We start from the raw sequence: 288358 nt of genomic DNA, 5'->3' as shown, positions 1-288358 counted from the left end.
TTTAGACTCCACGTGTAAGTGATATCATATATTTGTCTTTCTCTTTCTAACTTACTTAATATGATAATCTCTAGTTGCATCCATATTGCTGCAAATGGCATTATTTCATTTTTTATGGTTGAATAGTATTCCATTGTATATATGTACCACATTTTCTTTATCCATTCATCTGTCAATGGACATTTAGGTTGTTTCCATGTCTTGGCTATTGTAAATGTTGCTGCAGTAAACGTTGGAGTGCATGTATCTTTTCGAATTAGAGTTTTGTCCAGATATATGCACAGGAGTGGGATTGCATGATCATATGGCAACTCTATTTTTAGTTTTCCTTTTTTTTTTTTGAAGGATATTTATTTTACTTTTTTTTTTTTTAAGGAATTCCTTTGTTTTTATTTATTTATTTATTTATTTATTTATTTATTTTTGGCTGTGTTGGGTCTTCATTTCTGTGCAAGAGCTTTCTCTAGTTGCGGCAAGCGGGGGCCACTCTTCATCGCGGTGCGCGGGCCTCTCACTATCACGGCCTCTCTTGTTGCGGAGCACAGGCTCCAGACGCGCAGGCTCAGTAGTTGTGGCTCACGGGCCTAGTTGCTCCGCGGCATGTGGGATCTTCCCAGACCAGGGCTCGAACCCGTGTCCCCTGCATTGGCAGGCAGATTTTCAACCACTGTGCCACCAGGGAAGCCCTATTTTTAGTTTTCTGAGGAACCTCCATACTGTTGTCCATAGTGGCTGCACCAATTTATATTCCCACCAACAGTGTAGGAGGGTTCCCTTTTCTCCACACCCTCTCCAGCATTTATTGTTTATAGATTTTTTGATGATGGCCATTCTAACTGGTGTGAGGTGATACCTCATTGTAGTTTTGATTTGCATTTCTCTAATTATTAGCAATGTTGAACATCTTTTCATGTGCCTGTTGGCCATCCGTATGTCTTCTTTGGAGAAATGTCTGTTTAGGTCTTCTGCCCATTTTTTTATTGGGTCGTTTTTTTTTTTGTGGAGTTCTATGAGCTGTTTGTATATTTTGGAAATTAAGCCCTTGTCAGTTGTATCATTTGCAAATATTTTATCCCAGTCCATAGGTTGTCTTTTCATTTTGTTTATTGTTTCCTTTGCTATACAAAAGCTTGTAAGTTTGATTAGGTCCCATTTGTTTATTTTTGCTTTTATTTCCATTGCCTTGGGAGACTTACCTAAGAAAACATTGGCACAATTTATGTCAGAGAATGTTTTGCCTATATTCTCTTCTAGGAGTTTTATGGTGTCATACCTTATATTTAAGTCTTTAAGCCAATTTGAGTTTATTTTTGTGTATGGTGTGAGGGTGTGTTCTGATTTCATTGATTTACATGCTGCTATCCAGCTTTCCTAACACCACTTGCTGAAAAGATTGTCTTTTCTCTATTGTATATTCTTGCCTCCTTTGTCAAAGATTAATTGACCTAGGTGTGTGCAGGAAAGCCTTATTGTGTTCAGGTCCCAGAACTGATGTTAATATTTTACTCTCAGGTTGTTTAGCCAGGCATAAAATTCTAAACTGAGAGTGATTTTTCCCTCAGCAATTTGTAAATATTGCTCCATTGTCACCTAGTATCTGTAGTTGCCAGTGGGAAGTCAGCTGCCTGCCTAATGGCCATTCCTTTAAGAATATGATTTTTCTCTCTAATAGATTTTAATATTTTTTATGCATTTTAAATTTCATTATGACACATCTAAGCATGCATTTATTTTTATGTATCCTTCTTAGAACATGGATTATGTTTTTAATCTGAGGATTTGTGTCTTCAACACAAAATGCTTAGCCAGTGTCTCTTCAACTATTCTTCTCCACTCTTTATTCTAATTTTTTTGGAGCTTCTACTAGACCTAAGTTTTACCTCCTCAATCTATCCTCCATTTCTTCAAACTGCTTTTTTCACAGATTTCTCAGTTCTACTTTTTGGCCTTACTAATTATCTCTTTGATTGTGTCCTCTCTAAAGATTATGCAATCTTATTTCCAGAATTTCTAATAGGTTGTATCTAGATCTGCCTGTTATTGTTTCATTTCTGCATGTTTGTTCCATAGTTTCTTATTCTACATTATAGATGTTTTCCTTTCTTTATCTTGTTGGTGAAAGTCCATAAATATCTTACCATAAAAATTTTTTCAGATTGTTCAATTATTTTTACTTCATCTGGAAAAGAATGATTTATTAATAGATTATAAATTATCAATATTTTGGTTGCTGTCTTTTCTTAGCATTTTTTCTTCATGAATTATGGAATTTAGATTTTCAGGTTTATCCTAAGTAGGAAGAAGCTTTGTCAATTATTTAGGGGATTCTTCCTCCATCTACCCTCTATCCTTCCTTTCCTTTCTGGTGGTTTTTCATTTACCCCCACCCAACCCTGGTAAGCTCCCAAGCTAGAGCTAGATCTGACACTGTTACATCAGATATCTTGCCCCATAGGGATAGGCTAATGGGACAGGTATGGGCTAAGGTGGCAGGAATTGTGACATTAGAGCTCTAGTCACTGAGGCAGAAGTCTTCTTGGCTAACATCCTGGCTTCAAAACTGTGTCTGTATCTTACTTTTTTGGATGTTCATGTGGTGGTAGGCAAATGGTTTTTTTTTTTAAGCTTCCTTTCATGGAATGGTACCCCATCCCATACCCTAACTTTAAAGAGTGATCCCAGATCTGATCCCCACTTGCTTGACACATTAATACCCTGTCACCCCATGGAAGCTGAACTCTAGTTGCCTCTACCTTTTTACGGTGCCAGAGTCCAGCATACCCTCAGTAACAGCCTCACTTATTGCTTTGCATTTCTGTTCTCTTTCTGATCGAAAGAAATATTTATTTTGTTCTTTAGAGTGTTACTGTCCTTTACATTTTTATTATTATTGTTTTACAACTGTTACTCCCAGAAGAAGGAGGTGGCTCAAAGATCAAAACTTTGTCTTGAACAGAACCAGTATAGCTCTCATTACCCAATATAAAAAGTATTCTACTTCTTTAGAAACATTTTTTTCTTGATGATACATTTAGTAAGGTGATGGGAAAATACTTTAGAGGTTGTTGCTCATAGTCGACATGTATTTACCATTCTTGCATAAAACCAGATAGCATATTACTTAAATGTTATCCAGTGATGACATTTCTAATGGAATTAGAGCTGTAGTCCAAACAAATTTTTAACTTGGTTTAAGGTTAAAACGTAGAGACTGAATGGTTAGCTCCAAATATCTCTCAAATATCACTCTTCTCAGTTAAGCTTTTTGACAGGGCTGAATATCAGTCAGGCCAAGATTGAGCTCTTTAGAGGAAGTGAAGACATTGCGTTGATTGAAAAGAGATCCATATGCTTTAGGCATATGTTTTAGACTGTCAGGTGGCAAGGCTGACATTCTGCTATGAAAATTCAGGAGCCTGACTTGTATTCTCACCCCAGCAGAAGGCCTTCCCACCCCCCATAGTAAGCCATAGCAGTGCCTGTGAAAAAGCTAAACTTTTTATTTATTTAAAAAGAGCTTCAGGGCTTCCCTGGTGGCACAGTGGTTAAGAATCTGCCTGCCAATGCAGGGGACACAGGTTCGATCCCTGATCCGGGAAGATCCCACATGCTGTGGAGCAACTAAGCCTGTGCGCCACAACTACTGAGCCTGTGTTCTAGAGCCCGCAAGCCACAACTACTGAGCCCACGTGCCACAACTACTGAAGCCCTTGCACCCTAGAGCCCCGCGCCACAACCAATGAGCCCATGCACTTCAACTACTGAAGTCCACACGCTCTAGGGCCTGCGTGCTGCAACTACTGAGGCCCGCATGCCTAGGGCCTGTGCTCTGCAACAAGAGAAGCCACTGTAATGAGAAGCCTGAGCACCATGACAAAGAGTAGCACCCCCTCGCCGCAACTAGAGAAAGCCCCCGCGCACAGCAACGAAGACCAAACACAGCCAAAAATAATATAAATAAATAAATAAATAATAAAAATAAAAAATAAAAAGAGCTTCAAATTTTCTCAGAGTCTTAATAGAAACCTCATTTGAGGTCTTCCATAGCACAGGAGGAATTTTCTAAAACCCAGAAGGAAAATATAGATAAGAGAAGACCTTACTTCAAAGGGAGTATTGGAAGGAAGAGACACATGTGGCCCTGACTGTTCTCTTTACTCAGAGGTGAATGTATATTCAACAAGCAACCTCCATATGCTCATCTCACATCAGTTCCTATCAGAGGATAGGAAGATGATGGTCATTTGGTTCTTTTCTTAAAGGATTAAGTCATAACAAGACTAGAAGCAAAGGGAGAAGCCAGTAAATGACTAGTCATTGTGAGACATAAAAAGACTAAACTAAGGAAGTAAGAATGTAGAGGAGATAAGGAATTTTTAAAATGTATTTAAGAGACAGAATCCTGATAGACTGTAGAGTAAGGATACGGGAAGATTGTATATCTCCAGGATGACTCTCACGTCTTTTGCTTGTTTGATGGGGGTGATTGATGAGACCAGTCATCAGCACAAAGAATATGGGAGGAAGAGAAGGGAAAGAAGCAATAATGCAAGTGGTTCAATTTTTAAATAGATTGGACTTTAAGTGTTTGGGGGACATGCAGCTGGAGGAATTCAGTGGGCAGTGAATACCTGGTGGATTTCAGGGCAGAAACTATAAATTTTGGAGTCATCAGCATATAGGAATATAGAGTGAAAAGAAAACGAACTCTAGAGGGGAGAGCAGGAGAGAGTTATCACTTCTCATTCCATCAAAAAATTCTCAAACAGTTGAGATAAGTGAATAAAAAGCACAGAATTGGCATTTTTAATATCATGAAACCATAAGACACCACCTATCTTTCTTTATGTTTGTTGTATCTTGGAATTGGCTCAGCACATCTTAAGTTCTGACAAAATAACCATGAGAACTGAAAAGAAGGATTTGGAACTAGATTCATTCCTTGAAATACACAACTGCTAGCAGGAAGCTCAGCCTGAGAGAGAAATCATGAAATCACACAGAGATTTCAGTCCATGATCTCAGAAGACAATGCAAATCCAAATAAGTAGTGTCTTCCATATATGGCTCCTTTGTAGAGGGTCATCAAGAGGTAGCACGGCCCTAGCAATCAGGCAAAAGTAGGAGAACAGTACTCTAGTGTTCAGATGACAGTTAGGAGAAGGCTCAGACAAAGTCCCAGGAATAGGGAGACTCCGGAAACATGGCAGAAGATCCTTTATCAAAAATATGGTACCCAGAGCTTGGGGGCTAGATCTCAGAGAAGAGACATTAAAACACCTGATAAACTACCTCCTCAGTAGTTCTCAAATTAGTGACCTCCCTTCATTGTCACTGTTGCTGCTTCAGTTCAGGCCACCATCACCTCTTGCCCTAATTACTGGAATAGCCTCTTACCTGCTCTTTCTGCCTCCAGTTTTGCTTTCTCACCCTGATTTCATTCTTGTCATTGCAACTAGAGTAACCTTTTTAAAAGTATAAATCTGATCATATCACCCACCTTCCATTTTAAAACCATTCCCTATAACCCTGTTTCTCTCAGGATAAATTCTGAATCCTTAACATGACTTAACAAGTCTTTTCATGAATTGGTCCCCACTTATTTCTCCAGTCCTGTTTCTCACCACATGCTCCTTAATATTCTGTGGTCCAGGCATACGAAATAATGAGCAGTTCTCTAAACTTTTTCTCTCCTCCAGGCCTTTGCAAAGTGCTGTTTCCCCTCCATGGAACACTTTTCCTGTTTCTTCATCTGGGTATGCCTGATCTTTTTGAATATAAGTCAAAATATTACTTCTGCGTAAATCAGAGTCAGTTAAGCACCTTAGCAGCATGCTCCCAGAGCATCACATATTTTCTCTATCACATCATTCTGCCATGCTGTAATTCTCTCAGTCTAGCTCCTCTAAGACACTTCAAGTTCCAAGAGAGTAAGAACTAGTCTTCTTCCCCATTCCATCCTTAACACTCAGCCTGGTTTCTTGAAAATGGTCAGTAACTATTTGTTGATTGAATATTTCATTTTCCTACAACTACAGAGTAACAGGTGTGGTTGGAAATGTATCCTCCCATTACAGCTGGTTTGGTACAGTGACAGTAGTCCTATAACATAGTTAAAAGCCTAAGCTGAGAGAGAAAAGGGCTGCCATAGCCTTGGTATCTTCAGATCTAGCTCTTTATATGCCTCAGGAAAAAATACATTTGTATCTGCCTACAGAGGACTTATCTTGTCTGAGGGACCTCTCTTTTTTGGTTCGTATTGTGTGGGGCTGACTCCACACTCAAACTCCAGTGTGGGCCTTTGACCCCAGTGTGGTCAATTAGAATATGCTATTCCCTATACATAGTACTTTTGCTCCATTGATGGTCACATGATCATAGATGGGCCAGTGGGAGCTTTCCAAGGGACTTTTGCTGGAGCAAAAATGAAGTCTTCTAGAGAGAGTGTAAATTTGCACAGAGAAGGTTAAAATTGTGATCTACCTAAATATACAATAAATAATGTTAAATAAATTAATAATGTAACCATTTAAAATAATAATATCTCTGATTTAGCGTTCAGTGAATAAAGTTACAGCACATTTTTGTATGAAAATGTTGTGTTACGCAGATATGTATACATAATTCAAATTATGTTTATGTAGATATATGATATATCGATGGATAGACAGTAAGACAGATGATAGGTAGCAAAACTATTAACATGATTGTGTTAATACTATTGCTGATTCATGCAAAAAGTACAAATAACAGGGTTGCCGTAGATAAGACTGAAAAGCACAGCTTTAAGAAAAATTATCCCTATATTTTCAGAGTGTGGTTGTTAAGTGGAGTTCATGACACAAGACCATACCTTAGCAAGGAAGAATATGATTTTCCACTGAAGGGAATGATGGTTCCACTGGGCAGAAGTTACTCTCCAGGCAGAAAATATGGCAGACCTAATGACTAGATAAAGAGTTGGCAAACTTCATCTGTAAATATTCAGATCATAAATATGTTTGGCTTTGCAGGCCATACTGCCTCTGTCACAACCTTTCCATTTTTCCACTGCAGTGTGAAAGCAGTTATAAACAATATGTAAATAAAGGAATGTGGCTGTATTCCAGGACAGTTTTATTTACAAAAACAGACAGACAATGGATTTGGCCCCTGAGTCATAGTTTGCTGTTGCCTGGACTATAGCAACAAAAAGCTTCCTATCTTGGGGGCTTCCCTGGTGGCGCAGTGGTTGAGAGTCTGCCTGCCAATGCAGGGGACACGGGTTCGAGCCCTGGTCTGGGAAGATCCCACATGCCACGGAGCAACTGCGCCCGTGAGCCACAATTACTGAGCCTGCGCGTCTGGAGCCTGTGCTCCGCAACGAGAGGCCGCGATAGTGAGAGGCCCCCGCACTGCGATGAAGAGTGGCCCCCACTTGCCACAACTAGAGAAAGCCCTCGCACAGAAACGAAGACCCAACACAGCCAAAAATAAATAAATAAATAAATAAATGAATCACAAGAAAAAAAATTTAAAAAAACCTAAAGGGCTTTGAAAAAACCAAATTATTAAAAAAAAAAAAAAAGCTTCCTATCTTTCTGTGGGGCCAGCTGGACTGCAATACTACACGTGGAGACACTCAGAGAAGTTCCGCTGCTGAGAGTAAGCTGCCCTGGTACAAGGGAGGCTGGGAGAGAGGAGGAAGCACAAGTCTTTGCTTTCCATGAGCATCTGTGCTGGCGCTAGTTACATCAGCTGCAGCTGTAGATGCAGAGGTGCAGACGATGATAGCTGGAGGAGAGGTCCACCCCAGGACCACCCTCCAACCTCAGCAGGGTATGCCAGACTTCCCATACAAGCAGAGGACAAACTACTTGAGCCTTTGCACCCAACAGTAGCTATGCTGACATGACCAGTGGGGATGAGCAAAGATAGCAGGGGAGACTGAGTGATGGCAAGGCATCAAGGTAGCGGTGGGGTCATGGAAGGTGGGAATGAACACAGATGGGCTTTGAATTGCAGTGAGCCAAGAGGGAAGCAGAGCAGGGAAAACAGTGTAGAGACAAGATGAGAAGCCCAAGAGACCTATTCCGTTCCCACACAAACACTCAGAAATAGCCGGATGATATTTTGAGTGGGGCAATTTTCAAGCCATAACAATTTGTAGAGCAAAAGGACTTGCAACTGTATCTGTTGTTACAGGCTGATGAGGCCAGAGACTTAGGGTTTATATACATACTAGCCCAAAGCTCCTAAGAATTCAGGAGTCCTTTGAAAGGAATTTGAGTGTTATTCATTTCAACATCTTTATTCATTTGAAAAATAGTAGTATGTAAAAGTGCAGAACATGTTATTTATTCAGACTAGGTTTGGTGTGCAAATGGGTTTATGTATTTACAGTAATCCCACTCCCTTCCCCGACCCTGCCACCAGTGGCTCAAAGTTGGTACCAGTTGCTGTAACAAAAGTCCTAAGAAGAGATAGTGCTGATGCTATTTAGTAGGGAATCTGCTGGTGGAGGTAGGCAGATCCAGCTGAAGAACTGGAAACTAGCCCTCAGTGCCCTTCCTGATCCATCCCCTGCTACATATTTAGCCTCACCTCACACCAGTGTCCATGTTGCTTTCCTTGCTCTAGCCTTGCTTTTGGTTCTCAGGAAGCGCCATCTTCCTCCTTCCTCAGGGCTTTGCAAGCGCTATTCCTTCTGCTTGGAACACTCTTCCTTACACTCCCACCTTCACCTAATATACTCCTAGACATCTTCCAGACTAGGAAGTGCTGTTTTAGGTTCCAGTGGCATTACAACATAGTGAGATACTCCTGAGCTGTAGGGGGAACTTGTTTCTGGTCTTGGACCAAATTCTATTGAGCTGTGTACTTTGGGTGACTTTATCTTCTTTGAAAATTAATTTACTTATTAGGAAAACAGAGCTAAAAATATCAACTGTACCTCACCCAAAGAGTAGTCAGAGAATTACATGAGATAGCAGTGAGGAATTGTATTGAATAGTACAAGGCACTATATTTGGAACCTCCATGAGGGCCTTTCTATTACTCAGCCCAAAGCTCCCTCTCAGCCTTTCTTCACATTCTCTTTACCAGAGGGGCCAGAGAGTCAACGAATTTCCTCTCCTGTGATAACTGCCACCACCCACTCCATCCTTGGAATTACGTTGCTCCAGGGCTAGTTGCTCTCCCTACTCACAATCATATTTGATGACCCCAAACACACAAGTTGTTTGACTGCTAATTATCTCCAGGAAATAAATATAGTCAATTTGGCATTGTTAGTCACAGAGCTCTGGAGGCATTTTATACTTCTTCATCCATGTCTCATTTCAGAGTAACTGAAACTCCCTTGAACCTCTGTCTTCTAGCTTTCTTCTCAAGATGAATCTCAACAAAACTTCCTTCTCCTTTGACCCTGATGAGAGCAAAACCCCTAAGATCTTTTCCTCCAAGATACACCTCTTCCTTGAGTGAGAATGTCATCCAAGAAGAAGGGTCATCTCCTTGTCTTAGGTACAGTTTGCAACCTGGAAGTCTCCAGCTTGGGTGATCCCACGGAGCCTTGGCTCACATGGGAATGGTCTGAAAGAAGAGAGAAAATGCACAGCCATGTGCTGCCACTCCTCATACCAATAACCACACTCACCTCGCTAAATGAGCATAGCGCTCTTTCCAGCTGATCCCAGTCAGGTCCCAGAGTTCTACCCAGGCTAGTCCTTTAGACAGACATCATCAATCAAGAGCTGGCAAGTGAGATAAAGCCAATTAGTTGTAAACACCTTTGAGGCAGAACCTTTCTCCCAAAGTTCATTCTTAAAGTCTTGGAGCAACCTTGTACATAAAGCCTCCTGTTTTACCAGAATTGGAAAGTGCTTCAGCTCTGTAATTTGTGCTTATTCTGGCTCCCTGCAATGGTGTTCAGTTCAGGTTGGTAGATTGCTCTAAGGAAAAATTATTAAATGGAGCAGTTCTCTTTGGGTTGACAATTTATAGCCTGGGATGATCCTTATGAGGTGATTTGGTCCTTTCTCCAAAGCAGTTTTGTATCAATACTTTCTTTTCTACAACTGCTGTAGGTGCCAGGAACAGAGGCTTTTGCAGCCACCCTTGAGGACCTACACAAATCCTTTCTCATCTTTTTCCTCTTTGGCAGAATCAGATTCCACTTGGGTATTTATAGGGTTTCATTTGCTCTGATTAGGCAGTGTCTCCATTCTGATTGGTTGGTGCCAGGCTGTATCTGATGCTGAGTATTTTGAATAGCACTCTTGTTTTTCATGCTCCATAGAAAGGGCCCAGGGAAGGGACTCCTCCTCACCCACCAGGAATGAATTGCAGTTTGTATAAGCCAATCCAAGTAACATCATTCTGCTTGCCAGTGACTGATTTAGGTATTAGCAGGTAGCCCCATCCTGGCCAATAAAAGGAGAGTAAGCCTAATGGGGAAGTTTCTGGGAAAAATGTCTCCAGTCTTAAGAAGAGCTGTCCAACGAGCTTCACAATAAAGTTGGCAGATTGAATACATGTATTCACCACTGGTTCCTTCCAAAGCCCCACTAAAAAGACAGTAAAGAAATTTCCTTTAAAGGGTAAATCTGTAAGAACAAGAAAATAGGAGAAAGAAGACCCACAATATTATAAATGCTAAAAATTTTAAAGTAGGAACCTATTGCAGACCTAAGAAAGTTGAATTCTAAGCCATCAGTGGAGAAAGTTGAGAAAAAAAAATCAATTTCACAAGAACGCTCAAAAATATCAGAAAATGGAAATTCTGGTCACAGGATAAGGGCCAGGCTAAAAACAAAAGAATTTTTAAAAATCTGTTAAAGAAAAAAAAAGACATCTACAAATCCCCTCTGTGCATCTATAAATTACCTCTCCCTACACTGAAGAGTCATTTTCCAGGAGGGGACAGAGGACCTCTTGCTTAGGAACACCAAGCAAAGTTGAGGATAGGGGTGTACCAAGGAGACTAAGTGAAATTCTACATACTCATTGTTAAGAGCCTCAGGACTCTTCCACAAACAGGGCTCCCAAAATGCTGGTAGCCAGGATTAAAACCTCCAGGCAGGAGACTGGAGGATTCTTCTCTGGGTTATCTTTCTAGCCAAGAGAAAAAAATTAAAGATCATGTTATCAAGGATTCCTCCAGTAAATCTTCCCAGCCAGATCACATAGCACTGAAGCTCGCAGTTAACAAGACCCAGTCATGTGCAAAAAATTTCAACTAGCTTTTTAGTGGCCCACTCTTAAGTAAGCTTAGACTGTAAAGGATCATCAGAGGAAGTCTCTAACATGAAGAACAGAGTCCAAGACAAATATGGAAAAACAGTTTGGAAGAGACAGCTATGATACAGGGAGAAAAAAACTTCAAGGAAAGAACAAGATGCTATTTCTTAATTTTTTTACAAAAGAGATGAGGGAGAGATTCAAAGAACAGAAAATACCTCTTGAAAATTAAAAATAAGAGAGAGAAAATTTTTCAATAAAAGGACTAGATGTTAAAGCTGAGGAAACCTTCCTAAAAATAGAGCAAAAGGTGAAATAAGGTGGATGAGGGGGGCAATAGTAGAGGACAAAATGTACAACACCCAAATAATAGAATTCTAGAAAAGAAAAAGAAAAACAATAGGGGAAGATTAAATGAAAGAATAATTTTTTAAAAATTCCAGTACTGGAGGTTGTAAGTTTCCAGATTGAAGGGTCCTACTAGGTGCCAAAGAATAAAAATAGGTCCACGCTAAGGCATTAAGGCACATCATCATGAAATTTCAAAACACTGAGGACAAAGAGAGTCTATTATAGAGGTGGAGGAATATCATAATACATATTAAAGAACAAGAATCAAAATGACATTGGACTTCTCTACAGTAACATGGGAAACTGGGAGGTTGTAGAGCCTTCAAAACTCTCAGTGAAAATTACTTCCAAAGTATAATCTATACCCAGCCAAACTATCAATCAAACATTAGGATACAATAAAGATATTTTCAACTGTTCAAGGTCTCAAAAAATATATTTCCCATGTACCCTGTCTCAGAAAGCTACTAGAGGATTTATTCCACCAAGGGAATAAAGCAAGAAAATTGAAGACAAGAAATCTGAGAAGGAGGGCATTCAACACAACAAACAGACCCAGGGAACTCCAGGATAATGGTGGAGACAGGGACCTCAGGATGGCAGCTGAGCAGGAAACCTAGGGAGAAATCAGTCCACATTGGTGCAGGTTAGGAGGTTCTGGGGACTATATCTCTGAGAAAATAAGGTTGATAAATGATGCTATTAAAGGTATCTGGCATGCATGATGGAACAAGCCTTAGCCAAAAGCCAAGATGTTGAGTTTAGCAAATAGCAAAGACAGAATGAACTGTGTCTCTGATGACATCACAGAACCATCCCTAAAATCATCCTGTCTCCAGATGTCGTGTAATGTGAGATAATAAATAGCTCCTAGTTTAAATCACTTTCAGCTGGGTTTTCTATTTCTTGTGGCCAAAGTCATCCAATTGATACAGAACTCAAGTTCCTTCAGAAGAAAAGGGATAGGGTGCTTGACACATAGTCTGGAAAACCATCGTGAATTAGGAAGCTCTCTAATTAGTCACATGAACATTCTTACTAGCTTTCTCTCCTGCATCTATTCAGTCTCCTTTCTGCAGCCATCATTTCCTCTGCTTCCTCATCGTCTGCTTTTTATTTTTTATTTTTTTAAGTAGATGGCTGGTCACAACTCTCTTCTATTTAATGGCTTCTTTTCTATTTCAGCTGCCATTGTTAAAATGCATATTTTCTACTATTTTCTTTTTCTTTTATATTGGAGTATAGTTGATTTACAATGTTGTGTTAGTTTTAGGTGTACAGCAAAGTGATTCAGTTATACATATACATATATCAATTCTTTTTCAGATTCTTTTCCCATATAGGTTATTACAGAATATTGAGTAGAGTTCCCTGTGCTGTACAGTAGGTCCGTTTTGATTATCTGTTTTATATATAGTAGTGTGTATATGTTAATCCCAAACTCCTAATTTATTCCTCCCCCACCCACCTTTCCCCTTTGGTTACCATAAATTTGTTTTTGAAGTCTGTGAGTCTGTTTCTGTTTTGTAAGTATGTTCATTTGTATCATTTTTTGAGATTACACAAGTGATATCATATGATATTTATATTTCTCTGTCTGACTTCACTTAGTATGATAATCTCTTGGTCCATCCATGTTGCTGCAAATGGCATTATTTCATTCTTTTTTATGGCTGAGTAATATTCCATTGTATATATGTACCACATCTTCTTTACCCATTCCTCTGTTGATGGACATTTAGGCTGATTCTATGTCTTGGCTATTGTAAATAGTGCTGCAATGAACATTGGGGTACATGCATCTTTTCAAATTATGGTTTTCTCTGGATATATGCCCAGGAGTGGGACTGCTGGATCATAATGGTGTTCTATTTTTAGTTTTTTAAGGCACCTCTATACTGTTCTCCATAGTGGCTGTACCAATTTAGATTCCCACCAATAGTGTAGGAGGGTTCCCTTTTCTCCACACCCTCTCCAGCATTTAGGGTTTGTAGACTTTTTGAGGATGGCCATTCTGACTGGTGTGAGGTGATACCTCATTGTAGTTTTGATTTGTATTTCTCTAATAAATAGCAATATTGAGCATTTTTCATGTGCTTTTTGGCCATCTGTATGTCTTCTTTGGAGAAATGTCTATTTAGATCTTCTGCCCGTGTTTCGATTTTTTTTTTTTTTTTTTATGTTGAGTTGCATGAGCTGTTTGTATATTTTGGAGATTTATCCCTTGTTGCTTCATTTGCAAATATTCTAGTAATTTGAGAAAGTAAATAGGATAGGTTCAGCCCATATTTTAATGTCAGGCCACATGATGTCTCAGACCAGCTTTCTGATTGGTTTTCCTTGGTTACAATTCCCATCTCTGGTCCAATCAGTTGGTGTTCCTGGGGGAAAGGAAAATAGTACCAGGGTCATGGTGACATAAAACTAGCCACCTAGATGCACCCACCACCTCAACAGAGATTACTGAGAGAAGGAAGGAGACATTTCTTCTTAGAATGGGCTGTGGAATAGACTAACTTAATTAATCTCAGATAACTGAGGTTAATTAACCTCAGTTAATTAATTAATTTAATTAATTTTTCATGGTTTTTTTGAAGCATGAAAAAAAGAGAGAATACATAAATTCCTTCCATGCTACCTCACAGGAAAGTCATTTTAAAGCTTAAACTACAACTTCCTGCTACAATCAGTTTCTCATGGCCTCATTGGAAATGAGATACAGCAGCTTCCCACCACTTCTATAATATCCATTCTGGAAATATTATACCCCTTGGGTAGTTTCATCTCCAGGCAAAAGAAATCCCATTTCCTTACATTGTCATTTTAAGGACTAAGGGGGAAAAAAATCTCATTCATCACATTTATAAAACTTATTTCCACAAAATGAATGTGTAGATCAGTTTTTGTTCAGAAATAATGAAGGCATTACATAAATGTCAAAGGCTATATCTTAAGTTATGTCATTTTTATTCATAGACTATGTACTGATACAATTTAAATATGCAAAATCTTTTGTCCTTGCATGGGTCATAAAATACATGGGCCATTTCCTGTAGGAGCCAGAAAAATTCATGATGGGTGATAGAATAATATATATAGATCTACATATAGACATATAGTACATTATAGAGAGATATACCTAGTTAAAACTCATGTGCCTTTAAGTACGTATAAACTTGATGATAGCTTAGTGTATGTGTATCTATTTCTAGATAATGCTAACATATCTTGTGCATATACAGGGAGATTAGAGTGTGTATATATATGTACATTTGTTGAGAGAGGACAAGAAAGAAAGCAACATGTTTTTAAAGACAGGTATTAATATGTTCTAAAAACATGTTAGTGTTATATCTTTAATACATATTTTAATATGCCTTTAACCCTGTGGCAGCCCAGCAAAAACATAAAATCGGCCTAGCAATGGGGTCATGGCAGATTCATTAAGGCTTATTCAGGTGTAGGGACTTTCTCACTAGTAGCCTATATATGTCCAGTCTATGGGCAGTAAAAGCACCTGTGTACTGAGGATTTACCAAATGCTAGGAATGGTGCTAAGGGCTTTTAATCTCATTTAATTTAACAAAGAACAGAGGAAGCTGGTCTATATCCAAATGTGGTAAACTCTTCCCTTATGTTCTCATAGTTGGTCCATACTCCGCATCTGAGCTACCATCACCCCAGGCAGACCTCACACCTGAGCTTGGCAATTACTTTGCCTGCTCCCCTCTATCCTTTCCCCGGCCACTTTCTCCTTTTGTACAGTGAATACTCTATGAGATCTCCTCCCATCAGCCCTTGAATTTGGGGGGACAGACACTGTCTTCTTCCCACTTTCTGTATGGGAGAAAGAAATCACTTGGAGAACATGGGCTTAGCAAAGTCTGAATTCCACTGTTCCCACTCTGGGCATTCTTGGCTAAATTGGTGCGAACTTCGTCATCTGTGAGATTACATGATTAGGTAGATGATCTCCGAGACTCATCTTCAACAGTCAAGTTCTGCCCTCTCCAAAGCTCACCCAGTCTCCACTCGTGGAGTGGCAGTGGCTGTGGGGAGGTTAGGCTTGGGAAGTCATCATTGACTCCTCAAGGTATCACCAGAGGCCCACCCCTTCTAGATACACCCTTTCCTTCGAGAGAGGGGTCGTTTGGGCTTTCTGGTTCCATCAGTTTGGGAATAAGCTTATCTCAACATACACAAAACAACTAAGAAGGCTATACAAAGGAGTGAGAATATTTTCTTCTTTTTTCCTTTTAGCCTACAAAGTTACTAAGGTCAACCACTCTTCGTTTCCTTTTCTCACACAGGACAATGATATGTCCTCAGATAGTGCAGCCTTGAACTCACCCTTGGCTTCTTAGCTGACCTGAAGTCCAGTTGGTTTGGGAGAAGGGAGTCTGCTCACTTTTATGATTGTTTGCATCAATTGCCCAGTCAATTAACATTATTGTGTTCTCCCAATCTGATGTTGAAGGACATTTTATAGGTTAATGCTATACCACGTCCAGTTCTCCCACAGGACACCTCACTTTCGTGTTTTGAAGCAGAAGTATACAAATTTGCCAGCCCTCCTCCTTATCTATTCCACCCATTTCTTTTTTTTTTTTTTAATAGTGAATACAGAGAGATGTCAGAGGAGCTAGTTAGAGTAGCAAGTATTAAATTTATTTATTTATTTATTTTTGGCTGTGTTGGGTCTTCGTTTCTGTGCGAGGGCTTTCTCTAGCTGTGGCAAGCGGACGCCACTCTTCATCGCGGTGCGCGGGCCTCTCACTATCGCGGCCTCTCTCTTGTTGCGGAGCACAGGCTCCAGACGCGCAGGCTCAGTAGTTGTGGCTCACGGGCCTAGTTGCTCCGCGGCATGTGGGATCTTCCCAGACCAGGACTGGAACCTGTATCCCCTGCATTAGCAGGCAGACTCTCAACCACTAGCGCCACCAGGGAAGCCCCCTCTTCCACTCATTTCTTAACTACAGAGGTAGATTTAACTTCCAGGGGTGGGAGGTTGAAAGGAGGAAGAAACCTCGTGCAAAGCTCATAGCAGCTGTTCCTAATTATAAATCATTAAGGAAGAAAGCAGCCTATTCAGAACAACTGCAAAAACCAATCACGGAGCATAAACTCCCATCTTCCTCCGTCTTTGCCAAATTAAGCCAGTTGTTCCAGACTCTCCTTCCTAAATCAAAGTCATACATTGTATAAGGACCTGCCTATGGTGGCCTTCAGAGAAAATTCAAAGTTGTTTCTGTAAGGTTATTTTACCTATGGAATCTATCCACATAGGTAATATGTACAAAATGAAAGTGTCAATTACTTTAAACATGAAGTGAGTGGCTCCACAGAGTAATGTTTTAATATAGCTCTCCTCTAGTTTTCTATAGCTGTGTTTATTTTAATAACATTTTTCTCATCATAAAAATAATCTTAATATTTTTTTCATTATAAAAATAATCTGGGCTTCCCTGGTGGCGCAGTGGTTGAGAATCTGCCTGCCAATGCAGGGGACATGGGTTCGAGCCCTGGTCTGGGAAGATCCCACATGCCGCGGAGCAACTAAGCCCGTGAGCCACAACTACTGAGCCTGCGCGTCTGGAGCCTGTGCTCCGCAACAAGAGAGGCCACGATAGTGAGAGGCCCGCGCACCGCGATGAAGAGTGGTCCCCGCTCGCCCCAACTAGAGAAAGCCCTCGCACAGAAACGAAGACCCAACACAGCCAAAAATAAATAAATAACTAAATAAATTTATAAAATAAATAAATAAATAAATAAATAAAAATAAAAATAATCTATGCATGATATAGAAAACATAGAAAATAACATTAGGCCTAGGACAGAATATAAAAATCATCTCATTTTCCATCCTATCATCTTATAAATGTTACTATTTTAGAATATATTCCTCCACTCTTTTTCTCCTATTCATACAGATTTTTTTTACAAAGTACATCTCACCGTACAAATTATCATATAACATCTTTCTTTCTCTTAATGGAATCGCAGGCATGTTGTATGCGTTAAGTATTTCTCTTACAACATTATTTGTAATGGCTGCAAAGTAGTCCCTTAAATGGTTGTACCATAATTAAAAAAAAAAAAAAACTCCTGTTGTTGCACATTTAGATTGTTTCCAATTTTTACTATTGAAAACATTGTTTCAGTGACTCATGGTTGATAAATTTTTGCATGCATTTCCTTCTGCTCTATTCCTCAGGATTGATACACTGGGTCAGAGTTTGCAAAACTTTAATATTCTAAAAGTTATTCACAGAAGAGTCATTACACCAAGAATTTTGCTGTAAGAGCTAGAAAGATTGTGCCAATTCAGTTTTTTAGAATCTTAGATTCTTTGAGTAAATTAAAGGAAATTACTTCTGGAGAGTCTAATTTAAATGTTCTGGAGTGGAGCCCAGGCCAGGCACATATATATATTTTTTAAGTGATAGAGCTGATTTTACAGTCCAGCTAGGGTTGAGGACCACTGGGGCTCAATCCAGTTAATGAGCTCCTGATCTACCCCGGAATTTTACAGGGAAGAGATAACTGTGTGCTGACACACAATATTTTATAATCCCATATAAAAATTTTTTTAAAAAAAAGCCTGGAACAGAAACTTTTTTGAGCGATGCAACTATGAGTCCTTATAAATGAGTTTTATAGACTATCTTTCATCTGTGTGCATCCGTATGTAAGCACACATACATTAAACATCTAAGTTACAGCAATGATTGATGAAAAGAATATAAATTGCTCTCCCCTCCCCATCACCTCCTTACTTTGGAGTCCAAGAGTAAATCTACAACAAACAAATGAGGTGAGCACTTTCACCTCTATTTTGTCATCTAAATTTTCAAAGAATTTTTTTAAAGGAATGGATGAATAAAAAGCACTGGAGGGCTTCCCTGGTGGCGCAGTGGTTGAGAATCTGCCTGCCAATGCAGGGGACGCGGGTTCGAGCCCTGGTCTGGGAAGATCCCACATGCCGCGGAGCGACTAGGCCCGTGAGCCACAATTACTGAGCCTGCGCGTCTGGAGCCTGTGCTCCGCAACGAGAGAGGCCGCGACAGTGAGAGGCCTGCGCACCGCGATGAAGAGTGGCCCCCGCTCGCCGCAACTAGAGAAAGCCCTCGCACAGAAACGAAGACCCAACACAGCCATAAATAAATAAATAAATTTTTAAAAAATTAATTATAAAAAAAAAAAAAAAGCACTGGAAGCGTGGCATCCAACGCCTTAAATTCTCAGGGGCAGGAAAATGAGATCCGACTACTTCCTCTTTCTAAACTTTCTTAATCTCTTAGAACATTATAATCCTCTCATCATCCTAAAGAAATTTGAGTAGAGTCACCCTGCTCTCTGCTTGCAGGCCCCTTTGACAGCAGTAAATGACACCCAGTCTCCCCCTTCCCACTGACCCAGTCTGCTGGGGACATTGATGTCACCTGACAAATAATGCCTGTACCCAACCCCCAGCCCCCGAGTAGAGTGTGCCTTTCCATTTATATCTTTAGTATTCTCTCATCATTTATCCCATTTGAGCTCAGGCCTTTGTATTCAACTCTAAATATCTCTACAATTCCCGGTGAGAGGCCTAGCCATGCCAGTTTAAGCCACATAAAGATCAATTTACAAAAGACAGGAACTATTTGTGTCCAAAAATGTTGGCTTGTATTGTCTTTGGCCATTTCCTACTGAATAGAGCTACACTCCTGATTAATAATAAAAGTGAAACCTAACATTTATCAAGTAGATCATTTAAGAAACCTGGTGCTATAGGAAGGCCATCCTATGTGTTCTTTTCAGTATTCCCACATTACCTATTTTACAGTGGAGGAAACTGAGGCTTAGAGAGGTCAAGACACTTATTTAAAGTTACAAAACAGGTAGGTAACAGATGAACTTAAGCTGAGATCCGCCATTTAACTTGAACACCAGCATGCTTATTCACTACACTTCTGAACATAGTCTCTCATTGATGGTTATCAAGGTATCTTCTAGCAAAACTCTAGCCAAATTGTTCCTCCAAAACACTATTTGGAATTATGTTAAGGGAACAGTCTCTCTCATTAGAGTAAACCACAGAAACTTTCATTGTTTTAACAAAGAATTCTAGAAGGATAGTGTCCAGTTAGGGGGAGAATCAAATATCTGTTCATGTGTACCTATCAATCACAATATTTTTCTGCCAAATGTCTTGTTTTGCTTTCAAAAAGCAGTCTGTATCCTTGTACAGGCATACCTCCTCCTACTGCATTTTGCTTTATTGCACTTAACAGATATTGCATTTTTTACAAATGGAAGGTTTATGGTAACCTTGCATTTTTCAGATGATGGTGAGCATTTTTTTAGCAAAAAAGTATTTTTTAATTAAGGTATGTAAATTTTTTAGACATAACGCTGTTGCACACTTAGTAGACTACAGTATAGTATAAACATAACTTTTATATGCACCAGGAATCCAAAAAATTCATGTACTTGCTTTATTGTGATATTCACTTTATTGCAGTGATCTGGAAACAGAACCTGCAGTATCTCTGAGGTGTGCCTGGACCTCTTCTTTCTGTTTATACCAAGTCTACAAATCCATCAAGACCACACCCATACCCTGTACAGTTGAATTTGTTGCCTATTTACTCCAGGAACAGTAATTCCCCTTTTCCCATAAATTTCTGGTTCACCCAACTATACAAATCCATTCAGAAAGGGACCAAACATAGGCTATGAGTATCTACTCTATGTGTACTATGCTTGTTGTAGAGAAGAGCTTTATGTAAGGGGAAAGATATAGGAACTAGCAAAATATGATATAGTGGGAGAGGAGGGAAGCAGATTAAGCACAATCTTGGCCAAGTTACTTCATTTCTGAGTCTCAGTTTCTTCATCTTCCAAATGAAGAGGTTAGGTTAAATAAACTCAGTTCTAATTTCTGGTACATCTTTATATGTCTTTCATTGTCTGCAACACTGTCAGTGCTCAATTAGCAGTGTTGAATTGACTTACTAATTTTGAGTCTTTCAAAAAAAAAGATTATGTCTAAACCCTAAACACATATAATTATTACTTGGCTTCAAGTTTTGCCAGAAATGCAAAGCTTCACTGAAATTCTCATTTAGCTTGGCTTGGCGATTTGAGATGAGAGTAATCTTCACAACAAAACCTTATTCAAGAATTCAAATTCAGCCAAGCCAAAACTTTACGAAGATGCTTTCTTACCTTTCATTCACTCCTAAAGCTATGTCTCTCTGGCTCCTACCCTAAAAGTGCTTTTACAACATTACAGTGATCTCCTAGTTGTCAAACACAATGGTGACTTTTCAAACCTCATCCAACTCAACTTCTCCATGCCATTGGAGAGTGCTGACTCTTTTTTTTTTCATGTATAAATATAAAGATTTTATGTGGTTTTTTAAAAATTGAAGTATAGTTGATTTACAATGTTTCAGGTGTACAGCAAAGTGATTCAGTTGTATACATATTCTTTTTCAGATTCTTTTCCATTATAAGTTACTACAAGATATTGAATATAGTTCCCTGTGCTATATAGTAGGTCCTTGTTTATTTTATATATAGTAATGTGTATATGTTAATCCCAAATTCCTAATTTATCCCTCCTCCCCCCTTTCCCCTTTGGTAACTGTACATTTGTTTTCAAAGTCTGTGAGTCTATTTCTGTTTTGTAAATAAGTTCATTTGTATCATTGTTTTCGATTCCACATATAAGTGATATCATATGATATTTATCTTTCTCTGATTTACTTCACTTAATATGATAATCTCTAGATCCATCCATGTTGCTGCAAATGGCATTATTCCATTCTTTCCTATGGCTGAGTAATATTCCATTGTGTGTATACACACATACACACCCCCCCACACACACACCACATCTTCTTTATCCACTCGTCTGTCAATGGACATTTAGGTTGTTTCCATGTCTTGGCTATTGTAAATAGTGCTGCTATGAACACTGGAGTGCCTGTATCCTTTTGAATAAGGGTTTTTGTCTTTTCTGGATATATGCCCAGGAGTGAGATTGCTGGATCATATAGTAACTCTATTTTTAGTTTTTTAAGGAACCTCCATAATTTTTTCCATGGTGGCTGTACCAATTTTACATTCCCACCAACAATGTAGGACGGTTTCCTTTGAAGATTGCTGACTCTTCTTTTCTTACTCAACTCTCTTGACCTGCATGAGCCTTTCTTTACTCTGATGCCTTATTTCTCCTCCTACTCCCATTTCAATCTCCTTTATGAGTTTTTTCTCTCATTTTCCCTCAGATATTAATGTCCCTGGGTTCCATGCTTAGTCCTTATCTCACTTCATGAATTCACCCTGGGTGGTCTCACCCACATGGCAAACTTCCTAAATGTTTCTTCCTAAATGGAATTTCCCATCCTCACCTCTCTGCTGAGTTTCAGGTATGTACATGACAAATACCTCCACCAGAAACATCCCACAAATACCTTAAGGCCAACATATACAGAACTAAATCATTATATTCCATCCCAAAGCTATTCCAGCTTCATTAATATGTATATGAATATAAACTGATCGACACTCTCTCTGTAGGGGATAAATGAATATAAACAATTCAGGGAATAAATGCAACCAAATTTTAAAGTCCAAATCCTTTAGTCCTTCAGCACCAAAAATTTCTTATGTAACTATTTTATTTTATTTTATTTTAAAATTAATATACAATGTAACTGACTTTTAAAAATACAGTTCTATGAATTTTAACATATGGATAGATCCATGTAACTATCTCCACAGTAAAAGAACAGACAGAACAGTTCCCTATCCTGGCTGCCCCCCACCCAAAATTCCCTATATTATCCCTTTGTAGTCATACCTTCTCTTTACTCCTTATTCCTACAAGTAACTGATCTTTTTTCTGTCACTGCAGTCCTGTCTTTTAGAGAATAGCATAGGAATGGAATTATACGTTATACAACTTCTTGAAACTGGCTTCTTTCAATAGGTATAATGCTTTTTTAGATTCATCCAAATTGTTCTGTGTACAAATACAATTTGTATTTGTATTTGCACAATATTCCTTTTGTTGATGAATAGTATTCCATTATATGGATATAGCGCAGTTTATTTATACATTCACCTACTGAAGGACTTTTGGGTGTTTTCAATTCTTAGCAATTATGAATAGAGCTGCTATAAATGTTCATGTTCAGGTTTTGATGTGAAGATAAGTTTTCATTTCCCTAGGGCAAATACCTATGAATGGGATTGCTGGGTCATATGGTAAATATATGTTTAACTTTATAAGAAATTTCCAAACTGCTATCCAGAGTAGCTATATCATTTTGATACTGGGAATGTCTGTGAGTTCCAGTTTCTCCACATCCTCACCAGCACTTATCAGTATTTTTTATGTTAGCTATTCTAATAGATGTGCCATAGTATCTCACTGTGGTTTTAATCTTCATTTCTCAAATGGCAAATAAATATTTTTATGTGCTTGTTTGCCATCTTTTTGCCCAAATTGTTTGGGATATTTTAGTTCCTTTGTTTTTCCATACAAATTTTAGAATGAGTTTTTATATACTTTCAAAAACTCCTGTTGGAATTTTTATTTGAATTGAGTTAAATCTACAGATAAATTTGAGAATAGTTAAATCTTTACTCTGTTGAGTCTTCTAATTCATGAACACAGTATTCTTTTTTTAATTGAGTGGTTTGTTTTCTTATGGTTGAGTTATGAGAGTTCTTTTTAGATTCTAGACACAAGTCTTTTGTTGGATATGTGATTGCAAATATTTTCTCCCAGTCTATAGCGTGTCTTTTCATTCTCAAAATAGTGCCTTTGAAGCAAAAGTTTTTCATTTTGCTCAAATCTAATTCATCTGTCTTTTACAGATTGTGCTCTTGGTATCACATCTAAGAATTCTTTGTCTAACCCCAAGTCACAAAGTTTTTCTCCTTTTTTTTCTTTAAAATTTCATATTTCTATGTTTTACATGTAGATCTATGACCCATGTGAGTTAATTTTTGTACAGAGTTTGAAGTGAAGATCAAGGTTCATTTTTTGCATATGGCTATCCATTTGTTTCAGCACCATTTGTTGAAAGGCCATCCTTCCTCCATTGAACTACTTTCACAACTTTGTGAAAAATCACATGGGCATATTTGTGTTCTCTATTTTGTTTCATTGATCTATGTGTCTGTCATTTTGCCAATGTCACACTGAATTGATTTCTGTGGCTTTATAGTAAATCTTAAAATCTGACAGTGTGATTTCTCCAACTTAATTACAATTTTTCAAAATCATTTTAGTTATTATAGTTCCTTTGCCTTTCCATATACCTTTCAGGATCAGCTTATCTGCATCTATAAAAATAATGCTGAGATTTGGCTAGAATTGCACTTAAATCTATACGTCAATTTGGGGAGAGTTACATCTTTGCTATGCCTATTCTTTCAATCCATAAAGTAGTATATCTCACCATTAATTTAGATCTTCTTTAATTTATTTTGTCAGGGTTTTGTAGTATTGCTCATACAAACCCTGTTCATGTTTTGTTAGATTTATATCTAAGTATTTAAATTTTTGGAGCTAATGTAATTTTTTTTTTTTCTGCACCATGCAGCATGCGGGATCTTAGTTCCCCAACCAGGGATTGAACCCATGCCCCCTGCAGTGGAAGTGTGGAGTCAACCACTGGACTGCCAGGGAAGCCCCTCGAGCTAATGTAATTTTTAAAATTTTGTTAATTGCTACTATAAAGAAATACATTTGATTCTTGTGTGTTGACTTTGTATCCTGCAATCTAATTAAATTCACTTACTAGTTTAGGAGTTCTTTTGTGGATTCCTTGGAATTTCCTAAATGGACAATCATATCATCTAAAAATATGCTTGCCTTTATTTCTTTTTCTTACCTTATACTGGCTAGGACATCCAATACAATGTTGAGTGTTGAACGTGGATATCCTTCCATTGTTCATATGATTAGGGGAAAAGCATTCAGTCTTTCACCGTTAAGTATGATGTTAGCTAGGTGTTTTTGTAGACACCTTTTATCAGGTTAAGAAACTTTCCTTCTATTCCTAGTCTGCTCAGAGTCTTTCTTATGAATGGATGTTGAATTTTGTCAAATACTGTTTCTGCATATGATATGATCATGTGATTTTTCTTTTTTAGATTGTTTACAATCTGAATGGTGGATTACACTGACTAATTGTTTAATATTGAACCAGTCTCACATTCCCAGTTTTAATCTCCACTTGGTAATAGTGGATTATTATTTTTATATATCGAAAGATTTAATTTCTTAATATTGTATTTTACTGAGTATTATTGCATTTATAGTCATGAGGCATATTTGGCCTGTAGTAGTGTTCTTTTTGTTTTGTTGTAGTGCTGTCTTTGTCTAGGTTTGGTATCTGGGTAATGCTGGCCTATAAATTGCGTTGGGAGTGTTCTCTCCTCTTCTAATTTCTGGAAGAGATTGTATAGCATTGGCTGTAATTCTTCTTTAAATATTTGGTAGAATTTGCCAGTGCAACCATCTGTGCCTGAAGATTGCTTTTTTTTTTGAAACTTTTAACTACAAAGTCAATTTCTTTAACTGTTATAGAATTATTTGACTTATCTATTACATCTTGAGTGAGTTTTGGTAGTGTATTGTTATCAAGGAATTGTTCTATTTCATCTAAGTTTTCAAATTTGTGTCAATAGAGTTGTTTTTAGTATTCCCTTAATATCTTTTTAATGTCTGTGGGATCTGTAGTGATAACCCCTCTTTCATTCCTGATATTGGCAATTTGTGTCGTATCTCTTTTTTTCTTTGTTAGTCTAGCTAAAGGCTTATCAATGTCATTAATCTCAAAGAATCAGCCTTTGTTTTTTTATTGTTTTTCTCTATTGTTTTCTGTTGTCAATTTCACTGATCTCTGTTCTTACCTTTATTATTTCCTTCTTTCTGCTTTCTTTGGGTTTAGTTTATTCCTGTTTTTCTAGTTTTGTTTTTTTTAATGGAAACCTAGGTTATTGATTTGAGACTTTTCTTCTTTTCTTAGACAAGCATTTAATGGTATTTATTTTTTAAATTTCTGTGGAAAATTCTGTGTTGTAGAAAAATACTCAGACCTGGTCTTAGGGTACATCAGATTTAATTTGAATGCAGACAAGATATTGGTAAATTAATGAATCCATCACCTCATTTGAGAGAGGAACAAAGTGATTCAAATGTGAAAACTCTAGATGGTCTAGTGCAGAGTTAATCACAGAGTTATAATAGGCAAGAGTTGTTGAGCAACGAACAGACAAAGCTATCTCTGCAGCAGAGTGGGGGCCTCTTCTGCAAGGCTCTTGATCTTTTTTACTAAAAGAAACTCTGATAACCCCATGTATTTTCTTCAGTCATACATGCTCCTACCTTTATGTCTCTTCTACTAGGAAACACCAATATGCATTGTGGAAGTGTCCATGGTATGTTGTTTGTAATATACTCAATTGCTCCTTTTGTGATTCACTCAGTAACTATTAATAAATATTTCTGGTGTGTTTGAGGCTACAAAGGATTTACTTTAAGCTTCATATTTTAATAAACTTAAAGCAGTTCCCTTAGGCGGGAAACACAATATATACAAATGAAATCTACATTAAGCAGTAATAGTTATCATTTATTTAAAACATACTATGTGCCAGACATTGTATGTGCTGGGTACATATATTTAATTTCTACCACCATCCTGTAAGGTATACATAATCAGGAGGGTAGTGTCATAGAAAAAATATAGGTGTGAGAGTTAGAAACCAAGTTTGACAGACTTGTGGTTGCCAAGGGGGAGGGGAGGAGGGAGAGGGATGGACTGGGAGTTTGGGGTTGGTAGATGCAAACTATTACATTTAGAATGGATGAACAACAAGGTCCTACTGTATAGCACAGGGAACTGTATCCAATCTCCTGGGATAAAACATCATGGAAAAGAATATGAAAAAGAATGTCTCTATGTGTATAACTGAGTCACTGTTGTACAGCAGAGATTGGCACAGCATTGTAAATCAACTAGACTTCAATTTAAAAAAATACCAAACATAAGTAAATAAAAAAAGAAAGAAAGAAAGAAACCAAGTTTGAATCTCTGCTCTCTCGCTTAACATGACTTAAGCCAGTTATATGAACTCTCTGAACTTCAGTTTTTCTAACTGACAAATGGGGATAAAGTTGTTGTGAGGATTAAAAGTGATAACACTTATATGAAAATGTCCTAGTTGGGTAGGGAAAATAGGGATTTTGAAGTCGAAAATACTTTAAACCCCAAAGTACTGCATGTTAGCTATGAGACCTTCAGCATATTACTTATCCTTTCTGTTTTGATCTCATATATAATATTGAGCTTATTAGATAGATAGATAGATAGATAGATAGATAGATAGATAGATAGATAGATAGATAGACAGATAGATACAGACAGACAGAAAGACATAGCATCTTCCCCTTCACCATAAATCCTCTCCTTTAGGTGTCTTCCTCTCAATTACTGGCAACTCCACCAATCCATCCTCTCAGCTGTTCAGATCAAACAACCTGGAGTAATTTTTAATTCTCCTCATGACACAATCAATCTGAGAGCAAATCCCATTAGCTCAACCTTCAAAATTTATCTAGACTTCGTCCTCCTCTACTACCCCCTCCTCCATCACCCTGCTCTGAGCCACCTGTCCCATTGTCATAACTTCCTAACTCGTTTTCTCACTTCCACTCTTACCTTCCCATCCACTATTCTCATCACGGCAGCCAGAATGACACTTTTAAACATCAGTCAGATCCAATTCCCCAGTGGCTTCCCATGTCAGTCAGAGGAAACGATGGTCTTTCCAATGGCATTAAAGGTCCCTCCAAAGCTCGCCCACCCCTACCACCCATCTTACCTCATTCAGCCACCCGTATGTTCTCTCCTCCTATGTTCTCACCTGCACCTGTACCACACCCAGTCCACTAGCCTCCATGCCATTCTGGGAACATTCCAGGTTCTCTCCCACCTGAGGGACCTTATAATTTCTATTCCTTCCACTTGGAATGTTCTTCACCACATAGCCTGAAGCCTCCCTACCTCAGCTCCTTTAAGTCTGCTCAAACATCATCTTCTTACCAAAGCCTTCCTTGTTCACTCATTTAAAATTTCAGTAGACTCTCCACCCAGTGCTCTCTATTCCCTTAGCCTACCTTGTTTTTCTCTATAACATTTATCACCGTCTAACAGTGTTATATTGTGCTTATTTACTTTTTTGTTATTATTGTCTCTTCCCCCAAAACACACACACACACAAATGGGAGCTTCACGAAAGCAAGTATTTTTGGCTGTTTTGTTCATCGTTGTATCCCCAAACCTAGAATAGTATCTAGCACATAGTATTCTCTCTCCCCCTCTTGCTGCTCTCCTCTTGTGATTTCTCCTCTCCTCGTCTACTCTTCTCTCCTCTTCCCTCCCTTTACCTCCTGTCCCCCTCCTCTCTTCCCCTTTCTCTCTGAAATATATATGTAGACATATCATGGCAAAATTTCTGTACTCATGGAATGTTAGAGAAAGTGATATACAAAGCAAATCTTAAGTTTCCTTGGCTTGTTAGAAAACAACCCCCCTTCAATGGGAAAGAATACAGAATTAATCCTACATTTAACATATGTGTACTAGCACCCTACAATGTGTCAGGTACTACTTTATTTAAGAGAAATAAGAAATAATCTGTGTCTTCAACTCACTGTCTAATTTGAGAAAAAAGCGAGTAAATATGTAAGAAATAAGAGAAAGGTACTCACACACAAAATATTTTACCTACTGAGGAGGGAATTGTGGGACGTTTAAAAATACATTTGACGTGGTCAAGATAAAGCTGGTAATAACAAACAATTAGAGAGAAGACTAATAGCACAGTGTGAATTTGGTGCAGAAGTTTCCCCATCTGATGAACCTAGGGGGTTGACCAAGATGATTCAAGAGTTCCTTTGACAATGAGTCATCCATAATTTCATGATTGCTTTTGCCTGTTTGCGATTATGAAATGATCCTCACGCTATCATTCCTAATATTAGAAGATTCTGTTCTAACCAGTACAAATTGTTAGGCCAGGGAGTGGGTGTTTATGGTATGGGTTTATTTGTTCTCCAGTGGGCCAGGGTTACAGTGAACTCAGCATTTACTGGATAATAAACACATACTAGAACCTTCCCTAATTTGTTAAATGGGACTAAACAAGAGGTGTTTGGGGGCACATTCAGGGGAACTCAAAGAGCTAGATGGAGGAATGCGGAAGGTGACTAGTAATAGCTACAGTGTTCCTGTATTATGAAAACAAAATTGTCCTTCTGAGTAAGCATTTAGCAAACTGGCAAATTCATAACTCCAGTGGGCAGAGGGCTGAACATGCCAATGGCAACAGTGAAAAGAAGCCTTGAGGACATCCCTCCAGTTTCCAAACCTTCTTTTATTAGTGGAAACTTTTGGAGTGCTGCTCCATGCGCTAGAGGTCTAACTCTGTGTAAGGTCGAGGGTGGGACCTTCAGACACAAAGGGAACATCTGGGGGGGAAAAACCACATCTTCTTTAAGAGAGCTCTTTGGGAAATGGTAGGAATAGCCAATAAGTGGATGGTACTTTGTGATTTCATATGCATTGTCTCATCTACTCTCATAGTATCTCTGTGAGGTAAGTACTATCATTTTCCTCATTTGATAAAATAGAAAACTGAGAAAAGAGAGATGAAGTGACTTTCCCAAAAGGCAGACACAGGACTTGAAGGCTGGTCTTTTCACTCTCAATTCTACACCCGTCTTTCCCTACTTGCTGTGATGAAATTCAGGAAAAAAGAGCTTGGAGAATTCTGGTCTAGAGTACTGTTTCCCAGGCTTGGTTGCCCATTGAAATCACTTGGGAATATTTACAAACCCTGATGCCTGGGTGCCAACACTAGAAATTCTGATTTAATTGATCTGGGGTACAATCTGGACAAGGGGATTTTTTTTTAAGACCTCCAGGTGATTCTAAAGTTTATTCAGAATTGAGAATAACTACAGGGAAATTATTTTAAATTACAGATACTCTGAGCTCCAGGTCTTTTGAGTTAGATTCCCATAGGTGAGTTGGGGTAATTGTATTATTTTATAATCTTCCCAGGCTGTTCTAGTGAGTAGCCAGATCTGAGGACCACTGGTTTACCATATAATCTTTAAAGCTGCTCAAGGTGAGTACTACCTGGAGATCCAGGTACTAGTCCTACCTCTGTTCTTGTTCTTGTTCTCATGGGAAACTGATTCATCTTCACAATGTCTCTGTTGTTTCTTCGTCCTAAAATAAGGCTACTGATATTTGTTCCATCAATCTCTTTGAAATGTTCAAAGGAAAAGTGATGAATGCCCAAGTGTTTTAAAAGTTATGACACATCCTACATTTGTAAGGTATTATTATTATTGCTCTCCACTGGTATTCTTGGTTTTTATCTCTAAAATTGACTGCCTTCTGAACAGGCCACCTCCATAGGAGAAGGATTCTAGGCTTTACTTCCTACTCTCTCTTTTGCCCTCTTTACAATCCATGAGGAGGCAGCCTATGACTAAGAAGAAGGGTCACTGCAGATTCTCTTTCCCATCAGAGGAAATAATACATTGAGGAACCTTGCCCCGGTGAGGGGAAATGGAAAGAGATGAGAACTGTGTAGCCCCAAGAGCAAGCGTTTGTTGTTAAATATACAAATACAAACAAAGGACTGAAATGTTAGCCAATATGACTTCCCAGCACTCAAATTCAATTCAGAAATGAGACTGCCCATTACCAATAATATCCTATCCGATCGGAAGCATGCAGCTTCTTCACTGGGGCTATGCCAGGGCTTTGTGCATCTAACTCTATAATGGGGATATTAGGAGTGACCTGGCAGTGGGGAGGAGATACTTAAAGAAACATTGCACATTATACAGATGCTTTCTCAGTTCAGACGCAACTCCTTCCAATAGGTCACTACTCTTCAAATTTTCAGAAGGATGACATAAGGGGATGACCTTTAAGAGGTTTTAACCCTTTCAACCCTAAAGAAGACTGCAAATCACTAATGCCTGGGATCCAGTCCCAGAGATTCTGACTTAAGTGTTTTCAGGTGGCATCATGTAGTTTTTAAGCCTCCAGGAAGATTGCAGTGGGTAGTCAGTGCTGAGACCCCAAGGAGAGAGAGTTGACAGAGTAAGAGGGGCCAAGTCTGTATCCCCAGTCCCTTACTTTCCCTTGGGGGTTCTTCTGTGTGGGCAGAAAAAAAAACTCATAAAATTTGAGTTCGCAAAAGCAATATTTCTGAGTAAATACTTTTCTGTAATATGTTGTTATGAACACCTATGTCATCTAAATTTATAAATTAAATACTGTAAGTAGACATGTTATTATTTTACTCATCTCCCAATTTTACATATGTATGCTCCCCCAAATCTTTTTAAAAACATTTTCATGGGGAAAATGAGGAAATCACTCATGATCAGGCGTAAATAGAAGAAGGGTTGATTCCTACAGTATTTTTAGAGCTTTAAATGTCTCATATGCATTGTGACTTCCTAATGTGGGAAAGGAATATAACATGGTATATCTCCCATTCTTACTTGACCATGGAAACTTAAGCCACATAAGACAGGAAGTCTGCAGAATGCATACTGGGAAACTCTGCTCTTGCCCAAAAGAATCCAACCCACCTCAAATATACCTTTAGCAGCTTCCTTTGATCTCTAAGCACAATGCCTCCATGTGTGCGTGCCATCTTACTGCTCATCATAATGAAGCTATCTCCTGTTGAGCTAGTACATTTCATCCAGGAGAAACTTTTCATTTTGTTCCTTTCTGTCATTTACTGGAATACCATCCTTACTGAGTGATTGACATAACAAATGAGCTCACCATTCAGATGTGATCCTAATCCCTATGACAGAGAATGCTCTGGCCGTTTTCAAGCTCATCAGTATAATAATTCCTTAACTATACAACATCCAAACCACCACAAAATCATACACCAAGTAATGGAGAGTCAAGTAGCACCTCTTATCTGCTAAGTGATGTGTGAGTATACAATGATGGGTAATAATATGAATTGTAATTACAATGAATTGAGCATTCCTTGGGCTATGGTATTGATTAAAAAATTAATAATAACTATGAGTGATATTAATGATCATATTTGGAGTATTTATTATGTGGTGGCCTCTGTACTAAGGACTCAACGTTTAATTCTCACTATAATGATCCCCACAAGATTGGTACTGTTATCTCCATTTTACAACTAGCAAAACTGCGTGTGCAACTGACAAGGGGTTAATATCCAAAATACAAAAAGCTCATGCAGCTCAATATCAAAAAAACAAACAACCCAATCAAAAAATGGGCCGGAGATCTAAATAGACATTTCTCGGGCTTCCCTGGTGGCGCAGTGGTTGAGAATCTGCCTGTTAATGCAGGGGACACGGGTTCGAGCCCTGGTCTGGGAAGATCCCACATGCCGTGGAGCAACTGGGCCCGTGAGCCACAACTGCTGAGCCTGCGCGTCTGGAGCCTGTGCCCTACAACGGGAGGGGCCGTGATAGTGAGAGGCCCGCGCACCGCCATGAAGAGTGGCCCCCGCACCATGATGAAGAGTGGCCCCCACTTGCCGCAACTAGAGAAAGCCCTCGCACGAAAACGAAGACCCAACACAGCTAAAAATAAATAAATAAATAAATAAATAAATAAATAAATAAATAGAGTAGCTATTAATTTAAAAAAATAATAATAATAAAATAAATAAATAGACATTTCTCCAAAAAAGATATACAGATGGCCAAGAGGCACATGAAAAGGTGCTCAACATCACTAGTTATCAGAGAAATGAAAATCAAAACTACAACGAGGTATCATCTCACACCAGTCAGAATGGCCATCATCAAAAAATCTACACACAATAAATGATGAAGAGGGTGCAGAGAAAAGGGAACCCTCCTACACTGTTGGTGGGAATGTAAATTGGTACAGCCACTATGGAGAGTAGTATAGAGGTGCCTTAAAAAACTAAAAATAGAACACCATATGATCCAGCAATCCCACTCCTGGGCATATATCCAGAGAAAACCATAATTCGAAAAGATACATGTACTCCAATATTCATTTCAGCACTATTTACAATAGCCAGGACATGGTAGCAACCTAAATGTCCATCAACAGAGGAATGGATAAAGAAGATGTGGTACATATAAACAATAGAATATTACTCAGCCATAAAAAAGAACGAAATAATGCCATTTGCAGCGACATGGATAGACCTAGAGATAATCATACTGAGTGAAGTAAGTCAGACAGAGAAAGACAAATATCATATGATAATGCTTATATGTGGAATCTAAAAAATAAATGGTACAAATGAACCTATTTACAAAACAGAAATAGAGTCACAGATGTAGAAAACAAAGTTATGATTACCAAGGGGAAAAAGGGGGTAGAGGGATAAACTGGGAGATTGGGATTGACATATACACATTACCATATATATAAAATAGATAACTGATAAGAGCCTACTGTATAGCACAGGGGACTCTACTCAATACTCTGTAATGACCTATATGGGAATAGAATCTAAAAAAGAGTAGATATATGTATATGTATAACTGACTCACTTTGCTGTACAGCAGAAACTAACACAACATTGTAAATCAACTATACTCCAATAAAAATTAATTTTAAAAAACCTGGGGGTGAAAGTCAACATAACCTACCCAAAATCACATAACTACTAAGTAGCTAAGTCCAACTACTTAACCCTCTATGACACTGCATTTCTCAATCTGTGGCTTTCCAGAGATTATCCCAAGCTGTTTGAGGACAAAGGCAGTCTAGCACCATATTCCAGAGTTATACCTCTAACTCTAAGTGACTGGCTTTTATACGGTAGCTACAGCTGGTGGCAGACAGAAGGAAATAAAATGAATTAGTAAAAGGCCTATCTAATACTAACCCAGAACTTTAAAAAACCCAACAATGTACTAGAAATGGTTTCTATAAACATTTTTCATTTTCCTATTACTATTTTTTAAATTGAAGTATAGTTGATTTACAATGTTTCATGTGTACAGCAAAGTGATTCATACATGTGTATGTCTATATACACACACACACATATATTCTTTTTCAGATTCTTTTGCATTATAGATTATTACAAGATTTTGAATACAGTTCCCTGTGCTATACAGTAGGTCCTTGTTGTTTTCTATTATTTTTTTGAGGTACTTGTTCTATTGTATTTGACAACTCTTCTATGAAGAAAATCCTGGGAATTGTTCCCCAGGGAGGAACTATTGATATAGCAGGAAAATACTACTGACCTAGGTTTGAATCTGGGCCTCCACATGACTTTGAGTGAGATACTTAACCACTTCTTGTGGAAAAACTGGGGATAATTATATCTTCCTTGCAGAGTTATTATGAGATATAAATCAGATAATGTCATTTGGAAAGCCACGCACATAGTATTTGTGCAACAAATTATAGTTTTCTTCAGGAAAAACAAGGAAAACAATAGGAAAAACAACAACAGTTGAAAAGGTGGCAGGCCGTCTGCTCTTCTGCTCTTTAGCTTCTTGGTGCTGATATCATTTGCAAGTTTCCACTAGGGGGTGATCATACTGTGCTCCAAGTGGTTATTTTAAGTAGCTCAGATTTGGCTGAAAAAGGTAACACTAACTCTAAGGGCTTACCTTGGGCAAAGATGATATAACCTTCCCACCTGTGAAGAGGCAGACACATGCACTGATGGAGCTTCAGTGATGAAAGCTGCAGACTGCGGGATGGTCTCTGTACTTCCTCAGTGCACTTTCATCAGTGTGCATTCTGGCAGTTTCCCAGCCACCAGGAAAACTTTGTACCCAGAGAATCTTTTAATTCAAAGAACAATGATAAGTACATTTGCGCACTCTGTGAAAAGTATATAATGCAATCTGAGGTATTTGATGTAAGTCATAATTAAAATGCCTAAATCTTCATAAAATGATACATGCAGGACCACGAATATTTCATCTTTATATTTGATGAAAAATTATTAATAAATTATTTATATGGGCATTTTTGCAGATTTATATTTAACTTTTAGACTATAACTACTACTTTGTAGATGGAGGGGATACTTTCTTTTAAAATCAAAGACAGTGGGGTCTGTCAAGGTGGGGAGATGTGACTATAATTTTGGAAAGATGATAAATGTTTCAAAAATGTAAATGCTGTAGACCAGAACATCTAGGGACGAAAATATTTCATAGGTAGATAAATCTTGATGATGCAACTTACTAGCCTGGGTGTACTTGTCAATAAAATGAAAATAATTTTATATAATTTGTGGAGTTGATGTGAGGATTAAATAAAATGACCTGTGTAAAGAGCCTAGCATGAGACCCCACATGGAGTAGACACTGATAAATATTACTTCCTTTTGCTTTTTCCTGTGTCAAGATGGGCTTCACCTAGCAGATGTTATTTGGCAGAGTGGTTTAAATATTCTTTGGGGACAGAGAAAGCAGCTTTTAGCAGCTAGCTTTAAGCCCTCAGAAACCTAGAGTGAACGCTAACCAAATATAAATTAAAAGGCAGTGTGAAAATTGTAAACATAGACTTATTCAGTTATTTTTTATAAAGCTTGTAGAAAACATTTAAAATGTGTAAACGGAAAACAAAGGAGGTGAGCAGCTGTCACAGCTGAGACGACAGTTCCACGGCTTTGGAGAGTTTACACTCATCTTCGCGCCTCAGTTTATCCGTCTTCCTCAAGGGGATAAAATAGAGAAAACAAAGAATATGCTACAAGGGCTTAGAATGCTTCCCCTCAAAGCTCATTATTATGACATAAAAGCAGCTATTTGTAAAGCATTGCTTAGAATCCTGTTGTTATATAATTAGAACAAATCACATTCTGTTGTTCTCCATTTATTGAAAATCAAGAGGAAATCCAATTCTGAGTGGTTGATTGATTCCCAAAGGACTTGTGATGCCGCCTTTTATTTCACAGCCCTGGCAGCCACATTCAACCTATGCCCCAGTGAAAAGAATATAAATAACATGCGTAGGAAATGAATGAACTATCCAAGCAGAAATTTTTCTTATATGCTTTCTTTCCAGTCCTTTTCTTGGGGCTTTGAAATGGTCCTCAACTTACCAGGACCAACAGAACTTCCACCTTTGAAACACAAGGCAGGCTACACCATGTAGCTAGTGTACGCAAGCAACATTTGCCACCTCAAAATGTCTCTTTGGGGACTTCCCTGGTGGCACAGTGATTAGGGATCTGCCTGCCGGTGCAGCGGACATGGGTACGATCCCTGGTCCGGGATGATCCCACATGCCGTGGAACAACTAAGCCCATGCGCCACAGCTACTGAGCCTGCACTCTAGAGCCCGCGAGCCACAACTACTGAGGCCGCGTGCCACAACTACTGAAGCCCGTGCACCTAGAGCCTGTGCTCCCCAACAAGAGAAGCCACTGCAATGAGAAGCCCGCGCACCACAAGGAAGAGTAGCCCCCGCTCGCCTCAACTAGAGAAAGCCCACGCGCGGCAAAGAAGACCCAATGCAGCCATAAATAAATAAATAAATTTATAAAAAGAAAAAACTTTAAAAAAAGATGTCTCTTTGGCATGTGGATTATTTCAAACTGAAAACAATCAAGACCCAAAAGGCTCAAGAAGAAACTTTGACTTTTCCCCTAACTGCCTAAAGAATGTAGATAGAGGACCTGTCCCAGGCAGGGAGCTATCACCATAGATCAGTATAGTATGTACTAGATATATAGACAGAAAGGAACCCAGGAAAGTCTGCTTGTTAAAATCCCTCTCCGTGTCCCATCATCTCTGCCTATCCCAGCAAACATTTGTTTACCAAACATCTGCTTTTCCATCTCCATGTCAATTGCCTTCCTCCCCTTTGAAGTCCCAAACCACTAACCTCAACATGCTCCTTTGTCTTTAGCTGAATATGGTATTTAAGGTGAGAGCTTCAGCCATTTTGGTGAGTTACTCGTTCTCCTGGGTCTCTCCCCGTGTATACATGTTATTAAACTTTTATCTGATTTTCTCCTGTTAATCTGTTTCATGTCAATTTAATTCTTAGACCAGTCAGAAGAACCTAGAAGGGTAGGGGAAAATGTCTTCCTCCCCAACACTAAACAGTAAGCAAACGATAACAAAAAACAGTAAGCAAACGATAATACATTTGTAGAAATAAAGCACTTTCATAGCCATTATCTCATTTGATCCTCAATAACTCTGTGTCATGTGGCAAGGCAGTTATTTCTTATTATCCCCATTATACTTATGAGGAAACTGAGGCTCAGGTTGTAAAGCAAGAAAGTGTGAATGGGGTGCAGTGGGAAAGGGGAAATGTTGACCCCCTCTCAAAGGAGGGAGGTGATGGGCAAGAATGATATTAGAATGACCTCAGTTCTCTATGGGGATGGGGCAGTATATAAGAAATGCAAGTTTTTAGCAAAGCAGGGAGTGACTAATATGGCAGCAGTGACATCCCCGTGTACGCCATCCTCCATGGGTTCCTGTGAGCCTGGGATGTTTTGCAGTTACTTACAAGAATGCAAGCAATGTGATTCATTCAGGCACCATTTAAACTTTAAGTTCAGCTCAGAAGTAAAGACAAAGGAGAATATGCCACCAACCCAGCTGGTTTTAGTAAATATAAAGGCGGATTACCCAAAGCTTAAAAAAACCTTAAATGGACTGCCTTTCTTACCCCACCCTTACGGAGTGTTGGCTAGAAGAACTTACCTATTGTGTTAGGTAGCATGAGAGAAGGGGAAAAACAGAGTAGGGCAACCCAAAGTCAAAATCAACAATCTTTGTGAATCTGAGCCATCGACTCTTTGCCTAAAGGGCATGAGGGAGGAACCAAGTTTCCACCCTCTTAATGCAGAAATGAGAGTAATGGTTGAGAGAAAAAGGAAAATCTTTTCCTTCCTCCCTCCCCAGAAAAAGCGTGATTAAATAACAGCACAATGGTGCCATTCCAAACCCCAATATCCTAATTAGAAAACAAAAATGACACGCTTTTAAAAAGAATTTTATACACATTTCAGATCCAAAACAATAACAAAGTGGGGTGTCTCCAAACCTGGATCTAATGTGATTACACACGGTAATTAACAATGAATTTGTAACCAGCCCTGTTGGCTCTGTTCAGATGCCAAGGATGGGAGTCCAGTGGATCATCAGTTGTGGGTGTAGATCCCTAATCTAAAGGCACTGAAACTTCTGGGTGATGAGAGATGGATTCCAAATAGCTGCAGAGACTTAAAGGAAAAGAACAAGGCTTTTGAGACTGAAAACCAGCCAGACACCTGGGTTTCTATCTTGGTGCCAAATGTCATCCCTCCTGTCTGCAGACATCTATAGGACAGAATCAAACTCAAGCCCAGTACATTCAGCAAAGCAGACTCAGTCCAGCATTCAACCCTCTGCCAGGCTGATATTAGGCCTGAGGACATCTGTCCCAGCCAGGAAAGGAGGAGTGCCAGAAAGCTTGCATTCAGCCTGTCGTCCTGCGTTTGCTGGGACTTGCAGCATCAGTGTCAACAGAGAAAATGTTGATGCTGGATGGCAGATTCCTCTAGGCTTGATTTTGAACAAGGCCAAACAGAAAGCCCTCCTTAATGAAGGATTTGGATGACGGATTATGGTCCCGTGGTGATCAAACCATTTCAGCCATTCCCATACAGAGGAATCACATCACCATCCAGGGAAGCAGGCCAGCCCTAGGCCAAATTAAAGACGAGGCCAGATCTGTCCTTGGCATGCTCAAAGTCAGTGTCTCTACCCACCTCCCTTCTTTCGACATGCTCCCCCTTCCCTGCCTTCTCCCTGCCCCGCACCCCAGCAAGGCCCAAACCCTCCCTACTGCCTCTCGCTCTCCAAGGATCCCTCTCAGTAAATCAGTTATCTGAAAGGAGGCATTGCCCCACCGTGACAACATTTACTGAGCTTCCATTAAGGGACAGACAAAATGCCATATATAAGAAAGATAAAGATGTGAAAAACTTGCTCTTGATCCTTGATGAGTAGAGCCTTATAATTCACTCAGCAACATGCATTGAGTCCCCTACTGTGGGTAGGACATAGCGCTGGGCATAACCAAGGATAGAGAGGTGAGGAATATGCGTTTTCTACCGCGAGAAATCCCTTGAACTCATGAAAAGACTTAGCACACAAAAAAAGAAAAGACCTAGCACAAGACACGTAGAGCAATGCCATGGGAAGAGCCATAAAGTCTTGGTCAGTTACTGGAAAAGCTTCTAACCGCTCTCCCTGCTTCTACCTTTGTCCCCTATAATAAGAATAACAATAATAACCAATGTAATATAATATAAATCCATTCACCACTTAGGAGCCAGAGTTTTCATGGTAAAATGTAAATCAGATCATGCCACTTCTAGCTTAAAACCTCCCAGAAGCTTCCCAGCGCACATAAAACAGAATCCCAGCTCCTTCGCCACAACTGAAAAGGTGCTGGATGGCTGCCCACCCCCCATCTTTCCATTGTACTCACTTCAGACACATTGGCTATTTTTCTCTTTCTCAGACATTCCTGCCTCAGGACTTCTGTTTTTGTAGTGCCCTCTGCCTGAAATGCTTTTCCTCCAGATTTTTGCTTGGCTGGCCTCACTTCATCGTTCCAGACTCAGTTCAAATGCCCCTTATTCAGAGATGCTCTCACTGATAAGCCCATCTAGGAGGACCCCCAGAGTCACTCAACAGCTATTCTCTTTTCTTCATGACAAACATCACTATCTGAAACTATCTTCTTCTTTTTTTTATTTGTCTGATAGAAAACTCACACTTAGCAAAACCAACATTGAGCCTTCTCCAAACCTGCTCAACTTCAGTTTTCCCCACCTTGCTTAAAGGCATCTCTGGGGCTTCCCTGGTGGCGCAGTGGTTAAGAATCCACCTTCCAATGCAGGGGATACGGGTTCGAGCCCTGGTCCAGGAGGATCCCACATGCCGCGGAGCAACTAAGCCCATGTGCCACAACTACTGAGCCTGCGTGCCTAGAGCCCGTGCTCTGCAACAAGAGAAGCCACCACAATGAGAAGCCCGTGCACCGCAACAAAGAGTAGCCTCCACTTGCTGCAACTAGAGAAAGCCCGTGCACAGCAGCAAAGACCCAACGCAGCCATAAACAAACAAACAAATAAATAAATAAAGCCACCTCTGTTCTTCCAAACCCATGCACAGCAGTGAAGACCCAACGCAGCCATAAATAAACAAATTAATTAATTAATTAAAAAGGCATCTCTGTTCTTCCAATTCTTCCAGTGGCTCAGATCAAAAACCCCAGAGTCACCCTAAACTCCTTTCTTTCTGTACCATCCATCCAGAAGTCCTATTTGTTCTACCTTCAATATAACCACTTTTTATATTTCCTATAATATAACTTCCCTAGTGTCTCTCTCTTTTTCGCCTGCATTAGCCTCTTACCTGGTCTCTCTGCTTCCTCCTGGCTCCCGCTTAGTCTATTTTTAACACAGCAGCCGGAGTGATCTTCTAAAAAGAAGTTATTTCCCTCCTCCAAACTTTCCAGTAACTCCTCATCTTCCTCAGTAAAAGCCAATATTCAGCATTGAGAGCCATGTTGTCCAATACAGTAGCCATGGTGGCTACTGAGCCCTTAAAATGTGGCTCATCCAGGGGATAGCAGTGCGGGGAGAGATAAATTAGGAGTTTGGGATCAACATATACACACTACTATATATAAAACAGGTAAACAACAAGGTCAATACCTTGTAATGACCTTGTAACTCAGTACCTTGTAACAACCTATAATGGAAAAGAATCTGAAAAAGAACACACACGCGCGTGCACACACACTCACACACATATATATAACTGAATCACTTTGCTGTATACTTGAAACTAACACAACATTATAAATTAACCGTATTTCAATCAAAAAAAAAAAAACTAAGTCCATAAAAAAATGTGGCTCGTCCAAATTGAGATATGCTCTAGGTGTAGAATGCACACTGGATTTCAAAGGCTTAGTATGAAAATAAGAATGGAAAACATCTCATTAATAATTTAAGATTGATTACATATTGATATGTTAAAATATTGGCTATATTTAGCTAAATAAAGTATATTATTAAAAATAATCTAACCTGTTTCTTTTTAAAATTAGGCTATAGAAAATTCAAAATTACATCTAAAACTCATTTGTAGCTCACATTCTATTTCTATTGGACAGTGCTGGTATGGTTAGTATGTAGTTATAAGCCTGGATGAGATCATCTAGGCAGTGAGAGTAGACAAAGAACGGAAAAAGTCTAAGGATGGAATTCTGGGGACCCTGCAAAATTAAGAGTCCAGGGAGATAAAGATGAACCATTAAAGACGACTGAAAGGTGTCCAATGAGGTCAGAGAAGACTCAAGACTCAGCCAAAATTAAAAATAAATAAATACATTTATTAAAAAAAGAGAGAGAGAAAGTGAGGGAAATAGAAATGGAGACTGCAAGTATGGGCAATTCTTTGAAGGAGTTTTGCTATAAAGGGGATAAGAGAAATGGGCAGGTGGCTGGAGGGAAACATGGGATCAAGGGAGACTATTTTCATATGAGAAATACAGCATGTTTATATACTGATGGAAATAAATTGATAATGAAGAAGAGGGAGCCTCTCCAACATTTCTAGAGAAAAATTACCAGAGTATTCTCCTTGAGTAGATGTGGGGTCCTGGAACCTGGTGTACAAAGGGAGGGGCGTGCCTTAAATCGGAACATGGACAGTTGCTCAGGGTAACCGAATGGAAGATGGAACATGGGCATAGATGCAACTAGGTTGGTAGAAGTGCTGGAAGCAGCATATGGAAGGTCGCTTCTGATTGTTTCCATTTTCTCAGTGAAAAAGAAATTATGGTTGTTAGCTGAGAATGATGAAGAAAGAGAAAGTGTTGAAAGTTTGAAGAGAGGTTTGAAATCTTGTTTATGAAGTAAGAGTGAATAGACTAGGGAAATGAATTAGAATTGCTGGGCCCACTTGAGTTTAGTGGTTCATGAGTTTAAAGTGAGACCATGGGTAAAATTGGGCGTTTTCCTCCATCCAAGTTCAGCAACCAGAAAACAAGTGCAGACTAGGAAGAGAGTTGCAAATGACCAGGATTGGAGTTTTGCCAAAGAAGGACAAAGAAATAAGAGAGGTGCCAGGGACTTAGGTGTGTAATGTGAGTGATTATTAGGATAGAATATAAAATCTATCTATAGATAGATTGGATGAAGAGGTAAGTTAGGACATGTGGGAAATGGGGACAGTGAAAAGATGGTAGGACATATGAATTATCTGGTCAAAGTATTTTCAAGTCAGGGTGGAAGGGACAGAGAACTGGAAGGATATGAGGTGGGGGTCCTAGAGTGGAATGCTTGAGATTAAGATTAAGATATGGGAGGTAGCAGTTACTGATAAGGACAAGGTCGAGGGTAGGGGATGAATGGCCCATTCTGGGGGGGATGAGTGGTTGAGATTGAGAGAGAAGGAGATCATTAGAGGAGAAGAGGTCATGGAAGTCGGAGACCAGAGTATTGAAATGATCATCTACATGGAGATTGAAATTGCTAAGAACTATCGCAGGCATATTATTGGAACAAGTGAGGGTGTGTTCCAAGCTTAAATCTTCAAGGAATGTGGGGAGTGTCCCCTGGTCAGCAGATGACAGCAGTAATGAGGGGTAGCTGGTAATGATGCCACAAGCTTCACACCAAAGTTCTTTAAGAGAGAAGAGAACTTGATCTTGTAGAAGCAATGAAAACCAAAGAGACATCTCCCCCACCTCTAGGTCCAGAATTCTATTCCAAATTCACATTCCAAATACAGGTTTTTGATGCCAGAAGCATTATGCTCTAATCCAAAAGGAGGGCATGTGACTAGAGGCTTCATACTTTAACTCAAAGGAAATACTTATTAGTTGTTGAGACCAGAGACCTTGCATACCATCAGTGTGGGAAAGATGTTTTGGAAAAGGCGTCTTTAAACCATACCTGGGCACTGTCCCATATGTGCAGCTGTTCCTATATAGAACCTTCTTCACATCAACAACAACAAATATACATAAAAATCAGCAAACGGATAAATGTTTACTAATGATTAGAAAAATAAAATTTTATCTGCTACTCTGAATGAGGGATGTTCAGCTCAAGCTCATTGAGAACCAGCAAGATGACTCAGTGGCTAAGATCTGTTGAAATGCTCTTAATGATTTTTACAATTGTTTCCTTAAAAATGGGATCTTAATAAGCAGGTCGATGTTAAATTAATAACATGGGAGCATTCGAAAAAGCATATTGAAACATGATTTTAGCCCATTCACTCAGGCTTAACGCCATACTCTGGGGGTTTTTTCTTCCTAATAGAATATCATCCATGGGAAGGAAATATTTAAGTTGGAAGATGAGGTTTAAAACAGAAAATTAATGAGAAGGAAAAGTATAGCTTTAACAACAGCCATGCAAAGGCAAGGTAGGCCCAGCACTACGATCTTTCTGCCACTCACTGGCCTCACCCACGCTTCACGCATTGAATGATCACTGAGCATGGGTAACATGCCAGATACTTTGCTACCTGCTGGAGAGTCAGAGAAGAATGAAATACCATTCTTACCCGCCTAGTGAACCTAAGCATTCACTATCTGATTGGAGAAAACAAACAATTTAGTAAACACAATACAATACTGGTAACTTGTATAAAGTGCAGTATAGAGAATGGACCATTAGAAGTAAGCTTAAAGGGTGAGCGGAAATTTATTAGACGGAGAAGAAAAGCAAGCCAGACAGAAAGAAGGGCAGGTAAGCATGGACTATTTGGGGAGCATGAACAGCAGGACTGTAGAACCCAAAAGGAAGGAATGGGAGACAAAACTGCTTATTACAGAAGCATCCAAATCCTTTGCCCCATTTCTAGCCATCATTGCCCCATTCTCACCATCCTGCTCTTCCAACCCCCATTCAATCCAAATATAGTCACCTTCCATGGGAAATCCAAATACAACAAGCATGTTGTGATTTTTGTAAATATTACTCAGCTTTAGAGGCCATGAGGAAGGATCTCACAGCATAAAATTCAGCAGTGCACCTCTCCCTTATCCTTTTGCCCCTCCTCATCTCACGACTCATCCCATATCACCTCACACCATCTCACCCTGGTCTAATTACGCAGAATCTCTCCTTTCTTCTTGAAGTTTTGGTACTTTCGAAGAATCAGAGCTTAACAACAGACAACACTCAAACAAAGGTTACTCTCTCAAAGGAATTTTCTTACTATCTGCTATGAGAGTCTAAGCTTCTCCCTCTGATTATACTTCTAAAATAACAGTTCTAATTGTAGTTCTTCAGCTTTTAAAATCCTCTAATGGCTCACTCTAGCCCAAAGAAGAAACCCAAGCATTCAGGAGCCTCCACAATCCACCTCAGCCTAAATTTTCTTTTCTTTTCTTTTTTTTTTTTGGCCGCGTGGCTTGTGGGGTCTAAGTTCCCCGACCAGGGATCAAACCTGTGCCCCATGCAGTGGAAGCATGAAGTCCTAACCACTGGACCACCAGGGAAGTCCCCACCTCAGCCTAAATGTTAACCCTCATTTTCTTCCACACACTCCCCAAGCCCAGGTAGGCACCTACACCCCACTGAAGCCCTCCTCATTTCCTAAACAAGGCATACATTTTTTTTCCTGCATGGCTTTGCTCATAAAACCCTCTCTCTGGCATTCCCATTCCCCACTTACCCACTTGTCAACATCCTCATCATTCCTGAACAAATGTTTCCTTCTTGCTAAAGCTGAGTTTCTCAATCTCACACCATTCACATTTTGTGCTGGATAATTCTTTATTGAGGGGGCTGTCCTGCACATTGTAAGATGCTAAAGCAGCATCCCAGCCTCTACCCACTAGATGCCAGTAGCAATCCTCACCCCATCCCACCATCTGCAGTCGTGACAATTAAAAATATCTCCAGACACTGTCAAACGTTCTCTGGGCTCCAAAATCGCCCCTGACTGAGAACCCCTGCTCTTTAAAATTTTCTCTAGTTACCCCCCGTGAGAAAGCACTTCACCCCACTCTTTACTACACAACAGTACTCAATTAAAACCCCTGCAACAAAAGCAGTAAGAACAGAAATAATATTTAGCACATCCCTCTTTTGTTTCTGGGGTTGCTTAGATGTCTGTCCCCTTATCCCCTTCCACTGGATTTGTGAGCTCTTTGAGAGCAAGATATCTTCCGGGTATCTGTAGGACCCAGCATGGTGATTTACTAGAGTGGGTAATCGGGACATATTTGCAGAATTGATGTGATAAGGCTATAGTCTCTGTCTTCTGACTAGCCATTTGATGACCACATTAGTTGAAAGATTAAGAAGCTAATTATTCTAATGCTGTTTTGCAAAGTTCTGTCCATGCCTGCTAAGTTATAAGAAGCATTAAGAACAATGGATTCTGGAGAGTTTGGGTTTTGTTTTTTTTTTTTTTAATCTTCATATTTTGGAATGGTTTGTGGTTGAATAAATGTTAATTTTTCAGATTCAATTTACCTTAACATAGTAATGTGGTTCATTTCAATGAATATTTTAGTTTGAGTCCATTTACAGACTGAATGCTTTTTCAAAGTTTAAATGTAAATATACAGTAGTGGGCCAAACTGTAAAACATAGCACTTTGGTAAGTGCTGGTAGAAAGCATTCTGGATTGGTTCATTTGTACAGATTTCATTGTCCAAATTGCTTGCAAGTTCCTTGAGGGGAGGAACACATCTGGCATTTCTCCTCTTTCCCATAGCACTTGCTAAGTAAATTCTTTTGAATTAATTGATTGAAACTTTCTAATGGGAGAAAATAAATCTATTGCCCTAGAATGCTCCAGGAATGAAGTTTAGAGTTAAGTTTTAGAAGTTGTGGTATGGTATGGCAAATATTCTAGAGGCTTATCCCAGCATTCTTTTTCCTCTTTTTCCCAAGGGACAGAGTTGAGATTTTGTAAATGGGCCCTTTGTCATTCAAAATAAAATACTTGCCCCAAATTACCTATCTCTGAATTTCTTTTACTTACTTTAGATGCATGGATATTTCGAAGTTTTGTGTTTATATGCATCTGCACCTAATATTAACTAATACATAAATATTTAATTGTAATTCAACAATATTTTTGAATAAGTGCTATGCACTAGGTCAGTAGGTCTCAGCAAAGAGAGCACATTACAAAAACCATCATAGTTTTCCGAAAATACAAATGTTCCTGTCATACTTGAGACTTTCTGAATCAAAATTTATATGATGGGCCTCTGGCATGAAAAAAATATGTATATATATATACACACATGTACATACTCATACACACTGTTATATGTATCAACAAATTAGATAAATTAGATGGCATGAATATATATATTAGTTATATATAATATATAGTGAGTTTATATGTATTTGTATAGTTTTTCATAGTATTCCCTTATACTCCTTTTTATTTCTGTAAGGTTGGCAGTAATGTCCCCTCTTTTATTCCTGATTTTAGTAATTTGAATCTTCTGTCATTTTTTCCTGATCAGTCTAGCTAAAGGTCTGTCAACTTTGTTGATCTTCACAAGGAACCAAATTTTGATTTCATTGATTTTTTTCATGTATGTATATATTAGAAATATATATATCCTACTTATGTATATATATACTACTTATATATACTACTATATATATTCTACTTCTTGTCTAATCTTTACTTTTTCTTTCCTTCTACTTATTTTGGCTTTAGTTTGCTCTTGTTTCTTGAGTTTCTTAAGATAAAAGTTTAGGTTATTGATTTCAAGTCTTTCCTCTTTTTTAACATAGGCTTTTATAGCTATAAATTTCCCTCTGAGTACTGCTTTAGCTGCACAATAAATGTATTGTTTTTAAAGCCCTGAAGAGAATTCTGATGTGCATACTTAGTGAGAATATGCTGTATTTCTTTGCCACCATAGATTTTTGTTTGTTTGTTTTCCATTTCCCAGCATGGTTGCTGACCTTTTGAATCCACAAAGCTTTTCTTATAAAGCAAAGTGCCTTGGGTTTGGTTTGGTTGAATTTGCTTGCAGCTCAAAGATTTTTTTCACAGCCTTATCTAAAAAGCAAGGGCATGTTTGTTTTACTTGGTCTTTTCTGGGAAGTGAAGACTTAGGTTATATGGGCCCTTTTTAAAAAGCCCTTTCAGTTGGAATTTTACTTGTCTGCTTGTATTTCAACTAAGTGTGTTTTTGGCAGCCCTGACACAATGTTTATGTCATTTAAGCAGAGGTCAGCTAATAGTGAAAGCTTCCTGTGCTACATAAACCCTCTCCCCTGGCCTCTGTACTTTGTTATTTGCCTTGCTTTGTCCATGATTTGGCAGCATTATCACCCACTCCACGTGACAAGTGACATCATTGCTATAATGAGAATTCCAAGCAGCACCACTGGATCAAAGCCCATCTGTGTGCTTGCTCCCACACTTGACAAAACAAATTCCAAATTCATTCAGCATGCCAGTGCCATTTAGTCACTGTGACATATCCCAAATTTTGGACTCTGTGCAAAAACCAATCTGTGCCCACAGAATTAATCACGGAACACATTTTATGACGTTTGACAACAACTTAAAAGGTTCTCATCTTTGGCAGGTGGCTCTGCCAATCTGCAAGTATGTGCACGACAAATTCTGAACAATATATTGTATAGCTGAAAATACATCGCGCAGGATGAACACCCTGGAGAGAACCAGAGTGAGTCCAAACAATTCTGAAGTCTGTCTCAGTGACACATAAGCCAGACTGCTGTCTTGTGAAGGAGGGATGATGGCCTTAGGTACACATAGAAAGCCAAAGAAAAGGCAACAGCTCGTGTGCCAGTAAATGCTGAGAACATTGGCACAATTGCCTGTGTTGGCAGGACCAAGAGTTTGAGATGGCTAATTTAAGCGACAAGATCCTGGCAAACAGATTTATTTAGGGGAAGGGTGCGTCAGGAAGATGCCAGAAAAATACATCAATCTGTGCCTTTACATGTAGTGTAGAGTGATGATGAAACAACTGACATTAAAAAAGTAAACCCTTACACTTTAACATAACCTGCAACTCATTCTAACAAGTAGGGTTTACCTTAGATTTCTGGTATTCTGAGATGGGGTTTTGTGTTCTGAGCTGAGATCTGTGACCAAGAAAAATTCCCCTCAAAAGGTGTTCTTGTAGAGATTTCCCCATATTGTGTTGTTTAGTTGATTAGACCAAGTGTTTTCACATACTGTTTAATTTATTTAAAATGCAGGCTACTTCACATTTGACAAGATCATTCACTTCAAATAAAGAAAGCCATTTATCAAAACTTTTACTTTTCTGAGGAGTATATTATAGAAACTCGGTTGGAAAAAGAAAGAAAACTGAGACTTTAATTGTACTAATAGAAGCCTGAATAGGTCCCTTTGCGTAAGAGTAATGTTTTACTCTGTAATAAGATATAACTCTTTTAAATATCTATTCTATATAGTAGTGTCTATTTGTATATGGTTCAACAGGCAATGAAACAGTAAAACATTCCACCTGGAGTGTCTGACTTCCTCATATTACTTTCCACTTTCCTAGCTTCCCTAGACAGCCTTCTACCCCCAATTTTCCCCACCCACTCCAGTTTTCTCTTAATTGATGCTGTCTTAGTACATTCTATTTGCAATGTCTTGAGTTAAGAAAGTTTTCATACCTGCATCCTACTTAGGACTTTCATTTCTTATACAAAGATGACATTTGCATAATTTAGCTTTCTCTGGGATTTGTCTAGACTCAGGCTTCCTATTCTAATTTGAGTGTTCCTCTCCATCTCCGAAGCAGGAAGTAATGCGAGGAAGCAACAGGTGAAGAGGAGTTCTTCCACAGGAAGAGCAATTCTCGATTAAGAAGCTGAGTGATTTAATAACCTGGCAGAGGCATAAAAGCAAAAGCAGGTCTGCCTCATTTGTGCTCACAATTGCCTCCTTTGAGATGCGGGACAGCAATCAGTCTTCTCTTCCCGTAAAGTGAAGGAGCTGGAACTCTCTAGATCTCTCCTAACTCTAATTCTCAAAGATACATGAATTAGGAAGGGACATTTTAGGAGATCTCTCCTTACAAATTAACTGATTCTTTCATTTACTTTGTACGTTGAATATAAATGGGTTCTTAATTAATTGAATCATATTTTCCCTGCTCAGAAGTAGCTCCTAATACTTTTTCTTCCTTACCTATGCTTCAAATAATTAATGATTTGTAATGTTCTGAGTCCCATTCCTTAGAATATGACTTTTCATTCTTTTTATTCCCTCTGTAAACTTTGAGGATCTTCTAATTATCCCTGGAATTGTGAAATTTCATGATTATTATGTGTATTAAAAAATTACCAAGGATAGGGAAAGAATCACTCAAAAGGAACAAAGCAAACAATCCACCATCCCAGTTCATAAGAATAGTTCCTATCCCTGCCAATCAGAGTAGAACCACATAATTCATGGGGCATGAGGTAAAGAACTTAGAAGGGTATTTCCTCAGTGGTGGGACACAATTAGCCCTTCACAAAAGACTGAACTGGTTCCACTTAACAGAGCTTAAAATCAAGCCTCAAAAAACAAAATTATTTTCAAGTGTTCTGTCTGCATTTCAAAACAAATCTCAAAAAATATTTATAGGAATACAAAAATATCCAGCACCCAAAAAAGTAAATTTCACAATGCTTAGCCTTATTTAGTTAGTTAGTTAGTTACCAATCATGCAAGAAGCAGGAAACTATGAGCCATAATGAAGAGAAAAATCAATCAATAGAAGCAGTGCCAGAAATAGCACAGATGATAGACTTAGTAGACAAAGACACTAAAATTGTCATTATAATCTTATTCTATATGTCCAGGAAGCTAGAGGAAAGATTGAGCATGTTAAGTGAGAACACGGAAAATGTAGGAACACCCCCCAACACACCCCTAAATCAAACTGCTAGAGATAAAAACAATATCTGAGATGAAAAATGAACTAGATGGGATTAAGAGAATATTAGAGATTGAAAAAAGGAAACAGAGAGAAGCTTGAAAAACCAAAACGAACAGAGCATCAGTGAGCTGTAGACGATGTCAGGCAGAGGAATATACGTGTAAGTGGAGTTATCAAAGGAGAGGAGCTGGAGGATGGAGGAAAAGAAAATACTTGAAGAAACAGCTGGAACGTCTGCGTTTGTCTTTCTCCACGTGGTATTATTCTCAGTGCCTAGCAAGGTGCCTGGAAGACATTAAGCGTTTAATAAACATTTCTTGAATATCTGTGGCAACAAATGACAACAATGAATAAGAGATAAGTACATGAATGCTTTTGCAGGATATAAGGGCCATTAGGGACCAAAGAAGGGGAAGAGAATGGAGAAAGGGAAGCTTAGTAGAAGTGGCATGTCTTCTGCAGTCCTGGAAGATGGGTTCAGTTTGAGGATGTATACAGCTTGGAGAACCAGAGGAAATGCGGAAGGGCATTCCACGTAATAATGACATAAGTGAAGACTTGGAAGCAAGAAGAAACATGGTTTTGAATATTCTGCCTCTATTGGAGTGGTTATTGCATTGGAGGGATAATGAGAAATGAGGTTAGATAGATGAGTTAGGCTCAGAGTATGCAAGACTTTAGAAACAGGAAACAAGAGTTCAGAAGCCATTGAAAGTTTTTGTACAGAAACCTTTGATGATGGGATCAGGGTTCAAGGGGGAAAAAGGAGTATAATGGTGGCATTCGGATGGATTGGAAGAAAACATTATAGTTGAATGGAAAGGGTGGATCGGGGGCAACCAGGAGGTTGTTAAAACAATCCTGTCATGAAGTGTTGAAAAGTTGTTTGTCAGCATAGACTAGCGCTCGAATAAATGTTAGTAGAATCTGAATACTGGGCAAATTAATATTTCACTTAAACTAAGGTCTAAAACTTTTCTTGGTTCATGAAAATTTCAAAAGTGGCCCTAAGAGTCTATAATGTATTAAGAATATTATTTGCTTCCCAATATTTCATTTACATAAGATTTTGGATCAGCTTTTTAAAATTGTTGCTTTGGGGTGCACCAAAGTGCCTTGTTCTCTCGCTCACCCGGGTATGTTTCATGCTTTTTGCACTTTCCATCCTTATTCTCAAACAGATTTCCAGGGAAGATTCGTGCCTTGGATTGTTAAATTAATTAATGCAATGCAGCCACAAATGGAGACTTTATAGTTCATTTACACACCTGTCATCGAATCTCATTGTTTAAGAATGTAAAGAACTCCGAGACAGGACTCTTTGACGGACGGAGGGGGAAACTGAGGCCGAAAGAGGATAAGTGAGCAGTGCAGGCTCACAGAGCCACGAACGGTCAAGGTGGAACAAGAATCCAGACTCTAGCACGTGGAGCCAAGAGTTCCCAAGCGAGTGGGATAAGGCTTGAATCCCAAGGCAGGGGGTAAGAGTCGGGAAAGGGACTCTTTTCAATCGTAGTTGGCCGGGGGATTTGAGAACTTTACGACCGCTGCAGGTGCAGCAAAACGCCGAACTCGGAAGCCCGGCACACAGACACCCTCTACTCTAGAGACGGCCACGACCCTCCGATCCACCGCGCCCGCTCTCGCGATACTGGCCGGCCCCTGTTCCGGGCTCCCGGCTCCCGCTAGGCCCCGCCCCTCCACCTCAGCCCCTGTGTCGTCATTTCCTGTGGGTCTGCAAGCAAAGGGAGAAGATGGCGGCGCTGGGGGAGCCTGTGCGACTGGAGAGGGGTGAGTGGGGCCGAGGCAGGGACCGACGTGGGCGGAGGGGGTGGGGGAGTGCCTTATCCCCGGGGGGCGTGGGGCAGCCAAGCTCCGAGACCCGGAACCAGGTTGTCCCTCGCGCTGGCGCCGGTGGCCGCCGACGTTGCTGCGCCCGGCGCCGGGGAGGGCGCTTGCTGCTCTTGACTGATCCTCAGACCCGTCCTGTGTTCACACGGGCCGTTGGGGAGCACAGCACAGTTCACCACCACCTGTCTGCATTCGCGGACACACGCTGCACACGCGCTCCCTGGGTGGGCACGGCAGACGCAGCGTTCAGAGACGTGTCAAGCTGAGCAAACATCACACGCCCAGTTCGGACAGGCTACACGCACTGCCGGTGTTGGTGCGTGCACAACCCAGTGTCCCCGCCTTCACCCACACAGCCCGGACACACAGCGCGTTCCCACCGAACCCCCCTTATTTGTGCACAAAACGCATCATTACTTCCACTACAACCTTACTTGTATTCGTATTGGGGGTATTTCCTGGCTGTGGTGCCCCTCCCGGGTACGGAGAAGGTGCTTTAAAAACAATCCTATTGATGCGGTCTTGGGAAGAAGGTTACATAACTCGGCGGAGTAGTGATAGATTGTAAAATACTTGAAAGTGCAGCCTTATTCCTTCTTTACAAATCCCACGATTGCTAACTGGCTGGTGGCTTGCTTTTTAGAGCAGGCTGTCAAGGAAAATAAAACCCGTTCTGCTGAGTAATTAGAAACGGAAAAGCCAGTGGAGGTACAAGGCTATGAGCCTTAAAGGGTCCTGTTGCAGATTTTCAGCATTCCACTCTTCCCCAAATGCTTTATTTCAAATAATTTCAAGCATACTTTTGACACACCAGTATTAGAAGTCATCGGTAAGAGTCAAAAAGTACAAACTAAACATTTGGAGTACTAGTAGTAAACAAAGTATAGGATGGAGACTGAAAACATCTTGCAAATATTAGCATTTGCATTTACAGTCTGAATATTAACTTCTGCTCTAAGAAAGGAATACATTTTTAGAATTGTATGTGGAGTCTTTCCTAGTGCCTTCACACAAACCAGTGCACGCTTAACATTGTTTATTCCTTATGGTGTTCACTATTTGTAAGTCTCTTTACAAGTTATGTTGTTTTTCTCCAGCCCACCAGACCATTAATTAAAGTATCATTTTTGACAGAGGAGTAGCTACTCTGGGAAGACTTGCTAAGTTAGGCCTAAGACTGTGACATCTTCTCCCTGAGCACAATGATAGTGTGCTTTGTAGACGGGAACAAATTTGTTTGGTGTTAACAGGAGTAGGTGTTTTTCTTTGAAAGCCAGTTGTAGGATTCTATCATGTTGGCGGTCTTTTGTATTTTTAAGTGCAGTACAAAATATGAAACTTCACCTCTGGCATTTAGCTTTGGTAGTCATGGCTTTGTTTTCTCCTCGTTCAGAGTTCATTTTAGTTCCACAGTAGAATGCTCAGAACCTTAGTAGGATGAACTGCTAGTTGATGCCATTCAGCAGAATAAGAAAGTTAGATTACATCAACTGTGATTCTTAATATTTAGCATTCTGTTTAACAGACTCTATTAAGAAACTCTTCCAGGAATCCTATAGTACAAAAATAGTGCATATGATCAAGATCCTGAATGCCTTCAAAGTCGTCAAAACAAGATTCAGTGGAACCCATTTGAGCACATATTGGGTACAGTGTTGCTTCAGTAAAGAGTATTTTACTTCAGTTTTTTGTTAGTTGGAAATTTTTATAGAGCTTACGTATTGTAATTTTTTAAGTCAGAATATTTGATGAACCAGCACTCCTCATTCACCAGCCATTCTGGTGGTGGGAGATCAGAATGGGAAAAGTCTTTTTCCATTCCATTGGATTAACATCAGTTTAAGCTTTTATTACCTGAAATTGAAGAATCTACTTCTTTCTTCACTACAATTTATTCCTAGGTTTCCAGATGCAAACACAAAGAAGGCCATACTAATTCTATAAAGAAAAAAGTTCCAGTCCTTTAGTATAATATAAAATTCAGAACTTCTTCCACTTAAGACAAAAGGAGGCAAGGAATTTAGAATAATAGGTACTCTAGCCCCCTGGGTACAAAAAAAGTTAAAAACAAAAATCCAATGAGAGATAGACAGTGTTGGAACATGACTGAATCTTGTAAAATTTCTTAATTCATAAAATACTTACCCTCACACTTCCCAACGAGAACTGCCTAACATGCTTAATGTCTTTGTATAGATGTGTAGAATCCCTTGTTTCTTATGATTAATTGGTGCTGATGTAACATAACATTTATGCTCGCTATATGCCAGACCCTTACCGTGTGTTTTTTGTTTTAGCCTTCAAGTCATTCTTATAAAGGAGATACTGCTATTTCCATTTTACAGTGGAAAACAGACACGGGGAGGTTAAGTAACTTGCCCAAGATCACACAGCTGTTACTGAGAGCAGATTCACAGTGTTTTAATTAAGACAAGCTCAGTCAAATACATGTTTACAAAATACAAAACAGTTTAGAGTAATAGGTGCTCTAGCCCCCTGTGGTACAAAAGAAGTTAAAAACAAAAATCCAACGAGAGATAGACAGTGTTGGAACATGACTGAATCTTGTAAAATTTCTTAATTCATAAAATACTTACCCTCACACTTCTCAATGAGAATTGCCTAACATGCATAATGTATTTGTATAGATGTGTAGAATCCCATACACTGTGTATCCCAAATACACTGTGTTAATGATCCTAAGTTGAAAACAGACCAGTTAATTTTACTCACTTCATCATTGTTTTAAATGTGTTCCTGCCAGTAACTGCACCTATTATTGAAGAGTTTTCCTATCTACATATATATTACATTTCCTTTTGGGAAATAAACAGTGATTTCACTAGCACGCAGTGTTTTATGCTGTTCAGTGCTTTGGTTACTAATGATGGTAGGTAAATTTTTATTGACTAAATAGCTTCTGATAATACTGTCAGCTTTTCTGAAGCAGTACAGTGTTCATGTGTCTATGACATTTGAGCTCCAGTCCTTTCCTATGACATTTAGTACTTTATATTTGATTTTCCTGTGTCTCTCAAAGATGCTGTTTTCCAGATTTTATGCTTGTGCAACATCAGTATTTCTTCCTAATCTACAGTAAAATTTAACATTCTTCTCAGACTTTACATTCCCATCCTCCATACATGAACACACACACAAACACACCACACACAAGTTCATACTCATGCCTTTTTTCTCTGTGTTATACATGTTTCTTGTTAGTTGTTAAGGAATGAATCCTAAATGTTGTGCTGTTACACAAGCATTTAGAGAGTATTCTGGGACTTCCCTGGCGGTCCAGTGGTTAAGACTCCATACTTCCACTGCAGGGGGCACGGGTTCGGTTCCTGGTCGGGGAACTGAGAGCCTGCATGCTGTATGGCATGGCCAAAAAACAAAGAAAGAAAGAAAGAATAGAGAATATTCTGAGAAAATTATTTATTAGTGTGTGTTTGTTTAACTATAGATATTTGTAGAGCAATTGAATTGTTGGAAAAACTGCAAAGGAGTGGAGAGGTACCACCGCAGAAACTGCAAGCTTTACAAAGAGTCCTTCAAAGTGAATTCTGCAATGCTGTAAGAGAGGTGAGTAAATGGGATTAAAATTTACTAAAAATTTGAGTTAATTAGGGTATGGTAATATTCTGAAATTTGGGTTCAGAGTTTCTTAAAAAAGTGAACTTTAGAACCTGCGTCTCTTGTTTTTGGAATTTCTAATGGAAAAACATTTTACAAAGATGCATAACTTTGTCTAAAATTTTAACACATTCAGTAACTTCACAAAGAACTCAAACGTATATTCTGAGATTTAAAATCGTAATAATAACTTTGGGTTTTGCAGGTATATGAACATGTCTACGAGACTGTGGACATCAGTAGCAGTCCTGAAGTGAGAGCTAATGCGACTGCAAAGGTACATTTTTTCATTTACTAGAAGGGAGAGGATTCTTCATAAATTAAAGGTTTAAAATGTGCAATTATTAGATTCATAATAGGCTTATTTTGAAAACTAACAGTATCTTTCAAGGTACACTAAACTTCTCGATTCCTGAGAAACAGGACTTTTTAAATTGGTTTTACAAAAGATATTTTATGCAGTTTAGATGATGCATTAAAAATATACTTGCACACAAATAATACATATATACATAGTTGCTATATGTTATGTATATATCATTATGTAAATATTCATCAAAATTCTGAGGTATGAATTATTAGCCTCACTTTATTGGTGGGGAAGCATCAGATTAGGTTACTTACCTCAAACCACACAAATAGTAAATGGTAGATCTGGGGTATGCCCCCCAAGTTGCCCTTCACTTTCTCCTTAACCTTAACTCTGCAAATAGGAGGTTACCTCTTCAGAGCTGCAGGTGGTAGGTTTTATGTGCTTTTCTGTGCCAGTATTTTCCTCAAATAATTCAAGCATTGACCTCAGTGTCCATGATATGTGGTTAGAATAAGTCAATATCGGCAGTAGGTGACTTAAACTAGAACTAGTCATTAACAGGTAACTTTTCATTGATAGTTACTGGTTCACAAAAGGCAGTATTGGATTCTCTGTTGAGTACAAACACTTAAACATGTGGATATTATTTGACAGAGTAGGAAAAAACGATTAAAACTTGGGTTTAATTCCTGACTTTCACAGCTTCCTGAATATCTGAGCCTTAGTTCCATTATCTGTAAAATGAGGCCTCTTTCAGAGCTTAGAATATGGTGGTATTCAACAAATCTTGATTTTCTTTCCCTCTTCCTTCCCATGTTTGCTCACGTACCCTGATCCAACACACAAAAAAATAGTACCAGATTACTTAATTATCTTTAAAAGCAAAATGAAACCCAGAATCTCAACTCTGTGTTAGAATTAGTCTAGATTAGTCTAAATTTGAAAGTTTTAAAGATGTGGCTCTGTTTCACAATTCACATTGACTCTGTGTACCCCTCTTTTTTTCAATATTGAGTTATTTCTTGATAAGTTAGTATCCAGTGCAAATCGTACAGCCGCCAGAATGACTGCATACAAGGACAGCTGCCCCTGTACAGGTTGAGTAGGTGGGCTGCGCCCTGCCCAGAAGCCCCTGGAGGAGCCCGGCTTCCCAGCCCCGGAGCGCAGGGCTGCTGGCATGCGAGGGGAGGGGCTCTCCTCTTTAGTGCGCCCATTGTTCATCTTCCTAGCAAGCCTGCTGGCCAAGCGCTGCACAGAAGTTCTGGGCACTGGAAGGCCTAGGAGTGGCCTCAACGACCTTAACACTTGCTGCATAATCCCAGGGTAGGCTTTTCACTCATCCTCCTTAAAACACCATCTGCTTAGCTTACCTTCACTGTCAGTGCATTTGTGGGCATTCAGACATCAAAAATATTTACTTCAAAAGTGGTTTTTAAAAAGGGACAAAAGAATGAAGTGAACAAATGTCCTGTTTTTTTTAAATACGTAAAATTTTCTTTCAGGCTACTGTTGCTGCATTTGCTGCCAGCGAAGGACATTCTCATCCTCGAGTTGTTGAGCTACCAAAAACAGAAGAAGGCCTTGGATTCAATATTATGGGAGGCAAAGAGCAAAACTCTCCAATCTATATATCTCGAATAATTCCAGGTGGAATTGCTGATAGACATGGGGGCCTCAAGCGAGGAGATCAACTCCTTTCTGTTAATGGAGTGGTAGGGATGCATTTTATTTCTACTTGTAGCAATGTGTTGTGACCACTTGGGGGTGTACTTGAGTTATAGAAACAGAAGATGTAGGGAAAAACCAAAGAAGCTTTGTAGTTTAGAAATCCCTTGGGGGAATCTTAGGCACTACTGTTTAGTAGAGTGATACTTTTTGAAGCACTTTGTGTGTGTTTTGCTTCTTTCCAATGTAAATTAGCAATGCTTAGTGTGATTTTTATGAAGTAACTAAGCTCCTTAGTAGTTAAGGCAATACATTAAATTGAAAGTCTATCCTCAATTTAGTCTTATAGAATGGCAATTGCCTGATTTACTTCTGACCTAGTGAAATAATAGAGCATGTAGATTGATATGCTAATTATCTGGAACCTAAAAAACCAGTTCCTAAACTACAAACAGAATATGATTTAGCAGAGGATTTTACACTTATTAAAATGATAAAGCAGGATTATTTCATAGGTTTATAGTTTGAAATATAACATTAAAAATTTTTTACTTGTGTATATTTTAAACATTTTTCATTTTGAGTTACTTACAAAACCTAGATATTAACTGTGTTTGTGTCTGTGTGGTTTTTCTTTTCCTAGAGCGTTGAAGGAGAACATCATGAAAAAGCTGTAGAACTGCTGAAAGCAGCTCAAGGAAAGGTTAAATTAGTAGTACGGTACACACCCAAGGTCTTGGAAGAAATGGAGTCACGCTTTGAAAAAATGAGATCAGCAAAACGCAGGCAACAGACCTAAAACTTTACACTCCATTTTGCTTTTAGGTAGAGAAGTTTTACTTGTGACCTACTGATGGCCGCAATGCCAATGATTGTAAAAAAAAAAAAAAAACTTCCCGTGAAATCCTCCTTGCCATTTTATAAATGCCTATTTTAACATCATTTACGGTTCCAGAGATGCATACACTTTTTTCTGACAAGAAAAAGTAAAAAGGTGATGAGGGCAATTCTGTCCTGCTGTTTTTACAGGCCTTTTTCAACAAATGCAGATTTTGTCATAAAGTTGTTATAGATTTTTAAAAATGCTTTTTTAATATTAAAATGTACTTTTACATTCTTAACCTTTTTTTAGGGAAAAAAAGTTTTCTTTATTTGGCTGCTTATTTAAAAATAACAGTTCTCCATTCTTTTCTTTGCTTTTTTTTTCCACCTGTAACATTTCTTTATGGTTTTCCAAGAAATTAAACATAACAGTCTCAGCTACAGCAGTTTATTACACTGTCAATGTTAACATCACTGCTGCGTTTTGTATTTGGAACACACACATAATATATATTATCAATGGTAAATTATAACTCAGCACAGTGGAAGTTTTTTACTTTTATTTAAACATAATATATAATGAATATTCATTTATACTGATTTATAAAAGTTTTTAACACTGATACAATCATTGCTAAAATATGTATTCTTTCATAATATTTGAGCAGTGAGGCAAGAGAATGTAATTTGATTGTTAGCATTACTGATTACATCATTCTATTTATAGTCAACAATATATCATAAATTACAAATGCAAAAAGAGGTTTAGGTTTCATCTTTTGCAAATTTTTTAATGCTATTCATTTTTATTTAAATATATTTCTTATATTTTCATCCTTCCATTTGTAGAGATGAGCCAGTTAGTTTGTGGTGGGAAATAGCAAAGAAGAAAAAGTAATACCTTTAACCTCACTAGGCTCAAGAGTTACACACTCCTAAGTAGCTCAATTTAAAGACTTGATATTAAATAGGAAAAAGATAGAAGGATATATTTAAGATATATAGAAATCATGAGGTGATACATTCATAAGAATCTGCAGACGCTTTGTCAAAATGAGTAAGAACTCATTCACTATTTAGTTGGATTTAGAGATGTGATCTTTATGATTCAGCTATAATGATGGGAATTCTGAGATACTTTGATTTGTCCACTGGATGTCACTGTTTTACTGAAAGGCAGCTATTAGTGGATGACTGTGACCGAGGTCTTTTTAAAGGCAGAAATTAAAGAGGTAAGGTTCATTTTCAGACACAACTTACAGGAACATTTGTCAGGCTTTTAAAAATTTTAAGTGACAGGTGCTAGAAAGAAAATAATGGATTGAAATACATAGGGAATTTAGAATAATTATCAACCCTGTGTAAAGAGTGGGCATTTTGTGACATTCCTTCAGGAAGAATAGAAATGTGTATGTTTTTCTGCATGTTTGTGAGCACTGTGAGTCTTAAAAGATTATTCCAGTTTCCGATGATTTTCAGAATAAAAGTCAGCATTGTTATTTATCTTTTAGGTATTGAACACTGGATTGCATGGTTGAATGTGTCTTTAGTCCACTACAAAATGTGCTTGTTATTGATAGGATCATGTTATTAAATTGTATATTTCCAAAATTAATTGATGTTTTAAAAATGTTGAGACCAAAGTAGTGTAGAAGAGTTACGGACTTAATTTAATTGTAAAATTATTAGAGGTATTTGCTGTAGAGCTTTATATATTAAAGAGAGGTATCGGTGCATATAAAAACAGTAATATTATTGTTATGCTTGTATTCTTGCATTACAGGGTAACTAAACCCTGAAGAAATCTTAGTATTACTACAGCTGCAGTAGCTTTTAAGGGTGTGTCAACATTTCATTATAAATTATAGCTTCCTGGTTCAGTATCTCAGCTGTTTCAGAACTTTCAGCCAAGTTAAACCTTTTTTGGTGTTGAAACTTAGTAAGTTGAGTAAGCTATTTTTTGTTTCTTCTACAGTAATCCACAATCTGTTCTTTGTGTGGGTTGGCACTTATTTGTAATTCTTAAAATATGGATAGCTTAAAAGAGCCAAATACAGTAGTTGTGCTTGCTCCCGTTGAGCATGAGTAGCAGTAGTTTATTTTCTTTAATGCAGTTTTCATAGTGTATCCCAGAATTTTAAATCCTGACCATAGAAAAATGCAGTCATTCAGTGGCAAAGATGTACGGTAGTGGTCTAGTATAGTGAGGAAATGAAGGGAATTTTCATCTTATAAATGTATGATTCATGAACATAACTAGGTACATAGTATATAGTAGGTGTTTGATTTGTAAATTATAAATATAAATTATCTTCCCTTCCCAATTTCCATTTATTTTCTTGGTATTTCAAAATGAGTTGACTCAGTGATTCTCAGCCTTAGCTGCATATTAGAACACCCTGCAGGCCTTTAAAAAATAATGACACTTGAGTCCCATCTGATACCAACTCCATCAGAATCTCTGAGGTGGGGCCAGATGCTTAGTTTTTCAGAGCTTTCCAGCTGGTTCTAAAGGACACCGAGGGTTGAGAACCACTTGTTTTCCCCTTTATAAAATGCTCTAAGTACACTTTTGGAAGTATCAGAATAATTCAGTTTACAGCTACTACTAAATAGCTGCAAATGTAATGATTGGTTATATTTCTTAGTAATTTCTTTAGGAAATAAAGGTACTTGGCATTCCTTATTTGGGTGGTAACTACAGCCTCCCTTTTTCTTTCTTTTTTTAAACAAAATCTATCAGTAGTTTAAATGTAAACTTTTAATGTCTGTCATCTTTCTGCCCCCTTTGCCTTTAAAACTTTCAAAACTAAATGTTTATTATTTGAGAAGCATGTTTAGAAGTTGCAGATGAGAAATATTTTCATTGATAATTATGTGCTGTCTTCATATGGCCGCTTTATCCATTAGTATAACCCTAGGTTATAGTGGCCTAGTTCTTTGGGGTTTGATAATTCAGATGTGTTTTTTAAAAAAAACAAAACAAAACATTGTCTTCCTCTTCTAAATTTTTGAAAGTTACTTTGCTCAAGTACTTAAATAGTTTGGCTCGATACTTTGTTTACAATACAAATGGATATTATAGCATTTAATAGAAGAAATGGCTATGGATTATCTGAAAAGAATGTCAGCATGACTTGGTGTAGACTTAAAAGAATATGTGTTGTGAGTATTTTATTATGTGGAATGATCATTGAAATATTAAGGACTCTAGTAATTGTATTTCCTGAATAAATGTATGTTTATGAATTTTCTAACTTATATTTTTGTTGTTCCTCTACTAACAATCTGGTTTATAGTTTTTATTGTCCAAAATGTTACTAACAGTGTTTCTTCGAAGGTTGTTGTAGTTCTATAATGATGAAATAGTGGAAAAGCCCAAATTGCTTCCACATTAGCTTTCAAGAACTTCCAAACTAATTTGTATCTAGACATAGTTTTTAAAACTATGTTTAAAAACATTGTTTTAAAACATAGTTTAAAAACATTAAAAAAAAAAAGAAAATCAGCTAAACCCCATTATAAAAATAAATTTAAAAAACAAAAACAAAAAAAATAAATAAAAACATTAGTAAACAGTATACTTCTACTTTAAGTTTGAAGTAAAGGAATATAATAGCCAAAATGGATTTAACGCTTTTTCAGTGGATGGCTTTATTTATCAATTTAATTCTGATTCAAAGGCGTATTTAAAATAAATTTATGTTAGTTATATTCTTGTTCTTTGGATTTGAAAAATTTTGATGCAACTACACAATCAATGTTCTTCTGAAAGAAATGTATAAAATAACTTTTAAATGAGGTAAAAGCATACTCTAGTGGTTACTGGAATGAAGCTTCAAATTCCCATATTTTGCTTTCTTTGCCTTTCGTAAAATGTAACTACAGAAAAGATTCTCTTGTATTATTTTAAGAGAGGCTGTCTGGCATCTGATTGAGAGCACAGAATCTGGAGCCTGACTGCCCTGATTTGAATCCTAGATTCACTATGACTGTGGAATCTTTTTTTTTTTTTTTTTTTTTTTTATTTTATTTTTGGCTGTGTTGGGTCTTCGTTTCTGTGCGAGGGCTTTCTCTAGTTGCGGCAAGCGGGGGCCACTCTTCATCGCGGTGCGTGGGCCTCTCACTGTCGCGGCCTCTCTTGTTGCGGAGCACAGGCTCCAGACGCGCAGGCTCAGTAGTTGTGGCTCACGGGCCTAGTTGCTCCGCGGCATGTGGGATCCTCCCAGACCAGGGCTCGAACCCGTGTCCCCTGCATTAGCAGGCAGATTCTCAACCACTGCGCCACCAGGGAAGCTCCCATGACTGTGTAATCTTACACAAGTTACCTCTCTGTGCCTTAGTTCCTTCATCTGTCGTGTGTAGTAAGGACGCCTATACGTGTCATATCATGATCTGTAAATCCCTTAGAAAGGTGCCTGCATAGTAAGTGCTGTTTGTTTGTGTTTGCTGTTATTTTCAAGTATAATAGCTTCAGGACCTTATTAGCTAAAGGAAGACATTGTGGCCAAATAATTAAAATTAGCAAGTTCTTATTTTTGATACCTAGAAAACAGATAACCAACCTTTAAATTATGCTTGAAAATAAGAAATAAGATTCTTAGGAATTTTCAGATTTCACTCTGATCAGAGAAACTCCTGGAATTCTAAAAATAGTGGAGTTTGAGGGATGTAGGGTTGAGGTCACATTCAGAGTGAAAATCGTAAGAAAATAAGTCCCAATAAGGGACTTGTTCAATCAGAAAAGCAATTTGTAGGGAGGATATGTCCTAGAGAGAATGGATTGCTGGAATGGGCTTCAGACAATACAAGGCATAATTCACCATAGTGAATTTTTTAAAGGCATAAAATTATACAAGCAACCAGGGGTACAACGAAATACATTTATCGTTAGCCCTCAGTTTCTTCAAAATTTCAGTAAACCAGAATACCCATTCTCTAAATCTTTAAATTCTGGTTTTGTTATATTCATTATCATTGATTATTCTGGTTTTAATATGATGAAAATTTTTGTACATGTATTTCTTTGGTGGCAGTTTTTTGTACATTTATTTCTTTGGTGGCAGAAGACCTGCATGAAATCTTTAGGACTTACTTTATATACAGAGCAAAAGTAAATTCATACAGAGCCCATTTGTCAACTTTATTTTGATTTAAACTTCTTTTAAAAAAAAAGGACAAGCACTTCACACCAACAGCAAGTTATGTGTAAAGAGCTCTCCTAATTCTCATCAGCTACAGAAGCATATTTTGGACACAGTCAAGATTTGGTCCTTTTAAAAGGTTTTCTTTAGGAGAGAAGGCTTGGAAGAATTCTAATTTGTTAGTCTCTCCAGAGTTGTTCTAAACAATTGGATTAAAAAATTTAGCCATTAGCTGCAGATAAGGTCCCTTTACATGGCAGTTACTGCATTTCATCAGAGAGTAACAAAAACCCAAACGTTTAATTTTAGTTTTGTTTTTTATTTGGCAAAGAAGTGCAATCTGAAAGCATGAAATAGCCAAGGGAAAATTTTTATTTCTGGTATCTCTTATTTGATGTACGTTGAACCCAGAGTTTAGGTGCTAACTTTTGACTTTGTGTTTTAAGGTATTGTGGGTTGAATTGTGTGTCTGTCTCCCCCACCCCCAAAAGATATGTTGGAGTCTTAACCCCTCAGAATGTGACTTTATTTGGAGATAGGGTCTTTAGAGATGATTAAGTTAAAGTGAGATGATTAGGGTGGGCCTACTCTAGTATGGTTGCTGTCCTTATTAAAAAAAAAAGGTAAATTTGGACACACACGCACACACACGCACACACACAGGGAGAACACCATGGGAAGATGAAGGCAGAGATTGGGGTGATAGTTCTACAAGCCAAGAAATGTCAAAGATTAACAGCAAACCACCAGAAACAGGGAGAGGCATGAACAGATTCTCTCCCTCAGCCCTCAGAAGGAACCAAGCCTACGGACACCTTGATCTGGGACTTCGAGCCTCCAAAACTGGAATGATAAATTTCTTTAAGCCACCCAGTTTGTGGTACTTCATTATGGCAGCCCTAGAAAACAAATGCATAAGAATCCGCGTTCCGGTGGCATCACTATTGGAAATGGGTGCTGAAACAAAATTAAATGTGGCTCCTCCTCTGTGCAATAAAAGGGTCTCAGTAGAAATGGTTTTGGTTAAGAAACGATGGAGTCCTGGCCTCGGGGGATGAAGGGAGGGGTTCTTTGTTTGCTGTGGTTGAAATGCTTTCTCGTAACACCCGTGCATCTGTGTAATTGAGCCGTGCCTCCAGCGGCTCCCTGGGCTGGTCAGCCCCTCAGAACTCGGCTTTTTCTTTTTAGGCTGCCAGTTACTAAATGAGCTGTATCGTTATCAACTCAAGGACTTTCCAGGAGTCGGCAGTGGCAGAATATTCAGCACTGAGGAGAGGCGTTTCTGCAGCGGCCCTTGCTCTGCTGGGAACGCGATGAGCATTTGTCTCTGGCCAGGGTTATTTCACCCTGTAAAGGTTTGTGCTGGCTCCTTGTGCGTGCCTGATGCAAAGCATTAATTCAGCCACAACTGATTGTGCTGTTCCCTCCTTAAAACTTCCCCTTGTGCTTAGGATAAAGTCCAGATCCCTTGCCATGACTTAAAAGGTTCTGCGTAATGCATTCCCTACTTCCTCTCAAGCCTCATCTCATCCTAGTGCCCCATTTGCTCTACTCCACTCCAAATCCCCCTCGCTGGAAGGCTTGCCCGCTGGTTCTTTCCCTGGGCGGCTGCTCCTCATTCAGGTGTGAGCTGGAGTCGCCACCTCTGTGACGCCTCCATCTGTTCCATCTAAAGGTAGGTTCCTCATCCTCTATTAATATGGCAACACCCTGTTTCCTTGTTTATATTACGTGCTTGACTGTGCCTTCCCATTAGAATTTTTAAGTTCTGATCACAGCAAGAAGGATCCCAGCTGTTCTGTTCACATTTGTTCCCCCGTCGCCTAGCACAGTATGGTGACTTGTCATATACCCTGTTGAATTGGCTTCCTTTTCATAATTCCACAGGTAGATCAAGAACTTACATTGGAACCATATAAAAACAATAACAATGATGGTGTACATCAAGATAGGGGCACATAACTTTCACAGAATCAGAGAAACCAAATAGTTTTTCCAGAATCACACTGTTAGTGATTAACACAGCCAAGATTAAATCTCAAATTTGTTTTCAAAACCCATACTTTTCTGCCAGTGCCACACTGCACTTTTAACTAGTATTTTCCTCTTTTTTTTTTTTTTTCTGGACTTGCCATGTGGCATGCGGAATCTTAGTTCCCCAACCGGGGATTGAACCTGTGCCCCCTGCCGTGGAAGCATGGAGTCTTAACCACTGCACCACCAGGAAGTCCCCTCCTCTCATTCATTTTTAAAAAAATTTATTGAAGTATAGTTGATTTATTGTACAATGTTCATTTCTGCTGTACAGCAAAGTGATTCAGTTCTACACATTGTTCTCCATATTCTTTTCCATTATGGTTTCTCACAGGATATATAGAGTTCCCTGTGCTATACAGTAGACCTTGTTGTTTATCCATCCTATATATAATAGTGTTTTGGTTTGGTTTGGTTTGGTTTGGTTTTTCTGGCCGCGCCACGCAGCTTGCAAGATCTTAGTTCCCCAACCAGGGATTGAACCCGGGGCCACGGCAGTGAAAACACTGAGTCCCAACCACTGGACCTCCAGGGAATTCCCAATAGTTTTTGTTTTTTTTTTTTCTTTTTTTAATTGAAGTATAGTTGAAGTACAATGTTATGTTAGTTTCAGGTGTACAGCAAAGTGATTCAGTTATACATACATATGTATCTTTTTTTCCTCATTTCTTAGCTTTCTCAGTGTTTTTGGTGGGGTTTCTTTTGTTTATTTGGCTGCTCTGGGTTTTAGTTGCAGCATGTGGGATCTTCGTTGCAGCATGTGGGATCGTTATTTGTGGCATGCGGGATCTTTAGTTACGGCACAAAGCATCTTTTTTTTAGTTGCGGCATGTGGGATCTAGTCCCCTGACCAGGGATCGAACCCCGACCCCCTGCATTGGAAGCGCAGAGTCTTAACCACTGGACCACCAGGGAAGTCCCAGTGTTTTTGGTTTAGATGTTTTCTTTTTTGAGCTAGAGTCCTGTGTCACACATGCACAAAAGCAGGAGAGTCAGAGGAACAAGAAAACAATGTACTTTTAGGTGGTAATGAGTGTTAGGAAGTCCAGCAGGGTAAGAAGGCTGAGAGCCAAAAGGAAAATAAGACTCAGGGACATTAAGTCACTCATCAAGGTTCACAACCAGTGACGCCACGGTCCCTTCACATTCTGGGCTGTCTGAGAGGGGCTCAGGGACACGGGCCTACCATATCTGAGCAGCTAGCCTTGTGATTTTCTTTGGAGCCTCCATACAGCACCAACTGCACGTCCCATAATGCTTGCAGTGACTGAGTACTAGCACTGTCTTTTAAGGGTCTACTCTGTGCTGATGATCCCTTTCTATTAGTTGTCCGTACCATGTCCACCGGCTCCCCACCCCAGCTGGAATACTAATCTAAGCACCTCACCATGACCCGCCCAGCCCTGTACGGCCAGCCTCTGCAGCCCTCCTCACACTCTTTCCCCTCTCTAGCCCCACGCTTCCCCTTTCTCCAACATGACAGGCCTTTACACTTGCTGTTCCCGCAGCCTGAAATCTCCTTCACCCTCTGCTGATAGGTATTTGTCTATTTTGTCAGCCCACTCCCCCCCTCCAAGATCATAAACTTCTTGAGGACAGGCAGGCCTCTGTTTTGTTTCCTGCCATATGTCCAGAGCTGAGAACGGTGCCGGGCACATAGCAGAGAATCCATACTTGTTGAGAGAACGATATGAAAGAACACAATGATGCTATTTTAGAGAGTGAGGACAGGAAAGGCCTCTCTGAGGAGATGCCATTGGAACAGAAACCTGAATGGTATGAATTGAAGAAGTCATCTATGTGACTATCTGGGGAGTTGGGGTTTGAACAGGGCCCAGTAAATAGTTTCTCTTCCCCACTATGTTTCTGAATATGGCAGGAAATAAATGAGTTGGCAGATGGGGACCAAAATACCACCTTTATTATTTATTCATTCATACTCCGAGTATTTATTGATTATCTACTCTGTGCCAGTCACGTTTTAGAGGGTAGGGGTGCAGTAGAGAATAAAAACGAAGCCCTTGCCCCCTGGAGCTCACTTTCTGTTAAAGACGAGGCAGGCATACATACCTTAGGCTTAAGAAGAAAATGTGCTTCCTTAAATTAGCCATATTGACCCTCTTCATCTGGACCATGACTGAGTTGTCATCATCCGCGTTCCTCAGGGGCAGAGCTTGCTCACTCCCTAGACCCCATCCCTAGAAGGGCAGAGGTGAGACAGAAATGCCTCTTCCTTCTTCCCAGATTCACCAATCTCCCATGGTGTGAGTGCTTCCAAGGGGGGAAGCAGTTAGGAGTAGCAACTGAGATGGAAGTTAAAACCTAGAAATTGTGGTGTCCTTGTAGCCAGATAAAAATGTAAACGTGTAAATAATTTTGTAAACAGAGTGGCTGGAAACAGAATTAAAACACAAATTTTTAAACCACCACTTAAACAATTCTTAAAATTTGCAAATATTGGCAGAATTGGAATTTTTTAATCTAAATGTGTCATTTTATAATATGAATATTTTTCTTTTAAAGCTGATTAAGGAAGGAGTCAATAACACGCACACACACCCTTTTATCCCCACCTTCTTCTGTAACTAGAACCTCACAGATTCCTTAAACTGTGTATAACCTTTTTCTCCTACCTTTTTATATTTTACCACCAGGTGGCACCAAAGTGCTGTTGATTCTACTTTAGAATTTTCTAGTAGTTCTTGCTAATTAAAGATCAGGCCTAAGTTTTAAAATGTAACCAATCTTTTCTTTAAAGCCCCAAATAAATATTACAGTGTATTTTATGAAGTTCAAACCTTTGTAGAAGTGGAAAGAAAACTTTCCAAACACATTCTAAAAGAAAACAAAACAAACCTATATAAATTACCGAATTGCATGACTATCTACCATTCAGTATATAGGTTTTGGGGAGGGAGGGGAGGATGACTGATTTAGTATTGTTTTGGCCCTTCTACTAAGTATGAACAACTTCAGTTGACTGGAAATTATTTTTGGCTTTACGTCTTTCAGTTATCTTCACCCAAATTCAAACAGGATGTTTGATGAAGAGAAAAGTCGTTTCAGAGGGGACACGGTAAGTTCCTTTAAATAAATCAAAAACCGAGGCACTGAGATTAACTTGCTTTCTATGACACTAAATTTGTTGTTTTTAAAAAAAATGTTCTCTTTTCCATGAAAATTAAAAATACATATTAAACCAAGTATAGAGTGGAAAGAGCAACTGACCTAGATATTCGCTCCAGTTCTGCCAGTGGCTCGGTATGTTGCCTTTGGTAATTTAGTTATCCTCTGTGGGTCTGATTTCTCTCTGGTAAATGAGATTTAACCTATGATCTCCAAAGTTCCTTCTGTTTCTGAGGATTTCAGAAGTATCAAGAAGAAAGTTTGGCACAGCATAAGACAGAACTTTCTAACAGCCAGAACCGCCACTACCAATGGGAGTGTGAATGTGCTGATGGTAGCTGTATCCAAAAGAAGCAGAGATGCTGTTGAACATTCTTAAGCCTTAGGCAGGTGATTGAACAAGCCTTAAGGTCCTTTTTAAGCCTAAATTTCTTAATTCTGTAAGTTAAATTGAATTGTAAGCTGCCTGACAGGAGACTCCAAATCATGCCTTATATTCTGAGGCTGACAACAAAATGCACCTCTCAGATCTCTGCCTGTAGGGAGACTAACTGACCAACAATCCTGCTGATTACATCAGAATCAGGAACTTTTTAAATATGGAGAATCCCAGGCCCCATCTCAGACCTACTATATCAGAATCAATGGAAGTGGAATTTCTATGTTTAAAATCTTCTCCAGGGACTTCCCTGGTGGTCCAGCAGTTGAGACTCCTTGCTCCCAATGCAGGGGTCCAGGGTTCGCTCCCTGGTCAGGGAACTAGATCCCACATGCCGCAACTAAGAGCCTGTGTGCCACAACTAAAAAGAAGATCCCGCACGGCGCAGCTAAGACCTGGCACAGCCAAATAAATAAATAAATATTAAAAAAAAAAAAAATCTTCTCCAGGTGATTTACCTGTGGACTGACCTACATAAATCTAAATTGTTCAGTCCCCAACAGAGTAAGTTCTGAGGCCTAGGTGCATGGTAACTATTCCTTGAAAAAAAAATCCAAAAAAAAAAAATGTTAAAAAGCTTGACAAGTTTGTGTTATTTTGGAATAAAAGGAGCAAACTGGCAAAGTTACTATAATGTGTTTCCCTGATATCTCAAGGTCCTCCATTTTCTCTTTCATATTGAATTATTTTTAAACTTTTCTCATAATGTTCTATGAATTGAATTCATATATTTTAACACTAACCTGAGGCAAAAAAAAAAAAAAAAAAAAAAAGAGTTTAATAAATAGTACCGGATTTTGTCAACCAGACCCCAAGAAAGCACTTTTGGCATCACCTTAACATCCAGCACCATTGATCCAGTCTCCAGACCTTTCCTTGCTTTGCCCTTCTCCAAGGTAATCTTGAAAATTACAGATGGTTGGTAGTTTGCCTGAATTTTTAGAGCATTGCCTCAGAATTTTTTATGTTTGAAATGATTTTAAAGACATTTTTAAAAACCTTGGGATTGTTAAAATTTTCATTCTGATTGCCACTCCTCTTATTTCGAAGAGTCGTGGCAGCTGTCATTAGACAAAAAGAAAGAGAATCACCTAAGAGGTGTTTACCCAAGAGGTCTTTTTTGAGACAGCATTAGGTGTCCAGGTCAGGAAAAGAAAGACAACCTACAGAATGTAAAGTATTCTCTCCACATCCTCCCACAGTTTCTCCTTGAGTCTAAAATCTCTTATTGCCTGCTTTTCTAGATTTCTTTCCACATATGTTCTTGTAGACAAAGAGAGCTTTCCAGGACACTTCAGCAGCAGAACTACCCTCAACCCTACTGCAGACCCCCACCCCAAGTGCTGGTTTTCTGTACACATCTTTTATGGGATGCACAGACTTTGCATGTAGTTCTTTGGAATAATTGTTTCATGCTAAGGTCTTTCCAAAACGTTTAAAGTTCTATTTGGAATTCTGAGGGAGTGAAAAGGAACCAAATTCTATGACTGAACTCTGTGTTAATACTTTGGCCCTAACAAATTCTCAGCATGACTAGGTGATAATCTTCCCAGTTTTCTATTCTGGTTTTTCTCCCTTTACTTTTCTATTACAACACCTGGTTGCTTTAATGCTCATTTAATTTTTTGCCTCATTCTGTTTCTCACCAGTAGTTTATGCATTCAGACCTTGGGATCCATGTGCGGTTCTGTAATTCAGAAATTGTTCCCTTGAGTCTCATTCTCTTCTTGGGTTAGATTTGAAATGGAAAGATTGGGAAAATAAAATCAGATTTAGAAAGGATTAGGAATATGTGTTAGGAATATTATGTATAGGAAAATATTTCTGGTATTTGTCCTAATGTTTTGAAGTTTGGGGTCAATATGGGTCTTCAGAAGTACTGAAAAGGACATCTGACCACAGGATATTTGACCAGGTCAGGAAACTAAGAAATTTTGGGTCATGTTTTGAAAAGGGCTGGCTTCAAGAATGGCCTTCAGTCAGTCACACCAGAAGCCTCACTGCCAGTCCTCACATCCCAAAGGTCCATCAGTTCTACACAGATGGCAGAGGAAAGAGGGCCCAGAAGCCCAAATTTGACCACTTGTGTAGCTTAAAAAGATATTTTTAATTTTTCAACAACTTCATATTGTTAGTTTTTTGTGTGCTTCAAAATAATCATTGTTATGTTAAATTATCCCTAAAAAATAGATGCTATCTCCTGTGCAAAATAGGACCACTGTAGAGACACCGAGACTCAGAAGAAAAGGACAAGTGAGTGAAACACTAAGACTGCAAGCCTCTGGGCCCAGTGTGGGAGCTCCTCCAGCCCAAAGCCCCAGATGCAAATGTGGAGGCATCAGAGCACAGAAACAAGAGCGTTTATCTTGAGGACTCAGTTGTTAGAGTAGATACCTATCAGATGTCTGATGGGTAGGGATTAGACTTGATATTCTTTCTTTATTTCCTGAACCTATTATGTTTTGAAATGTTTATGTATGTATATGTACATACAAATACCCATATATATGTATGATACATACGTATTTTTAGTATATGTATCTGGCTTCTAACTTGAGGTGGCGGGTTTGGCATGGATGCTTTCAGAAAGTCAACAGCTATTATTCACCGGTCATGCGATTGCATCAGGTCAAATATTTGGGGTGTCTTTTGGATGGGAGGTATGATAAACCCTAAGTGCCCAGGATAACTTCTACACCATTCATTCTAGAAAGAGGGGCATGTTTAAGCTTGCAACAGATTCTTTGGGGCTCATTCTGCAATATAATCTTCAGTATGAGCTTACCATGGAGACCAGAAGTTTAAAAGCGCTTGATGTCAACATGTAAGGAAAGATGGTTACCTTTGAGGCATGTCCTTCTGAATTTTACATAATCCTACAAATGGTTTTCAGAAATAATTAGATTTCAATAAAGGATTAGCACCTATAAAACAGGGGTGGGAAACTATATGGCCCACGGGCCAGAACTAGTCCAACATGTGTTTTTGCCAAAAAAGTTTTATTGGAACACAGCCACATCTATTTGTTTATGTATCATTTATTTCTTGCTACAATGGCAGAGTTGAATAGTTACGACAGAGACCATGTGGTCCACAAAGCTCCAAATTTTACTATCTGGTCCTAAACAAAAACAAATACAAACAACCCAACAGAAAACAAACAGGCAGAGGAAATGAATAGGCAATGCATAGAAGAGCACACTAAATGCCCAGTAAATACATGAGAAGATGCAATTGTAATCAGGGAAATTCAAATTTCAACTACACTTTGATTTCATTCCACGTGCATCAGATTCACAAATATTTAAGTCTCACAATATTGGTATTGGTAGGATGTAGGGTAATGGGGTTTCTTATTTTCTGCTGAAGGAAGCACAAATAAGTACAGTCGCTTTTGAAAGCAATTTGACATCCAATAGCAGTGAGTGCACATAGCCTATGACCTGGCGATTCCACTCCTAGACACACACACACATGTATAAAGGAAATACCTTTTAGAGAATCTCTTGGCATATATAAGGGAGACATGTACAAGAATATTCATGATAGCATTATTAGAAAAAAATACAAATAAGTCTCATGTTAATAGAATGGATAAATAAATACTGAGTATATTCTTTAAATGGAATACTAGGTAGTAAGGGAAATGAATTAACAATAGCACATATTTTATGAACATGGATAAAGCTCACAGGCTGAATGAAGAAACCAAGTTGCAAAAGAATACAGATTGATATTCTTTATATATGCAAAACAATAATATATATTGTTTAGGGATGCACCCGTACGAAAAGCATGAAAATATGCACGGGCATTAATTATGAAGTTTAGGAAAGGTCTTACTTCCCAGAGAGAGAAAGAAGGAAAGGAATATGACTGGGGAGGGGTATAAACGGAACCTCAACTACATTTGTAACATTCTATTTCTTAAGCTGATTGCTGTGAACTCAGATTTTTGTTCTATTGTTAAGTTGGAGTTACTTTATAAAAGGTGAAATTCTGTACATTCGAGGACTTATAATCCAGTTATTACAGCACTACCGAAGATCCCCCCACAATCTCCCAGTTTTTGTTTCCTTAATGGAGCAGCTTGCAGGTACGGCTTCTGCATACACTTGTGTAGGCTCTATATTTATAAGAATGTCTGAGTGAGGGGGTGAGTTGGACAAAATCCAGCTTGTCCACGAGTCAACATGCCCTGTGCCCTTTGCACAAAAGCCCCAAGGTGAGCATCACTGGAAGGGTGTGCCTCCTTTGTTGCCCAAAAGTACCCTGCAATGCAGAGGCACTGTAGCTAGGCTCTGCTTCCTCTTATCTGGCCTGTGGATGCTATCCATTTACTCATCCATGGCCATGAAAAACTAGAAGGAGGAACCAGTCTGGAGGCAGAGTCTCTGTTAAGTTTATTACTTGTTTGCCATCAAATTTTGGTTCATCCAGATATCTTTCTAGGTCCTTAAGGGTTATGTAAGAGCTGATCATTTTTCTCTAATTGTCTGGGATAGTATCTTAAAAATCAGTGTGTTTTTTTTTTTTTTTTTTTTTTTGGGCATCTTATCCAAGAAGTGAAGACTAATTGGCCAGTTTATCTTTAAAGCAAAACATATACAATGTAGCAACTATCAGAAATACTAAAACTTTAGCATATCTTACCTCTTTTTTTCTCTACCCAAGTCCTTTGTTCCTGATATTTTGTCATCTTGGACAAGCTGCAAATTTGAATCCTCCTTACCTTCTTCATCTCCTAGATAATAGGAATTTATTCTGCAATAAAATCTACATCTCTCCTTTTTCCACAATCCAAATCTCTCCTTTCATCTAAGTTGCCAGCCCTAAGATCTTATTCCTTGGAAGCAAAGAATAAAGTTCCCGGAGTGTGGTTCAAGGATCACCTGTCTCACTTTCACTTGACATGTATCAAAATGCTGATTTCGAGGCTCTAAGGCTTTTAAGACACTTTGCAGTTTTAATCAAGCTTTGCATGTGATTCTTATGCTAACTAAAGTTTAAAAACCACTACTTTAAAAGAAAGGAAAGGAATTATTTGGCCAAATTAAAATCAATCAGTATAATATATAATTGTTATGAAAAAAAAAAAAAAAAACAGCAGAAGATACTGATACCTTGGCAAGAGAAATTCTCTCATCTTCCAGTGTTGTTACAAAAGAGAGATGTTAAAGGAATCAAATAAAGAAATGAAAACAATTTTCTCTTCACTTGCTCATGAGAGTTGCTAGAAAATAATGGAAGTGATTTAGACAATGGAAACCAATTTAAGGAAGGCTCCAAGAGCAACATACAAGGAACCAGGAGCCCAGGAGTTGTTCTGTGATGATTTTGGGCAGAGCACAGTATCTGCAAGCTTCAGATTTCTTGTCTATAAAAGGTAGGGTTGTCCACCTACCTTAAATTTCTCTTTCCAACCTACAATTAGAGGAAATAGGTCATTCCTAAAACTTAAAGTCAAGGCATATCTGTATTTATTTGACTCTCAAGCGTGTGGATAAATTTATTGTATGTTAGTCATGTGCCCAACTGGGCATTATTTTTAAAATAAACTCCTGAATGTAAAGATGATGGAAATTTTTCATTTTAAACTCCTTGGGTCTGCATCAACTTATTTCCACTTTCTTTAATTTTACTTACATGACATGAGTAATCAACTTGATGACAGTGACATTTTTAACCCTGCCTGCCTTAATCTAAAGTATTCATGGCAATGTCTTCAAAATAGAGTAAAATAACCCAAAGGCACAGTGGAAAGCAAGAAAGGAGGTGCCCATAAAGCGGTATTTGGTACAAACAATAACAATAACGTGGGGTCTATTAAGCCACAAAAGTCCAGAAGAGGAAGGAATGCTGATAATTACCTAACACTAAAGTTGCTGCTGGCTTCTCAAGGGTAGTTACCTAGAACTCAAATGACAGCAAAAGCTGTCTGGAGAAATTGTCCAGTGTTCAGAAACATCACCTCCTTTGACCCTAACAAGATTCCTGTGTTCTAGGATTTTAAAGTAGATGAGAAAGCGATCTGAGTTGTGGTCGCCAAAACTCCGTATGGTGGATGGCTAATTGCTAAGACTTAGCTATCAAGTGCATATCAAGGTACGTATAAAGATGTCAGTTGAAGTGAGAGGCGCTTGGGGGGTGGGGGGGTACACTGTTTTAATTTAGTATATAGCTAAAGCTCAAATATTTATGTCAGATTAAGAGAAACTTTTACTCTCCTCTTCAAAATCTTTCTTCCATTTGCACAGCTCCCAAAGTCTTCGCCATTTGGAACAGTGGAGAGTCATTTGAAACTTAACTGAATGCTGGAGGCAAGTTCTACTTTTCAGGTCATCCAATTTAGGAGATCCAATTTCTGCAGAGAGAAGACGACGAGTGGGGGAGGGAAAACCCAGATTCTAAGTCTTCGGATGCTTCCACCTTCGATCCACAACCTGCCACGCAAATCGAGCCAAGGCAGGGATTTTTGCCGCGAACCACCACCATCACCACCACCTTGTCACTCACGCCCGATTAACACGCCCCTCTGGTCCCACTCTCGGCCAATGGCGGCTCATCTCTTTGCATAGTAATGAGCTCGAGACCTCCCCCGGCCAATGGCGCTCCAGGAGACGGGTTAGTTTTGCATGTACCTAAGTGATTTGCATAACCCAGCGGCTGGGGGCTTGGGAACCCGAGCGTGCAACCCTAGAAGGGAAAAGGACGGGAGGAGATTGAGCCGCGGCCGCGAGAGAGCGAGAAAGAGCCCGGGTGTTTGTGCGAGAGCCGGGCGGGGGACTGTGGCGAGGGGCCGGCATGGCTGAAGGCTGCGCTTCGCAACCTTGAAGAGCGGCTGCGGCGGGAGGCCGGGGACCGGGAGGCGGGTGCGATGGCAGAGTGCGGCCCCTGCAGCTGCGCCCGGCCCGGCAGGCTGGCCTGAGCCGCCGGAGGAACGGGGCTGCCTCTGCGCTTCCATGGAGCAGCGGGTAGGGCGAAACTCCGGAGCGCCGCGTCCCTGCGCTGCTGCTGCCGCGGGCTGTTGAAGGGGCCGAGCCCCCGCGACTGCAGAGAGGAGAGCCCCCGGCCCAGCCCGCAGGCCTGCCGCCCGGGGCGGCGGGGGGCGTCGGAGGGCGCCAGAGGCGCGCCGAAGGAGCGGCGCCGCGGGAGAGGCCGGCCGCTGGAGGCGGCCGCAGCAATGCCGGGCCCGCTGGGGCTGCTCTGCTTCCTCGCCCTGGGGCTGCGCGGCTCGGCCGAGCCCAGCGGCGCGGCGCCGCCTCTCTGCGCGGCGCCCTGCAGCTGCGACGGCGACCGTCGGGTGGACTGCTCCGGGAAGGGGCTGACGGCCGTGCCCGAGGGGCTCAGCGCCTTCACCCAAGCGCTGTGAGTGCGGTCGGAGGGGGCGCCGGAGGGGGTTCCGGGGGGCGGAGCCAGTGGCAGATCCCACTCCATCCCCAGTGTCCCGAGGAGTGGGGCGCCGTCACCTCCTTGGCACCCGCTCCAGCGCCGCGAGCTTTACATGCTTTGCCAGTCCGGGTCCGAGACCCGTGTAGCTCTTTTTCCCAGACTTTTCGGGCACGATCACCACCCCCCTCCCCCAACTCCCAAGTGCATGTGGGGCCGAGGAGGAAGGAGGAATCTGGAAACGCTTGCCCCTGGCAGCCTTTTCACGCGACTTTCTCTTCTCCCGCGGGCGCCTGCTCAGCTGGCAAGAGTTTTGCTGGCGGCAGGGTTGAGGGCAGCTAGAACTTGGCCTGAGTCTGAGACCGAGGCAATTTTCATGGGGAAGCACCTGGAGCCTCCTTGGGTTCCAGCATGTGGGGAGAAGAAAACACCTGTACCGCAGTCGGGGCGAATGGCCTCCCCATTTGGCCCTGTCCGGGGGGGGAGGGGGGGGAGCGACCTGGCACCTCAGTCCAGTTCCACTCCGGACTCAGCAGCAAACGCCTGGGGTTCTGGAGCTCGCAGGGAAACTGGGCGAAAACAACGGAGAAGGGAGGGGGGGAAATTGCAGGTTTCTCTGGGTGAAATACTTTTAACCAACAAGGCCTTTTAAAGAAGGAATGCTGACCTGAAGTACAGGATATTGGAAGAAAATGAAAGTTCCAGAGCATAAGCTCTGCCTGTCCCAAAAGGTAGCAGTTTTCTGCTGTTCCTTAACCAGTAGAACTTTTCTTTAGAGCTGCCTGAGGTTGGGAAAGTCACTCAGATGGTTCTGACTTCCAAAACCCCACTCCACCAACCGGGACGGAGAGCTTTAGACATTCGCTTTAGAAACGAAGACTCTGAAATAGGTGTTGGCTGTGGTGTTGGCAGATGGCACCAGTAGAGAAAGAATGGGGTAATTGCGTGCAGGGTTTGCTGTATGCTTCTGTCCTGCCTTGCTGTGCTGTGTGGCCAGATTAAATCAAGGGCAGTGAAAGAACTGTTTGAGAGAGGAAGGGATTCTGAGAGGCCTTGGGTAAAGGGAATTTCCTTTTACCTTACAGCTGCTGAGAGGGACCTCTTAGAAATAGACAGTGTGAAAGGAATAACAGACCCCGTGAAGAGATCCTTTCTGTGCAGGCCAGAGCGGTGCTGTTTCCAGGTGGCTGGTGGGAGGTGTTCTGCTTGCCCTCTGCCAGTGGGGTTTTTTTGAGTCTTGTGGCCAGTTGCCTTGGACCTGTCTTATTCTTTGACACCAGCCCCCTTCCCTTTTTTTTTTTTCCCCTTGTCTCAGGTTTTAGTTACACATTTGAAGTCATTTTCCTTCAGTATGGTGAAATTTAACTTTTCAGTAAAAAAAAAAAGTTAACTTTGCAGTGAGGAGCAATTTGCCCACAAAGGTACCTTACGTGGGTAAGTTTGGGTGGGAGTGGGGAGAAGTAAGGGAAAGAAGACTGGGTAGAGGGGAAGGGGCTGTATTTTTTCCCCAAGACCTCTTCATACTTTTAGGGAATTCATTCAGGAGAGGTGGCTTTCCCTGAAACCTCTTTCAGGTCCCAGAGAGAAAAGCATACTTTTACTATTTTGACCAGTTGAAAAGACCTTGTTTAGCAGATTCCTTGAGTTTTAATGTGTAGACTTGCCCTATAAGGAAGAGGGCTGTTTTCCATTAGTACCTAAAAACCACAAAGAAATTTTTATTTTTATGAGAGCACGCTCCTTGCTGTAGAGCATCAGGCATCTTTCTTTAGAATTCACCAAAGGTAGTGAAATGCTATATTCTCAACCTTGAGCCCTACATAAGTGACTGTTCATGGCTTGGGAAACAGATAAATAATTGGCACCAGTCCAGATCAGATTGCCTAAACTAGCATCATCACAGCACTTTCTGAGCTGTGGTGGTGGACAAATGTGTTATATTTTCTTTTTCCCTTTGTGACCTGTAGAGTAGTTGTACCTCCTGATAACTTCTTATTTCACTTGAACACTCTTCATTTCACCCTTAAAAGTATATGTTATATGACGAGCCCTTGTAAAGGGCATTTCAAGGGCAATATATTTGCATTTTGGGAAACCAGTGATCTCAAAAGCCACGTTGAAGAGGGGCGGGTGCTGTGATCTGCCCACTCCAGTTGATCTTATAAGACACCTTGGAATCACCCAAGGTCTCTTTGCAAGTACTTCTGATTTGCTGTCCCATCACAGCTTTGGTGAAACACAGGTACACACCAAGGAACTGGATCCATGGTTCCCAAACTTTGATTCACTGATTTCTAATTTCTGGAGCATGGACACCAAGGCCTATTTAGTTATACATAAAATGATAATCACAAAAATAGAAGTCAAAAAGATGAGACTATTAATCGAAGTTATTTTCTTGTCATTCCTCAATGGTGTCTTACCTTCACCTCACTCAGGTGTGTACACATCCCACAATGGGACTCCTCGTTGACAGAGCAGGGATTTTATTTTACTCAACTTGAGTCCAGAGTCCGGTACAAAGGAAGCACTTAATGTTTCAGTGAATAAATAAGGACTTAAGGCCACACTGAGGGGCAGGATTGGGGCTTGGAATTCAGCCCTCATTCCCACGCAGGATTGCCAAACTCTGCATTCTCAGCATTAGCTTTTTGTCCAGATCTGAGAAGGCCCCAGAGAGAGGATACCTGCTTTTCTCCTTTAGGCTCGTTTAAAACTTGTTCAGCCTAACAGTGTCCTATTTCCTGCTGAAAGCTGCTTTATCTGAGTCTGGGGGCAGAGTCAGATGTAATCCTCAGTGTTGTTGAGGGATTCCCCTGTTCCACAGCGTTTGCTGCACCTGTAGTGCTTATTTATATTTTGCAGCGGCAGTTCCCGATCCTGTGTCACAGTGCACTGGCTTGTCACATTTCACCCTGAGGTGTTTTAAAGGAAGTACTCTGACTAGTATTAAAATTCTGAAGTGTATTTTTAATCAGAAGGGTTCAAGTTTATTCCTCTATTAGAGCTAATAAGGTCCCTCTTAATCACCTGCGTTCCAAGATTCTTGATTGAGAGAGAAAGGGATGAAGTCGTGGTGGTGGGGAGGGGATAGAGAACGTGTGTCCTCTGGTTTGTGTGTTACTGTCACAAAATTTGAGACGGGGGTCACAAATTTCCACATCCTAGGTTATGTCTGGTGCATAGTTTTAGGATTATAAAGGCTGTTTCTGTGGCTTTGTGGAGAGGGTGGTAGGTCTGAGCCCTTGGTGGTAGTCCTCACCATGCCCCTGAGTAATTGTGTGGCCTTGGGCGAGTCATTCTACCTTTTTTTTTTTTTTTTTGGTGACAGTTTCTTCATTGGAAAAATGAAGTCATTGGATTCACTAGATTCTATTTAAGGCTGCTTGTAGCTTCCAGACATTCTATATAAGATTTTATAATTCTTACACAGTTTTAAGATGGCAAGGTGACGATAGCGATCGGCTGCTCTCGTGAAAAGATCCCAGAAGTATCTGAATATCCGTCTGGTTGAAGTTGCACAAGCCTATTTATTGCCACTCACTTGGAGGAGGAGTTCTTTGTGTTTAGAAGTGTGTGTTAGGAAATTTGCCATGGAGACTTGTTACAGAATGCATGACTAGCTAAGGCTCTTTGCTGGGGTAGAATAGCCCCGCTTGTTTCCTGTTGGTATGGCTTCACACTTGGAAAATAAAATCACTCTGTTTCAGTAATTTGGATACTGTACAAAAAGTTACTCAACGTCCTCACTTCCATATAATTAGTCATAATCTCTGCAGCCTTCACAGTGTATCTTGTACATGGGCAGGTTAGCAAGCTTTCTATATAGAACTGATGGTTACCTGAGGGGCTTTGAAGGGTTTTAAAAAATAATCTGTTGCTTTTTCTTCTTTGGGAAGCATCATCTCAGATTCTTCCCTAAGGTGTACTTTTTTTCACGACTCCAAGCACCTTTCTTTTAATAGTATTATTTGAAAGTATTTTCTTATGTTTCCTCCAATGTCAGTTGTATTCCCTGGCAGGTCAGTAATCAGTGGCTAAATGTTTATACCTTTTTTGATGGTCGAGTTTTGATATTTTGATGTCTAAGTTACTGTCTGTAAATTTCACTGTTAGCTTATTTTCTGCGGTGTGTCTTTCTAGAGGAGTATTTGTGTTACCAGGGAACTTTGTTCTAAACAAGGCCAATATATGAACATCTTTAAGTACAGGTCGTTTATTTTACAGACTAGTGAACTGCTGGGTTCTCTTTAAACACGAGAGGAAAGAGCATTCTGCTGGGAATATGGAGAGCTGGTTTCCAGATCTGTCAATAAATCACACGAGTGACCTTGAGGTGGTGACACACTTAACCCTTCAGGGCCTTGGCTGCTTCACCTGAGAACAAGGAAGTAAACAACTCTTACTGCCAAAAGTTTTCTTTCTATTTAATTTGATTTTTTTTCCATACGTTTGTCCGATCCTCTCTGTTGTGTTAAGTATAGTATAGGTGTCTCAATCCTGAAATCCCTCCCCGACCCAGGAAACTTCCCCAATTGTCCACCTCTACTGGAATGTATCCATGGACTGGGGAACCTGCCTCAGAAGGCAGCAATGTGCTGGGTGTGGTCTGAGCTCTACCCAGGATTTAAACCAGGGATTCTCATTCGAGGCTCCTGAAGGCTTGTGGTAACCACTAATATTTTATGATTTTCAGTCCAGCTAAATGCTAATAGCAGTTATGGTATCACAAGCATTTAATGTCCAGGCACTTGGCTCTTACGTTAGAATCTTAAGGTAACACTTGACAACTTAATCTCTTAGGGAAGATCAAAGTTCTGTACTAGTAGGTGGATCCAGGCAAGTTTGGGCGTTTTCTTGGCCTCTGTCAGGTTATCTCTCAAATTCTTATTTTAGTCATCTTTATAATGGCGGAAAGCACTGACAGCCTGCAAGTTTGGCTTTTGGTCTTTGGTCTCCTTGGTTGTGCTTATCCTTTTATTTCCATTTTTCTTGTCAAGAAATAATGGATATTGGTGACTAATGGCTCTCATTGCTTTGAATCTCTCTGAATCTGTGTAGACTATCAAGCAAGTGAAGTTGTAAGAATCCTTTAGTGACTCACTGAAATTTTTCTAAGACCATTTCCCACTTTTTCTCTGTAAAAAAGATAGAAGTTTCCGTAAAAGCACAATATTTATCAGTATACCTGTGTTACAAGTTAAACCCTGCCCGATGTGCCTTAAACTCTGACAAACGTAACTGATGTAACTTGATCAGACAGCTTTGATTTTCATTTTTTTTAAATGAGAGTTCATGGTTTTGTCTTTAGAAATGTATTATCTAGCTTGCTCTTTAACTGCCTCCTGAAGCCTTCAAGTGTTTGGCAACGCCCAAAGCTTGTTTTCCTGTATATACAAGAACATGGATAACTTTGTCCCCAATTTTGTTCAGTGAAGTGCAGTTTTTTGAAAGATTCGTTGAGGATAATAAAATGCTTTAGTTTTAAATTCTATCAGTGAAGAAAAAAAACTAGGGCATTTAGCAAATCAGTACTCTTACACAATGACTAATTTGTCTGCCTTTCTAGACATTTCTTTTGTGTCTCAAACACTTGATGAACAAACTGTAGGCCGGGTATCGGCTCTACTGTCTGAAATTGGGTGAGTTCAAAATTGAGTTTAGAAATGATTTTATAGTTCGTATACATTTAGTAACATCTCAACTTTCTAAAGACTTGAGCAAGTTACTACTCAAATACCCCCTTTAAATGGCAAGATGTAATTATGTAGTAGTATACTCTGGATTCACCCACCCATAGACAGATATTTGTTATTAAACTTTGTATATGGCTGGGACTATTTTTAGTAAGTTTCTTATAGTGTACAGAAGTATTCTGTGTCATGTACAGGCAGTTAAAACTCTGAATGGGTGGTTGTTTTTAGTCTCTAAAGCGTGTTTTGATACTGTTACATATTTTAATAGTCAAAAAAGCACACTAGCCAGGTCCCCCTCTGCCCCTGCAGTAAGTCTACAGCAAGAATTGTCATTTTGCATTTTGCATCTCTTATTTTAGATGCAAGTGACTGGGGTTCAGGAATGCCCATCTAAGAGTGTAGGCTTCAGAAATGAACATTTAAAAAATACATATTTTGGTAGTTCTCTTAGCTTTTCTGTAATGAAAGATCTTATGGGAAAAGCACTGAACCAACCCTCTGTGGCAACATGTTGGCCCATTAAGAATATAAGAATATCCTTGTAAGGAAATGTAAACCATAGATATTTTGGGAGGCAGCTGGGCCAAGACTGGGTATACGTTTAGATCCCGGGCTGGTCTGTTGTTTGTGCTAGTGAGAAAACATGTGTGGGGAAAGCATATTTAATATATTACAGGATATTTAATGACCCTTTATCCTTCATATTTGATTTGTATTTAAGTATTCTGAGTCAAGATAAGTAAAAAGTTATGTAAGCCCCTTGAGCTAGTTTTTTTTTTCCCCTCTATTTTTACACTAGGAGAATGCAGCCCCCCCCCTTTTTTTTAACGAAGTTTTAAATATAAAATTGACCATTACAAGAATGAAAATCTCAGTGCACACTGGCAACAGACTATTTTTACTCTTCAAATCAGATTTCAGAGCGTGGTATCCAGAAAAATCATGAGTTAGATTTTCCCTGTTCCCTGTACATTTTTAAAGTTTTCTCTGGGGGAATTTCCCCTCCCCGAGTAGAGTGACCTAACTTTGGCAGGGAGATGGCGCCTTTCCCTTGGCTCTGTGGGAAGCATGGCTGAGGAATGCACCTAGGATTACTTGGGATCCCACTTGCCCACTCCGCCCGGGCTCTGACTGCCCATGTGGAGCTCTCAGTATAAGCCGCAGCATAACTGAGTGCAAGTGGTGACATCCAGACTCCCCTGAAGAGCTTGATTAGAGCTGTTTGCCTAGGGAGGCAGATAGATGGCCATTAGAAGCCTCACTCTTATTCACGTTTCTTGTTGGGAAGTGCAGGGTAGGAGGTATGCTTCCAAGTTGGCAGTCTTCTCTCTAAAACTCTGGGGACCGGGCTATGATGCTGTTTAACTTCTGGTTTTTCCCATTTCCCTACAGGGTAAGCTTCATGCTAAGAGGCCCTTAGAGAAAACATACGACTAATATGGATAATACAAGAAGGGCTTGGCAGACTAGATTTTCTCAGGAGAGAGGAGACCTGTGGTTGCCACCACTGTGATCTACGTTGTCACCCTTCCCGTGTGTGTGGAAGCCATCTCAGGGAGCTTCTTTTTCTGCCTGAGGATCTCCAGAGAATCAGCACTATTCTCTCTCTTGAATACCTTACACCTTAAGAACTCTATCCCGAAGTCTAGCAACTCTTCTGGAGGTGAGGGGAGAGAAGGCAAATACTGTCGATTAACCTTTAGGTTTCTTAATGTTCTTGAAGACTGTTCACATGCTTCTCTGTTTTAGGTGCTAAATCCAGCTTTTGCATTTTCCGAACCTGATAATTGCCCCTTGGGTCCTCTTCAGGCTCTCCTTATCTCACATCAAGCATGTACAGAATTCTCATACAATTTGATCAGAGTTAAGAAAGGAGTGTTCAATGCATTTAACATTTTAGTATCATGTTTTAAAAGATTACACGTGGATTTGCTAACTGATACTTAGCAGTTTATCATAATCCCAGTTTTCATCCATTCTGTGCTACTGCTACTTCATCTCATTTGATTAGTGGGGTTTGTTTTAAAATCTTAATGTTTTCTAATCTTTGTAAGAAAGAAAATGTTTTCTAGTTGGCCTTCTGTTCTCTCCAAGGTCATTTTGAGTCCGTGGTGGTCGCATAATCCAGCTTTTTATGTCACTCTCTACTCTCCAGTCTTCTTTTTATGCGCCTATTTTTATGAACAGGACTTCAGAAGTTGTTTTATTTTTGAGAGTGCGGCACAAGGAATCAAGACCCCTGAGGTCCTAAATCTGTGCGCTTGAAGGTATCACTTAATCCCTTTGGACATTGTCTTTTCCATCTGCAAGAAGAGGTCACTTGACTTTATCTTCAAGGGTCACATGTAGGAAACTTTAGCATGACCTGTTTGAGTGACAGCAAGGACCCATTACGTTATGTTGTCATTTCTTTGGGGAGTGACTAAGCAATTGTCTATGTGTGTTATCCCTTTAAGTCACTTAGATTTTAAATTCTATACCCTATTTCTCTGGTTCTTTGAATGTATATCAGGTTTATAGGCTGTTGGAGACTTCACAGTGAGCCCTTGTGCTAATGGAAAAAAGGCTCTTCATGTGGTAGACTTTTCATTCAGAAAACCATAAAGATCCTGGTGGAGAAAGAGTAGTGCATATGTTTTTATCAAGATTCCTTCTTACAGGGCTTCCCTGGTGGCGCAGTGGTTGAGAATCTGCCTGCTAATGCAGGGGACACGGGTTCGAGCCCTGGTCTGGGAAGATCCCACATGCCGCAGAGCGGCTAGGCCCGTGAGCCACAACTACTGAGCCTGCGCGTCTGGAGCCTGTGCTCCCGCAACGAGAGGCCGCGATAGTGAGAGGCCCGCGCACCGCGATGAAGAGTGGCCCCCGCTTGCCACAACTAGAGAAAGCCCTTGCACAGAAACGAAGACCCAACACAGCCATAAATAAATAAATAAATAAATGAAATTAAAAAAAAAAAAAAATTCCTTCTTACAGGTGGTGCTACTCCCTTTCTAACAGGAAAGCCTAGTGGTGGGGAGTTACAGTTTCTCTAGAGGAGAGAGCTTGGAGGAAATCATGCTTTCTTGCCTTGGTCTCTGACTGGGCATTACTTCCCTGAGACGGCTGGTCAAGTTGAAGGACGCTCTCCTAATAGGGGAACGCATTGTTTCTCCTCACAGCAAACGGGCACGTGACCTTAGACAGTGTCAGTGTGAGCTTTAGATAATAATTTTCTACTTCCAGACTTTGGAACCCTGAGGATTTTCATGAAACAACGCTTAACTCTTTAAGAAGCCTCATGCCAGTGAGTGCCCAACGGTTTCTCGTCACTTTCCATGTTGGGGATGGATAAGATTAGCTCAGGTTTGACAATTTAGCTGAGTTCTTGTTTCTTCATATCACCTTGTTTCTAGCAATATTCAGATTATTGGAGAACTTTTTGTTTCAAGTACTTTAAAATGATATTTTACTGGTTATTGGATACCTGTGTATTTTCTTCACATTTGAGACCAATGCTTGTGTTTTGTGGATAAAGAAAAGCTTATTATCCTTGAAGTAACTTTAGAACTAAAATCCTTTCTTTAAAATCTTTCATATTTCTCAAAAGTTATATGACATTCTTGGTAAGCACAGTTAAACCTTTCTCAGAACCCTTAAAAACTTTTCTGGGTTTTGATTCAGCTCTGATTTGAAAATGAGTTGTAAATTCAGAGTAGCAGCTAACATATGCAAGAGTGCTCACGACCTATTTAGATTGGTTGAGTGTTTCAGATACAGTTGTGCATTTTCTACCCTGGGTCTCTTTCTTTAAAAAAAAAAAAAAAAATGTTTGAGATGTTTTTCCCATTACCATCTTGACATCTGCCCGGTTACACATGAATAGCTTGACCCAGTCCCTCAGCAGGGAGACTACCATGGCCTTGCTTTCAATAGCCATGTCACTGACAAAGAAAACATATGGAATATTTCATTCCTGCCCTTTGCAAACAGTCTGGGGCTGTGAGGGCATGCAGCAGAGGGCTTCATCCTTCATGGTAGGTTGGCAAGTTTGTGTGCTAACCACAGGCTCTGCTGTTAGCAATCAGACTGTGTTTTCCAAAGCCCTATTACATACTGTGGAAAGGAAATCTCGTGTTTTGGATAAGCCAGTTTCTAATATCAATTTGAATTAAGTTTGTATGACCTGCTTCCATGGTGGGGTTTCCTGCTTGATCAGTTATTTCACCAAAGGGAATTTGTGTGTGTGTGTGTGTGTGTGTGTGTGTGTGTGTGTGTGTTTGCAGGACGTTTTGAGGCTGTTCTCCCAGGTTTGATATGTGGCATGTGTTTGATGGATACACAAGTTGGGAACAAGGATGCTTGATTCCCGATAGAACGTACCTTGAGGACTGTCTGCCTTTATGTTTATCTTCCTGTCAGTCTGCAGAAGGAGGTCAGTTGATCATTCTCATGCTAGCCAAGCCCTGCCACATTGACCTTTAAGGCTTCTGTTGCGTAGCACCAGCTTCTACTGGGGACTTGGTTTCAGTTCAGCTAGCATTAACGGCTTTGCTTTGTGGCATCTGAATTCACAGTGTGGAGGCTTGTCAGCAGGTGTGGCAGGAGAGGGCCAAGGACGTGGAATAGAGGGGTAAATCAACTGCTGTTTTTCTTCAGGTCTTTTTCTGCGTTAAAGGAATTTGCCCTTGGCACCACCCTGGCTGAGGTGGCATTCCAGAAGGAGAAGGAAAAAAAAAAAACCCTATGACACCAAAGATAAGAAGATTCATGACTTTGGTGGAGGAAATAATGACATACATTTCATCAGGGTCCTTTCCAACCCTTAAGTTACCCTAGCCTGAATTTCTAGTTCTGTTGTTTCTCAGACATGTGGGCTGGTTTTGACAGGAGTAGATGATTGTTTAAAAAGGAAGTGAGCTCCTGTTTTGTCCCAGATATAGCCAAATATTTAAATGTATATATACATCTCATCTAGAAGGTATTTCTGATGGTTCTTGGTATCATTACTGAACATTCGCTGTAAAACAACATGCTAATAGACATTACTGCCTCTCACATTTTCTTATAAGAGTAACTCCTTTTGTAGTTCTTGATTATAGTAGATTTCCTTTAAATTTGGACAGTTACATTTTTAAAAGTTTGGGTTATACAGTTGTTCACGAATGAGCCTATTTGAGCCCCTCACTTTCTGTCAGTGACTCCATATGTGTATTCTAAAATAACTCGTATAATCTCCAATGCTCCATCTTCCTTCTTTGACTACTTAACTGACCTTTATAACTACTGATTCATAGGGAGAACTCCCCTAAACCTCTCAATCTTAAAAATTCACCCTTTTAAGTGTACAGTTTTGAAATGTGTATAGGAGTGTAACCACCACCATTGTCAAGATCTAGAACATTTCCATCACTCCCCCCTGTGCCCTTTGTAGTCAGCCTCTCTCCCCACCCTTGGCCCCTGGCAACTGATGATCTATGTTCTACCTTGGGTCTCTTATATTGTTTTGCATTTACCAGATTATCACATAAATGGAAAGTAACAGACTGTAGTCTTGTGCCTAGCTTCTTTTTTTTTTTTTTAATTTTATTTATTTATTTTTATTTATTTATGGCTGCGTTGGTTCTTCGTTTCTGTGCGAGGGCTTTCTCCATTTGCGGCAAGCGGGGGCGACTCCTCATCGCGGTGCGCGGGCCTCTCACCATCGTGGCCTCTCTTGCTGCGGAGCACAGGCTCCAGACGCGCAGGCTCAGTAATTGTGGCTCACGGGCCCAGTTGCTCCGCGGCATGTGGGATCCTCCCAGACCAGGGCTCGAGCCCGTGTCCCCTGCATTGGCAGGCAGACTCTCAACCACTGCGCCACCAAGGAAGCCCGCCTAGCTTCTTTTACTTATCATAATGCTTTTGAGATTCTACCATGTTGTTGTGTAGGTCAGTATGTAATATTCCTTTTTATTGCTGAGGAGTATAGCATTATATGGAGGTACCACAATTTGTTTATCTATTCCCCAGTTGAGGGACATCTGCCTTGTGTCCAGTTCTTGGCAGTTAACAAATAAGACCATTATAAATATTCATGTAGAAGTTTTTGTATGGACATAGCTTTTCATCTCACTTGTGTAAGTACCTAGAAGTGAGATCCTGGGCCATAGGGTAAGTCTATATTAATAAGAAAACATTGGTCTAGATTTTAGTGTCTTAGAGGCTTGATATCACTAATTACTTATAGCCTCAATATATTGTTAACATAGTATATATGTGGTATTCGCAGAAGCTGTTAAAAATTGATTGTTTAAATGTCTGTGCTTTTACAGGAGTAGAATTCTTAGCCTTTTAAAAAAAATTTGTTTATTTATATTTTATTTTTGGCTGCTTTGGGTCTTCCTTGCAGTGCGCGGGCTTCTCATTGTGGTGGCTTCTCTGGTTGCAGAGCACGGGCTCTAGGCGCGCAGGCTTCAGGAGTTGCAGTGCACAGGCTCAGTAGTTGTGGCGCATGGGCTTAGTTGTTATGCGGCATGTGGGATCTTCCTGGACCAGGGCTCAAACCCGTGTCCTCTGCGTTGGCAGGCGGATTCTTAACCACGGTGCCACCAGGGAAGTCCAGCCTTCTTCTTGATACCTGGCAGTTAACCATGATGCCTGAAGGACTCGTGTAGAAGTGATACCAATGTGGGGCATTTTGCTGACAGTGAAAAAACTTTGAATTGTTAGTGTATTTGTGTTTGGAAAGTCTGATTCAAAAAAATGGAAATTTGGTGAGGAATTGCTAGGCCTACTTGTGTGTTTGGCATGTTACACATGGCATGGTTTCCATTTTATAGCTAAGCAAACAAAGATTGGAAAGGTTTAGGTAACTTGTGATGACATCCCAGTTAGTGGGTGGTAGTTGGTGTTCGGTATTTGTTTGTCCATTCTGTAGTTAGCATGGAGAGTTGACAGTGTCAGAAGAGGATAAGGTTAAAGTGACAAATGAAATGGTGAGAAGCTACAGATTACTACAGGGAAAAAAATCAGAATTGAAAATAAAGCATCCCGAGAAAGCATACACATGTATCAGTACATGTGTACATACAGTGGGGTACTGTGACTTGATTTAGGAGTAACTTATGTTCAAAAATCAATTTACTGGGTAAAATTAAGTTATCTTTTATTTCTAGCAGAATTTTTTAAAAAGGTCTCTATGACTTGATCTCCTTGAAAGCTTTCACATCATTTTCTACGTTAATAGTGTTTTTCCGTGTCAGGAAAGTAAATATCAGTTGTGTGCCTTTTAGCTTGCTTTTTCTTTTCTGGAATTCCGTTGGATGGTATATGAGGATCAGATCCGTTAGCATACTCACTTTTTTGTTTCTTAAGGAGCAAATTTCTGAATGTGCTTTTTTAAACCAAAACACTGAAGTAAATTAAAAAGCAAAGTGTGCAGTATGATGGTTTCCATATAGTTGCCCCCTTTCACTCACTGGAATTTCCTGCTTCTCTTGTTGAAGATGTTTTTATAGGGAAGTCAGCATAAAAGTGAATCACCCATGAGCCTTTTTTTCCCCCCAAGGCATTTCATGGAGTCAACTTGGTATTAATTTAGCTGGTACTCTTCAGTTGACTTGAATACTGTGTTTTTGGATGGTGAGCTGATGTTTATTAAGCTGTTAATATTTTACAGACTGGATGGGTTCCTGTTTCAATCTATGTGCTCTTTCCTTTAGCAGCAGGGCTGTTCATGACTGAATCTGTGACCACAGTTTTGATTTTGAATGTACCAGCCCCATCATGGACAGTCATTTACCTGGTAACTCTACAGGTTGTCTTCTTCTGGAAGCATTTTGCTGTTTTATTTCACTTAAGTTGCATTCTTTATCATGAAGAGCTTCTTCATGGTCTGTCTTGCCATTCAGATAAACCATCATCATCATCTTGTTATGAACATAGATGCTAAAAATCATAAATGTCATTGAGTACCAGGTACTAGGTGAAGCGCCTTTGCATGCATTATCTATTTAATACTCCCATCAGCCCTCTAAAGCACATGCTTTTATTCTCCATTTTAGAGATGGAGAAACCCCAGGGGGTGAGGGCACACAGGTAATAAATGAGGTTTTGTGGATGGGGTGTTGGATCTTGTTTTTTCAGAGCAGGGTTCCTTGGTTGAGTGGGTTGTATGACAGTGTCCTTTAGTGCTCTTCCTAGATTCAGGCATTTATCTATCTTGTGTATGGTGGATATCATGAACTGCTTGTTTTATAGATGAGGAATTAGTTTTGGAGAGGTTAAATCTGTTTGTCCTCTGCTTGAAGTGTTCTCAGCTCCTTAGAATGTAGATTTGGACCCTTCTAAATCTTAAAGGTCTCTGGTGCAGTGGTACTAAAAGTTTTGTGTGTGGTATGGACCACGCATCAAAGAGGCTATATTTACAAACATGTCCCCAATAAGTATATAAATACATATATTTATATATAAATACACACATATATGTATATTTAAATATACATACATATATTTACAGGTACATGTTAAGAGACCTGATATCTATTTATTATTTGTTCAGCATTTCAACTACATAAATCATAACCAAATTTTTGCTAATATTTTTCCGACTTCCTCTCCTTTCTTAAAAGTTCACTTCTTTTATTTATTTATTTATTTATATTTTTGGCTGTGTTGGGTCTTCGTTTCTGTGCGAGGGCTTTCTCTAGTTGCGGCAAGTGGGGGCCACTCTTCATCACGGTGCGCGGGCCTCTCACTATCGCGGCCTCTCTTGTTGCGGAGCACAGGCTCCAGACGCGCAGGCTCAGTAATTGTGGCTCATGGGCCTAGTTGCTCCGCGGCATGTGGGATCCTCCCAGACCAGGACTCGAACCCGTGTCCCCTGCATTGGCAGGCGGATTCTCAACCACTGTGCCACCAGGGAAGCCCCAAAAGTTCACTTCTTTTAAGAACTGGTGGAAGACAGTTGATCTGGCTCACATTCTCCATTTAACATGGAAGAAATCCAGTTACATTTAGTTGTATGAGTTGCCCAGCACCATTGGTAGCCCTCCAGAGTATGTTGACAAAACAAAGCAGGAGGAAGCACATTATCAGAGTAGATGGTCCTTTCTTTGATTATGTAAACCTTTAATATTTGATGAGACTTTTGACTTGTGTTGCTTATGGCTTATGCTTGTCAGATGGTAAGATTTCCTACGCTTCTTCCTTGTCTATTGTCCAGTCTTTCAGGACCCAGTACTTTATTGAAATTGTATAATAGGAGGTAGTTAATTTGTAGAGGTGAATAAAAAGGTTTTGTGCAAATAATTTTATCAGTTCAAGCTATTTTCTGAGAGCTACTAATATTGGTATAATGGTTCATGGAATCAGTAGTCTTTCAACTCTAAAGTAATACTTATTGAGATAATAAGTCATTATTTTAAACGTTAATTTGTTCAACACATTTATTAAGTATTAAGAACTGTTCTTGGTGCTGGGGACACAGATAACTGATGATATCTTTTTAAAAAATAATTTAATTAATTAATTAATTAATTTTTTGGGCTGTGTTGGGTTTTTGTTGTTGTGTGCGGGCTTTTCTCTCTAGTTGTGGCAAGTGGGGACTACTCTTCGTTGTGGTGCACAGCCTTCTCATTGCAGTGGCTTCTCTTGTTGTGGAGCATGGGCTGTAGGCGCATGGGCTTTCAGTTGTTGTGGTGCACGGGCTCAGTAGTTGTGGCTCGCGGGCTCTAGAGCGCAGGCTCAGTAGTTGTGGCACACGGGCTTAGTTGCTCCAAGGAATGTGGGATCTTCCCGGACCACGGATCAAACCCCTGTTCCCTACTTTGACAGGCAGATTCTTAACGACTGTGCCACCAGGGAAGTCCCATCTGATGATATCTGACAGCGTCCCTGCCCTCATGTAACTTACCTGGCATGGGGTGCGGTAGGGGTGGTGGTAGACAGTAAAAAAATAAATACAATAAACATATAAGATCAGGTAATACTAAGTACTGTGGAGAAAAATAAAGCAGGATGAAGGGGGCTCACTATTTAAGTAGGGTTGTCAGGGAAGCCTTGAATCTTGGAGTGATTAAGGTAATTACCAATTAAGAGAATCAGTATCTCTTGGAGTATGAACCCATCTTAAGCAATGGCAAAGCAAGGTTTTAAAAGTTCCTCCCCACCCCATAATTATAATTTAGTTAAAACATAAAAAGTTGAAAATCCACATGCCATAATAAACTGGTATATCAGTACAGTGGCCTGCTACACAGCAGTAAGATAACCAACTATTGATACATGCAGCAGCATGGGTAACTCTCAAGGGTATTACGCTGGGTGAAAAAGCCAATCTCAAGAGGTTACATATAGGGGCTTCCCTGGTGGCGCAGTGGTTGAGAATCTGCCTGCCAATGCAGGGGACACGGGTTCGAGCCCTGGTCTGGGAAGATCCCACATGCCGCGGAGCAACTAAGCCCGTGCGCCACAATTACTGAGCCTGCGCATCTGAAGCCTATGCTCTGCAACGGGAGAGGCCGCGATAGTGAGAGGCCCGCGCACCGCGATGAAGAGTGGCCCCCACTTGCCACAACTAGAGAAAGCCCTCGCACAGAAACGAAGACCCAACACAGCCATAAATAAATAAATAAATGATTAATTTAAAAAAAAAAAAAAAAAAAGAGGTTACATGTGCTGGTGATTCCATTTAAAACACTCTAGACATGACAGAATTATAGTGATGGAGAACAGGTTAGTGGTTGCTAGGGTTAGAGATAGGAGGACAGTGAGACTCTAAAGAGGTAGCAGGAGGGAGTGATGGGGCAGTGATGGCAAAGAAAAGTCTGTTTTATTTCGTTTAGTTTTTGACAAAGTTGTAGTTGCACCTAGCGCCCTAAAACGAGGAATAGAGGTGAGAGCAGAGTTTTCCTTGAGAGTATTTTTTTATTTCACAAGCACAACATTACGGGAGGTTCTATTTCATTTTCCAAGTTTGTGGAATTGAAAGTGTCTATTTTCTGCAAGGAATTGAAAATACTCTGCCAGGAGGAATTGAAAGTATTCATTCTATCCAGGGCTTTGTTTCAAGTAGAGTAATATGCCCATGTTTTTGTTTTTTTTTTGTGGTGAGGGAGCAGTTCCTTATCCTGACTGCAGTGGTGATCATATGAATTCGTACGTGTGGTTTAAAAAAAAAGGAGTGCATATAAAACGTTGTGGAATCTGAGTAGGGTCTGTAGTTTAAGATAATAATGTTGTACCAAAGTAAATTTCCTGGTTTAGCTAATGTATTCTGGTCATGTTGGATGTTGCCATTGGGAAAGCTGGGTGAAGGATGCATAGGAACTCTGCACCATTTTTGCAACTTTTGCTGAGTCTTAAATTATTTCCAACAACAGCAACTACTACACCAGATCAGTTTAGAGTCTTGAGAAATCTTAGTAGAAATCTTACTCTTGGCCTCACTCCTGAAATATGACGAGGAAACTCTATTTCTGAGGTAAGATAATAACCTGAGGTTGCAAAGCCCAAGTCGAATCTAGACCTTTTAACTGTCAGGCCCACATTATTTTGCTCCCTTTAGAGCTTAACCAGTTTTATTTTTATTTTTTAATTTTTTTGGCCACGCTGCGCAGCATGCCGGATCTTAGTTCCCTAACCAGGGATTGAGCCTGTGCCCCCTGCAGTGGAAGCACAGAGTCCTAACCACTGGACCGCCAGGGAATTCCTAAACCAGTTTTTTAAAATTTAATTAAATTAATTAATTAATTTATTTTTGCCTGTGTTGGGTCTTCGTTGCTGCGCGCGGGCTTTCTCTAGTTGCGGTGAGCAGGGGCTACTCTTTTTTGTGGTGCGCGGGCTTCCCATTGTGGTGGCTTCTCTTGTTGTGGCTCACGGGCTCTAGAGCGCAGGCTCAGTAGTTGTGGCGCACGGGCTTAGTTGCTCCGCGGCATGTGGGATCTTCCCGGACCAGGGCTCGAACCCGTGTCCCCTGCATTGGCAGGCAGATTCTTAACCGCTGCACCACCAGGGAAGTCCCCCCTAAACCAGTTTTAACTGCTACTGAGCAGTTGTTGGAGATGATGTGTGTATCCTCCATGTTTCTCCCCGAATTTGTCTCCCCACATCCCACCTAGCTGTGTGTGTGTGTGTGTGTGTGTGTGTGTGTGTGTGTGTGAATTCTCTTCTATGCCCTGCGGCATAGAAAGTGTAATATATAAAGTAGGCGTTAGGTTTATCACTTAAATGGTTTTAGCCATATATTTGAATAAATCCCACATGCGTCTTCTTCATTACTGAGCACTTGGTCCAGTCTAAGTAGTATGGGGCATTGTGTTGGATCTCTGCCTGTGAATTAGTAGCTGAGTGGTGTTTTACTTCGGATGATTCAGTATATTTGCCTTAATTGCTGGATTAACCAATTTCTTGCCTCCCACCATAAGCACACACATTTGTATAAAGAGAGGATAAATGAATGAAGTTTTCAGGACTAATTTTTGTGGTATTTAAGCAACAATAGTTTAGATTACCCACAACCTTAATTTCCTTTCATGAGTCCTATAGATGGGCTTTGTCACCATTTACACTTGATTACTTCATTGTTAACCCCAGTGATGTGATTTAGCATGCAAAGGCTTAATTATTCCTTTCTGGCCTAGTGAGAAATTTCCTTCCAATAATTGCCTCCACTGCCCTTTAGCCTCTTAAGCATTGAGTTTGTTTGGAACAACACAGTTGCTCAGCAAGCAATTCCAAGCTCAGCAGTGCCTGGAGCTGTCTTTGGACCATAATTTATACCTTTGACATAGTGACTTAGGCCTCAGTTCTTGCGTGATGTGCCCAGTGGATGCTCTTCATCAGAGCAGTGGTGCGATGCATTTGTCTGAAGTTGCAGGCAGAGAAGTTCATGACTAGATGGTACTAAATAATTCTCGTACAGTCTCTCTTTTTCAAGTTAATATCTCCTAATTTTAATTGAACAATTATGCCAACTTCGAAAATAAGCTTAGACTCTTAAAAGCAAGTACTTTTACTTGAGTACTTTTAAGAAGTGTTTTTGTAAGGCAGTCGCATGTTGTCATAGTCAAAGTATAGAGATCATTATGTAACTGTCAAGATGAGGCTCAGACCTGGGGGATGCAACTGAGAGGCTTATGAGGGGCTGGCAAAGAGATGTCTTTGTTTCAGTTTGTTTAGTTTTTAAGAGAAGTTTAGTTGCATCTAGAGCCCTAAAGCATGGCATGGAGATGCGAGAAAAAGTTTCCATGAGAGTATTGTTTTTTAAAAATTTCACAGCCACAACATTGCAGGAAGTTCTGTTTCATTTCCCACGTGGAAGTTTGTGGAATTGAAAGTGTCTCTTTGCTCCGAGGAATTGAAAATATTCCACCAGGAGAAATTGAAAGTATGAATTCTACCCAGGGCTTTGTTTCAAGTAGAGTAATATGCCCATGCCTCCTATAGACGCTTTATAAGACCTAAACTGTTCAGTGTCATTTTGGTGGGGGCAGCATAGTTTCAGAACTTTCCTCCCCAGGCCCCTGTCACCCGTCTTCAAAATTCTATCCCTTCCCATTTCCTTAAACAATATTAACTGCTCCATTTCTCTCAGAAAATGTCTAGAATAACAGTGGCTTCATAGGGTCATTGGCTATTCTACAATAAAAATACTTGTAGGCCAGTCTGTTTTGGGTCAGGGTACACTCTTAGAAAATAGACTATCACATTTATCTCATTAGTTAAAGATGTTTTTAACGGAGGTGTTTTTTGTATCCATAAACAATTTCAATTTTCATGCTTACGAGACATTTTTGCCTTAAATGATCTGTTGTTAGGAGAACCAACTCATTTTGCTAACATAAGGAGTAAATCGAAGGAATACTTACTGAATAGCTAATAAAGCCGTTACAGTTGTTAAAGAATTGGTCAGGAAGCATGGCAGAAAATTGAAGCCCTCTCGCAATATGTGTTCTAGAATACTCTTGAGAGTTTAAAATAGTATAGACATTTGCCATTTGATTTCTGTAAGTAGCATCTCAAGTAACAGAATTTTGCTCATAAATATTTTCAAAATTTCATACAATGATTGAGATCGATTTCTACTAAACTTTAATTATCCTGAGAATATAATAAATTCAATACTATTCATTTTAAACTCTCAGGGATGCTTTAAGGATTCATTATATTTAAGTAGGGATTGATTATTGTACAGACAGACAGTAAATATCTGGACAGTGTTAAGATGCTGGACACCACTTGCTCTTAGATGAAGAAAATAAGACTTGACACAGTTTGATTTATTATTAGAGTTTAGGTAACTGATCGTCAGATATTGTCAACTAGGTGAGTTTCCCCCCTCCATTTGCATACCTCCATGGAAAAATAAGAAAAGCACCAAAATTTATCATGGTGTTTTGTTTTGTTTGAATTTGCAATATCCATGAGAGAGTGAGAGATGTTCGCTGGTGCTCTAACCTGGTGACAGAAGAGGGAAGAGGCAGTGTGCCCCTACCTGCCTGCAGGGGGCTTGCTCCAATGGCTGGTTTATGGAGTTAATTTCTATTCCTCAGTTATTACTCTCCTCTAAAGAGAATGGGATGCAGTAAATCTGCCTGACGTTGTCAAAGGCAAATATTTATTGGTAGCTTTCATGAATTTATTCACTCTCATGAAGTTAGTGTTTTATGACAAAAGAAACTGTGTCGTGGGCAAATGTGTAGCAAAATCATTTTGTTTCCATAACCTTCTTTTCAACTAGAGAACAACTAAAACACTGCATGATTTATTTTAATTTAACAATGGTTTTTAATTAGCAATGATTTCGTTAAAGTAGCTCTTCCTAGAATTGCAACATTTAAACAAGTGATTCTATACTTAACAGTAAAGTCTTTGAAAAGAGTGTAATGGAAACAATAATTTGGTATACATTTGTTCATGACCCAAATCTTTAAATTTCATTCCTAAGTAGTTTTGACTCTTCCAGGGCTCCAGAGAGCAATGACTCTTGTCATAGGACAAGCTGTGGCCCTGGATCCAGTGCACGTGCTATATTAGTATTAGCATGAGGATTCGTAAGAATTAGACTTCATTGAAGTATCTGAAATATAACATCCTTAAACTCTCTTACTTGCTGTTTCTTTAGCGAAATGAGACACATTGTTGTACATAAGTCTCTGAAATACTTTACGATGTAATATATGCACTGTTGAGAAAACTCGTATCAGGCAAATATATTGTGAAAGCATAACTTCAGCCATTAATACCACAGACATATATTTCCGGATGCCTCATGCTCAGAATTGCTTATAAGCTCCATGAGGGCAGGAATCAAATCTCACTTAGCATCGCTTTAGCTCTTCCCTTGCCTATATTTGTGCCTTGCACGTAACACACTCTTAAATGTTGAATACATTGAAAGACCTGGAAAGATTGCCTTTGGAAATTGACATTTTATTAGTAAATTAATATGCTTAGCAAAAGTTTATTCCATGAACATCGAGTGTGTGCCTCTTCTTCCAGCCATGCTCCTGTCTTCATGGGGGGAGGAGGGACGATAAGGATGACGTTTCCTGTTTTAACATTGATCAAGCTCCTACGTGTGCCAGGCATTGTGTGGAGAGCTTCACATCTGCAAGTTCACTTGATCATCACAGGAAATGTATAAGAAAGGTATTCTTTATCCCCATTTTAAGCTCAGAACACTGAGGCACAGAATGCTTAAGTAACATGTTCAAGGTCATATGTTAATAATCTCTAACCAGGATTTGAACCCAGCAGTCTTACTCCAGAGCTTGTGCCCTCCTCCTCTCTCCCACGCTGGCTCACAAGTGTCCACGGGTGATCTGGTTGGGTGGAGAAGACAGACATAAACACAAATAAAATACAGCGTGGGAGTGCCATCAGGAGGGATGAACAAAGGGCTGTGGGAGCAGAGAGGAAGGGAACTTGCTCTGCCTTGGGGAGCTGGGAGGCTTCGCAGCAGAGGTGACATTTGAGCTGGGTCATTTAGTCTTCTGCAGGGCAGCTGCCCGAGTTCTGCCCTGTTTGAAATAAGCACATTTACAAGAGAATAGTGGAGCACATTCTACTTGATGGATTGGATTGACAGTTTGGAAGTAACTCCCCAGAATGATGGCTTTGTTAGGTATTTGTTCTCCAAGAACCCTACCTGCCACTCCCCTTCAGTGAATTGTGGCAAGAAAGCTGTCACATTAAGCTGTCACTCAGGATATTTGTGAGAGGGGGAGGGAGGAACAAATTATGGGCAGGACAAGGTATTTTCAGAACAGTCTCCAACCCGGAAAGATTATATTTCAGAGCGTTTAAAAATGAACACAACGGCCTTTTTTAGGTTGTGCAAAAAGAAAATTGAATAATGAAAAGTTAATTAGGCTATGGAGATTTTAAAAAGCTAGACATTCTGATTCTTATCCACTATAATATGTGAAGCTTTGTTTAAAGCCAAGATAGGAAAAAAAAAAAAAAAGAGGCAGAGATGAATTATAGAACTGCACAAAGTTATTATCGAGATTGCTTAACTGTAAAAATGTTTTATCTTTTTCTCTGTGATTTTTAAGGAGTTTGTAAGAAGCAGTTTCAATTCCAATTTTTTGTCTCTTGTCTAGCTGTTCGCTTTAAGAATACCTCTTGAGTTTTGCTGTTTCTTTCAGTGTGTATATGTGAAGCTAAGGAAAGGTTTAGGAGCCCAATCTAGATCTTTCTAAATGAGGTCTGCTAACAGTTGTATTTCTGGAGAAATGGTTGCACAGCACTTCTGCTTCTGCTTTCTACCCACCCCCTTCTAAACAACCCCTCCTTCAGCCCCACTCCCCAAGCCTGCCATGCAAAGAACTTGCTTTGTTACTGATGATAATATTTAAGCTCTAAAATTTTAACAGTATTTCAGTTGCAAATAAATGGAAATTGTGTATTCTGTTTAATGTGTCTCAGAAAATCCCTGCTATTTTTTTTCTTTAAATACAAGAAAACAGGCGTGTAATGCCTCATTGAAAAAGGCCTGTAGGGGTGCTTTGTGCAGGTCTTAATTAAGGGCTTTGAAAGACCAAACAAAAGGAAAAAGGAAAATGCTACAGGGTTATTGTTATTCCACCCCATTGGCTCAGCTAGCTGACCATCCATTGGAGCATTTTGTCCATTTTGAAACTGAATGACACTTTTGTTCGTGATTAACAGAGGTGAAAGAAGCCAATTATTGGGCCGTCTTTTTCCATAGAGCAGCTGCTGTTAGATTTAACTGCAGGCAAATATGGCCTTTTACTACCACAAGGATGTTGTGATGACAGTTTATTTTTATAGAACTATGTGGTGGAAAACAAAATCTGTCTGACTCCTGTTATGAATATGCCCTGGAATTTATCATGGAAGGGTGATCTTCATGTTCTAGCTGTTCCACAGTTCTCTTTTTAAAAATCACATCTATGTGTGTGTGTGTATGTGTGTGTAATACATATATGTACTCATTTTTAAACAGCTTTGTAGGTATGAGATTCCAACATTAAAGTTATATAAGATATTTGTTAATACGTATATTTGTAAGCTGCTTTCAACTTTTCCCTATTTTAATTTTAATAACTCCTCACTCCTGCCCCACCCCCACCTCACCCCCCACCCCCACCCCCCGCTTGTTAAAGTTGCAGAGTAATTAGTGGAAGATGGAGTGGTGTCGCCTGGATCTCAAGCTATTTTGATACATAGGCTACTTAGGTGGGGCAAATGAGTCTCAGAGACCACCTACTCATTAGTGCAGACTTCCGGCCTCTCAGGCTTGCTGTAATAGGAATGTAACTTGGGAGGAATCTCCCATGAGCCTTGGTATTAAACTAACATGTAATAATGGGGTAGAGCTGGGGGAGGGGCACAGAGATCAGCTCTCAGGACCCACCCTCCTCCGATACATACACTCTTAGATGATGGGGCAGGAGGTGGGGCTTGGGGCACCAGGGTCAGCTGTGCTTTCCTTCAGTGAGACTTCAGGTCTTCATTTTTATCTGTTGAGGATCCTGGTGCAGTGGACAAGGCACCGTGTCCAGTCTACTTGGGCAAGTTTCTTAACCTTGCTGAGCCTCAGTTTATTCCTCTAGTTGGAGTTAATAATACCTGTCTCTCAGAGTAGTTGTGAGAATTAAATGAACTGAGCCTGTTATGTGTCTAACCCAGTGCCTGGCCCATAGGAAATGTGAAACTGAGCCCCCCTAAAGCTGAGTCCCCCTGCTGAGTTTAAGATTAACTTCTCTGTCCAAAACTTTGTGCCCTTTCTTGTCCCGGCCTTGTTCCCCTAAGAATTGAGGAGTATCAAAGAAAAGGGAGGATTGAAACTGAGCAGGACCCTGCGGGGCCTTCCTAGATACAAAAGCCCCTCCTTGTCCCCTGTTTCTTGTTTGTAGAAAAAGACTTTAGTCTCCTAGGTCTTCCCTGAGTTCCAAAGAGCAAACTCAAGCAGTTACTAATCAGGGAAGTGAGGGAGTGCAGAAGCAAAGGAAAAGAGATTAAACAAGAAAAGTAATGACAGTTTGAACAATAGTTCAGCAATAAAACAGAGGCCTAGTTCCTCCTCAGGGGATATACATAACAATCTGACACATAGCTTTGAGTTGTTCTGCAGAAACTAGACCCCCACTCAGGTGGACGATGGTGACTATGTGCTGACCGCCAGCACTTAGACCCCAGAGTGGTTGGAACCAGAAGGTTGACGGTTAAGATTCCCAAAACATCACCCTGTTACCTCACCACCAGCCAATCAGAAGAAAGTTCACAAGCTGCAACCCTCACCCAAAATGTTGCCTTTAAACACCCTCCTCCAAAAGCCAATGGGGAGTTCAAGTCTTTTGAGCCCGAGCTGCCTGTTCTCCTGGCGTGGCACCCTGCAATAAACGCTGTATTTTCCTTCATCACAACCTGGTGTCAGTAGATTGGCTTTGCTGCATGGCGGGCCAGTAGACCCAAGTTCGGTTCAGTAATAAATGTTTGATCTGTGCTAATTCCCTTTCCCTTTTTAGGCTTGAGGAGTCACCTCATACCTAAATCTGAAGCCAGGGGCAAGAGTTCAGTAACTTCTTACCCAATTTGGTTTTTTCTTAAAAGGTTTTCTAGTAGCAGAGGGTTGAGTTGTAAGGGATAATTTAATGAGAATAAATGGCTTCCCTCTGCTATGCTCTCTTAATCCTTGGCCTAGGACAGAACCAGTGTGACTCTTCCCTGCTTTGTAGACCATCTGGGAACATCCTGGAATATGGACTTGTTCTTTGAGAACTGTTGTCATAATTCATTTAAGAGTCATCTCAGGCCTGGCTCTGTCTTGCTCTGTAACCCTGGGAAAGTCACTTAACTTCTGGGCTTTATTGGCAACATAGTGCTAATAACACTTAGCTCACTTCCCACTTTTGCAGGTCTGTTTTGAAGATGATTACCTCATAGGTGGTTTTAAAGAACTCTGTAGATATCATTTCAATACATTAAAATGGAAGGGCGAGGTCCCCCAAATTGTACCACAAAATAAAATACAATTTTATGGCAAGGTAGGTAACCTAGTTGTATAGCTACATGGGATTGTTTCATTTGGACAAGCTTTTTAATATTGAAGTTCGGTTTGGGGCTCACTGGGGTCTTGGGATAGCATTTTCATCCCCACAGGAGAGTAATTTTGCTATGATGGTAGACTTCCCAGAAGACGTGGTGTTGGAGGTGGGTTGTGTATCTCTTCTCCCCTCACTTGGTTCCCCATTCCTCTTTTCCATCTTAAACCTTTGCCCCATGTTCTTTCTAACTCTCCTTCTCAGGTTGAAACACTTTCCTACATTCTCAGCCTCTTTGCTGGCTCTCTCCTGAGGACACTGCTTCCCTACAGCCTTTTGGTTAGATGCTGTTCATCTTCCCACACCATTTAGAGAATAGCATTGACGTTCTTGCCTGGCCCCATTTCTGCCCGGAGGTCATTACGACCTCTGCTCCTTCTGTGGTGCATGACCTTCAGTTCTGATCCCTCCCTAGTACTGTCATCGGCTGGCTTCTCTCTTGGCTCCCTCTAAAGAGTTAGGTGCTAAGCTCATGGTCTTCTCATTTCTGCCAACTCTGCGCTACTGTAAGCCCTGTCATTTATTTATCCCACGTGGGTATGCCTTCCAACACCCTTGCCTCTCATTTCATTTCTCTTCATCACGCTGGTGAGCCCTGATCACCTCCACTGCAGCCATTTCCTGCCATGGCTGCAGCCTGGACCTTGCCAGCACCCCAAGCTGCTAAATACCTGTTGACCATAACCTATTATTATGAAAATATTTAGCTCAGTTTCTCCATGACTGTCACTACTCAGATTTTTCAACCTCATCATGTCCTCAAGTCCCTGGATCCTTTTACTTTCTCTCCATCATTTATTCGTTTCTTTCCCTGGTCGGATAAAGGTCCACTGACCGTTCCTTCAGTGTCCCTCATCCTATATTCTTAACCTTCTTATCCTGTTGTCTTATCAAAGTTGACTTTTTGTTTAATGATGAGAACAGTCTATTTAGTCATCAGTGCTGCTTATTTTTGTGAAATACCTAGTTGGTCCCAAACTAAATAATTATCACATGAACCTCAGGGAAGTAAAAAGTGACTCATGATTTGAGGAGCTAGTTAACTGTTAGAGGCTCACTGCTCAGATGGAATGGCTTGATGGAGAAGGAGCTTTCCCTTGTGATGCTGTGTGGTCTTATTCAGATGTAAAACCTCTGGGTTCTAGTTGCCTCATCTGTATAATGAGACTACTTGGCTATGTGACCCCCAGTTTTTTTCTAGCCCTTCACGTGCATGATACTATCAATAATTACATTACCTGTAATGTAATTCATGACTTGATAAAAAACTAATTTGTTCTAACCCTCCATTTCCTTAGATATCACTTGAGGTAAGTCAGGTGACTGCTCTGGGCCTCAGTTTCCCCATTTTTAAAAAGGGACCAGTATCCCAGCTTTGTCTGCCTCACAAGGTTGTTGTGAAGTTCAAATAATATCAGGAATGTAAAAGTAAGATCTAGGCAGTGGTTCTCAAATGTGCCACTTAAATGTGTATTTGAATCGCCAAGAGGGTAAGTAAAACTCAGATAGCTGGGCTCCACCCCCAAAGGTTTTGATTCAGCAGACCTGGGGTGGAGCCCAATAATTTGCATTTCTAATACATCCCCCGGTTAGCTGCTGCTGCTGGTTAGCTGCTGCTGCTGATCGTGAGAGCACACTTGGAGAACCACTGCTTTCAGGCACTCTAGACATGTGAGATACCACTTTCTTATCCTTCCGAACTGTTCCATGTAGGCCTGTTGACCATACATTTTAGTCAGAAATCAGGACAAGCCTAAGGGTCTTTGTGGGAACAAAGTTACAAAATAATTGGAATTCAGACTTCCTGAGCATCTTGGACCTACTCTTGTCTTGTGCCTAAGTATGTAAAACTATATTTCTCCGGGAATTAACTCATGGAAATGACTGATCTTGGATCAAAAGACTACTCAATAGTACTGTACTGTGTAACACCAGAATCTTTTTCCATAAGGTGTCTGTAAATAAGAGGTCTCAAAAACAGGAAGACCCTTTTTCTCAAAGAAGGTACCACATAGAAAACTCAAGATGATGTGGGAATTATTTCTATCAGGTTTCACAGACTGGAGACAGAGGTGGCTTTCAGAATGGGTTTGGAGAAGGATCTCCTAGGCATGCAAGTGTATTCCTTCCCACGTTCTCCATGCCTCTGCACGCCCCCTCACCCTGGTTAAGATGCATGATAGAAATTGTACCTCAAGGAACATTAGAGAATGATTATTCATATTAAAACATCATTCCCTAGGATTTCTTTCAGGGTGCTCCAGTTTTTAAAGTATTGGCTCACTACCTGCTTCATGAAAGGGCCAGGATATGGGGAGGGAAGTAGAGCAGAGAGAGGTGGACAGACGAAAACTGCAGATGTTGAGAACCTTATCAATTCAAAATGCACCTGAAGGAATGTAAAATGTTGCAGCCACTGTGGAAAACAGTATGACAGTTCCTCAAAATTTCAATTACCATATGATCCAGCAATTCCACTCCTAGTTATATACCCAAAAGACTTGAAGCAGGCTCTTGAAGAGATATTTGAACACATACACTTACATTATTCACAATAGTCAAAAAGTAGAAATCACCCAATACTGGTCGATGAATGGATAAGCAAAATGTGGTATATGGGTACAATGGAATATCATTCAGCCTTGAAAAGGAAGGGAATCCTGACACATGCTACATCATGAATAAACTTTTAAAGGCATTATACTAAGTGAAAGAAGCCAGTCGCAAAAGGATAAATACTGTATGATTCCATTCTATTTGAGGTACTTAGAGTAGTAAGATTCATAGAGACAGAATGTAGAATGATGGCTGCCAGGGTCTGGCGGGAGTGAGGAATGGGGAATTATGATTTAATGGGTACAGAGTTTCAGTTTTGCAAGATGAAAAAAGTTCTGTGGTTGGATGGTGGTTGATGGACATTGCATGACAGTATGAATATACTTAGTGCCACTGAACTGTACACTTAAAAATGGTTAAAATGGTAAATTTTATGTTATATATAGATAATATCTCCATTAGACAATGTCAGTATTCTTTTTTTTAATTTTTTTTATTTATTATTTATTTATTTATTTTTAAATTTTTGGCTGTGTTGGGTCTTCGTTTCTGTGTGAGGGCTTTCTCCAGTTGCGGCGAGTGGGGGCCACTCTTCATCGCGGTGCACGGGCCTCTCACTATTGCGGCCTCTCTTGTTGCGGAGCACAGGCTCCAGACACGCAGGCTCAGTAGTTGTGGCTCACGGGCCCAGTTGCTCCGCGGCACGTGGGATCCTCTCAGACCAGGGCTCGAACCCGTGTCCCCTGCACTGGCAGGCAGACCCTCAACCACTGCGCCACCAGGGAAGCCCCAATGTCAGTATTCTTGTCCATCATGGTTTTTCAATCTCAGCATTGACATTTTACGCTGGGTAATTCTTTGCTGTGGGGCTGGGTTCTTCTGAGAAATGGAACTCTGTAGGATATATATATGAGATTTATGATAAGGAATTGGCTCATGCATTTATGGAAGTTGAGAGGTCCCAAGGTCTGCAGTTGGTGAGCTAGAGACCCAGGGGAGACAATGGCATAGTTTCCATGTGAATCCAAAGGCCTGACAATCAGGAGAGCTGACTGAAGGCCTGAGACCCAAGAGAGCAATAGTGTAGTTTCAGTCCAAGTCTGAGTCTGAGGCAGGAGAAGACTGATGTCTCAGGTTGAAGACAGGCAGAGAGAGTGAATTCCCCCTCATTCTACCTTTTTGTTCTATTCAGCCCTTCAGCAGATACAGTGAGGCCCACCCACCTTGGGGAGGACAATCTGCTTTACTCACTCTCCTGATTCAGATGTTAATCTCATCCAGAAATACCCTGACAGACACATCCAGAATAATGTTTATCCAAATATCTGGTCACCCTGTGGCCCAGTCAAGCGGACACATAAAACTAACCATCTCAGAGCCTATCCTATGCATTGTTGGAGGTTTAACAGCATCCTTAGCCTCTATTCCCTAGATGAACCCCCGTTTCTCCAGTTGTGACAACTAAAACTATCTCCACTCATTGCTAAATGTCTCCTGGCGACAAAAATCAAGCCTGGTTGAGAACCATCGTTGTACATTCTTCAGATCTTAGGTAAGGAAAATAGATATTCTCTCTAGACTTGGCATTTGTTTTGCTATCTTCTTGTGTGTTTTTAGATTTTGATATTTGTATGTAATACACATTAATTACTAATTTGGGAGGAATATAGGAAAAGATTCTAGTCTTGATTTTGGTTGTGTAGCTTTGAAAAAAGAAAATGTCCCATGTTGGGGCTTAGATTTGTTCATCAATACAAGTTCTAGGGATGGGATTGGGGTTGGAGGCAGCTTCGACTAGATCATCTCTGTGGCTTGTTTTAGCATAAACACACACACACACACACACACACACACACACACACATGACTCTAGTCCTTTAAATGAGATTCAGGTAAAACTATAAAGACTTTAGAATTAGAACCATCTTCTTTCCATGCCTGGTATGACAAGGATTAGAAGGACAGATTTAGTCCCTATTCTTATAGGAAATACCTGACCAGGTGGTATTCAGTAAAAACAGCCACTCTTTTCGAATTTTAACTCACTATTTGTAAAGCACTTTGTAAAAAGTGCACATTATGGAGATACATTGGTTTGAATGAGTGCTACGAGGTACCACTTTGAAACTTTCTTCAACACTAGAAAATAGCAGCGTGTCGTGGGTCTGTCCACTGTGCTTGGCTAATTATGATTTCTTTTCAAAATAGCAACTTATTAAAAAGAAATTGGCCAAGACAATAAGGTTCTTTGGTTATTTTTAAGGAAGAAATTACTAAGATGCAAAATCAGTTTTAAAATAAAAATGAGAGTGTGTATATTTGGACTAACTTACATGTTTACATTGGTTGTCCTGGCTCAGCCACATAAGTGGCAGTTTGCACTCTGGGCCAAGCGTTTCAGCCTTGCCATCCCCCAAATTTTAGACCCATCCCAACTTTCTATGGCTTGTGTTGCTGTCTAAATATTGGGTGGAAACAACAGAAGAACCAAAATAAAGCATTGGGGGGGATTATTTGAAATTAAAACTAGTTAGTAACCAAACCGAACAGACATGATGTGTGCCAGGTTTTTTAGTGTCACCCATCTTTCACCCCCTCAACCTCCTTTCAACACCCCACCCCACCCATTTTTCTGGTTGCAGTGCCCAGCCAAGCAGGAGGCCCATCATGCAGATACAGGATTTGCAAACACATGATATGTAGGCCTGGAGTTACATATAGGAATATGATTTGCATGATAACATTATGAACAAGCAATATTAAGTTAACACCTGTGACAAGGGCAAACACTCCACTAGCGATTTTCACTACCATGTTGTAAACTATAATTACGAAAATTGTAGGGCTCTTAGGAAACATCTTTACCGCTCTCATGATTTATTTTCCTGAGATTTTTCTTCTTTTTTTTTTTTTTCTCTCTCCACATATATGATGGAAAACTATGGTGGAAAAACTACACAATAAATGTTTTAATTATATAAGTGGCTTCACTTTCCACCAAACCAAAGGACACTCCCATTCTTATAGGATAAATTTCCTGGAAAAATAAATGGTTTCAGAACATTTCTTAAAATAATTTGTTAGTGCCTGACAGTTGTGTGTGTGTGTTTTAAAAAATTTTTTTTAATTGAAGTATAGTTGATTTACAATATTGTGTTAGTTTCCTGGTGTGCATGTGTTTTAAGGCTTATGGTATAGTGATTATGGAGACAGGGTTTTGGAGACAAGCTGTCTGGGAGCTCGAATCCTGGCTTGATACTTTTGGGCAGTTCCATTGCCAGTTCTGGAAAATGGGAATAGTAATGGATTGTTGTGAGAATAAAGCATGCTAATCATTTGTTACAGTGCCTGGCACTAAGTGCCAGCTCTTTTTATCACTGAAAGTAGTGTTGTTTAGTGGAAGTGGTATTTGGTCAAAAAATGTTATCTAGAAAAGATAATACTGTTATTAGAATTTGATCCTTTAAAAATTGATCCTTTAAAAACTACTTAAAAATTGTAAGTAGTCAGAAAGGTCGTCTGATGTAACGGTGTTGGTTCCCAACTGCCTGTGTGATGAATTGCAGGGTGAAAAATGAAGACTAGGGGTAATGTTGTGATTTTTAAATAAGTCTTTTAGTCATCTTAAAGGACCATCTTTTATTCTAAGATTATGTCCTTATGGCTTATTTTGATATTAAATGCCCCCCACACCCTTAAAATAGATGTTTTATAGATGTTCTCACGTGAAAAAAAAAAAATTGGCAACCCTGCTTTGGTCTCCCCAGTCGTGTGGGATTTAGGGGGTAGGGTTGGAAGCTCTACTGATTTTAAGTACCAGAATTCTGGGAGTTGAATTCATAGTAGGCATCCTCTCTTGTGTCTTTGACAAATGGTCTTCTAGCCAGTGCCCAAGATCTCCGGCGACAAGGCAGCGGCTTCTCTTACTGAACATCTCTAAAGCATTAAGAATGTCCTTTTATGTTATATTTTGCGATATATTCTGCCTTGCAGTTTCAGTATAATGGAAAGACCGAAGGCTTCTACTCCAAATTTTATCTTACTTTGGGTATGTAAGGCCAGAGTTGTTATGAATATTACAAGGGGACACAAGTGTAAACACTAAGCCTATATAAGACAGTTGGAAATCGTTTCTTTCCTTCTTCCTCTCCCATCTATAGCATCTGTTCATTGTACCTACTTTGCTCATCTACATTTTCTCTGATCTCCACGAGAGCTCTTCCGTTCCTCCTTTCCAGCTCATCTTCTCTAGACCAGGTAGCCTGTATTTTCTGTGGCCCCCCTAGTCAGAGTTTCGAGGCCCGTCACCATCCCAGCCTTCAGTTTTGCAGGCAGGCTACATGAGGTCTCCTTATTTAGTTCATGCATTCTGCTTGGGCACCTAGTATATGCAGCGTAATAATAGTAATCCTCAAGTTCACAGAGGCCGCTATAGTTTTCGAAATGCTTTCCTACCTCCCCAGCCCTGTGGCAGGCAGATGCTTTCCCATTTGCTCATGAGGAACCTGAGAGCCTTTCTAAGAACAAACAGACATCATTTAATTTTAGAGTTGGGAAGGCTTTGCATACCATGACAGCCTCACATCCCAGAAGAGAAACCGGAAATAGAGAAGAGTTAAGGGACTTGTCTTAGGCCACATGGCCAGCGTTTGGTGATGGCCCTTGGGCATTGGGTTCCATTTTGGAGTCTGGTTTTGGTCCAGAAGTTGAACCACTACACCGTGCTGCCTCTGTGCTCTGCAGTGGGTGCAGAGAAGCGTAAAGCAAATAAAACAGGGCTCCTTAGAGCAAGGAATTTGCAAATGGTTAGTTTTACCTTTCTGTTCAGCTCCTTACACAATTTCCAGCAGCTGAAATGATGATGGGTACAAACTTTGAAAAGAAGGTTCACATTGAGTGGTATTGTTCAGGGAGGGTATTTTATAGGCAACCTTGAAAAAAATTAGATTAGGCTGTGGGAGGAGAGAATAGAAGCGTGTCCCATGGTGAGGGGCCTAGTGCAGTGTTTCTTAACGTATCTCTGGTGATGGACCAGCTTTGTTCTTTTAAATTTCCAATCCAGTGTGGCTCGATACTTTTGTAAAATATAATAATGATTAATTTCTAGAAAACTAAAATGAAAAAAAGTAAAATGGAAAGATACAAACCTGTAAAGTTTTTATTATTTGATTTAAGGCATAAAATTACTTTGTCAGGTTGCTCCAAGGTGAACTTTGAATATCTCTGTGGTCTCAATGTGTCTTGCTGACAGACTACACACTGTCCCCGCGTTTTGAGGAGCACTGTCTCACGTGAACAAAAGTGAGAAGGCTTAGTCCTCAGTGGCGGGGAGGGGATGGGGCACGGGGCTCTGAGGGAGGAGGACATAGTCAGAGCAGGTGCGTGTAGGTGAAGCGTGGAAAGAAAAAGAAGGTGAAGGTGGTGTTAGCTGATAGAGAATCCCAACCTTGAGCGGGGAGAGGGAAGTTTAAATTTGGCACCATGAGCAACAGGGAGCCTCTGCAAGTTCTTAAGCAAGAATGCTGGCTTGTCAGTGCTGCACTGAATGATGCTCTTGGATACTCCCAGTGACTAAGATACTTGCTGCCTTGGTAAGCTCTGTGGGTATCTGAAACTACTTTGATGCATGCCAGCTACTCTTCCATGATTTCTGGTTTTCTTCATTTTTCTCTGTTTATATCATCTGAAGAGCAGACATGGGCTGCTTTGCAGGATCCTTCTTCTTGAATTTTGCCTTTGGACCTTCACCGGGGGACACTTTTGTCTAGAGTAGATCAGCCAGTTTCCCGCACTCCCTCGCCTGTCGCTTTACCACCTCTGTGCAGTTGCAGTCAATTGCAGTTGTCTTCCAGAAAATTTCTGATTTTTAAAGCAAATACAGTTGGCCCTCCGTATCCGCGGGTCCCGCATCCATAGATTCAGCCAACCACAGACCATGTACCATGTTTACGATTGCAGTTGGTTGAATCCGCGGATGCAGAGGGCCCTGACTCTGGGACTTGAGCATCTGAGGATTTAGGTATCCACCACAGGTCCTGGAACCAATCCCGGAGGATACCAAGGGATGGCTGTACTTGTTTTGTTTCTGAGCACTTTGAACACAAGGTCAAAGATGGGGGTTGGGGAGAGAGAGTATGGAGGTGGAAGAGTCTATGTGGGAGAGGTATTCAGGGAACTGTAAAGGTAGCCCATCTTAAGTAGGATCGGTGCTCCTGGTATGTGGAATGTTTTTTAAATTTTTTGCCTACTAGAGAGTGGCAGTGCTCTGCTATAGAGACCCCTATTTTGGTCCTGAACTACCATGGCCAAGAATTTACCCAAAGTCTGAGGGCTAGTAACCGGCAGGGTGTGATGTATAATAGCCAGTGTGTATGGAGTACTTTCTGTATGATGGGAGCGATCTCAGCAATTTACGTGTGTTACCTTATTTACTTCTCCCAGCAACCTTCTGAGGTAGGTGCCATTATTCATTATTTTTTAGATGAGGAAGCTGAAGCACAGAAGTTGACCAATTTGTTGAAGTTCATACAGCTAATACGTGGTGGAGCCTGGATTTGAACCCAGGCAGCCTTGCTGCAAAGCCAGTGTTTACCAACTGTGTTTGACCGCCTGAGACAGATGTGATTCTACAGTGTGGCCGGAGTGCTCTAAGGATTGGTCACCTTGCCTTGGTTTTGTCAGCTCTACAAAGAGATAATCATTCTATCTTGAGTGCTAAGAAATATGGGGGGAAATATAGTGACCTAAGCGTCAAGAAGTAAGAAAAGCAGAAGAAAAAAGTACCTGAGTTTAGTGGTGTCTTTGGGGTATTGAATAACGATAGGCATTTAAACATTCAAAACGTTTGAGTAGTTTTAGTTCAGTAGCCCACAGTTTCATTATGGGATGAGATGCCTCCTCTCCTAAAGTAACTACAGTGTGTTAGGTCGTGGACTAGGAGTTAGAAGATTGGTGGTGAACAAGACAAACTAGATCTTTGCCCTTGTAAATGTTCTTTTCTAGTGGGGAAGACCATTAATACTTGAGGAAGCAGCAGAATATAATGTACTGCAGTGGCTCTCACATTTGCACGTGCATCAGAATCATCCGGAGAGCTTGTTAACACCCCTAGAGTGTCTGATTAGTAGGTCTGGAGTAGAACCCAAGACTGTACCTATCTATGAGATTCCCAGATGATGCTAGAACGAAGACCCAACGCAGCCAAAAATTAAAAAACAGAAATTAATTAATTAATTAATTTAGAAAAATGAAAAGGTAACAAATAAGATAATTTGAATGATGAGAGCTAGAAAGAGGAAATAAAGTGGATGGAGAGAGAGTATACTGGAAGCCACTGTCATGGGGCTAAGGGTTGACATTTGAGATGAACCCAGAAGGTGAGCATGAACCTGCCCTGAGGGGAGCTGGGGAAGCGCCTCAGAGTGGTAAACAGAAAGGAGCTTGGGTGAGCCGGCGGCAGGGGAATGAATGGTTTGGGATGAGGTTGGGGAGGAGCCCAGGGGCAGGTCAGGTAGGGCCTTGTTGGAGAGTGAATAGAGTTCTAAGGAGATAATAAATAAATAAATAAGTAAAAAAAAAAGTTATTTGGATGCTGGTGCCACCACCCCCCCTCCCCCGCCCGCCCCGCCACCCCCAGGGGCAAACCCTCACTCAGTTATCTGGAAAACTTGGCCATCCGGGACAACTCATTGTCTGAAATCTCTGGTTCAGCTATATTCATGTAGAGTATAATCTGTGTGTGTGTCATTGCTTAATTGTTGGCATGTAGTGACTCAACTGGTAATTTAAATTAATAGACTGCATATAAGCACACCATTGTTCTTCTTAGATCTGGATGGAGCTTTGATTGGCACTTAAGTGGTGGTGTATTTGAATTAATTACTGTAGCTGAGAAAGAGCTGGGAAAACACATTAGGGAAAAAAATGTAGTTGTGATGTGCTGTAGGAGTGAAAGGAATACATTCAGTGTGAGAGTGAGGCTGGAATCAGTGCTCCTGGACTTCGAGAATGAAGGAATAGATGCCAAGTATTCACAGACATCTGGGGTTCTGTCTACACCGCCGCACCCTTAGGAGGTGTGGTCAGCCAGGAGCCCCACCCGCTCTCTGCTGAGGGAGCCCGCCCTCCCACCCCTTCCGTCCCAGCAGGGGGAATCGTCGCATTGTAGGTCCCCCTTTCCTCATCTATCAGCATCCTAGCCCAGTCAGTTCCACCTCAGGCGGTCTCTTTCTCACATGTTTACACACATCCTCTTTAAACCTTGTGTTTCTTTTCCTTTTCTCTTTTAAATCTTGCCCAGTTACCTCAGGAAATTCTCTCCCTTTCTTTGTTCTATTCCCAGAGCCAAAATAAGAAAGAAAAAATTCTAGTCATGGTTAGTATTTATGAGATTCATGCTCTGATAAGCCTATGGACAAGTGATCTAATTACCAAATCCTGTGGCTAATCTATTTCCTGATTACCGTGGTGGCATTGGACAGTGTATTTACTTGATCTCTCAGAAGCTTTCCCTTCAGATTCTTCCCTCCCCTTCCTGATCATTCCCTTCCTCTTTCTGTTCCTCCAATTGAGTTATTTCTAAACCTTTGTTTCTCAGCCATTTTCTTTCTATCTCTGCATGTCCTCTCTGGGCGATGCCACCCACTTTGGAGTTTTCATTCTCCCGTGACTTTACCCCTCCCTGACAGTGTGCCTCAATTCTGGGCTGGCATTTGTTACCATCCAACACATAACAACTCATGACCTGACAGAGCCAACACACTCTGCCCTCCTGTCATGTCCCTCACTGATGGCAGCGTCCCCCTCCCAGATCTGTGGGCGAAAAACCACGGTGTCATCTTCGAGGTTCGACTTTACCTCTTCCCCAACCTCTAATCGCTACGTTCTTCTGGTTCTGCCTCTGAGGGGGCTCTTTTCTTCCTTTTCCTCTCTGGCCGTTGTGCTGTTGTCTCTCTCCCTCTCAACCTTCTCGCTTTCATGATCACCCTTTTTATAAAACCACCCAAATGGGCTTATTCCAAAAAGAATTCAAGATAGCTTTTACCAAAATGCTTAAATACAAAATAACTGGCTAGAAGACTGGGACTATCCCCTCCCCCCAGATTAGGACCAGAGAAGATCAACTGAAGACAGGAATTCCTGAAGCTGCCCATCCAATGTATATACATTTGTGAAAGAGGGGGTTACAATTTTGGCTCAGAAAATCTTAGTAGCTGATGGGAAGAGGGAGAGAGAATCCACTGCTGTGATTCCACAGTGTCTATAAGATAAGAAGGACACACTGTGCAGGAGAAACACAGCTGTTCTTGGAACTGAGGTCAGAGAGAAGTTTTTCCCAAGGGCTCTGCTGAAGGGAACACTGTGTGGCTTCATGAATCATAACCTCATCTCATTCTTACAGTATCCACAGCAATCATTTCATGGCGCTGCTGCTTCTGACCTCATTCAGCGTGGGCCAGGAGCAGAGTGCCAGTGTGTCATTTCAATCAAGGTAGTCGTAAAGGTGTACAGAAGGTAAACGTCGTGCCCATCCACCAGAACTTCTTTGTAAAGCAGCCTTCTTTATGTGCCTTAAAATTTTTTCCATAGTTCCTTGTTTCTGTCCTCAAATTCTTTATTATACGGACATGCAGTGTGCTCTGTAATCTGAGCCTATGTGATCCTTCTGGGTTTGCCCCCGACCTGTGAACTCCACATCCCAGCCAGACCAGCCTACTTGCTGTTTCCTGAACCTCTCTGTCCTTCACACATTCTGTTCCTTTAGCATCAGAGGCCCTGCCCTCTACCTTTTTACCTGGTTTGCATACCGCTCCTTTTTTCCCGCCCCCTAAGATCAGAGGGAATGTTTTAATCATCAAGCCAATAAAGATAGGTTTTTTTGTTTTGTTTTTTTTTGTTTTTTTAAAAGTTACCAGATTTTTTTTTTTAAGTTTTAGCTATTTTTGAAAATAAATAAATTAATTAATTAATTAATTTATGGCTGTGTTGAGTCTTCGTTTCTGTGCGAGGGCTTTCTCCAGTTGTGGCAAGTGGGGGCCACTCTTCATAGCTGTGCGCGGGCCTCTCACTATCGCGGCCTCTCTGGTTGCGGAGCACAGGCTCAGCAATTGTGGCTCACGGGCCCAGTTGCTCCGCGGCATGTGGGATCCTCCCAGACCAGGGCTCGAACCCGTGTCCCTTGCACCGGCAGGCAGACTCTCAACCACTGCCACCAGGGAAGCCCCTAAAGATATGTTGAACAACAAAAAAAAGCTGTGAGTTCTTTACATAAAACTGAACATATCAATCCATCAATACATCAACACCTTTTAAAGGTGTCCAGAGTTCCATTTTACAGTTTGGCCTCATTTTAAACATAAGACTTCTTCAAGGACCAACATCCTTAATGAGTAAAAAGAGACTTTTCATGCATTTACTGGGTTAAGTACAGGTAGCATTGGTTTGTTTCTTTCCGTGTTTTGATTGTAGTACTGGCTCATTAGTTGAGCTACAGTTGAGGGGCTCAGCCAGCTCTTACCCATTAACTTCAGAATCTAAGCACCATTGAACACGTTGTTTCTGGGGAAGTTATTTTCCCCAGTCCCAAAGCATACTGCTAAAATATTAACTGCCACATGCTCTAGTTTAAGGTAGTAGAAAGAACCCTGAACTGGGATTTATCTTTTTGACTCTGATCTTGGTTCTTTGATTAATTAAATATTTAACCCCTCTGGGTCTCTTGCCTCATTATTAAAATGAGATGATTAGATTAGGTGGTGATGGGGGATGATGATAATAGTAAAAATAATAATAGTTGACTTTGAGTGTTTGCTGTGGGCTAGGTTAACTGTGCTGGGCACTGGCTGGAGGTTACATCCTCTAATGCTCACGGCGATGTTCTGAAGTCAGAAGTGTTATCCCCATTTACACTTGAAGAAACTGAGGCACAGAGAAATTAAGGGTTATACAGGGTTATGACAGGGTTATACAGGGTTATACAGCCAGTGAGCAAGCAGAGCTGTGTTCAAACCCAGGGCTCTTGGTCAGGCTTCTGGGAGAAACTTTTAATCACTCTGCTTTCTAGTTCAGTGGTTCTTTGAGATGCTATTTATAGGACAAAGCCTGTATTTTGAATTTTTGAGGAAGAAAAATTAGTTTTACTGAAATCCAATTTTACATCATTCCTCCCAAGCTATTTTTAAATCCAGGAACTTGTATTGAAATGAAAGCTTTGCTCTCTTTCTTGCTTTTCCCCAAATGTGTTTGCATGTAAGGTTATTACTTGGTTATAGCAGTAGACTTTGGGAGGAAATCTGTCATTAATGCTCTTTGCTCTTCATAAGCAATGTGTTCTTGATGTCTGTCCCGGACGCAGATCAGGTGTCAGTTGTCAAGGTGAAGATATTTTATATGCCTCTCCTTTCTTTTCTCCTGCAGCCAGGCCTTTGACGATCTTTAGATGGTTGGGAAATTAAGCCTTTTTAAACATTTCTCTTTTTTGGGAAATGCTAAGTAAGTACTTGTTACATGACTGTTAAAGCATTTAATGTAGTGTCTGGCATGTCATTCATTAAACTGTGGCCACACATTGAGCTAGAGGCTTGGGATACATTCCTGAGCAAAACACAGACCCTGCCCTAATGGGACATAAGGTCTAGGTGGAGGAGCAGGAAATTGATCAAAGTGATATTTACAAACACTACAGATGCTCATAAGATATTTTCCATATTATTATTATCATCATAATATTATACGCATGAGGAATTAGCCTTTTATTTAAGCCCTCCCCAAGGTAATCCAAACCAAGATTTCCACTTCTTCCCATCGCAACTCATTCAACACTATTCAGTCATACCTGTAGCTATTAGTGGGATGATGATTTAATTTATCATCCAAATGACCACCCCTTTGAAAGTGAAAAGGAGGACTATTAATAATTATGCTGGGGCTTCCCTGGTGGCGCAGTGGTTGAGAGTCTGCCTGCCAATGCAGGGGACACAGGTTCGATCCCTGGTCTGGGAGGATCCCACATGCCGCGGAGCAACTAGGCCCGTGAGCCACAGTTGCTGAGCCTGCGCGTCTGGAGCCTGTGCTCCGCAACAAGAGAGGCCGTGATAGTGAGAGGCCCGCGCACCGCAATGAAGAGTGGCCCCCACGTGCCGCAACTGGAGAAAGCCCTCGCACAGAAACGAAGACCCAGCACAGCAAAAATAAATAAATAAATTAATTAATTAAAAAAAAAAATTATGCTGAGACAATAGATGTAAACTGGGATTGTCCAAGGCAGACTGGAGTGAGTTGTCGTCCTCCTTATTGGTATCTGAATTGGCCTCCTAATCTGAAACATTCTTTAATTGTGGTTAAGCTCTTTATGGGGGCGGGGGGGGGGGAGAGGGAGAGTGTACGTGTGTGTGTGTGTGCGCGTGTGCGTGCATGCACCCATGCACAAATGGATCAGAAGTGTGTACCTGGTTTCACTGGAGGTTGGGGGGGTTAAAGATCCTCCTCCTTATAGGAATTTATTTTCTAAGACATTATTTCTTCTTGGCTTTCCAATTTAATAACAAAACTGCTTCAACAAAACATCAAGTCAACTGAGGAATTGAGAGGTTTTCCTGGATGGACATTCTAAAGCAATAACTTTTTTTTCTTTTAACTATCCATTGTGCCTTTATTTTTAAATTTTTTATTGGAGTATAGTTGATTTACAATGTTGTGTGAGTTTCAGGTGTACAACAAAGTGAATCAGCTATACATATATATGTATCTACTCTTTTTTAGATTCTTTTCCCATATAGTCATTTTCCCATATAGGTCATTACAGAGTATTGTGTTTTGGAGTTCCTAGTGTGTATGTGTGTATCTCTCTTTCTTTTTATTAAACAGATTTCAGGGTAGCCTATTGTTTTCTGTCCAGGGTAAAAAACAAAGGACCATATGACCCATAATGATTGCAAAAATTAAAAGGAAAGTGAAGTTTTTTGTGACCTGAACTTCTTAGAACGTGAGGACTTATCACAAACAGAGCTGTCCAGAAGTATTAGAAAACCAGATTTGAGAATCTTTGCTCCCAAAGATCCAGGATCATCTCAGATTTGATTGCCTAGCTTCTTCTATATTGACTTTAATGAGTTGTAAGTCATTCCCAAGGGAATATCTTGAATGACTTTTTATCAACTGGCATTATCAATGTCTGTTGTCTAATAGTCAACAGAAATGATTGAGTCATCCCAGTTACAATTTTGAGTCATTCCTCTATGGATAGAATACACTTTATAAGCCTTTTAAAAAATGGCCATCAGAGCGGAGAAGGGGGAGGGTGTGTGTGGTGTGTGTGTATTGCATGCCTCCTGGCTTGAAGGGAAGCAATTGCCCCACAAAGCATGCATTACAGGGATGGTGAAACCCCAGAGTCTGCCCCTGGGTTCAGGCCTTGACGGTTGGCAGCTGGCCTTCAGGGTATAGACTGCCTCATCATTTGGAATTTTCCTCTTGCCTCAACATAATGAGGTCAGTGCCTCAGTGTCTTGGAAATTGAAGCTCCTCTTGCCTGGGATGATTATTGGATGTGCAAACAGTGTTTATTGGGAGGCCCCTTTTGGATTTGGGACATTAGAAAGGATTTACTGGAGTGTAGATTTTTTGGTGAGGGGGTCTTTTTTGTTTTTAACCTTCAAATCACTACATTATTGAAGGATGGTTTTGTCAGGTTATTTATAAACATTTTACGCATTTTATGTAAGTGGAAATTTGTCACGCTGTTATCATATATTTCTAGAAATCTCGATAGAGCCCAGGGTAGCCAAGTAGAAATTTAGCTAACTCAGCTGATTTATCCACAGTTCTGTTGAACAGTTGAAAAGTAATACTGTAATAAAGTCTTTTAAATGTGTGCCTGCATGTCTCTTCCTCACCCTCCCTCCCTCCCTCTCTCTCGTTTTAATAAAGAAAGTTCAGGGTAGCTCGTTGTGACATTCTCTCATACTGCTACTGTCAGTTTTAGAAAACCGATGTCACTAAAATATGAAAGTACTGGGGTGTACTTGAAGGAAGTACTTTAAAGGTTACTAAATCCATTCTGCCAACCTGGTGGTGCTGGGGAAGCAGCTGTAGTTTTGAATCCATTTGGCAGGAGGAATAAAAAGATTTGGCTTGAATAGCCAAGTCCTTGAACTCATGGTTCTTGCTATATTACACAGACCATATATATGAACTTAAAACTACACGATATATATGAACTTGAGATTTTGCCATCAGGAAGACAGAAGCCCACAAGTGCAGAAACAAAATTTCGTGAGACAATACTTACCTTTATTACATTTGATACATTCTGATATTTTTCTATTTTATTCTCTATTCCTTCTTATTTCAATTGAAAAAAAAAGTTGGCTATTAACCAGTAAAATGATTTCACTGCCCATTAATTGGTTGTGAGCTGAAGTTTAAAAAAATGAGCGTCTAAACAGCAGTTTTCGTGGGTGGGTGTGCATGTCTGAAGGCAAGGACCATGAGGTAATGTTTTCCTATCAGTGGTGTTAATAAGTGTAGCTATAATAAAATATCAACCGTTTAGTTAATTAGAATATTTACCATAATAAATGCTGTGGGATTGATTTCTTTGTGAATAGTGCATTTTGTCTGCTAGGATGAAGTAACTGAGTGTTTCCAATCAGCCCAGACGACAATCCTTACAATCCTTCTTGTTGATGTTAAATGGACTATTGAAATTGCATTTTGTCTGTGTGTCTTGGCTGGTAATGAGCACTGTTTTGTCATCGTTAGGGTTACCAGAACAGCTGTTGACACCCAAAGAATGCCTGAGAACACCCGTTCAGTAGCAAGAAAACAAGGAATATTATAGTTTAACCCCTGTCTGTTCCATGTGATGCCAGATGCTAGGGGTCCTCGATCAAACTATAGAAAGGAATGTTCTTTTTTGTCTTTGGTATTCATTGTTCTTTGCCATTTAGTAAACAGTGCTCCGGATTTAGAGTATTTTATATTTTCCTCTTTAGAACACATCTCACACTTGAAAACAGGCTCTGTTTAAAAAGACAAAAAACAAAAAAAGCCCCGAAAACAAGTGGAACTTCTTTCAATATTAGAAAATACTATTGCATTAGCCTAACTAGCTTTATTTTTTAAGTTACCCTTTTGAGGATGTGTAATTTACGTGACACATGCCTTTCGTGGCGGTGTGAGGTTTACACATTGGTGTTTCGCTCTCTCTCTTTTCTACCTTGTTGGGTTAGCATCTCCTTGAAGAACACACCCTTCAGTGTCTCCTAGGCTGTATTGCTTCACCGAGACCATAAACAATTACAGCATAAAATATTACCTTTGGAAATGAAGTCATGCATCTTTCTTAATTGCTGAACCCTTGTAATTCTGAAGTGGTTATGTCTAAGTCTGTCCTCACTCACACACTGGCTAACGCAAGCAAATGTGCCTGCACGTATAGGAAAAAAGTGAATCGCAGGGTTTCTTATTTTCTACTAATTATGCATGGAATGTGCAGGAGCAGGAATGCCAAAGGAGGAGTCATAATGATAGATTTGGAAAGGACCTTCGAAGTTAGCAAGTACAGAATATTTTTCAGTAGAGGAGGTTGAGTTCCAGAGGAGCTGGGATTTCTTCTTCCTAATAATGTCCTTTCCTTTCATCCCATGGCAGTAGATGGCTGCTAAAGTGATCTTTCTGCAGCAAACGTGACATGCTTAAACTTCCTCTGGCAGCTTTCCATGCTTGTAGAATAAAGTTGTGATTTCTAGAGGTCACACACAAAGGCCTTTGGGGACATACTTTCTGCTTGCCTTGGTAGCTTCTCTTGCCAGTTATAGCCATTGTGCTTGTAATACCCCAATTCCTGTGTAGTTTTATCTCTTTGACCACTCTGGTTTTATCTCATTTAACATGATATTCCCACTGCCTGGAAGGCACCCTCTACCCAAACAAACAAGTTTTCTGATTCAGAGGCTTTCAATTTTTTTTTTTCCTATGAATCCAGTAATGACTACGTTTTACATCATGACCCAATAGATATATATGAAATCTAAATAACTGTCATGAAACAATATTTATTCTTTTTCTGTGTGATGTGCTTAACTTTGATATTAACCATTCCTTATATTTCTTTTTAAAAGATGCCTTGTGTCACCCGCTGAATAGATTTCACATCCCTCTCTGTGCTGCCAGCTTCCTGCGGGAAGGTTGGAAGCGTTTGGGGAATGTTTTCGGTTGCACTAATTAGTGCACCGGGGCACCAGGGATGCCAGGCACCCAATAGTGAGCAAGACTGTCTTGCATAACGAAGAACTGGCCCGCACAAAAGCCAATTGCATCCCTGCTGGGAAATAGTGCCGACACAACGAGTGAGACCAGAGATTGAAATAGCAGCTCTCTATAAAGTAGTATCTGCCCTTTCCAACTTGGCACCACTGCCCTGCCTTTGGAAGTCTCTCTCTGGTCCCATGTTAGGTTGACCATCTTCCCTCGCTCTGCCACGCAGATCACAGTACTTACTTACTGCTTTGTTATTGCAGAACGCCCTTAGGATAAACACTCTGTCTTATTTGTCTTTATCTACCTGGGACCCAGCATACAGTCAGTTGCAAACCTAATAGGTGCTCAGTAAAGAGAGAATGAAGAGGCTTGGCCCAGTGTCCTGCAAGTGGATAGCAGAGGCTGGAAAAACAACCAAAAAACAGCAAAAAAGGCAACAAAACAAAACAAAACAAAACAAAACGCAAAAAACCTGCAGGTTTCCTGACTCTGAAGCCAAGCCAGTGCTGTGCATCACGTTATTTGGTTTTGGGCAAGTCCTGGAAAAGAGGATTTCTAGCCACAGGATGAATTATTTTTTCCTGTGGGAGAAACGTGAAGAGGTAGTATCATATATATACTTATTTATAAAAGGCCAACACAAGAATTGATGTTTAACTTATTGATACATACAGTAAAATACATACTTTTAGTATACAGTTCTAAGAGTTTTGATAAAGTTATACAATCATGTAACCACCAGTCAAAATCAAGATATATAGAGCATTTCCAGTGGGCCAAACTTTTCCTTTGTAGCCAACCTTTCTCCTAACCCATCCATTTATACTTAGCATTGCTGGGTCATAGTCATAATTATCTGTTTAATTTTATAAGAAACTGCCAAACTGTTTTCCAGAGTGGTTGTACCACTAGCAGTGTATGAAAGTTCCAGTTCTTCTATATCCTCACTAGCACTTGTTATTGTCAGATTTTTTTTTTTTTCATTTTAGCCATTCTAATAGCTGAGTGCTATCTCATTGTGATTTGATTTGCATTTCCCTAATGACTAACGTTGAACATCTTTTTATGTGCTTTTCGCCATTTGTGTGATCATCTTTGGTGAAGCACCTATTCAAATATTTTTGTCCATTTAAAAATCAGGTTTATTATTGAGTTTTGAGAGTTCTTTCTGTGTTATAGATACAAATCCTTTATCCCATAGCGTTTTGCAAATGTTTTCTTCCAGTTTGTTTTGTATTTTTTCATTGTCATAACAGTGGCAATAGAGCTTTGGAAGTCTTTAATGGAAAAATGCTAAAAGGTTCTAAAACAGGGGTTTTAATCCATGAAAGTAGAAGATCATGAAATGAATTAAACATTCTTCTCTATATCTCCTGTAGCCAAAACTTTTGACTGTATTTTTATTATTTTTTAAGATTTGAAGACTATATACTAGGATACTCAAATACCTTAAACAGATAATGACTTTACACGGTGGTAACTCTTCTTGACAGTGATTACCATTTATCTTTTAAGTGACAGTATGGTTGTTGTAGCAGTTCTCCTCTTAAGGATTGCAGGGCTTGGAGAGTCAAGTTTTGGATCTGTCGGCTGGGAAGCGCTGAGCCTTTGTGCTTGAAACACCAGGGAAGATGCCAGATAGTATGGAGCCAATTTATCCTGCTGTCTAAAATGGGAGTAGAGATATTTCACGTGGCGTCAGAAGGGTGTCCATCATGCCATCTAGTTGGATTCTAGCAGTGCAAAAACACGTAAGGTCAGAAAAATATCTCTAGAGCAAAATCTGACTAAAATGGCATCCATACCATTTTGGCCCCATTTCTGCAGTGTAACTAAAGAGCAGTGTCTTTACACATATGTAGCTGTTCTTATTGCTTCCAGAATGCAAGAATGCATTTTAGAAAGGTTAAACTTAATTACACGTTGCAACAGTGTCTCAAGCGATAATAAGTTAAGAATAGAGTGGAGCGATGGATTTTAATTAAAAGAAAGTAAAAAAGAGAACTGTGAATATATCTTTTGATATAAAACTTCACCATCCTAGCACAGTGCTTTGCACCTATGCGGATAATTGGGTGCTTTGTACATATTTGTTAAATGGGTGACAGTATATATCCTTGTCTCTGGAAAAGAGACTTAACTAACCTCTTTTCCTTTTGGCACGGTGACTTCCAGGTGTGAAGCTCCCCTCCCATGATGTATGGCCTGCCAAAAATAGCATTGAGATATATTAAGTACTTATGCTTTCATTAAAATATATTTTCAGAGAATTTTTTTTTCCATTTTGCAAATGAAGAATCTTAGGTGTCAGGAGATACATATGTTCAGAACAATAGCATTTCATGTTGGCAAAAATACATACCATCCAGAGAAAAAGAACCTGGAATGACACCCATGAAATAGGACAGTGGTTATTTCTGGGTATTGATACTGTGGATGCTTTTCCCTGTATTTCAGTTCTTTAAAAACAGTGAACATAGGTTGCTTTGTTATTATAAAAGTAGGGAGCAAAAGAGATCACTTGCCCAAAGGTATGGAACCCTGTCAGAAAAGAAATTAAACTCTACGTAAGCTTTGTCTAGAACTTTGGTGGTGTATGTGTTATCTACACTACTTGTGCGTGAGAGAGACATTCCCTTCCAATGTGTTCTACCCAGGCCATTTTTCAAATTTAGGTTTAGTTTTTTGTTTTTGTTCAGACAGTAGACATCTGTTAACTGGAGAGCGGCCTGAAAATTTTTGGTGGATGACAAGACCCTAGAAAAGTCATTGGAATAGTATTAGTTCTTAATCATTATCAGCATGTGTCTGTTGAGTTTAAGGACATCACCACCACTTTCTGGAGAATATATTAGAGAATGATGTTTTCTCTAGAACCTGTTTGTAATTTATTAAACATAATTTATCAAATTCTCAGACTGCCGGGTAATATTTGACTTACTATTAACATTATGGCAGCAGCAGTGCAGTTTTATCTAACACAAATAGGAAGGTTTATTCAAAGTTAGATAACATGGGTCAATCACAGTATATTAAAATTAAATAATTCCATGGCAAAAGGCCCAGACCAGCAAGCATGTGGTGGCAGAGTCCACGGTGGTACACGCTGGGCCATCAGCAAACAGGTTAGGCTCGCTTTGGGAGCATTTTACAGGGATTTTAAAAGGTACCTTGTTGAAACATGATGTTCCTCTCTACTCTGTAGATACTTTAATATTAATGAATTTTATGAGGGAAAAAAAAGATGAGAGTTTAAGCACTGGGGAGATTTAGCAGTTTCAATTAAACAATTGCACCATTTCACTGTTAATTTTGAAATCAGTGACTGCTGGTGTTGGAGCATTCACCTTTATTTTCCTCGTGGGGTGATGTGCTTTTGCATTTTTGATCTCTGTTGTAAAAGTTGGGGAATATTGCATTGGGTGTGATATGCAGGCATGTGCCCTGTACCAGTTGCTGTACCTTGAAAGGCCCAACTATAAAGAAATCTGTTAGGGAACCAGTATGTATAGAAAAGATACATTCAGGCATTTTCCCCCTACTAAGCAAAAGCTCTAGGTTCTGTCCCCTGCTTCATCACTTACCCCGCTGGGGGTCCTCCTGATCTTTTTGAAAATGGCTCTTGTCTTTCCGGTCCTTCTAACAGTTTCCAGTAAGAATGTAATTTCCTCCCTCCCTCCCTTCTCTGTCAACAACTGGGCTTCAACTTTTTTCTTTTAAAACAAAGTACTTGATCTCAAAGAGCTCTTCTATCTTAACAGCTTCGACTCCTGGAGTTCTGGAGTTTAGAATCCAGTTTTGTAGTTAGGAACAACTCCAGGTTCTAGACCTTCTGCACCATTGAGTGTTTCCCTTGTGTAAAAGTGGTTTCTTTTCTGGGAAGGAAGGCCACCAAAGGCGGTGAGATTCTTGGCCTGCTGGCTCTCTGTCCACTAGATTCACACAGCTTCCAGGAGCAGCCAAAACACGGAGGATGATGAGATAACACCTGTTACTTATTTAGCTTCTTATATGTGACGACTTTTTCTGATCTTCACAGCATTCTGCAAGGTTTAGTTACTACTTCCTCCATTTATCCAAATGAAGAAGCTAGGACTCAGAAAAGATGAACAGCTTGTCCAAGATCACAGAGCTAGTGCTGGTGAACTGATAGGTAAGCCTTGGTCTCCCAAGGCTGCGCCCTTCCATCCATGCTGGGCTGGCTTCAAGTAAGGCCGTCAGTTCTCTTGAAATTACTCTTCAGAGGTGTTTATGAGTTGGTGGTGCTCTGACCTTGTAAGATTATTTTGTTTTCTATGGTACACTTATTTTCTTTGTAGGAACGCAGGATGGTAGATCTCTCGGTTTAATTACAGATATTCCTGGCAAGATTGTGGTGCTCATAAGGAATGTCAAGGCACTGACCCAGAGGTGTTACCTTCTAGCTGAAAATTTTCTAGACCACTTTCTTTTACTTATGTATTTTAGTAATTTATAGGCATATGAGCCCAATATATTTGTAATTATTGGCTTAGGACTTCCATTTGTAAATGGTTACAGTTAACTCGTCACCCCCAGCATCCTTTCCAGCCTCAAGCTCTCTTGTCGGTATTGGTGATGTCAGGTCTGGAATATACTCTTAAGGCTGTCTGTAGGTTGTTTATCACCATTAGTCCTCATTATTTTAAGTGAGTACCCACCCACCTTATACTCTGTAACTACATGTTTCCAGAGCTTCTCTGGAGATAACATCTTCCAGGTCCCCCCTCCCTTTCTTTTATTTATTTACTTTTTTCTCTTCCTTATTCACAAATGCTTTGTAACTGAGGCCTAGAAAATATGATGGAAAACACCTAGAAAGATAGAACTCTTGAGTCTGTGAAATTCAGATCAATTTGGAAACAAGTGTTGTTTCTGAACCTGAAGCTTTGAAACAAAACCTCACCACGTGTTTAACACATATTAGTTTGTAAATATGGAGTCCCACTAATTGCATTTATAGCTCACAGCAAAGCTACCTGTTATGTCTTGTTACTCTGAGGGGGAAAAGAATGAGAGAGTTATATAGATGTATGCATTTTTAAAAACTGGAATGCAGGGAAGAGTGTGGTATAAATTCTCTCATAATTATGTGTCTTTTTCTGGTGAGGCAGTCAGTCAGTTTTTCTGTTGCTGTGATACTCACCTGAATTCAGGTGTGCCAAACTTAAGAGGAAACAGTATGGAGTGCCTCCTTTTGTGAAGTAATAAATTATGGTTGTCCTTTCTCCTTTTATTGGAATGACAAAAGAACACCAAAATTGTGTGATGTTTTACAGAATCACTGCTTACTCATTATTATTTTACTTTTCAACGTGAGTAAAAGTTTTGTTGCATTCTTAAGAGTGAATTTATTGGTTAAGGGCAAATGTGCTCCAGTGGGAGTGACTCAGTAGTTTTATAATGGCAAACTAGTAGTCTTTAAATTTTGCGTTATGGTAAATTTTTCAGAAACATGCCTTTTCCATCAAATGAACCTCATATATCTTCATCAGAGAGGATGAGCCCCTCCATGAAAACTACCAAAAAAAAGAAGAAAAAAGTGAATCACAGAAGTATATAATGTCAGGCCAGGAAGCCCCCCAGTCAATCAGTTCAACTCCCCCATTGTACAGATGAGCAAACTGAGGCCCAGGATGAAACAATATTCCATCTGACCCCTATTTGGGTGCTATTTCTCTCTCACCTTGCTCCAGTGTTTATGAAAAATGAAGGGTTCCCCCTCCCCCTTCTCCAGGGATAATGATAGCTGATTAAATTAGTATCAGGGCCTGCATTTAAAAATAATAATTCCTTGAGAAGTATATTAATTTTGTTTTTCTTGTAAGTTATCTTTAGTAGAATTTGAGTTGTTTTTAATGATAGACAATTTTGGAATGCATGTGAATCCGTATGGTCTTGGGATTCGTCTCCAGAGAATTTTCAGAACTTTGTTTCTTCAATGGCTAAAGCTATTTATAGCTCTTGTTTTTAATCATCAAGCAGAAGCGCTCTTCCTGAGATTCATTGATGATTGTGCCAAGGTCTTGGAGGCAGTATCCGTCCCTCTTTTTAACCTTGGTAGGACTCAGGGTTTGCTTTATGTCTTAACTACTTACTGGAGCAAAGTAGCAGGATTCAAATGGTATTTTAGAAGACTCAGAGTTTGGAGTTAAGATCTTGGACTGTGGAGCTCACATTTCCTGTTACACCACTTGTTGGTGGCCTCAGGGAGGTTACTTTGCCCCAGTAAGCCTTGGTTTCCCCAATCGTAAAGTGAGATTTGATACGCAGTCTTATCCCATGATCAGTACTCTCAACGTGTTAGCTGCTACTGCTGTTTTTGCAACTGCCATTCTTATTATTCCCAAGCCAAGAAGTTTTCCAAACCTGCCTTGGGAAAGGCTAGTAAGAAGAGATGCAAGTACCATTTCTAAATGTTCGTGAGAGGAAAGATGGGGAGAAGGGACTCACCTACCTTGATACTCAAGGTGTCCTTTAAAGGAAATTTTTACCTGACCAAAGTAGTGAAAAGAACGGTGGTATTGTTGTCGGCTGGTTTTTGTGTGCTTGATGTCTCTGCCACCTCCTTAGACTATTACGTCTAATCCAGTTGTGGGAAAGTCACACGTGTGAATTTTCATGGTGGTTTCTAGAAAGGAGAGACCTCTGGGACTGAGCCAGATAATTTAACAGCAAATAAGAGGCAGAGGCATCTGGGTAAGGCAGGCAACCCAGAGCCTGCGGGGGCTGTCCCTGGTGAGGCTGCCCTCAGCTGCCTTTCACGGTGTCCAGATTAAGTAGAGTGTGGAAGGGGAAAGCCAGTTCAAAAGGCAGCTGCCAGGGAAGAAGGAAATGGTTAATAAAGAATTGTTTTTCAGCTGCTTGAACTAGTGAATTGTCAAGTGATATCGTCGAGGGAGTACCCTCCGTGCTGCTGCCTCTTTAAGGAAAAACTGGAAATGGACCGCATGCCTGTCACATGTGCGCTTGTTTGTGGCCTGCCTCTGTTCATAGGCTAAAAATGAACCCTACTTACAGCTATTACCTGGAGGACGTTTATAGGTTTTGCAGAAAATACGACTGGGGTACAGTTAGGACCTGTTTTTATTATCCCAGACAGTGGCTTAAGAAGCCATCCGTACCTGCAGATCTCTTTTATCAAGTTCTGGGTATTCATTTGTTTATTTTTTATCAGGTACAGCACTTTGAATACCAGAGCAATGAAAAGCCACACCGGCTCACTTACTGTAGGTCTTTGGAGACATTTTTTTCCAAGAATACTTAAAGGGTGAAAACCCAGGATCTGGGTATTTTATAAATGATGGGACGTAATTTATAATACAAGATTTAACTTTTCTGTTTTCTGAGCATTGCATTCTGAAGCTAAATTATGACTATTCCTATGTCTGTCTTCTATGCTCATTTTTCTTGCTTCTTTACAAAATTGCAGCACCTAATTATTTTTCTGTTGACTTAAGTGCTTTAAGTCTAATATCACTTAGTTAACAATCTTCTTAACTTTGTTTTCCAGGGATATCAGCATGAACAACATTACTCACTTACCAGAAGATGCATTTAAGAACTTCCCTTTTCTAGAGGAGCTGTAAGTATTCTTTCGAGAAATGTTTTTTGGTTATTTGTTTGTTTCTCCTGTTCTCTTTGGGAGCTCTTATGACAGAGATAGTCTACCGTTTCTCAGGGGGCACTCAGAGAGCTTGGTTCAGTGGCCTTTGTACAGAGGAAATCATATGTTTTGGGGCAAAACAAATTTGAGTTTTTAAGAAGTATGATTGCTGAAGTTATTTTTGAAAGCCAGAATGAAAAATGCTACTTCCATAGGACTTTTTTGCCGCAATTATTATGACCATGAATGCTGCAGTGACACAGGTTAATTACAGTGTTAGTCCCAAGATAACAAGGCTGCAGTGTAATTACCGTGGTTGCCACAGGACTTGCTGTGTGGATAACAGAACCATGAAGAATAATCCAAAGTATTTCAGGGTCATGATGTGGCAGACAGCCTCTACGTGAATGAGCAGAAAACTTGTCTCCTTGGACATTGGCAGGTGGTCTTGGGGGTTGGGATGAGGGCGTGGAGCATCTTACGGGTCTCTGAGAACACCTTTAACATTAAGGCTGTTTCCGAACTTGGCAGTGGCATCTCACTGCCAATTTAACAGTTTCCAAAATTGGAAATTTAACAGTTTAAAATTTCCAATTTAACAGTTTACATGGGGGAAAATTTCTTTCCACCTGTTACAACCTCCATTTTGTTTTGCTCTCCACACTTATTTGAAGTTCATCATCAAAATAAGCACTTTTAGATTTTATAGGAATTGGGAACGATAGATTTTAAGAATCCAGGTTAAAAAAATAAAAGCAGAGTTGACTCAAGTTAAATGGAAGCTTTTAAAAACGGCTAAGCCAGTGGGTTATGTAATATGCAGAGGCAAGAAGGTGACAGTTTGATGGTAAGAACATCAAAGAGCTATGGCCCTGAAGGGATCTAAATTCATATTACGGATTGTGCCCTACAGCCAGCTGTTGAGTATTAGATCCAAGTCAGTGACTGTCTCCTATCTTAACTCGGCCGCTCCCCGCACATGGGGAACAGGAATCAAATATAAGCCAAGCAGGTTGTGCTCGCGTCTTCTGACAGAGTATTGAAACAGCAGTTAAGGATTTAGTGAAGTTAAGGAGAAGTTTTCCTTCCCACACTGCTTAGTTGAACATAATGTTCCCACAGAAAAAATTAGACAGAGATTATTTGCCACTTCCAAGCTTGTGAACTGGGTCAAGTTACTTAACCTCCCTCTGTTCAGTTTCTTTGTCTTTAAGGTGCAGATAAGACAGAATGAATTAAATAGATGTTAAGTACTTAGGACAGTGCATGAAGCAGAGTGAGTGTTATGTAAATGCTGGCTGGTATTTATTTCACTATTTTAAAAGTGCCTAAAGGGGAAACAAAGCTGCAGCCTATATACCAACTGTTGCCATTGGTACAAGGTTTAAATGTTATGTTTTACTTTATTTTTGCCTTTTTTTTTCTTGAGTGAACATTAATTCTTTTGTAAGACATAGCTCTTCAGTTTTAATTAAACATTTAAATTCAATGAAAAAGCAGTGAACTATGTATTTGAATCCCTCACTTCCCACCCTCCCAATCAAGCTCTAGGATGCTTCACCTATTTCCTTTTATTTCACATACAGTTTTAGACTTTAGGATTAGTCTCCCTTTACAGAAGTAATTATTCAGCGAAAGGCCATTAATGAGCAGTTGTTCAGCCGTTGTATCACCACCAGGAATGTGAGACGCACCAGGTGGGAAATGGAGAAGCCCTCGATGCTCTGGGTGGGCGGTGGTGGGAAATGGAGAAGCCCTCCTTGCTCTGGGTGGGTGGTGTGTGCCGACCAGTTTGTCGATGCCTTTGGTTGCCAGCCAGGGCACTTGGAGGGATTTGGTAGTGGGTGCCTGGATGCAGAGTCCGCCCTGGTTAATCTCTGCTTTGTGAAGTTCGCATCTTGGATTTCTTAAAATCTCAAATGACCGAGCATATGTCAAGCTCATGAATTCTGTCAACCGAGAGTTTTAATTGGAACCAAATTGGATTTGACTGCTAGTTCTTTGTAGGAGGTCATGTTCTCTCTGCATTCTGCTTATGGCAGTGAGGAAGCCCATCAAATCAAGTCTGTACAGCTTCTCCAAATACTGTATGGGATTTCAAAAATGAATTCAGTCGGAGAGTTGATGGTTAATTTTACAGAATTCTTCAGAATAGTCTTTAATATGCTGGGAATACTTAAGGCATTCAAGGGAATTTCTTTTCTATGTTAATAGAATCAGGGTAAGAAGCCCATGTTTTTTCTTTATAAAACACTGCAGTTGAGTTCGACATTCCAAAATGATGCTGCATGAGTACTGTAATATTTCATAAACAGCGTCACCCTTTGTCCAGAAGTCATCTGGAAGTCATTTAAGCGTGATTGTGAAGCTAAAGTGCCCTGAGCAGAAATGAGTGATTTACTGAGGATTTTTTTTTTTTCCCCCATGATAGTTAATAAGGTGTGCTTTACAAGATGTGACTGGTTTGGCCGAATTTTATATGATAATCCAGAATGCTGGGAATATTGGGTGGAATCACTTCCCAACTTAATAAGTGTTTATAGATACTTACACATTCACTTATTCTTTCGACAAACACTGAATCCTGCTCTGTGCCAGGTCCTGTGGTGGGTGCCAGGGATACCGAGACAAGTAAGTATGGTGTTTGTCCTTGGAGCTGACAGTTAGTCTAGAGCTGTGCTGTAGCCACAGGTGGTTATTTAAATCTAGATTTACAAAAATTAAAATTAAATTAAAAACCCAGTTCTTTAGTTGAATTAGCCATCTTTCACGTGCTCAGTAACCACCTGTGGCTAGTGGCTATTGTGATGGACAGTGTGGATATAGAAAGTTTCCATCATTGCAGAAAGTTCAGTTGGATAACATGGGTCCAGAGGGATAGGTGGAACCAACACTTGGTGTGACGTGGTAAAGACTGTCCAACAAGTGAATGCTGGGTCAGCAGAAGCCTGAAATAACCTGTTTACTTGAGACTGGAGGATTTGGGAAAAGCTTTGCAGAATAGCTTCAGCTGAGTCTTGAAGGACACATGGGAATTAGCCAGGTGAAGATGGGTAGTAAGGGCACTCCAGGAAGACCCTTATAGCATGTGCAAAGGCATGGAGGTAGACATTTCAGAAGTGTTAGGACACTTAGGAAGTGTTAGGAAGTTGTTAGTTATTTCAGTTGAAATACAGAGAAATGTGAAATACTGAAAGGTAGAGAACTGTTAGGAGATGTGGCCAGATCATCAGGGGACTTTTTTAAGCTAAGGAGTCTAGGCTTTATCCTGAAGGAGTTGAATTGGGTATGAGGGTGAGCTAGAGGGAGGCGACTAGGATTCTTTGTCCTGAATGACTAGATGCCATTCACTGATGTTTTTTCCCCCTTCTTTCTCTGGGTATCTAAAAACATAGGCTCTGGCCCTGAATTCAATCCATAAAATGTCTAAAATCTTGGGACAGTCTCTTGATTTTCTCACCTCAGTTTCCTACTCTTTAAAATGGGACTCTTCACAGTAGTATTGTAAAGGGAAGAGGGGATTATTTACGTAAAAGTGCTTTGTGACCATGAAGTGCTACACTGACATGAGTAATGTAAATTTCACTAATCCCCTTAAACACTGCAGTCTTTCTTGAAGTATTTGGGGGAGAGGTTGTTTTGCCTGGAGATAGGAATTGGAGTGGGCCGATATAGGTTTCTGTTAGCGACGTGAAAGGAAAGGCAGAGTTTTTGGAAAATATTAATTTGGCATCCACAGGATTGGTTGTCTGATGTGATGCCGCCGCAACTATTTTTGGCTCTCCTTGGGACCTGTCAGGGCATTGGTAGCCATTTAGGGAATGGCTGAAATGTGGAGTTGTGAAATTGATTTAATTAGAAACAGCAGAAGGAATATCCAACTACTTTTCTGTAGGCTCCCACTGAGAAATCCATGGATGTTACTTTGAGCTTAGATGTTGCAACAGCAGTGGAAACCGTTGCCAGCTTTGGCACTTGCACAGTTATTGTTTAATACATACTATAAGACTGGGCTAGTTCTATCCATGTCAAAATGTACTTTGACTTTAGAACTCTTTGCAATGCTAAAGTGAAAATTAGGTCTCTGAGTACTCGTTTTTTTGGTACGTAGGACAATTAATTCTAAGTAGAGGCATTACTTTACAAAAGAGGACTAGTAAGTAATTTGAACAGGGAGATACAGAGTGGGTCAAAACTAAAAATTTGGGGCTTCCCTGGTGGCGCAGCGGTTGAGAATCTGCCTGCCAATGCAGGGAACACGGGTTCGAGCCCTGGTCTGGGAAGATCCCACATGCCACGGAGCAACTAGGCCCGTGAGCCACAATTACTGAGCCTGCGCGTCTGGAGCCTGTGCTCCGCAACAAGGGGGGCCACGATAGTGAGAGGCCCGCGCACCGCGATGAAGAATGGCCCCCGCTCGCCGCAACTAGAGAAAGCCCTCGCACAGAAACGAAGACCCAACACAGCCATAAGTAAAATAAAATAAATAAATAAAAAATTAAAAAAAAAAAAAAAAAAAAAAAACTAAAAATTTTACATACTTTAATTTAGCCAATACTTACATATAAGACTGTATACACACACATACATGCACACAATATTCAATGTGTGTAGATTTTTTTCTGAACCATTTGAAAGTAAGGTGTAATCATAATTTTCCTTTACCGCTAAATAGTGCATTGTTTATTCCAAAAACACAAGGACGTTTGCTTAAATAATTGCAGTACTATTGTCAAACTCAGAAAACTAACATTGATATGTATTATCTGGTCTGTAATTCTTATTCAGATTTGATAGCTGTTCCACTAATATTCTTTATAGCAAAAAAAAAAAAAATTCTGGTTCAGAATACAATTTAGAACCACAAGTTGCACCTGTTTGCTGTCTTGCTAATCCATTTTGAATTTCTAAAACTATGTTTTGTGGTCTCTATTTGAGTTACTGCATATAATTAAAATGGGTCAAGCCTGGCAAAGGGAAATTATTTTAGGGTTCAATAGAAAAAATAATGGCAGCCAACATTTATTGAGAGTTTATTATGTACCAAAAACTTAGTGCATACTATCTGGTTTAATGTTCACAAGACCCCTGTCCCAATGAGGTAGATAGAATTTATCATCACCCTGATTTATAGATGAGGACATGGAAGTTTTAGAGAGGTGAAAAACTCCCTGGGTCATATAGTAAATAGCAGAGCCAGGATCTGAATACATGTCGATCTGATTCAAGTCTTTCCTCTTAATTTCTAAGCTGTGATACTGCCTCAAGAGGCACAGGATTGGAAGGAAGCTTAAGAGGACATCTATTTACTGTCGTCTACAATTCTAAGTATGTCCACAGCTAACGATCAAAGGTGGTTGGCTGCCCAACATTCCCCTTAGTAATAAGTTCATTGAACAAAACACTTGTTAACAGGGAGGTCTTCCTAGAATGAGGTTTTCTGGTCTAGCCACACCATCTTATAGATGAGAATATCAAGGCTCAGCAGTAGATGAGTGACTTGTTCCAAGTGCCACAGTGAGTATGTATCTGAGCCAGAATTAGACCTACCTAGTTCAGTGCCATGTCCACTATATCCTGTCACCTTTCATATCTCTGAGATGCATAAGTAGTCTCAAATAGTCTTACTGGGTTGTTTAGAGTTCTAGAAAATAGCTGACGATTGTTCTCTTCCAGTACTTACAAGGAATTTCCTTTGCTTCCAAACTAACGTTTGACTTGCTTAACATTTACTCCCTTGATGAAGGCTTCTCAGATAAGTTTTATCAAGTGCAATAATTTCCCCCAAAAGGCAAAAGAGTTCCTCAGTTGCTTCAGTGATATTTGACAGTTAAAAATATTACATTCTTTGAAGCATTCTCTTGTCCCACTTTTTAGTGCTCTGATAGGATGACTTGGTAGCGATGATCCCTACACTTGCTGTTGGGAAGTACATAATCATCTCACAGAGGAGTATCAATGCTCTGATTCATACCATTCCCTGTGTGTCATGTGGAGAGCTCTCAGATTAGGTTATAAGGATGAAAAGAGAAATGGAGGGATCTTGTACTAATTGGCCCTACTATGTACCAGATAGGCCCTCCTAGAACAACCATTGTTTTGTTTTAACTCATAAAATTCTGTAAGCTATATTTATTCCCATTTTGCTGATGAGGAAGCTGAGTTTTTCCTCAGAGAGGTTGAGTAACTTTCCCAAGGTCACACAGCATTTTAGTAATGGGCCTGGTAGATGTGGAAAGGATGAGGAAAGACTTATTAGACAATCCATTGATTCACCAAACTTGTGTTAGGTAAAGCACTATGTGCAGTGTTGAATTAAGCTGGGATTCTTGCCTTCGAGAGAGATGAGTGAATGGTGTTGTAGAGTTACAGGAGTTCAAAGCAGAAGGGAAATAACTTCAAGCAAAAAAGATTAAGGAAGGCTTCATCAAAGAGCTGGCATTTCTGGAGAGCCTCGAGGGATAGTAGGAGCTATTCATGAGGAGATGTGGAAAAAGGAGGATGAGCAAAGATATGGCGACAGACTGGGATAGGGAGGAGGAAAGCTGTGGTATTTGGTCTGAGTTTAGGGCTGAATTCCTGAAAGGAAATTATGGGAAAGAAACCTTGAAAGGAGTTCAGGGCCAGGCTGAGGACCTTTCTTGGCAGACTCATGGAGGGGTGTCAAGTTTTGAGTGGCTATGGAAGTTTTTTGAGCTAGGAAATGACTTGATCAGATGTGACCTTCCATTAGTATAATCTCATAGCAGAGGTTAGGATGCTTGGGATTGAGAGAGGGTAGGAGACAGATGAAGATGATAATGGCAATAGTCCAGGTGAGACTTGTGAGACTCTGAACTAGGGTAGATGAGAGGCAGTGAGAGGGAGGAGGGAACTCAGCCAAAGATGTTATGGGAATAGAAGCAAGAGGACATCTCAGCTGGGATGACAGGGGGTGTCATTGATAACACTTCATTTTTAGATTACCAGGAGTCTGGTGGTGCTTTGACAAAATGAAAGACCATGCAGAAAGAGAAACTGTTTCAGAAGAGAAGACAGCATATGCAGTTTTTGAACATACATCTTGAATTTAGGTGAGAGGTGGGTAGGGGTGTCTGGAAATACAGGTGTGGAGTTGAGACTAGAGATTTATGGGTGTGGATTATAGAATGGAGTTTCATGGGTATAGATTTTAGAGTCTTTTATTTTGAGGGGATTACTGGAAACATTAGGTTGAAAGAGCTTGCCAAGGGAGAGAGGGTAGAAGGAAAAGGAAGGAGGCCAAAGACAACTTGTTGGGAAACACTTGAATCAGGGTGTGGGAAGAAGACCGAGTGCCAGAGGAGCAGGAGAACTAGGGCAGAACTGTGCCCGGGGAGCTGCAGGAGGGGAGGTTTTTCACAAGAAATGAAGGCTCAACATTGACATGCTAGAGAAAGGTGCCCACAGCCAGATTATGAGAAAAGGCCTTGAATTTAAGTTGTGTTTTTTTTAAGAGTCATTTCTACTGAGGGTTGTGAGAGTAACTTTGGGATAAAGAAGTTCATCATGAAGCAGGCATTTGGGGTCTGCTAGTAGGTAGTTTCTGGTTTGGGGAGAGAAGATAAAGTTTGGAATATGTCCAGTATCTGACAGGAGTCCACAGGGTGTAAGAGACAAAAACCCAGCTGAGGCATAGAAGATTTATTGTTTCATGTAGATCTAGGAAGTCTAGAGGTGGAATTGGCTTCAGATTGTCCTGGATCTCGAGGTTTCACAGTTGAGAGAGTTTTCTCATGCTTTCCATTTCTCAGCTTCAGTTGTCTCTACTTTTGTGTTTTGGCTTTGTTCTTTGTTCTATAGTGGGAGAAATAACCTTCAGCAGCCCTTACATACATCTTTGCATCTTGAGATCCAAGATGAATATCTAAAGTCTTCCTTGCTGCTTTCAGCAGAAAAGTCCTAGGAGAACTTTCGTTGGCCAGGCTGGCTTCATGTGCCTATCCTTGAACCAGTCACTCTCTTCTGTTTGGGTTGGTATGGCCCATCCTGGGTCCTGGGCTCATCCTCACTAGGACCACCTGGAATAGAGAAGAAGTCCCCCAAAGAAAGCAGAAGGGGGAAGGAAGGCACGCCTGAGAGAAAGAAACCATAGTTATCACGGCTCACTGGAACCTAGTGAGTAGACAACTGTAGGAAATGTTTGTTTACTTGGGTCAACCTGAAATGAACAAAGGATCACTGAAGAATAGGAAGGTTAAAGCCTAGATAATATAAATTTACAGTGGAACCAACAGGCTCTGTAACTTTGTCCTATAGTGCTTAGCAGCTTAGAAGTAGAGGCAGTGAAACATGTGATATACTCAGAATTGGGGTTTGATAAGTTAGTGTTTCATAAGCAACTAGGGGAAATCAAGCAGGAGAATCAGCAGTTCGTTGTTAAAGTGTTTCAGGTGGGATTCAGAAAGTGTAGAGAGGCTAATGAAACCACAGTTTGCTGGCTCATTTACCTAGTTTAATCAAAGCTAATTATTTGTTCTTTGACTAAAAGTAGTACTGACTACAAGTAAGTGAAAATGTCTTTAATATTCTACTGGCATGATTGAATTTTCCAGTAAGGAAATAGGCTAAGTCATTTCTTTCATGTATTGTCCACTCTTAGTCAAGTCATGCTTATTTAACACAATTGTTTTATGCTTTAGTAGAATTTTAACTCAGAATTTGTTCATCATTTTCCCCTGCTGGACTTTATGTATACGTCAAAGATTACGTTAGAGCTGCTAGAAATATTTGTATCATTGATGCACTTGCCTTTGTAAGGAAATGATCCTAAAATTAATGGATACTCAATTTTTAAAGTCTGGATGCATAGAAAGATAAGGAGAAGGGAGGAAAAGTAATCACCTATTATCTTGCACTGAGCAATACCCACGGTTAATATTTTGTTGTTTATACTTCCCGACTTTTCTCTTAGTATATGTATGTAATTTCTTTTCTCAGCATGATTGGTTAAGACCAATCAGAATTTACTCATGGAGCTAAGTCATATTTGAATAAACCCAGGCTCTGCCACGAAGTCTTGAGTGGGTATGTGGTAGGCAACCAACAGTATGTACCATAGTTCCTCTCTATCCAATTCACAGCTTACCCATTTTATTCAGTCTATTTTGAGCCCTTTCTGCCATAAGAAGCCTTCCCTGGTCCTTATCCAAATTCCTCTTGCACTTTCTCTGCCCCTCACCATTTAATGCTGGATTGAGTGCCTTGTTATTTTGTGCTCTAAGCGTGTCAGTATGCACCTGTCTATTCAACTCCATGGACTTTCCTCTAAGAGCAGCACTTATTGTCACACACCTCCTGCATGACCTTTGGTGACAGTGACCACATTTTTGAATTTGAAATTGAGGGAAGGGTTAAGACAAAGGATCTCTTCTTATTTTGAGTTTATTATCAGCCTATATAAAAACTAAATTCCATTGACGTCTTATGTTTAATGAATTATCCTTATTTAAAAGAAAAGAAATGAGAAATGTCTTGGGAAAACTCAGTACTTAACTTTGCCATACCTATGGTGTTTGGCTTGTAGTAGAAGGTCAATATTTGTTGGTTGATGTTAGCTGTAATTTTTTTTTTTTAAGCTGTAACATGTTTCCTCATATGGCTAGATATTACATGTGTTTAGTGCCAGAAGATAAATGACTAGGTTGTCAGGATAAACTTTGCTCAGGAAATGTAACTATTGCCGGGGTTTTTATTGATTTACCTATAAAATAAAGTCTTCTATGGGTTACTTACTCTAAGAGGAAGTGAGAGACACAAAAGGGCAGTCGGGTGCCGGTGGAACTTAAGTTTCTTGAATTGAATAAAGCTCTTTTAGTATGTGGAAGAGTTCTAGATGGCCTGTAGACTGAGTTTTAGCAAGGACAAGCTTATTTTTTGTTAAGCATTACTACTTTCATTTTTGTGCATTTAGACAGAACTATGTAATATGATATATATATGAAATAATTTTCCCCTCTCTGCAAAGGAAGACTACATTAAAAAACCTTGGGAATAATAAGGGTTCTTAATACATGCATGTTCAAAAAATATATTTAATTTTTACATATTCTTCCATGAAAGTTATATGAAAGTATAAAACTCTTCTCTGGTATGTGAAGAAACAGGGTAAAACATTGTTAGTTGATTCAGGACTCTCTGCTCTACTGTGGCGGATGAAGTTTATTTAACCTTGGTGGGAAGAATGTCCAAGGAGACCTGTTAAGGATGCTAGTCAGTGGTTGGCCCTCGGCATTACCAAGAAAAGAGCCACGTCCTTTGGTCCTTTGGAAGTCAGTCACAAAACAACATGGTTTTGTTTCTAGAGTTTCCATTATTTTGTTTTGATCACCTTATTTTATTTCTAAGATTTACATTCTTTAGCTATGCTGTAGGATCTTAGACAAGGCACAGAGGAAACAGAGGCTCACTTTCCTCATCTGTTTAAAAAAAAAATAACAGGAGCAGGCCCACTGCAACATGGTGGGGTAATGACAATGAAAACTGTTACACAAATGTTAGTTTTTGTTAAGATGTACTGATACCAAATATCCCTAAATGGGAACAGTACACTTCCTGAGTTGTCAATTTTTCACAGGAGCCAGCAGAGTTCTGAGCCCATAGTAGGGCCTTAAGATATAAATAAATAGATGATTAAGGACTTATTAGAGGTACACATTATCAGTTTTTTTAAATTTTACTTTTAAAACTGTTGCAAACATTTTGGGTCCTGCTGATGTCAAATTATATTTCATAGGAGAGCGTCGCTCACCTCCTGTTGGACGCTTTCCCGTGCGTGGCCTTCCTGGCCCAGTTCAGTTTTGAACTGGACGCGCCATCTCTGAAGGCAGAGTCAGGGCTCGTGGTTGCATCTGTGGAACTTGGCCCAGAGCGTGGCACCGTGCTGGTGCACCCACTTGAGAGAATTTAATGGCACCTCAGGAGGGGCAGCCCGGATGTGTGTGGGTCCCATCTGGGAGAGGTCGTATGCATGGCGTTGAATGAGGATCTCTTGGGGGTGGGGACACGTAGGTGTGGAAAGAAATGGTGAGGGAGGCGAGAAGCCGTGGCCAAGGGGTAGATAAACGGGGCCCAGAAGGGAAGGGTGGTGCTCACTGTCGTTCTTCTGGCAGGACTTGCCACAAGGCCAGGCCATCCGGTAACCACCTCTGCAGAGTGGCGGTGGGCATGTGAGCGGCTGGGAGGCTGTGGCTCTGTCACCTATGGTCCAGGTCCTCTCCACCAGGGGACGGAGAAATTGCCACAAGCAAATCTCTCTATTGTTTGCCTGCAGCGCGTGCTGGGGCCTGGGCCTTCCTGCTGCAGTTGCTTTGCCTCCCTCTGCTGGCTCCTCCCCCTGGCTCCTCACAACAGCTGCTGGAAGCTTCTGACCCCTCCTCCGCCCTCCCCCTAGCCAGCCCATGTGTCTAGTCAGTGTGGATAGTATAGTCCTTACCCCACTGTTTCTTGGCTGGAATTCCAGCCAAATGGCTACGGGGACATTTCTGTCATAGACCAGAAGAAACCTAGATCCAGGCACTTCTCAGAGACATGACACCAATTGGCATACTGTCTGTTTCACACGCGCCTCTCTTGTTGCTTTAAATTGCTTCCCAAGTGAAGAAATCCCAGTCTATTCAGCGCATCTCACGAATGTAGGAACCCTCTGGCACAGGTGACCATGGACCAGTGTCCATTTAACCAGCGCTGTTCCTGCTTTCCTTCTTCTGGGAGGGATGGCAGATAGAAAATATCATGTAGCATATGCATTAAGAATTGAGGATATAATTGAAAACTCTAGCCTCCCCTAGAAGGAGCCCCTAATGTGAATCCATGGTCCTTATGAATAAAAATGCACACAAAACAGACTCATAAAGACATTATACGCTGAGACACTTGTATCTTGTTTCCTGGAACAGTTCCAAATCCGAAGGGAGCGTGGAAGGCTAATGGATCAGTTTCCCTCTCCTCCACCCTTTCTCTGTCTCTACCCTCTCCATCTCTGCTTCTGGGACTGTTTTAACAAGCAGAATAAATAGGAGTTGCCTTGAGATAGACTGTGTCCCCATTTGAAGTCCTGCTAGACTTGTTTTAATTCTGTGTGATTGTGTGCACGACCAAGCGTGTGTTGAGATAACACTGTTGACCGGGAGATGGTGTTCTCATGTTCAAGGTCCATCCCACTTCCTTAAGAAAATATACTACCAGAACAGGTTAAGAAAGAAAATTGTTGCCATAGCACTTTCAAATCAAGCCCAAGTAGTTCTGTCCCGTTAGGAGAGCATAGGGGAGTGGGGGAGTAGCAATGAAACAAGAGGAGAAAACATGCAGAAAAGCGAAGTCAGCTTTCCCCACACCTTAAATAGCAGTGTTACCTTTTTTGAATCCAGAGTCTTATACTGGGGTTTAGTTGAGGCATTACAGCAAATACTGAGTGTCTGTTTCATCGAAGGTCCCACACAAGAGGGTCCAAAATGAATACGACCTAGTCACTGCCCATAAGGCACCTATAATACAGTTGAAGGAGTTGCAACAAGTTCATAGTAACCAGAGGCAAAATAAGATGCACCCGACGAGAGAGCTGCATCTGATATAACCTGTGGAATCCAAGAAAGGGTATATCATAATAGTTCCACATTGTTGGTAGCATGCAGTTTGCAATGATGATGAATAAGGTTTCAGCTGGCAGAGACTGGAGTGGAGGTATTGCAGACAAAGGCAGTGCCATGAGTGAGCAAAGAGTCCAAGGTGGGAAAGCAGGGTGTCCTAAAACGTAGGGCACAAGGAACATTCGGGAATAAGGTGAAAAGGGAAGAGAGGATCATACTGAAGGTCTAGCTAATTCAGTGGGGAAAAAAATGCCTTTGGGAAAATGCTCAGAGTTGTGCTTTTTAAGATTTAGATCTCACAGTGTTATAATGAAGTGGTTTGAGGCAGGAGTCTTGTGGAGGTTCATGGCAATAATCCAGGAAGAAGAAAATGAGGGCCTAGACTCAGGTGGCAGGAGGAAGAGTAAAAGAGTGGATGGATGGAGACTTTGCACGAGGCTCCCTATGGGCTTTGGAGACTGAAGAGCTACGGGACACAGAGGGGTAGGCAGTGATGCCTGGGACCGCCCACCTTTAGCAGGCAGAAGATGGTACCACTTTTCACTCTTCTGTTCTCACCCTAATGAGTTTTTTCTTTAGGGCTTCACAGTCATTGGAAGAATAGTAAAAGATATAAATATCATTATTTACCACATTAAAAAAGTTTTCTGGAGCCAGCCAGTAGGTCCTCATGAAGTGAGACGCTGAGAAAACTGTTGGGTGTAGCGCAGACAAATGCAGGCCTAGAAGGGGAAGGAGCTGCCCTTCGCTAGTAGAGGGCCATGGGTGACAAATTCTTCCTCGGGATCAGCCGTCTCTTTTTCTTTGGGAGTTGCTAAAAAAGCACAGTGGAGACTGCTCTGTACCCTAAATAGAGTCAGAGTGAATTTAGGGCATGCCACCCGCCACCCTTAGCCACCCAGGGATCCCATCTTCCCCCGTTTCCCGCTGGTCACCTTTGACTGTGGGGAAATTCCTCCATAATTGCAGTTCTGAGCTCCTAATGCCGTAGTCCCTGCTGTGAGCACTGATCTGCTGGGTGAGAGCTGTTGCTCCTCAAACCAGGCTATTAACTTGCCCAGGTCCCCTTTGTTTCACCTTCTGGGAATTATTTCCCAGCCTCTTGGTGACACACCAGAGGCATCGAGTTGCCGAAGGACGCGGATAAGCGCTGGAGCCAGTCAGGCGAGAACTGGAAAGCTGGCGCTCCTCCGCTTACCTGCTGTGTGACTTCTGCCAAATCACCTAACCTCTCAGGGACTCAGGAGTGAGGCCACTGTCAGGAGATGATTAAAAGGAAAGAATGTAAACCACCTAGCTCAGTGCCTGCAACTGCTCTGGGCACATGACATGGTAGGGTTTTTTCTCCCAGAGATTTTGGGACTTTGTCCCTAACCCTGTTCTTTATTCACTTTGCTCTCTCCTGGATCTGAGTTTTTGGACATGAAGCATCCCCAGGGTCTACTATAAGAAGTACTGGCTCATAACATCAGCAAAATATAAAGAGGCTTGGGAGGGTGCAATTGCTGAAGCTGCAGAGGCTGCCGTGTTTATTATTCATTAACCCAGGAGCTAGGTAAACATGGGTAGATTCCTGAAGGCTCCACCTGATCTGTTTACTCTCCTAAGGAACGAAGTAATCAGAGTGGTGTGAGCCCCCCCTTGCTCAGCATTATCACCGCCCCCCGCCCGCATCCTAGCAGTGTTGGCTTCTCCAGAGAGCAAGCCTGGGTTTCAGGATAAGTCACGTGCACAGCTCATTTGGTCATTTCTCTGAACTGGAAGTAGTGTAGAAAGAAAGGATGCTTTTGGAAGTTAGGCTCCTTTAGCTTTCCCAGGCTTATAAAGAGGCAGCTCATTGGGACAAGGAAGTAAATGTTTTGGCTAATGTGGCTCAGCACTGTTTTCTGTTGACAAGTAAAGGTAATCAGGTGTTCTGTGCTTTGCCACTTCCTTTGTCACCTTGTAAAATCCTCTTTTCATGAGCCCTAGTACAATAGACTGAACTCCTCAAGGAAAGCCCATAGATAGGGGGACATTCAAAAGTAAGAGACGAAAGCACAAGAATCCTGTGACAGCCTTGGTCTGTTTACACTGTTCATTTTTTGGTGGACTTGAGCTTCTTAAGGCTGGTCTTGCAGATAACAGAGTCACGTGACTACTTGCTGCCCTGGGGGGAAGGAGGCTATTGTCCCTTCTAGTCCTAATGGTCCAATTTGATCTTATAAAATGTGACCTTTTACACACTGCATTACAGCTAGGAGCATTATCAGTTGAATGTAATTAGTGAGTCTGGGGTGTAGAAAGCCCCTCGAGAGGGCTTGTACTAAGCCTGCCCTAAGGTAGACTATAGGATGCTATCTGTCTTCAAGGAGGAAATGCTGAGAATGCAATTTCTGACTAATGGGTTGACACACTGGTAGGTGGTGACAGAATTGTGGGATGCATGCTCTGTTCTTGGAAGCTTTTGTACTTGGCCTATAAAACTAATGTGCTAGAAACAGCCAGTAGAAGGTAGCCTGTTTAGTTATGCCTTCCAAGAATTCACACATAAGGCATGTTGGTAAGAACTGACATTTTCTAGGGAAGTCACACTGGAGTCGGGGATTTAAGGGGTGAAGATGAGGTTGTGAGGTGAAGCATTTAAGGACATAGTGGTCAAGCTGGCTAGTCTAGAGCCCAGAGGATTTCCTGAGGAGGAATAGTTTTAAATAGAAGTGTTGAAAAGTCTTAACACCATCTTCTGCGGTCCCTCGTTTTACATATGGTGGACCCCATGAGGTGAAAGGCCATGAGGCTGATGGTGCAGAGTAAGCTGTTGTGAGCCTGGGTTGAGGGATGCCCTTGAAGGGCATGCAGTTTAGAGCTTAGGTGCTAGGGTGCCTTGTGAGAAACAAAGTCGTGCACGGTGAGAGGGCTTTCTAGGGAGAATTTAGTTTAGGGGCATGAACCCTGTGTTAAACCTGTAGTGTTGCCTGAGAATCCAGCATGGTTGTCCTTGCAATTGAAGAAATAATTCTACACACTCACTCTTGGTTTCTGAGTCCTCTTTCACTTTCCCATTCCCTGCAACACACACACACACACACACACACACACACACACACACATCTTCAGTACACATTTCTGTGTTTTATTTAATGCTTAGTTAGTAAGGATCAAGTATTATCCTTTCCAGGGCTATTTGCATTTTAACTGGGACAAAAACTTCAAGAGAAAATAATGCGTCTAAAAAATAGAGTTTCAGATCTCTGTGACTTCAAGTTTTAGGAAGGGTAAAGGAGCCCTCCTTATGTCCCTAAAATCAGGGTGTCTAAGAAGAACAGATTGAAGTGGGGGGACTTGAAGTCTAAGGAAAGGATGTCCTCTGCCTGGAGCTGAATAGGTGCTCATATTTGTTAATCAGTGAATGAAACTTTTTAGTGAATGAATGAATTGCCGAATAAGGCTCAGGAGGGCAGGGTGCTTACAGAAAGAAGAGAAAGGGCAATGGAAATTAGACCCATTCGAGGAGGATTTAATATGACTTGATGACTATGATCCTAAGACCTGATGGGGAGAAAGCATTTTTTAAAAAAATCACGCATACAGAATCTCATTGCTTGGGAGAGTTCCCCTGATGGAACCAGGAAGCTGGAACAGTCCTGTGTTTAATCATCGGGGCATGCAACTATCATTTTTAAGTCAATACAATTGACCCTTGAATAACATGGGGGTTAATCCACTGATAATGTATCATCACCCCCACTCCCACCCCTTATCCAAGGTTCTTCCACATCCACGGATTCCGCCAGCCTCGGACTGTGTGGTACAGTATTTACTATTGGAAAAGATCTGCGTGGATGTGAACCCATGCCGCTCAAACCCGCTGTTATTCAAGGGTCAACTGTACTTGAAAACCTGCCTCCCGTTCACCTGTTTACAAGTCACTCATACGAGTTGCTGCCCTGCTTCCTGCTTCTTCTCCCTAAAGTTCTCTGTCCAACTTTTCCTCCCATGTCTGAGTGTTTGGGAAAATGGGAGAAAACGTGGGGCTCAGGATGAATTGCGTGCTCCTCTCTTACAAAAGGACCCAAGGACTTCTTATCCTTTTCTTACTCCACTCTTACTCGCACTTAAATTTGTCACTTTGAAATGTCTTTAGGAAAACATTTATCTTTTAAAAAAAAACATGCCTTTGTTTGGAAAGTCATGCTTATAGTGACTTTCACTTTTTGCCTCTCTTTTGCACGGAATATGCTGCCCTTGGTTATGGAGAGATAACAGGCTCTCCTTGTCTCCCGAAGGCATTCATTCCTCCTTGACAGACTGGTGTGCTCTGATCTGTATAAAACTCCTGCCTGCTGCCCAGTGCTCTGTATTTATGAGGCACCTGGAAAACACCGCAAGCGACCGAGAGTGACCATGAATAGCAAACTTAATTTGGTCTAATATGTTTTGGCTTGCTTGACCTCACCAGAATAAAAATGTGCCTGTTTAAATTATTGTATTGAAGTTAAAAAAAAAAATTCGAGAGGCATTTATCTCATTGGAAGAACCTTGGGATCACTTTAGCAGAGGTTTAAGTCCATGTTTAATGTCGGATAGACTAGAGAGATGTTTAATGTAGAGCTTCAATAGCAGATTGGGTTATTGTGAGTTATGAATTTTAAGAGTCTGAATTACTATTTTTCTCTTGCTACTTTTTTTTTCTCCTAGACGACTGGCTGGCAACGACCTTTCTTTTATCCACCCAAAGGCCTTGTCGGGGTTGAAAGAACTCAAAGTTCTGTAAGTAATGCAATTTTAGAGTTTCACAGCTGGCTGTGTATTTTCTTTCTGCGTAGTCAACATGCTCGGAGCTAGATTAAGCACAGTTTCTTTTAGTTCAGGATTAAAAGATTTAAGGAGTGGCCAATGGGTAGTGTGGGAGGCTAGAGGCTGATTTAGGCAACCTTGGGTCTAGATAACAAAAGTTAACGTCTAAATAACAGGCGCTCTGACCTCTGGTGCATTACAATTGAATGTTAGGCTTTTTGTGTGGCTAATGCATTGAATCAAAATCGTATTTAAACTTCACTGGTAAGGTTTTGTTTCTACCTCGTTTATAGCTCTAAGAACTTTGCATGAGCTGACCCTAAAGGGAAAAAGGCTTCCAAGATCTCCAAATGTAAAATCATTTTAGAGCTAAAGGGAATTGAGATGCCTATGATTTACAGGGCCTGCGAGAGATCAGGAAATAAATTCCTGGTAGTGGTGAGGAACTGGCACACTGGGGAGCCGGTGAACTGACTGCCGACCCCACCTCGCCACTGCCTCGCTGGGTGACCATCTGTAAGTCACTAGACCTCTCTGGTTCAGTGAGTTAGACGGGCCCTTTTCCATTCCATTCGGTGGTGATGATTCTTGTCAGGCAGTCATTTCATTAATATGACCAGGAAGGACATTAGGCAAAACTAGTAAAGACTTCATGTTCATTACTGATCTGTACCTCCATTCTCCAGGTCGGAGAGTATTAGATAATTAAAGCTTTATTTCTGCCCTGGCCCTGCATTCACTGGGGACGTGGCCACTGCCCCCTAAGAAGTCAGGGTCTGCTGTCCTCTTGACAAAATTGTCTTTCTCTAATGTACGTGTTTCTGGGCTGTGCTTTATTTCAATTTGAAAAGGCATTAGGGATTCTAGTGGGTTTGCTTGCTATACCTCCCAGTTAACTTGTTATACCTCCCAGTTAACACTAATGGTACCTTGGGTGATGAATATTAATTAGGGTGCCTTAATTCGTGAGAATGAAACAATCCTGGCTGACCCAGCAGGTCTGTGTTAGGAGATGGCTTGGGACAGTGGCCTAGGTTTCATTTCTGGCTTTACGACAAATGCCTCTTGCTCTGTGGCAACTCTCTTATCTTGGGTGCTTTCCACCTCGACTCCTCCTCCTTTTTTTGCTATTGGAAAGATTTTTTTGGAAAGAAATGGTTCTAAATTCTTCTAAGAAAAAATGGTCATAATTGCTTCTTATTCACTAACCAAAAATTTCCTTCCAGAACTCTCCAGAACAACCAGTTGAAAACAGTACCCAGTGAAGCCATTCGAGGACTGAGTGCTTTGCAGTCTTTGTAAGTAACTTTTTGGTTTTCTGCATTCTTGAATCATTAGGAGACCACTCTGGCTACTAAGTAGGTAAAGAACTGGAATCCTAGGGAAAGAAGAGATGTATCCTCTCATCTGGGATAAAAATGGGGATGGCTAGTTGCTGTTACTGAAATGTCCATTGAAATATCCTGTCTCCAAGGCTGGGAGAAAGCTACAAGCTTGCATGTAGCAGGTGATTACACCCTCTGTGGAATCAGGGTTATGTGTGTACAGAAGTTCTAGAGTCTTATGCCATGACGCTCAAGAAACAGCCACAGAGAGGTTTCTGTTTCAGGTGGTAATGATCATCAGAGCAAATTAATTATGGACCCTCATCTGTGGATGTTGAACACTCACCAGGAGTGCTGACATAATCGCCTGTGCTGTCTTTTTCTCAGGTTTTTTTTTGAGGAAAGTTTGGTTTGATGTGGAATGTTCAAAATTTCAGCTCTTGAACAGCAAGGTCCTACTGTATAGCACAGGGAACTATGTTCAGTATCCTATAATAAACCATAATGGAAAAGAATATGAAATATATATATATATATATGTGTGTGTGCGTGTAAAACTGAATCACTTTGTTGTACACCAGAAACTAACACAACATTGTAAATCAACTATACTTAAATTACAAAAAAGATTTCAGCTCTTGGTTTTTATCATGTTTAGCCACTATTTTCAAAAGCTTTTTTGCATAGCACTTCACTTTATTCTTGTTTGAATTCTTTCCCATATAAACGTATGTATGTGTTAATATGTATATGAACCTGGAGAACGGGGGTCATTACCTCCATGGTTTAGCTATGCACACCCCGCTTCCCCCTAGAGTGGGGGGATCAGGTAAGCAGCAGTAGTATCACAGGAACCATGCAAACCCACAGAAGATTCGAAAGAAACAACCATTTTTATGTTACATAAACAGGTATTTGTTCATGACTAGACTGCGTGTTGTGGACTAGTGTTGTCAGGTCTCCCCATCCCTGGGTTAGAAGATCCAGCTTCTCTGTCTTCAGGGGCTCGGTTTTAGAAAAGGTTGAGAAGCACTAAACTGAAGCATGTGGTTGTTGTAATCTCTCACCAAGATTAGGAGAAGCCCTTTGCATATTTATCTGTCAGAATGTTTACGTTGCTCTCAAAGGAAGTTCAGATAAATTCAGATTAATTAGAATTCTGAAACAGGCCTGTCTGGTTTTGCATCCCCACTCTGCCCCTTGTTAGCTGGTAGCTGGTTTGGGGCACGTTATTTAAAATTCTCTGTGCAGTAGTTTGCTTATCACCTACCATGTACTCTAATGCATGAAAAGCACTTTTAACAATATCTGACATGTAGTAAGTGCTCAGTAAACATTTGTAGAATCTATTAATATTAATAATGATGACTGTTTTATCTGTTCTTTCTTTTGATTACTAGATTACCCAATTTGCCTAACTAGGTGAAGGAATCATCTGAAAGTAATGAAAAAGTAGTCTTTAAAACAAGCAATTTCATTAGTTTCTTATTCTACTACAGTGAACACAAATTTGCATTGCCTCAGTTCATGTCCTAACACTAAATACAGTGGGACTAGGGCCTAGTTTCTCAAAGTGTGGCACTTGGCCCACCCTCAACAAAATCACTAGGGGGATATTGCTAGAATGCAGATTCTTAGGCCATACCCTAGGAGTCATGATACTGTCTCTTTAAAGGTAGGGTCCAAGAAGCTGTATTTTAAAAAATTTCCCCAGATCATCCTCATGGATACAGAAGTTCTGAGAATCACTGAATGAAAAACTGTAATAGTTATCACACTTAGGTGTTTATAATTTTAATTATAAAATTAGGGTATAACCACATCACATATTTGTGTACTAATCTGTCCCATAAATTTTTTTTTATTGCCCTTTGAAATAACTGTAAAGGTGAGCATTTGTAGAGATGCACATGAGCTAGAGAAGACATAGGTGAAAGTAAGTGACTGATGGGCTTGTCCCTTCCACTCGCTGATATAAAACCATTTATAACTGCTCCAAAAGCACATCACTGGAAATTGTAAATTATAGATTACCTTTGATTTTAGATTAGATAGTCTGGTAGTTAATGGGCAGTAATATGAAAATGAAAATATGTACTAGTAAAGCATAGCATGTGCTGTAAAGGTTAAACTTTAAAGTGTATGTACTATCATAAAAAGGAGTATCTGGGATATTGGCCATTTAAGTTCTGGTTTCAATATACGTTTAATTTAAGGTAGATATTTGTTAAGTAGCTCATTTCACCAAATGCCGAGTTATGGAACATAAGGATTCATTATTTGCCATCACTAATTGAATAGGATTCCAAATAGACTATTTCAGGGAATAGGTTGGAATGAGTTCCGTGATTTTGCTGCCTCTGCACCATTTCTAACCTTGGACGGATGTACACAGAAGGAGCCATCTTACCTCCCTTGGATCTGAATTCATTAGACATTTTAAATAGTTCTCTTTTTCTTTTGCTTCTTCAGAATTTGTTTTCCTTCAAAACCTTCATACAGGATTGTTCTTATTTCCCAAGACTTAATGATCAAAATAATCATTTTGTCTAGTTGGAAGGCTGAAAAAGAGAAAGCTAAAATCTTTGAACATTAGAAAAATTACCAAGAAAATATACAAATAGATTTTTTTCTAATTTGTGGTCCATAAGTACTCTAAAGTGCACATGGTATTTTTGATCATTTAGATGGGAAAAAAATTTGAGAAAGGATAGATACATGTATATGTATAACTGAATCACTTTGCTGTACACCTGAAACTAACACAACAGTGTTAATCAACTGTACTCCAATATAAAATAAAAAGTTAAAAAAAATAAAGTATTTTCACAAAAATCATAGGTTTCTTCCTCTAAAATAATGTTTTAAACAAGCATACTGTGCTCATCACTCACTGAGTGCAGTGCATTGTTTAAATTATCTCCCAAATTGGGATGGGAGGGAGGTAGGGTTAAGGAGAGGAGTCAAACTACTTTTTTAATAAAGGCATTGGGATTTTTTTATATGTATCAGAAATATAAGGAGCTATGTGCCAGGCCTGTTTTATTTAAGAAGGAAATGTTCATGGGTTTGTTAGCATAGTGGGTGCAGTGGTCAAGTTAGATACAATTGAAATTCTGTCCTGGTGTAAAACAGTGTTATCAACACTTGAGTCAGTTTGCAAATCTGATCTTCAGACCTGAATTACATGAAAGATTTCCTTGTGGTTTTGAAATAGTGCTCAGAAGGAGCAAAGTTCATTAGGGCTTGAAATTGACCAGAAGTGGTTTGCTGCAAGTGGGTGACGATGGCTATAAAATCTGAAAGTGAATTGTAGATATTAATAAAAAGCTAACCTAACAACCTTCCATGAAGCCATGAAAATGGCTAAAGCGTTGCCTGAGCAGGATATTAAAATGACATGTCAGAATTTGCTCCACTAGAATTTTTTTCTTTATAGTTGTTCACACTTATATTGACTATTAAAGGATTTCAAAGACTAAATTTCCTAGGTTTTCTACCGTAACAGAATTTAAGTATTTTGAACTTGAAACTGGTAACAGAATATAATACTATAATGTCTACATTATTGGTAAGTGAGGAGTAGAGAGAAAAAGGGAGAGCTTTTGATTACACAGAACAAGTGTTTATGATAACATAGACATTCATCAGTAAATAGCTGCATTTAAAATTGTTATTGTAATTTCACTTACGGCAAGAGAAAAAAGTATGTGAGTCTCAGTAAGATATAAAACAGGCTTTTGAGAATAGGGAAAAGAAGCACATTTTAAAGACAAAAATAGTAAGGGAATTTAGTTAATACATTGTTAACTGTTTAGCAACTCAAGTGCACTTAAATAAAGTAATAGTTATCTCTTGCCAAATGAAGTTGAAATGGTAAAATAACTTAAGCCACATAATCTCTTCACGTTGTGAGATATCTAATGCCATTTACTGCCCCTATTGAAAGAATCAGTTACAGTATTTTTCTTTTTGGTCTGTTAGTTAGGATGAATTTTAATAGTGTAGGTCCTTGGTACAAAGCCACGCTTCCTAAGACCATTTCTCTGTGAAACATTGATCTCAGTGTAAGTGCAAACTCATTACATTTATGGGTGTGCCACCAACACCCACATGTGGATTGAGGCGTAAGGATTAACCATTTGAGTCACCACAAATCCTTTTTCTCATTAACTTTTTATTTAAGGGTTCCATTTTCCCAGATTTCTTCCTTTTGATCTCTTACGTATGGCTGACTTTACAATTTGGGGAAATTTTTAACAGAGGAAATTTTGTCTGTGCATTTATTGTTGTATTATTATGTTGCATAGAAGGTAGTTTCATTACTATCTTAGCTCAGAACTCACCTGGTTATCTTGCTAAGTTAAGACCACTCCTTTTCTTTGGTGGGGTGTAGCACAGAATTCTGCAGGAGCCTAAATGGTGTATATAATACTGGACTTATGTTAAAAAGGTCTAGAAGGGACTTCCCTGGTGGCACAGTGGTTAAAAGTCCGCCTGCCAATGCAGGGGACATGGGTTCGATCCCTGGTCTGGGAAGATCCCACATGCCGCAGAGCAACTGAGCCCATGCGCCGCAACTACTGAGCCTGTGCTCTAGAGCCCACGAGCCACAACTACTGAGCCTACGTGCCACAACTACTGAAGGCTGCGCACCTAGATCCCGGGCTCTGCAGCAAGAGAAGCCACCGCAATGAGAAGCCTGTGCCCCACAACGCAGAGTAGCCCCTGCTCGCTGCAACTAGAGAAAGCCTGTGCGCAGCAGCGAAGACCCAACACAACCAAGATAGATAGATAGATAGATAGATAAATAAATAAATTTTTTAAAAACGTCTAGACAACTTTTCTTTCTTTCTTTTTTTTTTTTTAACTGTGTTCATCCTGTTGACAGGAAATACAATCTGATAAATTTTCATGATTCTTTTTTTAAAATTAATTAATTAATTAATTAATTAATTAATGGCTGTGTTGGGTCTTCGTTTCTGTGCGAGGGCTTTCTCTAGTTGCGGCAAGCGGGGGCCACTCTTCATCGCGGTGCGCGGGCCTCTCACTATCGCGGCCTCTCTTGTTGTGGAGCACAGGCTCCAGACGTGCAGGCTCAGTAGTTGTGGCTCACGGGCCTAGTTGCTCCGCGGCATGTGGGATCTTCCCAGACCAGGGCTCAAACCCGTGTCCCCTGCATTGGCAGGCAGATTCTCAACCACTGTGCCACCAGGGAAGCCCTAGACAACTTTTCTTATAGTTTTTTGCCACATCTTTTTTTTCTTCCCGTTTTATTGAAATATGATTGACATATAGTACTGTATAAGTTTAAGGTGTACAGCATAATTATTTGACTTACGTACATCATGAAATAATTACCACAATAAACTTAGTGAAAATACATCATCTCATACAGATACTTAAAGAAATAGAAAAAAAATTTTTGTTTTCCTTTTGATGAGAGCTCAGGATTTATTCTCTTAACAGCATTTATATGTAACATTCAGCAGTGTTAATTGTATCTATCATGTTGTGCATTACATCCCTAATACTTATTCACCTTATACTGGATGTACATCTTAATGAAACACATATAGAGAGGACTTAATGTCAGTGGAGTGTTGTGTGTGTGTGTGTGTGGAGAGCGCTGCTCATTATTTTCTTGAGTGTGAATGAACATTATCCTCATTCTTATAACATGAGCAATTTAAACTTTTAAACTGTTGTGACACTGAGAAACTGGGGAGGGATTTCAATTTGTGCTTAAAATACAATCTAAATCCTCACCTGGCCTAATGGGGCTCTGCGTCATCTGGTCCCCATTTGCATCCGCATCTGTGTCTCCCTGGACCCTCCACTCTCTTCCTCCTGTGTTCTAGTCACTCGGACCTTCTGGGAGTTGATGGGACCACACCCAGTTGGTTTCTGCTACTGAGTCTCTGCCCTCACTGTTCCCGTTGCCTCAAACACTCCTTGCCAAGCTTCCTTTGCCACTTGCTCTGGATCTCAGTTTAATGGTACCTTCTTAGAGATGCTTTTCCTGACCAATACATTGTAAGAAGCTACCCTCCGCCTCAGCCCCTGCTAATCCTGACCTCAGTACCCTGCTTATTTACTTCATAGCACTTTTTAAGCGCTCTGCAATCGTTTTTCAGTCTGTTAATTATATTGTGGGTCTGTCCTCACTAGAATGTGGGTCAGTCTCCTCATTCCTGTCGTGTTCACCATTTTTACCTTTTGTGCCTAACAAGATGCTCAGTTTACATGTGTTGAATGAATTGCAGATAGATTAGCTGCGTGTAGAATTTAATTGCATGATTTAGTTACATTATATGGTTAATTATATGATTATATTTCAGCTCCACATTATTTATAGAAAATGTCCAGATGTGTGAATGTGAAATAAATGTCCTTAACTCCCTCCACCCCAACAAAATGTCTCTCTCTCCCTAAGTAGAAGTTCCTTGAGGCTGTGAAGCATGTGCGTGTGTATGTGTGTATGTGTGTGTGTGCTTGAACACACTGCCATCTACTCATTAAAGAAAATCTGCTAAGCAGCTCTGTAGCCAGTACTTTGCCAGTCTGTTATATAAAGGATGCCTGTCTCTTCTCAGGGATAGGTAGGTTCTAGAAAGTACAAGGAATAAACAAACCTAAAACTGTTTGTTTCTAAGTGGATTCTTAAGGCAGCTGCTCAGTTTCTGAATCTCCCCACTTTTTAGTGCCCTTCAGGTTATCCTATCAAGCAGAAGGCTTCCATCAGATCCTTACTGGGACCAAGGGTCTTTGACCTCGGCCAATCTGCCTCTGGAAAGGAGACTGCATTTGGGGCTGGGGCAGTTAGTTGGGAGCGGGGGCTCAGCACTTGCATGGAGGGGAAAGGGACACTTATGGCAGGATCCGAAGCTGGAGCAGCACAGGGAAACAGGAGGCACGAAAACCACTCTGAAGTCAGAATTTCCTGAACTTGAAGGCTGCCAAAGTTGATTTCTTTAAAAAAATGGGCTGCCGTTTTGGCCTTGCAGCTGTTTTCTAGTGTTCCGTAATTTTCACCAAGAGATCCAAGCCTGTGAGATATGGATTTAAATAGTGAGGTTATATCAACAAGGTATTTGCGAAGAAAGTTGTGATTTGCCTGGTGCATACGGTTCCTCATCATATTAATACTAACTTGTCATTTTGGCGAAAAGCAGTTATTCCAACAATTACGCCTGGTTGTGTCAACACTAACATTTAGGACTTGGTTTCTCAGATTTTCAGATGGGGATTTAATTTTTAAGTATGGGTAATCCTATTAGTAAGGTGTCCTTAATTCCAAAATTTGGGGGAAAATCAAAGAAACTCTAAAGCCACAGTAACGTTGATCGAAGGAGCTGTTTAATTTTTTCCTCGGGACAGTTTGCCTTTTTCTTAATATCTGTTAATTTTGACAAACTAATTTTTCAAATGTACTTAGGCCTAAGAGAAGAGGAGAGGGTTGCTTTGCCAGTACGTGACACTTATATTTTTAACTTGCCTGGTGGTAATAAGGATTGTTGAGAATCTATTGAAATGGTTTGTTGCTGTAGAAAAAAATTGTAAATATGTTCTTACTCTTTCCCCTTTGGTACCAAGTCAGAATAGCAATTAAATTTAATATCAAATATTAGTTATAAAACTGTAAGTAAAATAGATTATTTGGTCAGCTTAGTTTCTTCTTGTTGTTTTTCTATATACATATATATATATTTTTAAAATAAATTTATTTATTTATCTATTTATTTTTGGCTGTGTTGGGTCTTCGCTGCTGCAGGCAGGCTTTCTCTAGTTGCAGCCAGCGGGGGCTACTCTTTTTTTTTTTTTTTTTTTTTTTTTGGGGGCTACTCTTCGTTGCGCTGTGCGGGCTTCTCATTGTCATGGCTTCTCTTGTTGCAGAGCACGGGCTCTAGAGCGCAGGCTTCAGTAGTCGTGGTGCACGGGCTTAGTTGCTCCGCGGTATGTGGGATCTTCCCGGGCCAGGGATTGAACCCGTGTCCCCTGCATTGGCAGGCGGATTCTTAACCACTGCGCCACCAAGGAGGTCCCTGTTTTTCTATATTTTTGATAAGTACATTCTGAAACATGAAATTCGAGCTTGAGCTTTGAGGGTTTCTTTCTTTCTTTAATATATCATTCTGCCGTACAGTCGTGCTTAGCCAAGGATTCTTGAAGGATTCAGATTTGTACGCATCCCTTTGTTATGAAGGAAGGGAGACAACTGAGTTCCTTCCATATGCTGGTCTTGGAAACATTGTTAGATTTTAGGAAAACTTCTAGTGAAATTAAAGAAATAAGGGATGCTGTGGCTTTGGTCATTTTTATAACTCCATTTTTTTTTTTTTTTTTGGAACCCTGAGAGTTGTGTGACTTGCCTTGACTCATTCCGCTAGAATCCGTTATTGAAGGTGGTTGTTTTTTTCTGTCAGGCGTCTAGATGCCAACCATATCACCGCAGTGCCTGAGGACAGTTTTGAGGGGCTCACTCAGTTACGGCATCTGTGGCTGGATGACAACAGTTTGACAGAGGTGCCAGTGCATCCCCTCAGCAATCTGCCGACCCTGCAGGCGCTGACCTTGGCTCTCAACAAAATCTCCAGCATCCCGGATTTTGCATTTACTAACCTGTCCAGCCTGGTGGTTCTGTAAGTATCCACCCCTTTTAATACTATATATTTGTGTTAATTTGGGGGCAACAGCACAGTTCTTGTGACAAATTGTTATGAAAGTACCTCACTGAGTATGTTCTTGGAGAGCTGGTGTTTGGGGGATCTGCCTTTTTTACAAAATTACATGTGCTGACTTTTAAAAATACAAAACAGGATAATTTTTTAAAAAGTAACGTTCGATGATAACAGTTGAATCTCTCAAAAATAAATGGCCATTTGTAGTCAGGAGAAGAAAGTGGGTCATTCAGCAAACACTGGTACAGCTTTTACTTGTATCCCAGCAATGCATTCAGTGTTAAAAGAGGCAGAATCCTTTTGGAGACGCCCATAGAAAATGAGTTTCAGTGATCTTTCATGTTTTTACTGTCTATTCAAAGAGTATGTGATTTACTGTTGTTTCAAAAACTTGGACATAATAAAGTGGCATTTCTTGTAAAATCTGTTACCGATTCTCACTGATATAAGCTGACATTTCCCCCACCTCCCCATAGGAGAACTCATCAAAGTTTCGCTTCATATAATTAAAAGCTCATCAAAACTTTTGTTTGGATATGGGTAAATACTCAAGAATCTTCCACGTGTGCACCCCTTTTCCACTAGAGATATGTTCCTTTTCCACTGGCCTCCTATGTTCAGTGAATCCGAGTCTGTGCAGTGTTTATCAAGAGATATCTACCCAATGCTATTTGTTTTCCATTAGTCAAGTGTTGCAATGTTTAGCTGCACCATTCCTTTAAGCTCTACCAATTTAGACATGTAAAACATTATAATAGTTGCTTCTGGGTGAGGCAAAAGTCATTTTGATGCTTTTTTCCATAGGCATCTTCATAACAATAAAATTAAAAGCCTGGGTCAACGCTGTTTCGATGGACTCGATAACCTGGAGACCTTGTAAGTTTATTCGTATTTTGGATGATCACATTTGGGAAGTTGACAGTGCAATTTTGCATTTCATTGCAGAAAAAGGAAAAAAAGTAACGGTCTTAAGTTCAGCTCATTATTAATTTGCTTTAATACATGACTAAAGTCTTGCCTTCAGATAACACAGTCATGAAAACTAATCTAGGTTTCTGGTTAAAAATGGCGCACAAGATTGATATTTCTTACAAAAGGACATGGTAAAACCAGCTCAGTCTGCCAAGCTGTACACCTTTTCAAAAACTTTGGTTTTTGTTAGTATGATAGGCAGTTTTGGAACTTTGAACCTTATAAAATTAATACTGGAAAAGTTGTTTTGTTTCTTTGTTTTCTCCCTCATCTCAGTTGCCTTGCTAATTGTTAACAGTGGGTTTGAATACCATCTCTGCTTTTATATGCTAAATGCGATGAAGGTTTCCATTTTGCTTAGGATACTTTTATTGTTGTTTCTATTGTTAAAGTGTTTGAGAATTCTGGCTGTTTCAAAACTGTCCATTGTACCACGATATGAGCAAAAGACATAGTGCAGCTGTGTGTAATCAAGAGTAGGATCTTTGTTTTTGTTGTTTTGGTTTGTACTAGTTGCCTTTATTCAGAGATTTATAATATTTGCCATTGTGGTATAGTAAATGATTCAGAGAATGTCCCAGTTAGATGGGTGAGTAACATCTGATTGGAATGCTTAGGGTTTGTAATATTTTGTTTAATTGAATTTTTGGGTTAACTGTCAGTCAATGAGAAGACTTAAAATCTTTTAGTACTCTATTAATTCACTTTCCTGTTTAAACCACTAAAAGATAGTAAGCATCAGTGGATATTTGAAAGTTGAAGCTCTTGAAGAAGATACTGCCAAACCCAGTTCTTCTAAGTATGTAAATACCAGTGGAACAAAAGACTGGGCGGGTCTTCTGATCCTAAACCTTGTATTATTCCAATATATTATTCTAATTATATTAAAATTAAACCTTTTCTTCCCAGTTAAATTTTTATTTACCATTTTTTTCTATGTAGAAAAGGAAAACAACATTGGTCTCTAAGGTGCTGGCCTTTTGATTTTATTTACTCTCATTCTGAAATCAATCGCTGATCATATGCTAACATTCTCTTTAGGTTAAAAGAAATTAAAGTTTAAATACACTCAGAGGGACTTCCCTGACTGTCCAGTGGTTAAGACTCCGCGCTTCCAGTGCAAGGGATGAGGGTTCGATACCTGGTCGGGGAACTAAGATCCCACATGCCTTGTGGCATGGCCAAAAAATAAATAAATAAAATACACTCAGAATTAAGACTTTTAAAAGTACAGATCACTATGGCTTTTCTCTCTCCTAATTAATGGAACTTTTTCAACAATTTGTAACCTACTTGAGGACCGTAGTTGTATGAAACCGTCCTGGTCCTTCTCCTTATTCATACTTAGGTCATCCTGCTGATGTTAGGGCTGAGGTCAGCTGCCCTCATACCAGAATTTCAGGAAGCCACTCTAAACCTAAAATAGAAACCTCAGTTTCAGGCTATTGTCATTTACAAATGATAGTCAATAAATTCTATTTTATGGAGAACTGCCATTCAGGTGATTTGTTTATTTAATGCACCAGTAATATGTGATTCTGAGAATTCTTTGCGCTTTTAAAGTTGTTGACTTAAAACATCATAGAAGAATTAAGATTCTTTTTTCTATTCAGTAATCTAAGAAAAGGTGTAAATTTAATTAAATGGACTGGCAATTGGTTGTCAAAGAAAGATTACCATCCAGAGGATGTGATTTAAAAATAAAAAAAAAATTTGTACCAAAATACCTTATAAACTGTGACCACACTTCAGTGTTCTTACGTATTTTTCCAATTTTTTTCTAGGGACTTGAACTATAATAATTTGGGGGAATTTCCTCAGGCTATTAAAGCCCTTCCCAGCCTAAAAGAGCTGTGAGTATTGCTTTGCTCTATCTGTTCCTTAATATCCCTAGAACTCACCATTTAATGTTCCAACAATGAGATTTTAGAATATCTTTGTTCCATTACATGTATCATAATACACACACACACACACACACACGATCATACAGATTGGATTATATTGGCTAGCACTGACAATTTTGAGCATAGATTACTGTATAGGGCTGGATTCCGGTGAAACAAGCCATAAGGTATGGTCTCTGCTTTGTAGGAGCTGTGGTCTTAGTCCCACTGGGGAGGCTGACCATGTAAGACAGACAGAGAGCAATTTCTAGGTGGAAATAAGTGCTGAATGAATAGAATAAATAAATCATTCCAGAAAAAGACCTCATTGAGGCTTGGGGTCATTGGAAAAGACATCACCAAAGAGAAGGAATTTGACTGGACTTGAAAGGATGGAAATATTTAGATAAATGAAAGAGATGAGGGAGCATTTTAGATGTTGGATTTGTCAAGGTCAGAGATAAGAATGCACATGGCATAACAGAGGTCGTGTGTCATGAGTTGATAGCTAATATTCTGAGATGCATTGCTTAAAAACTAAATGCAGGTGACAGAGAGAGAGATTTTGGGGTTAGAATACCTATGATTCTTGCAGTCTAAAGTTCTTTGAGGATGAAGCAAGCTAAATGTATATAAGGGACCTGGCAGTGGTAGTAGGTTATGCAGTGGGTTTAAAAAGAATTAGGTATGGTCCTGAAAAAGATGAGATGGAATTAAAAATTCAGTTTCCCCACATTTTTGAAATTTTCATGTAGTTGTTATCAGTTATATTTTACATCCTACTGAACAGTAGTAGATATTCAGGTTTTAACTTATTTCACAAGGGGATAAGCATTTCAAAATATTTTTCTTCTATCTTTGTAGGTTATTTCACAGTAATTCTATTTCTGTTATTCCTGATGGAGCATTTGATGGTAATCCACTCTTAAGAACTATGTAAGTAGTTTTGAAATTTTCTTTTAATATGTAATCATGTAAAGCAATGTCTGTACAATGCCAAACATCTGGATAAAGAATGAAAATTCAGGCTGTTAGATATATGAGCTTTGTGAACATAGATTTAGTGTTGGAGTGCTTGTGAACATATGAAAACTTTGCTTTTTTGGCTATTTTTACAGACATTTGTATGATAATCCTCTATCTTTTGTGGGGAACTCAGCATTTCACAATTTATCTGATCTGCATTCCTTGTAAGTATTATAGAAATTTAAAAACAAACCTGAATATTTACACAATTGCTTTAATGGGAAACTAGAATTTATCATTGTAGCTCCAGAAAACAGAATCTTTTATTTTCTTTTTCTTGGGTGGAAATCCAAAAGACAATTTTGAAAAATTTATGATGGCTCTTATTTATGTGAACACTTGGTCAAAATTATCACACTTTCAGGTCCAATCAAGAGATGAAACTCATCTTCTTTTTAGGTATAATGGTACTGTAATTGTAAGCTGTTTAAAAAATAAAATGAAAATATTATCTATGAAAATTTTTTATTTTAAATTACTTTTTATCTCCCAATTTCTTAAAGAGTCATTCGTGGTGCAAGCATGGTACAGCGGTTCCCCAATCTGACTGGAACTGTCCATCTGGAGAGTCTGTAAGTGTGGCCCTTTGAAGAAGGGCTGTGTAAAGATAACACCACACTGGCCTGCTAATAGGTTGCCAGTGCTTTTTGGTGATGATGATGAGTTAATGTTGATTTCTACAGTCTTGGTTTGTGAATATCATGCGTAGAGATGGGTATATTGGGTTTGGAGTCAGTCACCTCAGGTAGAGTATATAGCCTAGTATGTGAGAGGTAAGTTCTGAAAAGGTCACTGAAAATATAAGGCAGTAAGTAAGTACCAAATGAGAAGCAGTGCTTTAGGAGTTCAGAAGTGGAGCAATCGATGTAGACTATCAGAAAAGGCTTTATGGAAGAGGTGAAATGTTTCAAAATTGGATACTGTCAGGCTTCCCAGACCCGGTCTTTTATTTAGAAAGGCAGGATTTAGTAAAACCGGGAATACTGAAAATATACTCAGGTATGGCATACAGATGATCAAATATAGCTAAAATTGCATGTTTATAATCAAATGGGGAATGATGTGGAGAAATCTGGAAAGTTGTTGGGCTTGTAATTTTAAAATGACAAACCTTGAGTATTGAACATTTGGTTATGGTAAAGCTTCTCGGTGGGTGGTCTGTGAATGGGTTGCAGGTGCATCTAAGATCTTGATGACCTCAGCCCTCCAGAAGCCACGTGGGGCCTGACGTGGTTAGGGTCTCTGCCACAAGGAGCCTTACCACAGGGTGCTGCAGAAGTTACAACGTTCATGTATGCCAAGATGTAAGAAAAGTTGGGAAGCATTGAGCTAAGGAGTTTAAACTCGACTCTTACGGCAGTTTGGAGGTGTTGAAAATGTTGGAGGAGGAGGTGTGAGGAGGGTAAGAAGAGAGAGACCAGAGGTAGAACGGTGAGGAGGCCATGGGAATACTCCACTTGGCTAAATGAACACATTTAACCGTGCGAGTTCTGTGTCTTCAATCCATCACTGGAGTTCCTCCGTGTGGCCTGAGATTCCTCTACCCCTCTCTGCATCATTTCATCCTTGATCTGCATAGTAGCAGTAAAAATGGAGAGGGTCAGATGCTGAGACCTACAGAAGAAGAAAGAACAGGAACTGGTGATTGACTGCCGATGGGGAGGTAGAAAGGGAGGGGATTGCTGGGCTGCACCCCTCAGGTCTACAAGACCTGTACTTGTCCAGCTTCAAGACCGAAGAAAGAGCCCAGAGTCAGTAACAGAGACAGCAGTGGTTTAATGGATGGGGGAGCTTACATGTCTGAGGCAAGGTCCTGGAGCAACACCCCACTGGCACACGGCAGGCAGGACATGGCGGCAGTCTTCACTCCCGGGGGGGGGAAGGGGAGATTGCCAGTTATAGGAATTGACATCAGGTTGGCTCATTAGTTACCAGGGAAACCAGCAGAGGGGCATGCCCCTAACCACCCTTTGATAAGAACTATCACTAGCTGGGGTCTGGGGCAAGGAATGTCAGTCATGTGAGTAGGGTGTAGGTAAAGCAGGCCCTGGTCAGGCAGGGGCTATACAGAGAGCAAGAGAACAGCCATCTTGAGTGGCCTGATCATACAGGGATTGAAAGAAAATTTCAGAACATTGAGTCAGGTTGATTGAAAGAAAAGATAGAAACATGGTTTGGGGGGCAGGATGCTATCCTGGTTTCAAATGTTTTGGGTGTGAGGGGGTGACAGAACTTGCAGGTGACTGTGGTCAGGCTGTGACTATGGATTCATTTTTTTCTGTTGGTCCACATGAGAACTCAGGCTTATCACCTGGACAATATTAACTTCTCGTGTCACAAGCTCTTCTGCGTGACTATGAAAATAATATGGGTATCGAGGGTTCATTCTTCTTCCCACGTGCCTTACTTTAGGGAGTAGTTAGGCAGTGGGATACATAGACTCTAGTCCATATGCAAGTATGTGAACATGTATTTTTCTATATGAGAACAGCATTTTGTTTACCATCTCAACTTGAATCATTTCTTAGACCATGTTTTTCCATAGGACCTTGACCGGTACAAAGATAAGCAGCATATCCAGTAATTTGTGCCAAGAACAAAAGATGCTTAGAACTTTGTAAGTTGGATTCTTCTTCCCTTCTCCTGCCTTTCTTTGTTTTATGTACTTCACACATGTTGAGTTTTATTTTTAATGAACTCTTTTCATTAGGTGACATTAAGGTATAATTATTTCTTATTGGTTCCCTTCATGGAAATGAGCAGGAATTTTAGCATCCCCCTGGGTAGGTAATGTTTATCTGAATTTGATTTTACAGCTATGTGTATATCTCACATCTTGTGACTTTACTTTGAACAAAGTAAAACCAAACTAGGCTCTTCCTTGATTTCTTTTTTCATCCTGACTCCTCACCCTTATTCTAGTTGCCCCAGGGGAGTTAGCTCTCTGTATGCTGCTCTTTCATCCATAACCCAAGTGAGAGCCCCAATCTTTTCTTGGATCAGGAACCAATTAAGCATGGAGCTTTCCAAAATCTCCAAGCTGCCCTGGAAATTAAAAGTAAATAAAGGATGTAAAATTGTCACAAGAACAAACAATTAAGTTACTAAGTTGTTAACAAGTATTCCGTGGCAAGAGATAGTAACAAAATAAATGACTGACTGATCAAGCAAGTAATTAAATGGTGTCATGGAGTATCAAACACAATGATAACATTGAGGAAACACTGCATGGGATTAACAGAGTTAACTAGTCCCAATTTTTTATTTACTATAAATATTTTTTAAAATGTGATTACATATAACACTCCTCTTACAGCTTTTAAATTCAATAACAACATAGAAATTATTTATGGTATAAATGATATTATAAAAATATAAATTAAAAAACTCATAACTCTACCATTTGGACATAATTTTTATATATTTTCTGCACTGTATTTTCCATATTTATTGTATATTCTTAATGTTTTAAAATATATTTTATATTGTCTATACCCAACATTATGTACTTGAAGTTTGCCAGTCTTAAGCCTGTTCTGTCACTGAGGTAAGGTGCTCTAGAAAGCTTATGAGTCTTAGGTTAAAAAAAAAAAGTTGCTTTTCTTGTTCAGCCGTATCTCTTTATTACAGATCTTAGCACTGCTTTCAATGCTTCTGAGTACAGCTTTCATAATGTAGTATTCTGATAAGATAAAATTAATTTGTTAATTTCCATTATTTTAAGGGACTTATCTTATAACGATATAAAAGACCTTCCCAGCTTTAATGGTTGCCATGCTCTGGAAGAAATGTAAGTTGGTCTTTGACTTACTCTTTTTGCTATGGTCTATGGTTAATTCATTGAGCCTTTCCTATTGTAAATAAATGGCTTTCATATTAAGATCTTAGAAATTCACATAATCAGATGTTCCTATGAATAAATATCCAATGGTACCAAGTGTGTTCATGCGACCAGCATTTATTTGGCACCTGTCAGGCATTCTATGAGATGGTATGGGAGGAGGGCGGTGTATATGAAAAACCAACCAAACAAAAAACTGGTCCAGATGTGGATATCTACAGTGTAGCTATAAAGGACAGCTCTGGTGGGAGTTGACTGAGAGGTCAGGAAAGGGAGGAACTTATACTCCCACGTTTTATCTCCTCCTTCCTCTGACCTTCCTTCTGTGGTACTTGGTATGGTTGCATTGTCTTGGGTCCTTTCTCACTATGTTGTCTTCCTGCTCTCACGCCTGTGTGGAGTTGGTGAAGAATTTAGATAGTGTACCTTAACTCTCAGTGTAATTTTGGATGAAATACCAATTAGTCTAGCCCTTTCATCTTCTAGACGAGGAAACAACAGTTTGTTTTACTTTCAACAAGATCAATTAATGTTACTCATGAATGAATGTTTAAACTTAGAAAAAGTTTAATTAAGAAATGTTATTTTTCAAAATAGAAAATATTTTCTCTCTTTTTTTCTTTCTTTCATCTTTAATTCTTATTCTTTTTTTAGTTCTTTGCAACGTAATCAGATCCACCAAATAAAGGAAGATACTTTTCAAGGCCTGACATCCCTAAGGATTCTGTAAGTTCCTCTGTGATTTTTTTTTTTTTTTAAATTTATTTTTATTTTTATTTTTGGCTGTGTTGGGTCTTCATTTCTGTGCGAGGGCTTTCTCTAGTTGCGGCAAGCGGGGGCCACTCTTCATCGCGGTGCGCGGGCCTCTCACTGTCGCGGCCTCTCTTGTTGCGGAGCACGGGCTCCAGACGCGCAGGCTCAGTAACTGTGGCTCACGGGCCTAGTTGCTCCGCGGCATGTGGGATCTTCCCAGACCAGGGCTCGAACCCGTGTCCCCTGCATTGGCAGGCAGAGTCTCAACCACTGCGCCACCAGGGAAGCCCAGTTCCTCTGTGATTATTAAAGACAAATAAAATTTTTGTTAAACTGTAAATTAATGTATCCTTATAATTCCCATGTTAGTAGATATACTTAAATATAGGATTTATTATGCATGAATGTTTTTCAAACTTTACCACATGGTACTTCATAAATAATTTCCTTTCAGCATTTTTTCACCTTAGCTAATTTATGAGATTGCCCATTTGTGAGTGAAAAAGTATAATGTGTATAGCTTGAGAAACGCATCTTGTGTGTTTTCAAGTCATAATAATGAAGTTTGTCAGTTCGTTAGGGGCTGGGTGGGCAAACTATAGCCGGTGGGTCAGATCCAGCGTGCCTCCTGTTTCTGTAAATTAAGTTTTATTAGAACACAGCCCTGCCTATTTGTTTAAGAATTGCCTAAAGCTGCTTTCACCATACTAAGGCATAGTCAAATAGTTGCAGTAGAGACTGTGTGACCCCCAGAGGTGAAGGATATTTACTATCTGGCCCTCTACAGAAAAAGTTTGCTGACCCCTGCACTGGGGTACCTATCATGGCAAACACAGCTAATATGCAGTCGAAGCACTCATTTAAAAAGTGATTTGTATTTGAGTGCATATTTGTGCCCGGTACTCTATTAAGCACTTGGGAATACAGAGATGACTAAGACAAACCATGTCTTGGCCTTCATGCAATGCACAAGACGCAATACACTAAATAGGGAACAATTTTTTTTTAATACAGAAAAGAATTTGAAACATTGACAGTGAAGTGAAATTACATATACTAAAATCATGTTTTCCAGTAGATCCCCATTAAGAAATTAAACATGCATCTACTAGAAAAATACTTTATTGGTAGTTGGGTTGCTGGACCTCTCCTTGTTGCTAACAGGCTTCCTGTGGGTCTGGGCAGTAGTGGGGAAGGGGACTGGCTCCCAGCTGCCATCACTTCTAGAGCGCTGATAAGTGACAACAATGAAAAGCTAGCTGGCCTTTTCATGATTTGGAACCAAGTCTGTCGAATTTTCCTGTTATCCAGGAGATGTGTCATGGAATGAATTTAACCTATCTTTAAATTTCCATTAAGGCTCCGTGTAAGTGTGGTTGCAGATTATTTCTCTGTTTTATTAATTCTGTAATATCAGAATTCTTCAATATCAGAATTCTTCAGGGTGTGTTCCTGAATATAGTATATGGCTCTGGTGTTGATATGGTTTTTATTTCCTGCTTGGGGAAAGAATGATATCTGAAGCCCTTCTGGAATGCTCTTGTTTGCATATTGATTATTTGTCTTCCCTCACGGCCTTATCACTAACCTTTGAGAAGGCAAATAACCTGAAGCCTGTTTTTATTTTCAGCTTTGTCAGGAGCTGTGCTTTTCCTCACCTAGTTAATAGTACCAGAAGTTATATCATATCATTTATATTTTTGAACTAGTATCAGAATGATAAGGTGGAGAAAATTCACAACTGTTTGAAACAGATGCCAGCTAGCATTACTGCTCCCTGGAACACGTTCCAAGAAATATTTGGCTGTGAAGGGAAGGACTTTAACATAAACATTAAAAATGTTGTTGAACAAGATTAAAGATCTTTGTTATCTTATCAGGGATATTGTGACTACAGCAGATTCTAAAGTGTAGTCTGCATTTGGAATGTATTTCAAAAGAGTAACAATTGATTTTTATAATTGCAGAGATCTGAGTAGAAACCTGATCCATGAAATTCACGACAGAGCTTTTGCCAAGCTTGGGTCAATAACCAACCTGTAAGTTTCATGCAGCAAGATCATGAAAGTAGTGACCAGTCTGCAGAAACTTGTGTTTCAGCATTGTCCTACCCAAATCATTTTCTCTTTTTAGTGTTCCCTTGTATAAATGCTAACCTGCTATGATGTAGTGGCAGCTTCTGAAATGGTTTTCACACACCTAAACCTCCTCTTAGAGCTCTGATACTTGTGATGTTAACGCATGTACAGATTTGTGTCTTAGGAGTTAATTTGAAGTCTTATTCACATTTTAGAGATATAAGTTTCAATGAATTAACTTCATTTCCAACGGAAGGCCTAAATGGACTAAATCAACTGAAACTTGTGGGCAACTTCAAGCTGAAAGAAGCCTTAGCAGCAAAAGACTTTGTTAATCTCAGGTGTGTTTTTGCTTATTTTTCTTTTTTGTGGAAGTTTTGGTAAGGCTCCAGATTATAGAGTGTCCTGGGGTTTTTTTTTTTTTTTTTGCTGTGGTTCCCAGATTTTCTGGGAGGCTGTCATTTAAGAGTATTTTCAACCTCAGTCCTCACAAACTTGGAAAAAAATAGAACATGAGCATTAGTCCATAGTTGTTGAGAACATGAATTGCAGACCATGTTGCTGTCAAAGAGATAATCTAGCCCTTCATCAGAATGGTTTTGTATATAGTGGGATTTGTCATTTGCAACAAGATGGCAGAAAGCACATGTGAACCTACAGAAAATTGATACAATGTGATAATACTTCACAGAGACATTAGAGTTAGAGAGGGGACCTCACTAGATGTAGTAGAGAGGGGACCTCACTAGATGTAGCAGAGAGAGGGTTTGGGAATATTATTATGGGAGAAGCAAATAAATATTTTCATTATACTTATATGAACAAAGTGAATTCATTTAATGTTGTAAAGTCACAAATGACCTGGGACATTAATTTTAAATGAAACTACCAGTTTCATATGATAAATTGGGTGTGGTTAATTCATTTATAAAAGGAGTCTGATAAGATTTCACTTTAAATTGCAGTATTGCTATTAAATTTTAAAGATGGCTTGATTCAAATTGTTTTTAAAAGCATACCTTATATAAATGGAGAAACTCATGGTGTCATCTGATACCAGAGCTTTTTAACAGATGAGGAAACTAAGTCCAGAGAGGATAATGACCAGCTTAAAGTATTTACTTTTTACAGAACAAAAGCATGTCTGTGAAGTTGGTATTTCAGTATAGATTTTGCCATTTTTTCCAGGTCTTTATCTGTACCATATGCTTATCAGTGCTGTGCATTTTGGGGTTGTGACTCTTATGCACATTCAAACACAGAAGATAACAGGCTCCAAGATCACAGTGTGGCAAAGGATAAAGGCAAGTGCATGAACTTTTGAAAATAGAACACAGCATTAATCAAAGTCTCTGTTATTGTAATCAGTTTGCAAAGGATCAATGTGAAATCTGTGGAGAAAAATGGCTTTTGTGTACTGTGTTCCTGACATCTTTAATATGTTATTAAGCCTGGTGCAAGCTGAACTTACATCATGTACAAGAGAGAAGACTGCAGGAAAAGATGGGTCTTTTGAACTGCCTGAACCTTGAATTAAACAGTTTGTGTTATATATTCAGGTCCCACTGACCTAGCAGTTGTCACCAGCAGTGCTGAAAATGAGGAGCACAGTCAAGTCATTATCCACTGTACACCCTCGACAGGTAAGCCCAACACATTTGACTGCAGTTTCTCGCTTTAAACAAACATTAGGCAAATATACCTAAAACTTCCAGGGAGAGATGTGATTTCTGTAACAGGAGTGCAACTCGATGGTTTCATAAGGCCTGACTCAACGTGTGGTCTGTATACAAGGAGCTTAGGCATCTCTTGCAGAATCTCAGGCCCAGACCCACTGACTCAGAATCTTTGTGTTAACAAGCTCCCCAGACGAGAGTTAGGCACGTTAAGGATGGGGAGGCTCTTTCTTCATGCAACTTTTACCCTAGGTCTAGTTCTAGAGGTTACTGTTCTGTAAGGATTTTTAGTGTTACCCTTTTTTTTTTTAATGAAACCTTGCCATTACTTTTAAAAAAATTATTTATTTATTGGGCTTCCCTGGTGGCGCAGTGGTTGAGAATCTGCCTGCCAATGCAGGGGACACGGGTTCGAGCCCTGGTCTGGGAAGATCCCACATGCCGCGGAGCAACTAGGCCCGTGAGCCACAACTACTGAGCCTGCGCGTCTGGAGCCTGTGCTCCCAACAAGAGAGGCTGCAATAGTGAGAGGCCTGCGCACCGCGATGAAGAGTGGCCCCCGCTCGCCACAACTAGAGAAAGCCCGCGCACAGCAACGAAGACCCAACGCAGCCATAAATAAATAAATAATTTTTTAAAAAAAATTTATTTATTTATTTATGGCTGCGTTGGGTCTTCGTTGCTGTGCGCGGGCTTTCTCTAGTTGTGGCGAGCGGGTTGCCATTATTTTTCTTTCTGTTTTATTTCGTTGAACTTCAGTAGACTTGGGAAAGTTATTAAATTGACACCACATATTTGGTCAGGCCTGTATTCTGCCTAATCTATCAGAGAAGATGGATTTAGAATTTTACTGTTAAAGACAAATTTACATAATGGCTAAATTGTGTACTATGAAGTAGATTCCTCTTTAATATGGTCACACAGGATGATCTGGACATTAATTTTATAACTCAGAATCATAAATATTATGGATTCTTTAATGATTACTACTGAATTGTGAGCTTCTTCAGAGGCTGTGTATGTGTTCTTTTAATACTTAGCACAGTGCCTGGTGCAGAGAATAATCTTAAAGTGATCAGCTGAGTGAATGGGATTAACAAGAATCATTTATGTCTATGCAGTTCTTTAGTTTCTGTATTGATTGGTAGGAGTTAAGGGGTCACTTGCCCTGCTGCGGTTCTTGTGTTGGAGAATGTACATAAGGAAGGGAACGTCTTTTTTTTTTTTTTTTTAATATTTATTTATTTATTTATTTATTTATTTATTTATTTATTTATTTATTTATGGCTGTGTTGGATCTTCGTTTCTGTGTGAGGGCTTTCTCCAGTTGTGGCAAGCGGGGGCCACTCTTCATCGCGGTGCGCGGGCCTCTCACTATCGCGGCCTCTCTTGTTGCGGAGCACAGGCTCCAGATGCGCAGGCTCAGCAATTGTGGCTCACGGGCCCATTTGCTCCGCATCATGCGGGATCCTCCCGGACCAGGGCTCGAACCCGTGTCCCCTGCATTGGCAGGCAGATTCTCAACCACTGCACCACCAGGGAAGCCCGGAATGTCTTTATTAAAGGGGAGTCTAAACTTGAATATGCAGAGATTCCGTTTCTTCCACACTGATTTTACACCTTGGGGGTCAACCAGGAGGAGAGTTGGTCTGAGCTCATCTCCCCAGGTGGCAATAGGAGTGAAGTGCAGGTCTGCTTCCTCCACTCCGCTCACTTGTAGTATGTAGTAGCACAGAGACAGCCATGTGCCGACACAGAAGCAGGAAGTGGAGGAGAGCAGGAACCTTCTTTTAAAACTGGAGGAAGCAGCAGGTTTCCAAAGACAGACTGGGTGGAGCCGGCTTCCCAGGCTTTTGAGGGAAAGTAATTCCACCCACTAATCAGACACTTTCCAAAGGGTGTCCTGTTCTCCCAGGTCGGATTAGCTACTCCTAGTTCTTTGTAGAAGGAGGAGTTCAGATACAGAGATAAAGGTGAAAGGTTCCTCTTAACACTTCCCTGATGGGGGAATAAAAAAATTAATTAGAAAAAAAATTTTTTTTTAAGTTTCTTGAGTCAGATCGATACAAATGGTGCAGAGCTGGCTTGTTCGGTCTGTGAATATCTCAATGATTAAGTTGCTTTCTGGGATGTATCAAACTTCAGGACAATCCAGAAACATAAATTAGAACGTGTCTTTTGGGCAATTGCAGTACATAGTTTTCTTATGCTCTGTAGACAAAATTTTGTTTTTCTTCACTACACTAACTTTTATTTTTTTTAATATTATTATTATTTTTTAACATCTGTATTGGAGTATAATTGCTTTACAATGGTGTGTTAGTTTCTGCTGCATAACAAAGTGAATCAGCTATACATATACATATATCCCCCATATCTCCTCCCTCTTGCGTCTCCCTCACACCCGCCCTATCACAGCCCACTAGGTGGTCACAAAGCACTGAGCTGATCTCCCTGTTTTCACTAACTTTTAAATAAAACAGTTGTCCTTTGGGACATAACTAGCATGCCAGTCAGTTGCTAGAACGTACAACTCAGCTACTAAATTAGTTCTTGCAATCCTAGTTTGTTATGCAGGGTTTTATTGGACATAGTTTTACATTACTAGTTAACATTGGTGCGATTTGGCTCTCATACTGTCTGAATGACCTCTGTCAAGTCAACCAAACACTTTGAAATCTCAGTTTCTCTGGATGAAAAATGGGGATAATTATACCTATCTTAACCTGCTTCATCAGATTGCTTTTGAAAGCTATAAGAAATGTGTAAAAAATATATGTATTATACATACAATATGTAATTAGTATAAAGTATATTAGGAACTAGGAAGGAAGAAGAAAAGGACCTGACATTTACTGAAGTCCAACTATGTACCCAGTAGCCCGCTTAAGTACCTTGTGTATGTAATTTTACTTAAGCTACACAACGCTGTGAAATAGGTGTTATTATCCACAAGTGAGAAAATGAAATTCTTAGAGGTTTACGTTGCCCTCTCAAGTAAAAGCAGCAAGTTATGAACCCTAAACTCAAACTCTAGTATATCTGATTGCGAGCCCTCAGTTTATGAAGTACCTTTCAGGTACTAGACACTGTGCTATGTATATTAACTTAGGTATAAGAAAAAGTGAAAATTTTCTTTTAAATATCATTGTATGGTTTGCCAAATAGTTAATAAAAGAAATGAAATAAATATATATTAAAACAACATATTAAAATAAATTTTTAAATAGCCCAGTCCAATGACTAAAATATCTAAGAAATGGTAATCTTTTCAGTTTGGATCAGTTCAATTTGGTAGTAGATTATTCTAGTTTCTCTCTCAAGCCATATCATATGGAATATGGTCTTTTATAAATTGTCTTTTCTCTCTTTCATTTTAGGTGCTTTTAAGCCCTGTGAACATTTACTGGGAAGTTGGATGATCCGTCTTACTGTGTGGTTCATTTTCTTGGTTGCATTGTTTTTCAACCTGCTTGTCATTTTAACAACATTTGCATCTTGTACATCACTGCCTTCCTCCAAATTGTTCATAGGCTTGATTTCTGTATCTAACTTATTCATGGGAGCCTATACCGGCATCTTAACTTTTCTGGATGCTGTGTCCTGGGGCCGATTTGCCGAGTTTGGCATTTGGTGGGAGATTGGCAGTGGCTGCAAAATAGCTGGGTTTCTTGCCGTTTTCTCCTCAGAAAGTGCCATATTTTTATTAATGTTAGCAGCCGTCGAAAGAAGCTTATCTGCAAAAGATATAATGAAAAATGGGAAAAGCAATCATCTCAGACAGTTCCGGATTGCTGCCCTTTTTGCTCTTCTGGGTGCTGCAGTAGCAGGCTGTTTTCCCCTTTTCCACAGAGGAGAATATTCTGCATCACCTCTGTGCTTGCCATTTCCCACAGGAGAGACCCCATCATTGGGATTTACCGTAACCTTAGTGCTGTTAAACTCACTAGCATTTTTATTAATGGCCATCATCTACACTAAACTCTACTGCAACTTGGAAAAAGAAGACCTTTCAGAGAACTCACATTCTAGCATGATTAAGCATGTTGCTTGGCTCATTTTCACCAACTGCATCTTTTTCTGCCCCGTAGCGTTTTTCTCGTTTGCGCCATTGATCACTGCCATCTCTATCAGCCCCGAAATAATGAAGTCTGTTACTCTGATATTTTTCCCATTGCCTGCTTGCCTGAATCCAGTCCTGTATGTCTTCTTCAACCCAAAGTTTAAAGAAGACTGGAAGTTACTGAAGCGACATATTACCAAGAAAAGCGGATCCGTGTCGGTTTCCATCAGCAGCCAAGCTGGTTGTGTGGAACAGGATTTCTACTACGACTGCGGCATGTACTCACACTTGCAGGGTAACCTGACTGTGTGTGACTGCTGTGAATCCTTTCTGTTGACAAAGCCAGTGTCCTGCAAACACTTAATAAAATCACACAGCTGTCCTGCCTTGGCAGTGGGTTCTTGCCAAAGACCGGACGGCTATTGGTCCGACTGTGGCACGCAGTCTGCCCACTCTGATTACGCAGATGAAGAAGATTCCTTTGTCTCGGACAGTTCTGACCAGGTGCAGGCCTGTGGACGAGCCTGCTTCTATCAGAGTCGAGGATTCCCTTTGGTGCGCTATGCTTACAATCTCCCAAGAGTTAAAGACTGAATCAGTGTGTTTGTGACTGTTTCCCCCATCAACCCAAATCACAGTGTTTATAGAATGAACCCTAGTCTGATCTCTCATCTGGGAAGCACTTCTGTGATCACTGCCTGGTGTCACTTAGAAGAAGGAGAAAGGCGGCAGTTTATTTCTTAAACCAGACCTTTGCAAGGAACAAGTGCCTAAACTATCAATGGATGAAAAAATGCAGTGTCCAAGCAATGTGTAGTCTATTTGAAACAAATGTATAACTTGAAAAAGATTCTATGTATATCATAGCAATATAGCGTTAGGTTTTTCTGATCCATAAGAAGCAAATTTATACCTATTTCTGAATTAAGCACAAGATAAAGAACAGCTGTTAATATTTTTTTAAGAATATTTTAAATGGTGATTTTGTATAACCGAAGAAAAAGTCTTGCTAATTTTACCTAATGTTTCATCATTAATCTCAGGACAACTTACTGCAGGGCCAAAAAAAGGGATTGTTTCCCAGATAGGACTATGAGGGTGCATGTAGGCCTCATCGTCTTGCATTTTCTAATCCATCTCTGACATAATAGAATCATCGATTTTGTTTAAGAGATTTAAGTCTAAAACCTGAAGATGTTTTTAAAACAATATTAACAACTGTTAGATTTTAAAAGAATAACCAAACACATTTGTTTTCAGTCATTATACACTGCTTTGTTTCGATCACAGTAATTTTTTCTTCAGTGTTTTGTGATCACGCTATTAGGAAAAAGTAAAGGGCTCATTGCTGTGTGAATTAGATTTGGCTAAACTACTTACGTGGGACTTTAATAGTATCTGAGGGATTCGATGGCTCCGTGTAATGTTCTCACTGATAAAACATGTCCTAATATCCTTGGAGCTATCAGTATTTTCCAGTTTTGTTGGTATGTAATCTACCTGTAGTTTAAATTATACAGAAAGTAAATTGTGGCAAGTGATTTCATTTAGTTGGAAGAAATTGGGAGTAATTATGACACAAAGCACTTACATTTATTTCTTAGTGAGCTGGATTCTCCTGAACCTATACTATTACATGGAAGCTGCCATACATTTTCCCCCTTTGATTTACAAGAGCCTGTGCAACAGCTCAGAAACTGTGTTCTTGTGAGACAAGCCAAATATGTCACTAAGGAAAAAAAAAAAGGCATAAAGCTTAGGCCTATGTCTTTAAAAATCAAAAATTTTACTTGATTCTCACCTATGGACTTTTGACATGTTCACTATGTGGAGTCTTCAAGTTATAAATGTTCAATATGTTCTTTGAACAATATGCTAAATCAGTAGCAAACCCACTGCCATATTAGTTGTTCAGGAGATACTAAAAAACATTAAGCTAGATTGCAGTTTAAAAATTAAACTGTATATAATGTGCATATAATGAATTTTTATCTTATGTAAATTATTTTTAGAACACAAGTTGGGAAACGTGGCTTCTGTTCATTTCGTTTAATTAAAGCTACCTCCTACACTATAGTGGCTGCCAGTAGCAGAATGTTAAATTGTGGTTTATATACTTTTTGCATTGTAAATAGTCTTGGTTGTATATTGTCAGTGTAATAAAAACAGAATCTTTGTATATCAAAATCATGTAGTTTGTATAAAATGTGGGAGGGATTTATTTACAGTGTGTTGTAATTTTGTAAGGCCAACTATTCACAAGTTTTTAAAATTGCTATCATGTTTGTATATTTACACATCTGATAAATATTAAATCATAACTTGGTAAAAAAATCTAGCTAAAAGTTTTTTTTTTCCAAAAGTCATGTTACTGAATACTTTCATTGCATTCATTTAAAAAATAGAATAGCAGATATCTAAAATATGTGGTAAACTGTGCTATACATACGGTAGGAAACACAATATTGTATGCAGTGTGTTGAATTATTAAAGTTTCTGGAAAGCAATCTATTTTGCCTTAATTTATACTAGGTATATTAATGAATTTGCTTAGTGTTAAACTAAGCAAATTGAAGTAAAATATTTTTAAGAGTATTAGAAGAAATGTTGAGAGGACACTTTGCTGAAATTTAGAAGTGAGGTTTTATTCTATCTTAAGTCTGAACCATACTCATGGAAAACAAACTGTGAAATTTAAGAGGATACCATCAATTGGATCTTATTTAAAAGCAAATTATTTAAAAAACTGCATGATTCCAGATATAGTCAATTGCTCAAATGCAGTAGTCCTCCCTTTCTTCCCTTATCTGAGGTTTCACTTTCCATAGTTTTAGTTGCCTGTAGTCAACCGCAGTCCAAGAATATTAAATGAAAAATTCTAGAAATAAAAAATTCATAAGTTTTAAATTGCACACCCTTCTGAGTAGTGTGATGAAATCTTGCGCTGTTCTACTCTGAAACGAATCATCCCTTTGTGCAGTGTATCCTGCCTGTTAGTCACTTAGGAGCTGTCTCTGACTATCTCAGTGCTTGTGTTCAAGTAACCCTCATTTTACTTAATAATGGCCCCAAAGCATGAGAATAGTGATGCTGGCAATTCAGATATTCTCTTACTGTGCCTAATTTATAAATTAAACTGTATGGGAAAGAAAACATAGTATACGTAGGGTTTGGTACTATCTACAGTTTCAGGCGTCCACTGGGGGTCTTGGGACACATCCCCTGTAGATAAGAAGGGTCTATTGTGCTTAGAAATAATTCAGTATTGACAGTCATCAAGCCCTCATTTTACAGATGGGAAAATAGAGGGCCTAATGAAATTTAAGTGAATACCTGACACATACAGCAAATTAGAACCCAAACCAGCACCCAGTTCCCCTTAATTTGAGATGTTTTTTGTTTTTGTTTGTTTTAAACTTCAGTATATGTTTGGAACTCCCATAACCAAAAGTAGAATACTATAATTACCCCTCCTCCCATGCCCTAGGCCCTCACTGCCCATACCCAACATCCAGCTTTGGCAGCTGTCAACAGCACATGGTAAATCTTGTTTCCCCTTCATCCCATTCACTCACCTTCTCTAATCCCTCTGCTCCCTGGATTATTTTGAAGCAAACCTAAAACAAATTGTTTCATCTGAAAATATTTCAATATGTCCAGGGATACATTTTTTTAAATTGGGTAATATATTGCCATAGGACTCACTGATAATGATGTTATTTTTGAAACAAAGAGATTTTCAAGCAAGGGTCACTCTTCACTTACACAAGTTTACAAAGCAAAAAATAGGAATTATCTCAAATATAGCATGAAAGTGAAAATAAATGAGTAGTAAGAAGTTACTAAGTTAATACCCTGAAACTTAAGGGGAGAGGCCCTCTTTTGAGCTTATTTATACATTTTATATAATGCACCCAAACTTGATGATGGTTTCTGTCCCAGTAATGAAAAGGCGCTGTAAGAAAGGAGACCACAGGACTTGATTATGTTGAAGCACTGGCACCAGCACCAGCACCAGCGGCTCTTAGCCTCTTAGCTCCAGGATTGTTACAGCATAATGCAGTAGTTGGTCATGATGATGATTCTGAGGCGTCAAGGGCATAATTGTTTAAAACATTTTAGATCCCATAGCAAGAGGTTACAGTGGGAAAGTTTTGGAGTTTGAATGATACAAGTTACCATTTACCATTTTCTTTTGTCTGGTCCTGTGCTAGAAGCTTTGAGAATTAATAAAATATGACTGGGAGATAGATTATTTCTCTATTTTACAGAGGAGTAAGTCAGAACTTGGACAGGCCAAACAGCTTGTTTAGGGAAAACTAGCAAATTAAGAGGAAAACCATGGATTCAAATACGGGTCCCTTACATACTAAAACTTGGGGTTTTTTTTTTCCCCTACTATGCTTCAGTAATGTGGGGTGATGTTTGTTGGGAATAGCTTCTCAAGTTTACCCCCTTATGAAGCCCTAAAGTGGCCCAGGGTGATGCTGTTGTTATTGATTCGAGAGATGCTCTCCTAAAAGGTTTTAACCAGATACACCAATATTGAGTAATTGGGATAGAGAATGAAAACTCAAGCCATTTTATTCCTCCATCAATTCTATCACTCATTTCAATTGCTCTAGTTTTCTTCCATTTTCATTGTTTTTACTGAAAATTTTAACAAAATTTACATTCCATTTAAATAGTTTTAACCATATCATATTTTATTAACCATAGCTTCTGTCTTCTGGATTGCCCTTGGTTACTATTATTTCTACTGTATCTAATTCTTTGGTGTCAAATTTTGCAGATCTAAATTTCATCTAAGATTTCATATCACTCTTTGGTCAATGACAAATCCTGTGTGCTGTTTTAGCCATTGTCAGTTTTCATTGTGTGATATTTCTACAGCAATATGCATTATGAGCTGGATAAAGCCCATTTATTTAGAAGTGTACACAGTTTTGTCAGCATGCAGGAAGGAACCAGCTTTTTAGTACCTATCACCTCTTCCTTACTACCTTCATCCCCATCCCCAATCCCTGAGAAGAGTGCTCCTTCCGAAGTCCCACAAAATTTTTTCATTCCTCACAAAATGCATATAACAGAATATTTTAACGGTATGGCTCTTCACCACAAAAGAATGAGGAGCTTGTAACGGCAAGGCTTGTATTTTATATGTCTCCAGTGCTTAGCACAGACCGTAGTACACTAGAGCCTTCAGAAAGGCCCCGATATTCACATGCACTAAACAAACGAGTTCCTGTAAGATGCTAGGCAGACGAAGGGCTACCAAAAACAATGAAAGATTGTACCAAAAGTGCATTCTTAGATACACCTGTGAACTTGGATAAAGTTCGCCCCCCACCCCCTAAAATACGGCCGTGTGTGGCCGTGTGCTGAGAGAAATCACGGCTGATCCTTGCAACCCTGACCTTGTAATGATACGGGGTTAGTTTTGGCTTCTGCTTTTCCCCCCAAAAGAATCTGCCTTACTCAGTGATAGCACATTTCCTGTACCAAATGAACCACAGCAAACAAGGGACGGGCCCTCCAAGCTGTCAGCCGGGAGCGGGACCTTATCCGTGAGCGGAGCGCGGGGTTAAGTCAGAAGAAGCAGCGCAGGTCCAGGCAGGGGAGGAGGGAGGGCGGCCAAGAGACTGCAGAGCGCAGGAAGCCACCGTCCACAGGGCTGGACAAAGCCCAGGCGGCCTCTACGCGTCGCCATGGCAACGCGAAGTCAGCGCCCGCCCGGATTGGCCGCGCCGCCGCGCGCGGGGCCTGCTGGGAGAGCACGTCCCCGCCGCCGCCGCCGCCGCCGCCCTGCCGGTTTGAACTTGGCGGGCTCCATGTGGGCTGTGGGGCGGTGGGGGCCCCTTCCCGACTCCCGGTTCTTGGCCGACTGCAGGTCCAGGCCTCGGCCCTCCTCGGGCTCCTTCTCCGTCCTCATGGCGGGCGCCCGGGGGCAGGGGCTAGAGGCGGTGGAGGTGCGCTCGCTGTCGCCGCCGCTGAGCTGCGGCTGTTCCACCATGTCGCTGTTGTCTCCCCTCGGCCACCAGAGCTTCCCGTTTGACGACGACGACGGTGACGGGGAGGAGGAGGTAGATGTGGACGAAGATGCTCATGACTCAGAGGCCAAGGTGGAGAGCCTGAGAGGAATGGAGTTACAGGGGTGCTCCAGGTAAACCCGAGGCCGCCGGCCGATACAGCCCCTCTCAAGATTCCTTAGACCCTTCTAAGTACTTTCCTCTGGCGGCCAAACACCCTCTTGTCTTCCCTCTCAAAGGCTGCACGGGCACCTGCATCTACAGGTGCTGCTCCTTTTGGCACATAGAGTCTGGGCCGGTTCTTACACGTGACCACAGATTTATCATCGTTCTTAATCCTTTTTCCTGAGAATGTGATGATTCCTACAGTCTCGCTCCCCAGAGAAACGCACCTAGTCTTAAACATAAAATCTTGCTACAATTTCAGGAGTTTTATGAAAACTCAGAAAACAGACTGGGGACACTAGAACTCTTGTCCAAACCCTTAACACCAAAATGTGGTTTACCGCACCTTAGTGATACCTGGAGCTATTTTGAAAAAAATCTGATTGTCAGTGAAGTATGTTGTAGTAAGCAGTATACTTTTTATGTCATAGATTAAGAGCTGAAGCTTGGAGGCTAGCAATGTCAACTTCAGCATCCAGAGACAATGTTGGGTCTGCTCTGAGCACTTAACAGTAGAAAAGAAGTCACTGACTCAGAGAATGTTAGAATCAAAGGGATTATTAAAGCCATTTTAATTTATTTATTTCTAAAGTTCATTAGGCAGACATTTAGTCTGTGCCATATGGGGCCCATAAACAAGACAGGCATTGTCTCTACTCTCATGGAATTAAAGCCTACATCCAGCCACTCATTTTACAGGTAACAAAACTGGCTCAGAATACAAATAAAAAGTCTAATTCAAAAGCATACACCTAGTTATTAGCAAAGCTGGGCCTAGTCCCAAGGTATATTGATCATGTTTTCTCTTCCCTATGCTACGTGCCTATTGTTGGGTATAAAGAAATAGGAGCAATGGGCCTATGCCTGCGGGAATATCTTTTTCTGGGACAGACTTAGTGATGCAGGTCCATTCTGAGGTAGACTCATTATGTCATCTAAAGGAAGCATTTACAAGTTTCTGATTGTCAAGCTGCACAAGGCACAATACAGGAGAGCTAAGAAATACAGACCAAAGAACCCATGCTTTATGTGTAAGCAACCAGTTAAACCCCTTTGCTCTAAGACATGCATACAAAGAATGAGTAAATGGAATATGGAACCATATGAAGTGACTCACATACACAGTTACAACAGTGAGTCTCTTAAGAATGAAAAGTAAACATTAGTACTTTGGTAGGAATGGAGATCAGTAAGAGTAACCAAGCAATTCACTTGTCCAGACTGGTTGTAACAACAAGAAACAGTTTCAGGAGTCCATTTTCATGCGGGCCTTTGTACAGATTCTTCAAGATTGAGTTGGTCTCAGTGATTTTTAAAATAAATGTTAAGGCTTTGGAAAATACCTTCTAAGCCTAATCAGCAGGATTAAGCAATGTAGACAATTTAGCAACCCAAGGAATGATGGCCATCAAAACTACAGCTCAGCTACTGAGACCTTGCATTAGCTTCCAAGAGCCAAAGCCCTGACCAAATGGAGCTCACTACAAGAGGAGCCAGTCATATTTATGTCAAACCTCGGCCAAAGCCCGAGTGAGCTGGTAACACCCCAGGGCCATAGCTGTCTTCCTTATCACAGTTCATCCCCTCTGAATCAAGGCGGTGGGTAAGATGTGGTCTGGAGACAATGCAGGAATTGTCAAGCCTGTGTGTGGCAAGTGTCAGATGCTTATTAGGTGTTCAATAAACATGTGCTGAAGGAATGCCTATTTCCCACCTCCTAGAGAACAGATAGTTGTGGTGATTGTTTTCAAATGCTTCAGAAAACCCAGCACTTCTTTTCAGGAAAGAGAAGTGTTTAGAACATTGCCTTGTTCCTCCTCCCTACCTCTGGCCTTTAGTTGGTGCCCTGGCAGTTTGGGGGTGATGGGATGAAGAGAGCAGGTGCCTGAGCCGTAGTCCAGCCACAGTTCTGGGCGGTGAGCAGCCTCTTGTGGACCAGAGCGTGGAATTTTATGCCTTTTTTTTTTTTTTTTCCATCCTTCACCTGCCGCAGGGATCTGACTGTGGCAAAACTAATAGGGTTGAGGCTTTTTTGGGATAGACTCAGGCACCAGCTGCATGTGATGGGGTTGAGCTGCAGGTATTTTAGGTGTATAGAGCTGTGCTTAGAGGATGCACTGACCTTCAAGTGTGTTGGATAGCACTGAGGTAAAGCTCACAGGTGACTTCAGACAAGATAATGAGAAATATTTTCCTGGAGTCTTTTATAATATGCATTGGGCCTGCTGTTTGTTCAGCTTTATCCTGGAAACCCATTAGGAAACCCGTGCCTTAATAAACGTCTTGGTCATAAACAGCTGCTTATCAAGCCTCTCTTGATTATGAGTAGAGCTGTAGTATATATGCCACACATTTTGAATATATTTGTTAAAACTGATGAGGCAAGAAATGTAATATTTAAAGTGTCATTTTAAAAAGAAAACACTGATCTCACTGATTTCTTCTTTCAACAAACATTTCTTAGGAGGCAACTATATTCTAGGCCCTAAGCTAGACTCTTGAAATAAAAAATGAGTTAAGACATGTTTTCCGTCTGTTAGGAATTCATGGTTTCTGGCAGAGATGGACAAGTGACAGAAAGCCTAAGGCACTAAGTCCAGATTTTTTGCAGAATGAGGCAATAAAGATTAAAACCTGAGTTAAATCTTAAAGGGAGAGTAGGCATTAGCTATACTCCTCCTAGTACTACTAACTGACATGTTCCAAATGCTTCCTGAGTGCCCGGAACTGAGCTAAGTGCTTTAGTGTGGATTGTTCATGCCACAGTACCTGTGAGGTAGCCACTACTATTTTCTCCACTTAACAGATGAGGAACAGAGGCTTAAAGAGGTTAAAACATGTACATAGCTAGGAAGCAGCAGGTAGAGATTCACCGAAATGTTTTACTCCCAAATCTAAACTCTTACTTTGGCCGTGTGTGGAGGTGGAGGAAAAGAATTTCAGAATTTTAAGCAAAGCTGCAGAGCACAAGGGCGTGGCATATTCATCAACGTGCCTAAGTTCAATAAGACTGAAATGTAGAGTCCAGGTCAGCTATTGGTGGAAGAAGAAGCTGGAAGAGAAGCAGGGCCGATTCATGGGTGTCAGGCTATGGAGTGTGGATTTCATCCTGTGGGCAGAGGAGCACTGAAGAATTTTGAGATGGGGAGTGACGTGTCGGAAGGATGCGTTTGAAGGATGAATCTGGCAACAGTGGAGAATAGTTTGAAATGGAAGGAGAAAGGCCGGTTATGACCAGACAGCAGTTGTGAGGTTGTAGAAGAGAAGAATGGCTTGAGAAAACTGAAAGAAGTAAAATAGACGGGATGAGGTTATTATATGGGTGTGGGACCTAGAGGTACCAGATGTGGACGGGGAGCAGGAGTCAGAGATGTGGCTTCTGGCTTGGCTGACTGGGTGGATGTTGGCACTTTTCACCGAGGTAGGATTATAAGAGGAGGAGTGAGATTCTTCTTGACGGGGAGGGTGGTGAGTGGGTGGTAGATGATTAGATTTGCTTTAGACTGACTGAGTTTGGTATTTAAGTGGAGCTGTCTATCAAATGGTTGAAAATGAAAGATTGGAGCTGAGGAATGCCTGACCCAGGCCTCATCAACACCTAATGACAGTTGAAGCTTTGGGAGGGTGAGGTGGTCTGCAAGACTGAGAAGGAACGATATACGGGAAATAAACGACACATCAACAGTGTCCCTTTCCCACTAGAATACAAATTCCATAATGACATGGATGAATGAAGAAATAGCAGAAAGAAACCAGTAAATGGAAGCTACAAGGCAGAAAAAGCTGAGCATGGCAGTGGGTGAGGCAATTGGTTGCCTGAAGCAGGAATGTTAGAGACAAAGAGGGGCTGAGTCTAATAACATAGTGTTTGGAGCTGCCTCGGGTCCTGAACAAGCTTTCTTTCCATGGGCGCTCATGGTTCAGCTTTTCCTGTTTTATGGGGCTTGTGTATCTGGCCAAGGCACTGTGTTCTTTATGTACATATGTACTCGCAGTACTTCTCCTCCCCTCTTCTTTTGAGCTTGAGTGAGTGCTTACTTTTCCACATACCCAGAAGAGACAGATGGACAGAGGTTCGTGGTGGAGACTATGGTAGGAGGTAACCCAACTCTGGGGAGCTGTGGAGGACACCCTACCCGAGAACTGGCAAAAGGGAGTCCCCCAAAACATGAAAGAATACAAGGACCATATATTTGTGATACCTTTTTATTTCAACACAATTTCAAACTTACAGAAAAGTTGAGAGTGTAAAGAACTCTGTCTACCCTTCACACCAAAACCTCAATTGTTACCACATTAGCTTTACCATCCTCGCTGTGTAGGTATGTATTCTTCCCTTCGTGAAGTATTTAAAGGAGGAAAAGGGAAAAGTCTGCTTCAGGATCTGGTTAGAATCATGTGTTGTAATTAGTAGTCCAGATATAAGATTTTTAAGAATAAAAAAAATTGTAATTGAGGCAAATGGACTGGGTGTGATTTTAGAAGATGAGAGAATTCAAAGGCAGTCTGAAGGATAAACTAATTCAAACATTGGACTTTCTGTTCATGGTTTTTCAAGTGTATATTTATATATGATTAATTCAGCATATTTATATATAAAAATCACAGTATTGTAAATATGTCGTGGAATTCTCCTTTCATTGTACAGCTAAGTGATTTTGACTGTTAAGCCAAAGAGTTTTGAGTACAAGTGCTGTAGTATCCTCTCTTTTGCAATAGTGTAGTTGGATCCGAAGATAACCAAGAAGAACAGAAACAGGTGCAGTTACCAGAAAGCAGCCTGACACCGTGGGAAGTGTGGTTTGTTGGCAAAGAAAAAGTAGAACGTGACCGTCTGCAACAGAAGGCTCTAGAGGTAAAACTAGACAGTATTCTTTCTATTTAATCCATGAGCTCACAAAGTAGAGCTGCTGTCAAAATTAAAATGTTAGTGTTATTATCCCTCACAACAGACTTTTTGCATTTTCTTGTATCAGTTTGCTATATTGATATTAATAACTTACTGGAGAAATAATACATGTTCATTATAAGAACATTTGGAAAATACAGCTAAGCATAATTAGGAAAATGAAAATCTCTATGAAATTTTATTTTATTTATAATATTTTCAGGGGAAAATGAAAATTGTCCCCTGAAGATAACTATGGTTTGTTTTTGTTTTTGTTTTTTTAAAATAAATTTATTTGTTTATTTTTGGCTGCAATGAATCTTCGTTGCTGCACTTGGGCTTTTTCTAGTTGTGGTAAGCGGGGGCTACTCTTTGTTGCGGTGCGCAGGCTTCTTATTGCAGTGGCTTCTCTTGTTGCGGATGGAGCATGGGTTCTAGGCGCGCGGGCTTCAGTAGTTGTGGCACGCGGGCTCTAGAGCGCAGGCTCAGTAGTTGTGGCGCACGGGCTTAGTTGCTCCGCGGCATGTGGGATCTTCCCGGACCAGGGCTCGAACCTGTGTCCCCTGCATTGGCAGGCAGACTCCCCCAGCCACTGTGCCACCAGGGAAGTCCCCATAACTATTCTTAATATTATGGCATATAGCCTTCCACATTTTCTTCTATGTAAGTTTTAAAAAACATATGTGCAAATGTATATTCATATAGTGTCACCATATGTACATTTAACTAAAGTCAGCTGCATATACTAGGTAAAATTTTTAAGAGAAATAAAAATTGAAGTAGAGGCTGGAAATCTACCCCCATATCACTCAGAGCATGTGCCCCAGAGTGAGTTTGTGCTGGGAGATGGGAATCTTCTGGGCTTTCAGGTTTTTTCAGTTTCTCTTTGCCTCCCTGCCTCACTTGTAGACATTTTTGTATTTGTGATTCTCTCTGAACTCTGTCCAAACTCAAAAAATAGTTTGAGATACATTTTCACATGAATCCGTCATTCTTTGAACTCTTATCATTTGCTGTTTAGAACCTAGCAGCCAAATAGATTTGGATAGTTTGACATCCTCCAGTATCTAGACCAACTGAATTCTCTCTATCCAGACACAGAAACCAGGTAGATTTGAGTGGTGAGGGATATGTCTTGTTTTTAATAAATAGGATCACTCTTTTGTAACCTGCTTTTTTCTGCTTATTGCATTATTAATATGTTTCTGTATCATTAAATATTTTTATAGCATCACTTAAAAATGGCTAAGATTAATAAAATATATTTAGAATGTATTGAATATATAATAGAATATAGTTAACCAGTTCACTATTGTTGCATATTTAAGTTTACTCTAATCTATTACTATCCCTGTTACTGTAAAATCCTTGGAATTGAAACTTTGCCCTCCATGATCTTCTTGGAGTAAATTTTCCATTTCAGTTTTGAAACTAGTTGTTCTTTCTGTGATGGCTTTCTAGCCAGGTAGGCAGTCTTGGCATGATTCAAATGATTGTAGAAACCAGTACATTCTGCAATTTCCCTATTGCAGTGTACTTTGTATTCTGAATACAAATTTATTCCTGGAAAAGTACACAGTAGTACTTGTTTCTACTTAGAAGGGCACAGGACTTGAGAAAGACCTTATGGCTTGATGTCAGGCAGGCTTATTTAAACTTTTACACTTCCATTTCCTCATCTCTACAGTAAGGATAAAATAATGCTATCTGGTCACAGGGTTTTTTAGAGCAGCGGTCCCCAGCCTTTTTGGCACCAGGGGCCAGTTTCATGGAAGACAGTTTTTCCACGGATTTGGGGAGGGGGGGATGGTGCAGGCGGTAATGGGAGCGATAGAGAGCAGCAGATGAAGCTTTGCTCACTCGCCCACCACTCACCTCCTGCTGTTGCTCCCGGTTCCTAACAGGCCGCGGACCAGTACTAGTCCACAGCCCAGGGGTTGGGGGACCCCTGGTTTAGAGGATTAAATGAGACAAATTATAAAGATGGCTGGTGTTTTTATTGGTATTGTTGTTGATATCATTGCTAGTCACAGTCTTTTTCTTTCTCTTTTTTATTGAATTATGGTTGATTTACAATGTTGTATTAGTTTCAGATGTATAGCAAGCTGATTCAGTTTTATATATACATATGCACACATATATATACATATTTTCAGATTCTTTTCCATTATAGGTTATTACAAGATACTGAATATAGTTACCTGTGCTATACAGTAAATCCTTGTTGCTTATGTATTTTATATACAGTAGTGTGTATCTGTTAATCCCAAGCTCCTAATTTTTCCCTCCCCCATCTTTCCCCTTTGGTAACCGTAAGTTTGTTTTCTATGTCTGTGAGTTGATATTTCTGCTTTGTAAATACATTCATTTGTATCATTTTTGTAGATTCCACATATAAGTGATACCATATGATATTTGTCTTTCTCAGTCTGACTTACTTCAGTCTGATAATTTCTAGGTCCATCCATGTTGCTACAAATGGCATTATGTCATTCATTTTTATGGCTGAGCAATAGTCCATTGTATGTGTGTGTGTGTGTGTGTATATATCCCACATCTTTTTTATCCATTCATCTGTTGATGAACATTTAGGTTGCTTCCATGTCTTGGCTGTTTGAAATAGTGGTGCTGTGAACATTGGGATGCATGTATCTTTTCAAATTAGAGTTTTCATCTGTTCTGGATATATACCCAGGAGTGGAATTGTTGGATCATAGGGTAACTCAATTTTTAATTTTTTAAGGAACCTCCATACTGTTCTCCATAGTGGGTACACCAATTTATATTCCCACCAACAGTGTAGGAGGGTTCCCTTTCCTCCTCACCCTCTCCACCATTTATTATTTGTAGATTATTTGATGATGGCCATTCTGACCAGCGTGAGATGATACTTTATTGTAGTTTTGATTTGCATTTCTCTGTAATTAGCGATGTTGAGCATCTTTTCATGTGCCTGTGGGCCATCTGTATGTCTTTGGAGAAATGTCTATTTACATTTTCTGCCTATTTTTTGATTCTGTTGTTTGTTTTTTTTGATATTAAGCTGTATGAGCTTTTTGTATATTTTGGAAATTAATCCCTTGTTCGTTGTATCATTTGCAAATGTTTTCTCCCATTCCATAGGTTGTCTTTTCATTTTGTTTGTGGTTTCCTTTGCTGTTTATATAAGCTTTTAAGTTTAATTAGGTCCCATTTATTTGTTTTTGCTTTTATTTCCATTACTATAAAAGACAGATCCAAAAAAATATTGCTGCAGTTTATGTCAAAGAGTGTTCTGCCTATGTTTTCCTCTAAGAGTTTTATAGTATCTGGCTTTACATTTTGGGCTTTAATCCATTTTGAGTTCATTTTTGTATATGGTGTTAGAGAATAGTCTAATATTATTCATTTACATGTAGCTGTCCAGTTTTCCCAGCACCACTTATTGAAGAGACTGTCTTTTCTCCATTGTATATTCTTGCCTGTTTTGTCAAAGATTGATTGACCATAGGTGCGTGGGTTTATTTCTGGGCTTTCTATCCTGTTCCATTGAACTATATTTCTGGTTTTTGCACCAATACCATACTGTTTTGATTACTGTAGCTTTGTAGTATAGCCTGAAGTCAGGGAGCCAGATTTCCTCTTGCACTGTTTTTCTTTCTCAGGACTGCTATTGGGGTCTTTTGGCTATTTGGGGTCTTTTGTATTTCCTTACAAATTTTAAGATTCTTTTGTTCTAGTTCTATGAAAAATGCCATTGGTAATTTGATAGGGATTACACTGAATCTGTAGATTGCCTTGGGTAGTGTAGTCATTTAGACAATATTGATTCTTCCAATCCAGGAACATGGTATATCTTTCCATCTGTGTGTATCGTCTTCGGTTTCTTTCATCAAGGTCTTATAGTTTTCTGAGTACAGGTCTTTTGGCTCCTTAGGTAGGTTTATTCCTAGGTATTTTACTCTTTTTGATGTGATGGTAAATGAAATTGTTTCCTTAATTTCTCTTTCTGCTCTTTCATTGTTAGTGTATAGACATGCAGCAGATTTCTGTGTATTAATTTTGTATCCTGCAATTTACTGAATTCATTGATGAGCTCTAGTAGTTTTCTGATAGCATCATTAGGATTTTCTATGTGTAGTATCATGTCATCTGCAAACAGTGACCGTTTCACTTCTTCTTTTCCAATTTGGATTCCTCTTATTTCTTTTTCTTCTCTGATTTCTGTGGCTGGGACTTCCAGAACTATGCTGAATAAAAGTGGCGACGTGGACATACTTGTCTTGTTCCTAAATCCTAGAAGAAATGCTTTCAGCTTTTCACCATTGAGTATGATGTTAGCTGTGGGTTTATCATATATGGCCTTTAGTTTGTTGAGGTAGGTTCCCTCTAAGCCCACTTTCTGAAGAGTTTTTATCATAAATGGGTGTAGAATTTTGTCAGATGTTTTTTCTGCATCTATTGAGATGGTGATACGGTTGTTAAGTCTTCAGTTTGTTAATGTGGTGTATCACACTGATTGATTTGTGGATATTGAAGAATCCTTGCATCCCTGGGATAAATTCCACTTGATCATGGTGTATGATCCTTTTAATGTATTGTTGGATTCTGTTTGCTAGTATTTTGTTGAGGATTTTTGCATCTATGTTCATCAGTGATACTGGCCTGTAATTTTCTTTTTTTGTGGTATCATTATCTGGTTTTGGTATCAGGGTGATGGTGGCCTCATAGAATGAGTTTGGGAGTGTTCCTTTCTCTCCAGTTTTTTTTGGAATAGCTTCAGAAGGATAGGTGTTAACTCTTCTCTAAATGTTTTATAAAATTCACCTGTGAAGTCATCTGGTCCGGACTTCTGTTTGTTGGGAATTTTTAAATCACAGTTTCAGTTTCAGTACTTGTGATTGGTCTGTTCATATTTTCTATTTCTTCTGGTTCAGTCTTGGAAGACTGTACCTTTCTAAGAGTTTGTCCATTTCTTCTAGGTTGTCCATTTATTGACATATAGTTGCTTGTAGTAGTCTCTTATGATCCTTTGTATTTCTGTGGTGTCAGTTGTAGCTTCTCATTTTCATTTCTAATTTTATTAATTTCAGCCCTCTCCCTTTTTTTCTTGATGAGTCTGGCTAAAGGTTTATCAATTTTGTTTATCTTTTCAGAGAACCAGTTTTTACTTTCATTGATCTTTTCTATTGTTTTCTTTGTGTCTATTTCATTTATTTATGCTCTGATCTTTATGATTTCTTTCCTTCTACTAACTTTGGGTTTTGTTTGTTCTTCTTTCTCTAGTTGCTTTAGGTGTAAGTTTAGGTTGTTTATTTGAGATTTTCTTGTTTCCTGAGGTAAGATTGTATTGACATAAACTTTCCTCTTAGAACTGCTTTTGTTACATCTCAAAGCTTTTGGATCATTGTGTTTTCATTTTTGTTTGTCTCTAGGTTTTTTTTTTCATTTCCTCTTTAATTTCTTCAGTGATCTATGTTGAGTAACATATTGCTTAGCCTCCACATGTTTGTGTTTTTTACACTTTTTGTTCTTGCAGTTGATTTCTCATCTCATAGTGTTGTGGTCAGAAAAGATGATTGATATGATTTCAGCTTTCTTAAATTTACCAAGGTTTGCTTTGTGGCCCAGCATGTGATCTGTCCTGGAGAATGTTCCATGTGCACTTGAGAAGAATATGTAGTCTGCTGCTCTCGATGGAATGTTCTATAAATATCAATTAAGTCTATCCGGTCTAAAGTGTCATTTAAGGCCCGTGTTTCCTTACTGATTTTCTGTCTGGATGATCTGTCCAGTGATGTAAGTGGGATTTTAAAGTCCCCCACTATTATTGTGTTCCTGTCGATTTCTCCTTTTATGGCTGTTACCAGTTGCCTTATATATTGTGGTGCTCCTGTGTTGGGTGCATATATATTTACCATTGTTATATCTTCTTCGTGGATTGATCCCTTGATCATTATGTAGTGTCCTTGTCTCTTGTAACAGTCTTTATCTTAAAGTCTATTTTGTCTGATATGAGTTTTGCTACTACAGCTTTCTTTTGATTTCCGTTTGCATGGAATACGTTTTTCCATCCCCTCACTTTTAGTCTGTGTGTGTCCCTAGATCTGAAGTGGGTCTCTTGTAGACAGCACATATATGGGTCTTGTTTTTGTATGCATTCAGCCAGTCTGTGTCTTTTGGTTGGAGCATTTAGTTCATCTGCATTTAAGGTAATTATCAATATGTATGTTCTTCTTCCCATCTTGTTAATTGTTTAGGATTTGTTTTTGTAGGTTTTTTTCTTCCCTTTCTCTTTTGTTCTCTTCTCCTGATTTGATGACTATCTTTAGAGGTGTGTTTGGTTACTTTTTCTATTTTGTGTGTGTATCTGTTGTAGATTTTTTGTTAGTGGTTCCCATGAGGCTTTGATATAGCATTCTGTATGTATACACAAGGTTTAAGTTGCTGGTCTCTTAATTTCAAATGCATTTCCAATATCTTGCATTTGTAATTTCTTCTCACGATTGCTGGTTTTGATATCATGTTTGTGTGTGGATATTTTCCTACCTTTACTGTATGTTTGCCTTTACCAGGGAGCTTTTTCATTTTGTAATTTTCTTGTTTCTAGTTGTGGCCTTTTTTTTTCGCCTAGAGAAGTTTCTTTTACATTTGTTGTAACACTGGTTTGGTGGTGCTGCATTCTTTTAGCTTTTGCTTGTCTGAAAAGTTTTTGATTTCTCCATCTAATCTGAATGAGAGCCTCGCTGGGTAGAGCATTCTTGGTTGTAGGTTTTTCCCTTTCATCACTTTAAATATATCATGCCACTCCCTTCTGGCCTGCAGAATTTCTGCTGAAAACTCAGTGGATAGCCTTAAGGGAGTTCCCTTGTATGTTATTTGTTGCTTTTCCCTAGCTGCTTTTAATATTCTCTCTTTATCTTTAATTTTTGTCATTTTGGTTACAGTTTGTCTTGGTGTGTTCGTCTTTAGGTTCATCCTGTATGGGACACTCTGTGCTTCCTGGCCTTGGGTAACATTCTCCTTTCCTAGGTCAGGGGAGTTTTCAGCTATTATGTCTTTCAGTATTTTCTCTGGCCCTTTCTCTCTCTCTTATCCTTCTGTCACCTCTATAATGCAAGTATTTGTATGCTTGATGTTGTCCCAGATGTCTCTTATACTGTCCTCATTTGTTTCCATTCTGTTTTCTCTTCAGTGGCAGTGATTTCTACTACTCTATCTTCCAGCTCACTGATCCGTTCTTCTGCCTCATTTAGTCTACTATTGATTCCTTCTAGGGTATTTTTCATTTCAGTTATTGTATTCATCTCTGTTTGGCTGTTCTTTATATTTTCTAACTCTTTGTTAAAAACTTCTAACTTCTCGCTCTGGCATCCATTCTCCTCTCAAGTTCTTTCCTCATCTTTATGATCATTACTCTGAACTCTTTCTCAGGTAGATTGCCTATCTCCACTTCACTTAGTTCTTTTGGGGTTTTATCTTGTTCCTTCATCTGGAACATATTCATTTGCTGTCTGTGTTGGTATTTGTATTTTTACGTATGTGGCAGGGTAGTTACCTTTCTCGACCTTGCAGAAGTAGTCTTCTATAGGAGACGTCCTATGTGTTCCAGCAGTGCACTTCTGTCTCGTCACCCAAGCTATATGCCTTCATGGGTCCTTCTGTTCTGGCAGGCTGACTGTGTGGGTGGTCTAGTAGGCTTGGTTGGCCACTAGTCTATTTGGTTGCCAGGCACTGCCTTATGTGAACTCTGCTGGCTGTTGTTTAGTGGGGCCTGGTCGTGAGGCAGCTGTTGCAGAACCTTAAGGGGTCCTGGGGGTAGTGCTGGCTCACTGGTGGCTGGAGTCAGGATCCTGAAGACTCTGGAGTGTTGCCCACCTACTGGCAGGTGAAGCCAAATCCTGGGGTTAGTGCAGGACTACTGGCAGAGCTGGGTCCTGGAGCCTGGCTTCAGGGCCCAGGGATCCCAGAGCTTGTTTTAAATCTGGTGTTGGGGGGCTGGTTCCTGACACAGTTGGGTATCCCAACTGTGATCCCAACTGTGATATCCCTGGGTATCCCAGGGTGTCCCAAAGGTTGTGCTAGCCTTCTAGTGGGCAGGGCCAGGGCCCAGGCGGTCCCAGAGTAGGGCCTGGCCTGCTGTTGCTGGACTCGGTGTGCGAGCTGTGGTATTGTAGTTTTCTTGCTTCTGGTCTGCCCCCTGGTGGATGAGGTGGTCCGGAGGCTTGTGCAGGCTTCCTGGTGGGAAGGGCCGGTGCCTGCCCACTCGTGGGTAAAGCTGGGTCTTGGCCCTCTGATGGGGAAAGCTGTGTTTAGGGCCTTGTCTGGAGGTGGCTGTTTGTTCAGGAAGTCTTTAGGCAGCCTGTCTGTTGGTAGGTGAGGCTGTGTCTCTGTTCAGTTAGTTGTTTGGCCGGAGGCATCCCAGCACTGGCACCTACAGGGTTTTGGGTGGGTCCAGGTCTCGGTGATAGTGAGCCAAGATGGCAGCCTCCATCAGCTCACACAGCTGAATGCCCTCAAATGTGCATGTCACCAGTGTCCACATCCCCAGGGTGTGTCGCAGCCACCTCATGCCTCCCTAGGAGACTCTCCAAAACCAGTAGGTAGGTCTGGCCCAGGCTCCTATCAAATTACTGCTTTTGCCCTGGGTCCCAGTATGCATAATATTTTGTATGCACCCTTTAAGTTTGAAATCTCTTTTCCCCCAATTCTGTGGGTCTCCTGCAGTTAAGCCCCGCTGACCTTCAAAGCCAAATGCTCTGGGGACTCATATTCCCAGTGCTGGACCGCAGGGCTGGGGAGCCTCACCTGGGGCTCAGAACTCTCATTCCTGTGGGAGAGCCTCTGCAGTGTATTTATTCTCTACTTTGTGGGTTGCCCACCCTTGCGGGTAATGTGAGTCTGTCCCTCCTACCCGTCATTGTGGTTCCTTCTTTATGTCTCTAGTGGTAGAAGATCTTTTCTGGTAGGTTCCAGTCTTTTTCATTGATTGTTGTTCTGTAGATAGTTGTGATTTTTTGGTTGTGCTTTTGAGAGGAGGTGAGCTCAGGGTCTCTCTCCTCCATCGTCTTGGCCACTCTCTTTGGTCATAGCCTTCTAAATACTTTTACATTTATTTTCAGAATTAGTGTGTTGTTGAGACCCCAGACTCTTACTTCTCTTACTTCAACCTCAAGTTTTAACATTACTAATTCCATTATTTAGTTTAGTAACTTTCAAAATATTTGTTCACAGTGAGAAATCTACTTTGCTTCATGTCACACACAAATGCATACATATATGTAATGCCTGCTTACATATGTATCTGAAATATCTTAATTTTGTGCAGAACCTGGCAATATTCTATTCTATTCTAATTTTTCTTTTCTTTTCTTTTTTTTTTTAAAGGCTAGTCATAACCCAGACATTGGTTTTAGACTCACAGTTTGGAAAACACTGATCTAGTGAATCAGTGGTATTGTGGAGCTCAGTTTATGGTATTTAGCTTTATCTCCAGCCTCACTAGAAGTCACTTGTTACACTAAGAAAAGGAGGGTCACTTCAAGTCATTTTTAGAGTCAGCATTACCATAAAGTTAGTTAAATTACACTAAATTATAAGGAACCCTGGGCTTTGGAGTAACATGGAACTAGGCTCAAATTCTAGTCTTGCTGTTCTAAATCTGTGATCTTGGAAAAGTTACTTAACTTCTCTGAGCCTCAGTCTCTTCATCTATAAGCCAGATGTTAGAGAGGCAGTAGTAGAGAGGTTAAAAGCATAAATTCTTGAGTCATACATCCTGGATTCAAAACTGAGACCTTGGATCTTTAACCTCTCTCTGCCTGGATTATCAGTGAAAGGGGAGAATAACATTCATCTCATAGTGTTTTGGGGACTAAGTGAACAGCAGGATGTGGCCTATTATATAGGAAGCACTTAGTAAAAGTTAGTTGTTGTTACGTGTTAAAGGAGATGATAATAACTACTGAAGATTTATTTTGAGAACAGATTAAAATAATGAATATAAAGTCCCCACCTCAATGATTAAGCAGGTAGCAGAGTATAATTGAATGATTTAAACCTTTTCATATATTTAGTAATTGGACATTTCTTATATCTTTTATTACTTAACTCTGAAGCAGTTAAAATAGTTTAGCATGAGTCTTAACCATATCAGTTATGCCAGGGATATCATAACATATGGGTAAACTACTCCCTTTGGTATAAACTTATTTTGAGCTATTGTGGTATTCACATTTTTTTCATGCCTTTCCCTTTGTTTTATTTTCTAAGTCATGTTTTCCTTATTTTCTGTCCTTATTTACTGTATTCTCTAATTTATTTATAAATCATATCATTAAAAGCACAAATTTTTAACCACAAGGAACAATTCATCTCAGATCCCTATTAAAACATGAGGGCCAGAGAGTAGCTTTGCCAAGGTTTTTTCAGTTAGTGGCAAAGCTGGGACTGGATCCTAGTTTTTTTGACTTCCAATTTAATAAGTGTTTTTTTCTACAATACCAAGATGCATTTTAGAAATAAAGGGGTCAGACTTAGTATTTAATTTTAAATTTACCCTGGCTTTCTTATGTTCTTCCTTGAAATCTTGAAGGAAAATTTAAAGGTAATTGGGTCATTAAAAAGATCATCCCCCGTCATAAATTTGATTTCAGCCACATTTAGATTTGTTTCAGATATCCCTGTAAGATTGAGTTAAAAATTATTTTAACTCATCAAAATTATGCTTACAATTTTTTTTTACATTTGTAACTATGTTGAGGTGATAAAATGTGGTAAATATTGAACATTAGTATTGTGAAAAGCTAGCATATTGGTTTTGTAGGGCATGTAAATTTTACTTAAATTTTTATTATTTAAAAAAATTCTTTAGCAGACTGCCTTAAATTCTCTATGGCCTTTGGCTAATTTTAATTTTTAACATTTGCTTTAACATTTTAGTATCGTCTATTCTAAATTATAAAAATTATCAAAAAAAATTATCTAATTTGTGAATAATCCAGGTGCTTTTTTTTTTCACCATCATGCTTTGGCCTTTTCATTCATCAGCTCTTAAAGAAGGAATAGGGCAGGATATAAAGTTGGTGGAACTCAGATATTGAGTTTTTCTGATTGTTACCTTTAGTGGTAAAACTTTCTTTGGAAGTCAGCAAAAGCTATTGAAATTAAAAATGCATGTTTAGGATCCTCTTTGGATTTTGGCTTTCTATAATCAAGTGTTTACTCTGTGGGAAGATATATAATTCTGTTGAAATTCAGTGGTGTACCAGAAGATGACATAGGGGCCTTGTGAGAGAAGGCTCCAGCTGTGTCTGGAAGAGGCTGGCCTTGGTGGCAAAAAGATGGAGGCATTTAGGGTGGGAAATTCTGAGAGGGGCCAGCCTTGGAAGGCAGGGTTGTTTCTCAGAATGTGATGTATATTCTGAGGTTGCAAATTACTTGAACAGACATCCTGAGATTAGAGCACTGTTTGGGTCAGTGGTAGCATTTTCTATCTACTTTTGACCCTTCCTTCATCTTTAACTCTTTAATGTCAGCATTAACTAAAATTTGTGAACCATAAAATAGGAATACAATGTCTGATTTTTTTTCTGACTTTTGAGTTTAATTATATGAAGAATCTTAAAGGGTACATAAATGTAACCAGTCCTATCTTTAGTTGTATATTTAAATAATTTCTTGATGATCAAATTTAGGACTATTTTGGAAAATGTGGTTGTCAAATCTATATCTAGTCTGTCATGCACATGCACATAGTCCCCCTTGTTTTGTGACACAAGTCCAGACTTTTGTCCCCTTCCAACTCATGTGCTGTGGCAACCTCCTAGTCTGTCTCCCTCGTAATAATTCTGATCCCTTCAAATGCAGTTTTCAACCTTTATCATTAAGAGTTTTAAATCATCCCTTTTGCCATGTATTCCTGCTTCATAGTGTTTAATTTACTCTGCCTGTCTCAAAAGACCTTCTTCCATCTAGTTGGTACCACAGTCTGACTTTCTAGTCACCTCCCCTCCCCGTTCTAGTCAAGCCATCTCCTCACTGTTCCTCTCATGGTGCTCATTTTTACTACCCTGGACCATACTCTTTCTCCTTTCATCTTACCTTCCTTTCCGTTATCTTTTCTGAGCTCTTATTCTACACAGTATCTCGCAATGCAGCACTTCATTATTTCGTGTATACGGAATTAGATTACATCAGAGACTTCTAGAATTTCATCCCTGCATCTCAGTTCTTGCTATCTTTATAGTAAGTGCTCCATTTAAAAAAAAAAAAAGTATTAAGTGAATAATCAAGGGAGAGCAGCTGCAGAGGTAATGAAGAGTCCTTTTAAAACCAAGATGGATATTTTACTTTGGGGGGATGGGGGGAATATAGTGTTTAAAAGTTGGAAGACTCTGAATGAGTGAGGGAAGCTATTTCTGATGCAGCAGAATTTTAGGATGAGAGATCACAGAAGACAGGTATTCTTAGACCAGTTGTTCTCAAGTACACAAGATATGTTCTTGGTGTCAAGTTTTATCTTCATTTCATTTAACACAGTGGAATTCTCTGAGAGTTGAAAAATTGTCTTTCTCACTGCCACCCATGCTGAGGTAGGTAGGTCCTTGGGAAAGGGAGGCATGGGGATGAGGAATGAGGTCCAGTGGAAGACATATAAAAGTATCCAATTTCTGGTATCTAAGGAGAGAGAAAAAAAATAACCAGTAATTATGGTAGTAGAGTCCTAGGAGTCTAGTTTGAACAGCATTCTCAACTAATGCAGTAATTTAACTGATGAGTGACAGAGTGGTGGCATTCAGCTTGTAGTTTTATTTGGCCATACTTTCCACATTCTTTCTCCTGAGGAAATGCCCAAACGTGTAGATTCGAGTGACAGCAAGGCAGTTAAATAATCTAGGATGTGAATGTGGTTTTGTTTTACACTCCAGCAGCTATAAAATCAGCAAACAAAAATCTGGATCCTTTTTTTCCCTACATTTCTTCTTTGGTGTAACTCTGAATTAAAAGTTTAATTTAGGGATTATTTAATTCCTACCCTTTATCTTCATCAAGAACCTAGAAGCTTTTTATAACTGTAAAAAAGTTGCAATTTTCTTGAGCTTCTGCCAGTAGTGTACAGTGATGCCAAAATTTATGTGTGGGAAAGTTGATTTCAATGAGGGTAATTTAGCTGAAGTTTAGTCTAAGAAACTAGTGTTTTGCTGCCAAGCAATTATTTGCATTTCTAAAAAATGACTTACACTTTTTACCAATGCCTTCCTTTCACCATAGACTAGTTGCTTAAGTAAGTTAGTTATTGTCAATAATGGTATATTTTCTATAAAGGAAACTATATTCTTGTTTAATTTGGTTGACCTCAGACTTTTTAAAAAAAATATGTGAGGTTGAGTACTTCTATTAAATGTTGCCTTTTGCTTGAATAAAATTCACAGGAATTAAATCAACAGCTAGAGAAAAAGAAAGAAGTGGAAAAACGTGAAAAGAGAAAGATAATTGCTGAAGAAAAGCACAAGGAATGGGTTCAGAAAAAGAATGAACAGGTAAGGAGAAAAAAGTGTGCACACATACTGACGTCTCCTTTGCAAAGTCTTCGTCCTGTTACTCCTTGTCATTACCTATGTTTTCTCATTTTCTCTTAGATTCTTTCTTTCTTCTCTGACCTGATTTTTTTTTTCTCCCCTCAGGGACATTTATCAGATCTTTTGCCCTTTGCTCTCTGCTCCTCTCCCTTTTCCCTCATGTGGCTTCCACTCGTATCTGACTGCAAGTAGTCATGAAGTTTGTGTCTCCAGACCTGACCTCCCAGAACCTTGGATTTTCATCTGTTAGGTTGGTAGGCACCTCTTGACCTGCAAATCTAAAACAACCCATTTTTATCCATTCTCCTCTGATAGAACCATCATTCTGACTCCTTGATTTCTGATATTAGTACTACTATCATCTCAATCACCTAGGCATAATCAGAATTCTTTTGTTTCTAATCATCCTCACCTTTCCTTTACAGTCACCACTCTCCTGTTTGTGATCTCTTCCTGTCAGGTCTCATTACATTTTTCAACTTATTTATTGTTTATTTCCCCATACTGAAATGTAAGCCCCATAAGGGCAGGGATTTCTGCCTTTTTGTTCAGTTACCCAGCAGCTAGATCAGTACCTGATGCTTAAAAATGCCCCAAAATATGATTTCATCCTCTTTGTCCTTGCCAGACTAATCCTGCCAAAAAGTCAAGTGTCATCCTCAGTTCACAAAATATATCTTTCATGATTCCCCACTGTCCTCTGAATAACATTTGAACTGTTCTAGCCTGGCTGGTTAAATACCTTCTACTCTCTGCTCTCCGAGCCACATCTCCTTCCACCTGTGGTGCCCTTCATTCCATACTGTCGGCTTCTGACTGGCATCTTTGGGGAGCACACTCAGGATAAGCATGGCCCATCTTCTTGGAGTATTAGTGTTGCTGGAAAATTTTGAGAGGAAAAATGTTAGTTTTATGTTAAAGCAAGCACAGATATTTAATAGAGTAGAACATAAATTTTATATTATTTTTAAAATACACAGTAGATTTCAAAGAAATCTTGGGCTTTGGACTGTGCTCCCCAGCCCCTAGGAATATATGTTCATGAGAAGTTTTGAGAACACTTCCTTTTTTTTTTTATATGGTATCTCCTCAGTATGGGATCTCATCACATTTTCCACCCTACCTTTCCTTTTATTATCCAACTCAAAGTATTTCCTACATGAAGCTGATCACATGCTGGAAATTCTTTTCTTCTCTGAGTCTTTGTTTAATTTATATCACTTTATACAAAATACAGTGCAGTATATGATATATTTTGTTGCTAGTTGTATTATGCACATGTCTTTACTTCCCTTGTAAATTTTTTGTTTTTTTAATAAATTTATTTATTTTTGGCTGCGTTGGGTCTTCGTTGCTGCACTCAGGCTTTTTTCTAGTTGTGGCTCACAGGGGCTACTCTTTGTTGTGGTGCACGGGCTTCTCATTGTGGTGGCTTCTCTTGTTGCAGAGCATGGGCTCTAGGCATGCGGGCTTCAGTAGTTGTGGCTCACGGACTCTAGAGCGCAGGCTCAGTAGTTGTGGCTCACGGGCTTAGTTGCTCCGCGGCATGTGGGATCTTCCCGGACCAGGGCTCGAACCCATGTCCCCTGCATTGGCAGGTGGATTCTCAACCACTGCACCACCAGGGAAGCCCCCCTTGTAATTTTAAGACTCTTAAGGATAGGATTTTTTTGATATTTGTGTTTTTTTTAAGAGTTATTTTTTATATTACTTTTTATCGATTACAAGATCTAACTAACATAATGCTTTGTAATATAGTAAGCATTTGTTTTTGGAATAAATGAGTGAATGAATAAACGTATCATTTTCCTTTCAGTTTTAATACAGTCTTGTATTAAACCTCAAATTAGAAATTTTAAAAATATTTATCTTGTCACTTTGTTTTCTGTTGTGATTTTTTTACACATTTAGAATGGTACTTTTATTATTAATATCCAATTTTATGAATTCAGTCAAATGTTTGTTTAAGTTGTAAGACAAAAGTTTTACTTCTAACTTTTGGGTCCTAACTATTATTGAATGTAATGCCTAGTGGTATTAATAATAGTACCTAGTAAATAATTCCAGTAAATTGAAGATGACATAGCTTTCTTCATCCAAGTATTATAAGAAGGAAATTGGCTAGGCATGTGTATGTTGTAACCATAAATATATTTGTTCTTTACTTCAGAAGTAAATTATTTTTTTTAAGTTTGCTACATCCCATAATACAAGAAAGAGTTCTTTGTGAATAAATGCCAAAATCAAAATAAGCCTGTGTGACTACAACCAAGCTTTGAGTGATACTTTTTTGAAGTTTATAGCTAGAAAATAAAAGTTTTGCATGTATTGAATAGTATGCTCTCTCCTCTAAAAGCTTCTCTTATCTTCTGACTCCATTAAGCTCATTTTACCATGCTAATCAAACATAGTTATTGTTTGTCTAAGAATGTAGAGATGATATATTCTCTGTTTTAATTAGTGGCAGTAGATCTAATCCAATTATTTGAGAAAAATTTCTTTCTTTTGGAGGGAAGTGGCTTGCCCTGACATAAATCACTAATTATCGAAAGCAAGATTCCATAAGGTTGAGAAGAGTTTAAAAATGAACCTTGAGAAATTTACTTATTCTGCAGAATTCCTGTGCATACTAAGGAATAATTGATCACTCTAATTTTTTTTTTTTTTTTTTTTGCCTTAAGAACTATCAGATTTCTTATTTCAGTCTTGGTTATACTTACCTCTATTTGTAAAGACTGCTCTTCTGGTTCTTCTCTTCCTGTCTGGCATCTAGCTTTTTTCTCCTCTGTTTACATTTCATGGTGTGTGGTCCTCTGCTGCTTCCAGCTTCATTCACATTTTAGATATATCTGTGGCATTATTTTCTCTAAGTCATTTTCACTGTGTTCTATCAAAAAATCAGACAAAAAGAATTTATGTATCCATTAGCAAAGCTAATTTCTTATATTGTGCTATAAATTGTTAAATCCTTTTCAAATAAATGGCTTATCTCAGCTGGTACTCTGACGTTTGTGTTGCCATGCTAATTCATTTTTTAGATTTGTTTTTTACAGTGTGTTACCACATATTTTGCAAAAGGGCATTTGCCTTCATTGTTTGAGAATTAAAAATAAGTTTATTTTTAAAGTTTTTTTAAACCATGGAACTTCTTTTTTAATGTAAAACATTAATTCCAATCAGCAAAGTGTATGATTGATAACACTGTCATCAGTGCATCATTCATGCATTCAGCACGTTTATTATGTGCCAGATAGTATTGAAGGAACCAAAATAGAAATTCAGAAACTTTGAGTAGTCAGTTGGTTTGTTAGTTTCCTTTAGTTTGAAGAAACAAAGGTTCTCTCAGGGCACCATCATCTTAAAAAAAAAAAAAAAAGAAGATGATTTATTGTTATTCTCTGTGTGGTACAGAACTGCAGTGCCAGAAAATCTGAAGCCACTTAGTGGCTGGCTACTCTCTCTCAGTACTTCTCTCTGAATGTCTGCTCTGGTCTCCTTTTGCTAACTAAAGGCATTTTATCCTCTCTTCTGTAGTTTAAATGCTGCAGAGGGCCTGTCTGATGTTTTAAAATCAACTTCATTGAGCAATAATTTACATACAATAAAACACACCTATTTTAAGTTTGATGATGAGGTTTGACAAGCTTATGTACCTGTGAAACCGGCATTACAGTCAAGGTAGAGAACATTTCCTTCACTCCAAATAGTTACCTTGTGCTCCCTTGCATTCAGCCCCTGCTTCCCACCAACTAACCCCAGCTCCAAGGAAGGATAAGTCTGCTTTCTGTTCCTGTAGACTAGATTTGCCTTTTCTAGAATTTCCTATAGGTAGAATCATTCAATATATATGCCTTTGTGTCGGGCTTCTTTTGTTTTTAAAAATTGCCGATATTTCATGTATTAAGATTGTTCCTTTTTATTGCTGAGTGATAGTCTATTCTGTGGAATACCACAAATTGTCTATCCATTCACTAGTTGATGGATAATTGGGTTGCTTCCAGTTTTGGGATATTATGAATAAAATTCTGTGACCACTTATGTACAAGTCTTTTTGTGGATACTTGTTTTCATTGCTCTTGGTTAAATGCCTAGGGACTGAATTGCTGGGTTGTATGGTAAGTGTGTGTTTAACTTTAAAAAACAGTTCAGCAATTTCTTATAAAGTGCTTGTGCCATTTCTACATTCCTGCCACTATTGTCTGAAAGTTCCAAGTGCACCACATCATTGCCAGATTCTCAGTCTTTTTAACGTTGTCATTCTATTAAGTGTGTAGTAGTATATCATTGTTGTTTTAATTTCCATTTTCCTGAGATCTAATGATATTTGCCATCTTTTCATAAGCTTATTCTCTTTGTCTACTAGGGCTGTCGTGACAAAATACTGAATACCACAGATTGAGTGGCTTAAACAACAGAAATTTATTTTCTTACAGATCTGTAGGCTGACAGTCCAAAATGAAGGTGTCTGCAAGGTTTGGTTTCTCTTGCAGCCTCTGTCTTTGGATTGCAGATGACTGCCTTCTCTCCATACCCTCACATGGCCTTTTCTGTGTGCGTGCCCATCCATGATGTCTCTTCTTCCTTTTGTAAGGACACCAGTCCTTTTGGATTAGGGCCCCACCTTTATGAACTTGATTACCTCTTTAAAAGTCCTATCTCAAAATACAGTTACAGGCTGGGGGATCAAGATGGTGGAGGAGTAGGACAGGGAGCTCACCTACTCCCACAAAAACATTCAGAACACACCTGCAAGTGGAACGATTCACATAGAACATCTACTGAACGCCAGCAGAAGACCTCAAACTTCTGAAAAGACAAGAAAACCTCCAAGTACTGGGTAGGACAAAAGGAAATAGAAAGGAATTGGGATGGGCCTGCACCACAGGGAGGGAGCTGTAAAGGAGAAAAGGTTCCCGCACCCTGGGAGTCCCTTCACCGGTGGGGGATCAGCCTGGATGGAGGGGGAGCTTCAAAGCCTAGGAGGAGAGCACAGCAACCGGTTTGCAGAAGGCAAAATGGAGAGTGACCTGCACAGAAGGTCGGCACCACCACCTTGCGTTCTCCAGACTGAGATGCTCCTCTGTTGATGCAGGTGGGGACTGGATGCTCAGAGGTCAGACCCAGGGAAAGGACTGGGGTTGGTTGTGCAGGGACAGTCTGCAGAGGCTAGCTTGTGGCAACTGAGGGTGTACTCAGAAGAAGCTGGCGCCTGCCAGAAAAGCAAGGTGCCACTATTAGGGGCACATGAGGAGAGGGGCAGGACCACCATAAGTGCTTCTTTCCCTGTAAGTGCTCCCAGGCAACGGGACACTGCCTACAGAAGCTCTGGGGGTGGGCTCAAGTCACCACTGCAATCATGGGCTCCATAGGCAGGCACGGGCCACCACTACGAGATCTGCAAGAAGTTGCCAAGTGCTCCCCACACTGTCTTGGGAGTGCACAAGGGCTGCTGCACCTGCACACCCCATATCAAGGGGATAACAGCCAGCCCATGCTGAGGAAAGAGACAGCAAGCATCCAAACTAAAAGCAGCCCCTTGATTCTGGAAAAGATGGTGGAGTAGAAGGCCTTGAGCTCACCTCCTCTCATGAAAACACCATAATCACAACAAACTGCTGAACAGCCATCGACAAAGAAGACTGGAACCTACCTAAAAAGATAGTTTACATTCAAAGACAAAGAAGAAGCTGCAATGAGATGGTAGGAGAGGCGCTTTCATAACATAATCAAATCCCATACCCGCCAGGTGGGCGACCCAGAGACTGGAAAATATATCGAAGAGGTTCTCCCACAAGAGTGAAAGTCCTGAGCCCCACTTCAGGCTCCCCAGGCTGAGGGTCTGGCATCAGGAGGAGGAATCCCAGAGCACTTGGCTTTGAAGACCAGTGGGGCTTGAGTGCAGGAGCTCCACAGGACTGAGGGAAAGAGAGATTCCACTCTTGGAGGGCACACACAAGGTTTCATGTACACTGGGACCCAGCACAAAGCAGTAATTCCATAGGAGCTTGGGCTGGACCTACCTATGAGTCTTGGAGGGTCTCCTGGGGAGGTTGGGATTGGCTCTGGATCACTACGGGGGGGGGGGGGCAAGACACTGGTGGCAGAGGACCCAGAGAATATTGATTGGCTTGAGCTCTCCCAGAGGTTGCCATTTTGGCACCAAGACCTGGTGCTACCCAGCAGCCTACAGGCTCCAGTGCGGGAATGCCTTAGGCCAAACAACCAGCAAGATAGAAACACAGCCCCACCCATCAGCAGACAGGCTGCCTAAAGCCGTACTGAGCTTACAGCCACCGCTAAACACACCCTTTGACATGGTCTGCCCACCAGAGGGAGAAGACCCAGCTCCACACACCAGTGGGTAGGGACCAGTTCCACCAGGAAGCCTGCACAAGCCCCAGGACCAACCTCACCTACCAGAGGGCAGACACCAGAAGCAAGAGGAGCTACGATCCTGCAGCCAGTGGAAAGAAGACCACAAACACAGAAAGTTAGACAAAATGAGATGGCAGAGAAATATGTTCCAGATGAAGGAACAAGATAAAAACCCACAAGAACAACTGAAACAAGTGGAGATAGGCAAACTGCCTGAAAAAGAATTTAGAGTAATGATAGTAAAGATGATCCAAAATTTCTAAAAAGAATGGAGGCACAGATTGAGAGATACAAAAGATGTTTAACAAAGAGAAGATCTAAAGAATAAACAAACAGATGAACAATACAATAACTGGAATGAAAAATACACTAGAAGGAATCAATAGCACAAGAATTGAGGCAGAAGAATGAATAAGTGAGCTGGAAGACAATGTTGGAAATCACTGCTGCAGAACAAAATAAAAAAAAAGAATGAAAAGAAATGAGGACAGTCTTGGAGACCTCTGGGACAACATTAAATGCACCAACATTAGCACTATAGGGTCCCAGAAGGAGAAGAGAGAAAGAGCCTGAGAAAATATTTGAAGAGATTATAGCTGAAAACAACCTTAACATTAGAAAGGGAACACTCAAGTCTGGGAAGCACAGAGAGTCCCATACAAGATAAACCTAAGGAGGAAAATGATGAGACACATACTAATCAAACTGACAAAAATTAAAGACAAAGAAAAACTATTAAAAACAACAGGGAAGAGAAACAAATAACATACAAGGGAATCCCCATAAGGTATCTGCTGATTTTTCAGCAGAAAATCTGCAGGCCAGAAGGGAGTGGCTGATATATTTAAAGTGACGAAAGGGACAAACCTACTACCAAGAATACTCTACCCAGCAGACTCTCATTCAAATTTGACGGAGAAATCAAAAGCTTTACAGACAAACAAAACCTAAGAGAATTCAGCACCACCAAACCAGCTTTGAAACAAATGCTAAAAGAATTTCTGTAGGCAGAAAAGACCACAACTAGAATCAAGATAATTATGAATGGGAAAGCTCACCAGTTAAGACAAACATAAAGCAAAGGTAGGAAATCATCCACACACAAATATGATATTAAAACCAGCAGTCGTGAGAAGAGAGTACAAATGCAGGATATTGATAATGCATTGGAAATTAAGAGACCAGCAAATTAACACAGTCTTGTACATATATAGACTGCTATGTCAAAACCTTTTGGGAACCACAAACCAAATATCTACAATAGATACACACATGAAAAAGAAAAAGCAACCCAATCACAATGCAAAAAGATAAACATCAAATCACAAGAGAAGAGGAAGGGAAGAAAAAAGACCTACAAAAACAAATCCTAAACAGTTAACAAAATGTCAGTAAGAACTGACATATCGATAATTACCTTAAATGTAAATGGATTAAATGCTCCAACCAAAAGACACAGACAGGCTGAATGTATACAAAAACAAGACCCATATATATTATATGCTGTCTACAAGAGACCCACTTTAGCCCTAGGGACACACAGAGTGAATGTGAGGGGACGGAAAATGGTATCCCATGCAAATGGAAATCAAAAGAAAGCTAGAGTAGCTATACTCATATGAGATAAAATAGACTTTAAAATAAAGAATGTTAGAACAGACAAGGAAGGACACTACATAATGATCAAGGGATCAATCCAAGAAGAAGATATAACAATTATAAATATATATGCACCCAACATAGGAGCACCTCAATACATAAGGCAACTGCTAACTGCTATGAAAAAGGAAATCGACAGTAACACAGTAATAGTGGGGGACTTTAACACCTCACTTACACCAATGGACAGATCATCCAAAATGAAAATACATAAGGAAACAGAAGCTTTAAATGACACAATAGACCAGGTAGATTTAATTGATATTTATAGGACATTCCATCCAAAAACAGCAGTTTACACGTTCTTCTCAAGTGTGCATGGAACATTCTCCATGATAGATGACATCTTGGGTAACAAATCAAACCTCAGTAAATTTAAGAAAATTGAAATCATATCAAGCATGTTTTCTGACCACAACGCTATGAGATTAGAAATGAATCACAGGGGAAAAAACTTAAAAAACACAAACACATGGAGGCTAAACAATACGTTACTAAATAACCAAGAGATCACTGAAGAAATCAAAGAGGAAATCAAAAAATACCTAGAGACAAATGACAATGAAAACACGACGATCCAAAACCTATGGGATGCAGCAAAAGCAGTTCTAAGAGGGAACTTTATAGCTATTCAAGCCTACCTCAAGAAACAAGAAGAATCTCAAATAAACAATCTAACCTTACACCTAAAGGAACTAGAGAAAGAAGAACAAACCCAAAGTTAGCAGAAGGAAAGAAATCATAAAGATCAGAGCAGAAATAAATGAAATAGAAACAAAGAAAACAAGAGCAAAGATCAGTAAAACTAAAAGCTGGTTCTTTGAGAAGATAAACAAAATTGATAAACAATTAGCCAGACTCATCAAGAAAAAGAGGGAGAGGACTCAAATCAATAAAATTAGAAATGAAAAAGGAGAAGTTACAACAGACACCGCAGAAATACAAAGCATCCTAAGAGACTGCTACAAGCAACTCTATGCCAATAAAATGGACAACCTGGAAGGAATGGACAAATTCTTAGAAAGGTATAACCTTCCAAGACTAATCAGGAAGAAATTGAAAATATGAACAGACCAATCACAAGTAATGAAATTGAAACTGTGATTAAAAATCTTCCAACAAGCAAAAGTCCAGGACCAGATGGCTTCACAGGTGAATTCTATCAAACATTTAGAGAAGAGCTAACACCCATCCTTCTCAAACTCTTCCAAAAAATTGCAGAGGAAGGAACACTCCCAAACTCATTATATGAGGCCACCATCACCCTGATACCAAAACCAGACAAAGATGCTACAAAGAAAGAAAGTTACCGACCAATATCACAGATGAATATAGATGCAAAAATCTTCAGCAACATACTAGCAAACAGAACCCAACAACACATTAAAAGGATCATACACCATGATCAAGTGGGATTTATCCCAGGGATGCAAGGATTCTTCGGTGTACGAAAATCAATCAATGTGATACACCATATTAACAAATTGAAGAATAAAAACCATATGATCATCTCAATAGATGCAGAAAAAGCTTTTGACAAAATTCAACACCCATTTATGATAAAAACTTCAGAAAGTGGGCATAGAGGGAACCTACCTCAACATAATAAAGGCCGTATATGAAAAACCCACAGCAAACATCATTCTCAATGGTGAAAAACTGAAAGCATTTCCTCTAAGATCAGGAACAAGACAAGGATGCCCACTCTCACCACTATTATTCAACATAGTTTTGGAAGTCCTAGCCACGGCAATCAGAGAAGAAAAAGAAATAAAAAGAATACAAATTGGAAGTGTAGAAGTAAAACTGTCACTGTTTGCAGATGCCATGATACTGTACATGGAGAATCCTAAAAATGCCACCAGAAAACTGCCAGAGCTAATCAATGAATTTGGTAAAGTTGCAGGATACAAAATTAATGCACAGAAATCTCTTGCATTCCTATACACTAATGATGAAAAATCTGAAAGAGAAATTAAGGAAACACTCCCTTTTACCACTGCAACAAAAAGAATAAAATACCTAGGAATAAACCTACCTAGGGAGACCAAAGACCTGTATGCAGAAAACTATAAGACACTGATGAAAGAAATTAAAGATGATACCAACAGGTGGAGAGATATACCATGTTCTTGGATTGGAAGAATCAATATTGTGAAAATGACTATACTACCCAAAGCAATCTACAGATTCAGTGCAATCCCTATCAAATTAGTGATGGCATTTTTTAAGGAACTAGAACAAAAAATCTTAAAATTTGTATGGAGGCACAAAAGACCCCGAATAGCCAATGCAGTCTTGAGGGGAAAAAAACGGAACTGGAGGAATCAGACTCCCTGACTTCAGACTATACTACAAAGCTACAGTAATCAAGACAATATGGTACTGGCACAAAAACAGAAACATAGATCAATGGAACAAGATAGAAAGCCCAGAGATAAACCCACGCACCTATGGTCAACTAATCTATGACAAAGGAGGCAAGGATATACAATGGAGAAAAGACAGTCTCTTCAATAAGTGGTGCTGGGAAAACTGGACAGCTACATGAGAAAGAATGAAATTAGAACACTCCCTAACACCAAACACAACAATAAACTCAAAATGGATTAGTGACGTAAATGTAAGACCGGACACTATAACACTCTTAGAGGAAAATGTAGGAAGAACACTCTTTGACATAAATCGCAGCAAGATCTTTTTTGATCCACCTCCTAGAGTAATGGAAATAAAAACAAAAATAAACAAATGGGACGTAATGAAACTTCAAAGCTTTTGCACAGCAAAGGAAACCATAAACAAGACAAAAAGACAACCCTCAGAATGGGAGAAAATATTTTCAAACGAATCAACGGACCAAGGATTAATCTCCAAAATATATACACAGGTCATGCAGCTCAATATTAAAAAAACAAACAACCCAATCCAAAAATGGGCAGAAGACCTACATAGACATTTCTCCAAAGAACACATACAGATGGCCAGGAAGCACATGAAAAGCTGCTCAACATCACTAATTATTAGAGAAATGCAAATCAAAACTACAATGAGGTATCACCTCACACCAGCTAGAATGGGCATCATCAGAAAATCTACAAACAACAAATGCTGGAGAGGGTGTGGAGAAAAGGAAACCCTCTTGCACTGTTGGTGGGAATGTAAATTGATACAGCCACTATGGAGAACTGTATGGAGTTTCCTTAAAAAACTAAAAATAGAATTACCATATGATCCAGCAATCCCGCTACTGGGCATATACCCAGAGAAAACCATAATTCAAAAAGACACATGCACCCCAATGTTCTTTGCAGCACTATTTACAATAGCCAGGTCATGGAAGCAACCTAAATGAGCATTAACAGACGAATGGATAAAGAAGATGTGGTACATAAATACAATGGAATATTACTCAGCCATAAAAAGGAACGATATTGGGTCATTGTTGAGACATGGATGGATCTAGAGACTGTCATACAGAGTGAAGTAAGTCAGAAAGAAAAACAAATATCGTATATTAACGCATGTATGTGGAACCTAGAAAAATGGTACAGATGAACTGGTTTGCAGGGCAGAAGTTGAGACACAGATGTAGAGAACAAACGTATGGACACCAAGGGGGGAAAGCCGTGGGGGTGTGGGGATGGTGGTGTGATGAATTGGGCGATTGGGGTTGACATGTATACACTGATGTGTATAAAATTGATGACTAATAAGAACCTACTGTATAAAAAAGTAAATAAAATAAAATTGAAAAAAGAAAAAAAAGTACGCAGAAGATCTAAATAGACATTTCTCCAAAGAAGACATACAGATGGCCAAAAAGCACATGGAAAGATGCTCAACATAACCAATTATCATTGAAATGCAAATCAAAACTACAATGAGGTATCACCTCACACCGGTCAGAATGGCCATCATCAAAAAGTCTACAAAGAATAAGTGCTGGATAGGGTGTGGAGAAAAGCGAACTCTCCTACACTGTTGGTGGGAATGTAAATTGGTAGAACTAGTATGGAGAACATTATAGAGGTTCCTTAAAAAACTAAAACTAGAACTACCATATGATCCAGCAATCCCACTCCTGGGCATATATCTGGAGAAAAACATAATTCAAAAAGATAGGTGTACCCCAATGTTCATTGCAGCACTGTTTACAGTAGACAAGACATGGAAGCAACCTAGTGTCCATTGACAGAGGAATGGATAAAGAAGAGTTGGTACATACTTACAATGGAATATTACTCAGCCATAAAAAAGAACAAAATGCCATTTGCAGCAACATGGATGGACCAAGAGATTATCATACTTAGGGAAGTAAGTCAGAGAAAGAGAAATATCATATGATGTCATTCATATGTGGTATCAAATTTTTTAAAAATGATACAAATGAACTTATTTACAAAGCAGAAACAGACTTACACATATTGAAAACAAAGTTATGGTTACCAAAGGTGAAACATGGGGGGTGGAGTGATAAATCAGGAGCCTTGTGATTAACATACGCACACTACTATATACAACAAGGACCTACTGTATAGCACAGGGAACTCTACTCAATATTCTGTGATAACCTATATGAGAAAAGAATCTGAAAAGTAATGAATATGTCTGTGTATAACTGAATCACTTTGCTGTACACCTGAAACTAAACACAACATTGTAAACCACCTATACTCCAATTTAAAAAAAAAGAAAAAAAAGTTACATTGAGGATCAGGGCTTCAATATATGAATTTTGGTGGGACAGAATTCAGTCCTTAGCACTATTGACCATTTCTACATCTCTTGTTTTTTTTTTGTTTGTTTGTTTAGTCTAATGTTTAAATTTTTCCCATTTTGTGTGTCTTAATAGTAAGTTGTAAGAATTCTTTTTATATTCCTTTAAGTCCTGTAACATGTATTATAAATATTTCCTCCTTTTAATTTGTTTATGATATATTTAAAGAGCAGAAATTTAAAATTTTGGTTAAGTTCCATATTTCTGTTTTTTCTTTTATAGTTTGTGGGTTTTGTGTTCTATTAAAGAAACGTTTGCCTATGCCAAGGTTGTAAAAATATTCTCCATTGTTTTTTTCTAGAAGTTTTATAATTTCAGCTTTTACCTATTTGCATTTTGAGTTAATTTTAATGTTGGTTATGTGTTAAGGGTCAAGGTTCATGTTTTTGGAGTATGGATATACAGTTGTTCCAACACTGTGTTGAAAGATAATATTTTCCCTACTCAGTTACCCTCACATTTTTATTTCAAATCCATTGACCAAATATGTCTGGGTCTATTTCTGGACTGTATTCTGTTCAATTGATCTATATCCTATGCCAGTACTACACTATCTGCTTACTATAGCTTTATATAGTAATTCTTGAATTTAGAAGTCTTCTAATCAAATAGTGTAAGTCTTCCAGCTTTTTTCTTCTATTTCAGAATTGTTTTAGCCACTCTGCACCCTTTCCATTTAGAATTAGCTTATCAATTTCCCTAATCATGCTTGCTTGAATAGTGCCTGATACTATCGGGATTACATTAAATACATAGATCATTCTGGAGAAAATTGCTATCTTAATAATATCAAATTATAAATCTATAAACATGATTTTTTTTCTATTTATTTAGGCCATATTTATCTCAGTTTTTTTCTTCTTTTTTTTTGTTTTCAGTGTACAGGGGTATTATACGTCTTTTTTAAATGTATCCCTAAGTATTTCATGTTTCTGGTGAGAGCAGTTATCTTGACTTATTCCTAATATTATCTTATAATTTTCATATTTGGTTTGGACTTTAGAGAAATAGTGGGCTCCTAAAATGAGCTTGGAAGTGTTCTCTTTTTCTCTGTTTTTTAAAACAATTCGTGTAGTAATTGGTACTGTTGCTTCCTTAGAAATGTGATAGACTCTACAAGTGAAGCAATTGGAGGCGAGAGTTTTCTTTGTGGGAAAGTTTTAAATTCTGAATTGTTTTTACAAGTAGACGCTCATTCAGTTACTCTATTTCTTCTTGAATCGGTTTTGGAAAGTGGTATATTTTTAAGGAATTTTGACATTTTATTTAAATTGAATTTATTGGCAAAAAATTGTTTTCAGCATTCTCTCATATGTATATAAGAGATACGTAGTGATCTGTCATTTACCATCTGTGTGACCTTGGGCAGATTACTTAACTTCTTTGTGGGATTTAACCCATAGTTAAATTCCAGCATTATTTCAATGGATATTGAGTTCTCAGCAAGAAAGGATTTCCTTTTGCAGCTATTGGCAGACCAACAATAAGGAAATATAGCAACTTGGGGAATGACAGGGGCTTTAATTTTTTTATTTTTTTGGCCTCGCCTCGAGGCTTGTGGGATCTTAGTTCCCTGACGAGGGATTGAACCTGTGCCCTCGGCAGTTAAAGCACAGAGTCCTAACCATTGGACCACCAGGGAATTCCCGTGCTTTGATTTTTAGGACCCGCCTTTCCTGCACAGCACTGGACATATGTTGTATGTAACTGATGTTCGTTACTTGGGTCTTGTTTGAATTGCTTGTATTAAAGTATTCTACAAGATGCTTTTAAGGGAAGAATTTCTTGGCTCATATTTCTTTGCTCGATGAAGGGTGATGTATATGGCATTTGTATTGCATATACTTCATGTTTGCAGATTATTTTCTAAACCTTTGATAAAGAGAGCTAGCCATGTCATTGGTTATTTAGAATTTAGCTGTGTTGGTAGATTATCTTTTGAGTGAGAAAAGGAAGAAACATTGACTTATAGTCTGTGCCAAGTTTTTTCTTCAAGGGGCTAGATAAAATTTTAGGCTTTGTGGACCATACAATCTCTGTTGCAACTATTTAACTTTGCTGTTGTGGTGCAAAAGCAGCATAGACAATAAATATGCAAATAAATGTGTGGCCACATTTCAGTAAAACTTTATTTACAAATACAGGTGGTTGATGGACCATATTTGGCCTGCAGGCCATAGTTTGCCAATCTTTGGTCTGTGTAAGGCTTATAAGAATTACATAGCCAGAGATTTGTCTGTATATGCCCTTATAGCAGTACTTAATGGGCCAAAATTTGTGCTCTGTAACTCTTTGATGGTGAAAATTTATCCAAGTATTTGTATTGGCAAATTGTCTGGGGAATGTGTACATATGTGGCTCCTATTTTAGAGTGGGGGTAAACATCCATCAAAAAACATTAAGATTCAGGACAGTCTAATAGGTCATAATTTCTGTCCAGTAATTTACTCAGCAAATCTTTATAGAACACCTACTATTTACTTAACACTGTCCCAGGCTCTGAGTGTACTTTGTCAAGCAAGACCTTTGTTATGGCCATCATGAAACGTATACTCAAGCTGGTAGACTAAAATTGATCAGGTAAGTGCAGGTATGTTACGTATTTTCATAAGCCACACTGTGTCAACCACTGTTTTACCACCTATCTTAAGAAATAACTGAAGTTTAGAAAATTACTGCGTATAACACTTCTTCCTTGTATGAGGATGATTACAGATATTCCAACTAAAATTCCTTCATTTTTATTTAAGAAAAGAAAAGAAAGGGAACAAAAAATTAATAAAGAAAGGGAGGAAAAAGCAGCAAAGGAACTGGAGAAAGAACATTTACAAGAAAAAGCAAAAGAAAAATATGAAGAATGGTTAAAGAAAAAAAATGCTGAAGAATGTGAGAAGAAGAAGAAAGAAAAGGTATTTTCACTAAAGTGATCAGTTAGAATACATGACTTTCGTGTTGACATGTGCCAACTATATTGTATAAAGAGTTTCTAATAGAAAATTGGCACTATCTTATCATAATATAAATACATGTAGCTACCCCTACTTGTTATACTGTGATTAAGCTTCAGAAATGATTATGCATTTGTGGTTTTCTTAGGTTGAGAAGTATTAATAAGCCTATTGATATTTCTGCAGTCAAGTTCAAACTTTTTATTGTTGTTTATGCTTTTAAATATTATTCAGTGCACTTTTATGGACAGTTTTATTACATTATTATAAATTGCTATTCTATTTTAAAACAGCAAATTGCTTTTTTCTTCTTGGGTTTAATGTCTTATTGTTTAGAGGCAGCCACCTTCATATCACATCCCTGATCACGTTAAATTTTGCTCTCTATAGAGTTATGATTCAGTATTTCTGATCAGAAAGCCATTGGGATAGGGAGCTACTGGGGAAAAGAGTCAGTAGAATTTGAATAGAATTTTTAGTTACAGAATATCCCTGGAGATTCTTTGGTCTTGTCATTTTAAGGAAAAAGAAAAACAACGGCAGGCTGAATTACAGGAAAAAAAGGAAATAGCAGAAAAAAAGTTTAAGGAATGGTTGGAAAATGCAAAAAATAAACCTCGTCCAGCTGCAAAGAGCTATGGTTATGCCAATGGAAAACTCACAGGTTGGTTTTTATGTTATGTGGGTTACATAAATATGGCTTGCAGGAGCGAATATTATATATTATGTTTCCTTTTGACAGAAATAGAAATGTGTAAAAATCATTTTTCTTTCAAATTACTATTTTCTGGAAGATTATAACATACTGTGTTCCTGTGGAGATACTACAAATTTGTTGTCATTCTCTAAAACCAGATACATTTTAAAGGCAATAGTGGCAAAACTGCAAAGTAATGATTTCTAACGTTAAGAAACAAGTAAAATTTTCGTACATTCCTTGGATTTTAAAGCCTTAATCAGGATATACTGAAGGGGTCATTTTCTTCCCCTTTTCTAACCCTCTCTGAGGCAGAGCTTCCAGTGTCTTTGGCACATTCTTTTTGCAGGGTGGAATACTAGACAGCACATGAACCAGACGCAGACCTGGTTGGCCTTTAGGCTTGGTCTGATTATAAATGGCAATGCATGTTTTTCTTTGTACTTCATGTTGGAAGCTCATGCCTTGCTGACAGCTGCCTTCACTTGTTTAAGTGATTTATTATTAAAAATACTCCCATTCTGTTTTGTTCACACAATAGGACATATTCCAGACTTTGTTTTGACCATCGTGGTGAAGTGTGTGTTGACATATCTATGCAGTCAAAGTGGGTTGCCAATGTCTGAATGACACATTCCTGCTGTCAGGATTTAGGCCTCTTCTGCATGTCACAGAGGTCATCCATTACAGCTACCGAACAGGGTCTGCTCTGTTTTTTTGTTCTCTTGTTTGAAATAAGAGTAATAAGCAGTGGTTTTAACCAAATGATTGGATAGTAAAGTTAAAACTTAGGTGGAATATACATATTGACTAGAAGTTAATTGGTGAAATAATGTATTATTTTACTAACTTTTTTGCATTTAAATAAGTTTTATTCTAATAAACATCTTTGCAAATGCTCTACTGCTCTTAATTACCAAAATTACAGTGATATTGTGAAATCTGATTAAGTGACAGTGATTTAGAATTTCAGTGGTTCTAAACAAGAATCTTGATCACTTTAGCTATATATGCAACATACATGTTTTTCTGCAAACTTTAGTGTCCGACTAGGGGAAACATGTACACAATCAGCGGTTTCCCAGACTGAGTTAAAATGAAGATTTTGTTCAATTTAAGGGTTTAAAATTAATTCTTAGGAGAACTTTTATGAGTTTTTATTTATATAGATTTGAACATTAATGTTCTTTGAATGCTTAGAATTATTTATATTTTAATTTTTACTTCAATACTTACTGTGTTTGAAAATATTTGAGAGTTCAAGTTTTAAATGAGTCAGATTGGTTTATCAATGATATTTTTGCCCTTTTAATATTTTAACATTTTTCTATGAATTTTAAAATATGTAGTTTCTTTGATCTCAAAAAGTTTTCTTCTTGTTTTGTTCTGAATTTTTAATAATTTTAGGTTTTTACAGTGGAAATTCTTATCCAGAACCAGCCTTTTATAACCCAATTCCATGGAAACCAGTTCCTGTGCCTCCTCCCAAAGAAGTGAAGGATCTATCAGGAAAGAAGACTAAAAGGCCTGTGATAAGCCAGCCAAACAGGTCATCCTCTCTGGTAATGCATAAAGCCAGAAGCAATCTTTGCCTTGGAACTCTGTGCAGAATACAAAGATAGTAGACGTGGGGAATTACATGCTTTTACCTGGAGCTATTTAATTTTAAAATCAGAAATTGTTTTTTTACTGCTCAATTAGTAGCTCAACATTTGATGTATTATTGATATGTTCAAATTTTTGCATTTGTATACAGAGTCCTTAGAGTTAATTGAGGAAGATATTTTATACATTTTCATTTTTATAAATGCTTCAAGGTTGATCTTGGCATATTGTTTTGCAGAATAAGTGACTGAATCTAACAATTGTGTTTGTATTTAGCTTGTATTAAAACTACCCTCTAATATTAATAAAAGCAACAATTTTTCATGTGTTCTTTCATACTATATGTTGTGTATTTATGTTTATGAACATAGTAAGATTAAGTCGTTCAAACAAGCATTTCTAAACTGCATGCTCAAGATAATTCTTAGAAGAATCTAAATGGGTTAGAATCCCAGAGTAATCAAGAACAGTCTTTGTTGATGGCTTTTGGTATATCTTTCCCTGTGTAAATATTTGTAAATCGCTAACTGAAGTCATGTTTGGTAACAGAGAAATGAAGTTTGGGTTTTGAAAGGAAAATTTAAAAACACTGTTTTGGGCTCAATCTTAGATTGGTATGTAGTAATCTTGAGACACTAATATTTTGCTATACTTTGCTATACTTTGTACAAATAGTTATACATTATAATTAGTTACGTTGTTAATTTTGAAATTAGAAATATCAATGCATTATTTTTTAATGTTAAATGTTGAGGGATATTTTACTGAAGTTGAAATCAAAAATCTTAATAAATACATGTTAAGGATAGTGTATCAACGGATTACTAAAGTAGCACTGAACGCTTTTTATTAAGTTTTAAAAGTCTGTATCTTTTTTTAGTGGGCTATCAAGAAATGAAAATTTGTTGGGGCAATATAAAGTTCAGTAAATTCATCTAAAAGTGATTCCTATTTGGACTGTATTTCATGTTTCTGCTAGGTTAGTCAGCTGTCAAGTTTCTAGTGATTAACCTGCAATGGTGTTGATCAACTGCAGGAAACAGCAATGGGATCTTTGAAGAATATTCATATTGTCAGAAATCTAGAAAAATTCGTTTTTTTTTCCTGCTCATGGGGGTCTGTGAGCCCCATAAGGACTGAGCACTCAATTCAGGCATCTTCATTTGGTTTTATTTTATTTTTTTCACTTCTAAGCAGAGAACAGTTTGGGAGGAGTCAGAGTTTGTTGGGTCAAAATATTGGTGAGATTTTTGTGGCCTGACCATCCTTCTTGGAACCTCTTAGATGTGGTGAAATTTACAGGTGATCATTCTACGCGAGCAAATTCTCCTATGTAGAGAGAATGTAGAATTTGCCAGGGTAGCAATAAACTTGTGTGTAAAAAACAGCATGTATAGGCTTATGTTCCTGGGCGTTTTAGATATAGTTGTTATATCTAAAAAATCTTCAATTTCACACAGATTAAGTCATCTAGGCAACTTTTAGCTATAACCGTAATCCTAATAAGACTTTTCATTCAATCAGTAATTAATTAGTTTGACCAATGTTAGTTGAACATTTACTCTGTGAGACATGTTTTGCATATTAATTTAGGAATTTGAATGATATATTTCTTTAATTCAGTAAACATTTACAGCCTAGCCAGGAAAACATAGAATAAATGCTGTAATACATTATACTTAAAATCACGCGCAGAGTTCATCTGGGAACATAGATAAGAGATAGCTCAGCCTGAGAAGGGGTTAAGAAAGGTTACAAAGAGGAGGTGACATTTGAGTTGGTGAAAGATAAGCAGGAATTTTCTAGATGGTTATGAGGCTGACCATAACCATCATGAACATGTGGTGAGAAGTAGCTGGGAGAGAAGCAGGGGTCGGAGTAAAAAGGTTCTGTATACTGCAGAATTTGGGCTTGATCCTGTGGGCTTGTGATACCCTGTTTTACTACCCCAATGGTGCATTCTTAAAAGATTTTGACTACCAAACATTTATTACTAAAATTCCATTTTTATTCATCAAAGACTTCTTCAAACCAATCAATACACTTGTTACTAGGAGATTAGTGTTTTTAACCTGAATCAATTTTTCTTAAAGTCAAGATACTTGGTATTATAGGCATTGTAAACTATATTAACTGTTTGAAATTTCTATTGAGGTTTTAAAAATATCTCTTTGACTCTACTGCTACTTGATTGGAACTGCTCTAAAATATCTAGGCAACCTATAATGTCAACAAATTCATGATCTGAAAGAAAGAACACAGGTATTATAGACCTAGCTTTATGTCTACTTATCTGGAAGGTGCCTCATTTTTTTCAATGTTCAATACCTTATCTAATTTAGAAACTTATTGTGGGGATGTAAAATAATACATGGAAGTACCAAAAAATGCAAGTTTGTTTCTTTTTTGTATGGTGATAATTCTGATAAGATGTACCAGTATTCTTTCTTTAGTGATAATTGATTTACATAATAACTAACTTTGTTTAACATACCAATCTTGACTGGTGATATATCAAAAATAAGTTAACTTGTCAGTACTTGGAGTGGATCTTCATTTACCCCTGTGCTAAGGGCAAAAAGTGAATACTGTTGTTTTCATTTTCTTCAAATTGAATCAATGTTTACTGAATACCTACTATGTGCGAGTGAGTATTCTAGATGCTGGAGATTCATCTGTGAATAAGAGAGGGTCCCTGCTGCCTACATGGGATCTTACATGACAGTGATAGGAAACAGATATTAAACGTGTAAACAAATAATTTATGTGGCTCTAGGTGCTATAAAGAAAATAAAACAGGGTACTATTGGGATAAATAGTGACTGGGTGGAGAAGTGGGTCCACTCTTTCAGGTGGATGGGCATCTCTGAAGTGGTAGCGTGCTGCTGAACTAGCCTTGCCTTGCTAAAATCTGGAGAAAGACATATCCGGTCAGAGGAAACAGCCAGTACAAAGGCCCCAATGCAGAAATGAATCTGATGTGTTTGAAGAAAGGTTGGTGTGGCTGGAGCGGAGAAAGCAAAGGGGAAAATAGTAGGAGTGAAGGTTGGAGAGTCAGGCAAGGCCAGATCATATATAATCCTGAGTTCAGTAGTTCAGATTGTATCATAATTGTATTGGGAAGCCCTTGAAAGTTTTTAAGCAGGGAATTGATGTGATCTGTTTTATACTTTGAGATTACTCTGGCTGTGTGAGGAAACTGGCTTGCTGGGGACAAAGAATCAAAGCAGGGAGACTCATTGGGAGGATTTGCAGTATCCAGGAAAGAAATTGTGACAGTTTGTGTTAACGTGGCAGCAGCGACGTGATAAGAAGTAGAGGTGGATTGGGGATGTATTTTGGAGGTGAGGCAAACAGGACTGCTAACATTTGGGTGTCTGGTTGAGGGAAGGAGGAAAAATCAGATATGACTTCTAGTTTTTAGGTCTGATCCACTGGGTGAATGGTGATAACTATCACAGAATTAGAAAGTGTGATAGGAGCAGATGTATAGGCTGAGAACGGAAAGAGGGGAGTCCTTCAGAATTCTGTCCTAGGTCTGTTAGATTCGTGGTACAACTTAATATCCTGGTAGAAATGGCAGTTAGATATTTGTCTGATGCTCAGGGGAGAGCCAGGATTGGAGATACAAATTTAAGCAACATCAGTATGTAGGTGGTATTTAAAAGCATAGGACTGGATCAGGTTACCTAGGAAGAGTTTAGATAGTAACAAGAGGGCTGAGTATTCAGATATTTAGAAATTGAGCAGCTAGCAAGGATGCTGAGAAGGAGCAGCCATGAAGTAGAAGGAGACCCAGTAGAGTGTGATGGCACAGAAGCCACGAGTAGAAGCGTTAGAAGCGGGGGATTGTGCAGTCTGTCCAGTGCTACCTGAGGGATGAGGAGGACCAGGGAAGAGCCTTCCTTGTGGAAGATGAAGGTACGGTAAGATATGAAGGAAGGTCATCGGCATATGGTAAGATGAAGGAAGGTCATTGTTGACCTCATTAGCAAACATGTATTGAATACTTTCTATATGCCTGGCAGTATTCTGTGTGCTTTTATATGTGCTAACTCATTAATCCTCACAACAACCCTATGAGATACTTTTATCATCCCCATCTTATAGTTGAGGAAACTGAGGCACTGTGAAGCTATGCTGCTTATATACAAAAAAGTGAGTCACAGAATAGGGATAAGAACTAAGTTAAAAGTCCAAGCTTAACAACCATGTTCTATTTCCCTCATATGTAATACATATATGATATGAAAAACTAGTATGAAAGTGCAAAGTAAGTTGAAGAGAGAATGGGAGGTAACAAAGTGGAGACCATATCTGAAGACAACTCTTGGGAGAAGTTTTAGAGTGACGAGAAGATAAGTGAGGTGGGAGCTGGAAGAGGGCATAGGTCAAGGACATTTTCTGTTTGTTTTGCTTACAATAGGTGATAATAAACAGGTGTCCCTGCTGATGTTGATGATCTAGGTGAAAGAGGGTACTTGAAGATTTAGGAGAAATCAAGGACAGTTTTAGCAGTGCAATTCTTAAATAGCAAAAAAAAAAAAAAAAAATGATGGCTTATGTGGGAGCAAGGAAATTTCTTCCATTTTTTCAGGAGAGAATGCATAGTACGTAGGTTCAGATGTACCTTGAGTTAATAGCATTGGTGGTAGGAGGAAGATATGGGCAGTTCTTGTCTGATAGCTTCTGGTTTTTCAATGAGGCCTGAAAGGGAGGCAAGGCCATCAGCCAAGGGATGGCATATGTTGTTCCAAGTAGGAAGGGGAAAAGGTTGCAGAGAAGTGAGCATTTTGGAGAGCGGAAGACACATTTACCAGGGAAATTAGTGGGACTGACTGATGGGCAATGTTATTTGCCGTTTGATACTTTGGGTCCAAAAAGGGACCAATTAGCAGGATTCTGTCATGGTTTTCTCCATTTCTGGAGGAAAGTTTAGCTACTTGGGTTTAGGAGCAGAGTAAGGCTTAATTAGGGTCGGACAAGCAGGGCAAGTAGGATGGAGAGAGAAAGGAGCAAAATGATTTCAAGGGGGTGATCATAGCACTGAAACACGGTATTTAACAAGGGCTGAGTGATGGGTGGTGAGGAAGAGTTTTCAGTTGATGAGCGTTTCCAGTGCTGTTGGAGAATGTTGGGTCGGGGGTGCTTGAGGGAAACTGGAGAGGAAGGAGCTTGTAGTTAGAAGGTGGTGACAAGATCCAGAGTATGACCACAGCAGTGGTGACCCAGATGGAGTATATCAATGAAGTTGAGGAAATTTAAGAAGTAAGAGGCCAGAGTATTGGAAGGATTTTTTTTTTTTGAATATGGATGTTGAAATTGTCAAGGATTATGATAGAAGTAGTGGTAGAAAGAAAGTTGGTGAGCCGGGTGCTAGAATTTCAGTGAACCAACGTAACTTATTAGCCAGGTAATAGTCAAAAAGAGCAATATTGGCTAGTATGGTCAGATGAAATATTCTGCAGAAGAACTTGGAGTTTTGAAGAAGGTAGAGAGGTTTAGAAGTAGCCGTGGTGAATAAGGTAGGTAGGGATAGTACCTACCTACCAACTCTAAGCCTCAAGGTTTATATATCCCAGAGGTAGGGGACTGCAAAAGAAGAGCATTGTCAGGGGTCCATTGCAGGCATGAAAAACTTTTAAAAGTATTTCAAAAAAAAAAAAAAGGGGGACTTCCCTGGTGGTCCAGTGGTTAAGTCTCCACACTTCCAATGTAGGGGGTGCGGGTTCAATCCCTGGTCAGGGAACTAAGATCCCACATGCCGTGTAGCCAAAAAAAAAAAAAAAAGTTTCAAGAGCAGGATGGGGGCAGTACAGGGAGGTAGAGGCCAAAGACAGAACTAGCAGTAATGATATTGTGGAACTATTCCAGGGAGAGGTGACAGGATCAGATGAGGACTGTAGAGATAGAGAAGAGATGTGTGAAAAATCTGTCCAAAGTAGAACTTGTTTTAGAGCTGACTGGTGATGATAATATTAGCAGAGAAAGGGAATACAGAAAAGAAGGACAGATTTGGGGGTAAGAAACTCAGGGGGTTTTTTGTTTGTTTTCTTTTAAATTGTTTGTCATGGTAGTAAATGCACACGGTGTAAAAATAAAAAAGTAATAAAAGCTTTGCCTCACTTCTCGCTATCTCACAGTCCTGCTTCCAGGGGGATATTTACTTGTATCACTTCTTTGGTAATTTCCTCCCCACAGAATTCTCTGTTGTCTTTTTCTGCGATTTGTTTAGGCAGTTATTGTCTTCCTGAATCAATTCTCTAATTATTTTTTTAAAGTGTTTTTTCCCCTCTAATCTTACTTTTTTTTTTTTTTTTCTTTTCCCTGGTGAGAGGGACTACTTTTTGTGAGATTTCTTTGATGTTATCTTCTAATTTTTGAATAATTTTTTATGGCTATCTTATTTTAAATCCCAAGCACTCTTTGTTTTTTCTGTTTATTCCCTTTTTCATAACATCCTGTACTTACTTTATTGTTGTAATATCTTTTCTCATCTCTAAGTACATCAATTGCCTTTTTTTTTCTTCGTACTTAATTGGCTCTGTTTCTTCTGGGTGCCTTTTTTCCCCCTTCATTTTCTCTTTTTCAGTTCTCAAATGTTTGTTAATCCCCGTCCGACATTTATGTTCACAATGTGAATTTCTGTCTGTTCATACTTAAGAATGGGGCATTAAAAAAAGCTGAATGGAAGCTATGTCGGCATAAGCAGGGCTTGTTGATGGTGGATTTTGTTGTTGAGGGAACCTCCAAATACCTGGAAGGCTTCCCCTTAGGCTATTTAGTTTCTCAGAGAAGATTCTTCTAATCTTCCTGGTGAATACAAACCAGCTGCAGTTTTCCTGAGTAGCATCTGAGAAGGTGGCTCTGTGTATCACATTTCATTATGAAACACTGTCACTTTACCTGTGTTTCAGTTCAGATAGCGCATAAGCTCCGTTCTCCGTGGTACCTGGGCTCTCCATATGCTGAGCCCTTCCAGGGTTCTGTAGGCTGAATCAGCTTTCTTTCCCCCCTTTCACACCCTGCCCCCACCCAGTATCTATTTTATCATTTAGAAACCTTTAAAAGGAAAAGAGAAACGGAAGGGGAAAAAAGGCACCTGGAGGAAACAGAGCCAATTTAAAAAGCAGAAAAAAATTGTAACTCTTATTAATATTCTTAGTGATGAGATAAAACACCACATCCCTACTGTCCTAACCCCCCTACTCTCCTAACTCAGTTATTTTCACCTCTGCCCATTTTCCACCTTCCAGAAATTTGTTGAAATCTTTAGTTAGCTGTTCTCTTCTGTCCTCTTTACCCTTGTGGATTTGTACCTTTTTTCCCCCCTTTCTTTCTTAAAGAAATTCCTTTGCCATCATTTTAGCAGAGATTGGGGAGGGAAAGGAGATAATTGTGTATGATTATTCTGTTGTATTTAATTGGAAATCTTTAGTTGTAAACATATTGACATGGGGTACTTGTGGAGATGCAAGTTTATTGCCCAGGTGAGAAATACAGTTTAGGGATAGATATTTAGACCTCATCAGTTTGACCTAATTACTGAAGCTATGGGGATGGATCACATTTCCCAGGAGAAGTTTGAAGCATGATATTCATTCATTCATTCAACACATATTTATCAAATGCCTACCGTGTGCTGACAGGGAGAAAATGGACTAGGCTGGAATATAGAGAAAGGACATGAAGAACGTAGGGATAGGGAGAGAGGGGCCAAGACAGTGGAGTAGAAAGACCTTGAGCACACCAAAATCACAACTGTCTGCAGAACAACTATCTATGAAACAGACCAGAATCTAACAGAAAAGATTTTCTACAACTGAAGACATAAAGAAGGAACCACAACAAGATGGGCAGGAATGATGGACTTGTGATATCAAGTCCTATACCTTTGGGTGGGTGACCCACAAACTGGAGAATAATTATACTGCAGAGGTTTTCCCACAGGACTGAGAGTTCTGAGCACCACATCAGGCTCCCCAGCCTGGGGGTCCTGTACCAGGAAGACGAGCCCCTAGAGCATTTGGCTTTGAAACCCAGCAGGGCTTATTTTGGGAGCCCCACAGGACTGTGGGAAATAGAGACTTCACTCTTAAAGGGTGCACACAAAATCTCATGTGCACTGGGACCCAGGGCAAAAGCAGTAATTTGATAGGAGCCTGGACCAGACCTACCTACTGGTCTTGGAGAGTCTCTTCGAGAGATGGGGGCAGGGGGCCCCTGCAACTCACCCTTGGGACATAAACACTGGTGCCAGCCATACTTGGGAGCTTTCTACCACATGGGTACATCTGCTGGTGACTGCTATTGTGGGATCCTCCCTCTAGCTCATTAGCACCAAGATCTGGCCCCACCCAACAGCCTGTGAGCACCAGTGCTGGGACACCTCAGGCCAAACAACTAACTGGGCAGGGACACAGCCTCACCCATCAGCAGACAGGCTGCCTAAAGACCTCCCAAGCCAACAGTCACCTCTAGACACAGTCCTAGACACAGCTCTGCCCACCAGAGGGCCAAGACCCAGCTCCACCCACCAGTGGGCAGGCACCGGCCATGGCCCCCAGGAAGCCTGCACAAACCTCTAGACCAGCCTCACCCACCATGGGGCAGACACAAGACTTAAGAAAACCACAATCCTTAGCCTGCAGACCCAGCCCACCCACAGCAAGCCAGACCCTACCCTGGGAACAGTTGGGCCCTTGTCTTGCTGATCAGCAGGTCAACACAAGTTTCAGGACACTCTAGGCCTCATATCCAACTGTGTCAGGAACCAGTCCTCCCTCCACCCGTTATCTGACACCAGCTCTGGGAACCCTGGGCCCTGCAGCCACACTCCAGGACCTGGCTGTGCCTGATAAAAGTCTGCTACTAACTCCAGGACCTGGCTTCACCCACCAGTTAAGGGGCAACACCCTCAGAGTCTTCTAGACCCTGACTCTGCCCAACAGAGAGCCAGCACTAGACCTGGGGCCCACTGGGGTTCTGCAGGTAGCTGCCTTGTGGCCAGGCCCCACTAACCAGCAGCCAGCAGCATGTGCACAAGACAGGGCCTGGAAACTAACCAGGCTAGGGACCAACCAAGCCTACCAGACTGCCCACATAGCCTGACACAATAGAAGGAAACATGCAGCCCTCTTAGGGGAAACACCTAGAGCATATAGCTTGGGTGACAAAACGGGAGCTTGCTGGGATGCATAGGACGTCTCCTACAGAAGGCCACACCTCCAAGGTTGAGAAACGTAATTAATCTACCACATACATAAAAGTACAAATACCAACTTGGACAAAATTAAGCAGCAGAGGAGCATGTTCAAGAAGAAGGAACAGTGGGAATTCCCTGGTGATCCAGTGGTTTGGACTCTGTGCTTTTACTGCCGAGGGTGTGGGTTCAATCCCTGGTCGGGGAACTAAGATCCCACAAACCGTGCAGCCTAGGCAAGAACAACAACAACAAAAAATGAACAAGATAAAACCCAAGAAGAACTAAGTGAAGTGGAGACAGGCACTCTACCAGAGAAAGTTCAGAGTAATGATCATATAGATGATGAAAGAACTTGGGAGGAGAATGGATGAAGAGTGAGAAGTTAGAAGTTTTTAACAAAGAGTTAGAAAATACAAAGAACAAGCAAAGAGATATGAACAATACAGTAACCGAAATGAAAAATAGTAGTAGACTAAATGAGGCAGAAGAATGGATCAGTGAGCTGGAAGACAAAGTAGTGGAAATCATTGCCACTGAACAGAAAAAAGAATGAGAAGAAATGAGGACAGTTCAAGAGACATCTGGGACAACATCAAGTACACTAATATTCACATTATAGGGGTCCCAGAAGGAGAAGAGAGAGAAAGCGTCTGAGAAAATATTTAAAGACATAAGAGCTGAAAACTTCCCTAACCTGGGAAAGGAAAAAGTTACCTAAGGCCAGTATGTACAGAGAGTCCCATACAGGATGAACCCAAAGATGAACACATCAAGACACATTGTAATCAAAATGGCAAACATTAAAGATAAAGAGAGAATATTAAAAGCAGCAAGGGAAAAGCAACAAATAACATACAAGGGAACTCCCATAAGGCTATCAGCTGAGTTTTCAGCAGAAACTCTGCAGACCAGAAGGGAGTGACACAGTATCTTTAAAGTGATGGAAGGGAAAAACCTACAACCAATAATGTTATACCCAGTGAGGCTCTCATTCAGATTTGAGGGAGAAATCAAAAGCTTTTCAGACAAGCAAAAGCTAAAAGAGTTAAGCACCACCAAACCAGCTTCACAACAAATGTTAAAGGAATTTCTCTAGGTGCAAAAGAAAAGGCCACAACTAGAAACAAGAAAATTATGAAATGAAAAGCTCACCGGTAAAGACAAACATACAGTAAAGGTAGTAATAAATCATCCACACACAAAAGTAGTAGGGTGGTTAAGACAAAACTACTAAAATCATCTGTATCCACAACAAGCAGTTAAGGGATAACAAAACAGATGTGAAATATAATATCAAAAACAGTAATAGTGAGGGGAGGAAACTACAAATGCAGGGTTTTTTAAATGCCTTTGAAATTAAGAGATCAGCAACATAAAACAATCCTATATATAATTAATATATATTAAATAATATATAATTACAATATAATTTATAATAAACAATATATAATTATAATATATAATTAATATATATTAAATAATATATATTATATATGTATTTATATGTGTATGTATATATATACTGTTATACAAAAACCTCATGGTAACTGCAAACCAAAAATCCATAATAGATATACACACAAGAAAGAAAAAGGAACCCAAACAAAACACTAAAGATAGTCATCAAATCACAAAAGAAGAGAACAGAAGAGAAAAAAAGACCTACAAAAGCAAAACCAAAACAATTAACAAAGTGGCAATAAGAAGAGACATATCAAATATTACCTTAAATATAAATGGACTAAATGCTCCAACCAAAAGACAGAGTGGCTGAATGGATAAAAAAACAAGACCTGTATATATGCTGCCTACAAGAGACTCACATCAGATCTACTGCCACACAGAGACTGAAAGTGAGGGGATGGAAAAAGCTATTCCATGCAAACTGAAATTTTAAAAAAAATCCAGAGTAGCAATACTTATATCTGAAAAAATAGACTTTAAAACATGGCTGTTACAAGAGACAAAGAATGATACTACATCATGATTAAGGACTCAATCCAAGAAATAAGATACATATATATAACAATTGTGTATATGTACATATATATGCACCCAACATAGGAGCACCTCAATGTATAAGGCAAATATTAACAGAAATAAAAGGAGAAATTGACAGTAACACAATAATAGTAGGGGACTTTAAAACCTTACTTACACCAAGGGACCAATCATTCAGACAGAAAATCAATAAACACGGACCATAAATAACACATTAGACCAGATGCACTTAATTGATAGAGAGCATTCCATCCCAAAGCAGCAAATTCACATTCATTTCAAGTGCAGATGGAACATTCTCCAGGATAGATCACATGCTAGGCCGCCAAACCAGCCTTGGTAAATTTAAGAAAACTGAAATCATATCAAGCATCTTTTCCTACCAGAAAAAGATGAGACTAGATATCAACCAGAATGTCATGAGACTAGATATCAACCACAAGAAAAAAAGTGCAAAAATCACAAACACGTGGAGGCTAAACCATATGCTACTAATCAACAGATGGATCACTGAGGAAATCAAAGAGGAAATTAAAACATGCCTAGAGGAAATGAAAACAAAAAGATGATGATCCAAAACCCATGGGATGCAGCAAAAGAAGTTCTAAGAGAGAACTTTATAGCAATACAAGCTTACTTCAGGGAATAATAAAAATCTCAAATAAACAACCTAATCTTACACCTAAAGAAATTAGAGAAAGAACAAACAAAAGCCAAAGTTAGTTGATAGAAAGATATCTTAAAGATCAGAGCAGAAATAAATGAAATAGACACAAAAACAAAAAACAGAAAAGAGCAATGTAACTAAAAGCTGGTTCTTTGGAAAGATAAACAAAACTGATAAACCCTTAGCCAGATTTGCCAAGGAAAAATTGGAGAGGAACCAAATCAATAAAATTAGAAATGAAAAAGGAGAAGTCACAACCAACATCACAGAAATACAAAGGATCATAGGAGACTACAATGAAAAACTATACACCAATAAAATGGACAATCTAGAAGAAATGGACACATTCTTAGAGAGGTACAATATCACAAGACCATACTAGGAAGAAATAGAAAATATGAACAGACCAATTTCCAGTAATGAAATTAATCAGTACTTTAAAAACTCCCAACAAAGAAAAGCCCAGGACCAGATGGCTTCACAGGTGAATTCTACCAAACATTTAGAGACGAGTTAATACCTATCCTTCTCAAATTTTTGCAATTAACTGCAGAGGAAGGAACACTGCTGGACTCATTCTCTGAGGTCAGCATCAACCTGATACCAAAGCCAGACAAAGACATCAAAAAAAAAAAAAAAAAAAGAGAGAGAGAGAGAGAGAAATTAGAGCCCAATATAACTGATGAACATAAATGCTAAAATCCTCAACAAAATATTACCAAACCAAATCCAACAATATATTAAAAGGATCATACACCATGATCACGTGGGATTTATTCCAGGGATCCAAGGATTTTGCAGTGTCCACAAATCAAAGTGATACGCCACGTTAACAAATTGAAGAAGAAAAACCATATAATCATCTCAATAGATACAGAAAAAAGCTTTTGATAAAATTCAACATCCATTTACACTAAAAAGTCCCCAGAAAGTGGGCATAGAGGGAAAATACCTCAACATAATAAAGGCCATATATGACAAACCCACTGCTAACATCATACTCAATGGAGAAAAGCTGAAAGCATTTCCTCTGAGATCAGGAACAAGACAAAGATGCCCACTCTCACCACTTTTATTCAACATAGTTTTGGAAGTCCTAGCCACAGCAATCAGAGAAGAAAAAGAAATAAAAGGAATCCAAATTGGAAAAGAATAAGTAAAACTATCACTGTTTGTAGATGGCATGATATATAGAAAATCCTAAAGAGGCCACCAGAAAATTACTAGAGCTCAGCAATGAATTCAGTGAAGTTTCAGGATACAAAATTAATAAACAGAAATCTGTTCCATTTCTCTATACTAACAATGAACTATCAGAAGGAGAAATGAAACAATCCCATTAAAAAATAGGCAGAACACTCTTTGACATAAATCACAGCAATATTTTTTTATTCCATCACCTAAAAGGAAGGAAATAAAAACAAAAATAGACAAATGGGATCTAATTAAAACTAAAAGCTTTCACACAGCTAGGGAAACAATCGACAAGATGAAAAGAAAATCTACTGAATGGGAGAAAATATTTGCAAATGATATGAACAATAAGGGGTTAATATCCAACATATAGAAACAGCTCAACAACTTCACATCAAAAAAACAAGCAACCCGATTAAAAAATGGGCAGAAGCACTAAATAGACATTTCTCCAAAGAAGACATACAGATGGCCAGAAAGCACATGAAAAGATGCTCAACCTCATTCATCATCAGAGAAATGTAGATCAAAACCACAATGAAATATCACCTCACATTTGGCAGAATGGCTATTATCAAAAAGAATCGCAAATAACAAACATTGGAGAAAAAAGAACCCTTGTACACTGTTTGTGGGAATGTAAACTGGTGCAGCCACTGTGGAAAACAGTATGGAGGTTTCTCAAAAAACTAAAATAGAACTACAATGAGATCAGCAATTACACGCCTGTGTATATATGTATATAAAAAAAAATTAATTGGAAAAGATACATGCACCCCAATGTTCATAGCAGCGTTATTTACAAGTGCCAAGATATGGAAGAAACCTAAGTGTATATCAAGCGATGAATAGATAAAGATGTGGTATATATATTCAATGGAATATATATACCTCATGGTAACTGCAAACAAAAATCTACAATAGCTGCAAACACACAAAATAAAAAACAATCCAAACACAACACTGAAGATAGTCATCAAATCACAAGAGAATAGAACAAAAGAAGGGAATGAAAAGACCAACAGAAACAAAGCCAAAACAATTAACAAAGTGGCAATAAGAATAGACATATCAATAATTACCTTAAATGTAAATGGATTAAATGCTCCAACCAAAAGACACAGACTGGCTGAATGCGTACAAAAACAAGACCCGTATATATGCTGTCTAAAAGAGACCCACTTCAGATCTAGAGCCACAAACAGACTGAAAGTGAGGGGATGGAAAATGTATTCCATGAGAATGGAAATCAAAAGAAAGATGGAGTAGTAATACACATATCAGACAAAATAGACTTTAAAATAAAGACTGTTACAAGAGACAAGGACACTACAGCCCTACCATCAGGACGCTTGCACAGGCCTCTTAGATAGTCTCATCCACCAGATGGCAGACAGCAGAAGCAAGAAGAACTACAATCCTGCATCCTGTGGAACAAAAACCACATTCACAGAAAGATAGACAAAGTGAAAAGGCAGAGGACTATGTATCAGATGAAGGAACAAGATAAAACCCCAGAAAAACAACTAAATGAAGTGGAGATAGGCAATCTTCTGGAAAAAGAATTCAGAATAATGATAGTGAAGATGATCCAGGACCTTGGAAAAAGGATGGAGGCAAAGATCGAGAAGATGCAAGAAATGTTTAACAAAGACCTAGAAGAATTAAAGAACAAACAAACAGAGATGAACAATACAATAACTGAAATGAAAACTACACTAGAAGGAATCAATAGCAGAATAACTGAGGCAGAAGAATGGATAAGTGACCTGGAAGACAGAATGGTGGAGTTCACTACTGCAGAACAGAATAAAGAAAAAAGAATGGAAAGAAATGAAGACAGCCAAAGAGACCTCTGGGACAACATTAAATGCAACAACATTCACATTATAGGGGTCTCAGAAGGACAAGAGAGAGAGAAATGACCAGAGAAAATATTTGAAGAGATTATAGTCGAAAATTTCCCTAACATGTGAAAGGAAATAGCCACCCAAGTCCAGGAAGCGCAGCGAGACCCATACAGGATAAACCCAAGGAGAAACACGCCAAGACACATAGTAATCAAATTGGCAAAAATTAAAGACAAAGAAAAATTATTGAAAGCAGCAAGGGAAAAACGACAAATAACATACAAGGGAACTCCCATGAGGTTAACAGCTGATTTCTCAGCAGAAACTCTACAAGCCAGAAAGGAGTGGCATGATATACTTAAAGTGATGAAAGGGAAGAACCTACAACCAAGATTACTCTACCCGGCAAGGATCTCATTCAGATTCGATGGAGAAATCAAAAGCTTTACAGACAAACAAAAGCTAATAGAATTCAGCACCACCAAACCAGCTCTACAACAAATGCTAAAGGAACTTCTCTAAGTGGGAAACACAAGAGAAGAAAAAGACCTACAAAAACAAACCCAAAACAATTAAGAAAATGGTCATAGGAACATACATATTGATAATTACCTTAAACGTGAATGGATTAAATGCTCCAAACAAAAGACACAGGCTTGACGAATGGATACAAAAACAAGACCCATATAGATGCTGTCTACAAGAGACCTACTTCAGACCTAGGGACACATACAGACTGAAAGTGAGGGGATGGAAAAAGATATTCCAGGCAAATGGAAATCAAAAGAAAGCTGGAGTAGCTATACTCATATCAGATAAAATAGATTTAAAAATAAAGAATATTAGAACAGACAAGGAAGGACACTACATAATGATCAAGGGATCAATCCAAGAAGAAGATATAACAATTATAAATATATATGCACCCAACATAGGAGCACCTCAATACATAAGGCAACTGCTAACTGCTATGAAAAAGGAAATCAACAGTAACACAATAATAGTGGGGGACTTTAACACCTCACTTACACCAATGGACAGATCATTCAAAATGAAAATAAATAAGGAAACAGAAGCTTTAAATGACACAATAGACCAGGTAGATTTAATTGATATTTATAGGACATTCCATCCAAAAACCAGATTACACTTTCTTCTCAAGTGTGCACGGAACATTCTCCACGATAGATGACATCTTGGGTAACAAATCAAACCTCAGTAAATTTAAGAAAATTGAAATCATATCAAGCATCTTTTCTGACCACAATGCTATGAGATTAGAAGTGAATTACAGGGAAAAAAACGTAAAAAACACAAACACATGGAGGCTAAACAATACGTTACTAAATAACCAAGAGATCACTGAAGAAATCAAAGAGGAAATCAAAAAATACCTAGAGACAAATGACAATGAAAACACAACGATCCAAAATCTATGGGATGCAGCAAAAGCAGTTCTAAGAGGGAAGTTTATAGCTATACAAGCCTAACTCAAGAAACAAGAAAAATCTCAAATAAACAATCTAAACTTACACCTAAAGGAACTAGAGAAAGAAGAACAAACAAAACCCAAAGTTAGCAGAAGGAAAGAAATCATAAAGATAAGAGCAGAAATAAATGAAATAGAAACAAAGAAAACAAGAGCAAAGATCAATAAAACTAAAAGCTGGTTCTTTGAGAAGATAAACAAAGTTGATAAACCATTAGCCAGACCCATGAAGAAAAAGAGGGAGAGGACTCAAATCAATAAAATGAAGAAATGAAATGAAAAAAGTTACAACAGACACCACAGAGATACAAAGCATCCTAAGAGACTACTACAAGCAACTCTATGCCAATAAAATGGACAATGTGGAAGAAATGGACAAATTCTTGAAAAGTATATCCTTCCAAGGCTGAACCAGGAAGAAATAGAAAATATGAACAGACCAATCACAAGTAAGGAAATTGAAATTGTGATTAAAATTCCTCCAACAAAAAAAAGTCTAGGACCAGATGGCTTCACAGGTGAATTCTATCAAACACATAGAGAAGAGATAACACCCATCCTTCTCAAACTCTTCCAAAAAATTGCAGAGGAAGGAACACTCCCAAACTCATTTTATGAGGGCACCATCACCCTGATACCAAAACCAGACAAAGATACTACAAAAAAAGAAAATTACAGACCAATATCACTGATGAATACAGATGCAAAAATCCTCAACACACAATACTAGCAAACAGAATCCAAGAACACATTAAAAGGATCATACACCATGATCAAGTTGGGTTTACCCCAGAGATGCAAGGATTCTTCAATATACGCAAATCAATCAATGTGATACGCCATATTAACAAATTGAAGAATAAATACCATATGATCATCTCAATAGATAGAGAAAAAGCTTTTGACAAAATTCAACACCCATTTATGATAAAAACTCTCCAGAAAGTGGGCATAGAGGGAACCTACCTCAACATAATAAAGGCCATATACGACAAACCCACAGCAAACATCATTCTCAATGGTGAAAAACTGGAAGCATTTCCTCTAAGATCAGGAACGAGACAAGGATGTCCACTCTCACCACTATTATTCAACATAGTTTTGGAAGTCCTAGCCACACCAATCAGAGAAGAAAAAGAAACAAAAGGAATACAAATTGGAAAAGAAGAAGTAAAACTGTCACTGTTTGCAGATGACATGATACTATACATAGAGAATCCTAAAAATGCCACCAGAAAACTACTAGAGCTAATCAATGAATTTGGTAAAGTTGCAGGATACAAAATTAATGCACAGAAATCTCTTGCATGCCTATACACTAATGATGAAAAATCTGAAAGAGGAATTAAGGAAACACTCCCACTTACCATTGCAACAAAAAGAATAAAATACCTAGGAATAAACCTACCTAGGGAGACAAAAGACCTGTATGCAGAAAACTATAAGACACTGATGAAAGAAATTAAAGATGATTCCAACAGACGGAGAGATATACCATGTTCTTGGATTGGAAGAATCAATATTGTGAAAATGACTATACTACCCAAAGCAATCTACAGATTCAATGCAATCCCTATCAAATTAGCGATGGCATTTTTTAAGGAACTAGAACAAAAAATCTTAAAATTTGTATGGAGACACAAAAGACCCCGAATAGCCAAAGCAGTCTTGAGGGAAAAAAACAGAGCTGGAGGAATCAGACTCCCTGACTTCAGACTATACTACAAAGCTACAGTAATCAAGACAATATGGTACTGGAACAAAAACAGAAACATAGATCAATGGAAGAAGATAGAAATCCCAGAGGTAAACCCACGCACCTATGGTCAATTAATCTATGACAAAGGAGGCAAGGATATACAATGAAGAAAAGACAGTCTCTTCAATAAGTGATGCTGGGAAAACTGGACAGCTACATGTAAAAGAATGAAATTAGAACACTCCTCAGCAGCATACACAAAAATAAACTCAAAATGGATTAGAGACCTAAATGTAAGACCGGACACTATAAAACTCTTAGAGGAAAACATAGGAAGAACACTCTTTGACATAAATCACAGCAAGATCTTCGATCCACCTCCTAGAGTAATGGAAATAAAAACAAAAATAAACAAAGGGGACCTAATGAAACTTAAAAGGTTTTGCACAGCAAAGGAAACCATAAACAAGACGAAAATACAACCCTCAGAGTGGGAGAAAATATTTGCAAACGAATCAATGGACAAAGGATTAATCTCCAAAATATATAAACAGCTCATGCAGCTCAATATTAAAAAAACAAACATGCCAATCCAAAAATGGGAAGAAAACCTAAATAGACATTTCTCCAAAGAACACATACAGATGGCCAAGAAGCACATGAAAAGCTGCTCAGCATCACTAATTATTAGAGAAATACAAATCAAAACTACAATGAGGTATCACCTCACACCGGTTAGAATGGGCATCATCAGAAAATCTACAAACAACAAATGCTGGAGAGGGTGTGGAGAAAAGGGAACCCTCTTGCACTGTTGGTGGGAATGTAAATTGATACAGCCACTATGGAGAACAGTATGGAGGGTTCTTAAAAAACTAAAAATAGAATTACCATGTGATCCAGCAATCGCACTACTGGGCATATACCCTGAGAAAACCATAATTCAAAGAGACACATGCACCCCAATGTTCATTGCAGCAGTATTTACAATAGCCAGGTCATGGAAGCAACCAAAATGCCCATCGACAGATGAATGGATAAAGAAGATGTGGTACATATATACAATGGAATATTACTTAGCCATAAAAAGGAACGAAATTGGGTCATTTGTTGAGACGTGGATGGATCTAGAGACTGTCATACAGAGTGAAGTAAGTCAGAAAGAGAAAAACAAATATCATATAGTAACGCATGTATGTGCAACTTAGAAAAATGGTACAGATGAACCAGTTTGCAGGGCAGAAGTTGAGACACAGATGTAGAGAACAAACATATGGACACCAAGGGGGGAAAGCTGTGGGCGGGGGGTGGGGGTGGGGGTGTGATGAATTGGGCAATTGGGATTGACATGTATATACTGATGTATATAAAATTGATGACTAATAACAAGCTGTTGTATAAAAAAATAAATTAAATTCAAAAATTAAAAAAAAAATGGGCAGAAGAACTAAATATACATTTCTTCAAAGAAGTCATAAAGTTGTCCAAAAAGCACATGAAAAGATGTTCAACATCACAAATTATCAGAGAAACGCAAATGGTCTTCATGAAAAAGTCTACAAATAACAAATGCCGGAGAGAGTGTGGAGAAAAGGGAACCCTCCTACATTTTTGGTGGGAATGTAAATTGGTAAAACCACTATGGAGAACATTATGGAGGTTCCTTAAAAAACTAAAAATAGAAATAACACATGACCCAGCAATCCTACTCCTAGGCATATACCTGGAGAAAAACATAATTCAAGAAGATATATGCACCACAATGTTCATTGCAGCACTATTTACAATACTAAAGACATGGAAGCAATGTAAATGTCCATCAACAGAGGAATAGATAAAGAAGATGTGGTACCTATATATAATGGAATATTACTGAGCCATAAAAAAGAACAAAATAATGCCATTTGCAGCAACATGGATGGACCTAGAGATTGTCATACTAAGTGAAGTAAGTCAGACAGAGAAAGACATATATCTATGATATCACTCCTATGTGGAATCAAATTTTTAAAAAATAATACAAACGAACTTATTTACAAAACAGAAACAGACTTACAGATAACAAAAACAAACTTATGGTTACCAAAGGTGAAACCTGGGGGAGGGGGAGGGGGAGGGGGAGGGATAAGTCAGGAGTTTGTGATTAATATATACACACTACTATATATAATATAGATAATCAACAAGGACCTACTGTATAGCACAGGGAACTCTGCTCAGTATTCTGTAATAACCTATATGGGAAAAGAACCTGAAAAAGAATGAATATATGCATATGTATAACTGAATCTCTTTGTTGTACACCTGAAACTAACACAGTATTGTAAATCAACTATACTCCAATATAAAATAAAAATTAAATTAAAAAACAAAATATGCACTCAATGTTAAAAAAAAAAGGACAGAAGAATGGAATAGACATTTTTCCCAAGAGGAAATGTAGATGGCTAACATGCACATGAAAAGATGCTCAACATCATTCATCATCAGGGAAATGCAGATCAAAACCACAATGAAATATCACCTCTCATCAATCAGAATGGCTATTATCAAAAAGAACACAAATAACAAACATTGGCAAGGATGTGGAGAAAAGGGAACCCTAGTACACTGTTTGTGGGAATGTAAACTGGTGCAGCCACTGTGGAAAACAGTATGGAGGTTTCTCAAAAAACTAAAATAGAACTACAATGAGACCAGCCATTACACTCCTGTGTATATATGTATATAAAAAAAATTAATTGGAAAAGATACATGCACCTCAATGTTTATAGCAGCATTATTTACAGTTGCCAAGATATGGAAGCAACCTAAGTGTCCATCAAGCAATGAATGGGTAAAGTTGTGGTATATATGTACAATGGAATAGTACTTAACCATAAAAAATGAACAAAATTTTGCCATTTGTAGCAACATGGATGGAATTGGGGGGCATTATGCTAAGTGAAATAAGTCAAAGAAAGACACATACTGTATGATATCACTTATATGTGGAATCTAAAATATACAACAAACTAGTGACTATAACAAAAAAGAAGTGACTCAGAGATATAGAGAACAAATTAGTGGTTACCAGTAGGAAGAGGGAAGGGGGGAAGGACAACTTAGGGGGAGGGGAGCAAGAGGTACAAACTATTAGGTATAAAATAAGCTACAAGGATAAATTGTACAGCATGGGGAATATAGCATATATTTTATAATAACTGTAAATGGAATATAACCTTTAAAAATTATGAATCACTGTACTGTACACCTGTAATTTAAATAACATTATGCATCAACTATACTTCAATTTAAAAATGTAGGGATAAGGATATAAAGAGGGAGAGAAGCCACTGGAAAAGCAATGTGGAAGGTGGGAAGAGGGTGCAAGGAAATGCTCTCGCTGTGAGACAGGGAAGTTTGAAGGGGGAGTTGATGGTTCTATAATATCAAATGTTGTATAAAGTTTCAGATAGAACGAGGGAAGCCTGCTATTTGCTTATTCCACTGGTACTTATTGCATTTCTAGCACTGTGCTATATTCTGGGGGTGCAGTGGTCAACAACACTGACCTAATCTTGAACCTGTTAGAGCTTACATTCTGGTGGAGATGACCATTAAACCAGTCCTTATACCGAAGCACAAGTTATGAGGCCAACTTAGGAGGAAGCTAACCTTTGTTGGGGTCAGAAAAAGCTTCCAGGAGGGAGTGATTAAGCTGAGACTCAGTTTTGACCTGCAGCCTCAAATAAATGACCCGAATAAACAAAGCTTAGCATTTAATCATTTTGGTGGCTGAAGAGTAAAGAAAGGGCTTAGAACAATGGTGATTCATGTGCAACCTTTCTTCCCAAGACCAAGGATAGGTGATATGACAGCTCTTGAACATCAATGTGACTTTCAGACCGCTCGTATACATGGACACACTGCTACAAAGTTACAAGGGAAATTTCTAAAATCTTAGTCATTGCTAAAGAAAATATTTAGGCTTCCATGGGAAAGTACACCTTGAAGTTTGATGATAAAAATAGACCATCTGTGGCCTCAGCATCTGAAGTAATACAGATGGGGCTATTTATTTAAAAAATAAATTGCTGGTGATCTTATTAGCAATTCAAAGGTTGGACTTTCAGACTTTCTTCTTATGCTACCCATGGCCCAGGTGGATAACAAAACTTCGAGTAGTTTATGCTCACAAATTATACTTTATGACTTAAACTAAAAATTTTTTCTTTATCCAAAAAAGAAAACACAGCAAATAATATTCAAGTATTTACTGTGTCCATTAATATTGTAAATTAAATTCATATGTTGGCTTGAGAAAAAATAAAATGTACAAAGTAGATTTATAGTGAATATTTACATACTACGGTTGATAATGGCAGCCTGCCTGAGAGAGAAAATTTTTCAGAAAGGGAAGTAGTATCTTGAATTTCCTCTTAAAACTGGAAGGGGGTAGGAACACTGGAGAAGAGAAAACATTCAATTATCTGTCAGTAGGGAGAAAGCTGTACCTTACAGGACAAAAAAGTTGGGAAGGAACACAGTCCTTTTCTTTCCCAGAAACCACAGCGCCACTTCCCTTGCCTTTCTCACTCCTATGCTCTAAGCTGATAGAACTAGCATAGGAACCCGGCAAAAAGGAGGAACTGGTCCCTTGCCACCAACTTCAGGGTCCTGGGAACCACCTGAGGGCCAGAGGGAGATGGGAGCGATCTTTGTTTCTCTTTGGTGGCCACTGCACAGGGTAGCGTGGGAGTGGAATGTTTTCTTAGTTTGAATAAATTTACCAAAACAACCACCCAGCGCCTACCTCTTTATAACTCCCACTCCCTCGGCCAAGGGCTTTCCTCTCTGGGTGTAGGCTGAGATGCAAAGTGCCCACATAGGTAAATCTAGAAGGTGTCTGTCTCTCAATAAACTAGAAGAAATTATCACCAAATTCTTTAGCTGTGCAATGTTAGACTAGATATCTTGAAGGCTCCTTTCTGCTCTAAGCTTCTATTATTCTGTGTGGTTCATTTTTGTATTTTTAGAATGTGGACTTAGGTCACTGCTTATTCCCTAGTAAGGATAGTGAGGGCAATGTCCCTTTCCTCTTAGAGTGTGACATAAAAACATCTGACTTCAGGAAGCCTTCCGATGGGCTATGCCCAGTTTCTGCCAGAAGGCAGTCTGCCTCAGGGGAGCAGCAGAAATTCACCTGAGTTTGCATATGTACTCTGTTACCTAGGCTGTGGGAACTAGACACGTCACCACCTCTCTAAGCCTCAGTTTATTCTTCTAAAAAATGGACTTAATAATCTTTTCTCCATAAGATGGTTGCAAAGATTAACATACCATGTAAAGTACCTCATACAATGTTTGACCCATGGAAGATGCTTCATATATTATTTTGTATATTTATTTATTGATGCAAGTAACATTATACTTCCTGGCAGTAGATTGTATGAGGCTACAAATTTTCCAACAAGTTGTATAATTAAGGGGAATTCCTCATGGTTGCCACTGTGATGTTTTCTGCATTGTGGTGCCATTTTTTGGTAATTGTTTTATGAAACATTTGGTCTTTGAAAGTTACAGAGGCACTTTCGGATAGGTGAATGCTTCATGCGATGTCAGTGTTTTCAAGATGTGGAGACTTTAATGTAATTGGTTTCTTTGTTAAGACTTTGCAGAAATTGTCCATGTGAATTTGATGAGGGAAAGTCCTGGCATATTTTGGCTTTTCTCTGCCTAGGTTGGTTTGCTTAATTAAATTTGAAGCTTTGCCAATGTGCACCTTGGAAACTCATTTAAGTTGTCTTTGGCTGAAATGATGGAGAGTTGTTTCGCATAATTCGTAAGAATCAAAGAGAAAAATTAAAATTTAAGAAAGTTAAAATCTTACGTTAGTTTGGATTCTCTGAGAAACAGACACCAAGACATAATTAGTCACGCAAGAGATTTTTTGAGTAATAGCCTATGAGGGAAAACAGGGAGGGAGCCAGAGGAGGCCAGGAGGACCATCAGGCCATGATGTAGGTCTGACCCCTGTGGAGGAGAGAGGGAAGGAAGGAAGTTGGGGAGGAAGAAACTTAGGTTGCAGAGCAGTACTAAGAAAAGTTCAGTGAGGCTAGTGAGTCCCTCACTCCAAGCTGCCCACCAGAGGAGTCCACATCTGCAGTTACTGATCTGCCGTAGAGCCCCCGCCGTGCTCAGTCAGGAGCGGCCAGCATGTGGGAAGAGTGGCCCCAGCGATGGTTTTCCTCAAGTATCAGTGTCACAACATATTTGAAAAGGAGCATAGATTGCTGCATTGAGACACACTTGACAATATTCTAAAAGGCTAGGGTAGAGATCAGGCCTCTGTCCTGTTCTATCAGCTTGCCAAGTGTCCAGTGCTAGAAACCTGGGCTTAGCCATCCTTCACATGCCTCTCCCACATTCTCAACTCCATCTAATCAGTCACCGATTGCCACTGATTTTAATCCCTAAATCAGTGATTCTCTCCACGTGTCTGCACATTAGAATCATCTGGGGATCTTTTAAAAATTCCAAAGGCCAGGCCACATCCCAGATCAATGGAATCACAAGCTCTTTTTGAAGCTCCCCCAGTGATTCCAACGTGCAGACAAGTTTGGAAACCACTGTCTTAAATATTTTTCAAATCTGACTTCTCTCCATCCCTATTCCCATGGCCCCAGTCACTTCTCACTTGGATGACTGCACCCGCCAGCTCCCTACCTGGTCATGGTGCTTCTAATCTTATCCCCTCCTGTTTATCCTGTCCACAGTGACCGTTGACCTCCCGGAAATGCAAATCTGACCATGTCACCACTCTGCTTCCAGCCCTCCCATGGTTCCCACACCTCCAGCATTGCTTCTCACCCCTTCCCCCCACCACCTCCACAGTGTTCACCAGCATGACACACGTCCTTCAGTGAGCATTATACGTGGTGATCGTCAACCTATTCGGACATGTTCCTCCTGCGAGAAGAGTGTCAAGATATTGGAAAAGGACTCAGCCTGGAAATGTGAAAAATACTTTCTCCCCACCACTGCTTTTTCTCTCTGCCCACTTCCCCCATTCTGATGTGTGCTCTCCAACCAAGGGGCTTAACCCTTAATACAGAATACGGGACCGCCTTTTCATCTGGCCCCATATCCCTAATCTCATCTTTCACCTTACTTTTACTCCTTATACTCCCAACTTCTGAAAGTTCCCAGTGTAAACCATATTATTCCCATCTTTTATGCCTTTGCTTATATCTGTCCCCTTTTTCTAGAATGCCTCACCTTTTAGTTTCTCCTGCAATGCTGTCTTTTAAACTAACTTGAAGTTTTGAAAGCAGCCATTAAGTCTCAACTCTACATCAGCAAAGCCTCCTCTGACCCCCTATTCTGGCCGGGTTGGGACCCTTCTTTCATCGTCAAGGACCCTGTGTACTTGTCTCATTAATCTCGCAATGCTGTGCTGTCATTAGGTGTTTTAAGGGGTCTCGATTCACTGTTCTCTACGTTTTCTAGATTTAAAATTCTTATAATACTTTGATGTCATTCACTAAGATTTTGAACCCAAGTCATTTGGAGTAGGGCATTATGATTAACAGAAGCTAGGATCATATAATATCAATATTGGGAGAGACTTTTAAAGGTAATTTTATTCAATCACAAAAGGTTTTTTTGTAGTTTTACATTTAGTGAATTTGAGGAAGGTGTGATGTATCTAAATGGAAACATCCCAGCATGTTTTGGAAATACAAAATTATAGCACATGCTGGAGAAATTGACAGAAAAGGATAGATAAAGCCTCCAAGGGAAAGAGTGTAGAAAGAAAACAAAGGACAGACAACCCATCACTAGACAACATCAGCCTTCAGGAAACATGAGGTGATTAAGAGGTGCCAGTTCAGGAGACAATGCTTGTAGAAGGAACGTTATAAAAATCAGAGCCAGAAGTGTTTTAAGAAGCAGGGAGTGACCGTGGGGCCAGTACTCCAGGGAGGCTCAAACAGCAGTGGTCCTGTGATGTTCCTCCCAGGTGGGACACCTCCTCCTGGGAAGCAGCAACCCAGGAGGAATCAGATTGGACACATTTATGGAGACGCCGACCCCTCCAGCCAGAACCAAAATCCATGTAGTTCTTGATCTTTTTTATACAACTCAGAAACTTTTGATAATCTGTTGAAATCTATTGATTCTGTCCTCAGAAAAATGTGCACAGGCACACAGGCACATACTATTTTACATACAATTTCTCCTAGTTCACTCTACCACCTCCCACACCCATCCCCACTCAAGCCTCTACATGAACCTCCAGATTAGCATGCATAGTTCCACTGTCAGGTACCAAAGCTGGCTTGGGTGACGAGGACAGGTGATATACTTGAGGATTAAGAGCTCTTCCCCCCTGCTCAAATCTTAGCTGGTTTAAGATTTCTAGTAGAAATCTTCTACTTTACTTTACCCTTCTAAGGAGCAATAGGCTGGGACTTCCCTGATGGTCCAGTGATTAAGACTCCTAGCTTCCACTGCAGGGGGCACAGGTTTGATCCCTGGTTGGGGAACTAAGATCCCACATGCTGCGTGGTGAGGCCAAAAAAAAGGAACAATAGGCTGAGTAGAGGTATTCCTTGGTGATTTCAATTTGCCCAGTCTAAAAAATTGAATATTTTCTGGATCCCTGTCTGTTGACTAACCAAGTCACTAATTTAGGCCTGCTAGCCACTCTGTTTCTCTGTGCCTTGGCTTCTGAAAAGGCCTCCTTCAGAATTTTAACCAGGAACCATGACTTAACCTCATTTCCACCTGTCTGGCTTCTGACTTCTACTTCTGTTACATGACTCACCCTCATTTATTCCTTTTTCAAATTAAAGAATTTAGGAAAGCAATGAAAATATTCTGACTTTCAGAAATAGAAAAATGGTTGTTAAATGTTTATGGGAAAAGGGAGCAGAGTTATAGTCAACTTTTGCCAATCTCAGCCCAAAAGAAGAGCAGCAACATGGAAACTTCAAATTCAAAGCATTGGAGAATTAAAAAAATACTGTATTTGTAATTTATAAAGTTATTTTTGTACTTATTTTTCTGATTTTCTTTGACTTACTGTGGAAATGTTTTTGCTATGACTGTATGGAGAATGGACCAGGCATATTGGGAAATGGACTTGGGCTACAGAATGTGCTTTGGTTGATCCATACATGTCATTAGTAATTGAGACTTGATATCTCTTAAAGAGAGAATTTTAGAGTTTGATAAATAATGGAGATTTCTTAAAGTATAACATGAACTTTGAAAAAAAGTTAAAAAAAAGTAAATATAGTGTGAAAGAATATTAGTCTAAAAATGACTATTTTAGTCAATTGCATATTTGATTGTTAAACATGTATGAGTCTGAATAAAGATTTCAAAATGCTGTCCCCACAGCACAACAGTATTTTTAGGATGATGGGCCTGGTCTGTATGGTACTATGGTGTTGGGTTATATAATTCTATGAATTTTTCAAAACTCATAGTTTTGAACTCAAAACTCATACACCACAAGAATAACTTTTACTGCATGCAAAAAACCAAAAAACCAACAAACAAAAAAACCCCCAAAACAAAAAACTCAGGATGCCAGGGGAATCCAGGATGGAATGCAGACTGTGACAAATGAATCTAACTATATTACAAATACAAGGCAGAGTCTCTCTGAAGGGGAGGGGAAAGAAAGGAGTTGACCTAAATAATTATGGAAAACAGTGTTTTGCCTAGATCCTGTAAGGATAAAGACAAAAAGAACTGTACAAAAACACTAGTAAAATTTTTTTCTCTCAAGGGGTACAGTTTAGCAATTCTGACACTTATATATTTGCCAGGGTTGGACCAATAAGTAAATATATTGTAGATAATGGGAGCCAGGTGCCAGGTTTTTCACCATCAGAGAAAGAAGTGACAAATAAGTGGAATGAAGGTGGGAATTAGGGTTTACTATACAAACAGGTAGGTACAGATATAAATGTAGATAGGTGTGTTTACAATGGTTAGTATAATACATGTAATTTCCAGCCCTGTTCCTTGAGAGGACTGAGAAGCACTGGCACCAAGTAGTGATGAACACACCCAAGATCTTGGTTTCTAAATGCCATTCTACAATAAAAAGAGCCAGAATTCCTTGGAGAAATGGCTGTTTAATTCAAGGGTTGGGGCAGGAAAAATATAAGATAAGCCTGGAACACCATACTATCAGAAAGTGAGGGAGTGAGGAGGAGATGAGAGCATGTCAAAAGGACACAGGGGCCAACCTAAAAGAGCTGCTGATAGCCAAGACTGGAACAATGTGAATGACAAAATAAATAAAAATAACATTGGATTATGATCTAAAGAATAAAATAAATATCCATGGATTCATATACATAACAGATTAAATTACTAAGTAAATAAATAAATGTGTAGGGTGGGGAGGGACAAATCTTCCTTATAAAAGAATTTCAGTTACAAATAAGTATTAACAGACATAAAGGAGAAATTGAAAGTAACACAATAATAGTAGGGGACTTTAACACCCCACTTACACCAATGGACTGATCATCCAGACAGAAAATCAATAAGGAAACACTGGCCTTAAATGACACATTAGATCAGATAGACTTAATTGATATATAATAGAGCATTCTATCCAAGAGCAGCAGAATACACATTCTTTTCCAGTACACATGGAACATTTTCCAGGAGAGGTCACATGCTAGGCCATAAAACAAGCCTCTGTAAATTTAAGAAAACTGAAACTATATCAAGCATCATTTCCAACCACAGTGCTATGAGACGAGATATAAACTACAAGAAAATAACTTCAAGAAAACACCAACACATGGAGGCTAAACAATATGTTACTAAACAGCAAATGGATCACTGAAGAAATCGAAGAGGAAGTAAAAAAATACCTAAGGACAAATGAAAACAAAAACACAATGATCCAAAACCTATGGGATGCAGCAAAAGCAGTTCTAAGAGGGAAGATTATAGCAATACAAGCTTAGCTCAGGAAACAAGAAAATCTCAAACAAACAACCTAAACTTACAGTTGAAGGAACTAGAGAAAGAAGAACAAACAAAACCCAAAGTTAGTAAAGGAAAGAAACCATAAAGATCAGAGCAGAAATAAATGAAAGAGGTTTAAAAAAAACCCAGAAAAGATCAATGAAACTAAAAGCCAGTTCTTTGAAAAGATAAAGAAAATTGATAAACCTTTAGTCATAATCATCACGAAAAAATGGGAGAGGACCCAAACCAATAAAATCAGAAATGAAAAAGGAGAAGTTACAACCAACACCTCAGAAATACAAAGGATCGCAAGAGACTACTATGAACAACTATAAGCCAATAAACTGGAGAACCCAGAAGAAATGGACAAACTCTTAGAAAGGTAAAATATTCCAAGACTGTATCAGGAAGAAATAGAAAATATGAACAGACAAATTACCGGTAATGAAATTGAATCAGTACTTTAAAAACTCCCAACAAACAAAAGTCCAGGACCAGATGGTTTCACAGATGAATTCTACAAAACATTTAGAGAAGAGTTAAAACCTATCCTTCTCAAACTATTCCAAAAACTGCAGAGAAAGAAACACTTCTGAGCATATTCTATGAAGCCTGTATCACACTGATAGCAAAACCAGTCAAAGATATCAAAAAAAAAAAAGAGAGAAAATTACAGGCCAATATAACTGACTAACACAAATGCTGAAATCCTCAACAAAATATTAGCAAACCAAATCCAACAATACGTTAGGAGGATCATACACCATGATCAAGTGGGATTTATCCCAGGGATCCAAGGATTTTTCAATGTCTGCAAATCAATCAATGTGACACACCACATTAACAAATTGAAGAATAAAAACGATATGATCATCTCAATAGATGCAGAAAAAGCTTTTGCAAAATTCAACATCCATTTATGACAAAAACTCCAGAAAGTGGGCATGGAGGGAACACACCTCAACATAATAAAGGCCATATATGAGAAACCCACAACTGACATCATACTCAACATTGAAAAGCTGAAAGCATTCCTTCTAAGATCAGGAACAGGACAAAGATGCCCACTCTCACCACTTTAATTCAACATAGTTTTGGAAGTCCTAGTCACAGCAATCAGACAAGAGAAAGAAATGAGGAATCCAAACTGGAAAGGAAGAAGCAAAATTGTCACTCTTTGTAGATGGCATGATACTATACCTAGAAAATCTTAAAGAGGCCACCAGAAAAACTACTAGAGCTCATCAATGAATTCAGTAAAGTTTGCAGGATAAAAAATTAATATACAGAAATCTGTCGCATTTCTATACACTAACAACAAACTATCAGAAAGAGAAAGTAAGGAAACAATCCCATTTACCATCACATCAAAAAGAATAAAATACCTAGGAACAAGCCTACCCAAGGAGGTAAAAGTCCTGTGCTCGGAAAACTATAAGATACTGATGGAAGAAATTGAAGATGACACAGACATATGGAAAGCTATACCATGTTCTTGGATTAGAAGAATTAATATTGTTAAAATAACCATACTACCCATGGCAATCTACAGATTCAATGCAATCCCTATCAAAATAACAATGGCATTTTTCACAGAACTAGAACAAACAATTTTAAAATTTGTATGGAAGCACAAAGGCCCCAAATAGTCAAATCAATCTTGAGAAAGAAGAACAGAGCTGGAGGAAAAAGTTCCCTGACTTCAGACTATACTACAAAGTTACAGTAATCAAAACAGTATGGTACTGGCACAAAAACAGACACATAGATCAATGGAACAGAATAGAGAGCCCAGAAGTAAACCCACACACGGTAAATTAATCTATGACAAAGGAGGCAAGAATATACAATGGAGAAAACACAGTCTCTTCAATAAGTGGTGCTGGGAAAACTGGACAGCTACATGTAGAAGAATGAAATTAGAACATTCTCTAACACTATATACAAAAATAAGCTCAAATGGATTAAAGACCTAAGTGTAAGACTGGAAACCATAAAACTCTTAGAGGAAAACATAGGCAGAACACACTTTGACATAAGCTGTAACAATATTTTTTTGGGTCCATCTCCTAAAACAAATGAAACAAAAGCAAAAGTAAACAAATGGGACCTAACTAAACTTCAAAGCTTTTGCACGGCAAAGGAAACCATTAACAAAATGAAAAGACAACCTACCAAATGGGAGAAAATATTTGCAAAGATATGACCAATAAGGGGTTAATATCCAACATATGTAAACAGCTCATACAACTCAACATCAAAAAACAAACAACCTGATTTAAAAATGGGCAGAAGAACTGAATAAACATTTATGTACATGAAAAGATGCTCAACATCACTCATCATCAGGGAAATGCAAATCAAAACCACAATGAGATATCACCTCACACCTGTCTGAATAGCCATCCTCAAAAGAACACAACTAACAAACGTTGGTGAGGATGTGGAGAAAAGGGAACCCTCATACACTGTTTGTGGGAATGTAAATTAGTGCAGCTGCTGTGGAAAACAGTATGGAGGTTTCTCAAAAAATTAAAAATAGGACTACCATATGACCCAGCAATTCCACTCCTGTGTATAGATCAGAAAAAAACAAAAACACTAATTTGAAAATATACATGCACCCCAATGTTCACAGCAGCATTATATATAATTGCCAAGATATGGAAGCAACCTAAGTGTCCATGGATAGATTTGGAGGGCATTATGCTAAGTGAAATAAGTCAGACAAAGACAAATACTGTAAGATATCACTTATATGTGGAATCTAAAAAATACAACAAATCAGTGAATATAACAAAAAAGAAGCAGACTCACAGATATAGAGAACAAACTAGTGGTTCCTAGTGGGGAGAGGGAAGCTGGGAGGGCAATATAAGGGTAGAGGATTAAGAGGTACAAACTGTTAGGTATAAAATAAGCTACAAGGATAAAACGTGGGGACAACACAGGGAATATAGCAAATCTTTTATAATAACTATAAACGGAGTATAACCTTTAAAAATTGTGATCACTATATTGCACACCTATAACATATAATATTTATGTGTCAAATACACTTCAATTTAAAAAAAAGTGCTAGAAAAAGAAAAAAGAATGCCAGTTAATAAATGTAGAAGGAATGAAGGAAACAGAAAATCCCCCTTAGAACACCACAGTAGTCATTGCTGCAGGCAAGATCTACTGCTGAGTTCTAATGTCAGCAGATGAAACTTTAAGGAGGAACAGGATATTTGCATAGTTTCACACTATCTCCTCCCAAACCGTTATTCATTACTGTAGTGGTTTCACATAGTTATAAATGTTTTGATGCTCTTCCCTCCAGGAAGTGGAGCTTAATTCCTCTCCCACTGAGTGTGAGCTGGACTTAGTGTCTTACTTTTGAGGAAGAGAATATAAAGACATCTGACAGATAGCACCTTAACCAAGTGATCAAGGTTAATATCACCAGTAATAATACGGTTTGACAACATGGACTCCCTGGTATGATGCAACTGGGAGGTCACTTCACCTCTGTAGGATTCTCCCCCCAAACCCATAACTGCAGTCTATTCATGATAAAACATCAGACAAACCTTCATGGAGGGATATGGTACAAAAACCTGACCACTTCTCAAAACAGTCAAAGTTATAAAAGACAAGGAAAGACAGAGAAACCATCACAGACTGAGGAGACTAAGGAAAAAACTAAATGCAATGCAGTATCGTGGATTGGATCCTGGAACAGAAATCTGAATAAAATCTATAGTTGAGTTCATGGTATTGTACCAATGTTAATATTTTAGTTTTGGTAAATGTACCATGGCTATATAAATGTTTAAAATGGTTGGATAAATATACCCTGATTATATCTAAGGAAAAGATGGGTGAAGAGTATATGGAAACGCTCAATGCTATGTTTTCAACTCTTCTGTCAACCTGAAATTGTTTTAACATAAAAAGTTAAAATATATGCTGCCCCAAAATTCATACTTATAAATTCAGAGCTTTTGAGTTTTTTGGTTTATTCTTAAAAATATTGTATGATTTGCTATTCTTCTATTTTAACATGATAACTTGTCATTTGGTAGGAGAGCATTTAAACATAGTTATAAGTACCTGGAATTTATTTAATATAAGGGCTTTACTCCACTTTATTTGTAGGTCTTAAACAGAACTAAGATCAAATTGAATAATGATCAAGGCTAAGGAAGTTAGTTTAAGAGTGCACATGGATGGTTGCATTTCATTCAACATAATGCTTTTGCTGAGCAGAGAAGAACTTGTGTTTGAAATAATTCCAACAAAATATCATCCACAGAGGAAAAAAATGCGTAATTTCAGATTAAATACATGAAAGGGAACTATCATTTCATGGCGTCATGGGGAGAAAAAACAGCCTTTTTTATGTCATAGTGTCTTCTATCAAAAAAGTCCATGTATATTTATTTATATGTGTATTCAGGAAACCAAGTTGTTTTTTAAATTAATCCATCTCTAATAATTTAAATCATGAAACAATATAGTGAGTTTATAGACTATTAAAAATATCCTGATTTAATTTGGGGTGGGCAATGCCAGAATTTACAAATTGATGGTCCACGGACTGCATTTAGCCCTGGGGTATGTTTTCATTGGCCGACACAGTTTAAGTTTTTTGAATTAGCTGCCAATATTTAAAATAGTGAGTTTTTATATAAAAATCTGAGTTTTCATTCTCTTTCAAACAGTAAGGTCTGACAGCACCAAGCAGACTTTGTGGCGGCATGGCAGCTCTTGGCAAGGACTGGAAGGTAGATGCCTATTGTGAGGTAGGCCACAGTTCCTAGCTGGTTGTCATGGTTGTATACAGACCTTTAAAAATTGAGATGAAATTCACATGACAGAATTAACCATTTCAAAGTGAACAAGTCAGTGGCATTTAATACATTCGCAGTGTGCCAAATTCATAATGGTGTGCAACCACCACCTCTGTTTCCAAAAAGCATCATCACCCCAAAGTAAAACTGTTCCAGTTAAGCAGTCACTCTCCATTCTCCCCTTCCCTCAGCCCCCAGCATCTGCCAATCTGCCTTCTGTCTCCTCGGATTTACCTATTCTGGATATTTCGTATAAATGGAATCATATGATATATGGCCTTTTATGTCTGGCTTCTTTCATGTTGCATAATTTTTCAAGGTTCCTCAATGTTGTAGCATGCATCAGTGCTTCTTTCCTTTTTCTGGCTGAATAATATTCCATTGTATGGGCATACCACATTTTGTTTATCCATTCATAGGTTGTGGACATTTGCCTATTTCTAATCTTTTGGCTATTATGAATAGTGCTGCCATGACCCTTTGTGTACAGGGTTTTGTTTGAATGAATATTATATTTTTGATATTTTCTATGGACATTAGCGTTGTTTCAGTCACAGGTCTTAACACTGCCTGTTGCCTCCCACCCTGGCCTGCTTCACGCATTTGCTTTCTCACGCTGCCCCCACTGACTTCTGCATTTATCTTTTCTGGTCTATGTCCTGGGGGTGGGCATATCTGTCTCCCCTCCACTTTTGCACTTTGTTCCAGCATGAAACTTGAACTAATCAAAACCTCTCTTCATTTTTCTTAAAAATGTGCCTCTACACTAGACTTCCTGGCCTTTTCTTCCTCAATTTTGTTCATTCTCTGATAAATATTGATTATGGATGAGGGTTGTTTTTATTTTCTTCCATTTTTGACATTAAAAAATTGGCCAGTTGGAGAAAATTTAAAATAGGGGCTAGAGCTTTGCCCCTTTTACAGTAAGCAGTGACTTGATATACGCATCTGGGTTTAATTATGGTTGGCATCTCTGAACTCTGAAGCAAAATACGTATTGCTGAGATGTCATGTGTTTCTGGCAGTGCAAGAGTATAATTACTCCAATGTATAGTCACTCCTCTGACTTTTTTTTTTTTTTAAGATTTTTTTTTTGATGTAGACCATTTTTAAAGTCTTTAATGAATTTGTTACAATATTGCTTCTGTTTTATGTTTTGATTTTTTGGTTGCGAGGCATGTGGGATCTTAGCTCCCCAACCAGGGATCGAACCTGCACCCTCTGCAGTGGAAGGGGGAATCTCAACCACTGGACTGCTAGGGGAGTTCCCCTCTGACTTTCTTTAACCTCAGGGTCTGTGTTACCTCCCTCTCTCTGCCCCTGCACTCATGGGAAGGCCTTTTTTTCACTTCAGTCCCTATCAGTGCCCCTCTGATTTCCCCTTATTTGCCGTTTAATCATTCACTTTAAGTAACTTAACTACTTTATGGTTGTATCTTGCTTCCGTAACTAGATTTTAAAGCCCTGCTGAATGGAATCTAGTTTTGTTTATTTTTTATATGCTTCAGTGCAGAGCGTATGTAATAAGCGTGCAGTAAATATTTGAAGTAGTGATTCACAAAGTAAAAAAAAAAAAAAAAAAAAAATGCCCCTTTAAGTATAGCTAACTTCTCACTATTATTAAGTTGAACAAGTTTAAATGTGTTTAAATTCATTTTTCAGTATAATACTTATCCTTAGGATTAATAGACAGCAAGTCAAAAAAGTTTTGTGTTATAGTTATGGCAACTAAATTCCTTTTCACATTTAATCAATGTATTAGTATAAGTTGGTGATTCTAAAAATGTGTGTTGCAAACCGTCTGAATGAGAATCGACTATTGTGTTGGTTAAAAACAGAGACCCTTGATCCCCACCCCTGAATTTATATACTAATATGGTCTGATGGATGAGCCCAGGAACCCGCATTTTAAAAAACTCTCCTGGAGTGTTATGTACTCTAAATTTTGAGAACTACTGGGATTGTTTGAGAAGAAGCTAATATCTTCATTTGGAATAATTCAAGTTGATTTGGAAGTTCAACCTAAGTTGGACACAGGGACAATACACAGTGAAATCACATCATTAATGAGTGATCATTTCAATTTTAATATTTGGGAAGTTAATTTTTTTGGTATGAGTCTACAAATGAGTATTACAGATGTTGTATAGTTTTAATAGTATGGAATTAAAATCCTTGAAGTTTAACAAATCCCGACTAACCTGAGAATTACTGAGGTGAAACAGAATAAAATCATCGAAAAACACCACTGTCTATGATTAACACTTACATTACTCCTAGGACAATTAGATAATGAAATGCTACTTTCTCTTCCAAAAGCAGAAAATGCAGTTGAACAATTACTGCATGACACCCTCCAATTTATAGTTAGTGTTTACGGATATTTTAAAAACCTTGCATCATTTATTGCTATTGTGAAGAAGTTCTAGGATGGGTTGAGCAGAGGTATTGCATTCAGATAATGCAGACATTTGTGTCCTGGGAGTTAAATAAACAAACCATTAATAAGTAATCCAGCAGTATAATGAAACGATCACCAAACAAAAGTGACACAGAACATTGCTTGCTTTGCCCGTAGCAAGTAATTAAAATGAAACAAGTTTGTTATATTTTGGGTAATAAAAGGGAATAATTGCAAGCAACTGAGAGAGGGTTTTTTGTTAGAAAAATCAGGAGTTTTCTGGCTGTGTTTTTTATCTGCATTACAATGTTTTCCTCCCTCTTGACCTTTTGACATTTGCACTTTTTAAATGTATCACTTTTAAATGTTTCACTTGGGTAGTGGAGCAATGCTGTTTTTCATTTATTCTGCAAAGATGTTTACCATATATTTTTCCTGTAGGATTGTATTTAATTCTTCTCTTACAGATTGATAATTCACCATGTGATTTGGCAGCAGTGAAGCTTCCTCAACCTGAAGCTAATAAAACGGAGCTGTCATTTATACAAAACTAAATATGTACCAAGGACAAGGCTGAGGGCTTTGTCCCAGCACTGCATTTAACCCTCATTAGAATCAGCTTGTGCAGGAAAGAAAATGAGGGTACAGAGTGCAGTAACCCATTTAAGATCATCCAGTACCTGTTTTTTTCTTATTTCATGCATCATGCGGTCCTCCTCTTGGCCCTAGAAAGTAGGCTTTTCTACTTCCAAACACTATTTTCTCTTTCACTTAATGAAAGATATAAGCCACAAATATTACAGGCTGAAAAAGAGAAAGTCGGTAGTCTGGCAAAGAAGTCTTAACTCCTGGTAGAACTGAAAGCAGAGCTGGGAACAAGTTCAAGGTCAAGAATCTGGATGGCTTTTCCTGGTTCTCTGAGTCAAACAGTGTGACCTTCTTATTTTGTTTCCATTTCTAATCCCAAGAACTCCAGAGATACCCAAGATCAAATGTAAATACCACAAAAAACCCACAAAAAACAAAAAACACCACCACATTCCAAAACCAGATAAATGATTTTTGGATTATCTGGGTCACTTGTCCCCTCCACTAACATGTATAATCAAGAGCTGATGATGCCACATATGATAAGCAATTCTTTGACGAAAAATTTGATACTTAATTTCTCATAGGAGTTTAGTTTTTGTTTTTGGAAGTTTTAGTTCTGACTAGCCTATTTTTGAAAAATGCCCTGTTCGGTCCCCTGGGTTTTAGAATGTCATTTGAAATACTTTTAGCCATTTAAGAAAAAGGAAGACGACGTCATGCTTCAGGGAAAAAAAAAAAAAAAAAAAATCCAACCAGGAGTAACAACTTAAGCCAGACTAGACAGCAGAAAGTGTTAACTATGGCTGTTGAAATAACAAGTTAGCAATCATAAACTAGACTCCCGTCAGAACGAAACCCTCACTCTTTCCTGGGCCCCTCACTTTACTCTTTTCTCTTTCATACAACTTTTATAATGCGCTTGTCAGGCCAGTCGTTAAATTCACATTTGTATGCGGACCATGAGGAGTATTTGGGCTTCCAAGTTGGTCAAGATGAACTGCTTTGAAGCTAGTAATCTGCTGAATTAGCAGACTTCTTTTATGGTATTCCAGAACAAACAGATCCCCTTTAAAAAAATCCCTCCTTTTGTTATTTCAGGTGGTTTGAGTCTGTTATTCTTACATAAAGATGTTAGGGTTCTTCCAAGAGAGGTTCAAAGAGAAATTTAGGAATAAAATGTTAAGCGGATTAAAGGGACGTTTAGTAATGATCATGTCACTGAGTGAAAGATGAGGTTAAAATTGGCCACTGCTTTACTATGTAACCAGTCATGTTTTTTTCCTTAACTTGCATAGAAAGTCTCAAGGTAGCCCTAGGTTTTAGAAAGGAATGTCATCACTAGGACAAACATTGGTATAACAATGTTTATCGAGGGCTTACTTTAACAACCGTGGGAAGTAGGTACTATTTTATCCCCCATTTTACAGATGAGGAAACTGAGGCACAGAGGGGTTAAGACCATATGCCCAAGGGAAGAATAAAAAGTTAGCAGATTGAGGAGGCAAGGTAGCATAATGTGGAGCATGGGCTTCAAAAGCATGCAGAAATGGGTTCACATTCCAGCTCTGAGGCTTATTAGCTGAGAAACTTTGAGCACATTTGTTAGCTTCTGAGTCACAATGTCCTCATCTGTAAAATGGGATTATAATTTCTGCTTCAAAAGGTGGTTTTGAGGATTAATTTAAATAATAGTAAATAATAATAGTGATGAACATGTACTGAGTATTTACCATGTACCAGGCATTATTCTAAGCACTTTATGTTAATTTTTACAACTCCATTATGTAGGTACTTTTATTATCTCCAATTTTATGCTCAAGAAAACATTAGTGTAGAGAAGCTAATTTGCTAGTTAATAGGTGAACTGGGTTTCAAAATACCTAGCATAACACCTGATATAAGATAGACATTGATGATATTAAGATATTGGTACCTAGAGAAAGGGAAATCCTGGCAATAAATCAGAGTATCAGTGATGTTTCCCATTTATCGTGATGCCTTTACTAATAAATGTTGGAGAAGGACAAGAGTTAAAAAATGCCAGGTTCGTGGGGTCTATTTAGGGTAACCTAAACCTAAGCATCAAAGTGAAATAAAATAGGAGTAAACTAATTTTGAGCAAATTCTATTTTAACTCTGTTGCATACGGTACATGAAAACAATTGCTGCTACTTTTTCCTTATCGGGGCCAATCAAATGGACGTACCTAGGCAAAGTATGGAGAATAACAGACAATCAGACCTAGACATGTATCCACAGTTTGTGTGTAACCAGGTTTTGTTGTCACCTAAATAAATTTAGTAAGTATGAACCTTAAAATTATGTTTTGCGACTGTTTTTCTTTTGCACGTTTTTTTTTTGGCTGCACCGTGCAGCATGTGGGATCTTTCTTCCCCGACCAGGGATTGAACCCGAGCCCCCTGCATTGGGAGCACGGAGTCTTAACCACTGGACCGCCAGGGAAGTCCCTCTTTCGTACGTTTTTTAATCTATCTTTTTTTTGACTATGAATGATTGCTGTATGAGTTGACTTTTAAAATATAGTCAGTCCTCCAAGCCCCATTTTCTCTTTTCCTCTTCTGTCTCCTCAGCCCTATCTGTGGCTCTAACATACACACACACACACACACACACACACACACACCAGAGTTATACAAAGTATAGCTTTTAAAACTCCATCATTAAGCATGAAAAGGCCAAGGAATGTTTGGAACTGGTATGCTGGAGCCAAAAAGGTTTATCACGTTCAAAAAAAGAACCTTTGGCATTAATGGAGAAACCCGAACCAATTGTAAAGCATAATTACTGCACAAACATGTAGTATGTGTGAAGCTATGATCATTTCTTTAATCTCTCACACCAGAGAAAACCTAGACAATGTGTCCGTTGTTTAAATTCCGTCTCACACTCCTCCCGTATCCTGCTAAAACATTGCTTTGTTTATACATACATTTATATAAAACACAAGCAAACACCCAAGCTCATCTTCTTGGAAGTATGGTTTGAGTTCTTAAAGTCGATTCAGAGTTTTGGCTCCTCATGAAGATTGAAAGACAAAGGCGATCACATAACTAGTTTTAGGGCTTCGATTTCAACAACCAAACGGTCTCATGCAAATAGATGGTTACTTTCTATTCCCAAGCAATAACTACTACTTCAAGAAGCTATGTAGTAAACTCTCTGGAGGAAGGAAAGCCCCTATTTTTGACATTTGTGAAACTCATTTCCCAACAGAGTCATAAAGGTGTCTTAGATGTCTTCCTACCCTATGAAGATTTCTCTAACATTCATAATATTTTTTGGTGCTCTATGACAGAATTACACATTAATAATAATCACAATCATGATAGCTCAAGCTAGTGGGAGCTTACTGTGTTCCAAGCACCATGCTAAGTCCTTTATGAGCACAGCTGACAGAATTCATTCAACGCCACTTCTAGGTAGATGCTTTTATTATACTCATCTTACTGGAGATTTTTGTTTGAATCAAATTCATTGAAACACCATGACCCACCTCTTTAGTTTTTAGAGAAAACATCTTTTCTTGAGAGTTATCATAATTATTATGTTTTGCTTATTAATTTCTGCTAATTTTCATAAAACACTTTCATTACTTCAGTACCTAGTTTTTGACCAATGTTACGAGCTAGGAATTTCACTATACTGTTTGCTGGGCATACAGAGGTCAGTAGGGTATTTTCCCCATCTTCAGAACTCATTGCATAGGAGGGAAGGTAAAAACATAAACAAAAAATTATTGCATAATAAATACAGTGACAGAGATATGTGCAAGATACAGAGATGGCAGAGAGGAGGAAAAGTGGGAGAGGGATGCAGGGCATCAAATAAGAGGGGCTGAATGAGCTTATATACCAATTGGGAATTAAAGGACAAAAAGAAATAGATGAGGAAAAGGGGAAAGGCATCCTACATGTATAATGTGAACAAAGGCATAAAGGCGTGGAACCACTCGGTATGTTTAATATATACGAATCCATCATATATGTCAGCAGTAAAGTTTGAAGTAGAAGAGAAGGAAAAGAAGGTAGGTATCTGACTGTGAAGGGCCAAGGAAGAAATGCTAAGTAAGGGGTTTAGAGTTTATTCCATAGATAATGAACTTGTGTAGGTTTTAAAATGGTTCAGAGACAAGATGGGCTTACGTTTTAGAAAACTTACTTCAATAGTCACTGTGTTTGTCTAAGCAAAAAACATTGAGGGCTTGAACTTAGACTTGGGTAGTATAAAATGAGAGGTAAAGGAAGACTTGGGAGATACTTACAGGTCAAAATCAGCAGAATTTGTTCGATGTGAAAGGCAAGAAAAGAATTTCGAATAACTGAGGTTTCAGAGTTGGCAGATGTATTACTTAGGTCTAGATATGCTGTTTGTAACACTCCCCCTGTCCTACAGAATAATGGAGGATTGAACACAGAGATTTACTTCTCTGTCATAAAAGGAGTCGAGAGATGGATGGTTTAGGCTGATAGGGTTCCATGGGTCAGTAGGGACCTATGCACCTATCTTTCTGCTCTGTTCTCTTACTGCATAGCTTCCAACCTCAAAGTAACCTCTTGTTCCAAGATGGATGCTGGAGCCATCATTATGGACAATGCAGGACAGCGTACTAGAGGGGAGAGCTGCACAGAAAGAGGACTCTGGAGGTGTGCCGAGAGAGTCCTCCTAAAGTTGTCAGCTAAGTACTGATCAGTGCATACCTGTGAGGAAACTACCTGATGCTGGGGAAAGAGCTACCTACAATGATTAGAGGATACAATCCCCAAGGCTCACGTAGTGCCGGTAATATTTCCTGCTTCCGCCAGAGAGTTCAAGCCTCATAAGCCTAGTCATCCGGGAGAGTACTCAGAAGAGTTTTGCCTCAGTAGTGGGACACAATTAGTCCAAGAATGAATGCTTCTGTAGTCTCACGTAGCAAAGCTTAAGAGCAAGACCAACAGAATCAAATAGTTCTCAAGTAACTTACTTGCACCCCAGAAGGTGGCTAAAGGTGATTTAATAGCCAAAACCTGGAAACGACTCAATGTCCGTCACTGCATAATAAATAAACGTGGTATATCATACGATGGAACATTACTCAGTAATAAAAAAAAAAGAACGTACTATAGACGTACACCATGGATGAATCACAACATAATTATACTGAGTTAAAGGAGCCAGACCAAAAAGGATACACACTGTACGATTTTGTTTATGTACACTTCTAGGAAATGCAAGCTAATCATTACCGACAAAAAGCAGTGGTTGCTTGGAGACAGGGGTGTCAGCATTGGCAGGGAAGTTTTGAGGGAGGATTCACAAAGATCCAAGAGAAAATTTGAGGGGGTAATGGATGTGTCCACTCTCTTGACTATGGTGATGTTTCACAGATGTATACAGTGGACCCTTGAACAACACTGGGTTTGAACCTGCATGGGTCCACTTATAGGGGGATTTTTTCCAATAAGTACTGTTAATACTACAGTCCTACATGGATGCACAACTTGTTAAATCTGCAGATGTGGAACAGTGGACACGGAGAGTTGACTGCAAGTTATAGGTGTTTTTCCGAGTGGAAAACTGAGTGGAAGGTCAGGACCCGAACCCCTGTGTTGTTCAAGGGTCAACTGTACATATGTCAAAATTTATCACATTGTACATCTTAAATATGTGCAGTTTATAGGATCTCAACTATACTTCAATAGTGTCTTACATTAAAAAAAAACACACAAGGAAAAAATGAACTACAAGTAAGAATTATGAGAAATGACAGCTGAAATAATAACTCTTACTATAGAAATAAACTTAATTTGATGAAGGCAACTACAAAAACATAAAGCAAGTACATCTTATGATGAAATGTTAAAAGTATTTCCTTTAAGATTAGGAAGAAAACAGAGAGGTTGGCTAGCACCTGAATCCACTGCATATTTAGGCCAGTAGAGTAAAATAAGAAGAAATAAAAATGATAAAGACTAGAAAGAAAAAAGATCATTATTGATTTTAAATAATTCTAAAAGTTTCTACAGATAAATCATTTTACTTAATGAGAGAGTTAGGCAAAGTGGCTGAATATGGTATCAATGTAGGAAAGTCAGATGCATTTCTACTTACTAGCAGTGATCAGTTAGTTGCCTTTTTATAACGTCAACATAAAGTATAAATTTCTAAGGAATGTAAACCCTTTCGTGGAGGAAATGATAAAACATTACTGAACACCATTAAAGACAGCCTAAATGAAGGGAGAGATATACCATAATCTTGAATAGAAAAACTCAGTGCAGTAAAGATGCCAGGTTATCTCCAGATTTATTGATAGATTCAATGTAATTCCAATCAAAATCCAAACAGGTTTTATGAGAAACTTGAAAAGGTGACTCCAAAATGATGTGGAAGAGAAACAAGTCCCAAAATAGACCAGAAACTTAGGAAGAACAAGATGTGGAGGGGCTTGCTTTACTCAGACTTAGGACTGAAGCTATGATGATCAAGACGTTGTATAAATAGATCTGTGGATCAGAATAGAGTGTAGGGCTTCCCTGGTGGCGCAGCGGTTGAGAATCTGCCTGCCAATGCAGGGGACACGGGTTCGAGCCCTGGTCTGGGAAGATCCCACATGCCACGGAGCAACTGGGCCCGTGAGCCACAATTACTGAGCATGCGCGTCTGGAGCCTGTGCTCCACAGCAAGAGAGGCCGCGATAGTGAGAGGCCTGTGCACCGCAATGAAGAGTGGCCCCCGCTTGCCACAACTAGAGAAAGCCCTCGCACAGAAACGAAGACCCAACACAGCAAAAATAAATAAAATTAAAAAAAAAAAAAAAAAAAAAAAAGAATAGAGTGTAGAAACAAACCAATCATGCACGCAAGCTTGATTCATGATGAAGTCATTGCAGACCACTGAAGAAAAGATCAACCATTCAGTACATGCTGCTGGCGTGATCCATGTAGATTAACAAAATACAGTGTGTTCCCGACCTTGTACCATACTGAAAGTCAGCTTTTAGTGGATGAAAGACAAATTGTGAAAGCATAAGCATAGAACTTTTAGAAGACTGTGTAGTTTAATACAATTTCCTGATACAGGAGATCTTAAGGCATTAAACAATAAAATGCAAATCAGAGAGGAAAAGATTGATAAATTCAACTATATTACATAACTTCGGTTCATCGAAAAACACATTAAAGAAAGTCAAAAGACAAGCTATGGAGTGGGAGATGATATTTGTAACTCACTTCCAACAAATGATCAGCACCTCAAAAATAAAAAGGACTTTTATAAATATATAAGGTGTAGGTATCCTAATAGAAAAATGGCCAAAATATATAAACAGGCATTTCATGGAAGAGGAAACACAAATTGTCCATTAGTATAGGGAATATGCTCATTAGTAACCTTGGAAGTGCAAATTAAAACCACAGTGAGCTACCATGGAATGTCAACAAATTAGAAAGCATTTTAAAAGTTCATTTGTCACCAAGTTAGCAAGGCCAGGGAGCAATGTAACTTACATGTCCTATTGGTCTATAAATTGAGAGAGTGTGGTTTATCATTATGTAGGAAAGTTAAAACGTGTACATGCTTTGCAACCCAACAATGTTACTCCTAGGTATGTGTCATAAGGCAGTTGAATTTTTCTTGATCGAGGTCAGACCACATTGGTGGGTGAATGAGTCTTTTATTTTTTTGGGTGAAGTAGAAAAGTGTAGCTTTATTGCTTTGCCAGGCAAAGGGGGACGCACCAGGCTTCTGCCTCGAAAAACTATGTGTCTCAATCCCAGAGAATTTGATGTGAACCAGTCTTTTTAAAAACAAGCAAACAAACTAGAGCAGAATATGATAGACTTAAACAGAACAGAATAGAAATAATCAGAATGCATTGCTGATAGTAAGGTTATGGATTGTTTAGTTAATTTGTTTTGGATTGCTAATAGTAAGGTTTTGCATTCTGTTAATCATTTTGGGTTGTGTTGTAAAAGGTATTTCTTTTTTTTTTTGGTAACATCTTTATTGGAATATAATTGCTTTACCATGGTGTGTTAGTTTCTACTTTATAACAAAGTGAATCAGCTATACATATACATATATCCCCATATCTCCTCCCTCTTGCGTCTCCCTCCCACCCTCCCTATCCTACCCCTCTAGGTGGTCACAAAACACCGAGCTGATCTCCCTGTGCTATGTGGCTGCTTCCCACTAGCTATCTACTTTACATGTAAAATGTATTTATTATGAGTTGTATTAAATTGTTTGAAAGCCACTGCCCTAAAAAAAAATCCTTAATATGCAATAGGACACAATTACAAGAATGTCTAAATAGTATCGCTTATAATAACAAAAAGCTGAAAACTGCTCAGATATCCAACAACAGTAACACGATAAATAAATTGTGGATTAGTCATGTAATGGAATATTCTACAGAAATAAAACAAAATGAAGGAAGCTTGCAGGTTAGTCATGAAATGAAATACACAACAGAAATGAAAATAAAGAGCTAGCGCTATGCACACCAAAATGGGTAAATCTCAAAACATAATATTGAATACAAGAAGTGAGTCACAGAATATGTCAGTATGATTGTATTACATGAGACTTAAAACTAAGCAAAACTAAATATGTTAAGTTTGCATACATAGGCATTAAAACCATAAAGAAAGGCCAGAGCTTATTCCTGAGTAGGAGATACGATAGAGATAGAGCATGTTTGAAGGTACTAATAGCAGTGCTCTATTAACCTGAGTGATGGGCACACACATGCTTGTATGTTTATTACTATTTAATCTGAACAGATGTGCTTATGTGCTTTCATATGCATGATATATTTCCAAATTAAAATAATTTAGATATAAGCAAAAGAGAAGTTAATTGTTGGGGTAAGATCCTTGAGGCAATGCATCGGGATGGGCTTCAGCACACAAGTGAGCAGACATTTCTTAAATAGAAAGAAGGGCAGTTCCTTATCTGGGAGCAAAGCGGGAAGAAGGATGGATGAGAGCGCATGCAGGTGTGATTTCAGGGGTGTGTATGGAGTGGGAAGGTATGGGGAGATGCTTGATGGAATTCAGATCTGATGGACTCTTTCTAAGAATGTAGGAGGTGGGGGAGCCTCCTGGGGGTGAAGGGGTAGGTCTGGGTAGAAGGCCTGGGGAGGGTAGTGAAGGCTTCGGAAAGTGTTTCACAAAGTGGAGCAGCTATGCCACTGATGATACTCGAAGGCGATTTTGGGTATGCCTGTGGGTACGTAGGCAAAGTCATTTTTAAGATTGTAAGAGTTATGAGTTTATTTTAATGCAAAGGTTTTTAAAAATTTTAATAGTTTTGCTTTTGTTTTAATGCATATTAATAAAAAACAAACCTAATGTTTTATGGATATTACTTATAAAGCAAAAGTGCTGCTTAAAAATTCAGTTAATTTGAAGGAAGAGATTCAGTAAATATTAGCTTAGGTGTTAACTTTGATATGGCAAAATTCCTGAAGGTGGTGCTCAAAAATTTGGGAAACTTTGATTTAAATAAGATAGCTAATAGGGCACCTGGGAAAAGAGGAGCACTGTGGGTAAAAAGACTAGTGAGTGGTACTAAGACCCCAGCCACCTGAAATCCCAGCTTTTAGCTGTGGCTCAGACCATAATTCTTCACTGAGAAGCCCCCATGCTTTCATGGGGTTGTTACCAGTAACCACTGAAAAAATAGGATTAGGGGCTTCCCTGGTGGTGCAGTGGTTGAGAATCTGCCTGCCAATGCAGGGGACAAGGGTTCGAGCCCTGGTCTGGGAAGATCCCACATGCCGCGGAGCAACTGGACCCGTGAGCCGCAACTACTGAGCCTGCGCGTCTGGAGCCTGTGCTCCGCAACAAGAGAGGCCACGATAGTGAGAGGCCCGTGCACCGCGATGAAGAGTGGCCCCCGCTCGCTGCAACTAGAGAAAGCCCTCGCACAGAAACGAAGACCCAACACAGCCATAAATAAATAGATAGATAGATAGATAGGATTTGCCAGAATCAAGGTAAGAAACAAACTGAAGAGTAAAACAGTCCATTCTTTTGGGGGTTTTTTTCGGTTTAAAACAACACAGACTTATTATTTTACAATTCTGGAGGTCATCAGAAGTCTGACATGGATCTCACTGGGCTAAAATCAAGGTGTTGGCAGGGCAAACCTTTTCTGAAAACTCTAGGGGAGGATCTATTTCTTCGCCTTTTCAGCTTCTAGAGGTCACCTGCATTTCTTGGCCCGTGGCCCCTTCCATCTTCAAAGCCAGCAACGCCAGCTGAGTCCTTCTTCTGTTGCCATTTCTCTGCTTCTCTCTTGCCTCCTTATTTCCCTACTCCATTTCTTTTCTCTTTCTTTTTTTTTTTTTTTTGCTGCACCGCATGGCTTGCGGGATCTTAGTTCCCTGACCAGGGATGAAACCTGGGCCCCCAGCAGTGGAAACACAGAGTCCTAATCACTGGACTGCCAGGGAATTCCCACCCTTAGTCCATTCTTGAATTCAGCAACTCCTGCCCCTCTTGTTGGGCTTAATGCATATGGGAGGGGAGGGGATATATATAATTATGATCACAGCACAGTCGTAAAGGGAGGAACTTTGCTATGGAAACAGGTGAGAGTTGCTTACCAGGAGAGCTGGGGAAGACACTTTTTTTATTACATTTTTTTTACCTTTTTATTTTATATTGGAGTATAGCCGATTAACAATGCTGTGATAGTTTCAGGTGCACAGCAAAGGGACTCAGCCATACATATACACGTATCCATTCTCCCCCAGATTCCCCTCCCATCCAAGCTGCCGTATAACACAGAGTTCCCTGTGCTGTACGGTAGGTCTTGTTTGGTATCTTTTTAAAATATAGCAGTGTGTACATGTCAATCCCAAACTCCCTAACTATCCCTTCCCTCCACCCTTCCCCCTCCACCCCCAGTAACCATAAGTTCATTGGAGAAGACACTTTTGAGGTGACATTTCACCAGGTGGGCAGGGTCGACGAGAAGCTGAGGGAAGTTACATGATAAAAGCTCAGACGAGTGGAGTATGTGTGAGATGATCCAAAAGGCCTTCCTAACTCAGATGAACTCTTACTAGCCTTGATGGCTGAATTTTCTTCTGGCCACTAGGGCACTGCATTTTTACTCAAATTTTAATACATCCCTTCAAAACTGTGATACCTTTTCTAGGAGGGCTAAGGCAGGAAGCTGTTATCATTGCTTAGGTTTGTTTGTAGCCCAATCTAGCCTGTGGGTGTGGATCCCAGAATAGAGAACAGAACTTTTCATAAGAGCAGCCAGGTATCTGGAATCTGAGGTTGCCTGTGTGGAATGTTCTAGTGAATGTCCCAGGAAACCAGAGGCCTGGAAATCAGGAAACTGATTCATTAGGGAGGGAAATGAGCACTTTCCCAGAGGGGCTGACTCAATGAGGACCATTCACATATTCATTCATTAACTATCTGTTGAGTGTATACTAGAACCGGGGACCATGTTGGATGCTGAGAATATGATCGATTCTCAGAGAAGAGAATGGTCCCCACCCTTACGGAGCTTAACTGGAAGAGACTTAGGTGAACTAGCAAAGCCATTGGAAATGCCAGGATGAAAAGAGCTAAAAATTTAGAGGCACTACTGGTTTTTGTTCACAGAAGAAACTCTTTGTATATTTACTGTGTTGCTGCTTTAGGCTCTCCACAGAGCCAGCCGGTGAGACTGTGGTATGCTCTTACATTTGAAAAAATGCTTTCAAATTGCTACTTTCCTAGAAACATCTCAGTTTGCCACTAATCCCAGGCATACCTGTGGGAATGCTAGAATGCATTGATGGCAACATCCACAGGCTTTTCCTTAAATCTTAGCAAATATATACTAATTTTTTTCAGTACTTTTAAATACTCTGAACAATGCTGAAGAGATAACTGGATGAGCATGGAAAACATCATAATGAAGGGAAAGAGCCAAGAACTTCAAAGTTCATATGCCTTGAGTTCTTGATATCTCAAGATTATATCCAAGAGATGTTGATGGCTTTTTAATGGGATCCTTGGAGTCCTAGAGGGTCAGGTGATACCCTTCTGGGTGGTCCAAAGATCTCCTGATGTTGTATGGAAAAATGTAGGTTTGGGCCCATAGCTCTCCTCAGATTCTCAAAGGGAGCCCGGAAAGTCAAGAATACTTCTATAAATCCTTCGAAAATACTTCCATGAGTGCTTTCTATGAGGATATTCATGGATTTTAAGTTTACACAATTGTCCCAGAATGTGAGGAGTGCAGCAGAACCCCAGGGAACTGGAAATGGAGGCCAGGTCCCCTTATTATCAGCCATGTGACCTTGCACAAGTCTCGGCCCCATTTGAGCCTCAGTTTACTTATCTGTTAAATGGGGGAAAAGAGCATGTTTACTTCTTACTTCCTACAGTTTTCATGGCAAATGATCAGACGTATGTGAATAACGCTATAGAAACCTCCAGGTACTATATCTAAGAGTGAGAGGCTTTAGAAAATGTTTACTCTCTGCACCTGTAGGCAGTGTTATGTTGTTGGTCACTAGAGGGAGCTTTAGGATTCAGGGGAAGGAACAGCCAGTGATGTAGCTCCTGGAAAGCCTTGAGGCCTCTATGAGGAATTCTTCAAAAAGCTTTTGCCTTTTATAAATAGCCACTTAGATGTTTCCTTCTTTCTTTTCCTTTTTTAAAATTCAGATAAATGCCTATAAAAGCAAACATGACCTTGTTTTCTGGTGACACAGATTTTTCTACTCTTAACATTTAGGATTCTTCCTTCTGACTTTTTCTCTGGTAAATTTAGTTTCTACATAAACACAAGAGTTTTCCACAATCAATTCAAAAGTGAAAAAAAAAAAAAAAGGTAGAAAACAACTTTCGAGAGGGCCATAGGAAGAAAGCGCTCTTCCCTTAGCCAAAGGTGATTCATTGCCATTCCATGACATGTGGCAATGGTGAGCAGGATGGGGAAGTGAATTGTCTAACTTTGGCGTGCGTTAAGAACTCTGACTTTGGATTTTCTGGTGGCACTCCCTGCAGTTTTTAATTGGTGTGCTGTTCTCAGGCTAGGGCTAGAGAGAGAGGACTCTTACTCATTTAAAGAGGCTTGACGGTTACACCAGAAAACCTAGGATAATTTGAAGAAGGAGGTACGATAGAGTGAAAGACACTGACTTTGCGTGTTAGGGAATCAGAATGTCATGGACTCACTATGTATTTGGGGGACAATTTTTGTCCCCTTTTAGGACCTCAGTTTCTCTCTCTGCTTCTGACCATCCCCCCAGCGCCACACATACACACCCATGGTCGGATGGTCTTTCTTCATCAAGAATGGATCCTTAGGTGACCAGACTCAGGCCCCAGGTCAGGAAAGGCAAAGTTTTGCAGGAGCACAAAACTGAGACTTACCTGATTTTCAATCCAGATTTCTTTGGAGAAAGTAGTCTTGATATTTCTCTTCCTTGCAGTTCTTTGGGTTGTATTTCAGTTCCACAGCAAAATAGATGCCTGCAGAAAACAGTGAACATTGTATTTTCGTACACATTTTCAGGGACTCATGTAGAGACTGAACTGCTAATCTCCATCAGCAAACCCGGCCAATGAAGCTGTCAAGCACTGGTCTGCCAAGTTCTCTGGACTCTAAGATGTGTCCCCATAATCCTGCCTTCCTCAATTTCACATTTTAAAAATGCGGACATGTCTGTGACTTATACAGGCAAGTCTTGATAATCCCTCCTGAAAAGCTCCTGTTAGGCCTAAGGCGTTTCTGCAATCAGTGGCCTTTTAGAATTGAGGAAGGAGTCTAGGAAATACTTTATTTGGTTTTGTGTATTTCTCTTACCTGGAAGCTCAAAAAGCTGCCCTTCGCTGGCACAACTGTGCCCTCCTTGCAACTCTTGGCACCTCAGGAGTAACCCTCGCGGGAAGGGGTTGCCTCTCTGGTGACAGAGAGGCAAGAGGTTGCAGGTTTTAAAGGATGAAGCCTTATTATAGGCTCATTCATTGCAGTTTATGAGAAACAGCTGCATTTCCTTGTCAAGGCCCTCGTTGAAGGCTTTTCTCTCCTTTCCACTGAAGTCTAATCACTAACTGAGACTAATTAGCTGATTTGGGTCAGAACAAGCCAGTGTCTCTGCCAGCCCACTTTAAGCATGACTGTATCACGTTAGTGATAGGAAATTTGCTAAAACAATGCAAACGGCTTGATCAGTGATTCCATTAATGATTAGAATCGGAGTAATTTTCTCCCCTTTTTGTTTTCCAGAGGCTGCCTTTTCTTCTTCAAGCTTTCAGCTGGTGAAGGTCAGAAGGTGGGCAACAGAATCACTGTTCCCTAGTTGAGGGCTTCTCAAATTTTCAGGTCCATACAAATCACCTGGACCGTGTTACAACGCAGATTCTGATTCAGCAGATCTGGAGGTCAGGGCGAGGGGAGGAGGAGCTCATGATACCAAGGCTGCTGGTCTGTGGACCACGCTGAGTAACAAGGCCCTAGTTAATTTTTATCTCTAGCTCCTGTTTCACGCTGTTAAAGGATGCTTTTTCTACTCCTCAGACACTGTCAGAAATAAAGAATGAATAAGTAATGATTTCAAAGCCCAAGGGAACTCGTGAGGTCACAGATTCCATCTTCTGAATTAATAATTGTTTGGAAAGTCATGACTTTGAATTCTAATTTCTTGCAAAGCAAAATATTGAGAATAGACTCGTAGTGTGCACAAACACAGAAAACAGAATCCAAGCAGATCTGATTTTTCTCATGAGATGACAAAGCAACTGTTTATTGGAGGTTATTGTTTTTTTACTGGCAAGCATTATGCTCTGTACTTCATTTACATAGGAATCTGGTGGGCACTGCCTAAGAGTTTGTGAACTAATTTCTCTGGCTCTAAATCATATATGTACTTCATCTTTATCCTCACTACCAGGAGCCCAGTCTAATTATTGCTTATGCAAAAGGGTGACTCTTCTTCAGGTGTGAAGGAATTTCAGGTTTGTCTTGAATATTCTCAGGAGACCTGCTTTTAGGAATTGCTGTCCTGAGTTTTTAGACCTTCAGTTTGGCTTATTGCATATTGCTTTGGATCTCTTATCATTTCCACGGTTTCTGTCTTCTTGGTTAAACTTTAAGTTTGTTATAATTGGAGGCCATACCTTCTATTTTATAGGGCTGGGAAATTGGAAGGGAACTTTAAATTCATTGAGTCCAGTTTCCTCTTTAAAAATCTGAATTTCTACAAGCCAGCCTCTGCTTGAAACACATTTGATGATGGGGATCTTACTACTTTATAGTCTATCCTTAGAACATTTCTGACGGTTAGGATGCCTTTCCTGATATTGGGTCAAGTCATCTCCCAGTGGCTTTTGCCCACTAGCCCAGTTTTACTCATTGTGGATAATTCCTTTGTCTTGAATAGAATATGAACACAATACATATTGTTGGGCAACTGACTTGTTAAGGCCTGGGACTTGGGGGTTCTCTGTGCCTTCGGTAGTTCTTCCTGCATAAGAGTAGCCTCCAACTCCTGACTTGAGGAGTAAACTTGGGGCGAGGTCCAGAGCTGTGCCGCCAGAGATTGGATGGGCTGTGGTAAAGCAGGGCAGTCACTGCTTATAAGGACTTTAGCCCACTTCATTATAGGGGCTTAAGATTTCCCGCATTTCTTTCTTAAATACAGCCTGACTTAAGCCTGAAATGAAATGCAGGATGAGGATTCATGATTACTCATGAATTTTTACACAATCAGATCATTCAACAGGAATCTTAGAAATGGCTCTGATTTCCCAAATATTTATCTTTTCTGTAGTTCTCACCTAAAGCAAAATTTTTAAACTGGCAAAGATGGACTCCAGTCTTCTCTCCCATTCCCCCCTTTCAGCACCATTCTACCCTTTTAATTTTATGCTCCATGGGTGACCTGATCCCCAAGGTTTCCCCTTTGCAGTATTGTTCTATGCCTTGGGCCATTGATTACTTTTTTCTGGCCCTTTTCCCTCATGGAACCTTACCTGTCCTCTGTCTGGGTCTCTCAGCAGCTGGTTTTCTCCAATGCGACCCTGGCTGTTTAACGGGTTTTGGTCCCCTTAACAAATCCTTGATAATGTGTAAGATAGCTCTTGCTTTGTCTGCCTGCCTTGGTATCGTAATTTCTTAATGCAGTCAAAGACATGTCTCCAAAAGGCCCTCAGGTGGTGGCTTTTTAGTGGGGAGGGACAGGCATCATGATAAGATCATGGATGAGAAACTGTTTTGGTCTGTGGACTCCCTAGCACAACTTCACATCGTCCATCGCCTCACTATATGGGACTAGTTCTGTTTTCCGTAAACAATAATAACAATAGCTCTTATTGCATGGGATGACTAATTATAGTTACTTACTATGTTCCAGATACTGTGCCTATGGCTTAACAGATTTCTCATTTAATGTTCATAACAACCTTGTGATGTAGGAAGAATTATTTTCATTCTATTCATGAGCAAACTGAAGTTCAGAGAGGTTAGGCAATTTGCCTAGCATCACACAGCTACTGCATGGCAGAGATAGGGTTCAAACCAAGGTCTGTCTGACTGAGGCCCATGCTCTTAACCATGCAGCTTCCTTTTTTCTGATCAACCAACGGAGAGGAAGCCTAAGATCAGTGAGTTTCCTCAGACAAGCCCTGCTGTGCTCACCTCGACTGTAGCCTTTCTACTTCACCTAAGTGCGAAAAAACTACAACTTTGCTCATCTCTATCTTCTCGGCTCCCACCCCTCACTTTCCTATGCTGAGAAAAGCTTCTTCTGGCTCCTGCGTGCACAAGAGTAATAAGTATTTGATATTTAATTACAAGGATTTATTATGGAATGAGAGGAGGGATACTAACACATCCCATCTGGGGCCAATTAAAAAGAACTGTGTTCCTGAGTATATGTGGTTTTTCTTTTTTTCAGACGAGGAACAGTTCCAGTCAAGCTTTGGCACATGAAGCTTGGCATGGTTTAATAAGAGTCGGGTGACTGAGACATCTAATGCTATTTCTGAGAAAGCAAGATGGTTCATCACCTTTAATGAGTGGGAAATGAAGTTGCCTACACGGTCAGCCATGGGCAGTTGAATTTATACCTGTGCCTGGGTTTGTTACATTTGTTAAAGAAGGGCATCCACGTGAAAGTCGTATTTTGGAACAAAGAGAATAAAAAGATGCCAAAATGCTGCTTTCAGGATAAGTGCATCAGTTTGCAAAAACTCCCAGGGTTTCCCAGAGTGGCCACCCACAGAGGAAGCACCATCTGGTCGTCATGCTGTCACAACAGGGGAGAGCAATGCTTGGGCACGGGGCAAAACAGAATGTTCCTCAGAACTGGACGGAAGACTCACAGTTAGACTGAAGCCAGGAGGCAGCAGACCTCCCCAGGCCCAGCACAACACTGCGCTGAGTAAGGTCATAGACCCTAGGTGCATCCATACTTGTTCTGTGACACCTTAGCGATTCTGAAACAGACTTAACATATAAATCAGAAAAATATGCATCTCTAGAGAGATTGTTGCATGTTTTCAAGACATGAGGAGAATAAATTTTTTTAAGAATAAGAAAGAAACATCTACATCCTTGGAAATATATTTAGCTGAGGTCCTGATCTCCATGAAAAACAATTTCCAATCATTCATTCATTCATTCATTCACTCATCAAATGTTTACCAAGTGTCTCCTACGTGCCAGGACCTGTGCTACGTGCTTGAGATACAGAAAGGAACAGGAGACTGTCTTGACAATCAGGAAGCTCATAGACCAGTAGGAGAGACTCATAGAATGAAATAATTGTGGTTCAGCGTGCTTACAGGAACCCTGGGAGGGTCACTGAACTACCCTGCAGGCAACCACGGACACCTCCTGGGGGAGGTGTCATCTGAGCTGGGTCTTGCTGCACAGTCAGGAGTTATCCTCCAGAAATCTATATTTGAGTAATATTCCTTTGCCATTCTAACATGAGAAGGGATGAAAAGGCTAAGGAGATGTTGTGCTGGGGGAAGGAGATGAAGGGGTGTTAAGTAAAGAATAGCAATTTCAACATTCAAACTGGAATGTTGGAGGGAGAGTGCAGGCCTTTGCGGGCTCTAGCTGCGGATGACTAAGGTTGGGATCTCAACCACTTCCTAGGTGTGGGGACCTGAGCAAGTTGCTTAGCATCCTAAGGTCCAGTTGCTCATAGGGTTTCCAGGTTTCAATGAGAGAACACGTGTAAAGCATTTGCTCAGGTCTGGCTTATTTAAATGTTAATAAATGTCAATTCATTATTAATTCTGTTATCATCAGTGGTGTTCTTTCACTGATTACCCTTCTAAGCTCCCTGAATCTCCCATTCCTGATATTGCCTCCAGGGAAAAACAGAGGGACAGGGAAACATAAAACAAAGAGAAAAAAATTAGGGTGTGAGGGTGATTACCATCCTCTTGTTCAGAGTTGGTAAAATAAAAAATCCTCCAAAGAACAGGAACATTATGCTCTTTTCTCCATCCTATCACAAATCTTGCTTTCAGCCCACTGACCTTAGATAGGCAAAAGTGTTAGTGACACACAGTTATAAAATATAGTTGAGACAACATCTGGTGCTGCTGGTACTAGATAACCTAAAATCCTCCTAACGGAAAACTCCTTTTAAAAGTGCTAGTTGCAGTAAGTAAAGTCCCCAGGGGCAAAAAAAAAAAAAAAAAAAAAAAAGGGTGGGGGCTATGAAAACCAAAGGAGAAAGATTATGGGCTGATGTTGCGGCTACATATAGGGATGGGAGACGGGGCTGTGGTGGGCCTGCCTGAGCTGAAGAGGTAGAACTTATCCCCCTTCCTAAAGATGGAACTGTTGGAGAGTTATACCATCACTAACTGGAGACTAGAAAAAAATCTACCCTCAGTACAGCAAGATGACAAGGAAGAGAGGCCTATCTCACATGGGGTTAGAACTTGAATTTATCAATGTGTGTGATCCTAGAATGGCCTGCCACACCTGCCCAGCTTAGAAATCATTATAAAAAGTGCCCTCAACCCAATGATATCCCAGGCAGGGATAACTTCAGAGCCCTTGGCAGAAGCAACCATTCTGACAAGTAGATTTTAAGACAAAATGCATTATTAGAGATAAAGAAGTTCATTTCATAATCAAACAAAAACAGTTCACCCCTTGTATGTACTTAATAATACGGCCTCAAATATATTTAATGCGCAAATCAATTGACTTATAAAGAAACATTTGAAAACCTGTATGTAGTAGGTTTTTAAAAACATGTTTTAGTAATTGATAGATGAAAAAGTCAAAAATTAGTAAAGAGATTGAAGGTTTGAATAACCCAATTAATTAGCTTAATCTGGTCTACACATGTATGACTCAATAACTGCTTGCTAGCCCACAAAGGAAATCTCATCAAATACTAAAGACTTAGTAATATATAGGATATATTCTCTGACCACTCTTTAATAAAATATAAACTTGAAAAGAATACCTGGAACTACTCTATACAGTTGAAGATTAGAAATAGAGAAGGAAAAGCATTTCTACAGACTATGGTAGATGCAACAGTCAGATTAGTGTAAATTATGCTGCAATAGTGCACAGACCTAAAATATCTCAAGATCTTAAAGCAATGGAAGTTTATTTCCCATATATGGTGTATTTCTAGTGTAAGTCAGTTGGGAGCTCCATTCCCAGTTTTCCTCCCTCTGAGACCCAAGCTGATGGAACTTCTGCAACTTGGCAACTAGTTGCAGTGGTGGAGGGAAGAGTATGTGGCTTTTAAAGTTTTCTGCCCCCAAATTACACACATCACTTCCACTCATCTTATGTTGGCCAAAGCACATCTATTGCCATGGCTGACTTTGGGATGGGGACCTGACCAAAAGAGGAGAACTGGATGTGTCAGTGACCAGCACTAATGATTATCACAAAGAGGAAATAAGCATGAAAATGAGGAAACATTTACACCTAAAAAATAATGAAAATGCAATGTATGAAAACTTGTGGGAGGTAGCGAAAGGAGTACTTAGAGTAAAATTTATAGCCTTAAATGATAATATTAGAAAAAGGAGACTAATAATGAAGGAGTTAACCATCCATTCAAGAAAATAAGTTATACCAAAAATAACAGAAAAAAGAAAATAATAAAGATGAAATGCATTAATGAAAGTCACAGAAAACAAAACACAATATAGAGAATTGAAAAAATAAAACTGCTGTCTTATTGTGTGCCTCCAAAACAAACTTAGAGATGAAGATGAGTGTGTCCTTGATCAACTACAGAAATGCAACTAGAGAAGCATGTGAGGGGGTAGTGAAGCCCAGTTGGGGAAAAGAAGCTAAGCAAGGTACAATCTCAGGCCAGGTCCCACAGAAAAGAGCTTCAGCCTGATCCCACAGTGGGCTTCTGAAGTATGTATTATACTTCAGAGCTGTTCCTCTTGGTTGTATGAGGAGGGGTTCCATATCCCCATTGCTGTCAGTTATTGGCTAAGGGTTAATTGGAGTGGATGTGAATTCCCAGACATTTTTGTCATTCTGCATAGGTGGGCAAAGTGGGTCCAGTAGCCTGAGGACAGTCCTCTGAAGAAGAGTTTTAAGCTAGCCATCGGAAGTAAAACCACTCTGAATCTGGAAGAGAGGTGACAGGACGCTAGCGAATCTGGGTGGAGCACAGTGTCCACTCCAATTGATGCTTTGAAATAAACTAATTTATCAAAACTTTAAAAAAAGAAAGACAGCATTCACAAACAATATTAGAAATGAAAAAGGAGTCATAACTACAGACATCATAAAGATAAAAAGAAGATATAGGCCCATAAATTTGAAAAGATAGAAATGATCACCGTCTTAAAAAAATATGACATCAACACTATCTCAAGAAGAAATGGAAACAAGAGTACGAACTTCACCACTAGAGAAACGGAATCAGTTGTTAAAAGTTAACCCCCTAACCCTCCATAGGACCAGAAGAGTTTGGCTAATCACTCAAGGAACAGATAACTGCATGCTGATGACAATTTTATCAAAGAATAGAAGGGAAGGGAACATTTTCCAACTCAAAGAGAGTATAAGAAAGGAAGATTATAAACCAGCCATATTTATAAATACATGTGCCTAAGTAAGCAAAATACTAGAATATTAATGGACATATTAAAATAAAGTTGGATTTATCATAGGAATGCAAAGATGAGTTGACATTAAGAAGATGAAAGGAGAAAAACATGCGATTGTCTCAACAGTGTGTGATAAAATTCAATACCTATTCATGACTAAAAACTGTCAGCCAACTATTAGGCAAATGGGAATAGAAGGACACTTGCTCAATTAATAAGGGAATCTACTAAAAACCTACAGCAAACATTTTTAAGGATGACATGTTAAAATCTTTTTCTTTAAAATCAGGGATAAGACAAAGACTCTTTCTGTCAATAGAAAAAATAAAGGCAACAGAATGGAGAAACATACCATGTTCATTGATGGAAGGACAGTATCAAGAAGATACCAATTCTCCCAGATTAACTTGCAGATTACAGCAAAAACCTCAACAGAGTTTTTCCTGAAACTTAACCAAGTGTTCCTAAAATTGAAAGAAAAGGGCAAAGTTCAGTATCAAAAGAGAATAGACAAGATGGGTGGGGAGGGTGTTGTAATTCTTCTGCCAGATATAAACTTACTATAAAGCTGTAGTAATTAAGATTGTGTGGTGTCATGACAGGAATAGACAGAACGAAGCCCAGAAGCCAACCCACACAAGATATGTAAACTTGACATATGAGGAATGTGACATTACTGATGTGGAAAGGATGGTGGTACTGGGGATAAGTGATACTAGGAAAATTGGTTATCCATTTGGAAGAAAATATATTTGATTCCTACCGCACATCTTCATCCAAAATAAATTCCTGATAGGGGACTTCCCTGGTGGCATGGTGGTTAAGAGTCTGCCTGCCAATGCAGGGGACATGGGTTCGAGCCCTGGTCCGGGAAGATCCCACCTGCCACGGAGCAACTAAGCCTGTGAGCCACAAATACTGAGCCAGTGTGTCACAACTACTGAAGCCCACGCACCTAGAGGCCATGCTCTGCAACAAGAGAAGCCACCACAATGAGGAGCCCACACACCGCAACCAAGAGTAGCCCCCGCTCACCGCAACTAGAGAAAACCTGTGCGCAGCAATGAAGACCCAATGCAGCCAAAAAAAAAAAAAAAAAAAAAAAAAAAAAAAAAAAAAAATCCCAATAAATAATAAACCTAAATATGACAATTGAGTATTGGAACTTTGTAGAAGAAAATACAGGATAAATATTTTTATGATTTGGGGGATTTTTTAATTCTTAAACAATGTTTTGACTTTTTGATCCCTAAAACAAGAGAAGGAATAGATGATAAGATTGATAAATATAACTCCATTAAAATAAAAATAGAACTTCTGGCAATCACTGGTTGTGAGGATTAAATATATTAACAAGAAAAGTAGTTAAGTTTTACCGTGTACCTGAACACATAGTAAGCACTGCAAGTTATTTGTAGTATTACTTCTTTTATAGGGTATTTCCCCTCACAATAATTAGAATAAAGCTAGTTTTACCATGTATTTTTCTTTCTCTTTAAGACACACATCTTCTGGATATGCAGCAAATGATGTAACTAAAGGAAGAGAATATTACCAGAAAAACTATATGAGAATGTGTATTTCATATTTAGGCAAGCTTGGCGATCATTTTAATCTCTTCCATGGGAACCAGTCTTCATTTGCGTGAACTCTGTAACTTGTGGTCTTTTCTTGGTAATGTTAATGTCCAGCAAATTCCTCCCAGTAACTTGTTTTGTGTGCCCAGAATATAGCTACTGGGAATGCAAGTATTGGCAGCCCCCTAGCAGGCCTTACTACTGGGGCCCGAACTGGTTAGTGTGGAATCCAGAAGCCTTCTGTGTATTCACTTTTGACCCTGAGTCATCATTTTACTTTTCCATCTGGGCCCTTCCACATTTATCTCTTGCAGGCTGCTGAAATCAACAAGTGAACTTGCATTCCTGCTTCTACGTTAGCCTGCACCAAAATATTGCTATAATGAGAAGAGAAACATTTGTAGAAGCTCTAGGAGTCTTAGATATTAATCATTTGACAGATAAAAATCAGGAGATTCTGGGCTTATGTTGATTACAGAGGTGAAGTGGTCTTCTTTTAAAAAAAGTCATTCCTCAAAATGATATTATTTCTGGCCCCTTGGCCGAGTCCAAGTTTCAAAAGGCAGTCTCTCTAAATCCAGGTTCTTTCGCACTACAAATAAACTGGTATTACCATGCACCCCGTAAGCAGCAGCAAGAGCTGTTTTTGCTTCAACCCATAGCACAGTTCAGAAGGTCAGACGTGACCACAGTATCTCCTGTTATTTCAGGGCTCACATGTGTTTGCCTTGGCACCATGTCCCTGGCATTTGGTTTCTGTTATTTTTCCATGGGTTTGGCTTGCAGGAATCAAAGAAGCATATTTTTGACAATAAGCGAAGTCCGGACAGATGAAGTATTCTGAACTGGTGGTGACTGGACCCAGTGGGAGGCAATACGTGCCTCCCCCACTTACATCCAGTAGCGTGGCCCTGACCCTGCATATGGTGAATGCGAGTGATGGAGAAGGTGGAGGGCTGCCCCACTCCGCAGGGCTGGCCAGAGCCTCATCCTTGCTCCCCAGCCAGACTCCACTGATGCTCAGCTGTCCCCATTCAGGGTACCTATTGAGACCAAAGCTAAACACTCAGGAGGGTGGAGGGCCTCCCTCGATGAACCGTTGTCCATTTTAGCCTCAGTGACAGCTGACTGTTGTCAGTGGGAAGATACTCAGATTGGCCCATTGCTGTGGCTTGGTTTAGTGGCTGCTGGGAGCTCTCTGCAGAATGTGTGTCTGGGAAATAGGCAATCACGCTGTATAAAACACAGTTAAGATCACCGCCGTGGGGTTAAACTAACAGCAGAACCCTCAGGGCCAGATTTTATCCGTCTGTAGGTGCCATAGAGTAGAAAAGGAAGTAGGCGGGGTGGGAAGGGCTGGAGCGTAGTACAGTGGTTCCCAAGCCTGTCTGCACATGGGGGTCACCTGGGGAGTTTCAAAAACTATCCATACCTGTGTTCCACCTCAAGAGGTTGTGATTCAATTGGTCTGCAGAGGCATCTGGGCTCTGGCAATTTTAAAAGGGCCTTAAGGGCTATGTGACTTTGACCAAGCCATAAAACTTTCTGAATCTCAGCTTTCTCATTTTCAATATGGGGGTGATCTTTTCTCCCTTATGTGGTTGTTATGGAGAGTGAGTATAAACGTGTTATGTTTTTAATACTAAAAATGTTGCATCAATAGAGTCATCAAGCTCTGCCATTTCCTAGGCCATATGGTCGAGTTGTTAATAGTTTGGGCTTCGAGGGGGCCTCCCTGGTGGCACAGTGGTTGAGAATCTGCCTGCCAATGCAGGGGACGCGGGTTCGAGCCCTGGTCTGGGAAGATCCCACGTGCCGCGGAGCAACTAGGCCCGTGAGCCACAACTACTGAGCCTGCGCGTCTGGAGCCTGTGCTCCACAACAAGAGAGGCCGCGATAATGAGAGGCCCGCACACTGCGATGAAGAGTGGCCCCCACTTGCCACAACTAGAGAAAGCCCTCGCACAGAAACGAAGACCCAACACAGCCATAAATTAAAAAAAAAAAAAAAAAAAAATACTTTGGGCCTCGAGTCATACCGGCCTGGGTTTGAATCCTGGCTCCACTGTTTGACCCTGGGCAAATGTCTTTTTTTTTTTTAATTTATCTTTTGGCTGCACCGCAGGGTATGTGGGATCTTAGTTCCCAGACCAGGGATTGAACCCGTGCCCTGTGTGTTGGCAGCGTGGAGTCTTAACCACTGGACTGCCAGGGAATTCCTGGGCAAATGTTTTTATCTCTAAATCTTCACTCCCCTTGTCGATAAAATGGGGATTTGTTCTTACCTTATAGAGTTGATGTGAGGATTAATGACAGATACACTTAGCATTTATGTAGGACAATATGAAATTACTATTTTGTAGCTTTAAAGAGGTAGACTATCAGCATTTTCATGTGTTTAACCTAATATTGAGTTTTCAGAAATGTTAGTATTAGTAACTAGTATTATTACTATTAATCAATATGACCTGGAGGGAATTACTTTACTTCAGAGTGTCTCAGTTTCCCCATCCATAAAATGGACACATTAAGATTTTGTCTTCTTCATAGAATTGCTATAAGTTTTCAGTGAGATGACGTTTGTGAAATCACTTTGAAGGTTATAAAATATGAGGAAATCATGATAACAAAAACATTCTTAGAAACTGGGCATCTCATGTATATAATGACAAATATTTATTCTGGGAAGGTTAGAGGGGTATATCTGCACAATATGAAACTTGGGAAGGGAATTGAGTCACATAGAGAAACCCTTGTCCTTTGGGATTCAGACAGAAAATTACTTTTTAAAGCCTACTCCAAGTTCACTACCACTGCAGCATCATGGAGAACAGAGAACAGTGAATCTCATGGCTCCCACCACAGGCAAACTTGTGTTATTGTTGAGGAGATGTGTCACGCTATCTGTGTAGGAATAACTAACACTTACATGATACCTACCACAAAACAGACCCTGCTAAAGTTCCTTACACGCTTGCTCTCATTTCATTCTTGGCGAGATCCCAATTTTTCACAGGGGAGGAAATTATTATCCCAGTTTTCCACAGGTGAGGAAATGGAGGCACAGAGAGATTAAATAACATGTCCAAAGTCACACAGACATAATATTAAAAGACATTCGAGAAATGGTGATTGTGAAAAACATTTGTGGCGACAAATACATTCAAAATCATAACAGATTATAACAACAAAATATTTTATCTAGAGCTCTTTTGTGCTTTTCTACCCCTCACTTTTAATATAGACTTTTTAACGAGGGCCTAAATATTCCTTGCAGAAAATGTCTCATGGCTTATGCTGAGGACAGCTTGCCCATGGTTTTTGGTTCTTGACCTCATTTTCATCCCTGACACTTTGGGTGGCCTTGGATGGGAAAAATAACTTCCCCATGTCTGTAGTTTCTCCACCTATAACATGGGTCTAATAATGCCTCCCTTGAAAGCATGTTGTGGAGACTAATGATCATAATGTCGTTTTTTGTGTGCAGACTGGAAACCCAAAGGGCCACCCAGGCTTCAGCCCTGTGGTAAAATCTTGGCTTCTCTTGGACAGAGACAAGAGTATTGCTTCTTGGTGGGCTTCCAAACCCTCTTGCTGTCTTCTCTTTGCGAAAGGGCAGTGCCCAGTCTTCTTCACACACAGCGTTACTTGGAGTAAGTTGCCATCCATACCCTGTGGTCAAGGGGTAAGTGTTACTGCTTATTACAAAGTTATGTGGGAGACATTTCCCACTAGTGTGGGTCACGAAGGCTGTGACAATGTCACTTGATGTGCTCGGGACCCAGTGGCGGGAATCCTGTTCCACAGAGCAAACACGCGGGATTGCCTTTCTGTCAGGGCAGAAACACTGGCCCCTGTGGTGCACAGTCTAGGAGCATAGGTATCACTTGGGAGCTTGTCAGAAACGCAGAATCTCAGGCCTGACTCCAAGACTACTGCCTCGGATTCTGCATTCTAACAAAATCCACAGGTGTTTGGAAGGCTCATTAAAGCTTGAGAAGCATATCTCCTCTTGGAACTGTAACAGCCATGACGCGCTTTGTGGTGGAGCTGGGAATCCACGCAGTCAAGGTTTATCGGGCTCCAAAGCCTGTGTTCTATCCTCTCCTCTGCTCTGCTTCCTCTCAAGGGATACAGATAGGGTTTGATTTCTTGCTGAAATGCCTTCGGACCTTCCGGGAAAACATCTGACCGTGGCTACTACAGTGGGGTACCTACTCCTCAGTTCGGGAAACTCCTGGAGGAAAGCAGCTTTTACCACAGTGTTTATAATTTTGTTACATTTGTGATTGGCTGCCTTTAAAAAAAAAAAAAAAGCTCAAGATGTTTCCTTGCCTGAGAAAAAAAGTGAGAAATCAAGGTGGGGTGGAGGAGGGAGGTGGGAAGTAGAGAAAGAAAAGAGAGAAGAAAAAAAAGAGGAGAAAGGAAAGAAAAAGTAAGCATTTGAGGAAAACCAATGTTTCAGGTTACAGTTATCCATCCTGGCTGTGGGGGTGAATAAATTGTTTGTTAACCTTTAAGGGCTGATGTTTTAATTAGAACATTTTTTTTAAAAAAAATGAGAATCTTTTTTGAAATAACTGATCAGTATCAGTGAAAGAGTATGCCAAAACAATTTATTCCTTTCTTTTCCACTCCCCTTTGAACTTATTTTTAGACTATTAAAATGATCAAACCAGCATGAAGTACCCAATAAATCTTCATATAATTATGACTTGACTTTGATTGCCATCCTCATGAAGCTGTACATAACTGTGACATTTATTCCTTTTTTAAGATAACTTATGCTATAGCCAGAATGATCTTTGAAAAGTGCAGATTTGAACTCCTGATGAATTACTTTATCTAGACATTTGATCATCAATGACTGTTATTATAAAAAGACAAAAAAGACAAACAACCAGGAATTATATCCTTTCCACTGGAAGTACACAGCACCACCCAAGAAATATTCTTACCAAAAGACAGGAGCTGAATCTCATCAAGATTCTGTATCTAATTACCAAGGTACAGGTAATACAGAGGTCACATAACTGTCACCTGGGCCTTTTGGAATGTTTACTCTTGGGTCAGTCTTTCTTGGAATCCAGGTGCCATGTGTGGAGAAGCTCCAGTCACATGGAAAATCTACTCATAGTCACTTTGGTTGACAGCCCCAGCTGAGCTCCCAGCTGGTAGCTGTCATTAGCTGTCACCATGTGAACGTCCAGACATCTTGGACATCCAGTTGACACATGACTACAACTGCATGAGAGACCCCCAATGTGGACTACTCAACTGATCCCTGTTAAACCACAGAACCAAGAGAATTCATAATAACTGCTTTGAGGCACTAAGTTTTGGAATGATTTGCTAAGTAGTGTTAGGGACTGAATGTCCCCTCTGCCCAAGTTCACATGTTGAAGCCCTAACCTCCAATGTGATGGTATTAGGAGGTGGGGCCTTTGAACTATAATTAGGTTGAGATGAGGTTATGAAGGTGTGGTCCCCATGAGGGAACTGGTGTTCTCATAAGAAGGAGAAGAGAAACAACAAGGTCTTACTGTATAGCACAGGGAACTATATTCAATATCCTGTGATAAGCCATAATGGAAAAAAATATTAAAAAATATGTATATATATGTATAATCTGAATCACTTTGCTGTACAGCAGAAATTAACACAACATTGTAAATCAACTATGTTTCAATTAATAAAACAAAGAAGAGGAAGAGAGAGTAGAGCTCCTTCTCTCTCTCTGCCATGTGAAGACACAGCAAGACGGTGGCTGCACAAGCCAGAAAGTAGGTTCTCACCAGGAACTGAATTTGCTGATACCTTGATCTTGGCCTTCCCAGTCTCCAGAATTTTGAGAAATAAATGTCTGCTTTAACATCTAGCATACGGTACTTTGTTATAGCAGCCCGAGCTGATGAAGGCAAATACCAACAATAAGATCAGTAAGCAGTGCTCCATTGGCTGTGGAAGATGAGGCAAAGTGAAGAAACTAAGATCATCCCAGGTTTTGGTCTTAAGAGAGTGTGTGCTAACTCTGTGAAAAATGCCAGTGGTAGTGTGATAGGGATTGCATTGAATCTGTAGATTGCTTTGGGTAGTATAGTCATTTTCACAATGTTGATTCTTCCAATCCAAGAACATGGTATATCTCTCCATCTATTTGTATCATCTTTAATTTCTTTCATCAGTGTCTTATAATTTTCTGCATACAGGTCTTTTGTCTCCTTAGGTAGGTTTATTCCTAGGTATTTTATTCTTTTTGTTGCAATGATAAATAGGAGTGTTTTCTTAATTTCACTTTCAGATTTTTCATCATTAGTGTATAGGAATGCAAGAGATTTCTGTGCATTAATTTTGTATCCTGCTACGTTACCAAATTCATTGATTAGCTCTAGTAGTTTTCTGGGAGAATCTTCAGGATTCTTTATGTATAGTATCATGGCATCTGCAAACAGTGACAGCTTTACTTCTTCTTTTCTGATTCGGATTCTTTTTATTTCTTTTTCTTCTCTGATTGCTGTGGCTAAAACTTCCAAAACTATGTTGAATAATAGTGGTGAGAGTGAGCAACCTTGTCTTGTTCCTCATCTTAGTGAAAATGGTTTCAGTTTTTCACCACTGAGGATGATGTTGGCTGTGGGTTTGTCATATATGGCCTTTATTATGTTGAGGTAAGTTCCCTGTATGCCTACTTTCTGGAGAGTTTTTATCATAAATGGGTGTTGAATTTTGTTGAAAGCTTTCTCTGCATCTATTGAGATGATCATATGGTTTTTCTCCTTCAATTTGTTAATATGGTGTATCATATTGATTGATTTGAGTATATTGAAGAATCCTTGCAAAAAAATTTCACAATTTGTATGGAAACACAAAAGACCCTGAGTAGCCAAAGCAATCTTGAGAAAGAAAAACAGAGCTGGAGGAATCAGGCTCCCGGAATTCAGACAATACTACTAAGCTACAGTAATTAAGACAGTATGGTACTGGCACAAAAACAGAAATATAGATCAATGGAACAGGATAGAAAGCCCAGAGATAAACCCACGCACATACAGTCACCTTATCTTTGATAAAGGAGGCAAGAATATACAATGGAGAAAAGACAGCCTCCTCAATAAATGGTGCTGGGAAAACTGGACAGCTACATGTAAAAGAATGAAATTAGAACACTCCTTAACACCATACACAAAAATAAACTCAAAATGGATTAAAGACCTAAATGTAAGGCCAGACACTATCAAACTCTTAGAGGAAAACATAGGCAGAACACTCTATGACATAAATCACAGCAAGATCCTTTTTGACCCACCTCCTAGAGAAATGGATGTAAAAACAAAAATAAACAAATGGGACCTAATGAAATTTAAAAACTTTGCACAGCAAAGGAAACCATAAACAAGATGAAAAGACAACCCTCAGAATGGGAGAAAATATTTGCAAATGAAGCAACTGACAAAGGATTAATCTCCAAAATTTACAATCAGCTCATGCAGCTCAATATCAAAAAAACAAATAACCCAATCCAAAAATAGGCGGAAGACCTAAATAGACATTTCTCCAAAGAAGATAAACAGATTGCCAACAAACACATGAAAGAATGCTCAACATCCTTAATCATGAGAGAAATGCAAATCAAAAGTACAATGAGGTATCATCTCACACCAGTCAGAATGGCCATCATCAAAAAATCTACAAAGAATAAATGCTGGAGAGGATGTGGAGAAAAGGGAACCCTCATACACTGTTAGTGGGAATGTAAATTGATACAGCCACTATGGAGAACATTATGGAGGTTCCTTAAAAAACTAAAAATAGAACTACCATATGACCCAGCAATCCCACTACTGGGCATATACACTGAGAAAACCATAATTCAAAAAGAGTCATGTACCACAATGTTCATTGCAGCTCTATTTACAATAGCCAGGACATGGAAGCAACCTAAGTGTCCATCGACAGATGAATGGATAAAGGAGATGTGGCACATGTATATGATGGAATATTACTCAGCCATAAAAAGAAACGAAATTGAGTTATTTGTAGTGAGGTGGATGGACCTAGAGTCTGTCATACAGAGTGAAGTAAGTCCGAAAGAGAAAAACAAATACAGTATGTTAACACATATATATGGAATCTAAAAAAAAAAAAAAGTGATCATGAAGAACCTAGGGGCAAGATGAGAATAAAGACACAGACCTACTAGAGAATGGACTTGAGGACACAGGGAGGGGGAAGGGTAAGCTGGGACAAAGTCAGAGAGTGGTAGTGTATATATGGACATATATACACTACCAAATGTAAAATAGATAGCTAGTGGGAAGCAGTCACATAGCACAGGGAGATCAACTCGGTGTTTTGTGACCAGCTAGAAGGGAGGGAGACGCAAGAGGGAAGAGGTATGGGAATATATGTATATGAATAACTGATTCACTTTGTTATAAAGCAGAAACTAACATACCATTGTAAAGCAATTATACTCCAATAAAAATGTTAAAAAAAAATTAAAAAACAAAAAAGAGAGTGTGTGGCCCATGGTCCTACTCACCAAACTGGGAAGACTAGGAGGAGGAGCAGTTTGGGAATGGGAGGGCAGGAAGAAATAAATGTTTTTCATGATTATCCTAATAATATATATCAATTTTAGAATTAATAGATAATAAAAAATCACTTGACTACTACCACATAGACATAACCACTCCCTTTATTTATTGTAGTTCCCTTTAGCGTTGTTTGTTCTTTGTTTCTTATAGAATTGCCGGAGTAATTTTCCCCCAACTACCCTAAAACATACCAATCTGGCAACCTTTCTGGAGAGGATTTATTTAACTCAAGATCTTGGACCGAAAATATCTAACATTAACCTCTAACGGTAACTCTGGCTTCCTTCTGTAAAATTTCAAATAAAAATAAATGAAATAAATGTTGCTGTTGGGAATTATTTGTTTTGGAAAAACAACTTACTGTTTCCACCAGGGCTAAGTCTTCAGGGAAATCCTGGACATTCATCCCTGTGACAGAATTCCTGGCCTGTGACTCAAGGGGCAGATGAGGTTATGCTTTCAGTGCTTACAAGAAACTAAATTCACTGGGTAATGATTTGTCTACACAGTCCAAATGGAAAGAGTAAAATGCACTTGGAGACACTCAGGGAAGTGGTATGAATCTCTGGTGTGCTATGGTCTATTTATTCCTTCATTTATTATTTTATTCTTCAGGAAATATTTATTTAATTTTTTACATTGTTTTATAGTTTATTTTTAAAATGACAGTAACAAATGGTCTTCCCTTGTTGGGGAATGACATATCTACCTTCAGTCAATAGGGCCTTAAAAAGTAACAGCACTTTGTCCAAATTGAACTTACATAATTGCACAAAAGTCATACAAAGCATTAAGAAATGCTCACAAAGACTGCAGTTCTCTCAGCTTCTCATGAAGCACACCCCAAGAGGCCTTGGTTTCAGTGGGGACCCCTGATCTGCATAATACTGTTGCTTACCCCAAGCTCCCCAGTGACACATAGGCAGAGGTGAGAGGAGCCAGGAAGACACATGTGCTTTGTGACAGTGGAATTCTGCTCTACAATTAGGGTTTAATGATGTATTCACCTTCTCATATTAGGATTAGTAAACACTTCAGCTGGAAGTACATTTGTCCAGGCTTAAAACTTAACCCTATCAGCTTAAGTTTTGGGATACAGATCCCGCTTCAGGAAACTAAAGTTAAAAAAAACAAAACAAAACAAAAGAACACACCGTAAAAACCTCTTCCAAGCAAGAGGTTGCTTGGAAACCTCTTTACACACACAAATAAGTTACCTTATCATTGATCATATGCCAGTTGAGGGATGGTAGACAGAGTCTCACTCAAATCCCAACTCTTGTTTTATGGATAGCAGTTACTGGAAACACTGTGTTACAAAGGACTCTGAGGTCACAGCTGAAACTGGTGGGACAGCCACTATGCTGTACTTACGTGACGTGGACACAGGACAGGGAAAGGCAGCACTCATGCATCATATTTGCAATCTTCCTATTATTAAGAAAGCTAAGGAGGATGTTGGTTATGTCTGTTTTGAAAAACATAACAAAGCCCAATTTTTCTATTTTAATGAGTTGCAATGTCTTTATCTGGGGATTTAACTTATTTTATGGATCTTAAACCCGATTAAGATATAATGTCTATAGTAGGAGTTTTCCTTTTCTGACCTTACAAAAATTAATTAAAAAGATAACAATATTTTGAAAGAAGACACACAAAGAGAACTTTAAGTCACCATGGGAAGCACCTTCCTAACTTGGGTATGACTATGGGAAGAGGAGAGCTATTATTCTATTTCTACTGCTGTGTTTCAAATAAAAAAACCGAGTCCTAGTTTAATTATAGAGAAAAACAACAATTCCTGAAGTAAAACCATAAAAGTATGTGGCAGAGCCCATCTAGATATACTTCTTTCCTTTAGATTATTGTTAATATTATTGTTAATATTTCAGCTGTATCTCTTCAATTCAGGGAGAAAAATTCCAATGTAACATTTGAAGCATGTTTTTAAAAATTAAGGTTTTCATTAGAAGAGCTTGGTGTATATATGAAGTATTTATTATACTGAAACATGGAGGGAAATGTGTGGCATGTCTGTGGTAAGGCTAAGAATGAACAAAATACCAGCACTGTGCAAAATTATGTGCTCAACCGATCCTGAATCGATCAGACAGTCCCTAAACCACTGCTCTGAGACATTCACTGTGTCATTTCTTGAAGGTCCTGATCGTCTGATGCAAATGTTAGCTGCTGCGGTTAATCGGGGACTCAAAGGACAATATGCCTGGGTCAGGGACTATAAATCACCAGAAGAATTCCACAACGGTCATCCTACGTGTGACTTGCAACACCTGTAGAACTTGCCAGGAATCCAGCCGGAAGAAGTCTGTTTCATGTCCAAGTAGGCTGCTATTCATAAGAGCCACCTAAGCTTTTAGCTAGAAACTTGAAGACTACAGAAGATGATTTATAGGAAGAAGAGGAAATTCCTTATTCCAGGATTGTAAGTGAACAAAGGAAACCCAATTCCAGAGAAAGGTTGTTGAGGCCATAGAGGCCGAGGGAGTGAGAAGCCAGAGTTGTGGGTTTCTTTTCAGTCCCCTCTTAGAAAGTCACAAGCCCAGGACTGAGAAGTTGGAGGGGGGTGAGGGGGGCGGGCGCAGGGATGATGACTCCAGCTGTGCAGCCATCCATCCCCACAGCTGCTGAGCAAAGCCGAGCATTTGCGGGTGAGCGCTGTCAGGACACAATTTGCATCACTTTGGTCACTAACATTATCTTTGTCTCCTGATGAAGTCACTGCCTGTCTGCTTTGGGCTCTGTACCTTGGGTTTCTCTGACAAGACGGGCAAACCTCTAGCACTGCAAGGAGTGTTTTGTTTTTTTTTTTTTAACATCTTTATTGGAGTATAATTGCTTTACAATGGTGTGTTAGTTTCTGCTTTATAACAAAGTGAATCAGTTATACATATACATATGTTCCCATATCTCTTCCCTCTTGCATCTCCCTCCCTCCCGCCCTCCCTATCCCACCCCTCTAGGTGGTCACAAACCACCTAGCTGATCTCCCTGTGCTATGCGGCTGCTTCCCACTAGCTATCTATTTTACGTTTGGTAGTGTATATATGTCCATGCCACTCTCTCACTTTGTCCCAGTTTACCCTTCTCCCTCCCCATATCCTCAAGTCCATTCTCTAGTAGGTCTGTGTCTTTATTCCCGTCTTGCCCCTAGGTTCTTCATAACCTCTTTTTTTTTTCTTCCTTAGATTCCATATATATGTGTTAGCATACTGTATTTGTTTTTCTCTTTCTGCAAGGAGTATTAATCTCCTAGCCCGTTCTTCCCTAAAGCAAATATTCTCTTAAAAATTTTTGAATTTATTTTCTAACAATCAGCATGTTTTATACATCTTGGGCTCATATTCAGGTTTAAAGGAGGGGGACACACTAGTTCTTAAAGCTTCCCCTTATGACAGAAGCTCCCAAATAACCTATCTGCAGTAGTCTAGCCCTGTTCACTTTGCAAAGTGAGTTTTATATAATTGCATCCAGTGCTGTGTTGAGGGAAACATGAGTCTTTACCATTGTCTTTCTAGTGCTAACGTCCAAGGAAGAAAAGGATCACAGGGTGTTTACAGGTACTGGGTAGGTTGCATATTTTGTTTTTATTGGCACTAGAGGAAATCACAGAATGATAACCAGGGTGTCTGTCTGAATACTGGATGCCATTCCTCTGACTTTAATAGGGTAAGTAGAGGATCTGCCCTTGGCCAGGGAAGCAGCTTCAGGGGTGTGCTCTGAGGGTCAATGCATTAAGAATCTATAAAGAAAGCATGGATGTCTGGGAAAGGAATCATCTTTAGATTGAGAACAGATGGATGGCGGGATGGATCTATAGCAGACACAGATATACTTTTCTTTCTTACATTTCCTTCCTTGTCAAGAATCTAAACACCTTCCAGGTCCCAGGCAACCAAATAGTAAGAAAGGCTCAAAAATGTTTTGTTCAATAACTAGTGTTGCTGGAATCTGGACTGTGGCTGAATGGTGTGACTGTAGGACACCAATGCCCTGAGGGCTCACGTGGCTCCGGTAGATACACGGGCTCCTGGATACGTAGGCAGGTGTTATGGAAGGTACGTACTGGCCTCCCACAATCACTGATGGGTGGTTTTCAGTGTAGGCAAAGACCTTGGTGATTGGCTCAAAATATATAAGCATTATCCAAAAATCTTATGATATTAGGTGGATATCAGGAAAAGTGCAGAAGGGGAAGGACCTGGAGAGAAGGAGAGAATTTATCCATGTGTTAACTGGAATGCATGGACATATGTAACCAAGATCTTTCTTTACATCTTAAAACTAAACTTGTCTGAGTCACTAATTCTACAGAATTAATGTTACTAAAGTTGCAGTAATATACAGTCCAAAAATTCATTTTCCCAGCTTTCTAGCTACATAAAACAGAAAAGACCATATACACAATTACATACACTCATATAGCTGCTGCACTCCCCAGTGGAACATGTATATAAATGTCCACACAGAGACCCCCAGAAAGCACACGTGCACAGAGGCCAACGTCCACCCCTCCTGAACCTGGTATGCATGTGGGTCGCCATGAAGGTCGAGGCCCTACTGCATATCTGTTCGATGTCATTCATCTCTTTGGGACAATCTGCAGAAACGATGAGAGGTGAGTCCTCAGTTACCACTACATTATCCTCAATCCGTACACCAAGACCATGGAACTTCTCAGGGGCATCTTTGTCATCCTCCGGAATATAAATACCTGGCTCCACTGTGATTACCATACCAGGCTGCAGAGGGAGGGAGCAGGGCACGTCTGGGATGTCGTGGACATCCATCCCGAGGTAATGGCCAACACAATGCGGGCAGTATTTTCGAGCAGCCTTGAAGGCATTATTTTCCTTAATGTTCTTCATGATCCCCAACTCTTTAAGCTTCTGTCCTATCAGTGTTAGCATCATGCTGTAGACGTTATCCAAGCTTGTTCCAGGGGAGCAGAGGGTCAGACAATCTCTCTGGACTTCTAGAACAGCTTCATAGCGTTCTGCCTGAGGTGCCGTGAACCTGCCATTGACAGGCCAGGTACGAGTGATGTCACTCACACAACAAGAAGACTCACAACCTCCATCCAGCAGCACCATTTCCCCATCCTCGATGCGTTGATTGTTTTTCACATGGTGCAGAGTGTTTGACCCATTACCTCCAGCAACCACAGGTGGGTAGCCTAAGACGTCTGCACCACGGGCCCGGCATTCAAATTCAAACTTAGCATAAAGAAAGCCTTCCTCTACAGGGGCTTTACTGGCAAACATGGTCTCTATGAAAGCCTGTGATGTCAGCTTCTTAGCAATCTGCATTCGTTAAATTTCTGCAGGAGATTTTTTTGGGGGGGCATTCATATATATATATATATTTAACATCTTTATTGGAGTATAATTGCTTTACAATGGTGTGTTAGTTTCTGCTGTATAACAAAGTGAATCAGCTATACATATACATATATCCCCATATCTCCTCCCTCTTGCGTCTCCCTCCCACCCTCCCTATCCACCCCTCTAGGTGGTCACAAAGCACCGAGCTGATCTCCCTGTGCTATGCAGCTGCTTCCCACTAGCTAGCTATTTTGCATTTGGTAGTGTATATATGTCCATGCCACTCTCTCACTTCATCCCTGCTTACCCCTCCCCATCACCGTGACCTCAAGTCCATTCTCTGTGTCTCTGCAGGAGATTTGATCAGCCTGAGACGCTGTACCAGCTGCTGCACAGCCCGAACCTTGTTCTTGCTCCTGGCTTTGACCTCTGCCAACCGCTGCATGTAGTCACAGTGGAGCTGTGTGTGAGTGGGCCTCATCCAGTCATACCACAGTGTACGTGTCTCAGCTTTCAGTTTCGGTCCAAGATGTTGAAATTCTTCCAGCGTATAGGCTTCGTCCCCTCCAGTTAGAGCTGTTGCTCCATCAGTACCAGATCGGGGGCCATCCCAAAGTTCTTGACTGGGATCTCTCTGAGGCACAAAAAGCATGGCCTTGTGTGCTGGTAACTGCTTGCCGGGGAGGCTTTGAAGGACCAGAATGCTATCAGGCTCTTGGTATCCACACAGGTACAGGAAATTGTTGTCTTGGTGGAAAGTATAGGGGATATCATCACTCAGA

General features: G+C 39.5%; 4 protein-coding genes and 1 long non-coding RNA gene across 5 annotated transcripts in view; 3 read left to right on the top strand and 2 right to left on the bottom strand.

The window, feature by feature from the left end:
• The first annotated feature begins 51302 nt into the window (after nt 1–51302).
• Nucleotides 51303–61111, top strand: LIN7C (lin-7 homolog C, crumbs cell polarity complex component). The gene is made up of 5 exons (XM_036861793.1): nt 51303–51362; nt 54889–55007; nt 55264–55335; nt 56874–57083; nt 57680–61111. The coding sequence occupies exons 1-5, from the start codon at nt 51326–51328 to the stop codon at nt 57833–57835; spliced, it is 594 nt and encodes a 197-aa protein (XP_036717688.1). The 5' UTR covers nt 51303–51325; the 3' UTR covers nt 57836–61111.
• A 14175-nt stretch (nt 61112–75286) lies between these two features.
• Nucleotides 75287–173126, top strand: LGR4 (leucine rich repeat containing G protein-coupled receptor 4). The gene is made up of 18 exons (XM_036860345.1): nt 75287–75969; nt 127568–127639; nt 144943–145014; nt 146268–146339; nt 154793–155008; nt 155852–155923; nt 157804–157872; nt 158770–158841; nt 159024–159095; nt 159435–159503; nt 161477–161548; nt 162656–162721; nt 163427–163498; nt 165493–165564; nt 165819–165944; nt 166792–166907; nt 167163–167246; nt 170660–173126. Exons 1-18 carry the CDS (start codon nt 75785–75787, stop codon nt 171934–171936), a joined length of 2856 nt encoding a protein of 951 aa, XP_036716240.1. The 5' UTR covers nt 75287–75784; the 3' UTR covers nt 171937–173126.
• A 4003-nt stretch (nt 173127–177129) lies between these two features.
• CCDC34 (coiled-coil domain containing 34) lies at nt 177130–214385 on the top strand. Its single transcript, XM_036862503.1, has 6 exons — nt 177130–177505; nt 182256–182391; nt 195837–195944; nt 211545–211703; nt 212265–212406; nt 213847–214385. Exons 1-6 carry the CDS (start codon nt 177174–177176, stop codon nt 214059–214061), a joined length of 1092 nt encoding a protein of 363 aa, XP_036718398.1. The 5' UTR covers nt 177130–177173; the 3' UTR covers nt 214062–214385.
• On the bottom strand, nt 194663–264503 carry LOC118900186. Its single transcript, XR_005021057.1, has 4 exons — nt 264366–264503; nt 198704–198870; nt 196726–196862; nt 194663–195081 (listed from the first exon to the last, which is right to left on the bottom strand). It is a non-coding gene; the product is annotated as an uncharacterized LOC118900186 (long non-coding RNA).
• An 18812-nt stretch (nt 264504–283315) lies between these two features.
• LOC118899556 (xaa-Pro aminopeptidase 3-like) overlaps nt 283316–288358 on the bottom strand; it is a 5360-nt gene continuing 317 nt past the window's right edge. Inside the window, 3 exon segments of the mRNA XM_036861330.1 lie at nt 283316–283349; nt 286774–287546; nt 287884–288358. The exon segment at nt 287884–288358 is cut by the window's right edge and continues 317 nt beyond it. Coding sequence (XP_036717225.1) covers nt 283316–283349; nt 286774–287546; nt 287884–288358 — 1282 coding nt within the window.

The sequence above is a fragment of the Balaenoptera musculus genome, chromosome 8 (assembly GCF_009873245.2).
Source record: "Balaenoptera musculus isolate JJ_BM4_2016_0621 chromosome 8, mBalMus1.pri.v3, whole genome shotgun sequence".
Taxonomy (NCBI): Eukaryota; Metazoa; Chordata; class Mammalia; order Artiodactyla; family Balaenopteridae; genus Balaenoptera; species Balaenoptera musculus.
Note: the sequence above shows the minus strand (reverse complement) of the source record. Positions and strands in the feature narration are given on the sequence as shown.

Excerpts from the sequence above, each read along its gene's own strand:
- CCDC34 (XM_036862503.1), top strand. The coding sequence starts at position 177,174 with ATGTGGGCTGTGGGGCGGTGGGGGCCCCTTCCCGACTCCCGGTTCTTG. Across the intron at positions 177,506-182,255 it reads GAGTTACAGGGGTGCTCCAG|TGTAGTTGGATCCGAAGATA; the intron begins GTAAACCCGAGG and ends CTTTTGCAATAG. Across the intron at positions 212,407-213,846 it reads TGCCAATGGAAAACTCACAG|GTTTTTACAGTGGAAATTCT; the intron begins GTTGGTTTTTAT and ends TAATAATTTTAG.
- LGR4 (XM_036860345.1), top strand. The coding sequence starts at position 75,785 with ATGCCGGGCCCGCTGGGGCTGCTCTGCTTCCTCGCCCTGGGGCTGCGC. Across the intron at positions 127,640-144,942 it reads TTCCCTTTTCTAGAGGAGCT|ACGACTGGCTGGCAACGACC; the intron begins GTAAGTATTCTT and ends TTTTTCTCCTAG. Across the intron at positions 155,924-157,803 it reads CTCGATAACCTGGAGACCTT|GGACTTGAACTATAATAATT; the intron begins GTAAGTTTATTC and ends ATTTTTTTCTAG.
- LIN7C (XM_036861793.1), top strand. The coding sequence starts at position 51,326 with ATGGCGGCGCTGGGGGAGCCTGTGCGACTGGAGAGGG. Across the intron at positions 55,008-55,263 it reads TCTGCAATGCTGTAAGAGAG|GTATATGAACATGTCTACGA; the intron begins GTGAGTAAATGG and ends TGGGTTTTGCAG. Across the intron at positions 55,336-56,873 it reads GAGCTAATGCGACTGCAAAG|GCTACTGTTGCTGCATTTGC; the intron begins GTACATTTTTTC and ends ATTTTCTTTCAG.